General features: G+C 37.4%; 4 protein-coding genes across 8 annotated transcripts; 1 reads left to right on the forward strand and 3 right to left on the reverse strand.

Annotated features, from left to right (window-relative positions):
* Nucleotides 1–4,513: 4,513 nt before the first annotated feature.
* LOC139138825 (dual specificity testis-specific protein kinase 2-like) lies at nt 4,514–89,427 on the reverse strand. Of its 2 annotated transcripts, XR_011553682.1 has the most exons (17): nt 88,788–89,404; nt 61,360–61,481; nt 58,450–58,498; nt 49,081–49,227; nt 46,075–46,154; nt 43,015–43,099; nt 19,009–19,316; nt 18,691–18,794; nt 18,519–18,586; nt 18,197–18,309; nt 17,935–18,044; nt 17,570–17,671; nt 17,299–17,390; nt 16,868–17,010; nt 16,619–16,771; nt 16,330–16,449; nt 15,684–15,969 (listed from the first exon to the last, which is right to left on the reverse strand). XR_011553682.1 is itself a non-coding variant. In XM_070707366.1 (10 exons), the coding sequence occupies exons 1-10, from the start codon at nt 89,100–89,102 to the stop codon at nt 5,635–5,637; spliced, it is 1,875 nt and encodes a 624-aa protein (XP_070563467.1). In that variant the 5' UTR covers nt 89,103–89,427; the 3' UTR covers nt 4,514–5,634. The 2 variants fall into 2 exon arrangements, 1 of the variants encoding a protein (XP_070563467.1); XM_070707366.1 differs by lacking the exons at nt 15,684–15,969; nt 16,330–16,449; nt 16,619–16,771; ... (6 more) ...; nt 18,691–18,794; nt 19,009–19,316 and adding exons at nt 4,514–6,404; nt 11,534–11,669; nt 12,538–12,624; nt 13,135–13,218 and having other exon boundaries at nt 88,788–89,427.
* A 6,298-nt stretch (nt 89,428–95,725) lies between these two features.
* LOC139138826 (CMP-N-acetylneuraminate-beta-1,4-galactoside alpha-2,3-sialyltransferase-like) lies at nt 95,726–124,882 on the reverse strand. 3 transcript variants are annotated; one of them, XR_011553683.1, is made up of 11 exons: nt 124,767–124,882; nt 120,546–120,797; nt 113,849–113,945; nt 113,110–113,454; nt 110,625–110,722; nt 109,466–109,532; nt 107,370–107,468; nt 106,643–106,823; nt 105,444–105,584; nt 99,429–101,860; nt 95,726–99,021 (listed from the first exon to the last, which is right to left on the reverse strand). XR_011553683.1 is itself a non-coding variant. In XM_070707369.1 (10 exons), the coding sequence occupies exons 2-10, from the start codon at nt 120,694–120,696 to the stop codon at nt 101,615–101,617; spliced, it is 1,422 nt and encodes a 473-aa protein (XP_070563470.1). In that variant the 5' UTR covers nt 120,697–120,797; nt 124,767–124,882; the 3' UTR covers nt 95,726–101,614. The 3 variants fall into 3 exon arrangements, 2 of the variants coding, with proteins under 2 accessions (XP_070563470.1, XP_070563468.1); XM_070707369.1 differs by having other exon boundaries at nt 95,726–101,860; nt 113,110–113,451; XM_070707367.1 differs by having other exon boundaries at nt 95,726–101,860.
* An 11,467-nt stretch (nt 124,883–136,349) lies between these two features.
* On the forward strand, nt 136,350–160,802 carry LOC139138827 (CMP-N-acetylneuraminate-beta-1,4-galactoside alpha-2,3-sialyltransferase-like). Of its 2 annotated transcripts, none has more exons than XM_070707371.1 (10): nt 136,350–136,491; nt 139,921–140,145; nt 141,670–141,706; nt 143,338–143,484; nt 146,393–146,490; nt 147,581–147,647; nt 155,589–155,684; nt 157,364–157,550; nt 158,037–158,177; nt 159,402–160,802. In XM_070707371.1, the coding sequence occupies exons 2-10, from the start codon at nt 139,998–140,000 to the stop codon at nt 159,648–159,650; spliced, it is 1,170 nt and encodes a 389-aa protein (XP_070563472.1). In that variant the 5' UTR covers nt 136,350–136,491; nt 139,921–139,997; the 3' UTR covers nt 159,651–160,802. The 2 variants fall into 2 exon arrangements, with proteins under 2 accessions (XP_070563472.1, XP_070563471.1); XM_070707370.1 differs by having other exon boundaries at nt 136,354–136,491; nt 139,910–140,145.
* Nucleotides 160,803–169,403: 8,601 nt separating this feature from the next.
* Nucleotides 169,404–226,211, reverse strand: LOC139138828 (tubulin polyglutamylase TTLL7-like). The gene is given in 18 exon segments (XM_070707372.1): nt 169,404–169,677; nt 170,178–170,334; nt 170,337–170,350; nt 170,984–171,225; nt 171,698–171,832; nt 177,456–177,803; nt 178,513–178,770; nt 179,312–179,500; nt 180,015–180,173; nt 180,865–181,029; nt 185,278–185,494; nt 191,825–191,983; nt 193,406–193,473; nt 195,097–195,160; nt 195,587–195,644; nt 201,785–201,979; nt 213,302–213,916; nt 226,085–226,211. Coding segments are annotated over 17 exon segments (2,652 nt in total). The 5' UTR covers nt 213,387–213,916; nt 226,085–226,211; the 3' UTR covers nt 169,404–169,538.
* Nucleotides 226,212–229,357: the final 3,146 nt, after the last annotated feature.

Below are 229,357 nucleotides of genomic sequence, written 5' to 3' on the forward strand. Positions count from 1 at the left end.
ACGGCCCTTGGTGTAACAATCTTAGGCTGAAACAGTTGCCTATCTTTATATCATTCCAAGGCCTTCTTGGCCCTCTCACTACAAAATTTTGACAGAACCAACCAATTGTTTTGTATGGCAAAGTTTGACCACTTCATTGGAGCGTGGGGGTGCAACAGGGATGTACAGTAATAAGTAAAACCACCAAGGTACCACCCTCAGAGTTGCGATTCAGTATGATCAATGCTTTAAAGATCATTGAACCTACTGTACTTTTTAAGGGGCAATACATGTAGCTCTCAAACTTTTGAGAATGTTTTGATTATTGTTGAAGTTTTGGTCTCCCTAAAGTATATTGAAACATACGGTATTAGTGTGGCCGACGTATTGCATAGTATACAGTGTGAAATTTTATCGTTGACAAACAAATTCTAGTCAGGAGTAAAATTCAGTTGTCAACAATAACATAATGAACAAGGTAAACACTGCATTTTGACATCAAAACCTTTTAAAAGAGTATTTTACGGACAGAAAAAAACCCTGGCAATTACATCAAATTAAGTAGCCAGTGGGCCTTTTAAAGTTATCATCTCAAATAATATGTGCATGCAGACTTTGTATATTCAAGTGCAAACTACAATATGCCCCACAAGAGGACATTTCTCTCTCTGCAGGAGTTTATGCTAACATCAATCCAAAAAACACTGGTCCTCACTTAACCCTTTCACCACCATGGTTTGTCCCAAAGCCATTGTTTTCTATGGTAAAGTTGGACCTGTATACAGGGAACTGGGGGTGAAAGGGTTAAAGCAGTATCCATGTTGTGTACTTCAAAAATAAAAATAACTTTCATTTGGCACAAAATTATGCTTAGAAACTGGTGGTCTTATGGGATAATGTTGGCGGGAAAATATTCATACCAGAATATAGGAGAATTTGATCTTTATACTGCCAGAATACAATATGGCAAAGACTGGTATGTAACGCCATCATGGTTAACAATTGTAATATGAGCTTGGTATATAATGATTCCATATGTATGAGAAAGCTTGGCTATAGTGATTTTCATTATTTCTTAATCTTCAACCCTTTGAGTGCTGTATTGTTTCCAACCAAAATTTTAGTCCAACATTTTACCAATTTTTATGAACTTTTATGTAAATTTTCTGATAATTTTGGACCAAATGAACACATTTCATTGGCCTCAGTTTTTTATCAAAATTTTGGCAAAAATCTGATGAAAATTGACTTGAGGTATAATTTATAAAGGGTTAAAGCTCTGATTACAAGGTGGGTATTTGAATACGTTCTATACATCAAAGTAGTCTAGTCCCTTGCCAGAGTATTTTTTGCCTTTGGAGATTTTTGGCTTTTGCCCATGCTCCGTCTAGCTGCAAGATCGATGATAAAGCTATAGAATGCAAAACTGCTCATTTTGATGTGAATGGTCGCCAACAGAGACTGTGATATCACTGATGTCCCTTTCAGTCAGTTAAAATTGTCCTCTCATGATTAGCCTATGGTTAAATGGGTGTTGCTCATTAATATTCATTGTGTCCAATGATGGCAAACGTTCTCTGGCTAGTTTTTCTTGCGGTAATTACATTGTAGCTGCGCCCAGAACACATCACATTAGAGGATCACCTTGAGTGATTGACATTGAAAGGGATCCCAGTGATGTCATGGTCTCTGTTGGCAACCATTCACATTAAATGAGCAGTTTTTGCTTACTATAGCTTTATTATTGACCATGTGGCTAGACAGAGTATGGGCGAAAGCCAAAAATCACCGAAGTCAAAATACTCCAGTGAGGGACTAGACTAACATCAAAGAGGTACACAGTGGGAATAAAATAAGTCAACATATCAATATCCATTCCTCATAAATGACACAATCCCCTATCCCCACATTTTGTATTACACACAGCACGATTTGACCATGCTATCATGAAGTCAATAATCAACTAGATTCCAACAAAATACCCCAAACAACTTCCTTGTAGAGGAGCAAACCATGTCTAACTTATTACAATATGAAAACCTTGAATATTGTTCTCTGGTTCTACCTGAAATGTCTTTGCACCACAAAATCTTTGCAAAATAGTAACTTAGGTGGCTGTGACATGATAATATAAATAGTTGTAAAAGGTTGACTTTAAACTCTGTTACATCTGAAACTGAAATAATTGACTTGAACCTAAAGATATGACAATGTCTAGATTAACTTGTCAACGGTGTAGTTTGAGTGAAAGGTAAAATTACGTAATACTTGTATGTTAACAAGCAAGATATGGCAAATTTACAAACCCATAACTTCCACTAGAATGTGACACACACTAGATAGACCTGCAATGTATTTACCGAAACAGCACATACTAGTAGTCAAACCTAACTTCGTGAGCACCCCTGCATAGAGGCCATCTCAGTAGAGTACTCAATTTCAGGAAGCCCTATGACATTTTACATGTTACCAAACCTCTACAGAGAAACCACCTCTCTTATGTTGTCAGTGCCCAACTGTAAATGCTCTAGTTTGGTAGCGAAGTACGTGTCAATTGGTCAATTGATTTAAGGTAGAGTATGTGCCTCTGGGACAGATATTCCAACTCTCTAACATTAACAATTCTTTTCTGCTCTATCACTTGTGGGGGCTCATTTTAAAGCTCTCTATAGAGAAAGAAAAATTTCAAGTTTTACTTTTCTGAAAACTGAAAATTTTATCTGTCCCCCCGAATTTAGGCATAGGAACGCCAGCCATTTTGAATTTCAAATAACGGTAAATGTTGGGTAATTTGTCTCTCTAGTTTCAAACTTTGCACAGTGACCCCTGATTTTTATCCTGATTTGGTAAGATAATACAGAAAGTTTGAGCAAAAGTTTAAGTCTTTCACTTTCGCGGCACATACTACCTTAATGATATTACAAGAAAGTTTACATTTAATATTTCTTCACAAATTATATAAAGAGATATTTACTAAATATTTGCAATATTTATGTGAGCCAATTCACTGGCCATATGTAATAGATCCCATTAAGAGCACAACCTGTCCAAAATGAGCGTCACACCCAGCCATCTAAGGAGACATTCGTGGCAAGTTTTTTTCCTTCCCTTGGCTGACCACAATACACTATTTTACTGTGTTACACGGCCATGTACCGGGTATACTGGTATATAATGTGCGAGGAAACTACAAAAGCTGCCTCCAATGCAGCGAAGTACAGTTGTGTCAGCTATGTGGCCCAGAAATTGCTCAGAAAATGCTGACATGTAGTACATGTACCTCACTGCAAGCTGTCAATGTCACACACAGCTGTGAGGGCTCCTGTACGTTTGGTTGACACAATACTGAATACACGTTCACCAGTGTCTCAGTGATACAGCTGTACCACAGACACCGTAAAACAATGTTCTATGAGGAGCGATGTGATAGGACGAGGTATGGCTGCACTGTTCTATGAAGAACCACATGATGGGATGAAGTACGGCCACATTGTTCCATGTAGAGCCACATGATGGGATGAAGTATGGCCACATTGTTCCATGTAGAGCCACATGATGAGATGAGGTATGGTCACAATGTTTTATGGACAGCCAAATCATGGGATGAGGTATGGCCACAACTTGGTTACAACTACAATTTTTCTCCAAATGTCATTGCAAATTTACAAGATACAAAAATTGTACATGTGAAGAAATTGAGCATCAAATGAAATATACAGTCATGGAGTTTGTGGTGATAGTGCACCTGAAGGACACTGGGCCCAATTTTCCTTTAACCCTTTCATCACTATGGTTTGGCACAAACACATCGTTATCTATGGTAATTGTGGACCTGTTCACAGGAATTGGGGGTGAACAGTTTAATATTACAATCAGCCTTGCTTAAGGTGTCTTCTTATCATTATTACAAGCAGACTGCCTAAGATTACCTTGATTTGTACATTTTTTTCTGCACAGGCCCATTGTGCTTACGGTGGTTTACTTTGACGCATTGGCATTACACGAACTAGACACATTGTCTAAATCGAGGTGTTGCCAACACTGTCAGGTGCAATTATCAGCTAAGCGGTAATATGAGTTAATCATAAAGTTATCAACTCTGCAAAAGTTGACACTTTGTCTGGTAGGAGGTCAGACACAGTCAAAACACCACCACTACACAAGTCCAAACACTGTGGAAGTTACATCACTTGCTTTCAGGTGTAGTTGTTTTTACTACGTCTGACCTGCAAAACAATGTTTCAACTGAGGCAGAGTTGATTTCTCTGTGATCAACCTCAATTACTGATAATTACACCTGACAGTGTTGGCAACACCTCAGTTTAGACAATATGTCTGGTGCGCGTAGTGTCAACGTGTCAAAGCAAACCATTGTAAATTTTGCCTGTGGTGGATATCAGTGTAATCCATTCACAGTTGACAATACACTTTCGGATAGCATCCAAAAGGCAAATCACATAGACTGCACAGATGCGTGATATAAACCTTACATCTCTCAGTTTGTAAATTTTATGAAAATTATTGATAATGCATATACGACTTATGAATCTTTTTTTATTTCAAAATTCAAAAACTTGTATGAGAGTAGGCACAAAACATACAGTAATGCCTGGAAATCAATCAGCACTGTGTTTAATATCATGGATAATGCACATAATGGTCTTTTGAATTTATATGAATAATTTTATATCAAAAATTTGAAAATGACAACAAAAGTATGCAAAACAATTCATCTTTCACCTGAAAGTACAGAAAGAAAAAAACTTCTAAAATACAATTTATATACATTTCAAAAGAACAAGGTTTCATCTTGTGCACTCTCTTCCATTTCTGAATAAACATTAATATGGCAGTAAAAAAATATTGATCAGATCCCAACAGTGTAATGGAATTGGTCTGAATAATCACTCAGAAATAGTGCACCATATCCGCTACCCCTCCCTTAAAACGCCCCTGCAAAAATTACTCTGACCTGTCAATACAAAGGGTGGGATCATACCAAACAGAAAATCACAGGGGAGGCAGGAGGGGAGAACAAGCAACTGATACATTGAATACATGAAGGCACGTGTAGGTACATATGCATACTCAAATCATTTCAATTTCAAAATCAGAAAAAAAATGCTGTTTTCTCTTGGATATGCTGGGTTTTTTTTCAAATCAGTTATGTACATAAATTTTGATACAATAGTTGATGTAAATACCAGTTTTCAATGGTTTCAAGCACCACATGATATAATAGAACATCACTCAAATAATATACACTATGCCACAAAATAAAGCTAATATCTTTCTGTCTTTCTACATTATCAGACACTTTATACACAGCTGGGAAGTCATCGTTCTAATTTGCATTATTTACTTTTTAAATTTATCAGCGTTTATCCTGTATTTATGTATTTATCTATTTCATTTGTTTGCATACTTAATTCGCACCTTGTGTAATTTGTTATGCCAATTTTCCTTCATATGGATGTAGCTGAACTTTCATCAATGATAATTGTTCTCAATGTCCAAAAAAAAGCATTTCAATAGCGTTGGTACTTTTTAAGTACTACTGACTTATTAATGAACATGATGGTTTTGCAACAAGGGAGAGGAAAAACACTGTAACTTTTACATCAGTGTTTATCTGCCTCGTCCCAACTGCTTAAGTCAAGAGAGAGTCTTGTCGATGGATGGAACTACCCGTGCTCCCACCGCTGCTCTGTAATGGATTAGGCGACCCTGCCTCTTCCAGTCGGCCTTCCTTGGAATGCTAATTGTACTCACTTCAGAAATCCTCTCCAGTTCCTCGTCGCACAACGAGCTGAGGCCGGAGTCCAGCCGCCTGCCTTTCATCAACGGTAGCGCGAAATCATGTCCAAGTTTGTATGGGTTGATGCCGCTAGCATCACTGCTGATATTTGACGTGTTGCTTTTCTGGTCCCCTTGCTCATCAAAGTGTGAGGGGCATTTTGTTCTGTTTTGCTTGGATTTGCTGAAGTGACTTAACGACGACACAGCCGAAACAGATTCGCCGGAGGACGTGCTACTAGACTTTCGCCGGCGAAAGACAGGCGAGGTGGGAAGAGACTGGGACTTGCGTCTGCCATGTCTATACCATTGTTCTAAGTCAGCCAGTACATCCTCGGGAAACACGGGAGAAGATGGCGGCGTGGTCGGAGATTCCACATTGTGATTGAAGCATGCACCGCAATCTGGATCCACATTCACCAGTTTCGTCCTGCCTCCCTTCAGGTGCGGTGTGTCAAAAGGATTTACCCGGCTAGGCGTTGCTGCAGGAATCAGTCTGGGAGTTGAGCGGCAGTGCCTGTCAGAGTTACTTCTGACCAGACTGACCGGCAATACTGGCTTGATCATCGGAGATAGAGGAGGAGATGGCGTTCCTGATGCTGATTTTGCTCTCTTGTGTCCCTTGAAACCTACAGACACGAAAAAAAAATTTTACTAGGAAAGACAATGCCTGTGATGATATTGTCAATATTTTTGTGTAATAAAACAAGGACTTCTTATTCTTCTCCCAAAAGTGCATAAAATTTACAAACCATCGGCTGTGCAAACACTATTGATTGTATGATGTACACAATGTTATTGCCGACAAATCATTGTCATGTCAGAATAACAGCTAGGTTTCATCAATACCTTTGAACAGTAATGTACATACAGGCCGCGTTTATAGGCTGAACACTTGGCGATTAAATACGATTTTAGGAGTTGAACAAGACACTGTATTTTACACACAAAACAAAAAAAAAACACAGGAAAATACACCAAAAGCTACAGCTAGTGGCCATGTTTGTATTTTGTTATTATCATTATTAATATTATGACTTTTAAGTCTTTGTTCAAGTTGATATTCACCTGTAGAAGGAATCAGTGTTTTTAAAACGGCCTCTTGTCTAACATGATGCACACCAGTAAATACATGTACCTGCCTTCTGACTCATCAAACATTATGTAATGACTTTATGAAGTAAACATACAACTTTTTATTGATGATTAAAATTATGTATGGTATGGTGATCTACCTTTGAACTTTTTGTATTCAAAGAAATGCCTGAAAAGGCTATTCTGACTTTTAACATTTTTTAAGATCAGGGATGTGAATTTCAAAGCAAGCACATGTCATGAGTGAAGACAGCTCTCCTTTAAATTTTTTTTTTCAAACAGCTCCATACAATCATACTGCAGTGCTTGCTTTCTTTATAGCATATTTTGTTATTGAGACACCAACATTTTAATCTTACACTAGCACTCTTTCCTCAGATCCCTGATCAGGCGTATATTTTCACGGCAACAAATGCATCATTTCTCAAACATTTCCTACTCTATTCATCGTTACTGATTCCGTGCATTCCAGATGTTACACAGCACAGAGATCCTGACTCTGCAAAATCTGAACTGACGTCAGCGGCGGAGGACGCAGCATATTGCACAACAAAGGACGTCCTGTTAAATACAACATGCCGGTGCTAATCCGACAATGCCAGCTTTCCGTGTTTGAATAGAGTGAAAAGAAGGATTTGGAGACTGGGTCAACCAGGAGAATGATACAGACCAACAGAATAACCTAATGTGCAATAAATACAGAAATAATACCAATCCAGGTTAAGTGTTTTCAGGCCGACCTTACATTGTACTGTGCTACTGAAGCTGACCCACACTTCTATCTGTATACGTTATTGAAAACATATTAGCGTACATATAAATATTAGTGTTTCCGTGTCTATTTTAAATTCATCAGATGTAATCAGGTCACGCTTTGATTTGAAGAGGATAAATCCACTCAGTATATAAACAGTATCCTGCACTTTGGTCAGACAAATAATTACATGTAATTTAAAATTGTCGAAACGTAAGCATATTACAGTATCAAATTACTACTATATTTTATTAAAATCACCTTTTCAGAACAGTTTCAAATAGCATCCTCACTTTTATTCACGTCACTATAATGAGAATTGTAAAAGCATTATTCCCTGGGACTAAAATTTCACTATTTTTCCTGTCAGATGAAACCTGTTACATTAAATCCTGGAGAAATTGTTAAATAAATGATAGACTCAAATCAGACAATTGAAATCCTGGTGAAAACGTCTCAAACATAAGGATAGTGAAATCAAACCGAAAATAAATGATTTAACAGTATATAAAAAGCCTATGTACACATCTTCGCTGAAGTTTTCTCAGTCAGAATTTGGTCCTCAGACAACATTCATTTATTACCCTACTACACTGCTGGATATTTTTGTAAAATGACTGCAAAACACTGAAAACGCTAGAAGGCTGAAGAAGGCTGTTTCCTGAAACAATTTTCTTTAAGTTTTTCAAGAAAAAATCAATTTTTTATGTCACTTGAAGCTCTTACAATGTGAGCATTACGTTACATATTTAAACAAGTCATCGTTGATGACCCAGTCCCGCTTGCTAATGGGTACTTTGATTACAGGTTCTGTGATAAAAATACTTTGATACAGATGGCACTCAATGGCCAAGAATGAGTTCCATGGTGATGAAAAACATAAAACCAATGTAGGCCACTATCCTAAAGGTCATTAAATGAGTCAACTGGGAATTAGTTGACAGGATGTTGCAAAACATTTTTTCATTCTATCCTAACACTAATAGATAACCGGTACCATATTCATAAAGTTTAATGTAGTATTTACAACACTATGAGATCAACATCTGTATCAAGTTTCATCAAATTTGACGTTGTATTTGTGGATATATCACTCTAATTAGGAAAGTTCATTACATATGCAATTACAAATTAATTAAAATGACACTGATAAATGTCTTTTTCACTGTTAAAGCAATGTGAGCTTAACATCTGTACAAAGTTTCATGAAATTTGATGCAGTATTTCTGACATATCAACCTAATTATGAAACTTCAATAATTGACATGATACTGCTACATGATGTGAAACAACTGACGAGCATGTATGAAATAGGTCAATGTCCTTGTACCAACTTTGAATGATACTGGTGGAAATACCGGTATGTCTGAGTTATGGCTCAGTACATGAGAAAATCGTAACAAATTTGCCGCCACGCAGCGATATTTGATCTTACTGTTTAAAAAATCAACACGTATATGTATTACATAAGTCAATGTCCAGGTACAAACTAATAAAATCAGTTGAGACTTGCTAGAGTTATGGCTCTCGACATGAAAAAAACCATAACAAAATTGCTACCATGTGGCCATATCAGACCATATCGAGAAACAAATCAATGTACTTATGTTAAAGTCAATGTCCTTGTACCAACTTTGAATAAATTTGCTTGATACATGTCTGAGTTATTGTTCAGGACATGGAAAGTCGTAAAAAAAATGGCCACAAGGCGGCCATATTGGATCGTATCACAAAACAATTCAATGTGCATAAGTATAACATAGGTCAATGTCCTTGTACCAACTTTGAATAAAATCAGTTGAGATATGCCTGAATTATGGCTTTGTACATGAAAAAATCGTAATAAAATGGCCGCCTGGTGGCCATATTGGATCGTATCACAAAACAAATCGACATGCATATATATGACATAGGTCAATGTCCTTTACCAAGTTTGAATAAAATCGGTTGAGATATGCCTGAGTTATGGCACTGTACATGAAAAAATCGAAACAAAATGGCCGCCTGGCGGCCATATTGGATCGTATCACAAAACAAATCAATGTGCATATGTATGACATTGGTCATTGTCCTTGTACCAACTTTGAATAAAATCGGTGAAACATGCCTGAGTTATGGCTCTGTACATGAAAAAATCGTAATAAAATGGCCGCCTGGCGGCCATATTGGATCATATCACAAAACAAATTGACATGCATATCTATGACATTGGTCAATGTCCTTGTACCAACTTTGAATAAAATCGGTTGAAACATGTCTGAGTTATGGCTCCGTACATGAAAAAATTGTAATAAAATGGCCGCCTGGCGGCCATATTGGATCGTATCGCAAAATAAATCGATGTGCATCTGTAGGTCATAGTGCTATGCCTTTGTGCCAAGTTTGAACAAAATTGGTTGGCAGTGTCTGAGAAACTGTTGATGACGGACGGACGGACGGACGGACGGACGGACACACGGACGGACACACGGACGGGACCCAATCTATAAGTCCCCGCCGGACTTCGTCCGCGGGGACTAAAAACTCATTGTTTCTAACTATTATGTTTAACAGCCACCTGTCTTTCTTTTGAATTTCACAACTGGTCTGCTGGGTACCACTTTTTTTGTTCAGCTAATTATCTGCAATGACAGGGCAGCTTTTAAGTGTTGCAAAACCATTTGTCCAGTGAGTATTACATAACAATTGGAATATATAGGCCCAAAGATTAGTGATCTTAAGTGTCTCCTTAAACTCGTATGCGCCTCAATGCTCAATTGTGAAAGACTTAAACTTTTGTACACACTTTCCTCAATGAGACTTTCCCCCATTCTCTTACCAAATCAAGAATAACAATCAGGGGTCACGGTGCAAATTTTGGTACTAGAGAAATCAATTACCTAATATTTAACTGTATCTGAAATTCAAAATAGCCACCATCCCTGTGCTAACTCTATGAAGAAGAACAAGATTTTCGACTTCAAAAAAACTACGACAATGAAATTGGTTCTTACACTCAAACAGCTTTAAAATAAGCCCCCATGAATGGTAAATTAGAAAAGAATTGAAAAAATTTTGAGAGTTCTTATAGCTGTCTAAGTGTCTACCTAAAAGGTACATGAATGACAGAGGTTCAACAACAGCCCTCGCCTTGGTCATCAATTTCACAAAACATTTCATTCACTGTATACATGATCTGTTTCTGCATGGTACTAGGGCGGGTGGCACTACCTATAGACATTTACACCTGAAATTTCCCTTCCACAAGTTGGAGGTGGGGGAAGAGTATGGAGTAATAAGTGTCCAGTAGGCAAATGTAATTGGGTAACTATGACAGAATGCTGAGCCTACTACCAGTGCAACATCCACATTCCTGGGGCTTCAAAAAAATACAACATGCCATCTGATGGTTATTCAAACTGCAACTCTAGCACCGAGTCACAACTCACATTTTGACATTATTCTAGTATCTTGGCAAATTTCTTCAACTTATACTACTAGACTGGGTCCACTGAGGCTCAAGATAATGAAACAGTCATTTTTCCTCTCTGAGTATGGGAAAAATTTGAGACGTGTAAGCTGGTTTGCCACTCATCAGAAGCAACGGAGAGATTTCCTCCGCTCACATGGTAAAAACAGAAAAACACTACAAAGCTACCACTTTAAGCAGTTAGCTCTCCTTTCAATGCACATGCGAGTTTTCACTTCGGTAAGTGCTGCAATTGTATAGGAAAATTCACAAGAACTGCTGTGGAAGTTCCACGCATCAATCAATCTTTATTATACTCAACTCACACTAGCAGAGAGTGTGGTATGGTACATCGATGATACAAGCAGTTTACTGTACTTTCAACGAGCATCACCACACCTGACAACCTTCTTTTTTCACTTGTAGATTTGAGATTTGATAAAGATTTGTTTTCTTCTCACCTGGAGATTTGAGTGCCTCTTTTTCCCTGTCTGCTAACACAACATCCATGAGGTCTTCTCTGAGCTGTTGTGTGGCTATGATGTTGTTAATTAAGTCAACTGTTTCTGCAAATGTCGGCCTCTCAGCTGGCTCCCTCTGAGTTGGAAAAATTTCACCAAAAAAATTCATTAAATCTGCACAGGAACTTAAACTACCCACAATTTTACAATTTCATACATTTTTAATATTTGATGAAATACAAGCTATTTTTCTATTGCATCCATCTTACTAGCCCCTTTGGTATATTTTGATGAATAGACTTTTAATAGTTTGGTATATTTTTCATGCGTAACATTTGAAGCATTACATGGAATTCCACATGGAATTCAAACATCAGTGCTTGTATCGAGATGTTACACACAGAAAGGGATTCTAGATCTTTGATCTTTACAGCCATAAACAATATTTTCAAGGAAACTAAGGGGATAAGTTTCATCTGCCCTGGCATAAGAAAGGGCATTGATTTTCTTTTGAATGTTTATATATGACAAGGAAAAGTTAGATGTCTGACAGTCTGTAATATGAAACCGTCTTTGCTGAGAGCTTTTCCTTGAAAAGTGTGAAATCTCTAGCATCAACAAACTCTAGCTTCTAATTCAATGTACACTTTGAATTTGAATTATAACTGATAATTTGGGACAGACTTTTAGCAAATAATCTTGAAATTGGATTATAAGTTTTAGATTGTTAAGAAATGAATACGATTGAATTAGCCTTTGGCAAACAATGTCTGAGTGCACAAATCAAGCAGCATTGTGGGTAACCTCACTTCCTGTGAACGAGACTGTCATCAAAAATATACCTCGTAATGGCTTCAGTATTGACTGCTGAATGAGAGAAATGGGTCAGTGATTCAAAACTACTGGGACTTGTCAAGTTATATCATATTTTATCTGATTCTGAATACTGAAACTGGACAAGAAGGGTTGGCTGTAACCCTGGAAACAAATACTGCGTGACTTACGCTGCATAACTGAATGGCCAGCTGGAGGAAGTCGTTGGGGCAATCACCACACATTGTTGAGAAGGCTGCAACATCAAGACCAAAGTTCTGTGAAGGAAAGAGAAGGAACACAGAATAAGTGGCTGCAGTATGGGTGGTGCTATTGATAGGGATGGTAGGGCAGGAATAATTACACTGGTTCCCAAGTCACTGTACGGAGGTTCCATTCATTACTCATCTTGAATCTGTCTGGTTTATTTCAGGCTCTGTAAACCTAGATTGTACTATTGTAGAGCAAAGAAAAACCTCAGCTCGTAGACTATTATCAATTCAAGGAATCATATGAAAGAAACTGAAGAAATGTTGCTGCAGTTTCCAAACTACATATTTATATTCTGCAAAGGAACACTATCACATTATTGAAATCCTACATTACTTTTTTTTTCACATGATAATTATCATCTTGGAAAATCATCTTTTTTCAGTATGTAGCATGGCAACCCATACATAACAAGACTGTGACATGAATGACTCGCGTCATATCTGTACAGGAACTCATTTCCCTAATTACGCAGCACTGTCCTGAGATACAAAGGAGTATAACGTGAGATATTTTACCTCCAATCTCGGTAAATAGTCAGGATCTGCCGGTATTCTTGCGATGATTTCACAGAGGATTATTCCGAAGGAAAACAAATCAACCTGAAAAAGACGTATATGGCAAAACTCAGAAACTTGACAAAAGAATTCAAAGTTTACACCTTGTATGGAAAGAATTCAACGTTTACACCTTGTATGGAAAGGTGCTGAAAGACTGTCCGGTGAAGTCTTTATGCCTTTGTTGCACTTCTTCATTGTGCTTTACACTTTGGATCAGTTGTGGTGGCAAAATGCAATTGACATAGTATGCATCTCCAAACTGAATGATTTAAACTTCTTAGAATAAAGTCAGGGGTCATCGTGCAAATTTTGGTTCTACAGAAACTAATTGCTCAATATTTACAGAAAATGTGATATTTGCAATTAAAAATGGCTGCAAATCCCTTTGTTAACTCTATCGGGAAAACCAAAATTTTCTATTTTCAAAAAACTAAACTGGTGAAGACTTTATTTACTCTATGACCTTGAAAATCAGCCCCTGCAAAAGGTAAACCAACAAAATATGGTAAAAGTTTGAGAATCCAAATATCTGTCCCTGATGTGCATTCTACCTTAAAGCCATCGCTTGCGATCCCTGGGTCCGGGAGTGGCAATGAATAATGAAGGCAAACCCATGTTGACTTCGTGTTTAATCCATTATCGGCTTAGATAAGAACCCACTTCTACGGAAATCCTAATCCAGACAGTTTTGTTTGAATACAAATACCATAAGCTAACATAACAGACGATGTTACCGGTAGTTAGTTTTTGCTGTCATATTCCTTACGCTCAGTATTCATGTACGATACCGAGTGAACCAAGAAAAACCGAGTACATAGCTCTGCGTACGATGCTGATTGTTCCCGGCGTTATACGGCCTCCCACCACAGTCCTACTGACTGCATGCCACAGACAAAGCGGTCACCGCGGTCCAATTTGGGCCGCGCATGAAACACTACTTTCGGTCGAAATCAACTCAATTCCGATCTATGCCTGCCTGACTACTCAACCGCTCACAGACTGGAAAAAAAATTGCTCTCGTGATGTCCCAAACGCTTAGTTTGCCGGCGATGCACGGCCATGGGCCCACTGTAGCCGGCCATAACTACTGTGTGGTTCGGAATACAGCACATTTGGTTCCGGTCACTCGTCCTGTCAACATCGATCTCACCTCGGTGCGTGAATATGCTATTGAATGCGATCACAAAGGGAGGTGGAAATCGTTCAGCGGGATGTGCTGTAATTCAATATTCATTGAAAAAACCACGTTACTTAGGTAAAAAGGATAAATATACGGAATAAATGTGAGGTACTGCTTCGTGTTTCACAGATCCACATGGTCGATATTGTTGAGTTCAATGAACGCATACTTCCGGGCTGAGGCCTAAGGTCTGCGTTATTGGGCTGAGTGTTACCGGCGTTATACAGCCTCCGGCCGTATAGCACCGGTGACACACAGCCCTGTCACGTAGAGCTAGGTGGAGGCTAGCATTTGGCAAATTCATGACAAATTCATGACATTTTAGACCACAGTCATGTGTGTGTACACGACGCGACGGTTACTGTGTGAATTTCTTTTCGATTGCATACCATACAACGGCCACCATGTACCACTGCACTACTGACACATGCGACTGTGTTATAGATGGCGCTACTGAGCCAACAATTTGATCAAGGCAGTAATACTCAATGATAGTTGCAGTTGGCTTCTGTAAAGTTTCTGAGTAAAGTTTCCTTGGCACGGATTCTACTACTTTTGATATGAGTGCTCAAATGTTAGAGACGGCTGTGTTGGCGATTTGGACTAAATATTAGAGGACAGGTGTGTGTTTTGCGTACTGTGGCAGGTGGTCAGATAGTCAAGTGTCGTCACAGCAGCTACCGGAATGGCTACCAAACAGCCCCACAAAATAACCTCACTCGGAGGCTGGGGAGGAAGGTTGATCGTAAAATTATAGTTGATTTATAAAATTGAATGTCTCGTCAACGAGATACATAGACTTTATGTATTTGTTAGAAAATCCCTAAGTCCAACAGTTTTGCCAAAAAATGCATATGAAACAATTTATGATGTTTTTAAAAGCTCAATACGTTTCATAGTGCATGGGATTTGTGAAAAGAAAACAGTTTTAGGTGGGGGAGTTATTACCATTTATCAAGGTCGGATATATTGAGTTCCCGCCTTTAGGTTCACAATATGACACTGACACACAACAACACAATTTACCCAATGCTACACAACCAACCACCTTCGAATATATTTGACGTAGTGAGTTTGTCAAAGTCGGATAAATCTTAGGGTGTAAGGTTTACAGTCGTTGTGAAAGAACAAAACGAGCATTATTTTATGTTGTAACTTGTCAATGGCTCAGCAGATATCATGTACTCTTACACGAACGAAAATATGTTTTCTAAGTAAAACTATACAGGTAAATGGTCGGGACATCTGCCCACAAACACATTTGTGATGGCCATGTTTTCATTTCAAAATTCCACTGGTTTGGCGAAAAAAACAATGACAATAGCTATTTCTAGAATCAAAAAGTGTCATTTAATGTCGTAAAAATGTAAACAGTTGGAAATACACTTGAAAATTATTTGTTGACGGTTAGCAGAATGGCTCTATAAGAGGGCAATGGCTGTGGCAACCAGATTTTATTAATCCGCAAAAATGGTTCGCATTAAGGCTCTCCAAACGTTTTTCTTCCACACTGACGTCTTCCTTGGCAAGTTCCGAACGTTCAGCTCCCTTTGGTTGGCTCGGATGTTTCGTTGTCTCCTCACCGATGTCGCAGGTCGGTCCACATTTTCATTCTAAAAGTGTGGAGCACATTTTGTGGGTGTCAAATTTTAAATTAAAAGCACGCCTGCGAATTAAAATATCACGCTCATGTATGCAACATGCTTAGCGCCATGCTTTTAAAATTGAATAAAATGTTAATCAAAATGTGTCCTTTTGCATCTGCAGTTTTGGAATGATCACCGAAAAAATTGCATTTACGCTTTCGTCTTAGTCTTGTTACGATGAAGTGTAAATGGAGTAATAAATAAATTAAAACACATATACAGTTTTGTTGTATACAGTTATGAATTAAATGACATGTCAGTTATGATTATACACCTATCTTGTGTGTCTAAACTAACGGGTTGATAAGCATCTTGTAACATACATACCCAATCAAGGCAAGCCATGTCGCTTCGCAATTTGTATCTGCTGTTGCCGAAGGCCACTCGCTTGTTCGTATAGACCAGTACCACATTGTTGTAACTTTCAACATAATGTGTGTCTTTGCACTAAAAAGAAATAAAAATGGAAATAGTATGGTTTCACATGTTCTGAAACTAATTCACATTCAATATATCACTATTGTGTGTGTGTGTGTGTGTGTGTGTGTGTGTGTGTGTGTGTGTGTGTTATAAAGAGACGCTTTTGTTCAGTCATTTCATAAATTCATACACTTACATCAATGTAATCATCAGGCTGTCTATAAACAACACTTCTCCTTATGAAGTCTGTCAATAATTGCACTGCAATGGGACTCTCAATGACTCGGAAAGAAGGCTCATAGTCATCAGTTTGGCATCGAGAGGTACCATGACAACCGATGTGGTCATTCTACGGAGAAAAAAAACAAAATGAATCAATTATGTTTTGATTAAACAAAAATTGCAAACGAGTCTGTGATACAATTTATGTCACTCATAGCATTACCTGGTAGTGATTCACGATGTTATCAAGCCGCTGCCTGAGTAAATGACGTGCCTCTAGCCTGGTTTCTTCATTGTCTCCTTGTTCAGAAATGTATGCCTTGGCGTGTTTCATGCTCCAATAAATGTGAGTTTTGATGGAAGCACCTGTGGATAGAAAAATTTCTATTACTACTTGGAAATAAAATGCATCGGAGCACATAGTTATTTCAATTAATGTACGTCATTACATGGCATTCAAACTATAGGATTTCATAAGCTATGACATCACGCATTTTTCACAAGTCTTGCATAGCATAGTGATGACGATGATTCCATGTTAAAAACTTTGGTACATCGCATAAGTGCACATTGTCACGCTCGCATTTGACAAGCGTTTTCAATACTTAAAAATACGAGAGTTTGAACCTAAAAAAAGAAACAAAACATGTGTACCTTTATCAGACAAGTCCATGTGCCAGGTCCTCCCATGATTTCTTTGTGCACCAGAAGTTATTTTCTTTACTTCTTTCCGATCTGTTTCGTGACTAAAATGGACATAATGTAAAATAAAAAAATAACATAAAACCAATTATATCAATGCTTCATAACCTAAGCTTACTGACAAAAATAATAAATATGGATAGCTACACTATATGTATGTTACAACAACGGTTCCTAACGGGACAGTTCATGAAAGAATGAAGGCGTGAATGAATGAACTTACCATGCCAAGTATCATTAGAGTTCCTTGTATGTGGACGCTCTTCTCTGAGAAATTTGTTGACGGATGCGTTTCGGTCATGGGCATGAATCGCCACCGGTACAACTGCGAATAAAGTTGCTTTTATTATTGAATCTGTTCATTTTGAAAATAAGTTCTTCATTCTACTCTCCCAGCCGTAGGTCAAGTCATGTCCTAACTCTAGTAGTCATCCTATATTTTTTATGATTGAGTGATGTTCAGATATATCGAACATATGACTATGGGGTTAGAGATTTTCGTGTAACTAACCTACTATGCATCGTAAGGTCGTGCATTTTGTACAATACCCAGTTTTGCAGACAGATAACAATAATGATGTTACTAACCATTTTCATCCGCCCACTCGTAAAAGCGTCGCACACCTATCATTTCGTGTCTCTGTGTACAATTGTCGTCGTCTTTGGTTACACACGATTTATATAAGCATTTGTGGGTTCTGTAAGAGAGAAAGAATTCAGTTGAAGTTCTATTACACTTCGTAAACTTTAAAGTTGATATAATGCACATTTTTACACATTGAAATACTGCGCATTTACGTCACTGGCCTGATGCGCTTATGAAAGATACAATAATGACGATTACCATTACCTGTCGCCAAGAAATATAACGTCGCTTTGCCTGGAATTTTTCCTTGTTGCATGTCGAGCATCTGACATTACTTCAATACTGCCTCGGCTGTTTTCCTCATACGAAGCAATCTCCTGCGAGGATAGATAGTTCAGACATATTACATCATGAACTAATCACATTGTTTTTCGAGTCGTTCCGATGGATACATGGACTTGTACTCCTACACGACAGTGGTATGATGAAAGTACTTTGATATCAGTAATTATTGTTATAAGGAATGATGTGATCTTCAATGCCAGTGAAAATGTAAGAAAATTGCAACTGTAAGAAAATTGTATACCTCCAGTAATGCATCATTTCTTGACTCTTCAGCAGCTTGTTCCACGATTGGACGATACTGACTCAGGACTGAAAGACAAGGGGGAGAAATAAGAACGAGGAGAAACGATGTAATTCCTGTTGTAAAACTTGGCAATAAATAATTATGAAGTACATTTGTATTTTATACTCACATGTTTTCTTGTAATATCCATGTAGTAATCCAATGTTTGCAGTTTTGCAGATAGCTTCGTACTGAGCTTCAAGGATACCACTGGTTTCAACACCATGGAGCATCCTTTTGTAAAGAAAACAAATAGGTATACAATTAACACTTCGGTCGACTGCAAATTGTCGTGCCTCAAAAATACCTTTATTGATTTCACTGTTCCCTAACTTCCTTTCAGTGCACAAGTCTTCTTATACGAAACAAACGCACATGCTCTCGAGTATAAGCATAAATATAAAAGCTTGCGACGGTGACAAATAACGAAAAATGTCAGTTTACTAACCTGTAATTCACGAGAAGTTTGCCGTTTGGCAGAGTCGGCGAAGAATACCACGACCAACGGTGTTTCGTTCGTGTGCCATTACAACGAAAGTGGAGGCGACCTGCATGGCCCATCATGTCTGTTCTGTCGGATTTTAAACTTCCCTCGCAACACTGCCTATGCTCTTGAACTCTTGCTACCAGATTGTTGATACTGGAGGCAGTGCACAGAAACATCTTTTCTTCTGTCTTCGCCTCGTCGGTCAGTTGAAAATGGTTCACGCCGTCTTCATTACTGCCACCAGACTCAAATCTTCTGCTCCGATCATTCTTCGTGATAAAGAAATTGGTGATTTCGACTAACACGTCGTAGTTAGACAGTTTCCGTGGGTGATCACCAAGTAGGTCACGGATGTAAGACAATGAAGTCTGAAGTTCTGTTTTCGCATCAACAGACGGCGCAGCGAACTCTATACACCCACGTTTGCTATTGTTTCTCACTCGGCGCTGGTTTCGTTCACGGATTGCTTCGGGGTTATCAGAGGGACGGGCCCTATTTTCTCTATCTACCAGTGCCATAGTTAACTCGAAAATGATAATAATTGAAATATGCAACACTTTTGAAAAGGGTAATAAAAAAAAACAAAAAAAATGGCAAGCATAAAAATCGGACTAAGATATCTAAAGTTTCTGGTATATACACTAATCACAGGCAAAGATTCAATATATACAAAATTTACACACAAAAAAATACTGTCAGTTCGACCGAAATATACGCGGGGGCAAAATTTACATGGAACTACACTAAACTTTCCTACCCCTTCTTACAATGAAATGAGAGTTGTAAAAAAACCTGCAAGTTACAAGGGACGTCGGCGTGAAGCAAACAGTGGAACGACCAGTACCGGCAAAAACGCTGGAATAATCATAACCGTTGAAAGTCAGCTATATATAGACCCTGGGATGCCATGAGTATTAGAACTTGGCGCTCAGTTGTCTGGGTCGAACAAAAAGGGAAGCTATCGTTGTTTATCTATATCAAGGAAGGAAGAAAGACACGCGTAGACCATATCTTACGAAACAGTGACTATGCGGAAGCAGTAGATAAGGATAGATGATACAAGTGACAACAGTTTATTTACACAATGAATAGACCGCATCATCAGTACACACACCTTGCACGTTCAGTATCGTTAGTCGACATCACCGGAGACTTGGTTCAAGTCGATGAATTTTAAAAAAATGAAATCATGTTAAAAGTTTCTCTCTCTTGCCTCTCATATAAATGCAGTTGGAATTTTGCAGCCCAGGCCAGGTTTTCCTGGCAATCGAATGCGTTACCTTTGTGTCTGCTCAGTAGTGGGTTAGTTTCTGCCGTGGTTCCAGAAGAAACTCCCCTGTATCACGTACATCCGACTCATCGCGTACACCCCACTCATCAAGCTCACCCCACTCTAACATTCAAAAATCACAGACTTGAACCAAGTTTGGGGACAAGGTTTTTTTACGAGAGTAAAACGTCTCTTTGATACGTAATTGGTTTTCATGTGGCACTATTATTTCCCGATTTTTTCCTGTCGTTAGGTAATTGTCAAAACAGAGCATAGTGAGTATCGTTGTCTAAAGCAATTCACACCTATCGTGGGAATCAATCTGCAGGAAGACGTTCACAATGTGACAAGATATGGAAATAGGCAATACGTTCATACAAGCATGCGGGTAGTAAACACCTGTGTTCTAAAATTCCATGATTAGGATGATTGGCGACAGGACTCCACGGAGAACAGATTTATTTTCACCTTGACTACCGTGGTTTCAGTGACATGTGTCTTTTGCAATGATTTGAACGCTTATCAGATCGATGGTCCGAAACCTTTCCAAGACCAATGCTAACACTGTAATATCATGGAGGTAGAAGGAGAGAAGCCTTGGTGTAAAGAGAAACCTGTTGTCAAGAAACAACGTAAAAGCAACAACAATACGTCGAAATTCTTCATTACTGCTCCTTCATATCGTAAGGAGGAAACAAATTCTTCCCTAGCCTAAGGCCATGGCATAGAATATGTACATGAAATTAACTACGGTATCCAAAAAGTAACCCAGAAAGCGAGGCCACGTTTTTTTTTTTCAGTATTCATATTTTTGGGACAATAATATGTAAGCGGAACAAGTTATACATGTCAACTGAACATAAGACGAAAGGTGACGTTGACGTAAAACGACTCGAAACTAAAACACTGAGGATCAAGTGGGTTAGTTTCCTGCCGTGGTTCCGGAAGAAACTCGATCCCCTCTATCACGTACATCCGACTCATCGCGTACACCCCACTCATCAAGTTCACCCACTCTAACATTCAAAAATCACAGACTTGAACCAGTACTGGGACAAGATTTTTTACGAGAGTAAAACGTCTCTTTGATACGTAATTGGTTTTCATGTGGCACTATTATTTCCCGATTTTTGCTGTCGTTAGGTAATTGTCAACATAGAGCATAGTGAGTATCGTTGTCTAAAGCAATTCACACCTATCGTGGGAATCAATCTGGAAGACGTTCACAATGTGACAAGATATGGAAATAGGCAATACGTTCATACAAGCATGCGGGTAGTAAACACCTGTGTTCTAAAATTCCATGATTAGGATGATTGGCGACAGGACTCCACGGAGAACAGATTTATTTTCACCTTGACTACCGTGGTTTCAGTGACATGTGTCTTTTGCAATGATTTGAACACTAACGCGATCGATGGTCCGAAACCTTTCCAAGACTAATGCTAACACTGTAATATTGTCCCTCAAACCGTAAAAGCAAAAGCAACAACAATATGTCGAAATTCTTCGTTACTGCTCCTTCATATCGTAAGGAGGAAACAAATTCGAATTACAGTCAACTCGCACTTTTTCCAACCCGCCCAGAACAAACTCGCCCGATTTCAACTCGCCCGATTCCAACTCGCCCGATACCAACTCGCTCTATGCCAACTCGCCCGTTTGTTTTGAGATAGGGTGTTGTAGATTCCATGTATGATAACCCGATGGCCCGAGGCCAGCTATTTTCATGTCATGCCAGGCCAGTAACTCTGTGAAAGACGGTCCTGCTGTTCCTAAAGAAGTGAGCCAGTACGCAGTAACTATCCCTATACGTAAAGACGCCGAACGAAATTTATTCTTTCAAGAGATTTGCAAAACGTGAAATTCGCAAATAAAAAGTTTTCCGTGTTGGCACATATTTCAACCCGCAACCGTGGTTCTCAATGTTAGAAATAATTGTTGTTAGAAATAAAACGTTTTATACGTACCAGGTACTCATAAAATTGCAAAATAGTATCGGGCGAGTTGACATCGGGCGAGGTTGAAATCGGGCGAGTTGGAATCGGGCGAGTTGGAAAAAGTGCGAGTTGACTGGTACCCAACAAATGAATAACAAATTCTTCCCTAGCATAAGGCCATGGCATAGAATATGTACATGAAATTAATTACGGTACCCAACAAGTAACCCAGAAAGCGAGGCCACTTTTTTTTCAGTAATCATATTTTTGGGACAATAATATGTAAGCGGAACAAGTTATACAATTGTCAACTGAACATAAGACGAAAGGTGACGTTGACGTAAAAAACGACTCGAAACTAAAACGCTGAGGATCAACACGAGAGACAAAATAACGATACAAAACGAAGGTGGGGTGGGATTGGGTGGTAACAAGTGTAATCATAAATCATTTTTACCATTCCGTAATTGGTATGTATGATAGGTGCATTCAGCGATTGAAAACATAGTAGATTTAATAAATATGAAAGACACATTGAAATTGATAAAGTGGAAGCAACACGTATTTTTAGTATTATTAGATATTAAAAACAATTTTTGTCAATTGTTTCAAATATATATCGTACCGAATACAATTGCCATTAATAATTACGTTTTTCTGTATGTTGATAATGTTAAGATTTTGTCAACAGTTTGGGGTAAATGTAAATGATATTTTTTAGGGTCACGTGGTTTCCTCACAAAAACCTTCGCCCAGCTTATTGGTCGATAACCAAAGGTAAGCGTCATCGCACCTTATCTATTTGCATATTTAGTGACGCATCAAATGATCTCTTGAGAGTAATTTTCACATCATTACAGTTCGCGAACAGACATGAGTAGGCAATTCTCTCTCTCTCTGAATCACGAGCAAGAGGCTGTCATACGTGGCATTATAACCCATTTTGGATGGGAGATCGATCTGGAAGAAACGCATGGACGTCGAAGAGAAGCGGAGGTAGATACTATGCCGCAGGAAAACCGCCGACTGTCCACCGATATCCCTATACAGAGGGATCAGAATGCAGAAGAATGTCGGCACTGCTTTTGCCAGCCCTGTGTAACAACAGTACGGCAGAAGTGGTTGGGAACTGGACAGCAGGCTTGCGACCTGAACGCTGGCATCAGAAGAAATTTGTACAGAAAAATTTGTACAGAAAATACTGGACTCTTCTGTGCAGGAGAGGTACCTGGCTAGATGCCAGGTACATTGATCGCAAGGCACGTCTGATGCGGGCCGAAGGGGCTGTTGTCACAAAGAGGGAAATTATGCCCGATTGTGTTTTGCAGCTCATACGGTCCCTGTACCCAAATCCTCCGAATCGCTCGTACATGGGTCACCGTGGCAGTAAGTCGTGTCTTTGACACAAACCAAACGGCCCTTTTGAGGGCCACCACATCTTCCAAAAAGAGAACTACCGTAAATACTACACTGGCTTTTGCCGTACACACATACCTAAATTATGCGCATTGTCACAAGCAAAGTTTTATGAAATATTGAATGAAAACCTTCTTAGCTAAACTGCGGCAGTATGTCTTCGGCCGATTTCGGGGTTTTATTGATTGAATGCTATTTATTTGGGGATTGTTTTTCATTGTGTATTTCGTAAGTGATCCGGTGTACACAGCAAATGTTTGATCGTTAGCACGTTCTGCGCGTCACTTCGTGATTGACAGCAGTTTGAAATGGTCAACGGCTATGTTGTCGACGCCACTGATCGTGTACAGAAAGAGATTTTTCATGAATAAGCCGCTTGAAACTGTAAAACAGACAGTATTTGGCTCACAACCTTATGTCTAAAGTATTCACAAAAGGTACTATGGTGGCACAGCGCTATATTTATCTCCGTGGATAAGATTTATGCCAGTTTTCTGGAGCAGTTGCTCGCGTTGCTTCCGTGTGTCAGTCATTTGAAACAATGAACCCACTGAAGTTAAGCTGCCTTTTATACCCAAGGAATGGCTTTAAAACTTAACATTTTGAACTTTTAGTTTCTTTATTTTTTGCTCAAATGAACTTTAAAGCACGACGTTTCCTCCTTTACAATCAATAATAGTGATAACAAGCAATTGTGCCAAAGTTTTGTATCAAGGAGAAAATTGTACATCAAAGCTTCTGCTGTTTGAAATTCAAAAGAGCTTCCGTATACGCACGTGTCCAACTTGTGTGAAAAAAAAATATTTCATTCAAACAATATGGTGGAAACCTTATTTTCCCGATAGGTTTCAAAATGAGAAGAAAGAGAAAGGTCACAAAAGACCAGGAAAAAGTTTTGGAGTCTGAAAATCTGTCCCATTTTGCCGAAGGGTAGACTTATTCATAGTACAAGGGGTATTTCAAGAACTTGCATTGGGTGAACAGTTGTCAATCAATGTAGTCAGAATTGGGTCAAACAAATTTCCCTATCGATAGACAAATATACACAGTATCAGAAAAGATATTGACCCAGCCAATCTATTAATCTAAACTGTGTCTACTGAAATGCTACAAAGGGCTACTATTATATTGAAAGATATCCTCTACTGCCTTTTATAACAAGAAATCTACATAAAAATATGTTTAGAGAGCGGTTCTCCAAATGACCTTGACCTGAATTAAACCAATGTGATTGCACTATGCTGGTCTCTCATTGCCACGTGGCGGTGGTTTTTCAGACGGTAGTATCATGTCCTAAATCTCACTGCATCTGCGGCAGCTTAAGGTAGCGGTAAAGGCTAGAGCGTCAGTTATAAACTTCAATAAAACTATTAAAACATGAAAGTAGTCAACATTCTCTGTGGAATAAAAAAAACTAGACATTTGGGGTCATAAGCATTGCAGAGTTATCGCCCATTGAAACTTCTGAAAAACTGACCAAATAAGAGGAAGCTGGGGAGTCCTTAGTGTATTAACTATGGTAGAGGTCCCCTAGCTTTTAAAAAATGTTTGAAAAGGGAAAGTCATTTTTTACTGTTTTTTAGGAAAGTTTGACTAGGCAGTGCTTGCATTCAGAATGCGTGACTGCTATTATAAATGCATTTTTAGATTCTTTGAGTGTCAAAGAGGTGTCAAAAGTGAGATTAACCAAAAAGACTGCTCTTTGACTTCAAAAGAGGGGTTCAAATATGGCTTGTTTTCAACAATTTTGACAGAATAACAGTTTTCCTACATAATTTTATACCAATTAAATCCAACCTTTGAATGAGATATGGACATGGAATTTTTACAGCCTATTAACAAGGTTACAGATAAGATTTGTACGGCACAATTTTCCTGTATTTGAAGTACTTTTTGAAAAATCACATTTTGAAATTTGAAAGAATTTTTAATAATTTTTTGATATGTAAACCCATGTAAAATCATAAAAACAAATTTTATTTACAAATCCTGCCGTAAAAATCTTACAATTAATAGTGTCAACATATTTATAACTAATTTGGTAATATTAATTTATTATTAAATTCAAAGATGTAAAAAAATATGAAAAATTAAATTTTAATATTGATTGGATGTCATATTTCAAAATCATGGCTACAAATATACAATTTTTATATTCTTTGGAGAAAGTATTAACTAAGGGAGTTATCCTGAAAATTTGAACTAAATATCTTGATTCTAACACTTGAAACTTGACGTTAACTCTGAGAAAAAAATTGGTGCAAAAATAGCCTTTACCGCTACTTAAGTTTTCTCAAATATATTCACTAGTGTACAATTCTACTCATTTTCAGACAACAATCAGGGCAACAGTAGTGCAAACATAATTAAAGCTCTGTGGAAATCAAAACTTTTCATTCATTTTCCAGCATTACTGTGTCCTTTATTTGATGTAGTTTCTCCTGTTCCTCGGAAAAGATTATTTGCTAAAGGCCTAGTGTTTCACTTATTCAAATAGATCGGGGTGAGCAGTGTCGAAAAAACGCGTTATTGTTGGCGAACACAATTTCAGACCAGAACAGAATTCAGTTGTCAACAATAACATTATCAGTCATATGTACAAAAAGCATCGTGTTCGCAAGGCTAGATTACATACTATTCACAGTAAGATGGGATGAGAATGAGCAATACTAATTTTTTTGGAACAAAAATAATAAAACTATTACCGAAAATCACAGCCCGTGTCCATTTGAATACACTTATGATCTCCAAAACAAATATTGCAGGTAAGGAAGTAGCATTGCGCAATTCTACTTGGTCATTCATTTCATACAAAATGCAACATCTGCTTATTTTGGCAAACTACTCTCTGGTTTTGAGCTCTGAGAAAGCCTTTCAAATCCATATTTATCAAATGCGTCATTGACGCCACACCAGGTTGTATCAACACATTCTCCATTCAGTGAGATTTTATCTCTCTTTGAATTTCATTTTACAAAGCAAATACACTCGATGAAACATAACTTCTCTTGATCCCCTTGTGATAAAAATAAATTCAATTCAACAACACATTATAGACTTTTGTATTATTTTCTATAGTGTAAATTCATTCTTTGCCAAAAAAAAGACTATTTTTTTGTATTCAGTAGTGTCCTGGTGACAGATTTATATTTCACCTTTCACCTACTGAAACAAAATCAATCTATAACTGGGACTGGACCAGTGACCATAGTTGCAGGTCTACACACTGCAGAAAAAACACCCAACTGGGTCACCTGTCGAAGGGAAGGATTATTTTGAAAGAGAAATGATACAGGTACTCAAAGCTGGTTCCTGAGAGTGGAACAACATCCCTGTATGTGGAACTTTACACCATTTAAACAACAGACACAAACGACAGACACAATATAACCGACAATGATGTATGTACAGAACGCTAAAAATGCAATACTGTTTTTCAATATGGCACGTTCTGGTCCATTACCGTAGGACCAATTACCTATTCAGTTGCGTTGTTGTCCAACAGTTTACAATTCATATTCAGCAATTACAAAATCTGTTGCTTTCTTTCATATACAGATGATGTGAATGTTCCCCTCCCCTTTCCCAATATCCATAGGATTAACTCCACATTAACCAAGTTTCACTGTTAGTATACATGTTGAAACTACAGAGCAATCATTTGGTATGCACAGCTATTGATGGAGTTTGCGTTGGGGATAACATGACACTTTAGTGCAATCCTAGCCAAGCCAAGTATTAGCTTGGTGTGTCTGCTAAACAGGTCAGACAGGCATGTGTGTAGGTATGTAATGCTAATAGACAAACATCACAAGAAACTCAACAGCAGACAGTCAACAGTCTGTTGACCTTGACCTAAATTTCACTGGTCGCATGCTGCCAAAACTCTATAAGGCACCCTTCTCAATCCCAGGTTCTCGCATTAGTGAATGTGTCAACAGCCCATTAACAGTTTGTCATTCTTTTGTTTTCCATTGAATATCAAGTAAATCATATTTATATCACATAAATATGGTAATTGAGTGGGGGCTTTAAGGCGAACTCAATATGGCACTCATTGCCAATGAGACTATGATGTGTTGGTTTTATATATTGACTGTACAGAATCTCTCCGTACTTGTCTGAAGTGATGGACAGACAGAGAGATAACAGACAGATAGAGACACAGAAAGGCGTACAGAGAGAGCCATGGAGAGAGATATGCAGCTGTGTATGTATGATGTACAAGCGGAGAGAAAGTGTGCCGTGGTGAGTGTGTGAATTGGCGCATAAGTGTGTGTGTAAATACATGATGCAGAGAGGAACACGGAAGAGACGGACAGTGATAGACAGGGCAGGAAGTGTTTGTAGGAAATCTGAAAGTATTACAGTGTCAAGAGTGGGGGCAAGCAGCAAGGAGGGGAGGTGTGGACAACAGTCAAACACTGTGGAAAACAACAGAAAAAAGATCAGAGCATTTGTACTAATATCCCTACTGTACATATGTATGATTGATCTATGGTACACTAAGTAGTGGGATCATACTGTCTCGCAATAAAGTGAAGTCAAAACAAAATATCCTACCCTGAGACTATGAAATGTTGTCAGTTACACAACCACATGTTGACATCATGAAATATCTGTTTGTCTTGACTGCTCATATGTTTTGATGTCACCTTCAACTTTGTATGTGTATAAAAAGAACAATCAATCTTTGAAGGAGAATTCCAATTCAGTTGCTGCAACCCTTTCCATTTGTTTACATCAGTAAGTGAGGGAGATTTTATGCGATTCATTTCAGGGAATGCTTCAAAAGTACCAATAACTTCTCATGTACATGTTGAACTGGAAATTTATTAAAAGAGTCAGCATATCACCAGAGGTGTAGCATTTTGTGAACATCATAAAGATCACTGATCAGTGTTTCAGTCCGAAAACTTGGTTTAAGGAAGAACGCGCCTAGGGGACAGATATTCAGACTCTCAAACTTTTACAATTCTTTTCTGATATACCACTTGTGGGGGTTCATTTTAAAGCTCCTGGTGTATGAAAACTTTTTACCTGCTTAGTTTTTCAAAATTCCAGAAAATTTTACTTTTCTCCATAGAGTTAACACGGGGATGGCGGCCATTTTGAATTTTAAATATCGGTAAATCTTAGGTTATTTGTTTCTCAAGTACCAAAATTTGCACGGTGACCCCCGATTTTTATTCTTGATTTTGAAAGAGAATAGTTGAAAGGTTTCTTAAGGAAAGTTTGAACAAAAGTTTAAGTCTTTTACTTTTGAGGCACATACTACCTTAATCACACTGCAAACTTTTTCACATTTTCATACTTGGTTAGATTGTCATCACAATTAATGTTTTTAATACTTTTTTACATTCCAGGGTTATACTAGATCAGGTTGACACCGAGTGGTCCACAGCAGCTCCTAATGCCAAATATACATATACAGTGTACAAGGTTGATGGGAAATGACATTTAATGTTTATAAACAGTCTGAGGAGTTGGCCAACTAACCACATTTGCGGCGTTAAAGTTTTGGCATTTTGCCGATGGAAGCTTGCCAACAGGATGTGCATGATATGAGGTTTACGCATTGTGTCAGTTTATGGTCCTCACCAGATGTCAAACCGCTCTTTCAGTACAGAGTTCGGAATGTGTCTGTTTGGACCAGACAGTAGTAGCAAAGAGAGGGAACTGTATCACACACTGTCTGACCCCATTAAAGGTCCCTCAACTAAACCTTTCTATTCATATCTGGAATGCCAGGCTATATGTAGAGATACATCACATGGGACTGGATGTCGTGAATTTCAGATATCGCACTGCACTTCTCTGAAAGACTGCTCACAACAGTACTGTGAATCTGATCAAAAACTTTGAGAACCGGTCTTTCTCATTTCTGGGTTCTGTATACAGATTTAAGGCTATGCAACCTTATGCAACCACGACACAATGAAACTCTACACAGAGAAGAGAACCATTACAGCGAGGGCACGAGTTATCGGAACACCAAATTAGGTAATTACCCAGCAACTTAGCTGAGCACTTTGCAATTTGACCTGGCATTTACCTAAACAAGAGTCTGTTTTATTGTCTGAAGACTGATAAGATATCCACCAAACTCAGCAGGCAGCTCCCACTGAGTAAACTGATATGCCTACACAGAACAACCATTTTCAACTGGCATCTAGTTCATGGGAAATTGTGAAAAGGGGGAATAAATATTATGATGTAACACAATCTATTGTACTAATTTTGTGTCCTGGACCTGAACCTGACAGGTTTTGCCTCTGTATGTTATTTGGAATGGAAACATCACAGCATCCCTTGTAAATCTAGAGTTATAAAACTCGTCAAATTTACCACCTTCCATGAGCCCACCACCGACGTTGATGGAACAGTCCATTTTCATCATCTGATGGCTTGGATGGTTGCTCTGACAGTCAGTGTTTCTTCAATGTATGTATTGTGATTAAAAAACTGGTAATAACATGCATATATACAAAAACAGGACACAAAATGACAGCGGCAAATCATGTTTTACACTTTACAACATTTTATTCCGGCCCTTCAAAACTCTCCCATCAACTACATGCAGCTGCCAGTCAAAATGTTTTTTGCAGTGCAGGCATATCAGTTTACTCAGTGGAGGAGCTGCCTGCTGAGTTTGGTGGATATCTTATCAGTCTTCAGACCATAAAACAGACTCTTGTTTAGGTAAACGCCAGGTCAAATAGCAAAGTACACAGCCAAGTTGCTGGGTAATTACCTAATTTATGTGTTCCAATAACTCGTGCGCCAAGTGTAAAATGTTTCAGAGATAAACGGTTTATGGTAGTGGAAAAGGCTAGGGAGTCACAGGTAAATTTTAACCCCAAACAAGCAACTGACTTTCTTGATAGGCAAGAGCGGAGATCCCTATTGTTGATCATGACACCTACATGACTATAATGTGTCAGTGAGGTAAATTACACATTTCAATGGCTCTATAATATATGTGGCAATGTAGACCTCACACTGACATTTGATACGGCAAAACAAATAATTGGCCTGCAATGAGTATACCTCAGCTTGAAGACATTTAAATGTCAGGTATTGGTTTATGCCAGTGGATGCCGCCCTCAAAAACCTCAAATAGGGACTCCCCTCTCCCCTATCACACTCAGTCCCTCCCCCTTTGGATCCAACCTAATCTGCCCAAAATGCACTCAACAGCTTGGCTATTGTTTGGTCTCGTCAACTGATACTTTGAATACCTTTAACATTTGCCATATTTGCCTCCCACGCGGCAAGCCATACATGTACATAGCCAGGGTTGCTCAAATAGTTTTAGGTACAGTGTGACCCAGTGTGACCTATGAACCCAACCTTCTACATAACAATACGATTCCACTGTGCAAGATACTGTACCTGACTGGCAACTCTCCTAAAAAGTTTTGGCATGGTACCAGCTAGTGTGTTATTAACCCTTGGACGGTGAAACCCCAGTCAAGCATACTGGTAGACGTTCTTTTGTGATAGCGGAGTACTGTGTCCTGGCAGAGCAGTTATTTTATTGTCAGAGTGACTGACACACACAATCGAGTAGCGCTAGGGTAGAGGTGAGGTCTCACTTCAAGCACTTCAAGTAGATGAATGTAAGAGAAAAGTCTGGCTGTCCGGAAAAACCTTTGATGGTATCAAAGTCCAGCACACTACCGGTACATGCAGGTTTGTGCCTCAAACCTGAAACATTAAAACTTCTGCTAAAATTTTACTCAAGAAAACTTTAAACCATTCTCTTTCACATTTCAAAATGAGGAATAAAAATCAGGAGTCACTATGCAAATTTTGGTACAAGGGCAGCTATATAATGGGTCCAATCTACGTACTCTGCACCAGGTTTGCGCCAGGCGCATAGTCAAGAAAAGGCACTCTGCGCCAGGGGTTTGCACCAGGCAGCTGCGCCACCCTTTGCACCATGCAGTCTGCGCCATGTTGCACTCTAGGGCATCATCGGTACGGTCTTTTTTGCGCCAGGCAATCTGCACCTCTTTTCTCTTTGACGGGGTCGAAGTGTAGGATGAGTGAGTCGAGCGAAAGAGATGGGAAAACGAACTCGCAAAAAAAAAGCAAATAAAATACGTCACTTGGTACGTCTAACAGGAGCGTACGATCGGCCACTTTTCTCTTTGACGGGGTCGAAGTGTAGGATGAGTGAGTCGAGCGAAAGAGATGGGAAAACGAACTCGCAAAAAAAATGCAAATAAAATACGTCACTTGGTACGTCTAACAGGAGCGTACGATCGGCCACTTTTCTCTTTGACGGGGTCGAAGTGTAGGATGAGTGAGTCGAGCGAAAGAGATGGGAAAACGAACTCGCAAAAAAAAAAATGCAAATAAAATACGTCACTTGGTACGTCTAACAGGAGCGTACGATCGGCCACTTTTCTCTTTGACGGGGTCGAAGTGTAGGATGAGTGAGTCGAGCGAAAGAGATGGGAAAACGAACTCGCAAAAAAAAAATGCAAATAAAATACGTCACTTGGTACGTCTAACAGGAACGTACGATGAAGTGTAGGATGAGTGAGTCGAGCGAAAGAGATGGGAAAATGAACTAGCAAAAAAAATGCAAATAAAATACGTCACTTGGTACGTCTAACAGGTACGATCGGCCGATCGGCGACTGCCGATGCCCTTGAAACTCGAAACAACACTGTCGATTAACCACATAATTCCGATCAATAACCCGATAAGTCCTAAAACAATGTGATAGAGTGACCGTGGTGGAAACTTTTTGAGTCGGACCACAGTGTGTGGGGTAGAGTAGCGTGGTCGACCTATAGCTTATTTACCCAAGAATCGTTTCCGGGTCAGGCTTTGCACAGGAAAGGGTTAGCTGTGAATAAAGTACGTCACCTCAAACGCGGAACCCCTGCACTGTTGTAATTGTCTCTATTTTTAATTTTTTATTCTTATGTTAACTAAATAGTTTCGCTTGTAACTTAATGCTTATCTAGCGTCTTTTGCTGACTGTCCGACGACAATTCTTTCTTCCACACTCGACGTTTCGCTCATGTTTTTTGTCTTGTCTGAGAGGTATGTAAGGGTGCCAGAAATCGACAAGTGCGGAGCCAAAGTGAGGGCCAGCACAATCAAAGTGCGAGCGAATGTGAGGGCTTGAAGTGAGGGCTCTCACAATCGAAGTGCGAGCGAATGTGAGGGCTCTCACAATCGAAGTGCGAGCGAATGTGAGGGCTTGAAGTGAGGGGCGCTTTGAACCGATCAAAGTCTGGCTCAGACATACGAAAAATGAGAGTCAAAGTCGTTTTCAACGTTGAATAAAAACTTACTATCTCCAGAACACAGTCGCGGCGCGGCATAGCTCTGTGAACAGTTGAACGGCTGAGCGCGGAACGAGTACACATGACCTGCGTACAGATCATGACCCATTACATCACTTCCGTCTTTTTCGTTAACCTTTTCGTGTTTTTAGTCATTGCATTTCAAATATCACAGATATCCTTTTTATTATTAATACATGCAACTCAAGCGAGCGATACTTCTTCTGGTACCATTGTACGACTATAGCGCGGCTGATACATGTGACTTCAGTCAAACCAGTTCACGACCTGGGCACGTGACTCAGATACTGTTTTATCCGACATGGCGTCGTATGCGGAGTTTTTGTCGGAGAATTTTCGAAGAAAGAGGAAACTTTTTTGAAGAAATTTTAGAGTGGCTAGTTCATCAGATAAAGTAAGATCATGGGAAAATGTATTTTTGGAGACTTGTCTCGTTCTCTATGATTGATTTTTTGAGGATAACAAAAATTCAATAGCTACCGTAGAAAAACTGAGAAATCAGACAACAGCAAATGACAAATTCTTTTTTACGTTTGTACTGACAGTATGCTTTTTATTTTTCTCTGTACACAAAGTTTGATAATGATTTCAAAAGATCAATTGCATCAGAATATCAGGGGTCATGAATGCTTGTAACCTTTACATTTTGTTAACAATGATGGATATTTTACCGCAATAAAGAATGCCATTTTGGTCAACGAGCCCTTGAATATTGTTCACTGAATCAATCTCAGTCATTGTCAATTATATTGTCACAGAAATCATAGCTATCTCTGTGTAGTCAGCGATTGACCAGTCATTAGATAGAAATTTGACTGTCTCCTTTGTTTCATACTATATAATCAGAAAGCTCTGCGACCTTGCATCACATTTATACGTTGTTTGTCTGTAGCGGAAATGATTGTGCCGTCTCTGGCTCTGAAACTTTTAAGCCAACGACTTGATGATTAGAACAAGCAATCTATCGCGAGCAACACATCGCGACCGAATCACTTGCTGTAAAACGAATATGCATCACCGTCCTATGCATGCATCGTGTATCAGCCTTGAGATAAACATAAACTCTGTGACAGGCATGTAGGATGTCAAAGACATTTTATGCATTTACGTTTACAACAACCTAGACTTAGTCGATTGTGAGAAAGGTGGTGTTGAAACATATTTCAACTGAACGCAGTGGCTATTTCCCAGTAAAATACTAACTTTCACTCTCTCTCTCTCTCTCTCTCTCTCCTCTCTCTCTCTCTCTCTCTCTCTCTCTCTCTCTTGTGTCAATATCGGGTGTGATCTCTCAGCGTACCGTCATTCTAATTTGTGTTAGATGGAAATGATCATTGCAGTTTAATCTTGAAATTGGCCAAATGTCATAACTAGACAATTAATTATTGTCATGGTCTGGAGCAAGTTATCAGCTTGTATAAAAGTCGGAAGTTTTTGCTTCCGAAGGGGCGCACGCGTAAAATACTGAACGTGTAACTAAAACTCACCGTTGAAAATTTTAAGACTTTCAAAATTAAGCCTGTTGTACTGTCAACAATAAATAAGACAGAGCAATACTGCCGACCTCAGAGACTCCGCGTATTTTTTCAAGATGATATGCAAGATGATATGCTAATATTTCAGGGCGTTGACGGACCTTGTAGGCCTAATATTGCAAGGCGTTAACGTACCTTGTCACACACGTAGTACCTCTCCCTGAGCCCTTGTCAGATATTTGCATTCAACAGTTAACACCTATTAGGTAGCCCTTTTATGAATAAAGCGACTTCGCAAAGGGCGGGGTAAAAAGTGTTTGCATACAATACGGTCAAGAAGTGACCGTTCATACAACGAATGAACGGGAAAAAGTTAAGTTAATTACAGCCGTCGTTTAGTAAAGTCCTTTGATTAACCGCATACCGACAAAAGTGCGGTCCATACTCTGTGGACAGACCTTTAAGTAGCCTTCTCCCGCACTCTGTTTTCAGCGTTTGATGGCAAACTCGGGAAACTGAACACAGATATTTCATTATGGTGTTTCTGGAACCCGAGACTCTCACTTTTTACTGTCAATGTTAGATTCGTGTCTTTCCTCTATTTGTAATGTGTTTCCTACAGCAGAGTCGTGTCTCAACCTAACAGCGATGGGGCCTACTTTTTTCAGCTTGATGTCGTTGATGTTCCGACAAGGTCCAAGTGCGGTATATGCATGGACGTAAGCTTACATTTGTCAATTGCACAATCCATGGTTCTAAAATTACATATCCCCATGACCGTTTGCAAAGAATGATGGAATAAGTGTAACTCGAAAATGATGACCATTTCTGTAATTTCAAGACCACGACTGTATTGTCAATTATTGTTACTTCAACTTTGAGTTTCTAGATGGTTTCTTTACGGTCAAACGAGTTTTCGGAATACATGTATTCGTTGCACCATAAAAATCAGAGATTGTTTTGTGTATTGCTCTCTTCTACATAGATCACAGGTCAGCAGTTTATTTCTCTATAAAAATCTTACGTAAGCAAATAGTCGTTGCCAGTTTATAACTCGTAACTACAATTTTTGCCGCTCCGCTCCGGGGGTAAATTACGGCATTGTGACGGTGTCGGCTAAGTGCCGCCATTAACACGTATCGGCAGGGAAAAAAGTAGTTAAATTTGTGTCGATGTCGGGATGTTCGATCACAAAGTATATGGAGGCAGTTTCGAACAAAACAATTTGAATGTGTGAAACATGCTAAAACAAAGAATGTTGTCTTATAAATATGACCCTCAAAATTTTGAATCATAGACAGAGACTTTTGTATCAGTAGGCGGGGCGCGAGGATTTTGTCGCACGCTTATTGGTTGGTGTAGTGTGAATGTCGTCAGAGTAAACACATGTGCGATCCAGCAGCAAGGTCGTTGTGTTTGCACAGAGTGTACCGTGCAGACCGTACATTGATTCATTCATTGATCATAAGTAACAGAATAAACTTGGACGATACTTTCATTATAGTAAAATGGTTGGTTTTACGGAGACTTAGATTGCATTTTGCGTTGAGTTGTAAACTTGAACATTGTTTCTGAAGACAGTGTACTTTAACTTGCCAACCACAATCTGAACGATCGCGATCTCCGTTGTTTGGGAGAGGGACCCCGGGAGAGGGACTGTGTTCAAGCACGGTCCCTCCGTGGTTCAAGTTTATGAAAATAGTTTGAGGTTTTTCTCGAAAATATTTAAACGGAAAACCATAGACCTTCCGTTTTTAAGGTCTATGGGAAAACTCGCCTCAAAGATAAAAATTTGGGTGGATTTCGCAAAGCAAAATTTGACTTTCGTTGTTTCAAAAGCTTATGCAATGTCTCGCTGGCAACCTCCTGCCGCAAAGCTACAGCCGCGCGGCTGGCCGATATTCGCACAGCTGAAATGTAACCCGGCAACATCATCGGAAAAATCAAGCTCAAAATATTGCATGTGAAGTACTAGTTGAATATTGTAACTCACATCGCTGCGATTTATTTTCAACTAAACATCAATATTTTGAAAGTTTATTCCCAAGCTGACCAGTAAAATGGTTCACATAACACGTAACACACTCTCTGTACAACTCTGAGTACAAGTTTCATGCAAAAATAGCGCAGATTGCCTGGCGCAAAAGGGCCGTACCGATGAACCCCGAGAGTTCAACATGGCGCAGACTGCATGGTGCAAAGGGTGGCGCAGCTGCCTGGTGCAAACCCCTGGCGCAGAGTGCCTTTTCTTGACTATGCGCCTGGCGCAAACCTGGCGCAGAGTACGTAGATTGGACCCATTATATAGCTCACAAGGGAAACAAATTACCTAAATTTACTGATATTTTAAATTCAAAATGACCAAACTACTACCAGGCAAGACAGCATACACAAACAGACAACCAAAACACAATGTTAGAGCTATATAACCTCCACATAAAAACATCTCATGGAAAAGTTGAAAAAAAAAAAATTTTGCATTTCACCATTCAGGATTAAGGAAACAGTGATGCATTTTCATTCTCAGAATGGCAATTTTTGTGGAGACATGGAGGGAAAAACATCATTGTATATTTTACTGAACCTTCATGGAAAATTTCAAAATACGTCCTAGGCAGCAGAGTCAAGAGAAACAGTGAAACTTTTAGTGCTGGTGAGCAGTAGTACAGTGACTCTGACAGACATTATCAAAAGATGGAAATCAAAAGACTAAAGTACTTTGGCTGTTTGAATCTCTCAAGATAAATTATGAAGTTCACAATTTTTTATGAATGTTTCTGGAATAAGGACTTCAAAAATTTTACGAAAACCTTATTCAACATGAAGTATAGAGATGTTGTAGAGATAACCCATTCTGGAAAATGAAAATGAAAGTTTTCGAAAATTATCAAGCACTGCTGGCCAGCCTGACCATGTCAGTTATGAAGTCCAGTGTAAATTCTGCTCTGAGCATGATGGATTTGACAATAACTTTCTGTCCTGCACATGACAGCTATGAAAATCTCTGCTGCCATTCTGAATATGAGACTTGAAAACCATTATCCATCCCGTTTGAACTCTCTTTTCTAGTTTCTCGGTCAAACCACACAGCTCAAAAACACTCTACCTATGTTTTCCAATAAGACATTTTAGTAAGCTTCAGGCCTGTACGTATTTATGACGTGAGGTATTGTTGCATTTTACACCACTGAGAAAAACAAAGTTAGAATATTTTTATGAAATTCTCCACATTTCTGGTGAAATTTGATAAATGGCTGATAAAGAAAGAAAAAAAACTAGAAAAAACCTGCATGCATGTTGTCCTGTGAATGAAATGATTTGTATTAATCCGGTATAGACCAGATCAGACAGGTTTTTGGTCGATCGGAATTTTTTTTTTTTTTTTTTTTTTTTTGGTGTGTGGAGGCGGCAGGTATGGTTGGTTTATATGCTTGTGGGTCTTGGAGCTTGGAGAGAAATTCTAGATCATAATTTGAAATTCCACATTAAAAACACAAACTTTTGTCAAGCTGAAATGGCTTTGATTTTTGAGTAAGGGTATAAAACGGTGGATAATCATAATGAGAGCATCACATTCAATTACATACAGTTAGTGTTTCAGAATTCAAAGGAACAATGATTTAAGAAGGATAACAATTGTTCTGAAATGACAAAGCGTAAAGGACCTTAGAATAATAAATAACATTACAGACCCACTTGACACAAAGGTAGATGTGATCAAATCAGATCTATTTTCACAACAGTCTACGACATTTGTTGAGTATTAAATCCTCTACGACTTGTGACAGCATGCGGGCGTTAACCTACCGCCCCCACAAAATTCCCCTGATGCAAGCCAAATTGTAGAATTTCAACTGCGCAATGGGGAAACGAAACTACCATAAAAATTAAAATATCCCTGACTTCATTCAAATTTCCTATGAGCTGTATTTAAGAATGAAATTCACAACCAGAACCAGTACACTGAAAAAAAAAGCCTTTTTTAATCGAATTTATCCTACACAGACAATACAGCTGGACATAAACAGAGATTTGCGACACGTTTCCTGTTTATTCACTGTGAAGTCTCGCATGTACATGTACAGCCACACGTACACCGGTGTCGTGAACCTCCGAAGAAGACAGAACATGATGAGGTGAACAAACTTTGCTTCCAGAGAGAAAACCAAATTATCATAAAATATATTGAGAAACTTATCATAAAATATATCCAGGTCACTAAACTGAGTATCTCTGGTTATATTCAATAAATTATTTAAAATCTCGCAAAAGGCAATGTAAGGAAATCTCGGTTCTTTTTTAAACATAATACGATTGTTCCCGTTGTTAGATTTTTTCACTCAATTTCTCAATACCTAACAGACATTGCAATAACTTACACAAGACATCCTTCATCATCAGAAAATGTACGGGTGAACAAACTTTTGCTCATTATCATAATATATTCGGGTACACAATTCTACCTACGCATGTTTTTTGCCAGTGTGCATGGTGGCATAAAATGGTGAGGGAAATTCCATAGTTATTTTTTACACAACAATAATGACACTTGACAGACCTCAGGAAAGGAAATACTATCTTCAATACAGAGGAATATATGTCAAAACACTACATGTTTTTCTCAGTACCTTGTGCTATTTATAGGCATTGTTTTCAGTTGTGCGCTGAAATTTCATATCAGCAATACAGAGTTGATTCTGAATTCACAACATTATTGAAAGATGAAGATGTTTTTATGACAATCCTACAGAATCAATTCCTTTGATCAAAACAAAATCATTCAGGGCTATGCATGACGTCTTTTGAACAACTCAATAATAGCACACGAAGCCACATAGGGGCACTTACACAGCGCCCTCTAGTGTGGATTATTCAGTGTCCTCGCATACATGTATATATCATAACATGCATTTGCCTTTTGTGGCAGATCGACAACACACGCAGCAGGGTCAACAAACTTTCCATAGACGTCTATGAGTCACAGTTCACCCTATAAATACATTGTACCACTATTGTCAGGGGTCCTATGCTTTAAACCAGAAACAAATCCATGGGACATAGTATTAATTCAATCACGCAGATGAAAAATTTTAATATTTTTAATTAGTTTGTTAAAAATCTTCAACATTTACTTCTACCATTTTTTGGTCCATTTATATTTACACTGAATAGCCATGAATATGTGAGCTGAAATCTTTTCTGAAACTATGAATTTAGTGTTCTCCTACTCTGACCACACAGAAATGTTTAGAATTTGGGAAAAATGTCCAACTATGGAAGTACGGCATCAATGACGCATTCTTTGCCTGAACTATCTGGGGTCACACATCGTTGTCGCTGTGTGGACAAGGATCTGTATGTTGACAAATGTCGTCACAACCGAACCCAAGATGAACTGATAACTATTTAACACTCCAAAGGTCAATTGCAGAGTGTGTGCTAAAAATAATTTTAAACTCTGGCCTACTGTACGTGGACCGTTCATTGCTAATATCAGTATTGACTGTCCTCTATCTTATCTGAGTCTAGCCAACACATCCAAGTGACCTTGAACTTCGGCTATGACAGGTTGATAAGGGTCTTTTAAGGTGAGGATTTTAATCATTAGACAAGGCGCCGTTCGGTCAAGCCAGTGGCTACATTCACAAATTCAATGCACACAAGAATGTCCGCACATTCCAGTAATACCAATGATTCCAGATGAAACCCGAATGTTCTGAAATGACACGTATTAACAATACCGGTGTTCATTTCAGAACTCAGAACGACAGTTTCAAAAGGACATGTTTGCCATATTTATATATAAATTTGATTTAGCTGTTTAGTATAATTTTTAGTTACTTGTACTTCACTGCTTTACATATACAGACTATAACATGTAACTCTTTCGGATATTGTTGCCCATCCAGGATGTTGTTGCATACAGAATATCTAAATTTGAGTAGATTTTGTAGTTTCCATGAGACAGCGGCTAGACCACTAAATCCATTTTTTCATAATGCTGACAATTTTTCATGAGATGACAGTAAAACAGCAAAATATTGTATAACAACCCATACACATGACACCATATTGTCCATGAACCAAAAAATCCAATCAATATCGGAATGGAAACTATCTACCATTTTATCCGCATTCATCAGTCTTTGATATTTGTCAACAAAAACTTGGAAAGTTGTGTTTTTGTTGGGTTTTCTGTGTGTTTAAAATGCAATTCAGTGTGGTCTAAAAATAAATTAGTCTTACACAACTGGTTTTTTTTCATTTGATATCTAAACATTGATGCAAATCCTGGAAAAGTTTTATCTTTCTGATTGCAGACAAAGTTAAAGTCTTGTACTGCAGTTTTTAATTAGACTGTCTACAGTTCTTCGTGCCTTCTTTGCCTAAAATACTGATGTAGCCAGTATGACAAATGCCGTGGAATATATGTATGAATTATGCTTTTCCCTACGATCAAGAGCCTAGGGTTCGAGGGGTGGTGCTGGAGGGTTGTGCCCAGCCAAACGTTCAAGCTGCACTGACTATCAAAGGGCATGACACTGTCATGTGGCTGTCCGCAGTCTAATTTTATGAACACATTGAAAAACAAAGCCTGCTTTGAACTCAGGATCTGTGAAAACATATGAAAACAAAGATGTACAAAATATACACTCTGAATGCAGAGGATTGCCACAGAGCGGAGGCAAGCCACTACTTGAAAGAAAATTTAATTATAATGAACAAGACGCGGAATGAAATACACCAGCATTTCATGGGCCATCCTTTCTTTAAAAGCTTTCAAAATATTTGTAAGCTAAATGTTTAACTATTGATACACTGTATTATACGTCTATTTCTTGAAGATCTGTGTTTTGAGGCCAGACAAGTTCCAATCTAATTGTAGGCAATGTGGAACACAAAATTGCATATTTTGTTGTGTTTTGCCAAGATGGCTCATTTTTCTGTTGCATGACAAATTTTTTAAGTTCATGTGAAAGAATTTGTGAAACTGTCTTGAGGTCTTTGTCATCTTGGTAAATGTGGTAACCAATGAAATTTAAAATTCTTATATCATACTGAAATGATATTTTTCTGTGAAATAACAGATAAGTAAAGAAAATATTGACTGGGTTGGAGAGATCTGCACCACCTGATTCTGATAAAAAACTTACAAAGTATTTTTTTATGTACATTGACAAAACATGCAGAGTTTTATTGTCATTGTTCACATGCACAAATAGATAAGGGTGGTAGGAATGCCAATATTTCACATTCAAAGTACATTCCTATCTGAGCTATCAATTCTTCACGTAAAAAAAAAAACAAATAAAGGAGTGGTTGAAAATTAGGACCTTCCAATTTGCCCTGGCATATTTTGCTATGAAAGCAACATATGTGTTTCAAAGTACCAACATACTATAAAATTCACACATGAAATTGTGAGAGCTGGGTGGGGCTGATTGTACCTAAGCTCACTTAATTTGCAGTACAGCTTGGTAGTGACTACTGCCGTGCAGTCAGTCGTGTTTGTCGGCACGGATGTTTAGATTTTTGAAATGCCATACGCATTATCATAACTTGACATTCAGCTACGTATCTACATGCCTGCCTGTCGGTGGAAATTGAATCAATATGGTGTAATATATATGTATCTATGCCATGAGTTTATGGCGGATATTTATGAGCTTGTAATTTCCATTTTATTTTTGCTGGTATCTGAAGCGTCAGAAACAGCAATGTGCCCTGGGATTTCACTTCCTAAATAAATATGGAGGTGTATGTACAGGAAGCACAGGGCATATGACAGAATCATAAAGTTGTGTAATGCAGGATTCAGAGTGCTTGGGGATTATGACAAATTGCTGAAATTTTTGCGAAGTAGTCTTGACATATTTTTGTCAAACTTAGAGATGATCTGCTGAAAATTTTATCAAAAGTCACACAATCAGCCATATTATATGGCAAATAACAGAAACGTTTTCTGTCTCCTTGAGCTAATTCCCCCACACATTAGTTTGAAAATGAAAAACGATGAATATGAGAAATACATAACTCCATTCATTACTACATGTATCTGGCAACTATTTTCAGAGTGGGAATAACTGAAAATATACTCGGTTTGTACCACGTCATATCAAAATCCAAATTTTCATAAAGGCAATGTTTATCATAAAACCCATAATTACTTATACTATATTTACTAACTGTTATCACTGATGAGTAAATTATGGTCTTGTTATGATAAATCTTTCGAGGTGTTCAAAAACTGCAAAAGGTTGAAATTTGTGATTACCGGGAGGTTGGGCAAAAATGTCCAGGTGTATTCAAATACTTGGAAGAGAAGTTTTGATTGAATGTTACCGGCCAAAGTTGGTATATGACCCAACCTTTGGTCTACTCCAAAAATTGACAGTTCTGTTCTTTTATTATTCTGTAAAGTCTGAGACAAGAAGACTGCCACCAAAGAAGGATTTGGCCGAGTTTCTTAGACTGTAACAAAATGATATCGCTGATCTGAATCAGCCAGTAGGTGAAGTTCATGATAGTCTCCTTACCCGTTCATTGTATGGATGACCTTTGAGACACTCCGGTGCCATCCAGAACGGTGAACCCACAACGTGTAACTTTGGATCGTTATCCCTGAAATCAACGCAAGAAAATACACATCAACTGAGTTGATATTCATGAACAGGTCATCAATTTACTTACTAGCTGGAATGTACCATAGAGGGTTGACATTTTCATATTACACAACTTATTCATTATTGATATTTACATAGGATGGATCATCATTGTTAAAGTAAAACAACCAAGTTGGTTGATGCATATCTAATCACCATGTTACATTTCTATGAACACAATTTCATAAATATCAAATGGTACCCTCCCTATTCCAAGCATTCCGTATCTCGGTAATGGTTCCCACCTATCACTGGAATCAAGGTCAAAACAATCTCTGTGATAAATGGGCAAAAAGGTAAGATACCGTTGAGTGGGGTTTTTTGAAAACTAAAATAATCCTTCTCTACTTAGGCGACTGCCAGAACAGTTTTTCCGATGTGTGAAGAGATGATGAGATATTTTTACAAATGAACGCTAGAGGGCGCTATTGTATGTAAGTCAATTCTGAAATCCTGCATAGTGGAACTGATGTCTTCATAGAATTTTTCTTTCTTTATAAGATGAAGAACATGACACTTCAAGGTATAGAATACAAAATGAAGTCGTTCTTATTGATAAATCACATGAATATTTCCTATCTTTTACACCATTTGTTTTCAGATCATTCTTCAGTACAATTTTTTGTTCATTTTTCAGTTTATTTACAGTTGTGTAGATATGATGTTTCGTGTAGATGCTGGACAAATCTGCAATAAAATGTTCCACTTTTTGAATACAGGTAGGCATTAAGATGTGTTAACGATTTTTAAATAAAAACTTTTTATAACTTCTTCAATGAGTTTGAAGAACATTTGTTAATTTCTCTCTTTTCTGGTAGGTTTCAATCATAGCTCTATTACGATTGGTAATGTTAAATGAGCGTAATTCATGCATATTTTTGCAGGCCCTTACAATTCAATCATTAACTTTACTGAGATCTGCATAACCATCTGAAAACCCCATCTACTTTATCTGCATTTTCTGACTCTCAGTTCTCTTTCTGGCACAAAGACACGAAAGAGTCTAGCTGTGATATCGCAGCGGTACTTGTGGCGTGTATCGAACGCGCTCGGGTCATTGGGGTCATCGCCACAGTCCCGCTGCGAGCCAACGCATAGGCTTCGTTGGCAGTTTACTACGAGACCGACCGGTATCGTAGATTTAGCTCGCAAAATAATAAAATAGATAAAGCATGCAATAAATAAAATTATACCGACTGTATCACTGACTATCTGAGACTCATCTTCTACTCCTGCTAACGAGCCTGACCATGACAACATGTATCTTCGACCGTTTTTCGGTGAGTCGTCGATGGTTCCGAGGTTCCTGCTTGAATTTGAACTTTTGACCTCCAACGTATTCAGTGCGTTGTACGCGCGATCGAGCAAACATCGTAGAAACCGTCGACGGCTCACGAGAAAATGGTTGAAAATACGTGTTCTTATCTTCAAGAAAGTTAGCAGGCGTACAGAATGAGTCTCAGATAGTCAATGATAAAGATGATACAAGTTATTTATTCAAAGGCTAATATAGTTCAGTATTTTGCAAGCTAAATCTATGATACCGGTCGGTCTCATAGTAAACTGCCAACGAAGCCTATACGTTGGCTCGCAGCGGGACTGTAGCGATGACCCCAATGACCCGAGCGCGTTCGATACACGCCATAAGTACCGCTGCGATATCACAGCTAGAAAGAGTCAGTCAAATAATCTTATCCAAGATTGCTCACAAGGGATTTTTGCCATAAGCAGTATTAAGTTTGAAACTGCACATTAACAAACTTGACTGATGAAAAGATCTGACATACATTTGCTTTCGTAAATGAGCAGTGTCACAAAATCTCAACATTTAATTATGGGGGTATGTGCCTCTAGGTCAGATATTCAGACTCCCAAACTCACAAAAGTTTTTAGTCTACCAATTGCAGGGGCCTAAAGCTTTTGAAATAATTAAAACTTTCACCCTATTCTTATGAAAATCAAAAACATTATTTTTTCCGTTAGACTTTCAGCACAGGGATGGCAGCCATTTTGAATATGAAGAGTCAGTAAATGTTGGGTAATTTTTTTTATCTTAAACCAAATTTTGCACAGTGACCCATGATTTTTATTCTTGATTTCGAGAAGGGAACGGATTTTTTAGTTTGCTTAAGAAAAGTTTAAGTTCTTCAATTTCTTAGTGCGTCCTACCTGAAAGCCCGTCACGAACAAAGTTCAAGAACCATGTTAGTACAAAAGGGCCACTGCCTTTTGACAACATTGCTATAATTTTTGTTCCATGATGCACGTGTATTTGCTTATTCTGCCCATGAACATAAGCTGAGGTATAACATAAGCTTAGGTATAAAGTATATAGCCTTGCAAATGGGATACTTTGTGTGCAATACATAATATTATTAGTCACTAATGAAAGTCTGGTCTGGACAGACAGAAATCTCTGAAAAGTTGACCACCAAGTATTTCAAAATAATTCTAGGAATACAGAACAAGAAATTGTAATTTGCAAGATGGGCAAAAATAACAGCAAATACGTCTGAAGTTCCAACTTATAGAGCTTTAAGATTGACCCAAAGAAATGTACATTCTTCAAACCTTTGCCCAACATCTCACATCAGTACTGTTAGATCAAAAATATTAACCCTTTGAGTGCTGTAATTTTTCCCACCAAAATTTTAGTGCAACATTTTACCAATTTCATGAATTTTTCTGTAATTTTTTTTTTATAATTTTGGAGCAAATGGACAACATATTATATTTGCTTCAGATTTTTATCAAAATTTTGTGCAAAAATCTGAAAAAGTCGACTTGGGTATATTCGTATAGGCAACAAAATGTGACCGTTGCACTTAAAGGGTTAAGACTGATCTGTAATTGTGCATGCTGGGTTTAGCTGCTTCAAAATGCTCTCACAAGGAACAAATACAAGAACATTGACAAGAAAATATCCAAACTTACTTTGGTATTTTACATGCGAGCCCAAAGTCTCCAACAACGGCACGATATCTGTCATCCTCTTGTTTCTTTATAAGGCAATTCTGTGAAAATAACGAAAAAAACAACAGAATAAGTATACAACGTCACTGAGGGCGCACTTGACAGCTTTTTCACTTGTGCACCATACGATACACCACACTATGGGCAAAAAGGGCCCTAAATTGTTCAGTACAGCGGGGTACAGCGCCCCCGCCGGACAACGCTTTGGGCTGGTTGCTAGTGACGACAGCGAACATTGTATCAATTTCATTTCAATAAAATATCGATCGAAATTTGCTCGCCTGTCGCTCGTATTTTCAGGTTACGCCATGAATTTTCCCATGACAGCCCGTATATATTGACTTATGTACCATAAAATCAACGTATCGGTTGTTTTCTTCCACTCAAATTGAATCGAAGACAATTTGTTTAGTTTTGGTGATACTTTTATGTCTCAGCATATTTTGGCGCTCTTTGGACAAGTTTGGCGCCATGCGATCCGCGTGTATGCAACATGACATTGTAACAATTCGCAACAAAAGAATATCGATCGATAACGTTCACTACACGTTCACAGTGGAGACTCTACACCAGTTCGCTTTCGTTTCGTGTTATTTTTACCAATTTACTGCGATATTCATGGTTCACATTCACCCAAATTTTGTATAAAAGACAACAACCTGACAACAACCTGGTCTGTACAATTTAGGAGACACTTGCTGATTATTTTGCGTCAATTTCAGACCCTTGTTCTGCACATGTAAACGCCATCAGATCGCCATATTGTTGACGGCAACAGTATATTTCAGTGATCAGAATAAATAGAATGGCAATAAAAAAAATTTAACGAAGAAATTCAAAAATCTAAAACGATACGATTTTTGCTTATTAGTCAGAGGATCGTTGTACCAATTTTCATTATCATTGGTTCAGAATTGAAAAATTTGAACCGGCGAAAAGTTTGCAATGTGTTCGGTCGATCGGACGCGCATAAACGCCATTGTTTTCTATGGGAATCGAGATTATTCGGCACATCGTAAAATGAAAAATACATCTGAAAAAACCCGCCGGACCAACTTTTTCATTTCGCTGTTATTTCTTACAATATTTGAGATTAAGCATCTCATGAAGGTTCACTAAAACTCTATGGTTTTAGATTTTTGAATTTCCCTCTTATTTTTCTGAAATGACGAGTTTACGATCGTTTGTGCTGTTGGCCGTGTTTTCGCCTATTTTTACATAGGGTATTTTCGCTTCGGTATTTTAAGAATTCCTTCATGAAATTATTGCCAAAATATCATAATGGACAGAGGAACATATGAGGAAATGGAATCTGCGTCTCTTTCCTGAATATTTAGCTGTGCGTCTAGGAAATTCGGCGAAGTTTTCAACATTACGCGGAAGCTTGATTTGGCTCTCTTTACGCTCATTCAGCGTATGTGCGGCAAAAAATTGTCACATGTTGAGTGAACAATATAGAGGCCATTTTGCCCACAGTGCCATGCGTGTATGTTGAGTCATGTAAATCAGGTCAGTTTTAAAGAAAAGTAAAATCAGTTTACTTCGGTCATCATCAACTTTTGATACATTTTCATGTCAACACTGTCTGGACTAGTAGGTTGGATTTTATCCATACACAAATTGTGACAATCACCTCCCGAACGTTCTTGGATCGGATAGTCTGCTGAAAAAGGCGTCTGTGACATGGTTGTAACATACAACTTTTTCAGGATTTCATGAGGCATGTTTCTCAAAGACCTGTCACTGAATTTCCGAGAGGTAATGTCCCTGCTTTTTAAATTCTGTCATTCCATCAAAGTCTGTTCGGAAGACACCTGACATGCAATTAGCAAATTGAATTAAAAAAGAAATAAATTATTACAGTAATTTGATTGAAAGCAAATGTTTTAAAGACTTGAAGGAAACAGGAAATTGGAAAATTTGTCAAAACAAACATATTTTCAAGAGACTTTCTGAACAAACAAAGTTTGAAGGAAAGCTTGTTTGGTAGTAATGGGAAAGCTGCCGCATATATGTACGGTACATAAAGTTGGTATTGTGAGCCAGGATTGGGAGAAAATTTGATCTCGGGTAACAAGAACAACACAAAAGCTCTGATACTCTGTCTCTCTACACTGGAAAATGATGCAGTATAGAAATGCATATGATGAGTTGATAAATCGTAATAGCAAAGAGAACAGTCGATACGAAGGAAATCACATGAGAAACTCGAGCATAGGGTTAAAATTTCTCCTGTAAAGATATTGGGTTATTCTGATACAATACACCACAGCAGAAAAGGGACACTGGCACTAGAATTGCATGAACTCCTCTCATTTAACCTGTTCCACCCCATCACAAATAGAGAGGTCGGTAACCCTCACTGCCAACAATGGGTCTGGGCCGGACAATGGTGGTGATAGGGCAAATCGTAAACTGGTATTGCCCCATTTTTAAGTGACTGGTTTCTATTGATAGGAAGGCCTACTGACTACAGATCAAGTTCTAGCAGGAGTGAAGTACATCTGTAGTAACAATACAACCTATCAAGTTTTTAAGGAAACAAAAGTACCTGGGCGATACCCCTGCAACATATGACGTACTGGTGAGCCATCTCGGCAAGACTGAACAGTGACAGGCCCACTTTGACCAATTTTACAAAACAAAATAATTCTAGAGGGTCCAATTTTACAAAGCAGCATAATTCTAGAGGGTCCAGTTGATGCACTATGCTATTGGATGGACCTTGTTGTTTCAGTGTTCTCTACAGTTTGGAAAAATTGAGGGTGAGTCGATTTACATAACAATAAATAATTTGCATATTGGTTTGTGAAAATAAAATGTTTCATATAGTTATTAACATATAAATATATTGCTCCAAAACTCCCCTTTTGGGGAACCCGTGTTTCCATAACAAAGATGCCTTAAAATGTTCTTAAGGTGCTACAAGGCAGCTGTCTTCGTTCCATGTTTCTCACTATGACTTACCATTGAAGTTAAATCTCTGTGGATCACTCCTTTGCTGTGTAAATATTTCATGCCTTCTCCAATATCCAAGGCCAAGTGCAAACGAAGGTCCCAGTCTAACTTCGTATCACTGGAAAGTAAGTCTTCTAGATTCCCACTATTGCAAAACTAGGAAAAAGGCACAACATTATGAGAAGTTAAAAACTTTTCCATTACATTGGGTAGATTGCTAGAACAGGTGTAATGGTGATTTATGCTTTATTTAACCAATACACTCAATCATTTGGTAGATTTATGCACGATTTCTCATTAACCCTGAAATTATGAACAAAACGCACTTTGAAGGAAAGTCAAAACAAGCCAAGAACTGCTGGCAAAGCTACAGTTATGTATTTCGCCAATGCATTAGGTTGAGGAATAAAAAATATAGTAGAATTTTAGGGAACAAAAAATCATGAAAGCACCATAAAAATTTACAAGTCTCATTCCTTTAATGTAATATTCATGGTATGTGACTAAGTAATTCACAGAGGATGATGGGGCTAACTGTGCAGTGTCTCAGAGGCTTTCAGCCGATTGGCTGTTTGAAACTCTTTGCTCTTGTTGAATTATTTCCAAACAGCTAATCAGCTTAAGAACAGCCCTAGTTGCAGACTCCTCTTAAATCTCTGTAAATAATACAAATCTGCCAATCACATATAACCTTCCAAGCTGCTGCACATTGCCAGGCCAGAAGATATGCACCAACAACAAACAACAACAAAGGATTTTGTTTGTACAGTACTAGAGGGCGCTGTGCTACAATGCTGCACATGATGCAGCGAAATACTCCGGTTGTTGTTGGGAGAGGTTTTGCAGAGCTTGCTCTTTCATCATTCTGATTACAAGGGTTTCAGAAAAGACAAACGCCCTCATTAACTTAAACAACAAACAGAGAGGCGGAAGTGAACAGCCAATGGATGATTTATAGTTTACATAACTTCCTAAATGTGCCTGGAACCATCTGACAAATAACACTGATGTATTATTCAGTTGACGTATGTAATACCAGGGTGCTGTAGGTACTAGATGAGGCATGTGTGTAATCAGTAACCATGAAACCAAGTAATGTATAATGTTAAAGCGGCTTAAACTTCCATAATCCCTTCAATTAAACACAGACCTCACCAAACTGGAAAGCCAACCAAAAGGAAGTTCCATGGTAAACCGATCTGTGAAAATTTTTTTTACATACTGCCATACTTGCTGTTCGCTACAGGCCGGTGTACCCGTTACTTGTTCTGAACACAAGGGAAGTGACGGTTTAATTTGGAAATTAACTTGTTTGTGAGCCAGAGGTTGACTTCATAATAATTTATATCCTTCGCTGTCTGTGTATAACAATCAATTCATGCCAGGAGTGTACATTTAACACACACATGAAATTCTCATTTAGGACTTGGATATGTGACCACGATTTACACTCTCATCTCGTAAAGTCCATGCCTTCATATTGGCTAGCTACGGCTGTCATAATTGAGTTACATGACTGTCTTCCGTGATCCAGGATTTATCCTGTGAGTTTTCAAAGAAACACCATTTGCCAGGAAGGATTCCGGTACAAAATTTCCAAAAGGCGGCTGTGAACAGTTTCCTGACATGACAGTGCGACACATTACAATGCCAGAGACCACCTGGACACGATTTACAACATCAATCCAAGTCTAAAAAGGTTTCTTTCCTGACAGTGCCGAAGGCTGGCAGTGAACTAACGAGGAAACATCTGGAACAGTAAATGTGTAACTTCAGCAAAACAAAATATGCATTAATGTACTGAGACAGAGCAATGATATAGTCAATACATTGTGAACAGACAGAACAATTAATATGCTCCATTGTTTTTTTTTGTTTCTTTGTTTGTTTGTTGTTAGGTGTCTCATTGAAACAGACATCATACGGTTTGCTCACCCCGACAGTTATTGTGTGATACCTGTCAACTTGCAAAATGTACATGTACTGTACCGAATTGCAACCTGGATATAATCTTGAATCTCTCCCACTGCCACCACCACCAATGATGGATACCCCATCCAGGTGTGGACAAATCCCTATAAACATTCAGTTATGGTAGGCCTAAAATTGGTGAATAAAGACATCTTGCGCTCACAGGCAGTCATCTAGAATTTTATCAATTCCATTGGCACTCAAACATTTTTAACACTGGCAGAAACTACTGGTCGAAAACACAGACCAATGGACAAGCACACACACCCATCAGAAATGAGCTAGAGAAAGTGAATTAATTTGACTTCAATGAACCCACTGGTTTTTCAGCTCACAAGTTTGCTGAATTTTCTGCAAAGGAAAACAAAAGATATTGGAAGGCTGCACACACAAAGTATTCAATGTCTCAGAGAGAGACCTCCATGATGGTTCCCTAGTTCTACATGTATTTTGATACCACAGACACAGCATGGGCCAAAAATCTTGTACAAAGATGTACATGGTACATTTGCTGTTTGTGTCTGATTACACAAGTCACCTGTACAGAGGATGTAACCATACACCTGAAACTTTCCGCATGGCTGAATATTGCCCAATGCTCATGTTTGTGTCTGTATTACCCTCTGTGTACACACCAGCAGATTTGCAAGGTCTACTGTTCCAGTGTTTGTCAAATACTCCGTTCATTGCATGACGTATTTATCTGCAATACACACCGACTTCTTCTACAAATGATTTCTTGCATTACACAGTTCCATTACAATGATCTTTTCCTGCAGTAAAACGCTTGTGAAAATCTCAGGAGGTTTTAAATGTCAAAGTGGGGAAAAATAGTTCCGTTTGTTTTGGGCATTGATGAACGTGTCAGTGAGATCATGGAACAGGAGAACTAGGGCTTCATGTGTTTTTCATCACACTGTCTGCCACTGAGTATCTTTTATATGAAGCAGCTTCTGATAGAGTTTTATCAGATGTGATGATGTACTGACAGAGACAAAGTGCCTTGGTCACTGACTTATCACTGACCAAGTATAAAACTTGAGGTCAGGGTTCACTGCGCTGTTGTTGCAACAGGTGAGCTCTGCACTGACATTTGCAGTGCGACTGTGGTGCAAAGAGCAGCGGTCGCTAGGAAACAGCAAATCATAATCTTCTGCCACGTACAGAGAGCCCTTCAAATGTACGTTTGCCAATGACGAATACATTCAATGGTTGGAGTAACAGGAATCTGCCAGAGCAATGAGGGTAGAAATTTTTCAGTTTTGCTGGTTTGTGGACAGTTTACAGATAACGATGTTGCTCTCTTTTTCTATTTGGTAAATGATGTAAATTTGACAGAAGCGAAAACAAATGCATAAAAATGTTAAGGAAGCTTCTGGTAATTTGAAAGGATGTTTCTCATGGATAAACACAATTTATCATATTATAGTTTTGTCAATACTGGTGAATTTTGTGACATCATATCCTAAGATTACTACTGATAATGCATTTGATTATCCAGTATTGTGGCCCCAGATGTTTTCTGCATCTACAAATTCACAGACATTGCCAATACTATAATATAAATAGCAGTACTGTACTGTACCCCCTTCTGGCCTATAATGGGCTCAGGCAAACTTTGCACTCCATAATGTACTTGGCTTCACCTTGTACATTATTTCATGCGAAGTTTGCTTTCTCTCATTATGGGCTGAGAGGGGGTACATTAATGCTTAATTTAATAGTCTGTCCACACTTGTAAAATATGATCATTTTCATACTAAATGTCAAACATATGGACTATCAAAACCATATGTGTATTAGCAACGTACTTTGAGTACCAATAAGAGTAACTTTTGATTATTCATGAGCAGCGCCAATCAGCCAATCAGCAATAATTTTGAATGAGATCAACATCTCATCGGATCAGAAATGCCTGCAGATTGGTTCTCCAAAAGTTTGCATCTTGGAAAGAAAAGGGCTCATTTTGGTTCTTTGACAGAAACTTTCCAATAAAGTGACTTTTTGGTGAAGTAGCTCACGTTATGGCTGGATTAATTGCAATACCGGTAACAGCCCTTATGAGAAATGATCGTAGACTTATGGAATCCTGCTTTTCTATAGAATTGTATAGAAAATGGTGCCAAAACTCTATAAACCTCTGTAGAACTCAACAGAACTCTACAGTCTTTATCGTAAGGGAGGGAAGGCCTCATACATGCCAACTCACTCATTGTACAAATTTGTGGCATGAAAACACCAGAAAGAAAAGCTACCCTCTCACAGTGAAAGCCGTTCAAGATTCACACAGATACAAGCATAAATGACACAGTCACATTAAATTTGAAAGCCACCATACAGCCCTGTAGACCTGTATGATTTACATGTATATGCCAGCGCTATACATGTATATCATTTTACTCAACCCTGTACATTGTGACCCACGAGTTAGACACCAAGAGGTCAGATGAATGGAAGCTTTCAGCTATACTGTGCAGTCCGTTTTGTGAGATTTGTTTATCCCTGCCCTCACTTTACAAAACCTTAAATCCGGCAGTGACAGCCTAAATGTAAGGGGAGAACCATTTGATTTCTAGGGGGTATGGAGGATTTTGAGAAAAAAAATTTGTTGCAAGGTGTGATAGAAGAAAAAAAAATTTGATCCTGTCATGGCCTGAGAAAAAATAATTGTCATAACATACAGAAGTGAAAAAAAATTGTCACAATGCACCAGAAATTAGCAAAATTTGGAAACCATATTCTCATGTATTCTTTGCCGGCGCGCCGCCATAGGCGGCGCATATGTTTTTACCACAAGCAATTCTTATGTTGTTTTTTTCCTAGCACTTATGATATAAGCATACACTACATAGGTCTACTTTACACCTCAGTACACTCAACGTTTTCCTTCCCTCTCTGACCCAAGAAGTCATATTTCAGGACTTCTGTTGCAATATCTCAATGGCATAGGCACTATCTAAAGGGGACCATTTGACTTCTGTAAATTGTGAAAATTCAAACACAAGACAGGAGTCAATAAACTAGTGTTAAAACCAATATATTATTCTCTCAATATAAATATGTTAGAAAGATGTACCTTGACAATGAAAAATTGAGAAACAACAAATATAATGAAATACAATGTGTGAGCCTTGTTTCTCTGACCACAAAAGATAACATCTTCCCTGAGAACTTACATCTATGCTTGGTCATGTTAATCATAACATGACACCAGACGCGGGATCGCTCACTATAGAGTCCGTCAATAGTGGCGAACTTTCTCAATAACTAATCTGGCACAAGAATGACGATGACAATGTAAAAAATATCAGTGTTCAATGTCATTTTCAAAGAGTTTTACCAAGTGAAAAATAAACTGAAACTCCTCTCAGATTGCACCATTAAACACATAAATTTCTCAAATTTCCAATACGAGAGGGGGAACCCCCTCTCGTGCTCTCCCCCTTGGGTGTTCTAACAGTTTCACTTAGTAACAAAATTAAAAAACACCTCTCCAATTGCACCAGACTGCACCATTGCACACATCAATATCTTAAAAATTTCCATACAAGATAGGGGAAAGCCCCTGTGACACTATCCCCTAAGCCTCTCACATGTTCTCCCCCTGTACTTTCAAATTCTGCCAGGTCAGATATCCTAGTGAAACCCTGTCATAATACCCATCCAAACCAAACAATATACTATATTGTTAGATACTGCGTGAGCTTTTATATCTTTATTTTATTTTGACTTTGAATTTCATTTTGATGTGTTCACCTTTTTTGAACCATCATGAGATAACTGATGATAGTGTAGCAGGGTACATTAGGATTTGAAAGGTCTTTACTGTTGCTGTATTTTGTAAATTTTACAATTACATGTATTGGTATTTAACTTTTCTAAGTGGGGGGGGGGGGGGTCAGTCAAAATTTCAGAGTTAGAGAGGGAGGTTACTCAAATTCATCAGGGTTGGCGAGGAGGGGGGGGGGGTCACTTGAAATTTTGGAGTTTCAGGCCATAAATAATGACAGCTCCCTTATATACAACGCATTACAAACTTGATGACCAATAAAAAAAAAATTTGCACTGCTACTCCATTTGAAAAAAAAAATTGATGCAGGTCAGACAGTAGAAAAAAAAATTGCTGTCACTCTGACAGGAAAAAAAATTTGCTCTCATACCCATTTCCTCCATACCCCCCCCCCCCAGAAATCAAATGGTTCTCCCCTAAAGTGCTCCAAAAAGAGATTAGTGCACATGTATGGCAACATGAACAAAGTGGTTTCTGTGTCAGGAAATTCTCTGCTTGAAATAACGCACTCCTTGATCTGAGACTGTTAAATTACACAGGTCAATGCAGTTCAACTGGACAGGTGGTTGGGTGAACAGGCAGAAATCAGCTTTGCCTCTCCCATAGTCTCACCTTACACAAACTTTGTGTGGCAGCGTGCCGATAAGGTGACAGGCTTTTGACACTTGACCCCCTGTTTCCTGCGACCTTTGACTCAAAGAAGGAGGACAAAGATTCGGTCGATGACACAGAGTCTATTCCATGTCAAAGTTTGAAGCGCAATTTACAACATGCACATTTCATCTTTTTTTTTGTTCTGTTTTGCATTTCTTGACAATTTCATCCCCATTTCACGGTAGGACAGTCCACACTCAACACTGAAAACAACAGGACTGGGCCAAACCATGGTGGTGAAAAGGTTAACACAAGTTGTTTGCCTGTTTGGTTTTCAAGTACGACTCTAATTTTCTATGCTATTTCAACAAGAATATGTTATGTTTCACGATACGAATACAAAGACAAAATGCTTATATCCCTCAACGTTTTCAGGGAACTCCTCAAGAAGTTTTATCCTAAAATGCACCTCAGGGACAGATATTCAGACTCTCAATTGTTTAACCCTTTCACCAAAATGGTTTACCCCAAACCTATTGTAATAAATGGTGAATGTGGACATGTTTACAGGGAATTGGGGATGAACAGGTTAAAATATCTCTCTGGTATGCTGCTTATCGGGCTCATTTTGAAAACTGTACAAATGAAAAATTTACAGTCTTATCTAAGACTTAACATACATATAAGGATAGCTCCCATTTGGAATTTCACATATTGGTAAATTCTACTACCAAAATCTGCAGGGTGACCCTTTTCTTTTACACTTAATTATGAAAGAAGAGTTTAAGTTTCCCCGAGGAAAGTTTGAAGAAAAGTTTCAATCTTTCAGTTTCAAGGTGCACTCTACCTTCTTGAGAAAAATTTACAAGAAGCTGGCTACTGAATAAGCTGTACCTAAATGGTAAATATTTACCCACGCATCTCTACAAAAGAGATTGCTCCTGCTTTTGTCGCTGTCTTCCACTGGGGTGTGTAACAAACATAGCAGAGAAATAAAAGAGCAGATGTTAAACCTGAATGAACCTCTCAAAGTGGAACACCAATGCCTGAAGCTACAACAAACACAGTGTTTTCCTGAGTGCACAGAGAACGCCACAGACAGCTGATAATTCAAAGCTTCAGCATGGTCCGTATGCACATACTGTGTGATACTTCAACTTGGGACTTCAGCATTTACGAATTGGTAGATGACAACTTGCTGGCTATATTGAGTCAAGCCAGTCCTTTGATTTCAAGTGGTGATGACATCGGTACTATATGGAAAGTATGGCTAATATTGAGAGGTTCTGCCAAATGTTCCCACATACATGGTTCTTGAAAACAGCAAATGGTGAGACTGTTCACCTTTCACCCTCAATGTCTGACATTCAGGTCCGGACATTTCACTTGAAATATCTGGACTTAGGTCTTTGAGCACAGGTATAGGTATAGTGGCCCTTTTTTTTATTTGATATATCAGTATCTTTCAGGTAACTTGATTCTCCAGTACCAGAATATGTAAAATATGTGACCTGTCACTTTTATTCTTGATTTGAAATGAGAATGGTTTAAAGTTTCCTTCAGGAAAGTTTGCACAACATTTCATGTCTTTTAATTTCTCCATGCACACTACCTTGGCCAGCTTGATGACATTATCAAAATCTACCCTTGGTTAACGGATTTAGTAATATGATGGAACAACAGAAATGTTATCATAAACATTTTTATTTGCTGACTCGAGGAACTCATTATAAAAGCAATTTCTGCGGTCACAAACAGTATAAGAACACCTCACAGCACCAGATAAATTTGAAACAAAAAACACGCTAAATTGAGGTCAGCAGATATAGTTCTTTATGCCCTTGTATTGGCACAAGCTATCTGTTCCACTATCTATCAGCATTTCTATCACACTTGAATCTACACTACCAGTTCCTAACCTAACCCGGGTCTGTCAGCTGGGTTGACATCATTTGATAAGAAATCCTATGGATACATATACATCGTAGAAATGGTTGATACGGAGAAAATGACGCCACAGTTCTCTCATTTGTATCAAAACACAAATATTTGTCAGAAAATTTTGATAATACTTCTACATGTGTAAATTACACTTTAACAACGATTACCAAAACAGTACCAACGTTGCCATGAAAACCATCAAAACAACAGGCGCAGGACTCTTACCGCTAGCCATAGTGATATATAAACAGGCACTAAACATACAAAATTTATCTGAATATTTGTCAGCATTAGCAAATGTCATGCATAATGCTAAACTTAGAGTAAACCTTGGACTGCAACCATACAGCTCTGTTGCATGTAAAACGCAAGATACAATGTGCCTCAAGGACAGATATTTGGACTTTTAAATTTTTACAATTCTTTTCTGATCTACCACTTGTTGGGGCTCATTTTAAAGGTTTTTGACTAAGAAGAAACCTTTTCACAATCTTAGTTTTTTGAAAATCGAAAATTTTATTTTTCCCTATAGAATTAACACAGGAATGGCGGCCATGCTGAATTTCAAATATCGGTAAATGTTAGGTAACTTGTTTCTCGAGTACAAAATTTTGCACAGTGACCCAATTCTTATTCTTGATTTGGTATGAAAAAGGTTGAAAGTTCCATTGAGCAGAGTTTGCACAAAAGTTCTGAGTCTTTCACTTTCAAGATGCACACTACCGTACCTTAAAACAAAATATTTAACGTCACTCACCAATGGTCATGTAGTGCAGGTTAACTATTCTACACAGACATGAAACAAATTATACATACTGCACAAACAGGGACCTCTGCTACAATTTCAGAGGTGAGTACACAATTTTAAGGTCCAGGGACAAGTAGCAAGGACAGATCACTCGCCCAGCTACTAGCAAACACTGATTCACCAGCAGAATATTTCACTGGCCTCTTGCGCTAGTACAAGCTACAATCTAAAAATCTACTTGCCCATGAGCTTGGGCAAATAGATTCAGCTCACTCGTGAATTTCTTTTGGGCGATGCAAACTCTATGTGAATATGACAGTCTCTATTAACTTACTTCTGTCAGAGCATTGAGTTTTCCTTCGTGTACACACACACCCATGAACCTAAGGAAAAAAACACAAAAACAGTAAGGTAGAATGTACATCAGAGATAGATATTGGGACTCTAAATTTACTTTTACAATGCATTTTTGGTCTACCATGTTGTGGGGCTCATTTTGAAGCTCATGGAGTAAATACAGTTTTCATCCTCTTACTTTCAATGTGAAATTTAGAAATGAAAGTTTTCCCTTTAGAGTTGACACACAGGTGGCAGCCATTTTGAATTTGAAATCGTAGGAAATATTGAGTAATTTGTTTCTATGGCACCAAATTTTGAACTGTGATCCCTAATTTTTATTCTGGATTTCAAAAGGGAATGTTTTTAAAGTTCCCCAAGTTTTAAGTTTGAGCAAAGTTTGAAGATTAACTTGAGTAAAAGTTTACATCTTTCAATTTCTAGGCACGTACTGTACTACTATTAATAAAATGATGAAGAAATTCATTCCTAATGACAAACTACAGACAGAAAATGACTTTGATTCTATGGTGACCAACTTTAAATGGTTTATTATATTCTACTGTTAGGCACATTTGCATTTCAGAGTCCTAGGGTCACCGGAATCTAAATATTTGTACATCTCAATAAGTGAGGAATTCAGCCATAGCTAGAGGTGCTACTGGGAAAGATGGACGCTGTTTTCATGCTGTAACACAGAAAGACAGCTGACATATTTTGTGAGGTACATGTATGCATCCTTGGTCCAAGACAACACAACATCACTAACTGCTTGAAATCAGTTGAGGCATGACCAGGGAGGTCTTGGTGATGTTTTTGTTATGATGTGCAGGAACCTGTTTATGTACAGTATATTACATTTCCTATTCCATGATTTGCAGAGCTATCATAAAGTGTGCTACTACAAGCTTACAGCACCAGAAGCTACAACTTTTCATGACTTATTCACTTATTCTGAAATCATTTTTGTGTTGCACATCAATCGCAAATTGTTCTGGATTTGGGATTTCAAATTTATCATTTCTCTTCTGACCTACCACTTGTGGGGGCTCAATTTGACGCTCTTGATGAAAGAAAACTTTTGACCGTCTTAGTTTTTAGAAAATCAAAAATTTTATTTTTGCCCATAGAGTTAACATAGGGATGGCGGCCATTTTGAATTTTAAATATCGGGAAATCTTAGGTAATTTGTCTCTCTAGTACCAAATTTTGCACGGTGACCCCTGATTTTTATTCTTGCTTTGGTAAGAGAATGGTAGAAAGTTTCATTGAAGAAACTTTGAGCAAAAGTTTAAGTCTTTCACTTTCGAGGCGCATATTATCTTAAATCCTTCCCACCCTATTTCTCTACATTTATGTAGAAGTCCAACCTTCACCTTGAAAAACAATGGAGCTGGGACACAATATGGCAGTGACATGGGTATAACATCAATCAAATACAACCATGAGTAAAGTAAAACTTTCCGACAAAGGAAAAAATTAGAGTTATTACCCTTGGTTCAGGGCTAAAAAGTGAAATTTGAGATTGATTTCTGAAGTTGATCCAGGATGTGGCGTCTTAGAAAGTGTTTTTTTCTTGTGTCAAGTGGCCTTTTGACACATCACCACTTGTTTCAGTTCACCCATATCTGCACGTTCTCTCAACACATTAGGAGTTTGGAAAACATCCTACAGTGTGTAAGATCCATTTGGAAATTTATCCATCAGGCGATTCATTATTCAGCCCTTTCGGTTTAACCTGTTCACCCCTAATTGCCTGTAAACTGGTCCACACACCATTGATAACAATAGGTTTGGATTAAACCATAACGTGAAAGGGTTGTACATGTACGTGATAGCAAGATGCTACAGGTCACCATTAATTCAGGATATTATTATATAAGGAAGGGATACAATGAGAAGAAATACAAGCACCAGTCAACGTGTTTTGACGACATTGTGGATGAAAATTCTGAACTCTTACAGTCAATTTAGGAAATTCGGGAAATTTCTGTGTGTCAGCTGTTTGTCAATATGTGTAATGTGTAAAATTTTCTTTCATTAGAGAGATTTTTCTTCAGCATGTGGCATTTCAGTTTAGCTTGGCCAGCATATTGACTTTGACCTCAAAAAGATACTGAGAACTGACAATTTGTGATTGCAATTTGTTGGCGTTCATCATCCATGTTAGGTATGGGTCATTGGTTACGCATACGTCAACAATTCATTGACACGATTCAATTAACGAATACTGTTTTTGCCTAAGTGTCAAACGTGATAAGAAAGCTGTATCAAGGTTTCAAGTGTAAAAGTCGTGGGTTGATAGAGAAAAGTCAAGCATGTGCCCATTTCTAACATGTCACGATGTAACTGATCTACAACGACACCTATGTGGGACTCAACAGCACCGTTCCATTTTTGAGTAGTTTGGCACCATTTCGAAGATTATTGGCACGCCATGAAAATTCACCATCAAGTGTAAATTTTTTTTTAAATCCAGCATGATGACAAGCTTGTGTATACAAAAATGGCATGACCTTTCTTTGTGGATTAAAAATTGTGACAAAGTTCCTAAATCCAATAAATTACATAAAATTTTAATATTTTATCAATATTTTTGTATTATTTTACTAACAAGTTCATAATGGTGGATATCTGCGTGTTCAACACCATCAAATATAACATTTATTCAATCTTAAACCATTCTTTTACGATAGAATCTATCTCTGTGCCATGCACCACCCCTGTTAAGACCCCTTGCTGTACACACTGATCTAAATGACTGTTGAAGTTCATAGCGATTTATGATTATACTACAAGAAAAAGATAACAAATAGGGAACTTTGTTCAAATTCTGAACAGACGTGTGAGAGAAGGAATTGAAACTTGGGAGTCCAACGATCGGAAGGTGTGAAAATTTTATTCTTACCTGAGAATGTTGGGATGTGAGAGTCTATTAAGCAACTGAACTTCACCAAGGACGTTGTGACGATTGCTTGATAAAGTGTTCATCTTAAGCACCATCACTTGATTATTCTGTCGATGTGTCACCTAAAAAATAATTTTAAAAAATAAAAAATTCAAACATACTGTAAATGTATGCCAGGAACAGTTATCCATATAGGTATCAGAGTAAATTTGACCTTTGTTTTTGATAAAATGTACGCAATGAAATAAAACTGACTGAATATATTTTATCGGAGTTTGTCTGCCAATCTTAACTTTGCCACTTCAGATTATCAAATCAAAATCTTCATGAAGATTGTGGGAGGCAAATCTTTGACAGACTTATGGAAGTATTATTGAGCCAAATTTGGTATTCAATGGGTAATTGTGAAAACTTCAATTATCTACTTCAGTATGAACGGAGCCATTTCATCCTGATCTCATATGCAGTTCCATCACCCTGAACCTAAAATTTCAAATTCAGCCCCCCTGACTTTCAGACTGTACATTTGTGTAAGGAGGTTTAGAGAATGGTTTGTTCATGCGTACATCAAATTTCTGACTTCACAGTCCTAGAAGTGGACTTTCTACATTGAGACACAATGACCCAGGCTATGGCACTTCAACAATTTTCCAAGACAATCACAAGTATCAACCCACTGCCAAGGAAATTGTCAAAGGAACAAAAGAAGTACGGAAAAGTGAAGGAACGTGAACAAGACTGATGATTTTATCTTGGACAAATCACATATCATGAGTGCCCCTTTGGTAGAATCATCAAGATAAAATCTTTAATACATCTGACAATAACAGCTCTTTGGAAAGTTGGCCTTACAGTTTGCCGTTTCTCTCATGTGATTTGTGGATTTTTTTTAATTTTTTGGATCTAACCATCCATTGCTTTGTGATGTGTGAGCTTGTCCATTTCTCTGAGAATCTCATCTAGCCAAACACCAACTCCCTGTCCATTTCTCTGAGAATCTCATCTAGCCAAACACCAACTCCCTGTCCATTTCTCTGAGACTCTCATCTAGCCAAACACCAACTCCCTGACGGATTAGATTACCGCTCTTCAAGAAGTAATCCCCATGCCGTAAACATGTAAATTGTAATTATTAAAAACAGTTTTATTTCACTAAATCCTGTGACTTTTGGTTTCATGAAAGTCTCACACAAACAGCTGCCATCAATTTATTTCACATCAAGTTTCACACTGTACACAATAGACTCCCCAGCTATGGCTGGAAGACTCCAGCATTTATAGGTTTCTGGACGAGCCATAAAATTTAATAGATTCATCATGAAACAGATATGGAAAAAACCCACCATCATTGTTTTCTCTGTTAATTGGTCAAACACTTTATCCATGCTAAGCACAGAATGGTTCAATATGTACTGTATGTCCTCTCTCACTATTTCATCCTTTTTCCTTCTGTGCGGGGCTCTCTTTTCCATTGAGTACTGAATATTCATGCTTAGCAGACATGAAGTCATTCTCATGGGATGCACCATATACTTTGATGGATTCACAGCAAATATAAACACTGAAAGATGCAGTGACTAGTCACATTTCAAAAATTAATCTGATTGATGGGTCTACCGGCTTGCAGGTCTTTCTCATTTATCTATTTCATTACGTTATAGTCAACACAGATCAAGATGAAGTGGCCATATTCCCTTCAATAACCTTGCTGAGAGATCAAACCATTTTCAACGGGATCAACATGAGTCATTGTTTATACGTGGTCGCATCCTCAAATTCCTCTTTGAACCCACAACTATGTATCAACAGTCGCACACTGAATTTGAGCCCCTGTATCAAATTCACTGCCGTAACCTTGACCGTATAATTCTGAAAGAATTCTACTACATACATGTATGTTACACACCCACAATAAAAACGTTTGGATGGATTTCAGGACACTGGCAGAGGGGGGTGCCTCGAAAGCTTCCTCACAGGAACTATATGAGTATACATGTACTAATAGCAACTATGGTCTGGCATCATTTGTGTTATACACGACTTAGCACCAGATCACTTAGGTGCTGGCGATGGCTTAGTAGGAAATGTAGCTGTTGATCCCACGCGATATTTTTAGCGTTGCTAAATCGGTATAAAGCATTGCTGCACTATTTCCTTGGTTGCACTGTCTAGCCACTTGCCAGTATTTCCTTTGCACCAGTGTAAACATGTATGTGTATGACTTGTGTGCTGAAGTCAGTGAGCGGCCTGTCCAGGCCTCTCTCACGCCACGACAGCACTTAAGTGATGTATATATTTCACCATACCCTACAATCCCGTTATTATCTTTAGACATCAATGGACAACTTTGCAGTCTAACAAAACAATCAAAGCAATTTTACCAAAGCATTCCACTTCCTCTATGACAAGCAATTCTGTTTGAGGTCAAATATGAATTATTCTTCCTAAGCGGTATCTATCTATGTTCCATATTCAAAGCAAGTGTAATTCCAAGAATGTGACCATAAAAGCATTTCGCGTGTCCTGAAACATTGAACGTCTGGAACACTGAATGTCTACAGTGCAAGAGACAACCTACAACTTGACCAGACATGTACATGTGGGAAATTTTAGCCGTGTGAGTGTTTGAAACATGTGGCCAAACTTAGAATGACTCTCTTTTGAAATACTTTCCATTCATAGAATTCACATCTGTGTGCTGGTCTCATATTTTCCCCCATTGAAAACAAGATGCAAGTTTTAGTATATTTTCATGAAGTATCTACCTAACCATGGTTAACTTGTGGAGACGCAATGTACCTGCTATTTCAATGAGTTTTAATACGTATGTTGAAAATTTCATGCTGATCCAGTGCAATTTGTGACTCAGCGTTGTTTTCTTTATTTCATTTCCAGTTTTTTTTATTTGTTACGTTGAGGATTAGTCAACTGTAACTTTTGGTAGATTTTCCTGAGTTTCAGTTCACTGGTACAATTTCATTTCCAATTCCCAAAATCACATAAAGGTACTTATAGCAAAACTTGTCAACACAGCCTGTATATGTAATAACGTCCACTGTTGTTGACAGCGGAATTTTAGTCCGGACTAGAATTCATTTATCGACAATGATACAGCATACTGTACACACTGCATCATGTTGGCAAGGCTAATTCTTAGTATTTCAAAACATATTAATGAGAAGAATTAACGACAATGAACCTGTTTTACAGAACAAAATAAATGAAAATGTCATCAATAATAACAGCTATTTTCCCTTTACATGTAAAATTACCGCACTTCTAGCCTCCTTTACATACACTGTACATGTACAGAGATTGAATTAAAGTATGACTTATTCCAGTTTATGTCTCTAACAGTCACATTTGATAGCTGGAGACACATTACAGTCTAGGATTGAAGTTTTCACAGCACAGTAAAACCTAGACTAGGTGACTTCAGCACATATGGCCATCTCCTCATTTGACATTGTGCATGTGGAAGTTAAACCAGTAGCACTTTGCACTCATACATTACGCTAAAAATAACTGTCTGTATTTACCATTCCTGAGTTAGCGTTTTAGTCTACCGACTCTTGACAAAAAATGTACCCTGCGCCACACATCAAACTGAAAACTGCCAATTTTCTCTCTGTTTGACACATCTTATAGCAATATCAGGATTTTCATATTGTTTGTCAAATATATCAGGATCTAAATTGCAAGCAATGCTGTGCACCATGTAACTGTACATGTAGTTCCATTATAAGAACTTGTCTAGAATCTGGCATGTCAGTTTCTTGTACCAGACTTTGCAGGGTAAGAAAATGACTGGCTAAAATCTAGATCATAAAAAAGTAGAGTTTGAAGATGGCAAAACTGGCTTTTAAAGACAGAACCAGAACTGATCCCTTGCAATTGCAAGTAAACTTATTGAAGTTTTGTAAACTCTTTTTCTTGTTTGTTCTCCAAAATATACGAAAAGTTTCATATTCCTCAATAAAAAAATCCCGGTAGAGAGATAATAACAGCGAAGCCATTGTAAATTATCAACAAATGATATACATGTAGCAGGTGCTAATAGGGAACCAGAGCAAGAAATACTGGAATGTGAAGAATGTGCTGAGTCAGCACTTTTGTGAACAAGTGGACAATACATGAAAGTGACTAAATTGTTCGGCACCACTGGCCTGCTCAAAATGTTCAGCACAGAAGTTTTCAGAAAATTTACTGGAAATTTTAACAAAGTGAAATATTTTTTTACATATACAATGGCTCTCCAAATAATTCATGAATACAGCTTCCTTGGCATTATTACAGTACCTACTGAAAGTGTACACATCCCAATGTGTGTTACATATTGCTGTCAGGTTTTGACAAAACTGGAACCTCTTTGCAAAATCATCTTTGCTGTAAATTTGGACAAAACACCCAGAAAACCTACTAAACTGCTAACTAACTACACTGTATCAGCCTTCAGGATGAGGACCTATACCAAAAAATTTTCTGTCCAACACTCTTTTGTTTCAGGACATATCCACAGCATTTTTCTAATGAGCAGGAACAAAAAACAAATGATATCTTAAAGTCATTAGCCACAATATTTTTCAAATGGGCAGGAACGATGAACAAATGACGTATTAAAATCTTTATCACCCATGTGAAGTATCACAATAGAATATTACTAATGTTATAGGTTTGATCTCTTGATTTTCTCTGCAGCCGAGACTGAACAAGACAATCACTGAGGACACGACGGAGAGCACTGACCGCTGTCAATGGCTTGGCTCTTAACAACAATATGAGAAGGAATTCTGCAGATGACACTGTGCAGGTTACTGCCCAATCATCAACCATACACCCATTGGATGTACAGTCTATGAAACTGTCAACATTCCAATCATTGTTATTCAACACATGGAGAACGGAATTCAAGGGAAATTCAAGCTACCAGCTCAATCACAACAACTGTAATATTGTTGCAATGACAGATGATAAACAAAAGAAATGTATATTTTTTGTTCCTCAAAAAAAAATTAGCATGTACGTGGCGCCACAGCGACAAAGTCATTGTGTACTCAAGTTGATAAAATCTGATTTATAAATGTATGAACTTTTTATTTTATTTACCAGACTTCCAAAATAAATGTATGTTTTTTTATTTTGTGACGTTAATCTTGTTCACAGCTGTATCTGCAATTATTGAATTTTTTTATATCAATTTTGTTTTTTGCAAGGCTCACTTTTAAACCTTGTTACGACTTCACTGGATTAATCTTTTTTATTGAAGGATCAGGCAACTTAACAACAGAAATTGTTGCAATAACGCTGTTTGCAGTTGCAGGTTTGTTACTCAATGTAGCTGCACATATGGGTTATCAGACACACCACAGTTTTATATGGCAAAGTCCTGCAGTAATTGGAAAGCTACAAAACCACTGAACTAGCAATTTGCATCACATGCTGAATATGCCTCACATTTGCTTGCCATTCATCGCCAATTTCTGGGAAGATGTAATGTTTATCGACAAGAAAGTCACACAGCTGCAGATGGGATGAACCCCCTCCCCCCACATTCCCTTTAACAGTCTTCCACAACGTTCAGAACAGAGCCAAGATAGCAATACACCTATACAATGTACATGTATATCATACTGGACAGTTCTACTAGGCACAGTACTGGCATACTTAATGACAAACATGTACATTGAATGTCGGTTTTACTGTTTACAGTTTGATGTAAGTCATTAAAATTTTGTGAAAAATGTACGTTGAAAGCTAAAAAGAGACCAAATGTTGCACACATGTACCGGCATTTTTGCATAGGAATAACTGTAGAGCAGAACAATAGTACAAGAATGTTTCAATGACTGGCCTTTACAATTGTACCATAGTGATTACCATTTTAAAGCGTAGCTGTACTTGTGCTGTACATGTACATGTTCTATTCAATCCATGAGAAGTACAAGATTGATCAAATGTTAATTTTTCTCCCCCACATGTAGCTGAGGACCACATGTGGACATACAACATCAGCTCTTAGAATACCCTGTGTATATGAAAACGTGCTGACTATCACAGCATACCTACTGCAAATACTTCACCACAATTGACTCAAGGGCCGTACTTGACATAAAAGTTTCCACATTTCAAGGCCTGAATTCTGCCATAAACTTCAAGAACACTTTTTTGCTCTTGATGATAGCTTAAGTACTTTAGAAGTCTTTCACCAACACCATCCGGCACTACAATGTGATTTCTAATCTTCCCGGACATTTTCATAGAAAAAAAATCTAACAACCAACATGATATAAATTACTGGTATCATACTGTATATACTATGTTCAGTGGGAAAATGACTGCCTGTCTAATTTTCAAGGCCCCGCAAAGACATACACCTGCTACAAGATATCAAATCTTACATAATGGTACAGCTCCATGAGCTGTAAACTGTGGATGTGTTTTCCAATAATTTTGTTCAATCTGTACAATACAATTCCTGGTATCACTGCCAAAATTATGTACACATGCTTGGTGTTTAACAAGTCGACGAAGGCAGATAGTGTCTGATGTTATAATTGACAACTAAACTGAAATCAGGACTACGATTTGTCTTTCACCACAGTACCACAAATTGTGTACAATTCATTATGTTGACATACATACATGCAGCTAGTACTTTGGTATTTCAACAAGTTCAGGTGAAGAATAACAAAACATTATTTTTCTAACTGAACAAAAACAATAGAAATATTATCTTATGTTACAGCTACTGTCTCTTTCACTGTCAGAAAACAAAATTCCAAAATATGATTCATGTCAGTTGGTTACATTGCCTGAATGCATTCTGTTTACAGTTTCTAGTTCATTTCCTACCAGACTATGTGTGCTCAATCACACAATGAAAGACAATACACAAAACATGTACATGATACTTTTAATAGTAACTCTGAAGTGGGCGTGTGAAAATTCTCAACTGACAAATTCAAAGTATTCCAATTCATGAAATGAATCCACTGGTATTTATGCTGTTTTGAACATTTTTATGAAAATTCCTTTGAGCAGTGATTCTAACAATACAATATCACTCTTTAGTCAAATACAGACCTTTTAGATTTTCCAAGGATGGCTTACATTTATGATTACCATGATACAATTATCAAAACCCTTTGAGCACCAAAGTCAATTTTTGTCTTCTTTATAAAAAAAAATATAGCCCAGTCAATTTTTCAGATTTTTGCCAAAATTTTGGTAAAAAAATGGGCCAGTGAAAAGTGAAGTCCATTTGGTCCAAAAGTATCAAAAATGTTACAGAAAAATTCACAAAAATTGCGAAAATGTTGCACTAAAATTTTGGTGGAAAAAAAATTATAGCATACAATGCGTTAATAATTCTCTGGCCCACAGCAGTGGAAACAACTTTTTCTGAACAGCTGGGCACAGACTCTGCTCACAAGGTTAAATGTCTCATACATCAAAATTTCCACATTTCCTGAAGAAAAGTGACAAATTTCAGCACGGTTCCTGTACAGCCGTCCCCAGACTCATAAATTGTAATTCTAAACTGGGAAACTTACAACGCTTTTCATACAGGATACGAAACACACCAACGCAGTTTAATTTAACTTTCATGAAGACCGGTTAGAAGCACGTATTTTTTTCTGATACAAGGTGTCAGAATCTTTCTGTCCAAATGATCATTGGTGAGCAAATACAAGAGCATTTGATTTCACAATTTGTATCCCATTAATATTTCCCTCTGTTTCATTCTCTCAGTCATGAGATTTTTTATAGATTACGATTCTATCTAAATTTTGTCAGTTCATTCTCCAAAAGGAGTTCCCGTTCAAACTTACCTTTTTTCAACGTAATTATGGGGGCAAAACTCAATGACATTGTGATTCAAGCCTGTTGAACTTCACACAAGTTCTGTTTTACCTACACACCATCCACTCAATGACCCTTGGTAGTCACAGCCCAATGTTTATTCTTGTGATATCAAATTCACACTTGAAGTAGACACTGTAGCCTGGTCAGCTATGTCAAACCAGAATTTGCAGGATTTCTTGCTGAGCCGTAGAATGCTGGCTTTCAGCAGGACTCAACTTGGCCACCACGAGAACTTATTAATAATTAATGAGTCACCAAGAGATGTGAGACACAGATGGTTTTAGGAACCATTTGAAACAGACTTTCTCCCAGGAGACTGAAATTTCTCTGCCTTGGGTCATTAAATTTTGAAAAGGTCATGTAAGGTCAGATTGTGAACTTTCTGTGACACTGAACAACTGGATCAGGCCAGTTTACTGTTGTTTGATACCACTGTGAACACTGTGTCCTGACATGAACTCTACCTCACAAGCTATGACCATGTTTTTGTGGAATGAACAATGCAAAGGAGTGGGTTTTTTCTTGTGTGATTAGTTTCAACTTTCCTCATTTTAATACAGTAACAGTATGCTCAAGAACTTTTGGGATTTACGGTTACCCTTTGAGGTGGAATGCGTTTCCGGTACGCACATTCAAACTCTCAGACTTTTACAATTGTGTTTTGGTCAACCATTTGTGAGGACTCATTTTTGAGCTTCTGAAATAATAACTACCATGGAAGAAAATTTGACACACAACTACAGAGGTGTAAATCAAAATTTTATTTTACTGCATAGAGTTCACACAGGGAAGGCTGCCATTTTGAATTTCAAAAATTGGTAAATATTGAGTAATTTTTTTCTCCTGTACCAAAATTTGCAGGTTGACGCCAGATTTTTTTCTTGATTTTGATAGAGAAAGGTTGCAAGTTTGCTTGAGAAAAGGTTAAGCCAAAGTTCAAGTCTTTCATTTTCAAGGTAAGAACTACTTTAATTAAACAAATTTAGGGAATTCTTGAACTTTCTAAACGCATCTGCCCAAAAATTTCTTCCAGGACATTGAATTGTGTCAAATTTTCTTCCCGGGTCTGCAAAATTTGCTCAGAAGGCAAAGTGCAGAACGTAGATATTGTACTGACATAATTTACACCACTGACAACCCTCATACAGTTTTCTGCCGTACTTGGAGGCGCAAAGTGCTATTCAACAGTGGCACAAAAGAATAACTTTATTGTCGCACTGACTTCGAATGTTTACCTTAACAAGCTGACAAGGAGTTTTTTGAAAGCAAAGCATTCAAAGAATCATTGCAAGGTTCGGGAGGTTACGCCACAGGTATGACATTACTCTCTGTGGTCCATACTGCCCATTATTTACACAGCAAACAGCATTGCTAACAAGGAAAACAAATCCATTACTTCAGCCATGCGCTTTAGCTAGCAGACAGACTACTGCATGTGAATTCGGTGGCCCTCCTTTTTTTCCAGAATGTTTCAAGGAAGCAAATGATTTTCTTGGAAATCAGGAGCCGAGAATTATTGTTCTCTAATGCTTGATGCAGCGCAGGAACAGAGGATGTAACATATTGCTTACCAGGAAAAGCAAAAGTTCAGGAATTATAAACTTGAATATTCATTAAGGTACATCACATGCCTTGAAATTGAAAGATTCTAACTTTCACTCAAACTTTTTGTAGCAAACTTTAAACTGTTCCACAACTAAAAAGTATGGGTCACCGAGCAACAAGAGAAGCAAATTATCCACATGAATATTTACTGACATTGCAACTCAAAATGACTGCTATCCCTGTGTTAACTCTATGGGGAGATTTTCACAAAAATAAGGCGGTAAAAACTTTATTTATTCAATGACCTTCAAAATGAGCCCCTACAAGTGGTAGACTAAAAAGTTCTTATGAAAGTTCGAGAGTGCGAATATCTGTCAACAGGCTGCATTCTCCCCTTATACATACCAGTATGACTCAGATTTTCCCTTTTTTTGAGGCTATATGTCCCAGTATTACTGTCATTGGAGCTCTTGATTACACTGAAACTTTGGTTTGCTATTTTATAGGTTGAAATTTTTTTTGTCTATGAGCAGGCATAAACACATAAGTACATTCAATATTTCATACATGTTACAGTTAGACTTATTTTCGCATTTTTTTAATCCTTTTAAGGTGGCAGATTTCCACTGGGCATCCAAGCTTTAGCTCATTCTACTGACATATAAATATGTACATGTTAAAATGCAAGAAAATACCAGTTATTCTGTCATCTTGTCGAAACTTTCATAAGACTTGGCACGAGAAGCCATCAAGAATTGAAAAATGTACACAAAACATGGTATCAATAAGACGCTCCACTTGGTTTCAAGGTAAAATAGCTACAGTATACCTTTCCTTAAAAATTCTACATGAAAAACTGCCAACTCAGCAGGGTTTTTTTAAATATCTTTTTATAAACAGAGACCTTGTACCACTCTACTAGGTCGGTAACCCTCTTCTGTCTTCATGTGTTTGAAAATCACTTGTATTGGAACATTTAAGAAACCTGTTCTAAGGTTAGTCAACTCCCTCTTTTCCTGAAGGCTGACAGTGTACATGTAAGCTGCATAAAATCAAACAGCACATTGTATTTCCAGGCGACAAATCCTAGAGCTGGCTTGTATTGCCAGGAACAGTAATAAATTTTCTTATCATTATTTAAAGGTCACTTGTCATTATTTACAGGGCATGTAGCTGTAACTTTTGATAATTTTTTTTAGTATTTGTGTTTTGTATGTCAATTGCAAGTTCTTGTTCTACTCCCCAAAGCTTGTTGAAACACCAACTATTTAGCATGCCAACACATCCTCTATGCATGTATTGAATGCACTGTTATTGTTATATTTGATTTCTAGTCCAGATCAGAATTCACTTGCCAACAATACCATTGCAGTCTGTACGGTACATGTACAGGTTGAGTTGCAAGCTGAATACTGTGTATATCAACATGCTTTGGGAAAGTAGAACAAGAAACTGCAGTTCACAATAAGGTACATGTACTTGGTGCCTCTAAAATGAAAAACTTATACTTTTGCTCAAAACTCTCCTCAAGCAAACTTTCAACCATTTTCTTTCAAAATCTTGAATAAAAATCAGGGGTCATCATGCAAATTTGGGTAATAGAGACAAAATTACTTAATATTTACAAATATTTTAAATTCAAAATGGCTGCCATCCCTGTGTTACCTCTATGCAGGAAAACTAAAATTTCTGATTTTCACAAAACTAAGCCAGTGAAAACTTTATTTACTCCATAACCTTCAAAATGAGCCCCCATAATTGGTAGGCCAAAACAATATTGTAAAAGTTTGAGAGTACAAATATCTGTCCCTGAGGCGCATTCTACCTACAAACACAAGAAACAAAAAAAAAAATGAAAAGTTACAGCTGCTAGCCCTACAAATGTGCTAACTTCTATCAATGACACTGAAACCATGCAATCACAAAAATGGCATAGCTTTGAATTTTGATTCTCCATCCCTCTTTAACCCTTTTCCTGCCAGACAGTATCACTTCCCCATCAGCCAAGTCAGTAAAAAGCGGTATTGAGCCAAAACATGACGTATTTTCACCCACTTGGCTTGGCCTGTTATAGCATCTTTAGTCCAAAAAAATCAAGTTTACAGTATTTATGTTTTCAACAGCTTTCAAATGTACAGTATTATGTTAAAATACACATATGGAATATGTTGTGTTTCATTAATTTTAACCATCTTGACCTGATGGTGAATATGAACTTGGCAGGAAAAGGGTTAAGACTGCAATTCAGTCCAATACCAAGCATGTCTCAGAGGTGTGCTTGCAACCAGATATTACAAAATCTAGGTGGGAGCTACATCGAAGACTGAAACTCGACAGCTGGCAAGGAAATTCCATGTAATGTCCATTACGTACGTCTGGAATGTGGTAACTTTGATCCTCATGTCACTATATCAACTGCAAATATTTCTCGATCCATAATACGGCTTTTAGACTGGAGGTAATGTGGTTACCCCACTGACAAAAACACTGTAAGATGAGAATTTTGCTGCGAAAAGATGTTCTCAAGTTATGCCAGCACTACTGCTAACATACCAATATATCAATGAAGTAATGTTTGATGTATGCCAAAAATTATGCTATCCAAGTATTTTGTAATTTATGTCCTACATTCTAAATGCGCAGTGGGAGCAAATTTCTGATGGTCCATAACTAAGCATATTTCTATCTGTACAGGCAAAATAAATCACTTTTATCTTTCATTAAAACACTAGGCAACCGAAACTATCATGAGAAAAAGTTGGCACTTTTGTAGTTTGAAAACAATTGAAAGTATTTTAGCGATGATGTAATGCATTTTTTTGATATAGAAGTATTAATCAGTTGTTAAGCTGCACACGAAAGTCAATGCACTACCCTGTGGAGGCAACGTACCACTGATGCTCAATACAAACACATCAGGGTTCAGCTGGGGAGCGATCACAAATCTCTGACCCCCTAGCACTGTGGTAGTTGCTTCCAAAAGTCTGGAAGCCTTCACAGTAGTATTGGCAATAATCCATACAACTTGGAGATACTAGTATCACCCCCACAACTGTGAACTTGATAATTAGTTAATGGTTTTGTGCTTTTGTTTAGGGTGTCTATAAACACAGCTTCTTTGCACACATTAGTGATGCTGAGAAATATTTGTGCAGTTTGTCAACACAATATGCAGATATACACATCGTACCAACATACTACTGTTTTACCACAATGGAGGCTATATGCCGCTAAATTGAAGTGTCAACAAGAGCAGCAATGACCATCAAACAAATGCTGGCTGTGTTGATACACCAAATACACGTAATGGGTCAATGTACTGCAGTATTCACAGTATTCAAACATAAGTCTGGATGCAGACCAAGAAACTATGCACGAAACACAGAACACGAAAAACAATTGTTCAAGGTTTAGTCACTGTAACACCATTCACCAACAAACTTTGGTATAACCAGTATGGATGTTTTCGATGCAGCAGAGTTGGATGTTTAGACTGAAATTTTCAGTTGTGTGAAAGTGCTGCAGTACACGTACATACAATCCCTAACCCTAACCTAAGGTGAAGCTTTTTTATCCGATGACCTTAAAACTTAGAAAATGGGTGGAAGGATGAACAAGAATGAATTACTTGTCAATATAAAGTAGGGGCATCGATGCAAACACAATTGTTGTAACTTTTGTTGTATTAAGTTATTTTTGTGTTAAAAAGTAAGAACGTTTATCTGATATTTCTCCTTACAGATTGTTGAAATACATGGCATTTGCCTTGCTAACACATTGTGTTTTGTAGACAATGAATTTGTTATTGAAGACAAGGGAATTCTAGTCTGGGATGAAATTCAGCTGTCAACAGTCACATTGGATTTTTTACACAAATACAGGCTCAGAGTGGAAAGGTTGAAAGCTTGGTTCTTCTGCATTCATTTGGAAATGTAACAATAAGCACATTGATATCATGTACATACATGTACATCTGAATTTGGTACATTTTCTAGATTCAATCTATGGATACATGATGCATGGTGGAAGCCTGATCCTTTCAATATACCTTTCCCTATATACTGCAATGGACCACACTCTAATCATGGGAAGCTTTTGGAAACAGGCCAAAGTCCATCTGGAAGCTTGCTATACTCATTTTGTGTTCAGCAAACCCACAACTTTTCAGCCACAACAGAGCAACATGATTTATAGACAAGATCAAAGTCTGCTGGTAAAGGGGTTTCAGAATACATAGTTTCATTTTTTGGTGTCATAAGCATTGAAAACTATTTCTTATTTATTCGATTTGTCTCCATTTTCATCTTGTCTACAATGTGAAAATGTTCAATTCAACCCTGTCTAACCTTTTTACATCCATCACGTGGAACAGCCCCATTATTTCAAATGGTACGGCTGGATATTCATACCAGGAATTGGGGGGTGACACCCCGTGTAGGAGGTAAACCTAGCATGGAAACAGTATATACTCTGTCCTCACTACATACAGATATATTCACATCTCTGGTAAACACTTGTTCCGACTTCACAAATTCCACTACATGCAAATGACTTTAAAATATTTCATTATTCCTGCAATGCATTATCAGACACTCAGTACATGCATCAGTGTCTTTTGATAAGCAACAGCAAGGACAAGTTCAGGTCTACTTTATAATCCGCGCAAAGCCTTCCGTCTGGAGATAAAAATGGTTGTCATTGAACACAGATAAGCTGTCTCACAGACACACACATGTACAGGTAATTAAAACATTCTCAAGTAGACCCTGTGTCTGTGTATGAGACTGTCTGGCGTTCTGTACATAGATTTCTCATTCTACAACTGTAAAATCACATTACCCGGCACTGTACATAGACTAATCATTGACAAGCCACAAAATGAAATCAACTGATGTTTATACATAGGTACATGAGTATACTCAAAGGTATGAGGATGAGAAATACAAACTTCACATGTCAGGTAGGAAGTAAACCCTGGTCCAGAATGAAGAAGTATCAATCTTGCATGCATAATGAGCTGAAAACAAATATATTCTTTTCATAAATTCCCAAGATGTACAAAACTATACATATTTAATTCATTGGCAGACCAGTATTGCCATTAACCCCTAAGAAATGTTTGGCTGCAATGGGCTATGCAAAATCCATTACATAGGGGGATATGCACTTGAGGTGACTTGTTAACTTTTGTGAAGTTGTGGTCAACCCAAAAACTTTAACTTATATGTACTTGACTAAAGGTCAAGTGCTTGCAAAAAAGCAACAGATATGAATCTCAATGGACAATGTACACTGTATATACTGTGCATGATACGTTTGCCATGAGAGGTGGCCATTTCATCTAATCTGACAAGTTGACAGGTATAGGCCATTAACCTTTGACTGACATTCCTACCTACGTGTACCTATATACAAAAATAGCGTCAATGACACTGTAGCTCCCATCCTGGACTATTTAGTGTTTGTTCTCTGGTCAGATATTTGAACATGTGTGAAAGGGATAAAGTGCATGAAGTGAAAATACTTAAATGTAGTGTACTGGAGACAGTGAAATATGTTTAATGTATTTATTCAGAACATAAAATGGAAAAAATACAGAATTAGAAATATCGAATACTGTGATACAACCATTAACTAAACAAGTCATTGACAATGACAGTCCCCACTTGTAATAGGAGTATTAGTCTTAATGGGGCAGGGGATGAGGTACAAGATGTGACATCTTAAGGTCTAATATCCTATCAAAATTGGAGGGTATAGAACTTGTGGTTATTGAGATATGCATATATATGTATAATCAAGGTCAAAGGTCATTGAGGTTACATGACATTTTGAAAAAAAAATTATATTGCTAATTAATCCCTATATGCCAAAAAATCAGACCTCTAGCTCTATTCACTTGCCCAGAATTAGATGTGTGCAAAATTAATGAGGTAAAGCGTGTGTTGTCATAAGGTCTCCCATCCTACTAAATACAAAGGACATAGCACTTGTGGTTACTTATTTATTGACATAAACATATATTTTAGGTAAAAGGTCATCAAGGTCACATGACATTTAGTCAAAAAAATTCTCTCCTATAGTTATCCCTTTATACCAAAAATCAGACATCCAGCTCTATTGGCTTGCTCAGAATGAGATATGTGCATAATTAATGAGCTACAATATGTGGCATCATAAGGTGTCCAATCATACCAGATATGAAGGGTGTAGCACTTGTGGTTACTGAGTTATGGACAAATATGTATATTTGAGGTCACCAAGGTCACATTACATTTTGTCAAAAAAAATTCTCTCCTATAGTTATCCCTATATATCAAAAGTCAGACCTCTGGCTCTATTGGCTTGCTCAAAATTAGATATGCACATAATTAATGAGGTACAATATGTGGCATCATAAGGTGTCCCATCATACCATACATGAAGGGTGTAGCACTTGTGGTTACTGAGTTATGGACAAATATGTATATTTGAGGTCAAAGGTCACCGAAGTCATGTCACATTTTGTCAAAAAAATTGTATTGCTAGGTTATCCCTATATACCAAATAAGTTATCAAAACAAACCACCAATTGTATGAAACATGGGCCTAAAAATACAGACAGACTGACATTCACAGACTGGCACAGAGTGATGACATTGACCCCAAGTGTGCCTAAGGCCCATGGACAGTGATAAAGATATAACAAAAAGCTGAATGTAATGATAAAATAGTTAAGTATAGGCCTACAGACACTGAGGGTGAATATGTTACAGCAATTTGATTAGTTTCTTTTCGTTTTCTAATTCTGTGATAATTTTTAAGACAATCAAACTGCAAGGCAGTTTTAATATGTATTGACATACATGTTATCTTTTACAAGCACACAGCAAACTGTTCTTGATTTTTCATTTACAATATTTGACATAGACTGAAATACATAACATGCAACCAATATTTACATTTTGCCCATGCACCAGATACATGGAGAGATTTCAACATGCAATCATTAACTCAGAAACCCTATAGGAAAAGCAAACATTGTTGTCTTACAGAACAGCTGGTACATCCACATCTGGAGCAACTTACAAACTTAACCAATTACACAAGGATGATGACACAAGAGATAAAGTTAAACTGTGGTGAACTTGACTATTCCTTTCAAATCCTTACCTAACTTGATTGACATCTTAAACTAAAATACACTGCATGTTTAATGGCACACAAAAATACATCAGGGGTGTACCATTTGATAAAAGGGGGTTGTCTGGAAGATTGATGAGGAACATCTTTTTTATCCGATACACTGTACATTCTTTTTTTCCCACTATCTCACCTTTTCTTTTTGACAAACCTTCTGTGGCTGATTTTTTTATTGACATTTGTTTGGATTTTTTCAAAATCTGCCAGGACCCCCCCCCCCCCCCCCCCCCTCCATCACTCTTTAACATTGAAAAAAACTTTGAATATATTTGTTGGAAACCAAACCTGCTGAAATCACCTCAGCTATGTTTTCTCATTATTTTTTACCGCATTTCAACACCAAATACAGTTTACCATTTCAAATGCTTACTGAATCACAACATTATCTTAAACATAGGGCCAATGTCCCTGAAGCTACTATAGACATGGATACAAAATTAAGTATTTCCTGACTGTATGAAATCATCTCACTAAGGTCATCCTAGGGACCTGTTAACAAAATATTAAAGCTGTCTGACCAGCGGTTTTGAAAAAAACAAGCGACCCAATTTTCGACAGAGCTCTGCTGTGTTATGTAGAGAGCAACTTTTTGTGACATATGTATTGATGAAGATGGTTGAGATCTTTGATAGCTCATTTCAGGATGGCCTGACCTAAAATGGCAAAATTAGCTGCAAAAATACAAAATTGATGATTTCATCATAATTATGTATAAAAATGTATACCAAATATCAAAGCTATCACATGAGTAACTTTTGAGAAACAAATATTTTGACCAAAAACGGCAAAAATTGACCCAAAAATACAAAAATTGAAGATTTCATCAAATTTCACTATATCACACTAAGAGAACTCCCAGGAACCTGTATACAAAGGCATCAGACAAGTAGTTTTTGAGAAACACATTTTTTGACCAAAAATAGCAAAAATTGCACCAAAAATACGAAATTGCAGATTTCATCATATATTCTGTACATCATATTTAGTTTATCTGTAGGAACCTGTATACCAAATATCCAAAGCTGTCAGATGAGCGGTTTTGATGAAATAAATTTTTGACCAAAAATGACAAAAAAATTCCTTAACCCTTTTCCTGCCAAGTCGGTGAAAATCCGCTTGAAATTCGGTGTAGCTAGAAGCTGAGCAGCCACGGCCGTTATTCTCCTAAGGCGGTGGAAATCGGGCTACTTTTTGGTACCCCCTTTCCTGCCTAGTCGACGGAACTACGTGTAGCAAACCCTTGCTCACGCTAGGGGTCGTTCGAGGACGGTTTTGGGCGAGGAACGGCGTTTGCTCTCGAAATGGGTTCACAGGGAGTCCAAGGACAGGGAAAGGTGCAGAAACCTGTCCGCCAGTCCCCCACACCCGAGGGGGGCTGGTTTTTTTTTACCGCTTTTTAGCGGACTTGGCAGGATAGCATGGTGACGTTTTCTGGCGGAGTTGGACGTACTTGGCTGCCTGGCACTATACAGATTGCTGCCGAACTTGACCAACTCGGCAATGCTAATCTAGAAGGCTACCTCTTGCAAACGACTTGGCAGATATGCCGATGGTGCGAGACGAAAGTCACTTATTCAGTTGTGCGTGACTGAAAATGAGAACGTATTTTTGACGGGACGGCTCGACTTGTTCCTCCCATGGAACGGATATGAACGACTCGGAAATACCATTACAAACTGGTGTCCGACGTACTAAGCTGGGCTTCAGCTCTGCAAGTTCAAGCCAGGCAACGTCCTTCACTGCCTTGGCCGTGCCATTCAATGGACGTAGCTTTGGATTTTTTATTTATTCCACCGCCGAAGTACTGGCTCTGGTTTGCAGGCAAACGTATCCTCTTGCCGATGCATTGGTAACTACGTACGCTGTTTGCGTACAGAGAATTCAAAAGGGCACATGAGGTCAATATGCTACATGTACGGGGATAACGTCTGCATTTAGCAGGGACTGCTTTTGTTATGCAAACCAGCTAGCAGTACAATATGGCTGCCAGCATGTGGACACGTCGATGGCTAGAACAATGGAAGCATATTGCGTTGCACCCGTGCATCGCAAAAGTGAACTGAAGACTTGGGGGTAGTGACTGGTTATCACTGGTTAGCTGCAGCCCAAGCCATGTCGGTACAAACCCGTACCTGACTGAGGACCACTCGATTAAGTCAGTAATGAACGGTAACACTCGTAAGCCAACTCCCAACTGAGCTGGCAAAACTACGTAAAGCTGTGCTTCAATGGCTCAGCCATGTCGTTAATACAACGGCAAAAACGTAGTTTTTGTGCTACACTGCCAAGTCGTTGGAGGTACGTATTCAATTGCCCCTACCCTGGGGAAACAGGACAGGTTTGACGGTGCTTCTGCACCCTAGCACGACCCTCAGGGCCTCTGACTAACAGACGAGTGAGGTGATGTTTGTGCCTAGCGGACGTGCGTAATACTGAAGGAGTTTATTTCCGAAAAAATAAACATGAAACGGCAATAAAATGACGCACTCCCAGGGGCAAACAAAGCCGGTGACCTCAATTTTTTTCTGCAGCAACCCTTGAGCTCCTTCCCCTGTCTACGGGCATGTAGAAATTATCGAAGTCTAACACGTATAAGTACGGCTAAAACTACCCTGAAAATGGGCGATTTCTGCCAAAATGGCTGGCAGGATAACATGCAGGAGAGCCAATCTTTTGCAGGCACATATTATGGGGCGGTTTTCTACTGACTTGGGAGAATAACGGACAAGGGCGCTCGGCAGGAAAAGGGTTAAAATACAGATTTGCATATTTCATCACAATTTGAACAAATCCAAGTTGGGCTATCCCTAGGGACCTGTATACCAAATATCAAAGCTGTCAGACCAGCGGTTTTGATGAAATAAATTTTTGACCAAAAATGACAAAAAAATTCCTTAAAAATACACATTTGCATATTTCATCACAATTTGAACAAATCCAAGTTGGGTTATCCATAGGGACCTGTATACCAAATATCAAAGCTGTCTGACCAGCGGTTATGAGAGAAGGAGATTTTTTACCAAAAACGCCTTTTTTGGCACTAATTTGTATATTTTCAACAATATCAAAAATCAAAAAAAGCACAATTATTTCAGGTCAGCCAAAAGTACTTACATGCTAATTTTTCATGTAATCTGCTCAGTGGTTATTGAGATTTTCAATTTTGACTGTTTTTACATTTTTCACTTAATTTGCATATTTTTGGCAATGACAACTTCATTTGAACAAAATCTCATCTACAGCCCATCATCCATGTACACACCAAATATCAGGATGAAATGTGCAGCGGTTTTGGAGTTTTTGATGTTGACGGACAGATATACAGACATACAGACATACAGACATACAGACATACAGACATACATACATACAGACATTTCCCTAGCCTATAAGAATAGCTTCCATTGCCATATATACATATGGCTATGGGAGCTAAAAGGTTTCCACCACTGGACGTTTCAATCCAGTTATTCTGAAAACACAAAAAATAATTCTCCACACTCTATGCAATACCTGTATAGCTACAAAAACACTTTCCAGCGATAACTTTGAATGATGAAGAAGATGTCTTTTTTTTTTCATGTAACTGCCATGCATTACAGTACATAGACAGCAGGCACACTGAGGTATATGTACATTCAGAACTGTGTGAGTGGAGCCTTTCAATGTGTGCTTTGGCTTAAAACTAAAATATGTCACAAATTTGTACATTTTGTGATATATTTGTGTGGTTCAAGTAAAATTTTAATACTCAAATCTACTTTAACGACATTGCTGTCCAGATGCGTCAGATTACAAGATCATGCTGTGACGGATTTAATCTTTACTGTATTAATTAGGGTCTTCTGCCAGGGATGGAAAGTTCAAAACATAATTTCTCTTGTATATCAAAACAACAAGGTAGATGGGAAATGGAAGATATCTTTTTAATGAAATATTTGTATACCATACATGTATGCATATTCAAATGAGATAGAAATGCATGTGACAAGGGAAAATATTCTGGGTTTTTTTCATTCCTGAAATTGTGTCAGGAAGTTTTAACACTCATACAGTCAAAAACAATCGTTGCATCCTTCCTGTGTTTCCCTGTTGGAAACTGCGTCATCCAAAGAAATCGCACGGGCTTCACAACAACACCATTGAACGGTTGCAACGAAATGAAAGGTACATTGCATAACTGTAGCCGATTTGATTTCTCCTCAACACTATTTTCCCAAAGCACAAAAAGCAAACCAATGACCATGAAGCCGTGGCTTTGCAAACTCCGTTCCCATTGTAACGTAACTGTTGTTGTCTTGCAACAATCAGACAGCCTGTTGGATCTTTTTGTCTCCTGTAAACAGTTCTTACCGCAAAAAACAATCACAATCAAACAAAAATAAAAAAATCCCAAGAAATACAATTCATAACTGCATCCATCCAATAAAAATGATTGTTTTTGCTTTTACTGAATAAAATGCCTTACTCCTATGTCCAAACAGATAAAACGTCTCAAAATCGTCCACTTATCACTTTGTGTGATTGTTTCAAAACACCATCTGTCTGTTCAATGCACTGTCAAATTCACTTGACATACAATTGAAAGTCAAAACACTTGGCATGCAGAAATTATGTAAGATCATTGAACAAGTAGACTTGCATGGTTGTGTTGCCTCTAGCAACAATAGGAAGGCCATGAATTGATGGCCAGCAATTAAGTGGTACACACACCACCAACCATATATTATGAGATTTACTTTAGATTCCCATAATATTATAAGGTACCATTTTTATGAATTTGCATATGCATGACTCCAAAGGATCAAAATTTCTCACATTAATATGATTAATTAAATTTTTGCATATTATTACAGAACTGTGACGTCACAAAGGATCAGTTTGATTTATTGCTTTATTCATTTTACTTTTAAAGTTTTTACGTTACTGTGATGTCCTTCACTGCATAAAATCAGTCTTATTTGCCATGCAGTGACAAACAGTAAAGAAACAGATTAATATCCATTCCTTTTAAACACATACACTACCTATAGTGTACATGTAAATATACTAGAACCAGCATACCAAGAAGTACTATATACTCAATTTCCAGATTTTTCCCAAACACAAACTACAGAGTATAAACCTTTCTAGTTTTTCTCTTCCATTTCAAATGGAATATTTGACATCCACTTGCAGTAATTCAATGTCACAGATGACAGTGTAAACCATAGATATATACAAATTATATTTGCATGTCGATGCCAAACCATCATAACAGACTAGCTTTTATTGTTTTATTAGTGTACAGCAATTGGCAAATTGTCGCAAACTGGGGCACACACCTAATTGGCACATTTCACAGCTTAAACAGCCAACCACCGATGATGCCTACTTGTTCAGAACTGGAATATCATTTCTCAGTTTTACTCTGTTATATGTAATAGGATTGATTAAAAGGAAGTACCCCCGAATTGTGAAAGGTCTGACTCAGGAATTCTGAATTATATCGTTGTCTCGGCTTTCACTTCAACATTCCAGAGTAAGATTGAACTTTCTGTTATTCCGATTTGTTCTTGTACAATGCCCTGGGATCTTATTACCAGCGTGACCGCCTCTGATGTTAAAAAAAAATCATGACCAAAAAATGCAATCTGGTATAAATGTAGGTAGCGAAGGAACTGACTATGGCACCGTTGGGAGTGGATGGTACAAACACTTACCAGGCTTGCACACACATATTTCAAGAATGTGAATTTCCAACTTCCACATCTCAATCTGTTATTCATTATGTCAGCTAACCTCTCGGTTCTTCTTCTTTCCAACATACAGGACCAGTCAAAATATATTTCAAACTATGTACGACGTACGAATATTGTAAAATAAAAAAATTAACAGTACTGTAGTCTGGTTCATGGGGCTGCCAAAAACAAATAAGCCCATAGACCCTACATTTTTTTTCTACTGTCTATGAGTAGCCTTCCATTTATCGTTTATCTTGATAATAATCAAGCACTAAATTTTTTCCTATATCCTTTCATTGTGTGGTACTATATAAAACAAACATTCCACATTATTGACAAGAAAATGTTCTGAGACAACATTAACCAGACCTACAGGTATTGCTTTTGCTGTTACAGGGTCATTGCAAAATGTGTACTCCAGTGAGCAGTAAGGGGCCTGTCACTGTAAATTTTAATGCTTTTTTTCACTATTTTTGTTTTGTTTGACGATTACTTCTCCCCGACATGCTGAAATACAAATTGAACTGTCAACACACAATCTAGATGTGTAAAATGCACTGTTATTGTTCGCAGTTTAATCCTTGTCAAGACCAGAATTCTACTTAGCAACAATAACAATGCAGTTTACACATATACAGACTGAGCTAGCCAGCTCCAACCATCTATCTCAACCTTCTTTGGGGAGGAAAACAAGAAATTTTGCGGTTGACATTGAAAACAAAAAAATAGCAAAAACTCATCAAAAGTTACATCTGCAGTACCAGCACTGGCTCTTTTAATTTACTGACATCGATATAAACACAAGACTAATTTTTCATAATGAGCCAAAATTACCAGTACAAAAAAGATAATTAAAATTAAATTAAAATTTCTGGATGGTTCAAGAGTTTTTTGATAAAATCACCAAGACTTACATATTTATCTACAATACAGATAGGAACAGGCTGAACTCCACCAACAACACACACACACTACCACACATTACACACATATAATAGCCATCATTTGGAGGACACAGTCAGGATACTGTGTACATTTTAAAATCTTTACCAGGGTTTATAACATGGCATTAACTTCTCCCAGGAACTTCCAGATTTCAAACTGGCTGTTAGATCTCCCTATCTATTTATGACTTGTGTCCTCAATATTTGTTTGTTTTGTGGTTTAATTTATCAGTTTACTGTTCCGCTGTAGTAAAGGCGGCATTGTTTCAAGTCTTCTCCCAAAAGACCTACATATCGTTCACATGAGTCAGTTGTTGAGAGAAACGGCTCCATGAACTCTGTAACTCATGAATTACAGGGTTTGGGAGGCAATTTCACAAATGAAAAAAAATTGACCATCCGACTCATAAAATTACACATAATTACATTAATCTCAGAGATTATCAACAGCGCTCTAGCAATAAATCACCTGTGACTATTAACAATGCGCATAATCATACGCTTGAGAAATTCTGATTGAGAGAATGATTTGGCAGTGTTCAGCAGTGAGCAATCGCACTGAAAATAAGATTTAGGAGTGTGTTTGCCTGGGGACCTTTACCACTGGGCTTTGCTTCCAGAAACACATGCCTGACTTGCAACCAACGAGTGACATGCACATGCAAGTCTGAACGGAAAAACATCTGCAATAATCTGGCGTTTGTCGGCGAGGAGAAAATAAAACTTGCCATAAGAATGTTGCCACAGGAATGTGCACACGGTGCAGAAGCAGGGATCCGCAGGGTTTGCTTGTATATTATTATTGTGAGCTGGCACACACTGTGAAAAATATGTTGCCCTGTTCTGCATCGTGACTAAAATCATGACACTCGGGTGACTACGGTGGAACTAAAATCATGACACTGTGGGGAACTGACTATACTTAAAATAGATAAACGCATTGCACTCACTTCCTGGAAAAATAACCGCACGATAATTTATAGACCAGCTTTTACTCATACAGTTGATTCTGAATGCTATCACACTTCTAACGTTGATATGCAAAAAATGAATTTTGTCTGATATTATTCTGGACTCACAAAAGAATTATGCATGCGAGAGTACTGGCGACACACATTGAAAATATCAGTGGTACGTTGTCACTACCTAAATTACGATAAAAATCACAATTTCACAATTTATACGCAGTAAATGAAGACAATATACAAGACACAACCATAAGAGTTTTGACGGCCACATCCAATATTCAGTACCAAACCTACAATAAGAATCAGCCATGCCCAGTTACATGCTATCAATTGATATAATGAACCGATTTAAGAAATGGTTGATAAAATACCTGTGGACTGGAAGGAACTATGCCTTTCCAAAATTACTACAGATAAAAACAGACACCAGTGTACACTGTACATTGCTTGAATTTCTGGAGAAGTCGGGGAAATAAGACAAATGAATGGGAACTTCACAGAGGTGTAACAGCCCCTCAAAAGAAATATATTTTCTCTGGAAAAAAGGTTGGCTTAAACTTTCCAGGAAACAATTTCCTTCTCATGGCTGCCACCAAAGGGAAAAAAAATTGCAAAATCATTATTCATTTTTTGAAGTACAAGAAAAGCTGCAGAGTTGGTGGGTTTTCAGGTGGTTCAGGTTTCACTTTTAGTTTGATTTGGACACACTAGTTTCATTGGCTACAAGGCTCTGTAAATGCAAATCATGAGGGCCTCTTGGCTTTAAATTACCTCATAAACATCATTTCTACGTGTGTACGTACGTATGTATGTACTCAACCCAACCAAGCCAATCCCACTACACACACCACACTACTGAACCTATTACTTATGGTTTGTAGCAAAGTGGTAGGACAAAAACTGAAAGTCATCATGCGCAGTTCTCACATCAAAAACAATCACGTCGAAACCACATAAAATGGTAATAATCGTTATGTAATAAAAATCCTAAAAATTAGACAAGCAAAATTTACATAATTTGCAGTTACACCACCGTACTGGTAGAACCCTGAGCAGCAGCTTACAGAACATTGACCCTTCTAAACAAGTCAACAGTACTTAGCAACAAGACCACAAGTACACAGTCACTGATAAACCCTTGGACTTGATCAATCATGTCGAAAAAGGTTGCCATATATTGTTTGACCTTGACAAGACCACAACATATTTTCAAATGCATGATTTTTAACTTTAGTCTTTTGCAAAATAATCATCACTGCATGGAGGTTTCATGCCTAGCCTTTGCCAGAAGGCAAACAATGACAGATTATTTTTATTTCTGGTTACCATTTAAATAATCAAAGTTTGCACTCTTGAAGACCGCACCCTCAATGAAAACACATCAACAGAGATAACACAACTTGAATTTTAACTTGACCTATGGTACCCTGTACAGTCATCAAAGGTATTACTAAACCAAAGACCTTGCATACATAGTGTTCAACACCACAAAGTAAATCACCATTGCACAATTATTTATTTATTTATTTATTTATTTATTCATTTATTTGTTTGTTTTTGTTTGTTTGTTTGTTTGTGTGTGTGTTTGTTTGAATGTTTATTTGGTTCTTCTGGCATTTATCCACATTGTTACTTTACCTGATTTTTGCAATTTTTTCACTGATAAATACATTAACATTTGCTATATACAGTATTAGAACAAGGGAAGGTCTAGCCTAGAATCCCTACAATAAATTTGCCACACAAACCAAATGACTGGTGACGGCCAAGTTGTCAGTCTGATGCTGGTAAAAATGCCAAGTCATTTTCCTGATTTTGACTGCGATGAATATTTCTGTTTCAGCACTAAGTCTTTGCCTAGAGCAAGTCCATGAGACAATAAACAGGATTTAAATATGTCCAACGGTGTTATGCAAGACATTATCAATATACACAGTGGCAGTTGCATATAAAATGGGAACAAACTTTTTTGACAACTTTCCTGTCACTGTTTTACTCTGTTGATGGAAAAATGTTAACTTCAATAACAAGAGGACAGAACCTCTGTACAAATGCCTTTTATCTCTGAGGAGTAAGATTCTATATATAGACCTGTGTAAACACCTTTATCAGATAACCGTTATCTAATAACGTTTTATTTGAAAAAAATTTGAATCTGCAATATTCAGAGTGGTGACAGTTCTGACCATACAACACACACACCTGATACTCAGTAGTTTTCCCTCAACTTTGTAAGTTTACAGAGATACATGGCTGCATAATAAAAAGAACACACTTTTTTAAGTTTGCCTTTTTTTTGTTAGGATTGCCAACTGATAGGGGTTTGTTACAGAGATGTATGTATAGAGTACATGTTGGTGTACCAAGTTGGGCGCAGCTGAAAATGCATACACATAGGGGTATTAAACAAACATGACAGTTATGTTTCTACGCCAGAAACTCTCAGTATCTGACAAGGAAAGTGAAAACTGATGACTCTCTTCCAAGTTTTGAAGAAGTCTCAAAATCCCAAGTGTTTCTAGGTTGGGGCAATCGCCCCGCTACTGATTGGATAACCATCTTGAACTTAAAAATCCATCAAACCTACTTAACGTGATTACAGATGAAATATCTCACAAATATACTATATTGAGCAGCAAGTCTGGAGACAGTACAACTAGTAATATGTGGTTGAAGCAACTCCATCGGGTAGCTCTGCTTGCAGGGCTGTGTTACCGGCGTTATACGCCGGTAACACAGTCCTGCCGAGCTAATCCATCGGGGTATTGTGGCTCAAGTTTGTACAACAAAAATAAACCTTTGCAGAAATTGCACGAGTTTATTATCCAGCAAGTATCGGTTTTGACCATGGTTTTGATGCTGTCACGACTAAATCAAACTCCACAGAAGTATTCCGCTGTTATTGCTACAAAGATAAGCATACTGAAATAATTTATGATGGGCTTGCAGCTGCAACAAGGCCTCGGGTGCAAAAATAATGACATAACGGATTTCATTTTTGCTGGCACCGAAATACCTCCCTCGTTGCGATGTGTGAATCTGGTACAGTGAGTGAGACAGTGTGTGGCAATCAATACGGTGGGTTGGACAGTTTGGTGGCCATGACAAAGGTACACACCACACTGTCTCCAAACCATCGACGTAACGACGCGATGCACTTGTTTGGGTAAATAAACAATTTCACACCGTAATACACTTACCTTGTACACGTCGGAAAAAAATCCTGACCCAAGCTTCTCAGAGACGAAGTCGTCCATGCTGGCAAGATTCTTGACGGCTGTCTTTAGGGCCTTGAACGATGCCCCCTGTCTGCGGTAGCACAGGGGAAGGGGGGCTTGGTCGCCCGATGCATCTGTTGGTGTACTGGCGAAAACGGGGTCGCCATAGTCGTTCGTGTTCCAAGGTCCGTCTGGATCTGGCTCATTCTCCTTGTTACCGTTGACCAAACGCGGAGTGCTGCAGCTCACTGAATCGCTATCGACTCTATTCATGTCGATTTTCTGCTTACCTGGCATCCGTTTTCTAGTATTCGTAAAGTTGTTTTGCTTTTGATAAGCTCTGCATAACGCACTCTGTTGTTGTGATCGATACACGCTGCTGCTGTAAGGGTGAATTCATGACCACAGCAACAAACTACAAGTGCTCAGAAAGGAAACAGCACTTACTTCCAGAAAATTCCCAACACCTAAGGGTGACACGGACAAGAGCTACTGGATACACTGAAAACTTCACATATTTTGAGAGTTGTCGCGAGAAAAGACAATAACAACAACATCGTCCACTTCACTGTCTTTCATGTCACTTCTGGACATGCGAACGATTTTATCATCCGATGTGTACCCTTAAGTTAATCTTGATTATTACGATGGCAGCCTTTATTACGTGGGATGGGCAAGGACAGCGTTGGAGAAAATTTTAAACTAGGCTTAATAGGAGGTCAGAAATTAGGAACTGTTCCCTGCGATTTTTTGTCTGTGCGGATGGAGTTGGCGATGAAGAGCGGTGACTAAATAGAGATTCCAGTTTGTCTACTTTTTACCTGTACATCCATGCAAAAACGCTGTTTGCGTGGGAGAGATTCCAAAAGCTCGGTCAGTTCTTGGCGCATATAAGCTCAAGCAGAAGTTCAGTGGTGTGAAAACCAAATTCATTAGCTTTCATTTTACATAAAAGGCCTAGTATACTCCCATCCAGGAAAAGGTGGAAACTTTTTATGTTCAAAATACCCATCCCTTACCGGGAAGTTAAAGTAAGCGTATGTGGAGTATGTTCAGTGTTGATGACACACATTTCCCTTTTTACATTTCTTATATTTCTGACACTGAAGAAAACTGCTTTCGAAACAGAACAATCTCAGAACAACCTAGGGTGGTAAACGTTTATATAAAATGTTAGGGGTTTTTGTTGTTTGTTTTGTTTTTTGTTGTTCTTGCTGTTCTGCTTTTCCGGTTTTCTTTGTTTTTATTTTTTTGTTGTTCAACATGGCAAGATGTCAAGTCGGAGGTATGAGAACTGAAATTGAACTTTTAACACTGTATGCTGAGTCAATATCAAATTCATTCAGAAAGTCATTAAGCTTATTTTCTACCATTCCGAAGAAAAATGCCGAGAAGAATTAATTGTACATCGAGTGATTAAGGTTGCGTTTGTAGTAAAGATCCGAAGACATCCTCACAATTTATCTTGAACTATTTGAAAAGTTATTGTATTGTTTTTACTACGAAACAGCCCGAAAGAGTTTCCACACCAGTACCCTACCCCTCCCGTTTAAATACAACACAGGATAACAAGTCATATGTAGTTAAAGAAAATCTACATAACATAATAATTGTGACACATAAATATTATTATAGCTATAATAAAGTCTACGTGGTGTTCCAAAAGGGATGAAATTCCTTTCGCTCTAGAATATTTGATTACTAAAAATCACAGAGCGGGCAGTATCGGACTCACCGTTGACGGCGCTGTCAGGTGTAACCTTTACCGTAAACACGATTGGAAGTAATTTTGGGATAATTGGATGGTGAAGTAATGTCGCTTTCATCTGCAAGTGTAACCTCATTTACTTTTCTTTTTAACTTACACACTTGTTTTTATGAGTAATTTGTAATATTGCACTGTTCAGCTATACGGCACCTAACACTTTTGAGGAAATTGAAAAAATAGGAGGATAGTTCCAATCGTGTTCATAGGTAATGCAGAGTGAAAGGAGCACAACCCTGATGAAATACCAGAATAATTTTATTGATAATATTCATAATTACGATACCAATGTCATTCCCCTCAGAATACATATGCCTAATTAAGCTTTAAAAACACTTTAGCCAAAGGAAGCGCGAAGTCTTGTCCAGACAAACATGCTGACGGGGTTGACTTCTGCTCTTGCAAATTTACACAAATTTACACGCTTTGACAAGCAATACCGTACCACGGTGTTACACTTGACAGACCATGGACCGACTCTACTTTTGCATTCATGGTTGGCCGGTTGATAGGATGGAAGAGTTATTTTTCTTGACATTAAGAATATTCAAAAATTCTACCACTACATATCTTTGGTGCCTACGTGGCCGGCCTCTGAGAAGCGCTCTATTGAAGTGGTAATACATTATTCGGGAACGTAACTATATCGACTCTATTAAAACGAGATTGATAATCCTATATTTAAGAATCCGAAGAAGCAAATATTTGAAGCAACTTTGAAACATATGTGATAATATTAATCGCAATAGCTATTGAGACAGGTAGCATGGATTTATGCTCTCAAACTTTTTATGCAACGTCCCCGTTCTATCCGTATCGTACCCCCAATAAACTATTTGTCCCACTTTATTAATAATTGAGATTCATTCGCGCCACATGCAGTCTTTAATACAAGTTTTGCCGGTTGCTGTTCGCTGATGGAATTATAATTCTACGGTCAAGTCGGTCACGTATATAGTCCCCCGGATTCGTCAACAATTTGGCGAGATGAGCGGGTTTGTTGTGGGCATATTGACGGGAAAAGGTATTCTGACCAGAACAAAGATCGTTCCACAAAAATAACACAATAGTTGCGGCCTGTGCGTGTGACAGCTCTGTGGGCAGAATATGTTCTTGTTCATCTGTTGGAATGAAAGTGCAACTGAACTGCAATGGACATCAACAATAGACTACGTTGACGTGTTAAAACAATCTCATTTGTCTACTATTGACATAGCTTTAACAATTTGGCATTAACTCTCCCGCTCCTAGATTTTTTAACTATTAAGGGATGTTTTTTGGTTTAATTTCCTCGTATACTTCTCAAAATAAGGGTCTTTTTGCTCAAGAATGGCCAATAACACCGCCCTCATGGACGATACATTGCCGCATATTTTGTTTTTGTTCATCAATAATACACGATAGCAATGACACATATAGAGGTCGTTTTCATTGGACTCAATGGAAATGTGTAGACATAGATTTTACTGTGCAGCATGCTATTAATCATTCCAGTCAAAATAATTATTTTGGTTTCATAAGGTGGAAAAGCTCTTTTAGAGTATGAAAACGGCAAGTCATTTGGTCAGGGTGATAATCCTCAATGTTAGTGATCGGTGTCAATATGTAATGAGGGGGATTTAGGCAGCAATTATCAGATGTGGACATTTTTTAGCTCCACTGTCAGTGACAGGGGGTTATTCATATAGGTTGCTTCTCCGTTTGCGTTTGCCATCCGCCGTCAATATTGAACTTCTCTCTTGAAACTGCTTCTCAGAAATAATTTATATGTGCGATTTATAAATGACTCACGATGGCCATACTTTGGTTTGTTCGTATGGTGCGGAAGTTTGCATTTGCAACTTTTTTAGAGCTGATAATCTTATTTTCTATCAAACATTTTCTGGGACATCTCTTGTCTGACATTTTCAAATTTGACATATGGATTTTCGGGAATGATCTCACCAAGTTGTATACATTAGCAGATAATTTGCATGTTCGAGAAGTAATAAAAACTTTTAATTAATCTAAAACGGTTGTAAATTACACATGCTGCTCTGACGTCAAATAACTAACAATGTAAAATACTGTATTATTGATATAACATATTTCAACTGCAATGTGAAAACGATCAGGCAAAGCTCTATTTTTATTTTATTTTCGCATGTATCCAACACTTAAATTTCCACTGCTATTCTGTCAAAGATTAAAAGGTTACTGTAAATAGTGGGTGTTTGGACATGCTTTTAGGGAGTAGAACGAGAACTTGCAATTGACATACAGAACGGAAATAGTGAAACAAATCGTCAAAATATACAAGGTCATCGAGCAACAATTCATTGCAAACACAAACGTGCCATGAAGTGCTGGCGATTTCATTCTCCACCATTCGAACCATTCGGAGAAAAGCAAACGAACATGTCATTATGCTATATTTGACCATGGTACATGTGTACTACTCAAGTATAGTTATATTTTACTCACCATGAAATCTAGACTTGAGAGATGTGTTGTCAGTAAAATCGCACTCAAACCGATACAAATAACCCTCACTGAAGAAAATCAACCTTTAAACATTTTCACTAATTTTGCAGTGTCCCGTTCCTAGTTACTACAAAATCCAGCAACAATAAAGAAAAAGGCACACAACAGGGAAAGTATCGTTATTAAAAAAAACTTTATTGGCATACTACGGATGCATTTTCTGTTCGAATTTCGGAGTATATGATATTTATAGTGGTGTGTTACTCCCTCAATGCAATCTGCAATGCCAGAGGTGGAGATCGCATCCCTCGTTCTACCGTATCTGATTCACAGAGTGTTCATCTTCCTCATTGCCCGTCTGAGTCTTCCCTGAAACGTTTTCCTCTTTACATTGAATTCGTTTGTCCCGTAACGTTTTCTCATCTCTGCCAATTTAGTCATAATTGTCGCCATTTATGTCACCATCTCTATCTTCCAATGTATCTTTGTCTTTCCCACCCCGCCCCTTCCCTATTCAGACCATATACGGAGACAAGGATTTGGCTGGCATGGGTGCTTTTGGTTCACTTCTTTGCTGGTTGCATTGTTAAGTATTGGTAAGTATATTCAACCGAGTTTACTTACTATTTTACATCCTTTAAATGGCTTACAGTAATGTTTGTTACTATTACAAAGCCAAATTTCATAAATGTTGACACTCAGAGGACCGTGTAGGACAGTTAGCTAAATAAGACACTTTGGCAACCACAATACATTCTTTCTGTAAATATTCCCCTTTTCGCGTAAAATTGATCTCTCTCTCTCTCTCTCTCTCTCTCTCTCTCTCTCTCTCTCTCTCTCTCTCTCTCTCTCTCTCATCACATTTCGCCATGTTCTCATCTGCTAATACTGCTACCGTATTCCTCTCCATTTCCTCTGTGAACGTTTATTACTTATGTCTTCCCCTAGGATTTTTCTTCCAAACGTTAACCACCGATGAAGTGTACCAGTCGCCATTTGGACATCAAGAATAGTTACAAACATTCCACATTATCAAAGTATACACAGGGTGGCAGAGAAAAAAGTAACATTTTCAATACAACAGACAGTGCAAAGACCTCATAGGATATGGGGAAAAGCTACCCATATACCAAGAAGACACCACTCGCCCTTTAAATGGTGACATGAACAAACGATCCACACCATTTGCTGGCGACTTGCAGGCAGAACACAATTAGGTACTTCTCCTCTAGGAATTATGATCAATAAATGTCATGTATAAAACTTTTTCATTATATAGTAAAACCTGTCTAAACAGAATCGTTCAGGGACTGAGAAAATTGTTCAGTTTGAAGAGAGGTCCTTTTAACATAGAGTTCTGTTGGAATGGGACTGGGAAAAGGGTCCAGTTTAAACAGGTTTCCAGTTTAATAGACAGGGTTCAGTTTAATAGACAGGGTTCATTACAACAGCCTTACCTGTGTCGCGTGTGAGATCTGTTTCGAGGTCTGTTTCGTGTTGTTTGTCTTCTTTTATTTCTTTGCTTCTTCTCTCTTTTTGGTCTTGATGCTCTAGCTGTTTGTTGCTTGTAAGTGTACTTTAATTAAAGGAACTATGACATGATTTCCAAAGTTTTTATTTTTTCCCTCCAAAAACTCAGCTAGGGGACCTGTCTATGGATTGCATATTGTGTCCGTTCGGAAAGATGTGCGCGAAGAGCGAAATTTGACTCCTTTTTCATGCCTGGTTATCAGGGGGCCTCTTCGCACCCGAGCCAGGCAGCGGTATTTGACCAACATTTTCACATTGACCAACAGGTAAAATTGACGTCATTTGTTCCACTCTATTGTCACGAAAGTGTATTTAGCGGTCCTTGTACACTTACAAGGAACAAACAGAGCATCAAGACCAAAAAGAGAGAAGAAGCAAAGAAATAAAAGAAGAAAAACAACACGAAACAGACCTCGAAACAGATGTACCCTCACCCCACCCGGACCAAACTGGACGAAAGCAAATTTGCGCGACATAATGTACGAGGTGATGCTGAGTGCATTCGGAGAGCAAATTTTGCTTGAGTCCATTATGAGCTGGGAGGGGGTACATTAATGCTATTATTTTATAATATTGGCGATTCCAGTGAATTTGTAGATGTAGAAAACATCTTAGGCCACAATGCTGGCTAATCGGATACATTATCAGTAATAATCAGAGGGGATGACGTCACAAAACTCACTGGTACTTACAAAGCTGTAATATAATGATTTTTATACTAAAGTAAGATGTGTATTTTATATGGATGTATAGAGTCCTGAAATAAATAATAAAATTAAAAATTTTTTGTAAAAACTAAACTGCAATGTAGACGTCAGATATCTCATTCACTCGATTTGCTCAAAGTTTGCGAAGGACAATGCTAAAGCGCTTGTTTACAGCACCTTTACGAAACTTTTACGTGTGATGTAGATGGAGTCATTTTCCAGACAGTACATAAATAATGATATATGCAATTTTGGTACTTCATATAACTATGATGAACTGTAACTCCATAACAATGTCATGTTTGTGCGACTGTTACATGTAATCAAGTAGTCGTATTCAGAAGTGCGCCCTCTATGTTGATAACACTGACGGCAGACCACTGGATTAATAGTCAATTCTGGAAACTGCTTTCAGCTTCACTAGGGTGAAGGAATTACAACTTAAAGCACAAGGATAATTTTATATTTTGTTGTATTTATTTTATTCAAAGACAGCAGATAAATTGTTAATATTACAATAAGCTAAATAAATATGAGAGAAAAAGTTACGGAAATTCATAAAATTCATATGTTGGCTAGAAGGATCGATCAGAGGGAGCTAGAAAATAAAACTCCTCTAATGAGAAGTACTGAGATGACCTTGTATTTGTTCTGAATTGAGATGAATTCCTGATGACCAATCAGAGAATACTTGTTCATTTATTTTTTTTAGTTTATTGAGGGCTCACACACGAAGGAGACCAGTGACTTTTTACTCTTCCCCCTTGGATTAAAGTTAAACTGAGAATTTCTAGAAAAACTGTTGTCATTGTTGTGAAATTTGCATGTGACACCAGTCACAACAAAATACATTCAATGGTTCAGTAAATCTAATAACCACTGTGCTTAGTTTTTGTCAGCAGTTTTACCGACGACGGGAAAAATGTGAAAAACGCTGACTCAGCTTTTTACATTTCTCTGCGATTTCACGGCTTCATATTACACTTGCTAGCTTCATACCACTTTCCTATTTTGATTTGTTAAAGTACAATCTACAGATCTAAAACACAAAGAAATGACGTTACATTCAAAGTATAAGATTGTCAACTATAATAAAGGCACATTCAACTTAGCACTTGGGATAATAATCAGGACAAGCTTCATTGTGTTTAGACTGAAAGATCCGTCGCTTGAGGACGCTCCCTACGCTCCCCTGCTCTTACGGATCTTCCAGTCTACATTGTGTATCAAGGGAAAAGAGGCTTGACCAATCACTGAATCAAGCAGCAACTCTTTCAATCAATGAATTTGAGTGTTGAAAGTTTCACTTGTGAGTTTTTTACAACCATGGGTTATGACACAGAACATGCAGAAGACAATTTCTCTGAAACTTTTTTCAAATATGTACTGTGAATCAGCCCTGTGAAATGTGGCAAGTTAAGAGTTTAGAAATGGCAAGATTCAAGGCCAGAGACTTGTAAAGTATTTTATAGTACATTACACCTCACAAGTTTTCCTGGTTTTTGTGTCCTTGATATTGTTACTTAATATGGCATAATATTGTATCCATTTCATGAAACTCATGATTTAGTACTGCACGCAGGATACACCATGTGTCCTTTCCACTATGCTGAAACACACATTCAGTGATCAACAATGACAAGCAGAATACCCTGTGTTTCAAATTTCCTTTGTAAACAGGCCATTTCCCCCATAGTCAATACACAAAACAACATAGGACTGAAAAAATCAAATATGACACTGGTATGCAGTTTTCAAAGGCTGCCAAAAGATTACAAAAATAAAATCTGATATGGCATATCTAGGCAGAAACAGTAAGATAACAGTGTTACAGCCTCTATGACATCGGGTAATAACATTAATGTATACATTTTATCAATTCAAGATGAGACGTCAAGACAGAAACAAAATCAAGATTAAACTCTTCACAGTGATACATTATTTTGTGATGTAAAGTATATTGTATGCACACATCGTGATTATCTTTTCTCCAGGGATATAATTTTTCTTGTCAAAATAAAATTCATGAAGCACTGGAACAATGATAACAGAATAGTGATAAAATACAGAAAAGATTATAGCAAAGTATTTATTTTATTATCAACTCAAAGGTTTTACCCTAAAAAAGTTTTAACATGATTCATCAGTTCAATTTATCTTTAAATTAAGTTTGACTCAACATTGGAACAATCTTTATGATTTCAAGAGACAATTACATCAAATTATAACAATAAGAACTCTCTCAACTGACAAAAGTTTTAGAAATGAACTCTTTGGTCGTTATGATAGGGAAACCTGCTTGCACGCCCTCTAGAGGCAATATGATTTCCGAAAGGAATTGTAATACCATACTAACATGCACAGTTACAGAATACATATAGATCTGCAAATTATCAACATATCCTAATATCAGCATAAAAATTTAAAAGAAAAGATTTGATTTTGAAAGGCACATGAACATCCCATTTTATGTAAAATCTGCAAATAGTAAAATACAAAATCTACTTTTATTTATTTTATACATGAACAACAGTAAACAAACATCAGCATTCTCTAAAAACATACAAAGTACATGAACATTTCTTCAAAACACCTCTCATTTAACACCATAAAGCGTGTTTCTTTTCTCTGACACAAAGGTCAAAAATGTTTTTGATACAGTGACCAATAATGCTCATTGGCAGTGATATGATCCACAAAACAACAAGACATTTGGACCACACTTAAAGGTATTCAGTCACCTTTTTCTTTAATAGCCAATCACAGATTTTACGCGGGTGGCCGCATTTTAAAAAGGGTGTCCCCACACAACTAGTCATGACATACTTAGTAGTGTCGTCTGCACGAACTTTAAAGCATAAAATATGGAGGACCGACAGCTACAGGTGTTACGGGGTAGTACGCTAAGCCCCACCCCTTTACCATATATTGAATATGCAAATTTACAGTGACCGTGCACCTTTAAAGCAACAACATTATATTAAGCTTAGTACCAGCATTTTCTTTCAGAAAATCTTTTTAAAATGGAAAAAATCTAATGAGATGTCTAAAAGACTTTATTGCACAGAAAAGACCCCCAACACTAAAAGCTGATGTAACTGCAGTACTTGATGATTGTTGACATGGCTGACAAAAGATTGAGATAAAACATCTGTATGATTATAGAACTGAGTTGAATATTATTTCATTTCTCCGACACTGTCAAGACAGAGTTGCCTTCCTAAAATATTATCATTCTTGATGTCAAAAAAAAGTGATTCACATTATTCTAAAGTACTGAATGAGTATGTGTGTGTTTGTAATTATCTACGGGTTGCTGACCAAGGATGTACAAACACTGTACGGATAAAATATCTGCGAACTGTACTTGTACACACAGCGGAAATCAATTTTGGAAATATTCACACATTACGTCTGTATCATGGTGATAGCCACGGTCTACTGCCTTGTGATTTCCTGGCATTCCTTCAATCTGAGTAACAGAATAAATCACTTCTTCCATAAAAATGATATAAGACAGTTGGTATTTCCTCCCTCTAAGAACTTTTGCCAGGAGTAAAAAGTACATGATATTGAAAGACAAAAATGTCAGATTTGTTCATTTCAAGAAAGCCTCGTACTGTCTCAATACTAAAACACAATCCTTCAGAAGGGACTTGCATGACATTATATAAAAACATCAGTACTGCGACTGGTGATAAAACACTTTAGCTTACTTACACAATACCTATGTAAGTGACAAAAAAAAATCCTAAAAACGAGTTTGCTGATCACAGCGTCTCACGTGACCAGACAAGCAGCATGTAGTAAGACGCAGATACAGGCAAACCGCCATTTTGAAATGTGCTAGTTTTTGGTCTCCTGGAAGTTGTTAATTGCGCATGTCCGCACATAGTGCGTCCGTTTTTGTCACATGCTTTTTAGTCTTGTCTGGTAGCTGTCAATATTTCAATACTTGTAAGTATGGTTATTAAATCCTTGGTTAAATTCTAGCCACGTTCGCATCATGAAGCTGTGGTAATTTTAGCTTTACTTCTTAGTAAAATTGAACAGCCAATGACAGCGCCCCATGGTTCAACCAATCAGATTTCATAATTCCATATATGGCAGTTTCCCATTACCTGCCTCTTTGTGCTTGTCACTGAGGGGAGGACCAGCCAAAAAAAAACGAGTTGATAGAGAGTTGTAGAATCACATTAAATAAGACACAATAAAATTTTATAATTTTATCAGAAAGCAAGGTGTACAATACACATTGTTATCAAAACATAACAGCCAGGCAGTTCATTCCAGTCCTGATGATTATTTATACTAACCTAAAATATTGTACAAAATGTTGTGATTCTCAGCAGCTTTACAGTTTGTGTCTAAAAAAATTTGTGTCTTCATTAAAGATACTAGAGAACGGCATGATCATTAATGTTAGGCACAGTAATAAAAGGATAATTTTGCCTTGACAAATACTGTGCATGTGATCAGAAATGCTTGAGTTGTATATAAAATATATTCAGGGCCAGTAGCTGTAACTTTTGACACTTTTACTTTTTTATTTTGTTTGTCACCAGCAAGTTCTTGTTCTACTCCCCAAAGCATGTAGAAACACTTGCTATTTAGCTTGTCGACTCAGCCTCTGTACATGTAAACTATATCTTTATGGTTTACATTTGAATTTTTGTCTGGACCAAAATTCAGTTTTCAACAATAACAATGTGGCAAACACACACACAGGCTGAGTTAACAAACTGAATAATGTGTATCTCCGCATGCTTTGGGGAATACAACAAAAAGTAAAAAAAAACAGTGAAAAAATCATCAAAAGATAAGAGCAGCATTGATAAAAAAAAAGACAGTCCATCAATGTGCATCGACCAATCCTCGAGTTGGTTTAACCCAAATGATTCTCTTCAGAGGGAAATGGATGAATCCATTTTCAACAAAGGGGTTGCAGAGTGAAAATGCCATGTACATGATGAGAAAAAAGAGGTATCTTGCCCATCGATTGTTGATTTTTGGTACGGAAAAACTGTTCTGTAAATGTCCAACATAACAACTGAATATATCTCAGTGAGGATTTGTGGTTTGCTTGCACAAGTATTTACGGAAAGTTTCAGCCTTTAGGTCAATTAATTTTTACGGACACTGAAGACAAAGCAAGCTACCCTCCCCTGAAAACTTCAGTTTGATAATATTATGAGATGTCATGATACAGCTGATGAGTTTACAAAGTTCAGCCAAAAAGATTGGCAGACATACCTATCATAAAATACTACATAATAAAAGACATTTGCATAATCACAATTAAAAACACCCAGTACTGAAAATTTCATGTAGTCTTTGATTTCTAAAAACAAATATACTAAAGTCTGGAGATAAAAACCGATGAACATTGTGTATGCATGTTGTGCAATGTTTCATCATATTTCATGAGTCCTCTTCACAACATGAATGGCATGGTCAGTCTTTAAAAAGTTCTCAAAGACAAAATATCTTTGTCAAAGATGGAAAATAAAACATGTAAAATTGCCATTTTACTTATTGTGATAAACATTTACCAGTTAGAACAGGCGACCGTCATTTTATCGCATAGCACATATACATAGTACATTTACATCAAACGGACACAACGTTGAAGGATATAGCACATCAAGGCTGTTGATGCAATGACCTACAATTGTTAGAGTTAGGTTTTTAATTCAGCACAGGACGATCTCCATTGAGCAAAAAGCAATATTCCAAAGGGCGCCCTCTAGAGGCCATCTGCAACTCAAATTTTATGTAATCTCAGTTGTACAAATAGCTCACATTTTGAAATATGTTTCAAAATAAAAATCCTTTCCTACAAAAAATCTTTTATATTGCAGTGGCAAGACAATAGGTTCCATTGACAGGATTTTGGTGGTTGTTGACAATTTTTATGAACATTCTAGTTCCAAGCAATTATGAAAATGATAAAATTGTCACCACATTTGAATACCATACCACCATTACCCTTGAAGTTGATCTCTGATGATAATGGAATGAAATGCTTCAATGGTACAAAATGCTGAATATGAGGTGAACTTGATGTGTCATCATATTTTAGCGATATGATGACAAGAAAGTTGTTTACTTGCAGTATAAAATTGCAAAAAATCCCTAAACACTTTCAGTCACTGTAAAAAATTTTAATTTACTGATTTTGGTTTCGTATGTAGTCTAGTACTGGAAATCCCGTTTTTTGTCTAAAACCCTGGTGTGTTGTGCAATGAAATGGCAACACACAGCAAACTATGGCTGACCACATTCAAGGGTACTTTACCAGTACATGAGAGCTCCAATTGTTTTCTCCTGGACGATTTCAAGCCTCATCCCCAGTGAATACCTCCCGTCAGGTCTTTGATGACGCCGTTGTCCACCAATTTTTTCAGAAACTGCTTTTCAAGCGGGACGTTGTGGGTGTGATGAGAAGCAATCACCTTCATTTTTGTGTTCTCATAGTAGTGTATGGGTAACTCCGGCTTGCTGAAGTCGTAGCCGAAGCCCGCCACGTGAACCTCGTCACACATCCTGATCGCCATGGAAATCAACATAGTACCGGTAGTCGGTGTGTTCTGTCAAAAATATCAATGTCAAACCAAAGAAAAAAACACTGTAAGTTGACAAAAATAAATACATTGATCTTTTAGCCAAGTTATTTTTTTACAAATGACATCAAAGTTTGCTTTTCAGGTGGCACTGAACATCCACTGATATCTTTCAACTTTTTAAAAGTTGACCGATGGGAAATGTTCACATTATAATCCATTTAATTTAACTTTTGAAACTGACCAATGAGGATGCTCCTTTCACAAACATATTACTAATAAGCTCCTTTGGTAAAGGTCCAATTACATAAACGTGGGTCATTGAGTCAAATGCCAATGGGAGTAATGTTAGGATATGGTCACTTTGAATTCATGCTCTTGCAATTATCCATGACATGACCTTTGACATTAGCAGTTTAAAAACTAAAGTCCAGCGCCGTGGGCGCACAATAGGCAACGTCGTAGTGACGTCGGTTGTTGGCAAACACTGGCGGGATGGTTAAACACTTGCTTAGTCGTTGGCTTATCAGAGAAACATAAACTATCTTATACACCAGGAACTACCGATTATCACCTCTGCCTGAATATTACGGAAGTGTGTAGGGTTCACACAATTCAAGACTACATTATAACTAGGGTGGAGTACTGGTCGAGGGGCTGTGGTCTGGTCGACAGACCTTCCTTGACTGTGATTTCTTCGCTACTAAGGTGACTGTATGCCGTACGTTGTGAGTTCGAATCCAATCAAAATTTACTGAATTCAAATCACAGTCGTTTTGTGGTTCGATAGACATCGATGCGGTGACCGCTGTGGTATGCAATAGAAATACATGTATAGGAAGTTATGAAACAGAATGGCCGCTCATGTATCGCCGAGTTCGGAGACGAATTTCCATCATACAATTTACTCAATAAACAGCAATGATGTTTTGCTTTCAATACATGTCTGAATTTCTGCTAACCTTTTTGCGTCTAAGTAGATGTGTGTATATTCCGTTGCGATTTCAAACGGGACCCGGTTTTCAACCCCCTGGTTTCAACCCCGGCTTTCATCAACACGGAACGGATACTTTCTCACAACAGCAGCGGGTGATTTGAATTTGAAGGCGCTGTGATTGAAGCCAGTAGTTGAAATGATAATAGTATTACGAGCTTCGGAAGGAAGATAGAAAACGAAGGTCTTGACTTAGTTCAGGAGAGAATTTCCTCGGGCACTGTATTGAGTTTAAATCTAGCCCTGAACATCTTGTGCTCGGTACAAGCGCGCAAACTAGACATATAAAAATAAGGGGAAAGTCTAGCAAATAGATGATAGTCTCTAAGGACGGTAGCAGATTGTGATCGTAAGCAATCGTAAGTTAGAACCTTCTACTGTTTGTAGCTTTATGGCTTTTTTGGTTGGCAGTGATGTAGATAATAGCCGGTCACTTGTACTTCGCACGGCCGGTTACACGCAGCTTGCAACGGGAAAAAAAACTTGTGAATTTGAAAAACAAATCTTCACCCATTCGTAAGCTTATTTTCCGTGTAATTTTGGCATTTCGAACAAATCAGAGGAAAGGGTGAAGAAATTTTGAGTAAAACTGATTTAAAACGTTACGACCCCTAGTTTAGAGTTTGGTATGCATGACCCGAAGTATAGTGAGCGCAGATTGCATATCCGGTTACCTCGGATAGGTAACCTCGGAAACATCGACGACCGTTCGTAATATGAAAATGACATGTGACTGAGACGTTGTGGAAAAGTTGCCGTAGTTCCATAGATGAGCCTGCATATTTGAATACTATACATACGCTGCTTGCTGTTCCGATATGTAAGCCAGAATCTTCACAAAAGGAAACTACTAGTAATCTGTGACAATGGTCAGCCAAATATTTTGAAATACATTGGTAAAGAAAGTAAATGACGCTGATGAGTCCCCAGGACTGCAGGGCCGTGGTCGTCGTCGATGAGTACTCGAGTATGGATGATCATGGATGATCGATCTACAACGCAATAGTGGCAACGATGTAATTGACACTGAAATTCAAATTCCACTCAGCTCAACTGAATTCAATCAACTGATATAAACATGACCAAACTTGTCACAATGCTAAAGGTACTTCCTCAAATGTGAGTCAAAAGATTCAGTTTCGATGCCTGAAGGAAAAAATGAAATTGTGATTGCCTTCAAAACGACGTGTGAAGACTCTCAATGTTCATAACTTTTTACAGGAACACATACAAACGTTTTTTTTTCAAGACCACCAATCACTCTAAAAAGAAAATGCCGTTTCTTGCGTGTTCATTACATGTGTCGTATCGTTTACGTTGTATGTGGTTGTGTATGCGTGTGTTTAGGTACATAACGGTGATTTTAGTGATAAGTCAGTACGCTTTGTTTGTTGTGCTCGGCAGGGATCAAGATCGCCCAGGCCGCAATTTGAATTTGAGTAATCATGATTGGCAGCATACATTAACATTTAGAACAGAGGTCAAATGGACATTCTGGACCCACACTTTGTGAAAATATGCGTTCTCTGTATTAAATAACAGTGTTTTTCAACGTTTTTTCGACATAAAGGCAGTCGCTATACATTCACAGGTGTCATGTATGAGATTGGACGGAAATTAACGCCGTTCACCCGTCGAATTTCTGGAAATCTCGGAGCAAATCGAGTGCGTCTTACCCGTAGCGTGGCTTTTTCACATCTGCATAGTCTTACCATAATCCCCCTTTTGTAGGGGACTTTCCTCTTTAAGAACTAAATCACAGTACAGATTGAGATGAATGTGATAAAAATACTGCATTGGCACCTCAAACACAGAAGCCTCCTACATCAGATGTTGCCATGGCAGTAGACACAGCGGTACCATGACTGAAATCAGTCAGCATCAGATTCAGAATGGAAACACCCCTTGAGGTAATAATGTGCATCAGCCAAAGATATTCACAGACTCTCAACATTTTACAATTATATTTTTCTAGTCTACAGCTTGAATACACTTATTTCCAAACTTGTGAAGTGAATAAAGTTTTCAATAGTCTTCCTATTTGTGAAATTTGCAAATTGAATTTTTCCTCTTTTGGTTAACTCGGGGATTTGAATTTGAATTTCAAATGATGGTAAATTTAAAGTTAAGTAATTTGTTTCTCCAGTACCAAAAGTACCAAAAGGCGGTGACCAACGATTCTTATCCTTTATTTTGAAACAGAATAGTTTAAAGTTTTCATTATCAAAAGTTTGAATGAAAGATACACTTTACACTCTTTCAGTTGTAAGACACATACTACGTTAAAGCAGTATTCACCTTGAAATTGTAAGACTTAATTAACTTCTGATCAAATTTTCTGTAAGGAAGCTTTAAATTATTCCCTTTGAAATCAAGAATCATATCAGGGGTCATCCAATATTTACTGACACCTGAAGTTCAAATAGCTGCCATCCCTGAGGGAAATTTAATTTTCTGTTTACACAAAAATACGTCAGTGAAAACAGTGTTTACTCCATGAGCTTCAAAATGAGCCCTACATGTGGTTGACAAATAAGTATTGTAAACATATGAAAGTCCAAATATCCGTCCCCACGGTGTATTCTATCTAAAACTGAGCATAAACTAAAAACTTACCCTGCTCATGATTCCGTTATTGACAGGAAATCCAATCAAATCAAAGGAGGCTTCTCGCACTACCAATGGATTGACAAGCCGTGCTTCTGATGGTTTCTTTGACATTGCCGTTGGAACGCTCTTCCAAAATCCAGAAGTGGACTACAAAAAAGAATGAATCTTTTGTGAATTATTCTGTTTTTAGAACATCCACTCATCAAGGCTCTGTCAACAGCAACTTTGGATGAATTTTCAATACCAATTTTACAAATTTTTATGAATTTTTCTGTAATTTTTTTTTGATAATTTTGGATCAAATGGACATCACATTTCATTGGATACATTTTTAATCAAAATTTTGACAAAAATCTGAAAAAAACCTTGACTCGGGTAAATCTATAAAGGAGCAAAAATTGACTTTGGCGCTCAAAGGGTATTAATATGAACTGTTCTGGCTTTCGGCATATCAATCCTCCTGTACAGGCTAATTACATGTATTTGTATTTAAAAAATGTTTACTTATACATAGACCACAAGCCCTAGGGCCTATGCACAGACTGAACATTCACTCTAAGGTATAATTGAAAAATAAATTACGTACATTTGATATTTTTAGTTATGATTGCTTCAAAGGGAAGATATACAAGCACAATTGACAGATGTACATGTACAAACTGGTTTTAATGCTTCAACATATTTTAACCCTTTGAGCACTGTAATTTTTTCCACCAAAATTATAGTGTGCAACTTTAACAAATTTTGTGAATTTTTCAGTAATTTTCATGACAATTTTGGACCAAATGAACATCACATTTTATTGGCTTCAGATTTTTACAAAAGATTAGAAAAAAATTGACTGGTGTATATTTCGATATGGGCGGCAAAACTTGACTTTAGCGCTCAAAGGGTTACATTAAATGTAAATTATGCACAGTGCATCATACTTTTCAAAAACAGATAACACACGTGTAAATTGTACAATATGGCACAGATTCAAAAAAAACCTGCTGACACACAGACAACAACACCAACAGGTTTATTTTATGAATTTTTTTAGTTATTCTGTAAACAAGCAGAACATTTGTCCTGTCAAACTATGGGTATGTTAGCATCATGAAAACAGTAGCAACGGCTTGACATCTCTTGAAAATTATGGAGATTGACAGTCAAGGGATGACACAGGATAAACAAATTACTGGTAGACTCAATGTCCCACTTACTGGTTTCTGCCCCTGGACGACTTTCTCCAACCACAGGAAATCTTTGTCTTTGAAAGACACCAGGGCATAGAGAGAGCCTGGATCACCATAGGAACTAGGCGTGCCTTCCGGGTAGGCCACTCTCATGCTGGTTTTGCTTCCAACATCGGATTCATAGCCAGCAATTGGTGCCGCATTCAGCCTAAGGCATACATGTACACAATTTGAAGAAAAGAACATTGTCACTGAGGAGAATAACAAAACATGATGAAAAGCACAATGGACATGGATTTTTATTGGATTTATTTAGATTTTTGTTTTAACCTCTGAAGTTTAGAACTGATCACTTTCAGTTTTTATCACCAAGAGCAGTTCAAGTTTTATCTCAAACTTTACTACAGATTTACATTGAATTTGCAACAAGAGTTTGTAAGTGGCTACAATTTTTGGTGAACTTATACACAGCTATCGATTTTGTGCTTAACTCTGTAATATCGTAACTATGGTAACAATTGGAAACAGCATCATAAACACTTTGACTGCTGTATTTGTTCCCCGCCAAAATTTTAGTGCAATATTTTATCAATTTTTGTGAACTTTTCTGTATTAAAGTTTTTTCATAATTTTGGACCAAATGGTTATCACATGTTATTGGCTACAGTTTTTTATCAAAATTTTGGCAAAAATCAGAAAAAAATTGACTTTGCACGCAAAGGGTTAACCAGACTCATGGAACACACACACCTACCTGAAAACCAAATCATATCCGTCGATGACACTGCCCAATCCGGTCCCTTTCATAATGCCACCACTGCCAACAATGACACAGCGTACACAACCATTATTACTGCAAAACAAAGTAAAAATGACACAGTAAAAACACTGCAACATGATATCTGCTGCATGAAGTTACAAGTAGATGTTCTAGATGGGGCAGGCAACTGAACAGTGACACCTTAAAAATAACAATAACGATAATTATATTAGTCCTCATAATAACAACACAACACAACTAGTGTGCCCTTGGCATTAAATTGACCTGCATCTGACCAAAGGTAGTTCTTCAAAACATTTGTCATATTACAAGTACACATGCAAGGCACAAAATTTTCCACACCTTTCTAAAGTACACACCTTGAATTTGAAAGACATAAATTTTTGCTCATATTTTCCTAAAAAAATGTTCAACCATCCTCTTTCAAAATAAAGTATAAAAATTGGTGGTCACTGTGCAAATTTTGGTAATATGGGAAAAAACCTTAGATATAATGATATTTGATATTCAATATGGTTGCCATCCATCCCTGTGTTAAGACTGATATTTGAAATTCAAAATGGCTGACATCCCCGCGCAAAACCTCAAAGAAACCGTAAATTTTCAAATTTTAACAAAACAATGAGACCATGAAAATTTTATTCACTCCAGGAGCCTCAAAATGAGCAGAAAAGTATTGCAAAAATTTGAGCATCCAAATATTTGTCCCCAAGGACTTGAATAAGTTCAGGTATATGGTAACTTTAATGTGTAGTAGGTTTCTAGAGGGGGGGTCAGATTATTGACATAACCCAGTAACAAGCATGTGGACTATACTATTTGTACTAAGTAGCTCTTGGGCATCTGGTTATTGATTACAACGCAATCACATGCTTCAAATAACATCATTTGCTGAATGAGTTATGGAGTCAATCCACAAATGTAAATTACTGATGATATGAGGCGTGATGCACCTCGTCTTCAGTGGCCGCTATGTGTCCATATCAATTAGCACCTACTTGTACACTAACACAGATGGACAGATCCATATTACAGAGATCATGGCAATAATTACAGGAAAAGGCGTTCACACTTTAAAGGGACACCAGTTGTATCTCTACGTAATATTTTCATTAATATTACTCTATAGACGTATACTTTTTCTCTCAATCTCCTTCCTACAATATGTTGAAACACTGAGTATCAGCATCACAAACATGATGCAGTGTGTACAGTATGCAGCATCATTGTTGACAAATGAATTCTAGTCCAGACTAAAATTTAGTTGTCAACAAAAACATTGAACGTGTGTGTATATCCAGGCCACATTGACAAGTTGTGCTATAAGAATTTTCCACATGATTTCAGGAATAGAACCAGAAACTTCATTTCATAAACAAAATAAAAACACAGGAAAACATATCAAAATTATAACAAGTTTCAAGTAAATTTGCTATTACAAATTAAAGTTTAGAAAAAGGGATTGGAAGCCAAAAAAGGTGGCTGTCTGATCAACCAATTACGATTTATCCGAGGCTTTGATCCTTTTACTAAATACTTTCTTTTCAACCTGTATTCTTATGTTTCAACATTTAGTTCTTCACACTTGAAACGATAAAGTTTCAAATACCAACAAGTTGACTTCACATGCTATTTTTTACGGAATAATTTGTGACTGTCGAACCAGAAAACTTTAAAATAATAGAAAAGAATTGGGTAAGACGATTGCACCTCCTTTCGTTATTATACAATTAAGATAATTAACTTTTGCCAGCTCTACAGACTCAAGGCTCCCCTCCTGCCCTCTCATCACTTCTACAAGCATGGTACAAATTACCTCTCTTAATGAACACTAGCACGTACCCTTATGTGAAATTCATACACAATGACTTCTAGAGAGTTCTCATGAACGAAAGAAAATTTGACACATTACATTATTTGCTGGGATTATTAATGAGAAATTTCTAGAAGTTGATCTACAGAGTTCAGAAATGTCGTGGAATGCTGATGAACACCTTGAGAAAGTAAGTACTCATATCACAGTCATCTTGATAATAGAAAGAGACCTCATCCTGAATTCTCCAACTTACTTGTTAAGCATCTCTCTTGGTGTCCTTGAATCCGTGAGTAGACTTAACATACGGGTTACCAAGGGAACTGGAAGACAAGAACAACATGGCAAACACTGTCAGATATTTTCACTCCTTCATTAAAAGGCATACATCATTTTTTCATGGCTTTCAATCAATTTACTGCTTCAGTGCTTTTCCTTGAAGGACTGCAGTCCACTTAGTATTGTCACCTGTCTGATGCTCAGGTCATTTTACTCATCAGCGCATAAATGTGACAAATATCATACCGTAGTTGTTGTACCTCTTGTTTGCTGACTGCATAATTATGTCCTATGTAATTTCCTCCACATTTGCAAGCTTTACACTGATTATCCTCACTTGGACAATAAATTTAACAAAATGTGTCAGAGTGAACTGCAGATCTGTGACAGAATTACCATGATAAAACACTGACTTCGTTGACATGTAATTTTTTTGAGATGTCTACTGCTTGTACATTTGTCTGACCCTCTCATGTATCTCTTATAATACTACATATTCTACCTACATGTATCACTGCCTCTATAAAACTATAATTGCATTTTTTCTCATCTCTTGGTTGCCATCCTTCTCTCTCTCTCTCTCTTTTTCTCTCTCTCACACACACACAGACACACACAGAGAGACACACAGACACACAGACACACAGACACACACATACATACACACACACACACACATAAGTACATAAAACACATTCACATATATACGACAATTGCTAACCTGCATAAATATAATAAGGGAAAGTGGCTTTAACTTTTAATGCTTTGGACTATTTTTCTTTTTCAATTCAACTTCAGTTTCTTGTTCTACTCCCCTAAGCATGTTAGATGCACAACATTCAACTAGTCAACTCAGCTTCAATGTATCCATATATACACAGTACACAGGTCCTGTAGGCTGTGTTCAATTGTTATTGCTACGGTAACAAGTGAATGTTTGTTTGGACTGAAATTCAAATGTAAATAGTAACAGTGCACTTTACTGTATACATGCTTTGTTGACACGCTTATTAGTGTTTTTTTCAACATGCTGCCGGGAGTAGAACAAGAACGCGCCAATGATACAGAAACCAAAAATGGTAAAAAAATCATACAGCTACTCTCCAATTAAACATGACAAAAGATTTGAGTATAACCTTGATTCCTGAGACCAAACGGTGGTGCGTACTGCATCAATTTCTGATTCCAGTTTTCAAATCCTGTTGATAGAAACACTGGAATGGTTTCATCAAATCTGCAAAATTAATAAGATGATAGTAAACATGAATGCATAAGCACCAACGATAAAAAGCGGCATGATTTTTTTTTGCGATGATAAAATCTTCTGTCCCGACGCTGTCAGCGCAAATTTGCCATTCTCTTTCTTATTTCAGGTATGCAGTACAACACTGCCATATGTGAGTATATCCATGAAATTCTAGAGTTATCGTGGCAGGATTGCATTTTGGAACTGAAACTCATGATTATAAGATAGACTGAATCAGCCGTAGTTTGATGTACCTGGATTTCATGGTGATGTAAAAATTCTTCTTTTTATTTGTTGTTCACTTTTATGCCTTACACTTGAACCAAAAAATATAAATACTGTATGTATAGGGCATTCAAACCTTACTATTGCAACAAACTACTTTCGTTGACATTGAATTACATACATGAGCATTAATTTTGCACCTAACCCTTTTCAAGACCAGACCTTGGCAAATCCTTATTGTTTTCAATGGGTTGGGCTGAACTATTTAAGGGTAATGTGGGTGAAAGGATGATGCTGAATTGTACATTTTAAGTCAACACAACATTGATGACATCATCGCAATATGTTCTCTGACAATATCATGAATAATAGTACGTCAATAGTAGCAATGATTTATTGGCATGCACTTAAAGGTATACAGTCACCTGTAATCTAAATATGCCCATATTTGGTCAAAGGGGCATTCCTTGGTATTCAAAATGCCCATGTGAGGGCGCTGTTTTTAAAAAGCGGCCACCCGCTTAAAATGTGTGATTGGTTAGATTTTCTCTTTCCATGGTAACTGTGGCAAAATTGGAACAGGTGACAGTATACCTTTAATGGGTACACGTAATATGAATGAAAAAACAAACATTTGGGACAGGTGTGGAATCTTCTGGGAGGTGTCTCTTTGACATACTGATAATTTTCACCTGTCACTAACACCTGTTGATTGTAAAGGCATGCATGAATTTTATCGTTGGTTTGTTTGCTTTCAATAAGCTGTGTTAACACGAAGAAAAGACACAGAGACAAAGGTTTGGCCAATAATTTGTGATGTGAATGTCAGTGTGGAGGAAGTTGAAATGGCTGCAATGTGGCAATGAGCAGGGAGATGTTATCACTAGTGGCCGATGAGAAATGCAACCAAAGATAGGTATCAGACTGGGTGTCATGCAAGTATGTATGGCATGCTTATGAGACGGTGATAATGAGTATGGGGCGGATGCGGCTTTCATTGGTGTAGTCTTGATGTGTTACTGGAGCAGAGGGGTGATATGAGACCACTGTGAGTTAGCTTGCACAGATTAGTAGACATGGCCAAGGTCTCCGTGCCCTTACTCAGTGTTATAATATTGACACAGAGAACACAAAAAATTGTCACAGATACTATATGGTACAATAACTTTACATGGCACACATTGTACTGTGGTTCCTCAACGCAATTAACCATGTGGCAGTGAGACCAGCCATGATATGATATGATGCTAATTTAACTAACAAAAGGACACTGAGGACTGTCAAATATCCAATGGAAAAGACTTAAATTCCAACATTTTCTGAGCAGCATGTGTTTGATACAGTCGTCTGTGTCTGTTTTCTCAGTATGCTATTCTTATTTTTGAATTTTGATTTCATGACAAATGTGGTCCATTTTGTATTCGCTTAATAACAACAAAATGGCGACACTAATGAAAATTAACATATCAAATATAGTGATGTTAATATTAAATATTATTTGTGGGATAATATTTATAAAAACCACCCTATAAAGGTAATGCTGGTTGCGCAGACATGAAGAGGATTTGAAACAGAATGCTCTACAGTTAATGCCAATAAAGCAATGGATATTGAAGAAGAAAATCAACGATGCAACTTGTCATATTTTAGCAAATGTATATTTAACTAATTAGGTACGATATCACTTGTTGCTATGACAACACCCTACTCTCCAATATGGATGATTATGGCTCTGCTATAATCATGGTTTTCTTTGTTTACTTCCTATGGTATATATACCAAGTGATTTGGTTTTTCAAAGCAGCTCATCATTGTGACGTGAATTGTTATTGTTGACAAAACAAATTAAAGTCCAGATTGTCCTGATCTTGATTAACAACACGAACATGCACGGCACGCAGGCTCGGACAAACATACATGTAGATAGCCAATGTTGACCAGTTTGATACCAGCATTTCAACATGCAGACTTAGAAACTGCAGCTGACGCATGTAACAAAAAACTCACAAAAACAGTCAAAAGTTATAGTTACGGGACCATGAATGGGCCAGTTAGGTAGCACACCGATTCTGACTATTAATTCAGCAAAATTAAGACCGAAAACAGCACAAGCGGTCCAGCGCCTGTCGATAGTCTACTCTCTCACTTACTTTGATGTCATCCTCTTCATCATGTTGACGGCTAGATGTGGAGTGCATGCACTCGGAGGCTCAGCCTGCAGTGTCGTCTTCAGAGCAGGATTGTCACGCCTTTCCGTGGGCTTGGCCTGCAACATGGTCTTCGGAACAGCATTATCACGTCTTTCTGTCGGCAAGATTTGGTGAGGAACATCTTGCTTCACTTGAAGTACTGTCTTTGGAGCGAAACTTTGCTTCACTGTCGGTATGACGACGTGCTGACTCTGGTTCAATGAAATTTGTGTGTTGCCAGGGACAGCAATGGGCTCATGAACTTCTTCTTTTACGATGTTCACATCCGATGGTGAGATCTCTCTGCTGTACATGATGAATTAATTCTCCAGTTTATCGATTGTTTATTTCAAGACCAAAATTGAAATCGCATTTTGTATCAAGCTTTTAATGGATTGTCTTATTTCACATTTTCACCTTGTCTGATGCTGAACTTTATCAATAATGTAAATATGAATTTAGTAATTCTTTAGAGATTTCAATCAAGTTCAGATATAAGTTTTATCAGTAATATATACACACACATACATACAGACATAAATGTGTGTGTGCATGGAGAGAGAGAGAGAGAGAGAGACAGACAGACAGACAGACAGACAGAGAGAGATAGAGAGAGAGACAGAGAGAGAAAGAACTTTGCCGATTCTTTTAGTTTTTCAATAAATAAGAAAAATCTTTAATAAACTTCTGTTCAACTTACCTGCCATTCTGTCCAGGAGTTATCAGAGGAACATTGACTGTATCTATAACCTTGTTATCATCTGTTAGACTTGTGCTTGCATTGTGATTATGTCTTGCTGCATGCAGAACAAAAATATGAAGAAACAGATGAGCAACTCAAATTGTCATAGGCTTTCTAGAGCCCCTGGCTGACATAGTTTTAAGGGGACTATACACGGTATGACTGGAAGCATATATCACATTATTCTGAAAGGTTTCAGGGTCAGCATATCAGCATGGGGTTGAAGTTCACTTGAGGATAAGCATGATTTATCAAAAACATAATATGTCTTCAAGACGAAGGAGATTTTGGGGTGGAGACTTCAGGACAGCAATATATGCCTTGGCTAGAAACGATATATATCAGATTTTGTAAATGTTGGGGATGTAGACGTACACATTGTGGGTGACTAAGTTTAGGGGCTAGTATGTGTTGATGCACTGGGAGAAACTGTAGTAAAATGATTGGCATCTCATTGAGATAACATTATGATTTAACAACAACACTGCTACAGTATGTAAGATCTAGTATCTATCCAGTATATATCCAGTATATATAAATGATAAAAAAAATAACGCCTTTTTTACATGTATCTACCTATTCAGATGACGTATAAGAGGGGATTTTTTTTTATAAATAACATGATTGGAACTAATTTTGGAGAAGAGGACTGATCTTTTAATTGTTCAAATTTATCAAAATCAAAAGTGATAGGTGCCCTACGGCTGAAAGTTGCAATATTACAAATTTGCCAATTTACCCATAAAAAGATGTGAATTGCATTAAAAGAAAAGTTAATGAACTTAAATTTGCTGATCCAACTAACATTACCAAATTAGTTCCAATCGTGACAAATGTTTGGATTCTAACCGTTAACTTTACCACAACAAAATGCGAACAATACATGCTCATAATATTATTGTTGACAACAACTCATACAGACTTAAATCCAGTTGCTGGCCAATAATACAGGAAATAACACACATGCAGGCTGCATTGACAACTTCAACACTCAGAAGCTCGCCGTGATATTGGGACGGAAAAAGTAAACGCTATTTCGTAAACTGAACAGAAATAATGCCAAATGCATGAAAAGTAACAACTAGTGGACAAGCCATGAGTTTAATTTAATAGAAATTTTTGTTTCAAATATCTTTTATAATGAAGGAAATTTTTATGTCAACATACAGTTGGCAGGATAATGTAAAAATGTCACACATTTTCTTGATTATAGACTGTAAAATCTACTACATTAAAGAGTTACAGTTCTTGTCTAATTAAATGTCTGTCAATATCAATGATATCCAGTGAACTACGGCAATTTTAGATGTTGCCAGGGTTGTCTAGGTTACTTTATTGTCAATGAATGATACACCCTATGATAATACAAAATGGTAATATGGCTGACTGTGTGATGCCAGCAATTTTATCCAACTTGTCTAATATTCATGTGATTCAAGACAGCTGAGTACAAAGGTGTGTGTGTGTGTGTGTGTGTGTGTGTGTGTGTATATATATATATATATATATATATTATATATACTGATGTGTATATATAATATATATATATATATATATATATATATATATATATATATATATATATATATATATATATATATATATGTATGTATGTGTATATATATAGAGACAAAAAAATATATATATATAAAAGTACATTGTTTAAAGGTTAAATATGTGTATACATACATTGTTCAATGAATAAACTTTGGTGCAGGTTTATCCTCATAAAGCCTTGATGAAGGTTTACCTAGACCAAGACCCTCCTGTATGTGTAAAACAGCTGGACCATGATAACAGAAGGATACTGATTGAATACAATGTGAATTTTATCTTTTCTGGGGGCAATGATTTAACCTTCCAAAATCACACAATGGCATACTGCCCTCTCCCATTTGTACTTTGAACATGTTGCCTTTTCTTGTCAGTATATAGCAACTGTTTTCACAAGTATACTACAGCTGACAGGTTTGAGAGCAACGTGGCAGCACTCGTCTAGAAGTCTGTCAAATCAGGGCAGTCGGCTGTGTACACAAATCTATGGCAACTGTCACTGATGGATATAAAACTAATTGCCAGCACATCGGTACAAACTGTACACATTCTTTCCGGCCCAAAATCCCAAACATAGGGTGATCCAGATACGAATTACAAAATTTGGTGTGATTACATTTGAAGATGCTGGCGCAGGCTTTTGGACACTGTATTTATCATAGAGACATTAAATTGTTAAACTTATGTAAACACTTTTATAAACAACATTTGTAAACACTGTTCAAACAACGGCTAAAATTTTGTGAACACTGTCAAACACTTCATGGTTATACATTTATTTTGGTCAATAATCAGTATAAAATGACTGGTTACATGTATTGGTCATTTTAATCTACATGTATATCATTTCTTGTGATCCAGTCACATTTTTGAAGTTATATTGCAAAAGCGCGTGACCATAGTCTCAGACCTATGACCCATCCTACATCAACATTACCCTGAAAAAAATACCTGTAAAAAGATGGCTTACACTTGAAACGGTAGTTTTAGCTTGGACCATTGCAGAACATTTTTTGGAACCAACTTTTATTACATTTCACGGCCATGATTTACATAGCAAACTGGCTAAAAAACTGTGAAGTCAGTTTGTTGCATTTTGATTTTTTGTAAAAATTCAAAGAAAAAAGATAATTTTGGCAATTTCAATTTTAAGTCAACAGGTCTGAAAACAACAAAGCAATAACACAAAGGTTTCTACAGATCTGCACATTAAGACAACCATTTTCAAGGAAAAGTAAAAAGATAAAGTCAAAAGATAACACAGGTAATCGCCTAAAGAATCAACATGACATAATTATTCAGGACAATTCATCAATAGAAGCAAGAGACTTCCCTGTGTGAGGTTAAACCACATGATAGTAAACAATACTTGAAGCTCTACAGGTTTTGCCACGCTCCATTACTTAATTTTGTTTGTTCCCCATAGGGTCCATGGTGTTAAGGCCCCCTAAGTAGATGTGGAAAGAAATAACACCCAATTTATGAGCTTCATCGAATTTGAAGGGATATTAGCCGTGGCTTTTGATAAAATTTTTATGATTTTTCATTTCAGGAAAACTCCTGTAGAATTTGTACATCTTCTCACCGCTACTGGAAATTTAAGGTCACTACCGACAGTATTAATTACAAGCCAGCAGACTCAGAGGGTTATAGCATGTAGATACAGACAAAACATTTCCATCGACCTGCAGTTATCAGAAATTGTAGGCGTACCTCTGCTGAGTCACTTGTCCATTGTCTATTGCTGTAAACATTTGCAGTGCAGCCTTGTATATGCTGGTTGCAGTCCAACTTAAAATAGCCACGGGTTATAAAAGCACAAAATGGAATATTCAAGAGCACATATGTATGCAGAGCTGCATGATGTGTGTGGTGGATATCATTTAGAAAATTTCACTTCAAAATATTGATTTTCACAACCGTGGCAGGCGTACTTTGAGTTTTAAATTCTTTACGAAAGCAAATAGTGAGATTGCAGTGTCACATGCTCAATCATTTACCAGCAGAGAAAACTGTTTCTGAGATATCCTTTACCCTTTGAAACGTGCTGTAATTTTTCCCTCCTAAATTTAATTGTAACATTTTACCAATTTTTATTAATTTTTTGGTGATTACTTTGATGATTTTGGACTCAAGGGACATAAATTTTCATTGGCTAAGGTTTTTTAACAAAATTTTAGGAAAAAGTTGAAAAAAATTCATTTTGGCCTGAAAAATTGTCTGCATTATATTCTCTAAAGGCGACAATTATTGACTTTGGCACTCACAGTATTAATGGCAATAATACATACTGCTAACTGCAACAATCCACCCCATAAATAAAATTGACGATATGCAAAAAATATAATTCGCTATGGTCCACTATTGTAAGCTTGCTGACAAGTTGCAGAGAAAATCAAAATCACCTAACAGTGTATGTATTTGATTATTTACACTCCATATCATGGAGTGTTGACATTTCACATGCAAATTCACAGCTGTATTTAATACAAAAGGCTGTATTTTATTGCGACACGTTTTTAGCACCAGAATTTGACGATATGAAATTTGAAACTCAATTTGGAAGTCATTACTTTTACTTAATGACGATGTTAAAAAGAATTGCCCAAAATACATTTAAGCTACACTGCACTGAGTCCTTTCTGAACGATCGTCTGTTTGATTTCCTAATACAACTATCGATTGACAATCAGTATTACTTTGCAATAACCTGTAGTCTAGCGACAAAGTACACTATAAACACATTTATTTAATTTCTTGATGGTGTATTCAACAAAAGGGATCAATCAAAATTGTCTCATAACGATTAACTATGGTGTGCGAATTTTATCATAGCTTCCCATACACAGTGATAGTGTTACTCTGTTGCCAATATTGCATACCTCGTCAAATTTTACCGGTACATCAAGACCACACCATATTCATGCAAACATGAAACATGTTTCGCAGTCAACACAAAAAGGTGAAGTTCTACTCAATGGGATTATGACAATAGAGTAATGTAATGGAATCTGTTCAAGGACAGCAAATGGCATTAGTGAGCTAGCGCATTGTCCGATCTGCAATGCTTGGCTAGGTTGGCAAATGGAGCTTTTTGTAGCTCCATGGTTGGTATAATACCCGCTCACAAAACAAGCCCTACTTGTAAACCCTGAAGTTTCATATGTAGCCATACATTTGCCAATTTAAATTTTGTGAACCAATCAGGAATGGTAAATACAAACTAGTAATGTCTGGTTGGGTTCAGTGACGCAAAATGGTGGGATGGTCTTGCCACTTCAAGTTCTGTTTGTCAAGGCGTCAAAGCCCTCTAAAATTGAGTTTCAATACTACCGGTACCTTCCTTTGATTATCAGTAAACCCTGACGGAAAAAAGTTTCTCAAGGTTGCTCGTAGCCCTGACTGAGGATCGATCGTCAGCCTCATAAAGGTTGCCATATTGAAGTGCAAAGTGAAGCACTGCTGAGCCCAGTAGGACACAATTCCAGTATAATTACACGTACTTCATTTCCTAAATAAATATGTTTGTACATGTAAAATGTATGATATGAGTGTTGTGTATGTAAATGAACTGATAAAGAGCCAGTCTTTATAACAAAATATCCATTGCATTTAAACAGTACACTATCATACCATGAGGTACAAATTGTGTCAAATTCATAGGAAATCCTGCAGTATTGGATGCCTATATGTAAATTTAAAATAGGGTGAAAGGTTAAAGGGGAAAAGAGGTCAAGAACAGCAATTGAGGTATGGCAGACAATGGTTAATCCCTGGGGGTTAATCAACCAAAACGAAGTTACTGTATGCTATGCGACAGTGAAGTGGATGACTACAGTCTGTGGTTATGCCATACACCCTTATTTCCTTCCAATACATGGGTACAACTTTGCATTGAAAGCAACTTGTGAATGGAACACTTTGCTGATGATGAGAAAAACAATCTGACCAGAGGCAGGGATTGACTTGTCCTCTTCCCTATTGTTTTGCGGTACTCTTTTGTATTTGTTCTTGCAAAGCAAGGACTCTTAGTATGGTAGCCAAGCCGTGAAAGGCAAAATAATCAACAGAAAGTTGAACAACCGATCACATCTGTGTATCTGATTTTTGTACGACTGTGAGAAAGGGTCACATATGAGAACGTTAGGGTGTGAGGTCAGGCTGTAAGGTTAAAGGTTGAAGTGAACTGCTACATAGGATCATCAAGGTATGAGAAGTTCAGTCACTGGAAATGCCAGTATATATGTATGATATAATAGTTTCCTGATGTCAGGGGTACTAGCTTATCTACTGGTAGTTACCGATGTGATGTGAAATAGGGCACATCTTGGAGGTTTTAGTCTGATCTAAAGGTTGACCAATAGCATTGCCTGTAATATCAGGTCTGCTACACAATATATCGATGACTATGCAAGATTGGTTGATATCAAAAAGAAATTTAGACAAATTTTGTCCCCGCATTTACCATTTACACCTCATGGATAGAGTCACTGTCATGTGATTTTTATGGTTTCCTTGGAAATAATGGTACTCATATAAGTCCAAATGGGAATATTTCTGTACAAGCAATTTCCAATAAGTTGCGTCTAAAATTTCAGGCAGGGTATTTTTTTGCATCGTTACGAAGGAACTGCAATATTGAAGTCAATCAGACAGGAAGGATAGAGCAAATGACGTTACTGGGAAATACACACCAGAACAAATATGATAAGATTTCAATCTGATAAGAATGAGGACGGCAGGTGAACCATAATGTAAGGTTATACACAAAATACCGGGATTTATGTTTGAGTACCGGTACATTGCACAGCGGAGGTATTGTCCAAGAAATGTAGCGTCAAGGACAACATCGAAGTGTACGATGTTCAGCTCAGATCTTGTTTTTTGACGTCAAGGTGTTGAGGTCAAAGGTCAAATAGCGTGCAATAACAGCTAACGTTATTGTACACCACATCAAAATTATTGAATTCCGTGTCCTCTGCTGATACCGAAACTGACTGTATGACGAAACACCATAGGATACAGACGCAGTGCATAATAATAGAAATTATGTATAGCAGATTCATGTGGAAAAAAATGTAATATCAGATATGGCACATACCTGTAAATATATTGAAGTGTCCAGTGATGGTGGCCACACGAGGCACGATGAGTGGAGTTTTGTCGATAAAGATAAAATAACTGAGTATAATAACGAAAATACTTGATAAAGTGGTGGCCAGTAAGAGTTTCCGGAAATGTCTGAACACCATCTCGATTCCCACTTAAATGATATCAGATCTTCATGGCTGAGTTGAACGTTTTGCACATTAACCCTGGGCTCTCAAAGTTTTCTTCTATTTTGATTATCCATCTGTGTTGAAAAGGTAAAACATGGGAAATACATCAGTAGGCGTTGTAGATATTGTGCAATAAATATAAAATGTTCTCTACTATATCATACTCATATAAATCCATAACCCCGCATTATATTGCTGGAGCACTGCTCAAACACAGTCGAAATGCTTTCTTTGTGTATGAAATCCACATACATTCATACTGATGTAAGCTCAATGCCCTAGTTTTGGAACAGCTGTGAAATTCCTTCTCCTATGATTTGTTAGGCGGACAATTACACCAGCAGAGTCGTGACTGTATTTCTGAAAATGAGGCGATTGGCAGCAATTTTGAATACAATTGCAGACTTTCTGTGATGGAGAGAAATCATTTGGGAGGTATGAATTCCTACACATGCAAATATGCATCAATTAAGTCGTGGCAGCATGTGAGTGCTTTCTGCGTACAGTGCGGCCCTTGCTAAGTCTTGCTAAGTCTTGCCTAGGTGTTCAATAATTCTTACTCGTTTCTTTAAATGCATCCTAATGACTCTTCTAAGAAGCGTAACATGTTGAACACGTTGTTCTGTTTGCCGATGTGTATCTGTGTGCTATTTCAGAGATTCAAATAACAAATTTCTCTAAATCAAGTTTGAACACATCTGGTTGTCAATATCTATACTACATAATCAGTCTCTGAATTTTTACAAAGTATTTTTTCTCCTATTTTAATGGAATGCTCTCCAAAAATGCCTCACGGTTAACCACTATCAACTTACTTTTAATCCTGGTTTCATTACAGATATCTTTTTCACACACATTTTAGTGCCAATTTCTTTTATTACGATTGTACAATTCTTTCCTGATTCTGGTAATTTTTAATTTGTTTGACTTTGCTTCTGATTCTGTCATTAAAGTAGTACGTGCATCGAAAGTGAAAGACTTTGAACTTTTGCTAAAACTTTTCACAGTGAAACTTTTAACCTTTCTCTTACCAAATACAAAATAAAAATTTGGGGTCAGTGTACAAACTTTGGTACTAGAGAAACAAATTACTTAAAACATTTACTGATATTTGAAATTCAAAATGGCTGCCATCCCTGAATGAACTCTATGGGGGAAAAGTACAATTTTTGATTTTCGAAAAAACTAAGACCGTGAAAATTATTCTTATTCCAAGAGCTTTAAAGTGAGCCCCTACAAGTGGTAGACCAGAAAAGAATTGTAAGTCTGAATATCTGTCCCCAAGGTGCATTCTACCTTAGCTAGTGATAGTTTCCTCATGCCTGTTACTGTGGTTTTTTATATATACATTGATGCTATGGGACATAAACATGTAAATAAATACATTCCTATGATCTTTGCTTTTATGTAAATTATTATTATGACAATTATTGCTGATGTTGTTGTCATTGTTATTGTTATTTTTATAAATATTTTAATTATTACTTGCTGTTCTCTTATTCCATTCATAAACAGTCACTACTGATAAATGGTTTAACATTTTTGATGAACAGATCACAATGGACTCCTGGTACATCATGATGTCTTTTAACCCTTTCACCACAATGGTTTGGCCTGAACCCAATGCTATCAATGGTGATTGTGGACCTGTCTATGGGGATTGGGGGGTGAATAGCACTGACGGTTGCTCTGTAAGCTCTTCCTAGTCCCAGCTGTTGTCCAAAACCTGTTGTTATTCATCGGCATAGCTGAGTGCTGCATTCAAGAAAATAAGGCTAGGGAGACTAAAGTCACACTTTTTTTTATGGTTTTTTAACCATGTCTGACACTGATTTCGCAATATGAACAAAATTTTGAAGTCTCATTCCCCATTTTGTATGACGCCTCAACTAGATTTCTTTAAATCTGATAAACAACTGTGAAGGAGAAAATACACCAATTTAATTCAAAGGTAGAACAAGGAATAAGATAAGAATAGTCGTCACATGAAGAAAATGTTTTTCTTAAAAAGTACATGAATTTTGAATTTCGCATGTTTCCGAGAAAAAAAATGCAGCAAAATGGTTGAGAACGCATAACTATATACACCAAATATTCACACATAAGCACAGATACACCTACGCTTCTGCGTGCCATCAGTTGTACACGTAATTGCATGTAACTAAACCTCTCTACTACATCATTACAGCTTCCTGCACACAAAGAAGATGAGGATTGGTTGCAAGCAAATACCACTTTGTTATTTATTATAAGTCGTACAATAATATTGCTATGTGCTCAGTTATAAACAATAGGGTAACCATGACAGACATGATGCTACGTACTATAGTACACAATACAGGTCAGCAGACGTTCTGCATGGAAATTAATTAATATTAAACAGTTCACTTTCATACTCCACATTCATCACTGGCACTGTGCATTTAATTAACATTAATGGAGGATATGCAATCTCTCTCTCTCTCTCTCTCTCTCTCTCTCTCTCTCTCTCTCTCTCTCTCTCTCTGGTGACAACATTGCACCCAGGTATCAAATTTACAGATCTACAAAGTACAAACAAGGACGTGGGTTTATAGTCTGTGATCATTTACATATTTGAACAGCTGCCCTTGAGTCAGCAAAACAGTTGCTGCTGTGAAGGGCATGTTGTTATGTTTCTACATCCCCTTGTTCACCATCTAGCAGCAGAATCTCAAGCTGGGCCACGTCTAAGGTTGTCAGCATAGACCACAGGTGCCTGGAGTTGCCAGTGTAGTGTACATAGAGAAAGCGCCTCTTCTCTCAATGTATATACTACACAGGCAACTCCAGGCACCTGTGGGGTAGACCTGTTGACCTTATGTCTTTGATAAAGCCCAATCAGGATGTATATACACAAACAAGGATATCTCATAAGTTGGTCAGAACTATAAAGTATAGCGGATGTTCTAATCTGATGATAGATTTTGCTCTCTCAGTATCAATAGCCTGAGGGTTAATCATGGAGGTGTACTAAAGAATAGAGATTGCACAATGTCACATGCTACCTCATCGGTCCAAAGGCGAAATCTAACCACAATCCCTCTGCCCACCAATTATCCCGTGTACATACTCGATGGTCAACAAAACACAGGCACCCGTTGGCTGGGCAGTCTGCCAGATCAATCGATTTCTGTTAGATCTGCCCGCCACTGAAACTTACAGTGCACTTCAGTGGCGGGCAGATCGATAGATCGAGTACGAGTATACGGGATCGAGCAGAAAATCGATTAATTAAGCAGACTACCCAGCCCACGGGTGCCCGTGTTACAAAATCATACGGTCGAAATAGAGCTGAGGGCAAGAACTGACCGTGACTGATATCAGACCCGACTTTAGCAAAGCTGTCTTAATAAGATTATGAACTTCGAACTACACAGAACGTGGAGATGGGCATCTCTCTTTGTTGGGATATCCATGTAATGATGTATTACGGTCCCTCCTCCACCGTCCACGGACGGTCGAATGGAGAGATGGCCTTCCGTTTCTAACAAGTAGCCATTTTATTTCCACTGGTCATTTGCTGATGTGGAACTCGCCATTCCACTTCCGCGACCAGTGGTTCGCAACGGACAGCTTGAAGTGTCCATTCACACTATGATTCATAACTAAAAGACTAGTCTAGTAGTCATGCGTAGGTAGTGATAGCTATCTACTGGTTGTGTTGACTGTATAGAATATGGCGTTAACATGGGGAAACAGACATTTAACTTTCGCCCCTTCCACTTTGATTTAGGCAACTACATGTAAATATCTAAGCACAAATCTTTCGCAAACATAGCTATACATGCAACGCAGCGTTTTCGAGACGTGTATACGTTACCATGCGGGTGACGTGTCCTTGATTGAACCCCCTTCACGAAGGCACCCGCCGGCCCGGAGACTAGACGCGCGTACAAAAATGAGAAGTGAGTCAACTTGGCGATTACATGGTATGTTTTGGTGCGCCGTGTCCTCCCCGTCCGTCCAATTATTTTATCACAGGATGCCTGATATATAGATGAACAGAGGTGGTGAACACTTACTGTGACTTGTTGGCATGAGACGAGTTATTCCGAAACAATGCGAGTCCACCACTATCACTATCAGCGGTTTCAGCCAAGCGCTGGTCTGGCAATGGTTGTATCGAAAACGACGAGTCGGCTAAGGAAGCCTACTGGCCTCCTAGGTCAGTCAGTGAAATGTGTGTACATACGTGTTGACAACACCGGAACTCACTCCAAAGCAAGCAACGGTACCCTTTCTGTGGATTCGGTGTGATTTTTGATGCAGTTGCAATGTGAAAGCAGTTGAACACGATGGCAAACTTGAAGACATGAAAAAAATCCAAAATGCAATAAATCGATTTTGTTGAAACCCAGCGAAAATTTGACGATCAAGTGGTTTATTTCCGAACAACCGGAACATGGAGATTGTTGCAAATTCATATTTTAAAAGGCCCGGTCGAATTCGATCATGTATAATTGTGCGGATCGATTGATGGTGCTACTTAACTTATGCAGGTGCTCAAACAACTATGTCGATTGGAACAGCTTATTTTACCATAGACAGTAGTCTATGATTTTACACACAACAAACCAGCGCGACGTCTAAAAATACGCACAGGCTAAATTCCTTACGTTGATGGTGACGTAATTTTCGGGCGTTTCTTCAGAAAAAGGGTATTTTTTCATCCCTACCCATCCCATGAATCGAGAATAAGAAGAAAAAAAACGGTGAAAGATACTAAATACTAAGTCTCCAAGGTGTTGATACATGCCAGGGGCGATTTTTTAGGTCTGATTTTATCGTAGATTTGTGCAAAAGGGGCAGTTTTTATTCCTAAACAGTCCGTGAAACGGAGGGAACGAACACAGGTATGCCAAGCCATCCTACAAAAGTCACTGTCGGGATATTATGAACGTTGATCCTTCTTATACTCCATTTATTTTGCCAGGACGTAGCTGTATCATTCAAGTATAACCTTATTTTTATACCAAGACACCCCTAAATCCTTAATTTTTTATTCCTATTTGATATTTAGGCCCTGAATTTTAGCAAGAATCTCATGTGATGTTTTTAGGATATTTTTTAGATATAATGACTGATAGGTACTGATAATGTGATATGATAATGACTTTATTTCACCAGTAAAAATGTGTCAACATTACTGGTGGGGACCATGGAAGTAGTTCTAGTGGAACTAATCAAGTCCCTGGCCCAGAATTCATACAATCATGATATCATAGTAATATAGTTTGCCATCCTTTTCAAGAAGTACATATTACATTTCAACAGCGAGGTGAAAACAAATAAAAAACCAAAAAATACAGAGATTCACTGTTCTGAGTTCAAAAGAAAATTTTTAAGTGAGGTTTTAAATAAATTTCTTGATTGTACAGATTTTATCGTCCTTGGAATTTCGTTCCAATGCTTAGCAATAGAATAATATATATTATTTTGAGTTAATTTTAAATTTACCTTTGGAACAACAAAATTGTCGCCAGTAGATAAACGTGTATCATATGTATGTGAAATTGATGAAGCATAACGATCTAATGCTTGCCAAATATACAGAAAAAAAACCAACTTATTAATTTTATGACTAGCGGTAGCAGCTGGAACATCAGGTTTTATGAATATGAGAATTTTACTGGAAAAATATGTTTTGTTCATGTGACCCAGAATCTTAACATGTTTTGTACTGAAATCAACAAGTTGGCAAAATGCCAATGAAATCTGACGAGCTACGTACGTGGAAAAGTGTCCTGTCCTTTAAGTCGGGCATGTCCGGTACAGGAAACCGATACACTTGAACATGCATACTGCAACTTTGAAAACAGTCTATAGACCTCTATATTCTACTTTAAGCTTCAATGCAAAGTGTGTGTGCAGTGACAACTTAGACTTTTTGACGTTTTGCTTCCCCGTTACCTATCATCAATGATACAAAGAACAGTAGTCTATACCCGTTTTCACGATATCTAATGGTTGTTATACCGGACAACAATTTACGTGCTGTGAAACAAATGCCATGTTTATACGCCATACTCTCGACGTTTCCCTATAATGGTTGTCCTTTATCTCAGTGCCCTATTTTATATATATACACCTATACGTCAATACTATCTATACGTATACAAAACGTCAGGTGTGTTTGGGGTCGAGCGCCTTCAGTTGTCTATCACAATACAATTAATACTGTATAGGTGCTCGACTTCCCGTTGCACAGTCGAGCAGCAGCCGATAACATTATTGAAGGGACAATTGCCCCAACTTCTGATGACATCATCATTCTTTGAAACAGAAAACATTTTCTTAACTCTTCTTCTGCAAAAAATTAATATTGATATTGCAAACATATCACATTTTGCACAATATGCAATCGCACAGATATTAATCGACTAGAAATCAAATTGTCAACAATGACAAGGACATTATCACGTACGGTAACTTGGTCACGTATCGGTATCCAGACATGATTTTGTAACAGTTAATTTAAAGAAGGTGCTGTTGAAAAAAGGAACAAACAGACGGAAAATAAATAAAAATAGCAATAGAGGAGCTCTAGCTCTACTTGAGCACTCTCTGTCTCCGTTTTTAAAGCGCAGGTTTACAAAATCCATTATCTTGAGACAATTTGTAAATTTTTCCGTCACTGGGTTCCGGTTATCTTTATGCACGTTGTTATTTCAAAATCCGATCCCAATAGTTCGAAACACGTTTTTCGAGAAATCAGTCACTTCAATAGAGTTAACGCGGCTTTGAAACTCCCTGCTCATAGACCTTTTGATTTCTTCTTGTTCAACATATATCTGTTGCTTTTTCACGTTTGACAACTCTCTCAACGACACATTGGCGCGCCCTCAACGATGCCCGACTTATCAATTTTACGTCTCAGTTCGCTTTGGTTATTTCTTTCAGGCAAGACACCCGTGCTTCCAAAACTTAAAAATTACAATATCATATGATTACATGTCAAAATGAAGTTATTTGAGTCGAAAGATATCAATATTTGCTGTTTATGCAAACGTATACCAGTATCGGCTCTTCCATGAGGCTAGGCAAAATAAATCAAAGTAAAACTTACACTGGCACCAATGTAACTTGCTTTCTTTCCGCAAGATATTGACACTCAGGAAACGAGAGAGAGAGAGAGAGAGAGAGAGAGAGAGAGAGAGAGAGAGAGAGAGAGAGAGAGAGAGAGAGAGAGAGAGAGAGAGAGAGAGAGAGAGAGATATTAAAAGAATGCATGAAAATATCAAAAATTTAGAGTACATGCACGATGGGAACTACTAGTAATTTGGGATAATTGGATGGTGATGTAAGGTCGGTTTTATCTTTAACTGTAAGCTCATCGGCCTCTCCTTTTAAGTTACACACTTGTTTTTTTAGTAATTTGTAATATTGCAACATTCAGCTATAGGGCACCTAACACTTTTGAGAAATTTGAAAAGTATGAAGATCCAATCATCCCAAATTAGTTCCAATCGTGACGCCGTCATTCTTTTATAAGCGCATCTCCAATTGCAAGATAACTTGCATACACAGCTTTTCCGATTTGTAGTGGTGTGTCACACCAGTAATTAGACTGGCCGTTACAAAGCTTAAGGAGATGCAATTTCATGACATATACATGTAATATAATAGAGATAATTGTACAATCAAATTCAATCCATATAATCACTTCTTCACTTCTTCTCGTCCTTTAGGTTTGTTATAAGGCCACTGTTCTAATAAAGCTATACCAGTTTTTTATTCATCTCGAAAGCATTCTTAAATTTTATTCAGAATTCCTCACAATTTTGCCATCAGTTTTCTCAATGTTTGCGCATTCATATAGGCCAAACTAAGTAAATTCTTTGTTTTGCGTCTGCGTTCGCGTAGGCTTTCGTTCGGGAGAAAACACAAACTCTTCTTGCGGAAGTTATTCCCATCGTTGGAAATATTCTGTCGCAAAACAAAGCTATGACCTATACCCTGCGACCAACTATTTCCCAACTGCACTTATTGTACAACTTCAAACAATCCAAATGTGGGGACGTAAAACCGTACCCTCTGTAAGCATTCAGTTACAGGAAGTGCACCTTGTATGGTTAAACTCTCGAACACGTTTGTGCTAAATTGTGAGCTATGTGTGTGTGTGTGTGTTATTTTAAACGGCTTACTCGTCTTCGTTTCGGAATTCTGAGTTGATGCAAACCAAAGAATTCACTTTACTTTGGCCTTTATCGCACAACCACAGTGATTCAGTCTTGGAAGTACATAAATTCATTTGTGACAGCGCCACCACACGACAATGACGATTAAATCAGGTGTGAGCAGGTATACTCAAGATAACGGCTTTCAAAGATGTAGTTTCAAATGCCTTTTGACGGACAGAAAGACGAATAAGCAGGTATACTCAAGATAACGGCTTTCAAAGATGTAGTTTCAAATGCCTTTTGACGGACAGAAATACGAATAGTGATCGTCGTTTTCGTCTTAGGAAATAAAAATAGAACAATTATAAATTATATTAGGGAAAGGTTTGCACCTGGTAGATACTTATATTTTTGCAGCCACCTAGAATACCCTGGTGTTTCGTTTTCATCCATTGCAAACATTTTTGGGGAGGAGGTATTCCTAACATTTTCATATTCCAAAATATGACACATTGCAAGGCTCGAAATTAGCGGTAGTCCCGCGTCCACAGACTACCAACTTTTCCCTGGGGCTACCAAAGTCCACGACATGGTAGCCCACTCAGACTACGGCAAAGCCTGGGACATGAAATACTTGGCGTGTGATGTCCGTCACTTTCGGACGAGCTAAATGCAGTCAACATGCAGTTTCATTTGTTTGAAGCAATTATCCTTTCATCTGTGAAGAGTTTTTTCTGGTGACTATTACAATTTTCACAGCTATGTTGTTGTTTTCACAAGATGCAGAGCGTTTGATACTAGAATGTTGAGTTGCTTTTCCGTGTGCAGTCTTTGCATGCCAGTTCACACTATGCTGTTGATCGGCAGCATACAAGACGTACTTGTGTCAAGTTTTGGGGTTTTGATTCTGAAATTTCACAAAACTGTCACTTCTATATCAAGAGATTGTGTAATCAGTTTGATTTGAAATAGTAATATAAAACGCTGTGTCAGTTAAGCTATCTATGGTTGTCGATCAGTATTAATGTATTATGTTCTGTATAGAGAGACTCGGGTGTAACAAGGCATGCCAGTTCATAAAGATCATGAGAACATTTTTTTATGTTTTTTTTTTTACTCAAGTTACAATTTCGATGTGTAAGCCGATTTTGAAAGTGATCGAAAATGTTAAAATGTACATAAATTAGCATAAATTGAGCGTTCGTGACACATAACATGGAGTTTCCCGAGTTGAAGCCCCTAGTTTTACTGCTATTTTGAGTTGCTGAACCGGGGCTTATACTCGGACGAGTACAGTATCACTAAACTAAAATATTCATGGACTACCAGCCATTGTCACTGGGCTACCAACTTCAGAAAATGGTAGCCCAAGTGGACTACCAGGATGAAAAGTTAATTTCAAGCCCTGCATTGTCAGGGATTTTCTCGACAAATTGCCGGAATTTTACCGTTATTTTCTTGAATGTGATGGTTATCCTTAAGTATGGGGACATTTCCTTTGTTAAAACGATCTTTAGGTGTGAAAGTTTTAAGGTTTTTTTCCCACGAAAAAAGTGATCCATTTGGCGGCACATGCCCGTACACCTTTCTATGGGAGTATCCCCACCCCGGTAAAAATGTCGCGACTATTCAACTCGCACTGATTATCTTATCAGTCCATTTCATAATACATTTTTTACTTGACAACTTTGGGTTTTAAATTACCAAATTACATGTTTTACATAGGAAATAGTGTTTTCACAATATTATGCAAAAATATTCGATAAACCGCATAACAGTTAATTTAAATATATCGATGCGCGCCTTGCTGATGAAAATTGTTCTATTTTTGTACTGCATTTTCGTTTAACATGGAAATAAAACATATGATTGTTAAATTTGAAGTGAAAACTTTGGAGTGAAAACTATGTGATAACACATAATAGCCCAAACAAGGGACTGTGTACCCTAGAGACAGAAGACCATCTGCCCTCCTGACATCGGGCAAATGGTCACCTGTCCCCGAGGACATAGTCTCTTGTTTGGGCTATAATATGCACAGAACTTCATTTTTTCTTACAAAATCTCTATCGCTTTCCAAGATATACCGGCTTGCCAGGCACCCTTTCTTATCTAAAGAGGGAAGATGCGCCTCTTGTGAGGTGTGTTTGCGTATTAAATGTTCGTACGACTGGTCCTCAACAACAAACGATATGCCCTATACAGGTAAATCTGAATAAAATCTCAACATTTAAATCTACAGCAGGTGAATATACAAGGTCGCACGAATTCTTGATCACCACGCACGTGACGTTACGCACGACAGCCGAAGAGGGCTAATACCGGCATACCTGAAAACGCTGCATCATTTCAACACCCGATGTTTCAATGCCAATCTTTCCTCGTGACCTTGTCCCACATCACATTTTAGTAGAATTCCAAAGTCCAGTTTCGATATTTTGTTGATCAATTTTTAAGGCAACCAAGCGGTTGAAACGGGAATCAGTATGATCGCAAGACATCATTACATTATGTGCAATAGAGAAGCTATGTGGCGAAGTTTACCGATGCAAGCGATACTAAAAAGTCGGTTATTATCTGAACAAATTTATATCATAATCACAGAATTATAAAACAAGAGTGGTAAAAAGAGAATGCTAAAATACAGGACGGAAAGATGCACACGCCGAGTTGGATAGGTCAAAGGTAAGATCACATGAGCGTATGAGACTTCTGAGAGCCTGGGAGGAAAAACGCGTTTTATCATAAAGAATTATAGTACATGAACTTCACATATTTTTGTGAATAGAGGGACTGTGTTTAGTTCTTTAGTACTTTCTCCACGAGCCACGGTTTAATTTTTGTTCAACCTTCTGCAAAAGTGACCTATCCTTTGCTTTGTTGGATTCACGTTATCAATATATCCGATACACTAATATTTTCATTGCCATCATTGGTATTTACTACGTGACCTAATGTCCTGTTCAGGCCTGAAAGCAAAAGTTTAACTCTGTCGTTTGAAATGTAACCCTCGCTTTGAACTTCAAAGTTATAAAAACTGTAAGCGTAATATTCGCGTTGAAGTCTGAAACGAGGACACTAAGACTGTCCAACAAAAACTGTGAAACTCTATATCCAATTAAAGTCTGTGATCGTATGGGCCAACGAAAACGACTTTGATTGATACTTATGATATATAAATACCACATATTAAATATTTCATAATACACAATTGGACTGTCACTGTGTCTCTACCCTATCGTTATCTTCGTACAGTCTTTCAAGATAGTTTGTCACCCTAATACCCTCCTTTATTGCCTCCAGTCAACAACGCGGACGATTATCATCCTAACTACACAACTCGTTAACAGCTCATAGGGGTACAGAATGCCTTTACAGTAACAGTTATGATGTGTTGTTCAGTTACGGCTGGACCCAGGTAGGGGAGAGATGGACCCTCCGCTGAGACATGGTGAAAACGAAAACAAAGAGACTTGGGGTCATATTTTCGAAGGTTTAATTCGATTATCGCTGACCGGTTTAAGGTAGTATGAGCACCGAAAGTGAAATACTTAAACTTTCGCTCAAACTTTCCTTAATGAACGTTTAACCATTCTCCTACCAAATCAAGAATAAAAATTGGGGTAACCGTGGCAAGTTTCGCACTAGCGAGACAATTACCCAAATTTTGCGTTATTTGAAAATCAAAATGGCCGCCATTCCTGTGTTAACTCTATTAAGAAAGAAAAAATTGGATTTTCGAAAAACTGAGACGATGAAAGTATTTCTTTCCCCAAGAGCTTTAAAATAATTCCCCACAAGTGGTAGATCAGAAAAGAATTGTAGAAATTTGAGTCCGACTATCTTTCCCCCAGGCGCGTTCTGCGTTGATAGAAAGGGACGAAACTGGCAAGAAAAAAATAATGGTCCTTGGCTTCGCAATTAACGCTGTCCTACCCTTTCAATGTCCAGCATTTCCAATATAAAGATGGACAAGTTTGCCATTAGACATGTTCAGATGTTTGTGGACTAAATACAACAATGTGTAGTCAGGTTATCACGGACTGAAATAAACTTTTGAAGTAGAGAGAAACAGTTCGTTGCGGGAATAGAGCATTTTCCTTCGCACCGTGGTCATTTTATCGATCTCTATGAGGATCATAGGCGATTTAAGTTGAATGCAACCGTGATTTTCATCTAATGCTGCAGGTGAGTTGCGTCGTGTAATAAATTGCCCTCGTCTAACACAAATACATGTATAATTCAAATTCAAATAATATGCAATTACTGTAAAATGTTTCATAAACCAAACAGCACAATGCACCTGTCCACAGCTTGTTATCCCCTCCTGGATCATAGGCACCGCCGTAGTTGACATCGCTTTTAGTGTAGTAGTAAGGGAAGGTCCCTTACTGAATGCCACTATACTAAAAGAGCCGTCAACTACGGCGGTGCCTGCACCATGTGTCCTGGATCTGAACTTTTCATCAGCGATGAAAAAAGGGGAGACGCGATAAGGTTTCCTGTTGCGACCTATACAAAATTTCAACATACTTTTACAAACGTTAAAGGGATACAGTGCTCAAAGTCGTATGGGACGCATACGACCATTGTAAACACTGTATCCAATGTACGATGGTGAAAGTTAAAACATGTCTCTCATATCTACATTGTATAATATAAATGTTGCAACTATGACATGATGGTGAGGTGCATCTAAATATCGTGCACAAAATACATGTGAACAAAAAAACTCGCACAGGCGCAGTTCCGACGACGGTTCCCTTTAACCTATATCGTTCGTCGTTTGTTAAAATAAGCTAAAATACTTATTGTAGACAAGCTAAAAAATTCTGTGAGTATAATTTGAATTTTTCATTTTCATTTTTGACATGCAGCTTTTTTTGAAAAGCGGCCTTTCAATTGTTGCGTATAATGAATAGGCCTATGACATATTTTTTAATGTCAATTTTGCTAAGTCGGTATCACCATGGAGGTACTACCTCCATGGTATCACATTATTAATAAGACAAGTGTTTGTGTCTGCAGCTTACATAATAGCATCTTTATACAGGCTCTGTGATGACAACGCGGAGTCTATAGCAGTACACACAGCCACATGTAGTATTCTTGATTGTTTGCGGACGTTTTTGTTAGTCCTTGCCTAGCTTTGCGTGGCAGGGCTGTGTGTTACCGGCGTTATACGGCCTGTCTTCAATTCTTGAAGATCACTTTATTTGGTTTTAACTTCGTGGAAACGTGTCTTAGGCTGCGTTCACAAATAACGATTGGGGGGGGGGGCTTGAGGAGTCACGAATGAAATCTAATTTTTTTTTCAGATCACCCCCTCAATACCCATAAAAATTTCAAATGTCCCCTTCTATATGGTCAAAATTTTTCAAGTCCCCCCCAAACTATCACAAGCCCTCATATTTGTAAAAGATGTACGCGCAGAAAAAATAAACACGTATTGCGCGGTTCCGCTCGCAAGTGTTCAAAGCTGTCTGTTATTAGCAGTTGTTAAGTAATATTTTTAAGGCAAGTTCTTAAATTGATTCATTTTTGAAAAAAAAAATAAATTTGTTTGAACTCGTGACGACTGCTCAGTACTCAACATCGCGTCCGCGTCGGCCGGTCTACCCCGGCGATGACGTTCATTTCAGCAAGAACTACAGTTGTCTTTTTGTCGCTGTGTAATTAGTATCGTGGTATAAGATTACGGCAATAAACCAGTGGAAAGAGATAAGGCACTCATGTCGGCAGAGAAGCAGGCAAGCGACTGTTATGTTAAGGAATCATTTAGGTCTGGTATTTGTTATTCTTGTCTTTGAGAACTTGCCGCTCGCAAGCAATATTGTGAGGTACTAGTGTAGTTTTAGAAATAAAGTGTCTGATGTAAATTAGTAATTGAGTAAGGTATCATTTAATCTCATCGTCTACTTTCCGTTGAGCATCTCTGTAAACGCATCGGTGAACTTTTTGGTTTATCGGTCTAAGCCAACTTGAGTTAATCCAACTCTGGCCAGGTTAATTGCTCCTGCCGAAGAGCACACAAAATGACGATCATGAGAGAGTAGGCAAATTGTGAATTCTGGCTAATTGCCATATTGTATAAAACTGAGCACAGTGACCTACCAAAAATTTGTTTCAAAAGTACAAGACATATATGAATTAGATGCTACTCAAAACTGACAATACTGGAAGGTTAAAATATTCCATCAGATAAATGTTTTAATCTCTGAAATTTTGGGTGTAATAATGGCAAATTTAGTCACATATTTTTTCATTTAGTCTTTACTATTCAAAGTTTTACTTTTATATATAATTATTTTATGACAAGAATGTGAAAATTTAGAAAATCAAGCATGTTGACCCCATCTTTTTCTTTAACCCTTCAGGCCTAAACCTCTCTATATATGGGTACCTCTGGTAAGTTACCAGAAAGTCAGGCCTGAAAGGGTTAATATTTGATTATTCTCATATGCCGGAATTCAAAAAATCCCAATAATTTTTCAAGTCTCCTTGTCTTCCATGTGTTACTCTCTGGCCTTATCTTGTGTACAACTTAACAAGTATGTTTCACTGTCATGAGCGTCATTTGACCCAAACTCTTTCTTCAACAACCAAGTACATCAGAGTCAGAGCTATCTCTTTCAGGTATGCAGTGACAGTGACAGTGACACTGCAATAGCAAGGCGGTAGCTGATAATGACACTTCCCGTAGGGAGTAACCGTATTAACTTTGATAATTTGGCAATATATTTTTTCAGTTTATACAACTGTGTTCTTGTTCTACTCCCTGTAGGCCTATACATGACAGCATGTTGAACTGTTCAGTATTCAGCTTGCTATCACAGCCTGTGTATGTGTACCATGCATTTGTATCACTGACAACTGACTGTCAGCCTGGACTCTAATTAAATTATCACCTAATACATATTTATACAGGCTTTGTCGACAAACTGAATATTGTGTGTTTGAGCATGCTGTAGGTAGACAGCAAGAAACTGTAGTTGATAAATTGCATAGAAATATTGCAAAAATCATCGACCGTTGCATGTTCTGCCTGTTTCTACGCTCAAGTTTGTTTTTTTACAACAAATCACATATGATTAGATTTTTTTTGAGATAAAAGTAATAAAATGTAGCAAAATCGTTCTAGATTTCTTAAATTATTACTAACATTACAACAATTTTGGATGGCATGAAAATCGTATTCGTTTTTCATAAATTACCTACAAAAACTTGGAATTGGAAAATGTAAAACAAAAAAGAGAACCAAAAAAATTGTCAAGTCCCCCCTACAGGTTGAGCAAAATTTTCAAGTCCTCCCTCTACTATCCCAAAAATTTTCGAATCCCCGTGAATTCCTCCAGCCCCCCCCCCTCCATTTTTTGTGAACGCAGCCTTAGTATTGACAATTCGGGTCCGGAATTATAGCCAGGATTGATTTACTTTTATAGAGACTTGGGGGTTCTTGTACGACGTAGTGCCGTCCATTACCCAATAATATAGGGAGTACGCTTGCATACGGACGAATGCCAAGGGCTAACAATGAGACAAGTGAAAGTGGATTGGGCTTAAATTTAACTTTTCAGCCAACTTGGCGAAGAGGTATACCGAGAAACTTGAGGTCGCGAAATAACAGGTAGGATTAGGTTATTATTTTGATTGTTGTTGATTTCTCGCGAAAGTGATTCACCGAAAGCGCTGTCGCTGCGCTGGATTGTGGCAAGGACCGAGCAGAACTTGACCGCTGCAGATACTAGTAAAAATGCAAGTCGTCTGTTCTTCTAGTACCCCAACGAGCCAGACTGTATATAGATTTTCGAATGACCTTTATTTTACAAGAATGGAGCAACGGTAATTCACGAAACCTGTTGTACCCAACCCGTTTCTAGCTCCATGCATTCACTAAACTGAAAACACTGAATCGGTTGCGATACTCACACTCTCAGGCGATCACTCGAGCAGATCCGTCACCGAGTTCTGAACACGTTGCTCAATTTAGGTTCTGTAGGATATTTGAAGGCCTCGAAGCTTGTATCATGGAAGTCCTATATTTTGTGATTTCATTTGTTACATAAGTAAATATGAGAAATCAACACTCAAAATAACATACAGAGAAAAAGTTTAATCGAGAATAGGTACTACAAGTACTGGGTGCGTCGTGTTCTGCAGTCTGAGCATAACAAAAAGACGTGGACAATGTCGCTTTTCAAATCAATATTCCTCCATTGCTGTTTTAATTGTACCGGTGGAAGTGAACGGAGAAGTGTCTGTGAAGGACTGGGAATGAACCAAGGAGGTAACGACCTCTAAGCATGAAATCAGATGCAATAGCGAATAAATCATGACTTTTGCATCGGATGACGGGTAAAACTACTAGATAGTCCGCACGGTATTCCAATTGAATGCACATATCTACTATTGCCATTTTGCGTAAAGAAAGGGTCACATGCCTCCATACAGTTAGTCGATTTTATTGGGTCTCTGATACATCACTGCTCTACACAGGCTCCAGTTTACCCCTTGCTGCGATCTGTTGCCCACCCTCCTTTCCAATGTGTTGCGTCAAGGGGGGGGGGAGCGCTAGTACCCCAAGCCAAGGCAGATTAAAGCAGTTTCATAGGAGTTCAGATTACAGCAAACCCTTGGTCTCAGATAGTGAATTATAATACAGCATATCGCAATCCCTGTAATTGTCCATAATCTGTCATCGGCAGAAAATTATTCTAGTCAAGAATTTACAGTGATTCCAGATAGTTCAGAGGAAATGTAATATTAGGTACGAATTTTAGCTCTGCGAGGCAGGGCTGTGTGTTACCGGCGTTATACAGCCTCCCACTACAGGCTGTATAACGCTGGTAACACGCAGACCTGCCACGCAGAGCTATAGGAATCTGTGCTTTGGTTCCACTGTTTATTCCATATTACAGTTTGATTGTACCAGTACCTACATATTGAATGTTATAATTGATCTTATGCAAATACCATCATCTCAAAATCATAAGTCACTTTGTCAAGGTAACAATATGTATCTTGAAAAGTGAAAGACTTAAAATTTTTTCTCAATGTTTTTTCTAGAAAACTTATAACCATTCTCTTTCAAAATCAAGAATGAAAATCGGGAGTGCCGTACAAATGTTATTACTAGAGAAACAAATTACATGTACCTGAAATTAAATGACATTTAATGTTTGCCATCCCTGTGTTAAATCTAAAGGGGGAAAAACAAATTTTCAACTTTCAGAAAAGAATGAACCAGCACGAGTGGTACATCAGAAAAGTATTGTAAAATTTACAAGTCTGAATTTCTGTTGCATTCTACCTTGAAGAGGAGTATACGCTGTTGTTGTCATTATTGAACGCGTTATACAATGCTGGCATGTGTTTGATCATATCAAAGGCATTTATGTTGTCCCTGACAACGACTCTGCCCAGCTGATATCACAGTATCGGCATGTACAAGGCAGTGCAGACACAATGCAAATACACTATGGACACACAGAACCTGACATATTTTATGGGCAAAATCCGTAGGGATACCGTTTTCAATGGAGTGGTTTTCTTTTCCTGCCTCAGACACATGCATGTCCTATAATCAAATTTGAGTCAGAGATATCATTATTTTATTCCTCAACCAATTATATTTATACAACTCCTCACCATCACACTTGACATTTAAAAAATCTATGTATTAAAAATTAAAACTTACATTTAGAAAATGAAAACGTAATCTATTATAATGTTTATGTTTAGGCCAAGAAAAACAAAAAGTTTGTTTCTCATCCTACCCATATTGCAAAACTGATGCGGTAACGCAGTTTTTTTTTTTCTTCTCACAATTTTTTTTTATTCTTCAACGAACAAGAATGCGCAAAAAAAACCAACATGAAAACAACATTAGAATGCACGCACAGATAAATGCACAGCAGTGTTGCTTCAGTATTTTAGTATAGCAACAGTGGTTTGAAGTTTAGTGCAGCAATGCAGAGTTTTGACAGCTTAATATAACAGTGACATATGTGTACAGTTCTGAATGGAATGTTAGTGTCAGTTATTTTGTTTATAGGTCTTTTTTATGCAGCACTGTGTTATGCACTATCGTCGTGTATTTTTGTGGGTTGTTTTTCATTTTGTTTCCTCATGAGCAGAAAAAAAACTTTGACACGGTGGGTCTGAGTTGACGCACGAGAGGATGAGAAACAAACTTTTTATTTGCTGGGCCTTACTCTGAATATTCTTTATTGTTGCTATAGTAACAGTGTTAAGCTGCTCCTAATCAGAAGATGATGTATAGCTGTATGTGTTGCAGCACAGCGTGTCATTTGTGTGAGACAAGCAAAGCTCAAACATTTACAATCCCTTACAGAGTTTGTCCACATATTAACCCTTTGAGTGCTGCAATTTTTCCCGCCAAAATTTCAGCGCAACATTTTACCAATTTTTATGAATTCATCTGTAATTTTTTTTTATAATTTTGGATCAAATAGACATCATAGTTCATTGGCCACAGTTTTTCACCAAACTTTTTGGGCCAAAATCTGAAAAAAAATTGACTTGGGCACATTTTATAGTGGTGACAAAAATTGACTTTGGCGCTCAAACGGTTAAAAGTATAATTCATGCTCAAAAGGTGAAGTATGACATCTTCATGAGACCAAGATTGTTGATTAGAATCTTTATTATTTTGGACAGTTCTGTAAGGTTGTAGTCTAGTATTCTATACAGTTCCGTCAGGGCTCTATAAACTGCACTGAGTAGTAAACCGACGTACATATACTAGACTAGCCAGGAGGGTGGCAACTACCATACATTTTAGGAAAAGAACGGACAGTGCTGGTGAACTTGACATACCGTGTTGTCCACAATGTGCATATTTTAACAATTTATGTCCATTCTGAAATAATTATCTTTGATACCCCAAATTTCAAACAATTAACATTTTTTCTGTCTGGCTGTTAAAGGGTCCAGGCTTCAATGTACATTTTCTCCCAGTTGCCAGTGTTTGGAAACAGATTTATGATTTCACGTAATCCTATATTCTTCTGATTTGGCGCTAGTTATTTTGCAGATACCGGATGGTTCGCCTTTTGTCGGTGCCTTGAGCCTGCAGACTCTTTTGAAACAACTGTGCACCACAAAGCCAAGATGATGAGGCATGCACGCCGGCAGCTCATCGCCATCTGCGTTCTGGGTACCGTCATTCTGTCGGTGTACCTGATGCTCCTGGACAAAAAGAGGCTTGTCAGGAACAGACATGCTGAAGAGGACTCATTTGTACATGTCAAATTACAAGGTATGAACACAACATACGACAAAAACATAGTGATTTCAAATGACAGTGTGCGAACACAACAATTATATTATTATACTTCTAAATTGGAATATGGCAAAGTTAATCTTTTTTTAACCAATACTTTGATTGTCTGTTTGTTCTCCAATTTATTCTAGTATCTTTTTATACTTTACTGTGACTTAATGTACTGTCGTACAGATGTGCGTATACGAGACGTAAATCATTGAAACAAAAAGTCAAGATGCAGGTTATTATGTAGATGATCCCTGCCATTGTACATGACAATGTACTTAAATCAAATTTGTAAAACACAAATGGTAATTTTTTGCCTATTATTGTTGATTGTTTTGCCAATAAAAAACAATTTGTCCATTGATTAATACCAGTTTCCCAACTTACCATATTAATCCTTGAAGCAGCAAAGTCAATTTTGTAGCCTTTGTAGAATATAAATTTTTTTCAAATTTTGGCCAAAATTTTGATAAAGAACTGTAGCCAATGAAATGCGATGTCCAGTTGGTCCAAAACTATCAAAACAATTTCAGAAAAATTCACAAAAAAATGGCAACATGTTGCACTAAGATTTTGGCGGGAAAAATTACAGCACTCAAAGGGTTCGACAGCATATCAGCTTCTCATTTTTCAAATGTATTGTGAATATGAGCATCATAGTTTACAATAGAAGGTTTACTTTTGCCAGTCACCCCCAGAAAGTACATTGTATCAGAGAGCTCTGATTGTGTCTACAAGTGTGCTGTGTGCCTGGTGCATAGCTCCCAAAATATGTGGCTCACACCCCCACACCTATCTTGAAGTGTAATCCATGATAGGTATGTTTACCATTGGCAAACATCTAATCTATGAAAATTGAGACTGTATAATCTTAAAAATGTCCATTGAAATTTGAATAAAGCAGATAGCCGTCTTTTCTCCATTTCAAATAAGTGTTGATAGACAGAGCAATCAGGTCTGAGGTGCAGCTGCCAGTCAGGTACACAGTATTTAGCTGGTCATCTCGGCTTGTACATCAGTAGACTTAGTTGTTATCGTTGACAAGTGAACTCTGGTCCTAACTAAAATTCAAATATCAACATTGACATTACATTTTTATACACATATTGACACTGTATTGACAAGCTATTGTCTAGTCCTTGTTTTGATATGATTTTGGGAGTTCAGCAAGAACTCGTGATTGACATACAGAACAAAAATATTTTAAAAAATCAACAAAAAAGAACAGCGACTGAGCTTGTAATGAAAGGAACGCTGTAAAAATTCTATAAACAAATGTAGCTGTGCACATTTCTCCCTCCAACAACCCCAGATTTCTAACCACACTTACCAAGATGTTGTACTTGATCCTTTAAGCATTGGTTATTCAATATTCAAGATCCCCCTCCATTTTCTCTCATGGTTCAATGGTTCCAACTTGCAACTGTGAAAATGATTTGCACATAGTATTCACTTTGCCTCCATGCTTCGTCAGAGAATAACAAAACAATTTTTGTCAAACATCTTTTGCAGAAAAGAACAACTCCATTAGCAATAATATTAATACAAGGTAAGTATGTTTGATAGCATGTCTGTAATACGTTATTTGAGCCCTGGAAGTGCTTGTATATAATATGTAGAATTGGATTCTTTTTTTACCAATGGACGTTAAAATACACAGTATTCCCCTTGTCAACTCAGTCTCTGCATCATATGACTACATCTTTGTTGACAAGTGAATTCTGGTCTAAACTAGAAATAGACTTCAATATATTCTAGGCATATAGATTTTGTGTTGAAAAACTGCAAATTGAGTGTTGTGAAATATTTTGGAGTATAAATTTTAGGAATAAACTTCAAGCAGACTGTCATATTGGTAGGAGGTTGTTGCATAGATCATGGGGTAAGGGACGGACCTTTAGATCTTGGGAAGGGGGTGGTCAAAAACAGAAAAAAAATTTCAAAGCAAAAAGTTATGAAAAAAATCTTCAACCTAGTTTGCAAATTAAAAAAAATAACAGAACGCTAAAAAATTATAAATATGACAGTTTACTTAGATAAAAAAATTAGCATATCATGACTCACTTGGAATAAAAAATTTCAAAAATTTACAATTGTAAAAAAAATATATTCACAATCTGATAATATTGTGACCACCCCCTCCCAAGATCTAATGGTCCGTCCCTAGATGCAATGGGGTGATGTTAACCAGTACCTGCTGATGAGAAAAGCTAAGCAAGGGGGGGGGGGGGGGGGGGGGGGGCAGCTGAAACAACAGCTTTCTGTTGATGTACAAAACAAAAGTTACAGCTACTGGCCCTCCAAAATACTCTCTCATAAATATGAATAGTTGGTACAAAGAAGGAACCAAGTTTTGGTTTGCTGTGAAGTGGTGAATGTGACCTTCAAGCTTCAGTGAACATTGCCTCCTGAGAGGCAAGTCCAATAGCACAGTATTTCAGCTGCAGTAAGGGTCAATAACCTGATTTCAGACAAGCTAGCCTGTTTACGCCTAGACAACCAAATTTTGCAACAGTTCTATTGTCTGTAGGGGCATGCAAAACGGGGACATGGGGGAAAGTTTTGAAGACTGCAAATTGTCTCAAATCCTTAGCCGTTTAAAATAATTAATCATTAGTAATGTAGTTTGAAGAACATATTTAGGCTGAAGAGAGAGATCATATTAAATTGGCCTGAAGCTGTAACTTTTGGTAATTTTTTCCAGGGATTTTTCACTAGTTTGTTTTTAATGTCAATTATAGTTTCTTGTTCTTCTCTCCAAAGCATATTGAGATACATAGTATTTAGCACATAGATTTGTATACTTCATTAATGTTTGATATTTCATGGTGGAATAAGCAATTTTGAACAAGCAGTTTGAATGTTTTATATGTAGATGGCCATGGCCAACAGCACTTTCATTAATTGTCAGTGGTGTCATGCTATTGTCTGCCATGTTCATCCATAACGAAAATCTATGACAACATGCGTCCTGAACACAAAAGGTTGTGCAATCTGCAAAGTGTGCAGTAGCAAGGGATAATTTTCTGACATTGTTGTATTTTATAGCGTCATATGGTACTTATCTTCATAATGTCACTGTCATCAGTATTGCATAGTGCAGAAATATACTTTATAGATGCAGCATTTACAAGCTTGATGATGAAAGAAAAAACTAGCATATTTTTTTTAAACTTTCAGCGTAATTGTAACTCACGATGCAGTTAATGTCAGCCAGACTGTGGAGCAGAAAACTGTAAAGCCCATCAACGTTGAAATCCCAATTGTCACAAATCTATCCTGTGTTCCACGGTATGCACTTACTAGAATGAAGGCACATTATAGCAAGTAAGTATATTGATCATGTTTGAAAAAAAAATTTTCAGGGTTTCTTATACTACTCAAAGGCATGAACTCATCACTCACATGGATCACAAAAGGTCTCATATTTTCACATTGCATATCAAAGCAGGACTGTGCTGAGGTTCTGAGACAAGCAGTCTAGTATCTATACGGTTTATTCTGTGTTTTGTGAACTGCAAAAGACCCCAGTTCGAAAACAGAGGTGTTGGTACTAGACCAAGACAAGGAAATGTCTCGGCAAATGCAAGGCGTTGAATTTTTTAGCCATCTAAGGTATAGAATTTGAAAGAGGGAACTTCCCATGAAACGTGAGGTTCTTGAGTTAAGTGATTTACATAACACTGGATAATTTGCATATTCTTTTGTTTTGAAAATATAACTTTTGTATGGTCATTAACATATGAATAGATTGCTAAAAAAACCACGTCAATCCTTAAAATCTCCTTGTGCAGAAGCCTGCCTTGATTCTTTTGGGCCTAAGTTTAATGTAGAACCAACAATTAGACATCGTGTTTGTCAGAGTCTATACTATCACAACCACTTCATGTTTTATGAGATCTGATTCATCAAAATCTCCATCAGTTGGTTAGCAGTCAGTGTCCATGTTCACAATATCACATAACAAGCCCAGTAATTTTTACCACAGTATAATATGTTATTTTCTTTCCAAATGTAAGTGGCTTAGAATGTTGTTCAATAATACTCAGTCTTAGCAGAAGGAAGTTCTATTGAAGGAAGGATGTGTTTGAAAAGGGAAGTACTTGTGATAATGTCAACAGCATAACATATACAGTGGAGTGGCACTCAAATCTCCAACAGGGCATTGCACTATGCTGTTCTGAAGTGTTTGTTATCAGCACATTTCAGAAATTGACAATGATAAGGTTGCTATGTGGTTGCTAGGTAATGCTGTTCCAAGAAACAACACCGCTACAAATGTACCCACCAAAACAAAGGTTGATAAAATAACATTATCAAGCCCCTTTTAATGACATATTTGCATGAACAGAAGAATACACTAAAAAAAAATTGACGTCATATATTGATAATGCTCTTATATAAAAAATGTTGATGAGACAGCCTTCACAGCTGTTGCTTTCCTTTTGACCTCTGAACTCTGTGGATACTCCGTGCAAGCTGACTGTAAGCTCGCCAATTATTCTGTAATCTGTTTGCTGCAGATATACATCATATATCTGCATGTATGCGATTGAAATGGATTAACATCCCTGCATAATGAGCATAAAATGATACGATCGGTCGAGACATGAAAAAAAACAGTGCTATAGTCAGGAAATACTGGTAGCAGAGTTGGAACGTAGACAAGCTATCACAGAGAGAAATATGCCTTTTTGAATGTTTCAGACCAGAATTTAAATATACAGTTATATAACAATAATAAACCACCTCAGCAATGTGGGTTTACCACTTGATTATGACCACTTCACTCTATGTATGCACGTAGCCATTGCTCATGTATGTATTTCGTGAACTGGTAAAACTCCCACAGTATACCAGTCACTAAAGGGTGTTTTTTTTGCATCTGAGTAATTTATAATATCATCAAAGAAAGGATTTCTGTGAAACCACCTTCCATACTGTCCATTTAAAATGTTTTTCACCAGCTGCTTTTGATAAAAAAAATTCAGAATTTTCTAAAATATTCTCTGAAATGCCATTATTTAGATAGAGGAAAATCTTTTTCATGAAAATAGAGCAAGCACAATAAGTGTTATGAGTCTGACCTTTACATAACCTTATATCATGTTTTGTTGGTACATATATTAACCAAGCATTCCACTGTTTTTTGCTTTGGTGGCCAGTATGTTTAGTTTAAATGACAATGTGGTTCAAAAGTTGAAAAGCAGTACTTAGTTTAAGTTGAAACTGCAATGACCAAACCATGCGTGGATGTTGAGGGTCATATAGCTGTCATGACAAGTGTTATTATTAAATTGATTACTGTGTACAGCGATGACATTGTCAAGGTGCTGTACAGCACTTCAATTTTCATAATTAATCTTTCTCTAATAAGCAAGTTTATTACCATGCAGATTTGCATAATAACCTTAGCAATGATGTATCTAGTTCCGTTTATACAAAAGCAATTTATGTCAAAATTTGTAAATTCCTGTTTCCAAGGTACTTGTAGTCTTTCTATAACATGAATTAAGCCTCTTAAACAGGGGATTATTTTGCTTTATTTAGGAAAGATAGCTGTGAAATTATTCAAGATAGTGGAAAGTCTTTTTGGAATACTTGAATTTTATAACACTGAAATTTTAAAATTCTGAGTATATCAATTATCATATTTGTACTAGGTATATCATACAGTGTAGTGAGTTTTATAGCATTTAAATATCAGATAGCAGTCACCTTGCGGAGAAATGTTGAGGAGCACAACATCATAATCATACATAAACTTGCATGAACACCATCCTAAGTATGTGTAAGACCTAGAAATAGATTTATAGATTTGGAGTCTGAAATCTCTTCAAGGTGCATTCTGTGAGCTTTGAATAAAAGTGAAATACAGTATGAGATAAATGTAATCATAAATCAGATTGTAAAAGAGTGAAGTCGCTACACTGGTACTGGATAAGAAGAAACAAACAACCTTGATATTCAGAATCAAAACCACCTCAAGTAAAGGGATAGAAAGCAGACATTTCTGGTGCAATCGTCAGTCACATTGATAAAAGTTACGCACGACACATCAGTTTTCTATTGCCCTCTGTATAAGTATAAGTGGCTTTTATCCTGAATACCCAGATTGTTGATGTACACTATTGTGTTTTACAGGGGCAAGTACAAAATATTCTATCTATGTGGTGTGAAATATGTAAAATTTGGGCATCCGGTACTGGATTAAATTATTTTTTCACCATTTCAGGTTCAATGAAAATCAGCCAGTGTTTATATCCCCTGGTTTCACGTCATGGGATTCAAGAATCATGCAATTTCAACCACCGTTTGGGCTTAATGGTCAAGGTATGTATTGGGGAAAGAATTCTTAAAATATAGAATGGAAATGGCACTTTCATTAAAAAAGGATAACCTTTTTTAGATGGCTTTGTTTCTGGTGATAAATTTTGTACTGAAATTGCAAAGCTATTTTGACTAATCTATTACTCGAACAATGGTAATGTCCTTCCCCAAAAATATGGTAATATTGGGGATGCAAGTGTTAATACCTTCTCATAACATAGACAGGCCCCTATACAAAGAGTATTGAATTACATGTCAATTGAAAACTGCTGAAAAGTGAACATATATCTGAGGTTGTGGAACTTTCAGCTCCAGTCTTTATTAATGAAGATTTGTATTTGGCCAGTGAGGATTTTATGTAAGATATATTAAATTGTAAATATTTCAAATATCCAGCCACCATCCGTCAAGCAGAAGAACTTGATCCAATCTCTGAAGTGAAAAAGACTTACCAATTTTGAAAACAAGTGAAACAGGAGCAGTCAATCAGCTGATTTTCAGAAATTGTAACCAAGGATGTTTTTACATAAAATATGCTAGTCTGATGTATTATGAAAAAAAAATTTCCCACATCCCTTGGCCACCCCCTCCCCTCCCGCCTCCAAAAAAACCCCTCACTCTTCTCTACTCACTATTAAAAATTCCCAATGCTATCTCCTTGCCACATGCTTTTCTCCTGCTCATCAGGAAACTCCTCAAAGCAAGCAACTCATATTCACTGCCTGCCCATTGGGCCTTTGTGTTCTTTACTGAGCAGTGGAATGAAATGTCCTGACCTACTAATGGACTGCCCGCCAGCTGATACAGGAAAAGATACTGCCTGTGTGCCCGCCTGTTAAGAAATCGCATGTAAACAGCTTTTTTGCACAAAAAGTTTTGTCAACTGGTTCCCCCCCCCCCCCCCCCCCCCCCCCGATGAAAACTGTGATTTACGCATGAAATGCATATGGTGATGCTAATGATGTTGAGTGGCAGGATGCGTATTTTGACTTGAAGCGCCATTGGATGCTGTAAGTTGTTTCCTTCCCTTTCGACAAGAGGAAACAAAACAATCAAAACAATCAAGAGAATAATTTCCTGTCCTCTTTTTCAGAAACTGTCATCAATCATCTCCTACAGTCAATGACAGATTCAAGTCTTCCGGCATCTATCACCCAATCGTAAGTCTGACATTTTCCCTTTTTTCATTACAAAGAATGGCGTTCCATACACTGTGTAATATATCAAACATTACAAGTGATCCATAAAACTGATTATCCTTATTCCAATGTCAAAATCTGCGGCATTCACTGTTAAATCGGATGATTTTATGATAAGATATGATTGAATACAGCTTTATGCGTCATGCTAATTGCATATCTAAATATCCACAAAACTTAATTATGAGTAAATAAATAAATCAATAAAGAGATTAATACGTTAGCATTCAGATTCAAACTTGGATGATTGACATGAAAGACAAAGTTTCTGTCAGGCCAAGAGAGCACTGAAAATTTTTATCATTAATTTAATGATTATTTAGCCATGAAGCCATAAACCACAGACTGTAGTGTAAACAAATGTTTCATTTGCTGTGAGTAAACAGTGAAAAATAATATTTTTAGATAGATGGCAGGTTCTTGCAAGTGTTAATTTCTTGCTATGCTGTAAAAACAAGGATATTACTTCCAGGAGGATAATTTACAATACGTGTTTACTCATACTTACGTAACAGGTGCCATATAATTTTAAAATATGATCAATGTTATCATGAAAACGCAAATTACCAAACGAAACCTTATCAAGCATAAGGCTTGGCTTAAACCTAGGAAGAAGAAAGAATTATTGAAAAAAAGAATATATATTATAGCAGAAATGCAACCCAAGTCTGAATGAGTAGATCTTAATTGTTTTGATGATGTGTGCAGCTAAGAGGTTGACCGGTAAACCTTGAGCGGGGGGATGGTCAAACGATGGGAAAAATCTGCAGAGAAACATTATTAAAGTATTTGCAGCTGTGTCTTTAAAAATTTCAAAAAATGTTCATGACAGTTGGCTGGGAGAAAAAAAATGGTTGATGTTTTTGGCACAGAAAAATACTATTCATGTCATTGGTTTTTATGAACCTCTCCATGGATGTAATGGTTTATCCCTCAACCAAAAGCTTTCAAACCTTTCACAGTGGAAAAAAAACAAAACTGATATTTTATAGAAGGAAGGATATTTCGTTGATGAGATATACTGTGTGTATTGTGGTCTAATCGATGAATAGCTTAAATTCACCCAAATCAACAAAGTGTGTGTTTGTGTGTCAGGGTTATGTCATCATCATTACTCTATTTTCTCACAACGCAAACATGATTTCTGTATACCTTGCTGGTCATCTTAGTGATGATATTTCGCATGCGAGATATGCTCACCTCCCTCCTGATGAAATTTGGTTCAAAATGCCCCATGTTTTGTCATCGTCTTTCAGGAACCTCAAAACTGAAAGTAATTTGGCTGACTGACAATATCCTAGTTGTAACCCTTTCACCACATGGTTTGGCCCAAACCTATTGTTGTCAGAGGTGATAGTGGACCTGTTTACAGGGAATTGGGGGTGAACAGGTTAATGAAATATATCAATCCCCATCCTATCCTGTGCATGATGTCAAGTGTTTCTCGTCAGTGACAATGCACATGTCCGCTGCAAGATGCCCCATGACACTCCTGATGAAATTAGATTCTAAATATCAAATCTTGTGTCACCTTTTTGGATGGGACCTCATCTCTGTGAAAGTAATTTTGTCGATTGAAACGGGATGAAGTTTCCTGGTTTTTCAATCAAGCCTGTACAAAATGTGAAATGTTTTGTGTCAACTGCTCTCGAGAATGTCGTCGCTGAGAAAGTAATTTGCTGACTACAAAGGATGGAATTTTCCGGCTTGTCCTAGTGTATCAATCCTTCTTATCATTCTACTGCATCAGGATCCTTCGTAAGTGAAACTCTTGGAGATCCATGGTTACCAGGACTTCCCCATGGAAACTTGATAAAAATATTGTGTTGTATTCATCAGAATTTGTGTACGCAACCTGAGTGTGTTGATGATAGTGATAGTCACGCCTCTTTTGTTGAGTGGAGACGGGAGATGATTAACTTTCTCATCAGGAAATGGTAATTCAGCTTTTGCAGGTAGCTTTATCAGCCAAGGCAATGCAACAACATTAACAGAAAGCTGGCAATACAACAACGTAAACAGAAAGCTGGCAATACAACAAGGTAAACAGAAAGCCAGAATAAACAAAAGACAATACAACAACATAAACAGAAAGCTAGAATAAACAAAGGCAATACAACAACATAAACAGAAAGCAAGAATAAACAAAAGACAATACAACAATTTAAACAGAAAGCTAAAATAAACAAAGACACAAAGAAAGCAAGTCAGAATGTAAATTTACTTTGTTATGTATTACAGAAATTTTATGTCAGTTGTGAATTTGGACATTGCTATTTAATATTTTATTAATTTTTAGCTTTGAGCAAGAAATAAAACTGAAGGAAAAATTTATATTTATCAGCTAAGTTGTAGGATGCAATCAATTGCATCGCTTTTCAAGGATAAGTCAAGGTTTCTATGAAATTCAAGACAGGATAATGAATATGGTGCAAGTTCATGGTATGAGCAGCAGTTCTTGATACCTGAAGGAAGATAACACCTCCGTTAAGGTAGAATAGGTCTCGGGGATAGGGACTTTCAAATTTGTACAATTCTTTTCTGATCTACCATTTGTGGGAGCTCGTTTAAAACTCTTGGAGTAAGAAACATTTTTACCATCTTAGTTTTTCAAAAATCAAAATTTTTATTTTTCCCCCATAGAATTGACACAGGAGTGGCGGCCATTTTGAATTTCAAAAATCCATGAATGTTAGATAATTTGTTCTCTAGTGCCAAATTTTGCATGATGACCCCTGATTTTTATTCTTGATTCAGTAAGAGAATGGTTGAAATTTTTCATTGAGGACACTTTGAGCAAAAATTTGTCTTTCACTTTCAAGGCGCATACTAACTTAAAAGGAAGCCAGGAATCACCTCAGTACAAGTAACGAATGTTGTCACTTGTAAATCTACATGTAGGACAAGTACAGTCCTACAGGGAATATGCAGAAGATGAACTTGTTTTGGATCAGCTTTCTCTGAAAAGGCCATGAATAAAACTGAACAGGTTGTGAATGAAACTTTTAAGCAAAATAAGCTGTCACTGTGAAATACAGTGAACTGACAGCTGTTGTGTTATATTTACAAGAAACGTCATCTGTTGATGTCAGTTGATGTAATTTGTGCTTGCCTGAATAATTCAATGAACAACGAAGAGTGCATGTATACTGACCGTGGACACAGTATCTTGCATTGTGTGAAATACTGGTATCAGCTGTGGTGTTTTTAAGTTGTATACCAAATTAGTTTCTTTCAAACTGGCCACCAAGGTAGGTGCAAAACATGAAAAAAAATCAATTTTCGTGGCGTTTTGATCAGGTATATTCATTTTGGTTTCCAATATACTACAGCATGTCAGTGATGAACACAGCAAATTATAACAAGTGGTTGTATCATCACAATTTACAGTTAACCATTTCATTTTTCAAAGTGTTGCTCAATTTATGTCTAAAAACAGGAAATCTGGGAGTTTTGTTGTTTTGTTGCTAACAAAAATCAAGAAAGTAATTATTATTATAGCAATAATAATATTGAGTGTTATTGTCGTTATCACTATCATGTAATCATCATGAAGTTTTACATGTACTATTTGTTAACAATATCAAAAACAAATAGTTTTTAAAAAACTGTTGAATTTTGGGCCAAGAAGTCATTTACCTTTGATCGTATCTACAGTTTGTTGTCTGTAAACACCTGGATTCCGATATGTGTACACACAAAGAAATTGCATCTACACTTGTTTTGTTTACTTCTGTATTTACAATTTACACATGGCTAGCTTTGCTTGTCAGGTCTGTGTTAGGTTTTTGCAATGCTGTGTCATGTATCATAATATGTTGAAAACAAATAAACGTTCAACTTCCCAAAATACATTTAGAGGAAGACTCTGGTAGAGGATCTGAGTGTGCACACACAGACACTTAAATCAATATGCTTGCTCCGTTTTAAATTAAACAGCAATCTTTGAGTCTCCATGCATCCAGGTAGATGTACAATTCCTTCAGCAAAACCATGAATTAAACAAATCCAGTTTTATCACTGATATTGAGTGCAGTTCACAGATGTCATGATATGTATGTAAAAACACATACTCCACATTGAAGTTGTGCTTGTATTTTTTGTAACTTCCTGATTGTGTGAATAATATTAGTTATACAGCTCTATACAAATGAATTATATGAAAGATGCTGATGTAAATACAGTATTCAAAATACTGCATTTATGTAGTTATGCATGAACAGTTCCATCATAAACAGTCACGACTCAAACAATCAACAGGCATTTTGATGTAGCATTGGAAGTGTGTACAGTTTTTAGCTTTTTGTGGAATTGTTTGATCAAATGTGAGTTTATGATTTGAGATAGGAAGAAAAGAAAAAACATTGATTTTAATAGCTTCCTGTGTAGCATATACCTCCCTTTAAGACTAAGTTGAATGGTCGATGATCATCTGTAGAAAAGATTACACCATTGGCATGATCTATAAAGCGACGCATCAAACACAAAGTATGGTTTTCATGTAACGTCACATATGCTTAGGATATCATGTGCAAATAGGCCTTGAATTTTTTGTTAAATTGACTCTGGGGTTTGGAAAAAGAGACGTTGATGGATGGACAACGTAGCGTGTTCATCATTATTTATTGTTTGACATTTCCACATAGTAGAAGAGAACTAGTAGCAGTCAATTAATCATTATTTATGGCTTGTTGTGTTATTTGAAGACCTTATGTTGGTTCCTGTAATCAGCAGTGGACGTATGTTACTTTCAGGGGCCGCCAACTAACCTATTTTCGGAATTTGTAACCATAAGTGTTTTGACATTTAAATATGCTATTTTAACAAAATGTGAATAATAATCTTTCCTGCTGGCCTTTCTGAGTAGCAGAATGAATTTCCCCTCCTGCAAATGAGGAAATACTGCCTTTTCCCTGCCTGCGGATATGGGCAAATATTCCCCGTCTGCCAACAAAGAAATTACGTACAGGCAGCTTTGTTGGCTGCCCCTGCACTTTGCAGAAGTCAAAAACAATTAATAACTTAGGCTAGAGATGGAGATTTGTATCTAGTCCTCCACATTTTGCAAATAAAATACATGATGTGTTTTCTGTTATAGTTCTCTTTTTCCCTGATCATTTTGGTTGGAGACTACACACATAACGATTGTTTATTTTTTATTGACTGTGAAATACCTTTCTCATATCCTTTATAGTATTGAAGGCAGCTGCAGATCTCCACAATAGAATCTGTCAATTTGATCATGTGTCTCTTATTTTGTTTGTGAGCTGATAAAGTTTGTGTTTTGAATACCACAGTACGGCAAGGACTTTGTTTGAACACATTACCTATTAAAATGCAGCAGGAAAAATAAGATGTGAAGTGATCACGGTGATGGTCTCAAACTTAATCAAACAATGACTAGAAACAAATCTATTAATTTCCAGGCAGATTATTTTGAGGTGTTTATGACAATGAAACTCAAAATCATCGTTTTTATGACTGGGGGTGGGGTGGGGGGTTGTAAATGTCTTTTCATTCACAACAGTTGAATTCTCATTTTTTTAGCTACTATAGACTATAGTCTATAGAAGCTATTGGGATGGGTATCCGTCCGGCGTCCGTCGTCAGTCTGTATGTATGTATGTATGTATGTATGTATGTATGTATGTATGTCCGTTTGTGAGGCGTCCGTCCACTCAAATATCTTGAGAACCGCAGTACTTACTGATTCGATATTTGTTGTGTAGATTAAAAATATGATTTTGAGAAACTATTTTTTTTAATTTTTTGATATTGTTGAAAATAGGCAAATTAATGCCAAAAAAGGTGTTTTTGATAAAAAATCTTCTTCTTCATAACCGCTGGTCAGACAGCTTTGTTATTTGGTATACAGGTCCCTAGGGGTAACCCAACTTAGATTTGTTCAAATTGTGATGAAATATGCAAATGTGTATTTTTAAGGAATTTTTTTGTCATTTTTGGTCAAAATTTGACTTGCATTGTATGTAATTCTTGTACTGTATAAACCCTATCAATTCACCCAGAAAAAAATAATTAATATGATTTTAAATAATTGAATTAATTAGGAAATCATCAAAGCCAAAATAATTTTTATGTAGAATTATCAGAAAGTTCAACCTTTTTTGACAGTTCATAGTGAAATGCTTACCATCTTGGAGGATTAAAACATGTAAAGGCAACTTTCCTGAATCCCAACTTTGACATATTCTGAACCGTCATTTATTGTGCCCTGTATGTTATCTAAAAGAAATTGCTCAAACAGTCAATAGAGATAGAGATAGAGAAAGTTCTAATTTCCATTTATGGTTGACTTGGTAAGGATAAAATAAAATTACTTTTTGAGGAAAAAAATAGAGTGGTCAATTAAAAGAGTGGTCAAAGTGATAGGGTTTTATGGTAAAGCTTGGCTGTAAGATTCCTCATGTGCTATTTATAGCAATTATGCAATCTGTGTAAACAGTGCAATGAAAGTTAAATGATTCCTTATAATGCTTTTGATGACCTTGAACTTGTTAAGTTTCAAACATTTGTCTCTTCAGTGTGCTTTCTCTGAGTATGTACAGTCTCAACTTATTCAACAGAACTCACTTACAATGTTAATGAAAGATATCCACCTTCTTCATCAATACATGTGTCACAAAAGGTTATTCTCTACATATTACACAGCAGAGCTCTGTCAACTGTTAAGTTGCTTGTTTTTTCAAAACTGCTGGTCAGACAGCTTTAACATTTGGTTTACAAGTCCCTAGGATGACCTATTAAAGTGAGATAATTTCATACAGTCAGGAAATACTTAATTTTGTATCCATGTCTATTGTAGCTTCAGGGACTTTGGCCCTATGTTTTAATTAATAGACTTTGAGGCTCTGTTGATCAGCATTGCTCTCCTCTTATGTTGATTCCACTACCTACCAAAAACTATGGACAGGACTAAAATAATACCAAAGGACAAGGGATGGTATCTCATTTCCCATACTGATACACAAGTGGGTTTGTCATCAGCTAGTCAGAGTCAAAGAGGTCTGAATTTACATGTAATGCAATGGTGTGATCATTAACTTCATGACCCTATAATGTACACTGAAAGGTATACTTTCATCTGTTCCAATTTTGCCACAGTTACCATGGTAAGAGAAAATCTAACCAATCACAGATTTTAAGCGGGTGGCCGCTTTTTAAAAACAGCGCCCTTATGTGGGCATTTTGAATACCAAGGAACGCCCCTTTGACCATGTATGGGCATATTTAGATTACAGGTGACTGTATACCTTTAATGGAAATCACAACTTAAAATGAACTAAATGTAGCTTTTAATGAGGTACATACACATTATCAGTAGTAATACCTATCAGATAGACGTGGGGAAAGATGGTTTATGAATATTTTGTTTCATGCACATGTGTGTTTGCTTTCTTATCTTGTGGTTTCACAGAATGTAGGGCAAATTTATACTCAGTGAGGTTTGTTCAAGTACGTAATGTAATTTATCCAGTATCCAGTGAATGTATACAGTCATCACTCTGTAATGTAAAGACCACTAAAAGACTTATCAATTTTTTGCTGCAAATATTACAGAAATGGTAAAAAAATGGTTGTTTTCACGTGGCAAAATCTAACTGACATCTTTTGGAAAAGTGAAATGAGATGAGAGTTGTTGATATTTGGGATTTTGAGCGATATCCTGACACCAATGAAATGTCGTTTCAGTCACAAGTGAACACAGGAATTTGTGAATTGATCCGAGATCAGACTATCAGTATTGATCTTGAAAAGCAATCTTGAAAAGATTGCCTAATTTGTGCTGCACAACACAATAATCAGTCTGTTATAAACTGGTGCATTCATGAAGACATCTGATAACTGTAGTCACCAAAAGTCTGTTTGAATTTTGATTTTCAGAAATGGATGTAAACTCTGTGTCATTGTGGGCAGCGGTGGAGTTCTGAGAGAGAAAAAACTTGGAAAACTTTTTGATCAATATGATGTAGTATTTAGGTAAGTACATGTATCTCTCCTCTCTCTCTCTCTCTCTCTCTCTCTCTCTCTCAACCTTTCTTCACATTTTTTCAACTCTTATAAATCATACACACTGTATGTCTTCTCAGACTTCAGCCAATTAACTTACCAGTACACACACAATCACATGACCAGTGTTCCTGCTATTAAAGGCTTATTTGCACGCTAGTTGCGCAGTGTCTCCGACTGCTCTCGCAGTGAAATTCCATGTTTTGCGCAACTTTAGTCTCAGTCATTTCGATGGGTATTAGATTTGGAAATGATAACTCAGGGCGAAATGTGCGATCTCAGCATAGATTTTACTTCCGCGTTTTGAGTTTAGCACCCATTGGCGTCGCAGTTGCCACCAACGTTCATCATACGTTGTGACGTACCTCAATAAATTAGCATATACATGAACAGACCCAGCTGTGAGGCAATCAGGCGTATCTCAAGTTGCGCACCCTCTCAAAACCTTAGAGGGAACACTGCGCATGACCCATACAAACATTCAATGTCTCCTTCTCATGACAGAAGTTTTGCCTCTAGAGGGCGCCCTTTACTACTTTTCCATAGGTGCAGTCACCCTGTGCACATCTTCCAAAGGTATTCAGGGATTAGTCAGACTTATATTCCATAATTTCATCATGGTTACAGGTTTGTTACTAAATATAGCTGTACGCGCGCGACATCGGACACGCAGCTTGAAATGCGGACAAATTTTATCAATGTTGCATGCGTGGCTGTTTTTGCAGCTTGTACTCTGAGTCGTGAATATGTTTTTTAGTATTCACTGTTACACTAGCAGTCGCCAACTGAGATGTATTTTCGTCGTTCTTGCATGCGTAATTTTCAAAAGCGTAATCTAAAAATGCGGACAAATATTTATTTTGCATATTAATGAGAGAACAGTGACGTAAACTGTGAACGGCCCTATTTCATCATGCTTAAATGTATATGAGCTGAGCTTTCTGTAACCGTGCTATTCACCTGTATTGTCAAAGAGACAATAACTGTAAAATTTTTGATAATTTGTTCATTAACCCTTTCAGGCCTGACTTTCTGGTAATTTACCAGATCTACCCCTACATATAGGGGTTTAGGCCTGAAAGCGTTAAATCCTTCTATAAACACAGAACAGCTCCATTCTCCTTGAAGTATGCTTTAACCAAAGTAACAGCCTTGCAAACAATGAGCTGTGTTTGTTAATTGTGATGACTTGATGTTAAGTTGGGATGAAAATTCAAGTGTTACTATTGACAAACAAAGTTTAAAATCTTGACCTAATAAAAGTTGTCAACAATTGTGTTGGATAATGTACCTCAGCGTAAGAATATGCAGGCTAAGTTGATAAGTTGCATACTAAGCATTTCAACAGAATTATTTTTTTGGGTAGAACGAAACCTGTATTTTTCAAATAAATCAAACAAACTTGAAAATAAATCAAAAGTCATGCCTAAATGAGCTTTCAAAAGGTCTGAAGATTGCTATTTAAACATGCAGGCAATTGTCAACTACCGAACGTTCCATAGTGAGATAGAAATATTCAATTATTGTACCCGCCCAGAATATTTGTTTGTCAGATATTTTAGCCAAATTTTTCTTCACTTTAGCATGATCGAGTACTTCGTTTTTTCCCTGTGATTAATATTTGTGGATCATCTCTCCCCATTTGACAGGATTAACTCTGCCCCTGTTCGAGGGTATGAATCAATGGTCGGTAACAAAACAACTATCCGGGTTGCCTACCCAGAGGCAGCCCCTAAAACCAGCAGTGGATATGACAGACATTCGCTGTTCTCCATGGTGGCGTTCAAAGCCAAAGATCTGGAGTGGTTGCAGAACGTCATTCACGACAAAGCACCAGTAAGTGATGCATCATACAACATGTAAAACGAAGTGTATCTTTCTTGTAATGGCTATACCGGTATATCTCTGTCCTTTGTTTTTAACTTGTAATAATTGAATAATTGAATATGGTTGAAAACAGTAAATTTACATAAGTGTTACTCTATCCTGCATGGACTCTAGACTAAATTTAAATTCCTTAAGGACAAATATTTCACATTTCTATATTGTGTAGGTGTCTACTTGTGGTTTTATGAATTTAAGTGATAAATTTTACCTCAAAGGGTCACACTGATTATAAAAGAGAACTGTTACAAAAGCTGTTCCAAGATATTTTCTCTTTTTTTAATATTTCCAAATACTGACCAAATTTACTCATTGACAGAGTTAGCATCAAAAGGGGGAAATTCACTCTTCAAAGAAAAATTTGGAAAGTCTTTGCAACTTTCTATCACTGTTTGCTCAGTTATCACACTTCAACATATTTTTTTTTCATCCATATAGCCAAGCAAAGGTTTCTGGACCAAAATAGCCCTGAGTTTGCCAAAGAGGCCGGAACAAGTCCGCCTTGTAAATCCAATGCTGGTCAGAGAGACGGCGTTTGATCTCCTCGGCTATCCTACAAACCAGGGACGAATGAGCAAAGTAAGTGATATACTGTCCCACCATCATGATGGCTGGTATTCTTTGTCAGACAAGACAATCCAAGTGTTCTTATGGTATAATGCATCTCAGGAACACAGACTCAGATTTTACAATACTTTTCTGATCTATCACTTGTGAGGGCTCATGTTGTACCTCTTGGAGGACATAAATTTCACAGTGTCATTTCATTGAAATCAAAATTTAATTTTTACCCATAGCGTTAGCATCAGGATGGCAGCCATTTTGAATTGTATTGGTAAATATTGGGTAATTTGTTTCTCTTGTGCCAAAATTTGCACAGTTACCCATGGTATTTTATTGCTGATTTTGAAAGAAAATCATTGAATGTTTCCTCAAGGGAAAGTTTGAGCAAAAAAGATAATTAAGTCTTTCTGTTTCAAGGTGCTTCCTCAGACTCTTTGATATCTGGTTCTCATACAATTCTTGTCAACATTGACCATACACATGACAGTATAGTCCTTTGTCAGACTTTGAATGTATTTTAAAAGTAATCAGTTTGTTTTGAGATGAAGCTGATAAACAGCCTGTAGTCTATACAAGTGTGACCAGTCTTTATGAGTCTCATGAGAGATAACCTACTGCATACTAATATGCTTTGCCAAACCTCAGACGTGAGGAAGTGTGCTCAACACAGTGATACCTCTTTGTCAACAACCATCATTTCAACATTTAGTGGAAGATATAGAGTGTGTTATTTGTCTTTCTCATTGCTTTTTGTTTGAGTAAGATGTTTTCCAAATTTAATCATTCAGGGGCTCACAAATATCATTTGAACAACTGGTTAACATTTTATATCATGAATTAATGTTTTTCAATAGAGCTGTTTGCGAATGACGTCATGGTTCTTCAGTCAGTATGCAAAAATAAAAATTTGTCCTCAGTTTAGATTACATCCTTTTGAAATTACGCATGCAATAACGATCAGAGTAACTTCATAGCTGACTGTTAGTATTACAATGAGCGCTAGAAAGACATATTAACAGCTCAGACTATGAGCTGTGATAACAGCCATTCATACAACACGGACAAAATTTGTCCACATTTCAAGCAGCGGTGTCCAAAGTTGCACATGTGCTGCTATATTTAGTAACAAACCTGCGACTGTGAAACAGCGCCATTGTCAATGTGCATGGCATTTTAAAGTTTATGTATTACTATACTTTTAAATTCTTAATTCACGCCTTCTTTTTCTTCCCATTTCAGAACGTACCGACCACTGGCACCATCGCGATAGTGATGGCGCTGCGATTCTGCGATGAGGTCCACGTGGCAGGATTCGGCTACCAGACCAATAATCCAGAAGCGTATCTTCACTACTATGAAAACACAAAAATGAAAAGCATTCCATCACTTTTTACCCACAACTTAAGCCAAGAAAAACTTTTCCTTCGAAAATTAGTGGAAAAAGGCGTCATTAAAGACTTGACAGGGGGGATACACATGAATCGGTAGGGTATATTTTGTGTGTTAACTTTTTTAATTTGGTTGTAGTGAATGTTTTAGTCTGGAGGGAATTGGATAGTATAATTTTCAAGTTTTTTACTGAGACAAAGCTGTAAATATTTAAGAGGCAAACTATCCGCCCAGACTCAGTTGTTCATATTTACCCTTTCACCACAATGGTTTGGCCCAAACTCCTCATCGTTGATGGTGAACTTGGAGCTGTTTACAGGGAATTGGGGGTGAACAGGTTCATTATATCATATGTTACCATGTATGCAATATATCATGATAGGACAGTATGTGTTTTCCTTTCCAAAGATGTCAAGAAAACCACCTCAGTTATAATTCTTTGCCATCTCTAAGCTTCTGTATTTTGTAATATTTCTCTATTCCGTTCCTTCATAAGGCCAGTAATTCTAACTTATGCTCATTTTTTCACTAGTTTTATTTTTTATCAAAGTTTCTTGTTCTACTCCCTGAAGCTGCTGATTTGGATACACAGTTAGTATTCAGCTTGTCAACTCAGTACGTGTACACACTGCATTGTTATTGTGTGACAAGTGAATTCTGGTCTGGACTAGAATTCAAAAGTAAATGATAACAGTGTGTTTTACACATATAGACACTGATGTGGTTGACAAGTGAAATAGTCAGTGTTTCAATATGCTTTTGTAGAATAAGAAACTACCATTTTATAATGGTGGTTGACATTAAAAACAAAAATTTATCCTTGCTACTTGAAGGACAGGTCCAAAATCTCATTTTAGGAGAGCAAAAGTATAATCACACACTGTCAAGAGATTACAGGAAGTAAAAGAGGAATTCTATGGTACTTATAAGTACCTTTGCAAATTCTTAACACAGCTAGTGTGCTGCAATCTTTTATTAATGTTACCCATATTGCTACTGAAAACATTTTTTTTTATTGTATACAGCAGCTGTGTTACGGCAATCTATGTTTATTGCATTTTAAAGTCACTCTGACACAGTGCTAAGGTTCTGCTTCAGTTTTGACATGACCTTGAACTCGGATACAGGGTTAAAGTGCTTGGTTCTACTTCACAGTTTTGTCACTTCCTTGAGCTTGGATACAGGGTTTTAACTTTAATTTACAAGGCTTTATCACTGTCCAGACAAACCATACCTCATCAATGGAGAAGAAACTCAACGCCTGAGAGTTTTTTAAGGCTGATATCACTTGATCTTATTGATATGGTATCTGGTATAGATACACTATGTGCCTGGAACTCATGATGTGTTTATCTAACCATGTCATTAGAGAAAGTATAATAAAAGTGATACCGTCCTCATTATAGAATTATGTAATGTCTATATGGTGGTCATTTGCAACTGTATTCTTTTGTACTTTCCCTAGGCCTATAATTACTTGATCTAGATTATTCCTACAGAAATTTTGGAATTACAGTTATAATGATTGGATCATAAATTCAGATACATCACTAGGAATTTAAATTATTCTGGCCCAAGTACAGCTGAATATATAAATATTTCTGTGCAAGTTGCGGAATGTACAGTTATAGAATACATCATAGGATTTTGAAGGTTTTTATTTGGATCCAGTTCATTGACTTTTCAGGGAATGTAAAATATGGTTTACTGATGAATGGCAAATGTTTTACCATTAATATCTTTCTGTAGAGCCAGTAAAAAGGTCAAAAATGACAAAAAGTGAATGGAATTTTGACATCTTATCGTGAACATTTGAATGTGATCAAAATGCTTTTCATCTCTGTGTGCAATAGTATTTCATTTTCAGTTGTGTATATTTTTGAAAGAGAAGATATTCCTCCCACCCCCCCCCCCTTTAAAGAAAGTCTTTGTTCTATACAAAAGCATGAGTGTTCATTAGAGATACTATTGAAAAGGGGAAACGATAAACTGGAAAGCATATGCCACTTCAGTTGTGAAATGTCACAAAATTTCAAGGAGAGATCCATTTTTGATATGTCAGAATGTGTTGACTGTCATCTTTTATATATCAATGTATGTTTACTTCCATGTTATATTTACCTTTTCGTCATCGTTGACTTATTTTTGCTAACAGCAGTGTGTATTTATTTTTGTTTGTATTTGGTTTGAAGTTGTTAAAGTCAAAAAAGTCACTTTTTGTTGCAGTTTTTGTTCTCTACAAGAAATGATGAAATACCCCAAGCATGAAACAAAGTGATGTTGATGCTTGGTAGGATATGGTCAACTCAATCTGGTTAAAATCAGATGTAGAGTACGGCGACGTCTATACTTACGCGGTATTGTCTTGCTGCAGTGAGAGGTGACAGCAAGAGAATACCACGTAGGTATAGACGTCGCTGTACTCTACATCTGATTTTAACCCTTTGAGTGCCAAAGTCTATTTTTGTCCCCTCTATAAAATAAACCCCTGTCGATTTTTCTCAGATTTTTGCCAAAATTTTGATAACACTGAGACTGTAGCCAATGAAATGTGATGACCGTTTGGTCCAAAATTATCACAAAAATTAAAGAAAAATTCATGAAAACTGGTAAAGTTTTGCACTAAAATTTTGGTGGGAGAAAATTACAGCACTCAAAGGGTTACCAATCAGATTGGGGTCAACTGTAATATTACTCTCCTTATAGAAAGGTGTATGTAATTTGTTACATTAGGTTTTGGTTCATTGTCATTTTGTTATGGTAAATACTCATTGCCCTCATCACAGCGCATTTTCAGATTCCAGACAAATTGATTCGGCTGCCAGTGGCAAAAGATACTGCTCAAACAGAAGGACTTCTTGCTGTTAAGATGGTCAGTCGACAAGTGTACCAAATTTGGAGTATCGATTTTCTTGCTGTGTGCAGTGTTTCAGAAGCTTGTAGCTTACTGGTCGGCTGAATATCATTGATGATGATGAGTCATTTCCAATCAGCCAATCAGGTATACACAAATAGCCTTGCTGTGAATTATTGAAACCTATCTGAGATGACCTTCGTAGCTGTAGCTGATGCACATTGATTTCTGCCGAATTCTTATGGCTACATTCAAATAAGAGACTGACAACTCAAAGGTAGTTAAAAATCACGCGTTTGGTTTAGATTTACAGTGAAATTTGCAAGGTCTATGCAAACTTTGAGTGTGTTGTATTAAGTTGACTATCACATTGTAGTTCCAATGTGTAACATGAGGCTCTCCATTGCTGCATGCTACGACCTCATTTGACCTCCAGACTATGATGCAGCATTCATGTTTCAAAGCTGCAGTATAGACCATCTCAGAAGATGTAGAGTAGAATTTGTAGCAATACTTACCCATGGCATTTAGAAAGTAGGTAAACCTTTGAGTAAAGGTATAGAATATTTGTTTTGTCCAGGGCTTTAGTATATATAGTCAAGACTTTAGTATATATAGACAAATATATTGTTACACCAAATTTGACAGTAGACCCAATTTGCATGTTAAAAAAAGAACTTTCCAAAGAAATATCTCTGTAATTATTAGTACACATACAGTAGGTCATTTTCTCATCTTTAGGCCCAATTCTGCCTTTATAAAAAGTAAAGTTTATGGTCTACCTGAACTGATATATCATATTTTGCCTATTTTCAGATTTAACAGAGGATTTATAAAAGTTAGAAAACTATTTTGACAGAAAGTAGATTATTTTTGTAATATTTTGTAAATCACTATCTCTTGCAGTGTTTACAACTCCTGTTATGTTCTTCCAGTATTCTTCTGACGTTGTTGTGTAACAGTTTGGTGTAAATGTGAACAAGAGAGGATCACATCTAGATGTCTGGGGGGGATAGGGGAGGGCTACAGTATGATATCACTGAGAGAAACAGTTTGGAATGCATTCACGCTCCATTCAGTGACTTCACTTTTACCATTATTTCTTTTTTATCTTTTCTGCTGAGAAGAACAGTTTCTTGTTCTAGTCCCACCGTAGTGTCAAAATACCTCATGTTTAAACTCATCACCCCAGCCTGTGTGTATGTGACACTGTATAATGTTCACTGTTATTGTTGATAATCTGACAACTGGTAACAGCTGGACTGTAATTCGTTTTCATTGAAACCAAACAGAGCATATTGTACACAATGTACCAAGGTTTCCCTTCCTAATTCTCCATACTTCAACAACAGAGAACATGCAGTGTTCTCCCAGAGCCATTATAGAGTGGTGGCCGCCACTCTATAATTTTTGGTAAACAATAGAAACTCATTACCATAACAATTACATATATTGTTATGCAAATTAGCCGCCACTCTATCAGAAAATCCTGGGGAGATCACTGACATGGATTTTACCTGTTTTCTCAGACAAGAATAATGAAAATATAAAAAGTTGCAGCTGTTTGACCTTTACTCAAAGCCATCATGAGTGTGTCAATCTTTATGTTTGATAAGCTATTTATGTGCCGTCAGATGCACATAGGTAATAAACATTGTGTAAGCCATACGCAACAAATCTCCATGGTTTCCTTCACTGAACTTTACTCCCATTTCTAGGTCATGTGATCAGAATGTCATCTTGAAAGCATTGGAGAAAAAGTTTTTTCCACATCGTGTTATTGCCTTGTTTTACTGCTTCGTCTGTCTTCCTCATGTGTGTCCTTATTATCATTATTTATTCTTTTGTATTTTTGCAGTTTACTAATTTATAAAAGCACTCTTAACGTAGCATATGGCACTGCCAATTGTAAGATCATAGGATTAATGAACTTTGCACTATTTACAACTTGTGTTTTTCCTCTGTGAGTTTAATTTACTCTTTATATAGGTATGTAAATAGTAACAAACTGTCCTTGTAAACTTCAATTATTTACGATGGTATTCAAAACTGCAGGACCTCATTCCTAGTCTGCAGTTAAATACTGGTTATTTATTGTATCTTTTATGTATAGGGAAACGTATTTCTTTTAACTAAAATTTAACAAGAGTACATAATTTATTAGGTGTGTTCGTAGGTGTATTCCTGGTCTTTGTCTGTGGCAGGAGTTGAAGACAATTCTTTAGTCTCTATTTAAAAATATTTGATTACATCATTATTGGTATTGCAGGGTGTATGGAAACTTTGCATTCTCTGAGACGGGCAGACGTGTCATTCTGTTTTCAATCAGTGAAATTTTTTGCAAGATGTATTTGCAAAGTGTTTTGTGTGCCATGTCAAACAAACGATCAAACAAGATTGTCCAAGCAGCTTTACTGTTGATTCAAAAACCAGAACGTCCCAACAATTTGTAAATTATAGGATAAATATCCTTACCTTTTTCCTCCTTAGAGGGAGAGTATGAGTTATCAGTTTTGTTGATGAGAGCTGTTTTTGTAGAACATGATAATGAATATTTTTCAACCTGTGTGTTGTTATTTTTCCATTGCAACATAGAGTATTAAACATTTTGCAGTATACATTGTTCTGTTGTGAAATTGGAGAACATAAAACTTATTCTGACAAATTGTCCTTTGTATGCACTGTAGTAGACTGAAAGATCTGCCGCTCGAGAGCATAGAGAGCGCCCCCAAGAGACGGATATTTCAGTCTGAGACGGTATAAAATGCTGTTCCGTTTTGCATTGTGCAATCAAAAATAAAGTGTTTAATCCTACCTCTGTACAGCACAGCACAGGATAGCATTTCAAAAGTGAGGGTCAAATGTCACTTTCAAAGCCAGACCACTACTTGGTTGAATTTGATGTTTATGCTACCTCTTACAAATGCCATGGGTTTTGATATATCATCTGTACAATACTGAGCAACAGTTACAATATGGATGATTGTTTTTGAACAATAAAACTGTTCATTGATTTTGAACTTGACTTTGTTCTTTATATTTTCAGAGATTTCAACAGCCGCAAACAAACATTCCACACACAGTAACTCGGTAATTAATTAGACTCCAAGCAGACTTTCTGGTATCATAGAAACATATTTTATTTACAGATGTACAGGTGTTTTTCTCTTCAGAAATCAACAGCAAGGATTGTGATCATCTACAATTGTTCCACAAGCTCACTTAGCATCAGAAGTGGGTAGCCTACAAAACTTCACATTTCTTGTCCTCACACAAAGTTGATAACAGAACGGAGTGTGATACAATAAGGCTCTCACAAAATCCCATTCTGGCATGTTTTATCTCATGGAATGTATAATAATCAAATGTTTACAAGACTGAAAACATTTTCAAAAAAATTTGAGACTGAACATGTGTTCATTTTGAACACAAATGGAATTTGTTCCAGATCATAGCCTGCCATGAAAATGACCTGGAGATGTGATGCCCTAGCGACAAAAAATTTTACAGTTCTTTCGTTTGGAAATGAGTGCTCAAACCTTGAGTTTAAATAGAAAAAGTGATTGTACTCATGTGATTAAATGTACCACAGAAAATTGAGAAAAATTTTGCAGGTTTAGGACATTCTCCATAAACAGTTGTAACAACAGTCAACTCGTAGGCCAATCTTTCTCCTGCACTAGCAGGATTAATTTGCTTGAGGGCGCTCTTTAATATGCAATACCGGTATATTCAAATGAGATGTGTAAAGTTTGATGGTGTGTTCTTGTGCTGTTTGAAAGAGTCAGTTTTGATTGGAAGAGGACCAGGTGCACAGTTGAAGCACATATTCTACATATGAGCCTAAGTCAATACCGGCATTTCATATGCAAATCAGATTTACACCCTGGTCTTACACTTTCATCTACCGCTTGCATTTATCTTAACCCAAAATATTTATGAAGGACCCCTTCACAACTTCATACATAACATCAAGCTTTTAATTGCCCGTGTTTGGGATAAATAAAGTTCTATTGAATTGAATTGAATTGAATTGAACATCCCTCACAACTCACTGAAATAAGTCCTGGAATGTCTTCATAGTTCTGATAAAATTGTGCAACCATTGCAAGATTTAATATTTGAACAGAGGCGCATGGAATGATGAAGTCATTACTGAAATATTACAAATTACAAAAAAATCTGGATAAACAATAACCAAATCCTGCGATAAAACGCCATAAATTTGGTCATTAGGTTAACTGTAGATTCAAATACTGAATTCTCATTTTTCCTTCAAAAACGCTATTGATTATTAAGTGACTGTATAAAAGGGTTACCGTTAGTTCAATTTCTAGTTAGCTACGGTAACATAGAAGTTGGCGCAATTTTTCATTCTATTTCTTAGAGAGTGCATTTTCCACTTGCTCTTTCTTGCGTGAACTTATCACTGCTAATTTCAAAACAAAGTGGTCAAGTTTACTGCCCAATTTCATCCAAAATTTTCCTTGACAATAAAAGAAATATATACCATTGGTGCGATTTTTCTAGAATATGTCATGAACATATCATCCCAGTAAAACCTTGTACAAATGTGGCCAGGCGCTAGGCTTATTACATTTGAACAATCATAACATATAAACCTCAACCCTCATTATCTTTTCAAAAGTGTACGGTAATGACATCAAACTTGCATTCACAATGCAACATCCCAGTACCTTTATCTACAAAGGACTGACTTACTTTATAAATAGCTATGTCTTCGTAGCTGACCGCCTTGCATTAGATGCATAACATACCAAAACCACTCTCTCTGCATTTCATCCCCAACACCCTAAGTACAGGTCCCACCTGACACTCCAAATGTGGTCTGTCTGAAAATTTGGCAGTTGAATGAGGTGACTTGTCCTTTTCAGGAGACAAATCTGACAACTGAGCGAAAATATCCCACAATTCAGTGAATTAACACCAAGAATCATGACTCAGCAGCTTCATTTTGCTACAACCATCAAGAGATTAAACTTGATGGAAAACCCTCACATCTAGGTTTAACCAAAGAGACTCAGTCAGAAGATTACACTGCCTAAGAAAAGAATGAAAACCATTTTCTGAGATAAATACAGAATTTAAAGCTCTGGTTCTGTTGCACTGAGACTGTTTCACAACACTTGTTGGTTGAATAGTGACAAAAACAGGAATTCTTGTGTAAGAATTCGATATCACATAGGAAGTCTTGCATAACAATTCGATATCACAGATCCAACAGCAAAACTGCTTTGTTTTCTTACTGAGGAAGGTGTGCGTAATTATCTCATACATCATCAGCTATCCTACAATATTCATCGTTCAATTTTCAAACTTACATAATTGTAAAATACACTTTAAAACGAAAAAAATAACACGAATCAAAGGAAATGCTAAAAACCATTTCTCAACACTACATTCTGTTATGTGTGGATTAAACCTTTTTACACAAAATCTAGAAAATATTCTTACTCATATTGTATTTACAAATCATTTACATCTGTTAGCTACTCTATTTTCTTTGTGACTGATTAGGTTATTTGTGTGGGTACGAACTTTTGGTCTGGAGAAAGCTTGTAAATTTGAAGTTTCAACTTAAATACCTTTAAAACCTTTCTTGAGAATGTAAGTACTGGGATCATAAAAATAACTTATTAAAACAGTGCATGCTATGCAACACATGGCCATCATCTCTGAGAGAAAACTAAAACTGACACTTCACTAGTCTTGATTCTGATTGGCTCCTTTTTTGTCTAAATTGTTTTCCTGATCATCCAATCAGCAGTTGGATCTCTTGCTGCATTTTTTTAACAATGAAATCAGTGGCTGGTTTGTGTTCCTTCCGTGTTAGTAGTTACTTTCTGAGCACAAAATCAATGGCCTTTTTTCAGAAACCAACTAGTGGCTGTTTCATGGTCGTCTAATCTGCCACTGGTGTTTTAATGAGTTTAATCATCCAATCAGTGACAGCCTCTTTTAAGACACAATCAACACCTGGTCACTGATCAGCTAATCATTGATTAGCCGATCATTTTTTCTGATCAGCCAATCACTGACTTGTATTGATTCATCATTGAATAAGTATGTTTCTAAATATCCAAACGTGGCTGCATTTTGATCTTCCAATCAGTGACTAATTGCTGATCGATCTGCTCATCGGCAGTTGGCTTCTGATGAACCAAACAGCTGTTGCTTTTCTGACCCAATCAGCAGCTGGTCTGTTAACTTGGAACAAAGAACAGACCAAGTCTGGTCATACTTTTTACAAAAACGCTGCCAAATTGTAAGAAATTACTCAAGAAGGAAACAACAACAAACCACTGATTTGGAGAATGAGTATGCAACTGTTCCTGAACACATGATTGTCGTTCCGACGGATAAGAATTCATATTGCTTGTAATCTGAAAGAACTTACTTCACTATCAGTGTCACTTCATGACAATAAGAAGGCAACATACTTCTTGGATATCTCCCGTGACACAATTCTCATCAAGACAAATTCTAAATCCTGCACAATGGTGTCTCGTAAATACTGAACGAAAATTTGAATTTTTTGAAAAGCGACTGCAAAATAAAGTGATTTGTGTACTTGCAGTTTATACATGTAAATGTTATCATACATTGTAAGTTCAATGAACAGCATTAGTGCATGTGTCACTAGGTTGTGGTTCATGGAAAATTTTTTCTACACGAAATTAAAAATTTCAAAATTAAATATTTTTTTGTAAATAGTGCAACTGAAGAAGCTTCTTAGTAAAACTGTATCAGTATGCAATCTAAAATGTTAACATGATTGCTGATTTCTCCTTTAGGAAACTTTGTAAAATGTGAAAGTGAGAAAAATGGGACAACATATTGATATATTTTTGTCTGTATACAGAAATGAAGGAAAGCATTTCACAGACAGCAGTCAGACTTTTGTCTAAATTTCTGAGGTTCAATATTTCATAATTTGTAGGTTCTGGGTCCATTGCTAGTCAAAAGATTGAAGTAAAAGTTATGAATTGCAGGCTTTTCCCACTCAATAAATATACCGGGACACTTTCAGAATTTTGATGCAATACACATCTTGAGATATTCACTGTGCTTTGTACAGCTGACAAACTCCCGGTGTGTCAGACATGTCATCTTCATGAGTCAAGGACAGAGCGGTTATTGCTGTACAATCTGGACATTCTCTGACTGACAGGACTCATCGTTGTCTGTTGTGAGAACGAAGACACCGATGAGGTTGGCATGATTGGTCTTGGTGGCCGTACAGACATTGATCTGTGTGGAAAGAAGGCAAGGAATAAACATGTCAATTTTCATTTTAACAATGCTTTCCAGATATTACAGACTGATGACAGAATTTTGCTAAGTTTGATTCTCTTCTTGACTGTAAACATCATGATTTCAATTTCCTTATAAAGTGAACCAACCCAGCTGCCTGGTGGCCGATGTAATTCCACTGTTATTTTTCACCCACCCCCCCCCACCCCAAACCCCACCCCCGAACACTAATAATGTACTGTCTCTGTGCATAGAATCTAAAAATCAAATATGAAGACAACTGAAATGGCTGTTCACTGATTTTTTTTGACAAAATGGTCATTTCAGAAAAAGAATACTTCCCAAACACAATTATGACAGATGCCAACGAAGTTAGAGAAAACTGACACCAAATGTAGCTGTATAATGAAGTGTTGTTCACAGAATGCTACCAGCATTAAGGTCACTTATAGATGTCATCAATGCTTCAAAACCATTTATACAAAAGTTACACAGACCTGCTTGGTGGAGGTCCTTCAGAGGGAGTTGACAGCGTACTTTTAGCTTCTGAGGCAAACTGATAGACGATGAGAAGACAATCACGACACAGCTGTACTATGCGACGACAACAATTCATTTCAGCCCCAGATATCACATCGGTGCTCTTACTGAAATGGTCTCCCATGAGTTCCTAAAAAGTCCAAAGGAAGAACATGGAATTAATGACGGAATAAATAAATTGTAATATTGTTCAGTGATCTTATGCAGTTGCTAATCGACTCATGTAGGTAGGTCTCACACTGTTCAAATCAAAATATATGTTTATCCCTTTCACCAAAATGGTTTGGCCCAAACCCATCTTTTATCAATGGGAGTGTAGACCTGTTCACTGGATATCGGGGGGGGGGGTGGGGGGGGGGGGTGAACAGCTTAACTGGTTACAGTCTTTACTCAATTTTGTTTAATTTGACCATTCATCATACTACAGAGTCACCACAAATTAAATCATTTTCACATGAAAAACCAGACATTGACTTTGCTCCTACATTAATACTTTCATGCTCTGAAAAATTCAAAATGGTTTAAAACATGCGACAGCGTTCCAGGGACATTTAGGCTTGATTTTAAAGTGCAAATATTTTGGTACAGGTATTCAGTAATGTGCCCAAATTTCACCAATCAGATTATCACAGAAATGGCTGATCATAACCTACAATACAAAACCTCCCAATTCAAAAGTGGTACAATCCAATGTAGCAATTGAAAATACATCCTCAATGTACCACTACAATGTACTATCGAGGGAAGACAGCTCTCCACTTACCCTGAGGTTGAGAAACAGTTCCACAGACCCTGGCCGTGACTCCACAACAAACGATTGAACACGCGGTTGAAAATGCGATAAAGTCGCAAAGTTTCCACATCGTTGCATCGCCAAGTGCGTTGCAATACCGCTCGCACGTTGGAGCGGACTATGTCGATGACTTTCCTTCTCTTGATGGAGTCTAGTTTGACAAGCCAGTAGGAGGCTATCCGTGGCTTGTGAAACTTCCAGTTGTCTTGTAACTGTTGACATAACACAGATAGGAAACTTTTGATTAGTGCGAGCGATAAGCGCTGTTCGTGGTTGAAGATTTATTACTAAATGGTATGCAACATCAGAAGCTGTTGCTTAAAATGCGGACAAATTTTGTCAGTGTTGCATGCATAGCTGTTGTTGCAGCTTGTTGTCTGAGCCGTTAATATGTCTTCCTAGTGTTCACTGTAATGTTGGCAGTTGCTTATAAAGTTATTTGCATCATGCGTGCATTCTTATTTCTCCAGCGTAATGTACATTTCCAGAAAGATATTTATTTTTGAATATTAATAAGATAACAATGACATCATTTATTTGCATCAGCCCAGCTATTCATGCAAAACATGTTATAATTTTTGATACACTAACACCTTGGCTTGAAACTTCGTCACATCAAAAACCTGTTCATTCGTTCATTCATTCATTTATCGAGACACTCATTCGTTCCTTAATTCACCTCACCTGCTGTAAGATGACCTCTGCTTCCTCATCTGTCTTGCCAGGGAATTTTATCCTCATGTCGGTCAGAGCAGAACACGTCTTCTTTGTCATTTCTTCTTCTCTTTCTCTAACTGCTGCTGTGATAAAGGCCTCATCCTGCACAGATCAAATAAAGAATTTCCAATTTTTCACATCCTATCCAATACATGTAGTATCCATAGTTATGTGAGAGGTCTGAAATCGGCAGTCTGCGCCCCCAAACTGCGCTAGCGCATTTCAATTTGCGCTATCAATCTGCGGTCAAATTCTGCGCTATCAAACTGCGCTCCCATTCTGCGCTATTGATCTGCGCCCCTGTTTTGCGCTCTCTATTTCTCCAAACCACATGTGCTGTGAAAACGACCCAACTAGCACAAGAACGTACTACGTCGATTATGATTTTACTATTTCCATCATTTGATTTTTTGATATGCCATATGATCGAGACATTGTGCTACAGGCACATTTATAGGGAGCTGCAGTTAGGACCCTGGTAGCCAGTCCTGTATCATCGATGGCTGCTAGATCTACGTGGAGATAGGGTTGACCTTTCAAAATTCTGCCTTCTCGACATATACACCTACGTACTTTTTTGACTTTCCAAACATGTAAACTACATGTATGAGTGTGATAGAAACGACACAACCACTTAACTTAACCACGTATCTGCGGTTTGAAACAGTCCCGACATTTACGTCCTCGGACTGGACGGTGACTGTCGCTCTACAAACCCTCGCCCCGTCCGGCTCATTCATTGACTCGGAAAATTCAATTTTTTGAAATATACATATTGTAGAATTAGTAGACAGTCCCTGTAAATCAAATAGGTGTGTACATACAGGTCCAGTAAGGTTGTACTTTCACTCGGCCGCTAGTTGACAGGTTCACAAGCGATGTGATTGTGAGTGCACTGAACAGCTAGGACGTACGTGTTGTCATGCTGAATTGTGGCCCACAGTTAGTGGTTTTCGAATTGTGGCCCACAAGTTAGTGGTTTTCAATGTTAAAACTCATTGAAGTGCAAATATGTGCATAAAACTAGCCGTTAAAGGATGACCGGTCGATGAAAATACAAAAACTTTCCATGCAATATGCATTATTCACACCGACACGGCTTCATCATCTGTCCCCGTACTCAAGGAAGATGACACGCGTATTTTATTCAACATATTCGGTCATCTATACAGAAATGAAGTAGCGCACGATCTCGTTCAAATGTTATTCTAGCCAAGCCTTTTTGAATGAGCTTACTGTTCTGACTGAGAATTTAAAATAAGTTCGAACTAAATTTAACTTATTCCAACTTAAAATCGACCGTACATCGGTAGATCCTGTACGTACGCTTGGCTGACGGATATAGATCTGAGCGCGGAGGGGGGGGGGGGGGGGGGGGGTGGCCCTATATACCAGAAGGAAGTAAGTAAACCATTTCAAGTGACCTGAAAATGTACTTTCAGACGCTTACAAGACGCTGCGACGCTTGATCTCGACCAACATGCCACGATTTTCGTTGCTCGATAATCCGGTCCTACTATACATTCTCTCCAAAACAAAACAAACTGCCAGGACTTTCTTTTGGGGAAAAGTGTTGGGTCACATCGTACCGGGAAATTCCTGAAATATTACTACATGTAAAATTGCAAACTATCAGCTAAAATCGGTACAAGAACACATATAAATAAAGTTTGAAAAAATAACACGAGTCAATCTCTCCCGTCGTAACAAAGGGCGACAGGTTTGCAGCGCGGTGCAAAAGCTATTAATTATAAGAAAATACAACAAACATTTTATGTTGTCAAGAGTTAGATGTGTTCATCTTGAGGTAGGAAAACTACAACCGACGTCCCGTTTGCACAGATCACGGTCCCTCCACAAATTTGTGGAGGGACCGTGCACAGATGTCGGCGCTGACATGAACTTGACAATCATTTTTCACAAAGAACATGCATAAATTGCCGCGCGAGACGGGAAGTAGACAACGTAAGTCAAGAACAAGTGAATGTCCAACGCGATCGCGCGACGACAGCACACTGGTCTCGATCTGATAGACTTTTTTACACAAGTTCCGACATCTTCATCTTGACTGTGTACTCTGGTAACCAGATTGTAACTGTTGAGACAACAGTATACAGTTAATCTACTAGCTAAACGTTCGAAAATTGGATTTAAACCAGGTTTAGCAAAGATGTGGTTGCGGTTTTAAATGTTGCCGTCTCCGGTATAGAAATAAATACAAGCGTGCACCACGGTGTTTGGGTCAAGTAGGGGTAACTCTATTACTACTGGTCAAAAGTCTATATTCCACTGAGTGCCGTGACCACCCCAAAAATGCTAGCAAGTGGCGAGATTACAGAGTTGTGGCTGCCGGGGGTGGCCACTGGCACTACCACTATGTTTCTAATGTTTCTAATATCTATATTGCCATGGAGGTAGGAAGAGATGATATTGCTGAAAACGTCACGGTGATCTTCCATTCCGACATCTTGTGCCCCACTTGCCAAAAACTTTGAAAACGGTTGTTCACTCGAATTTAGGCTATCGTCTGGGCAGATCGTCCATGTAGCCGACACGAACACGAAGTGTCTGTTAACGGCTACCAAAAACTATGAAAAATAGTCAAGAATGAGCTACAAAATCACTATCAGTTTCGCTGGGAACATATTCGATGGCTTGTTACACAACTGTTACCAGATTTCAGGTAAACACTGTTTAGCACACGATGGATCTTTATTTAATAAAGTAGCCTATAGAGATAGCTGATTGATATCGTAAATGAGACAGGTGCCTCTACGGCGGTAAAACTAATAGTTTATCCCCATTGTAAATCCGATCCCCGGAGAGTTGAAATGTCCGACTTCTGCATGATCACCGCGCCGTGCAGTGTAGCGACAATGATATGATTGCAATTTCGTTTGAAGTTCGTTTACATGTATGTTAACGCAAATAAGGTGAAAAATATCAATGTTTCCCAGTATCTTGTTGTACGGGACGAGATCGTGCTGCTGTTGTACTGCATGAGCTTTGATCGAAGTGCGTTGGCCGTTTTTTGATTTTGAATGTCGAAAATTGCATATGTAACCTCTCCTAAAGCCTTGTGAAATGCGATTTGTTTGCATTTTTTCACGATTTTACTTTCTAACAAAAATAAGTTCACGTAAAATGTACTGATAGATGCGTAGGGAAGTTTTATTACTCACAAAATTTGAACTGTATGTACAAGTTTGAACAATTAAATAATGAACGGTTGCCGCTCTTATAAAATTGCCGCTGCATGGACGTGCATCTATGTGTCATAACCTTCCAAGAAACAAACATGATTTACTGATATGAGTAACACTGGATTCCCTTGTAGTTGATTTCGTTGATGTTCTGGTTGTAAGCTTTATTCTCTCCCTTACATGGCTAGTTTGTGAAAATGTCGGGAAATCAAAGACGATGTAAAAACTGCTCAATTCACTTGCTCATTCCGACACAAACAACAGTGTTACTAGTTTATCAACATATCATGTAGTGAGTAGAATTCAAAGAATATCCAAATGTCGAAACATTAAAATGAACACAATATGAGAAGATTCCTTTCACAAAAAGATCAACTTCAAGTGATACTTTTGAAGATTTGAAACCGAGTACGTACACCCTACTTCACACCTCGTCAGTCTTACGTCATCGACAAGTCACCCACCGCGTCGGCAGGCTTGACGTCATGGACGTAGACTTGTCAATCATCTCGGAAGTCGCTAACATGTATGATCTGTCGGGTTCAAACGTTTCTGAGAACATGAACAGAAATTCTCAGTATCGACAAAGAAATCGTCAGAAAAGAAGTTGAAAATCGTGATGCTAACGTATACATAATTTTGTATCCACTTGTGCCATTCCATGTTGCAGGGTTGCGTCGCCAGCCCTGCCACTCACTCTGCTGTGCATTGTTGGACTCGGGAAATAGTCACCGTCGACTAGCAGCAACGTCTAACCAGGGAGGTCTTCCTACCTCTATGGTCTAACCATGGGGATACTAACATAATTTTAGTCAGAACTTGACTTTGAGCTTTACACTACTTGATCACTTCCCGACCTCCTTATACGAGAAAGAAAATCATCTAATTTTTACTACTTCACATATCTTTTGTGTCGGATCCACTGTCCACAGAATGTATTTATGTCGTGATTGTACCGGAAATAAATTCGATCTTACGTTACTCATAACCAGTCGTCCTGACAGTCCTGACATACGTCGAAGATTTTTAAAATACATTAGGAAAATACTGAAAAGTTTTCTAATATTATGAAAAAGTAGTGTTGCAAAGTGTTGGCAATGGCATGATGGTGGGAGGCAACCGACAGCTATAAAGTTACAAGTAAATACAAATATATTTCGACACTGATATGTCCTACGATCTGGCTGGCAGCTTTATCAATCTGTGGCAAAGTGCCACGGATTTATATCGCGTTAGTTTCGTAAATGTCGCAGCTACAAAACTAAACTTACAACATTCCATAGCGCAGAATGGGGGCGCAGATCGATAGCGCAGAATGGGAGCGCAGTTTGATAGCGCAGAATAGGAGCGCAGATTGATAGCGCAAATTGAAATGCGCTAGCGCAGTTTAGGGGCGCAGACTGCCGATTTCAGACCTCTCACATACGCTCCCATAGTGATATGCAAATGCTTAAACACACTTGTAAATTCTTTTTTCATGAATGGCATATATGTATAAATCTGTTATAAGCATGTGTTTCCACTGAAAACCATAACAAGTCCATGCATTGATTTTTTTTTCAGTTGATTTATTTATTCAAACTGAAACTTATATTTAATTTTACTGATCCTTTTTTTTCCTTGACATTTTATATCCAATCTGAATACTTGTATTTCTTTTTTAATTTAATTTTTTGTAACCATTGCCATTTCCCAAAGAAATATGAGTTAATAAAGTTACTATTGTATCCATCTTTTTTCTGACATATTGATATCAAATAACTGTCTTGTGCACAGCATCAAAGGAGTGACTTCATTCTGATCAATGTCTGAAAACGTTGCATTCTGAGGTTTCAGTCATGGTTGCATAGCTGTAACCATGAATGCATATAGACGTACAGCAGTACTAACACACTGAGTTTGTGAATAAATGTAGATACATGCACACACTGTATGTATCCACTTCTGCCTGATTGCTCATGTGATTTGAAACGTTAAGGTCCATAGAACATTGCAAAAGCAGATATAATGTGATATACCTGAGTACGCACTATTACGATTTGAAGCTCAACTGTAATTGTACAAACAGCTTAGATATCAAATATAAATTTGCTGTCAGAATACTAGATGAGTTGCCATATTTATAATAAATGAAATTTCATTAAAGGTATACTGTCACCTGTTCCAACTTTGCCACAGTTACCATGGAAAGAGAAAATCTCACCAATCACAGATTTTAAGCGGGTGGCTGCTTTTTAAACACAGCGTCCTCACATGGGCATTTTGAATACCAAGGAACACCCCTTTAACCATATATGGGCATATTTAGATTACAGGTGACTGTATACCTTTAATTTCAAAGAATACTTAGTACTGTTGGGATAATTATGAAGACAGATATTTCAGCAAAGCATTGTGTGACTGTCTATGATGACTTTGGGTGCTGCTAAGAGGAATATGTAACCTGTGGTGTGTGTATGTGGCGGAGAGAAGGGTGTGTTACTTACTAGACTCCAATTTTTGAGTAGCTGAAGTAAACTTACCACAACTGGATTGATAGAGCCAACTGGTGTGATTCTGTGGGTTGATGATAATGGTCTTGTTAGTGATCTTGACCTAGCACCAGACTGTGGTCTTGTTGTCGGCCTCTGCGCCGACACTGGCCGCGACTTTCTTCCCATGCTACCCTGCTGCGATCGCGACGCAGAGCGACCGCTGCGGCTCTCTCGGGGGGAGCTTGGCGGGGAGAGTTCTGACATTTCGTCGCCGACTGAGTCGGCAGCACTGGGCATGGATGACAGTGGTTTAGGCCCTCTGGGTATTAGTTTACCATCTCTGAAGTCCACGCCATCCATCTCACACTGTTGTAACATGTCAAGAATTTCATCTTCCTGTGTATCAGAATACCACCAAAACAAAATACATGAGTTATTTCAACACACTATGTGGCAGTGGTTCTAAGTTTTTTTGCTGTTTTCCTATCTTATGCAATCAGCATACATCCATGTATAAGCGATACCTGATGATCTGTTTCAGCTATGCTATGGAACAGTGTGTGCATGGAGAAAGTGTGTGCCATATTCATTCAAGTTTTACTGTTTACCACAGATGGCCATGGTTGGAACTTATGATTATGATGTAGATTATGGCATGGTACTAATGTTCTGGTTCACTTAACATACTTCTCCTCCATATAATTTTATCCTTGGACCCCCACCTTTAGGTATATAGGTCAACCCATATGTATGGCAACCAGTTTAAAATGATAGGGTTTAATCAAAGTTGGTTGGTAGAGGGGCTAAACTGAAGCTCAAGTAAAAGTGCACGTTATATATACGTGTACAAGTCAATTTATTATGGCGTGTTCAAACCAGTCCTATCAAGGGAATTAGTTTTTGATATGTCAAATACGATTCAATTCTCTAAATCTTTACAGCAACAAAACTGGTGATACATCAGACAGAAATAGCAAACAATTTTGCATCACGATTGGACCATAACAAATTTATCAGAACATCCACTTTCTCTACATGAAAGCAATTTTTCAATAAGAACTTTGCAAATGATTTGTGTATACTTAAACTTTGCTTTGCCACTCACCCTGAGTTGTCTGAAAGTCCTCGTAACTTCCCGTTGTAATGACGCCGCTCTGCCGGACAAAAACAGCTGGAATGCATCTGCCAAAAGCCCCGTGTACTTATCGATGCTGAACTTGTCCGTTGGTGGGAAGATCCTCCTGAAACGTCCCATGTTACGATTTTCAAACTCCTCCCTCGCGTTCTCCCTCCTCACTTGCGCCAGTCTCTCCTTCAGTTCCTCCCTTCTCTTGTCTACGATGATTTTCTTCTTGTCTAGTTCCTGTGTGTTCAACGGAATGGTATACAATCAGGTTATTGAGCTTTGCATAGAGAAAATGTCTGACATGTCACTGTGTTACAAATCAACTTTGTCTTTGGTTTGTTGTCAGACTCTGTCATGAATAATTCAGTCTCTGTGATTCAATTCTGATGTGGTCAAACTTTGACAGTTTTTCACAATTCTTTTCACTCAGAATAGATAGCAGACAAGAAAGCACACTATTTACCTTCTAAAATGGATTGTGTGTGAAACCATACTTTTGAAACAAATTATCTGTATGTTCTATCGCAAAACTTTTCACATAGGTATACGTGCATAACATCAGTGCCTGGCATCACAGACAGACAGCACAGTTGATTGTACATACAGTATGGAGGCAGATTATGTAAATCACGGCAAAACAGTCGACTTTAACCTGTTCACCTCCTCAATTCCCTGTAAACAGGTCCAAATTCACCACTGATAACAATGGGCTTGGGTTAAACCATGGCAGTGACAGGGTCCGAGAAGTGAAACGTGAGAGCCAAACATCCTAACTTACAGTGAGTTCAGTCTCAGATCTCCTTGTTGGCCTCAGCAATCTCTTCTGTGACTCCAGCTTCTGGGCAGCCATCCCTTTGCGTTTGTCAGAAGCCTTGATGTTGAGTAGCCTGAACGTGTCTTCAAGTAAGCCACCTTTGATCTCCTGGTCAATTTTCTGGTCGGTGCCGAAGCTTGGCGATCGATTGATCTGTGTGTGTGAAAAAAGATGACATACAGCAATGATGGAGACAATAACAGTGATATTCTGATGATGAAGATTTCATAATCATTTGAAATACGCCATTTCCAATGGATGGCAACTGATAGCAAAGAACAGCTCTAGAATGCAGGGATACAATAATTCATAGCTAGTAATGTATTTCTTCCATATATGGAATGTTCAAATGATGACTTCTCTTCTAACAGATATACAGGGATTGGTTGCTTGTAAGAATCCTGTTGTTTTGCTCACATTACAAGTGTGCGTGCCCTATGAAAATCTTTGGGTAGTATGTTGATGTGTTTCCTGTCCAACCAGAAGTCATCACTGTTTTCTCATAGTGTCTTGATTCCATTCACACAACCATTACAAAGTAAAGCAAGCAAGCTAAAGAATAAATTTTCTAATTCGTGCTAAATACTGACAATATTGTATTTGGTTTGCAAGAATTCTTACTATTGTCTACACATGATGCAAACACATAAATTCTTGCAGCTCTCACCTCTAGCAACCATGGCTTGAGTTTCCTGTCTAAGAGGACGTCAAATCCCAGAATTTCAAAACAGACACTATCACTGCCCGGCGGCTGTCCAGGACGACACATACGATATGCATGCAAGACGTGTGGTTCTGCCACGACCATGGTTTTCACTATGAGATCCTGAAATATTGAAATTAAAACGAAGAAGTACTTAACATCAACCTTGGAAGTGACTTCTTGAGAGCTCTAACTAATATGGCATCAAACAGGTTGGGTACAATTTAAGGAAAAAAGTTGCTCTCTGCAGAGATTATTTTCATTGATGCTGTATTATATGACAAGTCACTAATATTATTTGACATCCATGCTAAAAAACATTACATTTAGTACCACTGATAGACACAACAGGTACAGAACATGTGATTTACAATTTCTTTCACCTTCTACAAATATATGAAAGTAAACTAAAAGCCACAACTCTTCTGCAAGTCTCCGTGTACAGAACAGTCACATTGAAGTTGCTGCTCTTCTCGCCATTTACAGACATTTTATTAAAATTCAAGCTTGTTTATTTGAGGGCAATTTATTTACGTTTGACGTTAAAAAAATCAAACAAAGAGATGTCCACGATCATCTGATATTTTCTGAATTAATTTCGAAACATCAGAAGTGAGCCAGAGTGTGTATGTTCAAAAACTTCCTAGGTAAATTGCACAGACTTGCAAGGAAGTAAATGAATTTCTAATTGGTCAAATCATATGCAAATTAACTTACAAGCAAATCCTATTGGCTCATCACCAAGTGTGGGATCTCTATCCATAGAACAAATTTCAAAATTGTTTTCAACACAGATGTTATTTTTTTTTCTCACCGTTATACTTTTCCAGATGGCTGCCACGTCATAGTCGTTTTTCCTGAGGAAGTCGTTCAAAAACTTGATGGATCGTTTGCTACCGCTGTCCACGTCATCCGTCTTCTCAAAGTTCTCGCTTCGTTTGTTGACCGAGTAATTCGTAAGATGCATGAAAAGTTGATCCTGCAAGAGAGTCAGACATACACGCCATGATTTAACAAGATATCAACATCAAAAGACACAAGGTGTATTGTAACATGTCGGGGAGTGACCGTGCAGCAGTCAGGAAAATGTATCTGAACGGCAGTTTCATTTTTACTAGTCTGTATAATACTGTTACACTTGGATCACACTGATTTCTACTGGCTCCACAAAGAGACACGGCAAGAAAATATATTACAAATTTTGAATTTCAACTTCCAAAACAAATCTTTTGCATATCATGAATAAACGTATCATATTGGTACTGATGCAGAATCATCACAAGATAAAGACCCATATCCATCAACTGCCACAACATGTTCATAATATTTTTCTATATAAAAGCAAGTACAATCGCTTCTTCTCATCCCTAAAGTACCGGGGTATGATGAGATTTCAGTCATTGTGCCAATACATCAAAATTACAAATCATATGCAATGTTATGGTTCAGATATGAATTCTAGTTATGACATCAATTGGATTGCCAACTATAAAATTGCACATAGGATAGACATGATGCAAAAAATTACTGCAATATATATCAAATGTCAAAGATTGTGTAAAATGACATTCATGACATCAACTACACGATTTTCTTTGACCATACGCACACTTTATATCCTTCTACATATTTTTCATCAATGGATAATGCCATAGACGTTAAATTTCTCCTATGCACTCATTTTTCAGCTGTCCTTAACAAAATTGTCCAAAGACTGCCTTGATTACCACAAACCACTGATGACATGAAGAGCGCCACCACTGGCAAAGTTTAATGCTTCCTTTGGTTCACAAGTCACAACAACAAAGTTCAGCCTTCATAGTGGAACTTTTCCACCAGTATTACATTTTTGTACATTTTTTTTTGGCCTGAGAAAGAAATCGCATTAGGAAAAATTTAGTTGTGTAATATTTGTTGATAACATCATATACCAACAACACTTAATTAATAAAAATGTTGGATAGCTAGTTTGTTTGTCTGTGTTTGATTTGGCTACAGGCTGTTTGTCCCGGCAGTTGAGATGTCCAGCTACAGGCAAGTTAGGTGTATTTGTTGATACAACAATCAGAGGCAACAATGGACTTGCCTTTGACAATTAACTACACACGTGTATGTACACGTGCACACATCGGGACATGGTAACCTAAACAAAACCACCAGACAGTGATTTGACCCTCAGAGAGTCAGACAGACAGGTGTATGACATCTATTGGGTGTAGCCACATCACCAACACACCAACACTTCTGCTTTCTGACACAACATAAATCATCCATTGTTCTCTGCCATAAGATTAACTACCTTGTACACAACTAGGGTAGGATTTTTTCTGACTTTGTTATAAAAGCTTCTTTTATTGTTGAAATACAAACTTATTTTAGATAACCCTATCTACCATACTTGGCACCTATCTGAACTCTCTCTCTGCATGTCCTGATCTGACACAAACTCTCGCATCAGGTCAGAAAAATGCAAGTCCTTATATTTTTCATATTTTCATATAAAAGCCATGTGAGGATCTTTTCCAAACTGAACATGAAGATTGGCATTCCCTTTTTGACAAAAAAAAATTAGTTCTTCATGAAAGAGTTAATGTAGAGAATAGACACAAATTTCCATACTGATATCTTCTTTCAAAATTTAGATCTTTGAAGTAAAATTTTCAAAGCTCTCAACATATTTCTTGCATTTTATGTGAAATTCTCTTAACTACGTACAAATAAAGGTTCAAGACTGTACCCATTTGAAAGAGTAACGGCAATGACTGTGTACGTTAGCCACACTGGATGCAAAATTAATCAGCTAATATCATTGTAGAAAAGATCCACACAACAATTTCCATATTTTAATTCTTTGCATCAGAAAGTTGTGGGAGAATTTTATGCAAGTATCTGCCAATGTCAACATGTACTGACTATAAGGAATAGTCTTTCTTGGTAACACAGCGATGTGGCTGGCATTATGAGGAAGTAGACACCTCTTGGTATCTATTCATCACATAATGTCAAAGTCCACTGGATGGTTTTGATAACACTGTGTATCTTGCTCTTCAAATTTAAACTCTCCGACTGATTGCACTCATAACATTAACATTCTTTCCATGATTAGCTATAAGTGGTATCAAGATATTTTGTTGAAATTGTTATGATTAAATATCATTATGTTCTTTTTATCATACTTTTGGTATGATTAAAAGCCATCAGAACCAGCTGGCAAATGGGCTACATTTTTTTTTGCCAGGATTTTGGTGAGGAAGTTTCAACGCCACCATATATCAAATGTGGGCATGGGGAAACTCATTGTGAATCTGAATATAAAGCATGTACATGTATTCTTGTCCTTCAGTTTGGATATCTTTACCCTTTTTGTACCTATCTCTTAGTGTGGAGAGCCAGCTTTGGCATAGAAAACAATAGAAGTGGACCAAACTATTTCTGTAAAAGGGTTACAGATTACATTACAGAAAAGGATGCCTAGATAGAACAGAAGACCTATACAATCACAACCATAAATAATTAAATGGCCATAACAAAAGGTGACTAGAAACTCTCAGTATAGAAGTTCAAAATCTCGTAAATTACATCCCTCGATCCCTTGCTTTATTTACATGACAAAAAAGAAGAAGCGAAAACAGCGATTTCAGAGTTTACACTTGGGGAATCTAGTGCAATGCTTTAAGCGGCTTGTCTTTCTTTGATAAACACAGGACAGCAGAATACAGACAACAATGCTCTGAGATCGTTAATGTACTATGTCTAAACAATGATGAAGGCTGTCCCTTGTCAACACAGCAAAAACTCAAAAATTCATTCCAACCAGTTCGAATAGTTCAAATACATAGCATTTTGGTACTTTTCAAATAATGAATATTGAAATATCAATTGTGATCTAATTTGCTACTAATAATACTGATAATACTATCACGGTTGATTTTGGTGACTTTTATCTTGACATTTCACAAATTGAGATCTGATGCGAGTTTACAGACAAATATGATATTGTCCTTACACTGTGATATAACAAGACAGGTTTATAACTACAAAGGGTGAAGAACAGAAGATGTCGTCAAGAAAGAGCTACACTGTTTAATTATTAGTCATCCTGCATTCAGAGTTTATAATTGTTTTAAGTGTGTATTTAGCATTAATAAAATCAATACATCCAGTGAGTGACCTCCTCACAAATTATGAATGTCCTGTTATATAATTGAAGAGCACTTTAAAGACATCCCAGACACCATCTGTACAGTAAAATCACACCTTTATTCACCAATATACAAAGGTTTTGATTTTGGTGAAAACAAAATGGAATGGATAATTTATTGACAGATTGAAAGGCCATGAGTAAAATCCTTCAATAAATTTGACTGCACAGCTATGGTAATTCTGCTTGACTCAAGGGGTAGGGGGAGGTAATTCTGCTTGACTCAAGGGGGAGGGGGAGGTAATTCTGCTTGACTCAAGGGGGAGGGGGAGGTAAGGAGACATACGGAAAAATTGTTTCATAATGGCATTTCGGGTCAATACTGCTGTTTTCTATACAATTGCTATGAGAGAGTACCTATGACGGGACGTGACATTCCGAATTCGCAATCTGACAGAACCTGTCTCTATAAGAAAGTTAGAACGCCCTCTGAAATATATAGTAATATGAGAAGCAATACATAGAGTGAAAGAGAACCATGCAAGTATGTGAGGGCCCTTTTTGTTACTCAGCTATACCTTTTGCCGTGTTCCTTGGGTATACGAGAAAATTGACACAGTGGAACCTGTCTACAAAGTCACCTCTCTCACTGGGAAACCTCTACATTCACACCTTTTTGACAACATATTCATCCCTACATTCCATGTAAACAGCTCCCTAATCGCCATTGATAGCAATGGATTTGGGCCAAACCATGTTGCTGAAAGGGTTAGGCTGAAAATGGCAATTTGAATAGAATGTTACCTTGACACTTCTCTACTACTGAATGTCTGCACAGACAGTTTCCCTTTTTAAATTTTCTTTTGCTTTTCTACGGTGAGCTGTGAGAAATATCATTTGTGCATAGACTGCTCTTGAGGTTGGTTCATCCATCAGAGTAATGGATGAACTAACTGGCTCTGAATTCACATATTGCGCAATATGGACACAGCCAATGAAGCACCCAGCATCACCATGACATCAAATTACCACACATCACCATGACAACCGCATCATTTTTTTGCTTGTCCCCTTCAAGCTACTCACCACATTGGAATCTGACGGATGGCAGTATTTCTCCGTGCTGAGTCTGACCAATCCGTCGTTGAAGAGAAATATCCTGAGTGGATCGCAAGATGTCACCAGTACGTACACGCGCAGATCAAATTTGTAACCATCAATCAGGAAAGGTTTGTCCAGGTACTCCTGAACGATCATGTGATCGTGCTGTGGTATCTTCTCACCATTTCTGTACAGGACAATCCTGTGGACACAAGAAATTACACTTCTGTTAAACTTCCATGACTTTGCACAAAAATTTGAAGGAATTTGGATCCGAGGCTGAAAATTGTTATATTAATTCACTTTTCCATGTAATAAAGGACAAAACTTCATTTTTCTAACATGTAATGTACTATTTTATTGCCTTACTCTTTTATGGAGTCAAAGGCAGAGAGGATGAGCAATTCTAATGGGTCTACAAACATTCAACTTTGCATGTTTTTGGATTACCATGGACCAGAGAAATCAACAACTACTATACTATACTACAAGCTATGAATACATTTGCACATAGTACCTGACTCTGCTGCAACTAAGAATCTGTGGTTTCTGAGCCGCTGGATTTACTTTTGACCTTGGTCAAGCGGACCACACAATGTTACATTGTGTTAAAGATTACAATCAGGGTATACCCTTATGTCCACTGAAATAAAATTCCGGCTTGATAGAAAGAGATATAGCTAGCTGACCAGCAACACACAAGAAGTTTTTGAGAGAATGAATCAAATTATTTTACCTCTATCTTATAGCCCTGAGCAACTATACGGAATATTTCTGATTTCAATATATTTAGGCACTGACAAACAAGGGATTTACGTCATCATTCTATTTGTAGAGATTCTAATCCTGATGACGGAAGCCTGCATAAAGCTACTCAGAGCTGATTCTACCAATTTTTACATGACTAGAATGAGTATGTGTACTATAGTCAGCTGTTCAGGAAAGACTCATTGAAAATTTGCAAACTTCCCCCAGGCCATTTTAGCTGAGCCATAAAAATTTCATATGGTGGAACAGAACGATATTGATTTTAGTCATTAACTTTGTAATGCTGATATTAGAATTCAGAATTCTCTAAATCACATGGCCCATATTGGTTGGCTCTTGGGCAAAATAAAAGATGATAAAAACAGATTAATTTCAAAAGTAACGCTTACTTTCTGAAATTATTTGCAACATCTTGAAATCTCTCCCCAAATTGGCAAAGTACCAAAAGATCAGAGAAAATTGGAGAATTGCATGCAAGATTGCAGTTTCTTAATATTAAATGCTTTCAAAGATTAAATGGAACACCTCATTCAATTTTGTAGACATAACTTTCATATAAATTCATTCATGCACAGATATGACATACATTTGGGCATTAACTCAACATTGGAAGATTACTTATAAATAATACATTTATGACATTCATATAAACATGTACTGAGTAAGTTTGATGTATTTTCCATTGTTTGTGTTGTGTTTTTAAAATGCAATTATTTTGTCATATTCCCGAATGAAGGCTGGTGGTCAACTGTTCAACACAGTCAGTATATGTGCTATCTCTGATGTACTTCTAGAAGAATGATTCCTAGTCCAGACTGAAATTCATTTGTCGACGATGACATCATATACATATAGATTTATAGGATAAAATCAATCCAAATATCATTAAAATTTATGATCAAGCAGAAGTCATTGTCAATGATCCAGTCCCTGCTGGGATTAAAAGTCTAAGTATCTGAATTTGAAGAAATTTGATCAGAGATATAAGAATAACAGCTCTGGACATCCTCATCAATCTGGTCAATTTTTTTTGGAAGTGCCAAAGGGTACTACCCCAGCCTTACATTGAGAAACACTTGCTCTACCGTAGAATCAGGTATACATTTAGCTGCAAAAACCACAGTCTACTATCTCTGCCTTTGACACAGACGCAATATCTCAAAGACATACCTGGTTATGTGTTTAGACATTCACAATGTACAGTTACAATATCGTCTCAAACTTTCCAATTACTATGGTAAATGGAGTAGCTCAAAAAAAGCAATTTTCTACTCACTGACTGCCCTACTGATTAAAGAAAAACTAATTATTGAACTTTTTCTTGTTATAATAACACGCCGTCTTGATAATTGCTTCAGACTATATTCTTTTTGTTCTGTAGAAACAGTCTACAGAATACAATTGACTATTTGTTCCAGGGCACTAATCATACACATTGACATTTCCACATGTTCTATAGATGGTTTCAATCAATGAGTTATTTATATGGCTGCGGGCAATACTACTGGCCCATGCATCACCGAGTAAATTGCTGTTTTTCTCAAAACCCACTGTATTTCCAGTTGGTTCTCTGCTGCCCAGAAAATTACAGTGTTCTAAAGACACTGACAAATGGCTGAGTTTTATCCTGTTCACCCCTTATAACCCTGTTAATAGGTCCACCATCACCACTTATAACAATGGTTTTGTGCCATACCATTGTGGTAAAAGGGTTAAGACTGTCCATTCATTTCCCTGTGTAACAAAACACCAAGCTCCTGATAGAAAGAATTTTAGGTCTATTTATCTACAATTGACATTTTCCATATTAAAATTAAAAATTGACATTTTTTTCACATTTTTGAGCTGCATTGGGAAATATAGTCACTTATTTGTACCAGAAAACAGTGTCCATAAACTTCAATATACAAAGTTATCTTGGCATGTACCTAAAATATAGCTGCTGTTATACAGCTTTGTTGAAACAGCGGGTGTTGCTTATGTGCTGAATGAAACAAGCACAGAAAACAACAGCGCAGTAGTTTTGAAACAGGACCTTCAAATATGGTTGCTGTATATTTACAACACTGACACATCACAAAGGAATGGCGTATCAAAACTGGTACAGCTTATATTGTCGGAATGGAGTAATTTGCAGGATGTGAAAGTAAAGTGAGATGATATTTTTGAGAAGAAAAGTGATACAAATAGAGATGTAGCAGACAAAATTTTTGATAAGTTTGGCAGATACTGATGCAATCTAAAAAACAGATAGACTCTGATGAAAAGATCATGAGTAATTGTGCCTGCGATAAATTGATTTTTCTGCTATCGTCACAAAAGTCTGCATTTGGCAGAGTTGTATCTGACTTTACATGATACAGCACATCTTATTCATCAGGGATCAGACTGCACGAACAAAAAATTCTTTTGTCATGCAAGTACTCTACTTGGACCTTTCCAAAAATACTGAAAATCCTGTCAATAATTGGAAAAAAATTATTTCTCTGTGTACGGTTACTCTACACCACGGTGCTCTATGGTAATGACTGGTAGAAATACAGACTGAAGTGCTTCCATCAGAATCAAGGTGTGGGCAATCTACGACATCTCCACTGCATTGCTAACATTTCTGAATATACTCCCTGGTTAGGTTTTGGCCCTCCCTGTCTCAGAAAACTCTTATAATAGTTTAGGCCAGTAATAAAATTCTTTGTTTTGCGTCCACTCTAAATGGGAAAAGGTACGCGTCTAAGCGGCTGAAAAACACACACAAGAAAATTAACACAATGTGATTTGATTGCAGCAAATAAAAAATTGTAACAAAATTTTTAGTTCAGAAAAGCTAAGCAGTAATGTCCTAAAATTTCCTATTTAAATACAGTGTGTGTGTTTTCATGAAAACTTAAAAACCTGAGTGGGTGGGGACGCAAAACAAAGAATTTAATTAGTTTGGCCTTAGTAATATCACTGATACACAATGTATAAAAGATTAGATGTCTGTGGACATGTTTTGGTCAGGGGACCTTGAATTATGTAAATTTCACAGATCAATCTCTAGACACGTTTGCTGATCACCCACACGTTGCTTAATTTTTTTTTTCCTTGCTATAAATCTATTTGTTGTGTAACTTGACGTTCACAACGACAATTATCAGTTGTGTGATAATTCTGTATTCACAGTGATGGTAAAAATTGCAAAGTTTAGCAAATATTCAAGGAGAAAGATGACAATTTGTGTTCATAACAGATGACAGAAGACTTAATTACCTTACAGGGCACATTTAATGTCTCGTCATGTCTAACTGAATGGATTGTACAGATGAAGAAACAAATATAAAACTACTCTAGGTTATTTAAAAGCAAATTCCAGTCAAAGTTATGATTGAAATTACAGTTTATATTTATTGATGACCTCATTATTTTAAATGGTTGGCTCAAATCCTCACACTACATCTAAAATTCCAATACTTCTTTTTAGTAGACTCTCACCATTGTATGAGGTTTCAGCTCTTCAACAATGGATCCCGGTGAAAATCTCCTAAATGGGATACACTCCATTGCGCTTGCACTTTATTACACAACCAAATCAACTGAGCACCTCTCAACACCACGGCCCTGTCAGGGGATTGGTGACGGCTGCCACAGTAGTCACAGACAAGTTGTAACAGTGACGTAAGTTCCCAGCTTACAATGAATTCTTTCACAGTATTTCAACGTCGGAATTAATTTGTAATTGTATCGGAGCAAAGAAGACAGCTAGAAGTCATGGGGATTTGAAAGAATATTCAATACGGAAAAAACTTCTATTCTGAGGAGGCTCTTCAAAAAGTCATACTCAGCACATTTGAAATCTTTACATCTGTGTGAAACGGATTTCAACAGTTCCTTCATGTGTATTGTATACTATACATGATTTATTCAAGACCGAAATCTTTTATGAATTAATAAAATAGCAAAGTCTTTGACGTAATATATCACATCTTGTGAGTTAAGAACAGGAAACGCATGATTTTGAACATAGGTAGTGAAAAGATTTTCAAAGGTCAAAGCTGCTAGACTCTTGCCTGGGGAGATTTAGTCAGCGAAGACAGATGTTTACAGATGACAATGTGTTTTAAATCTGCATGACGCAAGAGAATGGCATTGTCTTGATTCATGGACGGGGGAAAAAACAGGTGCAATCCATACGGTGACTTGAATACAAAAGTGTGGATTTGAAAACATGTCTCATAAACCCTCCTAAATTACTGTGCAAACATCTGCTTGTTGAAAATCAAGTAACAAAATCCCCTCCTTCACACCACACCAATATCTGATACAAGTTTCAGCCTACAGCTGATGGCAGTGCATTGAATTAGAACGCACCTTCGGGACAGACATTCGGACTCTCAAACTTTTACAATTCTCTTCTGATATACCACATATGGGGGTTCATTTTAAAGCTCTTGGTGAAAGAAAACTTTTCATCGGCTTAGTTTTTCGAAATTCAAAATTTATTTTTTTGCTCCATAGAGTTAACACAGGGATGGCGGCCATTTTGAATTTCAAATATCGGTAAATCTTGGGTAATTTCTTTCTCTAGTACCAAAATTTGCACGGTGACCCCCTTATTTTATTCTTGATTTTGAAAGAGAATGATTGAAAGATTCCTTGAGGAAAGTTAGAGCAAAAGTTTAAGTCTTTCACTTTCGAGGTGCATACTACCTTAAACAAGTCTGACGCCACATTCGGCTTCAAAATCTTGCAAAGAAGGATTCTGGCAGGGTGAGGGAATCACAAAGCTGCAATTAAGTTACCATATGTGTTACTGCGCTTCAAGAGAAGTCGAGCACAGAAATCATATCGTTTCGTTTTACATAAACACCAGTCTGCCAGTCAGAGACAGGGTAATTGTAAACAGAACAAGGGCAGGCATTTATAATCAAACGTCCTTGAAAGGTTAAAGACAGACAGATCCCTATAAAACTCTGATTTCACTGCTACATAGACATCAAGGATTGTGAATACATAATACTTCTCAATTCCCTTTTATTTCATTATGTTTTATCTCTCCTTCACAAGAGGAAGTTGAACTTTTCACATAAATGTTGTCAAATTACCACAGTTTCCTTAATCTAATCAGTCACACAATACAAACACAGCAGACAGATATCCCTGCAATTATGTTTGTGTAGCCGGGACTGCCACTGTGTTTACCTAAGATATCATTACCATTGTCAAGTACACTTTAACAAATTGATCCCATTAATCACACTGTGTGGCATGTCATTTAAACATAGGCTGCAGGATATTGAAACAGTCTAAATTCCCTCACGTTGAGTTGCAATTTCCCTGACATGTTTACCAGTGTATTTGAGAATACAGTGCATCATTTACCATATTAGTAGTCTTTGATTCTGCACAAACTGGTGTGGGCATGTGCAATGCATTTGCCGGACATGGAGACAAGCTTTTCACTTATTTTAGCCCAACTAGTTTCTAATCATTGAGGGAAGGATTCCGCTTTGAACTCTTTTTTCTGACATTATCTGCGATCAACCTACTGGTACTTTCAAAATTTTTGAAAAACCAGTGAAGAAAGATAAACAGTAACAGACAAAAAACTGCCGTATCCAAACGCATGTGCTATCAATATCAAGGAGGCCTTTACTCAGTCATGGGGACCTGCACATCCCTCTCTCGTGCAATAGTATCACCCTTCTGATTTTCTGCAACGCTGGGAACACACCAAATGTCCATACAGGGGTGGTGTAGGGTCTCTGAGAGGTGGATGCCCACTTACCCATTGCCCATGGCACCGTTGGCAGGCTTGCATATGAATGTCTTGTGTTTCTTCTTGCGCTTGAGATCCCTGACATGGCACTGGAATGAATTATATTCCGAGGGAAAGATCCATGTGCGGGGAGAAAAACTGTACTCTTCTGGGTGAGCCTTGGCAATTCTGGAAAACACATAGACACACATGTATCTGAATTAATGCTATTGATAGTTTTTTTAATCTCTTTTAAAAGCAAAGTGCACATTAATACCACAGTGAAAATTAGTTTAATTATTTATAAAGCTATATACTAATAAAAGTACGGTATACATCAGCAGCCTTGATGTAAATTTCTTGTACAAATGAACATACATAAATGAGTCTCTTGAGGTTTCAACACTTTTGGTCGTAAATTAAAATGTGGTCTATGAATGTAAACAGGTGGGATGCAGAAGTCTGTACTATTTACCGTACAGAAGTTTACATTCGGCTATTTTACATTTGATACAACTTTTTTTTAACATCGTCAACATAATACATCAACGCTGTATGCCTGAAGGGAATTGGCTTTCAAAATTCACTGCAGTTCATATTTCACTTGCATATATTTGTGTCAGTCATCAAGACCTTTTAACAGAATTTATGCGTGCAAAATTGATGATGAAAAGTAAACAGCTTGTTTGTGCTTTGAATACTGAACATCCTGGTTGAGAGGCCTCTACAGCACTGATCATGACTGTTGGTTTGTTACTAAATATAGCAATGTTCACATGATATTTGCTGCTCTTGACTGACAAGGTTTGTTTCAGTGCATGTGTTTTTATTACTAGTGCTTGAGGTTGTATTCTTAGGGGTATGATAACGACAGTTTCATGCAGAACATTTGTGGATATATTAAGGTAACATTTTCACAATTCCTGCAAGATTAATTTCCAAAAGTCACGTGAACATTTTTGGAGAAATATTCATTTTTGCTTATTGTTGATCACAGAATTCTGACATCATGCTGAATTAATCCTATTTCACTACACTGATGAAAGTTTCAATCTCACAATGCCCTACATCCATGAATCATGCATCTAATCTATGATCTATCCCTTGTAACCATTGGATTTCAAGAAGATACAAGAAACAATAGAAACCGTAAGAGACGCTGCTTCATTCAGTGTTTTTTACTGAGGATTTGGAACATTGGATCTGGTAAATGATTCGGGAATCCTGGTAACATTTTCTGCTGTCCTCTAATCTGATTGATATACCAAGGTGAACCCTGGGTAACGTTCACCTGCTTTCAGCCATTATCAGTAGCACTGTTCATTGGGGTTGTAAATATGTGTATTCAACTTGATGCAGAATGTTTTCCTTGATTGGTGCTTGTAGCAATGGATATTTCATGTGCTATTATCAATGCTTTCAGTTCAGCATACATTCTGTGTTTTCTAATGGTAAATATCAAAGCTGATTTCACTCAGAACACTTCTTAGAGTTAGGTTCCAGACTTGGATCACATCAGCTCGTTTGCACATGACTGAGACTGATTTTAAAAACAAACTTCAACCAGGATATTGTGTCTGTTTTTCCCCCTGGTGATCGATCATCACTTACTTTGCAATATTCCTGGCTAGACAGTCCTTCCGGCAGATCTCTCCCATGCCAGGAAAATGATTGATTTTCTGCAAGGAAAAGACAAACAAACAAGCGGACAAGTTGAATGCAGAGAGAAACAGTGGCCAATCAAAAAAAAAGAAACAAATTCATACAAAAAGACATGACCCCAGTATGGTCAACCTTGTTCCATCCCTTCAGAACCTTAGTTTTGGTACATCCCTATTGTTTCACTGGGATTGGTGCATACACAGATAGGGAAATGGGGTTAACTGGTTTAAAGTCTTTTTTAAGAAATAAACAGACTGGAATGAGGTGAGGTTGATGTCTTTATACTGCAGTAGAAATCTTTGACACAGGAACAGATCAGTTTTCAAAACACTGTCTCTGCAATGATCCCACAGAATACTCACAGACGTATTAATTTCTCTCATCTGTGTCAGCTGATCAGAGATATCAACCAACAGGATTAGGGTATATAACTGACATCATTACAGTTCATACTTTGTCAAATATACATTTATCAAATCAGAAGTTTGTGTCTGGAGTTTTCTAAAAAAAATGCACATCTTTCATTCATCAACACTGAACCCTTCCATGCGCTTTTGAAATACAAGAGGTCAAAGGTGAAACTATCGGAATATTTTGTTTCTCAGGGCAGGGTTTGTAAAATTAAAAACCGATGCAAAACATCTGCTTGGCGGTGGCGGAGTGTCAACTCTGGATGAACTTTGGAACTCGACGACAGACTACTTAAAAATGACATTTTGCTTTTTAATTGCAATACACATTTGCTTCAGTTACATATGTCAGTTGTGACTAGTTTTTAAATAAATGTGATTGTTCGGTGTGTACAGACACTTCCAAATGGCAACTTCCTTGCACAGTTACAGCAAACAGACATGTATGAAACAAATATTGACTCTGGCGCATGAATGAATTGAAATCTGATTCATACGTGTAGCATTTATTTCAGACCACTTTTCCTACAGTAAAATATCAAATATGTAACGTAAGCATTACTGTTTGCCCATTGCATCGATCAATATATTTTCACATGCTATTCTGCACAGAATCTATATGCGCTCATGTAGGCTTCAACTCTGGTTATCATCAGGGGTTTCGATCTCATAGAACCAAATTATGCTGTAGATGATGTAGGAGGGGGTGGCGACTATGGTTCTTAACTACCTGGTTGAATTTAGTTCAAGTGAGTCTAATACTTGAGGAACTCCTCGCTGTTCAAACTATCCCCCACAAGTTCACTTTGATTTGATCTGCCATCTTCTTGGTCACTATCAGTATTCTGAATATAAGTGGTATTTTGTTTATTACCATCAAAATGAGTCTTGTTGTTGTCTGTCCATTTGAGCTGAATTAATATTTGGAAATGCCATATTATAAGAGAGGCGAGATATTTGCAAAATTCTATGCAGTATAAAAAGAGATTAAGAAATGTTCACCACAGCTTGGTTGTTCATTTCTCATGACTCTCACTCAAAATGAAACAAATTGTTGGTCTATAACGTTCTACTTTACTGCAACAGAATGTGTCGGCAAATGTACTCATACACACATCAAATAGAACTTAGGATTGTCATCTGAGCTGCTGATATGATGTACGTAATGCATGTCAAAGTTATTAAAGTTTACGTCTAGAAGGAAAGTTTGACTATCAAAGATTACCTTACCTGGTATGGTTTGAGGTCAACGATCCTTTCAGAAGAAACAAAACTGTCACTCCAATATAGAAAACTGAAACAAAAAATGTCAATAATTAATATCATAAAATTCTTCACATGGGAGAGTCAAGTCTTTCCTCTTCAAGTATATAGTGAAAATGAAATAATGATAGTTGTAATACTGATATGCTCTCACTTTGAATAGTTGTACGGGTTGCCTGTATCCGATAAAACTTTCCATTGTACATATGTGTGTATGAGTTTATGTATCTGTCTGTATGTATCTGTCTGTATTGGTCTGTCTGTATTTCATTAGCCATTTGTGCATCTGTATATGTCTATGAGTACCCTGCATGAACATTTTCAAAGTTCAAGAGTTCTCTTACACAACGTTTTGCTCTGTTTAGTTCGAGAAACTGCAGCTGCTACTGGCTAATCTGGAAAACATGGAAAAATAACGGGACACAGAAAAATTTGAATGATAATATATAAGACTTACCTATTTGCATCATCTTCTCTATGAGTGACCAAACCAAATTTTTCAGCAACTACTCTCACTGTAATAAATGAACAAGATGTATTTTCAGAACATAAACTTTTCTTACAATAGCTTCTTCTAAGAAAATAAAACACATGTATATGTCCTGCAAAAATCTGGTTGTTTATCACAACCATAGAGAAATCAGCTATAATTTATGTTGCTCATTAACATTTTCTTTGTAGAAGCCCTAAACACAGTATTGACATCAAAGGGATTAACATATCCCCAACCAGCCCCCTTCCTTGTAATCTGGTCTACAATTGCCATTGCCAACAACAGATTTGGGTCAAACCATGGTGGTGAAAGGGTAAAAACTATATCATACAGTGTACTATGCGACGCCTCAAACAGTCTTCTCAAGAAAGTCTGGTTGAAACAATTCCATGGATATAATGTCATTTAATCAATGTCTGGAGACTTTAGAAAGTTGGATATGGTATGTGTGGAATCCAGTATCTGGCATCTCGGACTCCCTATGGCCTGTCTGCTCATCATAAAAGAGACAGAATTTTATGGAAAGACTCTGAAAGTAACTGCTATTTGAAAACTTTCTTTATGATGATGTAATAACTCACATTTGATACACAATGAGCTTACAATGTTATTTCTACGCTATACAAACATTTTTTTGTTTTGATATGCTTTTCACAACTCTTTCATCAATACTTTCTGGAGCACGCTGAGATATTTCGTTTCAAAGCTTTTGGGCAGATTATTACTAATTTTTTCCAAAAATGTTTCTCATAAACCTTTCATCCATACTTTGGCGGTATAAAATAATAATTTTCCTCAGAGCTAAAAGACTATTTCACTGAAACTTTGCAAAGAGAGAGTAGTTTTCCCCAGGGCTTGCACATTACACCACTCGCTAGCTTTAGTTCTCTTTGATGCAAAGAAGGTTCTTTGCTCTGCACAATGAATCTTGGCATGGGCTGGATGAAAATAAATCTTTTCTAATTCTAAAGAAAAAACCCAACTCTGAGAGTGTTTTGAAACTTTGGATGTCAGCAGGCTCAGAATAAACAGGTGAGCCAACAAAACTGAAAATGTCAAAAATGTTACAAGACACGGTTAGACAGGGTTTCTTGTTTAAGCAGAGTAAGCAATGCATAACATAGCATGGTAACACCAGATTGGGTAGAGTTTCTGTAATTATCTAATGCCGAAACACATATTTATTTGCAAAAAAACATGAAACTAGAGACAACAGTACTCTGTTTTCTCAATGCAATGTGTACATATTATAAGCGCAAATAACACAAACCAACACAAGAACCCAAGCATTGGGTAAGAAAGGCATAGCTAGTATAACTATTGACTAAAGGTGTGTGCTGATCCAACGAACAAAGTCATTTTGAAAATTGAGACTTGCTGTGGTTTCTGAACAGGCATTCTCCTTTGCCATACAACCAACAGCCTGAGACCGTAAAGTTTGGAAAATGTGGGACATAACTGTGTTTCCTCATACTTTCCACTACAAAAATACTATCTGGTAATGCACAGCAGTATCTGCTAATGCACAGCAGGATGCAAAACCTATGCCCAAGTAATGGTACGTTGACTCTAAAAATTTATCGTTCTTTGAAATAAATAGGTTGCCCAGTAATATGGTACGTTCCAGACTGACGACTTTGCGTCGGCCCAGGTCCCGACCAGGGCCGGGGCCGACGTAAAAAACCAATGTGGACACGCTGAGTCGGCCCTGGGCCGACTCAGTTTGGTCCGGTTAGAAGGGGGGCTTCAGGGCCGACTCAGGGCCGACGCAAAATTTGGTCCGACGCAAATCGCCAGTGTGGACACATTACGTCGGCCCTGGTCCCAGTTGACCAGGCCTCCGCTATGGATCGAAGTTGAACTAGTCACACTATTCGCACAAAACAACGACGTTTGAAACTAAAGTTTACACCTATCGAGGTTTTCCAATCCAGTCTTTACATTTTAATATCATCCCATGCCATGTACGCTGAACTTCCCACCAACCTTTGTTCCGCAAACGAGACCATGTCATTCGATTCCACAGTGCACGTAATAGACTAGAGAGGCAGGGAACTGGTCAATTGGACCCCACGCCGATTGGACCCAAGTCAATTGGACCCAATGATAGAGATAGATATTATTTAATCATTTCACATTTTGTTGGTCAGCAAACGTCCAGTATCACTGACCGGCGTTAAAAACACTATGATCAAGACTTGTATTTCATAGTCAGTATCTAGTCTTTATATACTTGTGCAACGAAATTCACTTCGACAGTGCTGTAGTACTCGGAGACGGCAACCCAGCCCGCAGGTCTAAACAGTGAAGTACAGTACGTACGGTACATTTGCGTGGCCAGCTTTAGGAGCAAAGGCTGATACTGACACGTGGTTGTCTAAAGGCCGAGTTACACGAGGCAACTTGCCGATCAACACGATAAGCAGCGCGGCACACAACGCAGTCAGACGACGCGACTGGAACATTTACACGAGGCAACTCGTTAGGCAACTTGTCGCAGTTTCCTTACAAAAGATTACGGTGCGCATGCTTGAAGAGCGGACGCGACTGTGTTTCGTGGCTGCCCATTATCAAAACGGTCCTCTAGATCGTGACAAACGGCAATATGGCTCGACCACAAAAATAGTAATATTTCGTCGAATTAAAGGAAACTCGTACTAAATAATCTACGAATCAGATTAATGAAGGATATTTTCGAAAAATCTTACTAGATGTGATAATCAAACATATATAAAAACGCCAACTAAATAATTGTACAGCTAGAATTATTTCGAATATTCTTACAGAGACATGTTTGTCATGTCGAGATGGCTTCACGGGTATGCTTGATTGGTAACATAGGGTAGGGACAGAATTAACAGAAGCAGGGTGGTACGATTGAAATATTAACTGGTTGCCTTGAAAATGGTGACTCTCCTCCAAACTTGCATACGAAATTGTGGCCTTCCTCTTAAGTCATGAACCTCCCGTCTTGATTTTAATGCCAGAACATATATAAAAGTGATAATTATTATTTTCTAAGAATTATTAATAATTCGATATTAACGGGAAAATGGTATTCCCCCTCCCGAGCCATAATGGAGGAAAGAAAACTTTGTACAAAATAATGTACGATACAACAAAAAGCCGAGTACACTATGGAGTGAAAAGTTTACTTGAGTCCATGATTGTCCTGCAGGGGGTACACTAATTTTGGTTAATAGTTTTGGCATTACCAGGGAATTTATAAAACATCTGAGGCCACAATACGAGACATTTGGATATTTTATCAGTAATTATCTGGGGAATAACGTCACAAATTCTCTGTATTGACAATGATGTGATTTAATTTTATCTAAAGATTAAAATTTGACGGCACAGTGAAACAGCAATAAGCTCAAATCAGAATGAGAAATTTCAAAATCAACTTTTCCGCGACACTGTAAAAAGGCTAGCTTGTGGTCATGAGGAGGGTGGTCACGCCGACCGCGGCCTTCCATTGTAGAAACTTGAAAATTTGGCTATTGAAATGGTGTCATTTTGTGGCATTTTCGGTGCATTTCAGACATGTAAAAACCATGAGTATTAGCTGTTCTGCAACACAAAAATGATGAATACTTTGTAACATATCATGGTGCATGCAACAGTGCAGTGTTTAGGGACGGGTGTCGTCAAATCGTTCAATGACAGAAATATCGGTCACGTATCGATTAAAGCCCGTCCTGGAATATGCGTATCAGTCATCATTAATGCACCAAATAAGGACATAGTTTTAAATAAATAAAAAAAATAGCTTAGATATTTTTAGATTTGCGAAAAGTTCTTATAACACGTAACCCGAAGTGACAATCGTGTGAATGATGGCATATTTTATTCTGGGGAACTTTGAAAAACGCTCCGAATAAATTTGAATTAATAAACTGCATATATATTAAGTTATTAAAATGCAAATTATCAGCTCATGGTTAAGGTTAACGGGTACAAAATATTGTCGTACAATAGGTCATATGTTCATTATTCTAGCAATTTCAGCTTACCAGTGAGCGATCGTTGAATCGCACAGTCTACGAATCCATGAAGCATAGAATGCATCATGGAGGGCAAAGATGTCGGGCATCTTGAACCTTTCACGTTCGTAAGTTACAATTATTGTGTCTTTTTATTCTGTCAGGCCCATTATTCCATAAAAAAACTTGAAAATTGCTTGATTGATCGGCTTCAAAAGTTCATCAAAAGCACCAAGAATTAACAATACGTAAAACAGTTTTAGAAGAGCTACTAATTGGATGATAGTGATTTTACCATACAGACTTAGCTTACGCTTTGACCAAAGTTTCAAAACGGTCTTAAGCCTTTCGATTTTTTTCTCCCAGTTAAGTAGAAGTCTTAAACGGTCATAACCAAAGTAAATCCCTAATATTTTTTATGAATTCCAAATTCAAACCACTCGAGGTGTCACGTCTATTTTTCCATAAACCGAGCCATAGTGCTTCAGATTTACTTACATTCAGTTGAAGGACAGACACTTTTCCAAAAATCTGAACCGTGTGAAATTCTGTGAAATTGGAAAAACGTTTCGCAATTTTGTTTATGGTTACCGCCATTGCTACCGCCTCCACTTATCTGCCTTGAAAAAAGGCAATTTTTGTTCTCTTAAGTAGTTATCCCTCCTCATGGTGAGAATGACCTGGTGTAGGCGCAAGCAAAATAACACTTGATACATTCGTCGTTTCGCAAAACATCTCGCAAATTGTCCGTTTTGGTGTACAATCTATTGGAGCCTGGCATGTCTTTATGTGCTCGTCGGTAAATTAGGGATGAAATAATTTCGATTAATTGATTAATTCTTTGGTTTAAGAAAAATATATTGACATTTTTCTTTGATGTATAGGCCTAAGAGGAAAATACTTATATTACGATGACGTCACGGTGACGACGCTCGACATTGTCTTTCGTTGTGCTGATTGTATTCTCTGTGTCGTCCCGACCTGATCGATGCTTTCGATACGTGTAATATCAGTCCATATATAAGGACAACGGAGAATATTGATGGCTCCTCAGGAGAAATTATCATTCAGCAGTTTATCTTATATTGAAGCGGTTATTCACCAGTTTACCGAAGATTGAAGTAGAGTTGATAGAGAGGGTGGATATTTTTTTGATTTGTCTATAGATTTATTGATTTATTGACATATTGATTGGTTGATTGTTTTTTACAGTTTATAGTTTATTTCCTGTTCGAGTTTTGTAAATTTATATGTACTAACAAGTTACAATCGATGCGCGCAAACAGGATCACTGTTCTGCGCATGAGTAGAGGTCAAAGGTTTCTTCAGGCGACGCGACGCAGTGTGTACACGGGGCAACTCGTCCAAGCGACGGGCGACGCGTCGCCTGAAAAACCGACATGTCGGTTTTCCGGGCGACGTCGCCTGACCACCTCGGGCGACGCGACGATATCATACAAACGAAGCAACACGGCGGGCAACTCGCGTTGCCTGTCGTGTTGCTCGTCGCGTTGCTCAACGAGTTGCCTCGTGTAACTCGGCCTTAAGACTTTATAAATTGCTAGCGAACTCCAAACATAAACTACGTATGCTAAATCAAAGCATTGCTCGAATATATGTATGACTTCATAATTTGGTAAAACCTCGCGATCAATCATGGGGTCCAATTGACTTGGGTCCAATCGGCATAGGGTCCAATTGACTAGAAACCGAGAGGCATGTCAAAAATGCCGCGCACTGGTTATTTCTCCACCGCGGTCTTATATATACCATATGCTCATCCAATAAATGGTGAAGGTCTCTCCGATGATTAAAAGGGTGAGTGGTAGTCATATTTGCCCTTCTTGTGCGTAAAAACACAGGAAAATCATGAACAGTAGAAACAGCGTGCCATATTCAAATGTGCCATTTTGAACTTTGACAGGTCAGAGGTCACAAAGGAAGGTAAAGTTACGTCGGCCCTAATTCTGGTACCGGTAAGTGTGGACACGGACCAAATTTAATCCCAAAAGGACAATTATTTTGCGTCGGCCCAAATTTCAGTTGGGTTGCCAATGTGAACAAGATAAGTCATTCAATAAACAAATAAAAATAAATAAATAAACAAAAATAAATAATAAACAAATAAATACTTACCTATTTCAATGAGTTGACAGATAAATTAACATAGACTTACCTACATCATATTTAGTACCAGATAGATTGATGGTGATTGGTAGACGTTTCTTTTTCACTTTCTTTCTTTGATTCAGACTGAGCAAGGAGGAAGAGGATAATCTTGTCTGTTTCTCATCGTCAGTGTCGTCAATTCCATTTTCCATCACAGTGTTGGACATTGACTGATGCACACTCTGTCTATGAGTCAAGTCTCCTGCAATGCAACAAGACATCAACTCATGTTTAGAAAAGTCAAAATGCTTTGTAATTCCAATATGACCTGATGTACCCTTTGTTATTGTTATCCGAGGTAAAATGATGAAATCAGGACACAAACTCTCCTCTTGCCAGCTCCCTCAGTCACTATCAAGTTTAGTTGGTTATTAAAAAGGCCAGTAGCTATAAACTATCGTTTTCACTATTTTTGTTGTTGATATCAACTACAGTTTCTTGTTCTACTCATTCAAGCATGTTGAGATACACAATATTCAGTTTGTCAATTCAGCCTGTACATTTGTCAACTGCAGGTTTATAAGTGAATTCTGGTTCTCACTAGAATTCAAATTTAAGCAGTAACACTGCATTCTACATGTATAGAGACTGTGTTGACAAGCTAAATGGTGTTTTAAAATGATCTTGAGAGTAGAACAAGAACTAGCAATTGACATACATGTATACACAAAAAGAATAAACGTCTAAAAAATTATCAAAAGTTACAGCTACTGGTCCTTGAAGAAAGCTGAAACTTGAACAATTTGATCACAGGGCAAATAACAAGAAATGACATTTTTATTATCACAAAGTAAATTTTTGTTTCCTTTCATTTACCACTTTTATCCCTAAAAAACTGATAAAAACTCCAGTGACAAGTTTTCATGTTATGACCGTGTATATACTAGACACCAATGACTATTCAATGTAATTACCACTAATATTCCAACATCTCAAGTAGCGACCCACTCTCCAGTTTTATTGTCAACACTGTTAGGAGCTTGTAAAATTGCTGTGTGGAATTTAAGATGAGGCCTGTGTGTTAGCACTGTAGCTTTGAAACGGAAAGTTTGCATGAAACCAATGTTTACACAGTACATGTACATTTGACCCTCGTCAAAGTAGAGCTCCATTTTAATGCCTGTACTCCAAGGGGTGATTTGGACATGCAAAAGTGGATAGCGGGCTGACAGGTTTAATAGGTTTGAAGTGAATTTCAAACTGAAAGAGGCATTTCCTTGCAGAAAGTGTACCTATCTTTCCTTTCTTTTGATCACTCTGGTGTTACCATGACGAACTCTTCCGTACCACACATCATTAACATAATTAAACAAAAAACTGATATACACCCATAAGAATAAAAAAAGGCAAATTTTGCCTCACTTGCTACATCTATTTTGAGAGTAGGGGTTAGGGATTACAATTTTATGTATTCTGGGTCCAAAGTATTTATCCTTGTAGGCACTTGCATGGCCCTCACAGGGTTAATCCTACCTGACAACAACCACACTAATCCATGGCAACAGAGGTGAAAGTTCAGAGTTTAATGCCCTTCTGATATGATCACTATGTCTTATTTTTTCAGGAAGGAGAGTCGTTCCACAAGTTGGTGACTTGTCACATTGCTTTAACCTGTTTACCCCCTAATTCACAGTAAACAGGTCCATGATCACCATTGATAACAATGGGTTTGGGTCAAACCATGGTGGTGAAAGGGTACTGTATATGCAGTTGCAACATGCTCCATGGTTAAACTTTGAAGCTGAACAGCTTACCAATTTCTATGAAAATTCTACAAGTGTGCTGAAAGGAATGTACATTTAAATCACTTTACCACAGTAAATTTAAGCAGAACAAAATTCACAAGGCTGGATCACAAAATTTAGTTCAAACTATAAAATGTGTAAATTTATCAAACATAGGTCTATTCACTGATTCAGCTCTATTTCATTGTAATATCACATTATTACTGATGACATCATCATAAATAAAACTAGAAAGATCATAATTCTTATTAATATCTGTTCATACATTTGTCATATTATACGCAATAATATCAACCCTGTACGCGTGATATAATATCATATATCATTTAATCTTATGCTTATACCATTGCATGTTATATGAGATCATGACATACAATATTGATTGAACGGTTTGAGTAAATCCCTGAACAGAGCCATGATACGCTTTCCCTTCCCTTCCCTTCCAAGATTTTTAAAACCATATGTTGCTTCTATTGCCTGCAATCTATGATTTATGATTTCAGACTGCTGTTTCTATGGGTTTTCTGATGTCAAAGTATGTATGTATATACAGATATATATATATATATATATATATATATATATATATATATATATATATATATATATATATATATATATATATATATATATATATATATATATATATATATATATATATATACATATATATATATATATATATATATATATAAATGTATGTGTGTGTATGTATGTATGTGTGTGTGTGTGTGTGTACGTATTTTCTTTATATAATTGCCCTAAAAACTTTTCAATGTATTATTATCAATATTCTACTTATTACAAACCGGCCAGTACAATTAGATATGCCACAATGCATTAGTATTTAATTTGTGTTTATACACACATTGTACAAACAGCCATCGTGTCACCATGGTAACGCAAACCCTGAACCCCAGTGCCCTTTAATAGGATTTGAGAATAATCATTCTTGCATGGCGGATATGAGTAATTTCAGCGTGTTCATTTTAGCCGGATGCCGGCCAAATTGACCGGCTACTTTCGTATTTTGGCCGGCTACTTTTCAGCACTGTTTCGCTCTCTGGCCCGGAAATTCTGGTTTTGATAACAATAATTAGATTTTTTTGGTGGTCTTGCAAGCCGCAGATAATATTTCAGAAGTGCCGATGTGGCTATATGTAGTCTAGCAATTTACGCGGTGAACTTGTTGCTATCACTGTGGTACCGCGATCAGCGAACGTGTTGTACTGTACACCGTGACTGGGAATCGCTCTCGAGGTGAACCTCGCTCGCCCGATCACAGCCCGAATTATTCCGACGTTCACATCGGGTATAGCCGAAAATTGGACTAACATACAATTACGTTATGCCCGCGAATAGCCGACCATTTCCGAATGAAGCCGACTTTTGTTTCGCTCAAACGCGGAAGAGAAAGTCGACGCTTGAGAGCTTTGGTTTTCTGCGTAAGAGTAGGGCCTAGCCTGATGGGTTTTGGTAGGTTTTTGATCAAATCTAAAGCGACCACAAGTTACTGAGTCTCATTTTTCATACTTTCGAAACGCCACGTCAATCTATCCATGGTCGATCACGATGTCAACTCAAGTCGATCGACATCGCGTTTTGTGGAGGGGCCGTGTGGTTGTGTGCATCGCGGAAGAGAAAGTCGACGCTTGAAAACTTTGATTTTCTGACTTTGTCTGTTGGTTTTGGGAGGTTTAGATCAAATCTTAATAAAAAAATATTACTTGGTCTCACTTTTCGTACTTTTGAAACGCTAGTCGATCACAGTGTCAAATTTCAGGTCGACCGATATCGCGTTGTGTGTACTGTGTTACAATTGACTACCGGTGCTTTGTACACACACGGAGTACAGGCTGGCGTTCAGTGTCGTTAGTTTGAGGTTTTATCAAACATGAACACTGAAATTTAGCTCTCTTTTTCAATTATATTCAACATCAGCAAAAAAAATCAATAATCAGCTCGCGGATTCGTTTTATTGTGAAATTAGTACAGTGAATTAAAATCACTGAAAATTGTGTTCCTATAATTCATTGAATTGAATAAACTCTTTGATTTTACTGTATCTTCAATCAAGTTTATTTAAATCAGTAAAACACTCTGTACAGCCAGGCTGGTCAGGATTCTAGCGGATCGTTATCTGGGTTATGAAAACCCTAGGCCCCATTCTATGATGTATTTCAAAATGTTTGTTCAAGTCATGAGCTAAACATAATTCTACACAACAGTCTGGTGAAATTTTGCTATTATCCTTGTTAACTGAATGCAGTTGACAGGCCCGAGTGATATCAAATTAATTTTTCTGACTTTTTAAAACTTTATCCCTTGAAAACATGTTGTAATTGGCAATGATAATGATTATTCTGTATTCTGAAATGGTCTTTAATACTGTACAAGAATGCATAAAATTACTCCAAAATGTCTTCAAAATTTAAAAATTTCTTGCCATTGCTCAGAAATGTCTTCAAATTTAAAAATAATCCTTAACACTCTCATGCTGAAATGGTCTTTCATACAGTACAATAATGCATGAAATTACTCCAAAATGTCTTCAAATTTTAAAAATTTCTTGCACACAGGGAGGGGACCCCTCCCTGAAACCCTCCCCCCTGTGTGTATGTTGGAATAGCCTTTTATACACTGTATAAGAATGCATGAAATTGCTCAGAACTGTCTCCCCCCCCCCCCCCCCCCCCCCCCCCCCCGCCCAGGAACCTGGTTGCACACAGAACTAACCGCCTACTTTTCTGAATTTTCCGCCTACTTCAAAATTTTTGAGAACCCTGCTGAGTAATTCAAAAGCCACGATGCTTTGCTGTGCTGTTCTCATTGACATGTATAATGCATATATGACTGCAAACACCTGTATTCATGAAACATTTGATTATGGGGTGTTGTATCGCGTACTCTGATCTAATATTCTTCTATTTGTCCTAACTTGCCCATAATTTTCATTTAGCTGACAAATTTTCTTCCTTTCAAACAAAAATGCATCTGAGCATATTCAGATTATGAGTGTTTTAGGGAAATAGTCAATTGAATTACAAGCTGTCCATTTGTCAGAATGTATCAAATCAAATAATGTTTCGGATATTTTTGCAACTTGATCCATGAGGTGAATTTATGCTCTGGTAAACATCAAGACCAGAAGGAGACACATTCATACTCCAGTCCACAAATGTTTATCTAAATACCTTACAGCAGAGATAAAAAATTGATAAAAGTATGAAACCTAGAATATGCTGTCGTTTTCATACGTCTGAAATTAGCTGTAGTTTTTGGCCTTTCCTTTGGGTTTCATGATTTTTATGAGAAACTGAATTCTTGGCATGTTGCAATTTTACAGTTAGTAAAAGTCACCATTATTAGTCTTGAAGACGTGCCCTGCAGTTTTCATTGAAATGACTGGACAGGAAAAATGTAAGTGAAAGGTTTACAGACATTAGATATAACCATCCCTTTAACTGTACTGGCCAGTAAATTTTTCTGGTTGTAAAATTAAGTTTCTTGCACCACCGTACTCCCAATGCCTAGTATTCACCCTGTCAATACAGTCTATATCTATTATGTGTAATGCTCAATATTTTTGTCAGTCACAGAATTTTAGTCCAGACAAGAACTCATTTGTCAACAATACCATTGCATGTTGTGTTTGCAAGGCTGATAATATGCAATATTTCTACGGAAAGATTTTCTTAAAAAAAGGATGAAACACATATCAACAGATACAGCTTTTGTCCCTGTATACATCAACTCTACATAAATACTGATTTCTGTTCCAATAAAAATTGAGTATCTTTTTCCTATTGTCAAATACCATATAAGTTCAACAAGAACAAAAAATAATTAAGATTTCTGAAAGGACAAACTCATGGCTCATGGAATAAAATATAAATTGTGTGTCTTTGACCAGTCGAATTGAAGAAATGGATTTTAGGTGATTGTAAGTTGAAAGAGCCCCCATTAACAAAGAGTGATATGTTGTGACTACAACGAATCAGAGCTGTGATTATCAAGAAAAGGATGTTCAGTGCAAAGATAATACCGTTTGTAAATGGGTAAAAGAGTGTTGATACTGTGATAGAACAAGTTGTCTATCAGGTAATATGCACCTCGAAATTGGCAGGCTATTGTATATTTCATTGAAAGGCTATAACTTTGCCAAATGAAAATTTCAACCATTCACTTTCAAAATCAAGAATAAAAATATGGGCTGACTGTGCAAAAGTTGGTACTTATAGAGAAACAAATTATCACATATTTATTGACATCTGAAATTTAAAAAAATAAGCCTGTGAAAACTTAAGTTACTCCCATGAGCTTCAAAATGAGCCCAAACAAGTTGTAGGCCACAAAGAGTATTGTAAAAGTTCAAAAAGTCCTAAAATCTGTTCATGGGGCAGATTCTACATTAATTAAAATATTTTAGTAGCAGAGTAGTGCATGAGTCACTCCACTTATTCATAGAAATAACCCTTTCATTTTATATCAAGTGAAAATCAAAACCTGTCGTCGAAACAATAACATCTTGTACAGCCATATAGCTTCTAGTTATTGCTAGCCAAGTAATACTTTAATTCATGTATAGATTACATTTTAATTTTTAAATACATCGTTGATCCCATTTTGATTTTTCTTCATGTTTTTTCACATCAACTTTCTATTTTTGTGCGAGAAAGAGCAAGCTGTTGTAGATTTGCACCATGGAGCGTATAGCAACTGCTTTGTGACCACTGATCAAATTCAAGCACCTTTCACAGTGTATACGGCAATCCACACCCATATCTTGTTCCTATGATGACTTGAGCTGCATTTGTTTAAAACAAACGTAAACACTGGTCACTCCACCCTGGAGTGAACACGAAACATGCTCTGCCCAGCGATTTCACCAGTCCAAAAAACGCAATCAAAACTTTACAACACTCGTAGTACGACAGTAAAGAAGGCATTTACAATGGTACAAATACTTGACAACAGAACAGATGGGGACAAACGTCCCCGTTTAATGAAAGGGTAGAGTACTGTTTTCATCAGAGGCAAAGAGGAACAACGGATGAGTGTAAACACAGCACACGGGCCGTTACTCCTTGACAACAGCGGTGGTGGGTGCACTTTTCAAACTGTAAAGCTAGGTCATCTATAAGAGAACCACAACCACCCTGACAAATAAACAGTCTTTCAAAGCTGCCTTGACAAGAACGACCCCCAAGTCATTGTCCAAGGTGACCTTAAGCTGTCTGCAGTGACCCTGTTTCTAATGTCCAATAGAAATGACATTTGTGCTGTTCTCATGAGCAAGGCCACAGATTTCCTTGATGACTACAAAAATACACAAAAAGTATCATAAAGTTTACAATATATTTTATGCATTCACTTGCATGGTATATGAAAAATCTGCATAATGCTACGACCTATTATTGCAATTATACTTGCAAAAAATAGAAATTAAGCCTTTTAGTTATCTTGCCATTTACCATAATAGAAGGAATGCAATGTTTTCAAGAAAAGATATTATAGAAATATTTTCACCATACCACATTAATTTTAGTCATTCTGTTAAATTTCGTTTTCAAGCAAAGATTTCAGAGTATATTAAGGTAGAATGCTAAAATGGTTGTTCTAAATTCTTTGGAAAAAAACAACATTCCAAGGACTAATCTCATACGATGCAACTGTAAACAAATAGATAAGCAAGTAGATGTATGAATAAACACAGTTACGAGTGGAGTGATACGTACCGGCGCCGCGTACTATGCATATAAGAAGGGGAAGTTGGGAAACGGAATGGCCGTTTTACGCACCCCTCGCCGAGTTTGGAGGCCGATTTCCCTCACAATAAGCCTCAACTATATACTAAACCAGCATCGATGGCCTCCAATACATCTTAGAATTCATACCTACAAGCCTCTTTGCGTCAAAACGACCTTCTGTCCGTTTTTGGGTGCGATTTCCGTGTTTTTTGACGTGATGGAACACTTTCATTCTACAGCTGTGGGCGGGGTCAGACCAGCCGCGCTGTGATTGGCTAATTTTTTTCCGATCGACCCCATGATGACCTCTCTTGTTTAGATCGCTCACGGCCCGGTGGTTTCAATCGGGTTCGAACTCACAACGTATGGTATCTTGTCACCTAGCGGAGACATTAAAATTAGGCTATAGAAAGGGATTGCTGATAGGCCTATTCGAGAAGACTGTTACACCGTTACTCAAAAGCTACAACCACTGCGGGGCGAAACTACGGTATGCCCGAGTGTCTCATATTCTGTGAAGCATATTTTTACCTCAGAGCACTTTTTGGCCGGTTGCTAGTGACGACAGCGAACACATTGTATCAATTTATTTTCGATAGAATATCGATCGAAATCTGCTGGCGTATCGGCTCATGCGTTCAGGTCACGTCATGAATATGTCCACAATAACCCGTATATATTGACTTACATACCATAGTACCAACGTATCCGTTGGTTTCTTGAACTTAAATTGAATCGTCGACACTCTTTACAGTTTTTGTGATGTGTTTATCTTTCAGCACATTTTGGTGCACATTGGCCAAGTTTTGCGCCATTTTTGGCTGGGAAGGTCATGCGAGTGAGCAACACAACATAGTATCAATTTCCAATAAACAATATCGATCGATAACGTTCACCGCTCGATGACAGTGCACACTTTGCGCCTGTTCGCCTCCGTTCTGTTTTATTTTTCAAATTTACTGGAATTTTTATCGTTGATATTCGCCCAAATTTGGTCTATATTACAACAAAATGACAGATATTTAGGCTGTACAACTTATGAGACGCATACTGGTTAAAATGCGTCAATTTAAGGCCCTTGTTCTGCATATGTACACGCCGTAAGATCGCCAAATTATGGACGGCAACAGTCCGTATATTTCAGTGATCGGAATAAAAAAATGCAAATAAAACATTTTCATGGAGAAATTCATCATTATTCATTCAATTTCATCATTATTCGTTCAAAATTGAGGAATTTGCACCGGCGAGAAGTGTGCAGTCTGTTCGGTGTATTATACGTCATTGTTTTCTATGGAAAAATCAAGCCTATTTGCCGCGTTGTAAAATGAAAAATATATCTGAAAAAAAACCAAAAAACATTAATCTAATTTTTTCATTTCGCTTTAATTCTTAAGTGTTTGAGATAACACAGCTGATGAAACTTTCGTTTTATTTTTTGAGTTTTCCTCTTATTTTTATGAAATGACAAGTTAACGATCGTTTGGCTGTTGACTGTGTTTTTCACCTATTGTGTATATGAATAATTAATTATCGCATAGCTATTTTCAGATGCCAAAATGTCATAATTGAAAGGTCAACATATAAGGAATTGAATCTGCAACGCTTTCATCAATATTAAACTGTGCAGGGAGAAAATTTGGCGAAATTTTAAACATAGAGTTGAAGGCGGATTTGACTGTCTGTGATGTGCCCGTTATGATGTGTGGTGAAGACACTGAATCATGTACGGTGCTCACTGCGCGCGGCGAATGTACTGTGATGTCGAGTTCTGAGACGTGAAGGTACATGATTTCACCAACTGTTTTTTACTTGAGACTTCCAACTGTGTGGTTAAGTTGCCGCTCATCTGTGTTGATGTATCAACTTCGTTCGGTGTCTCTCGGCTGTCTGTTTTGTACAAGCATTCTAGTGAGTCTGCAGTGTTTTGTTGGTGTTTTTTTTTTCTACACAGGATGTGTGTGTTTCGCAGTGGGACAAGCGTTGTGACAGGGAGGACGGCGCGCTTGGAATTATTAAAATCCTGAAATCGGCTCTATATACAAGACAGTGAAACAAAATTACACATTACTATACATTAAACGCAAACCACCAATCTATGGACGCGGACGATGTGTACGTGTGGAATTGCTTTCCCTTTTACTATATTTATACAGGGTCATAGCACTATTGGATTCGCCAGTGTCTCGCCATTTATTCCAAACAAAATAACTACAATGATCCTGTTATTCACCATATCGTAATATAAAACAACTTTGGTAGAGCAGATGTGAAGTAGCCTTCATTTCTATATGAGTTCGAACCCGTCGAAACCACCGGGCCGTATTTATGCCTCAAACGAGCGATCAAACAAGAGAGGTCATCATGGGTCGATCGGAAAAAATTAGCCAATCACAGCGCGGCTGGTCTGACCCCGCCACAGCTGTAGAATGAAAGTGTTCGATCACGTCAAAAAACACGGAAATCGCACCCAAAAACGGACAGAAGGTCGTTTTTGAGCAAAGAGGCTTGTAGGTATGAATTCTAAGATGTATTGGAGGCCATCGATGCTGGTTTAGTATATGTTGAGGCTTATTGTGAGGGAAATCGGCCTCCAAACTCGGCGAGGGGTGCGTAAAACGGCCATTCCGTTTCCCAACTTCCCCTTCTTATATGCATAGTACGCGGCGGCCGGTACGTATCACTCCACTCGTAACTGTGTGAATAAATAACTAAAGTAAGCCAGCCAGGGAACAGGAGTTTTCCAATCTGATGTTACATTCATTGAAAACTCTGCACACGAAAATATTACAAACACTGGCAATATTTTCATAACTGAATCATTCTATTTGACTTTCACAATGTGCATAGTAGTCCCAGACTAAATTACACTTGAAAAGGGCATAGTCAATAAGTGTTGAAATAGTGGTGGTCAACCAAATATTGGTATTCACGGCCACACTTCTCACTCCTTGATTCAATATTTCATACCTGTTTTTTCTCCTGATCAATTTGATATTTATTTAGTCTTTTGTAAAGGCCATGAAAGACATACTTTAAATTAATCCTGTGCTTTTTTAATCAAAAGTTTACAATCTTTACTTACATTTATTTGACATTTCACATTCTGAAATTCAGCTCCCCTATCTCTTAGTAAAACAGGTTCTTAGAGATGCATATGTACGTTACCCAATATTTAAAGTAGAATGCGTCTTGGCAGCTGACATATGGAGTCCTGGATTTTTACAATACTTTTCTGATATACCCCTTGTGGAGGCTCATTTTGGAGCTCTCTAGGGAAACGAGATTTTCACAGTCTTTGTGAATCAAAAATTTCATTTTTATCCCCATAGAGTTAACACAAAGATGGCAGCCATTTTGAATTTCAAATCTTTGCACATTTGAGGTACTTTGTTTCTCTAGTACCAAAATTTGCATGGTGACCTTAAAATTTTATTCTTGATTTTTCTAACAGAATGGTTGTGAGTTTGCTTGAGGCAAGTTAGAGCATAGGTTTAAGTCTTTCAATTTTGAGATACACACTACCTTAATACACAACAGTGAACCTTAATTGGGAGTCCTTTTCAATTTACAAAGGTCCGATTTTCTCACAGGAAAACAAAATGCTTTCAGGAAGGTTTGCTATGTGCTTATACATCTTTAGGAACAAATGGGGCATGTACACAAATTTTCATTCCTCTTGAAAACTTCTGGTTGATTACATTTCAGATAATTGAGTTTACCTACTCTTGAACCAACATCCTGCTTCCAATCAGGGTATATTACCCCTTTGAGTGCTGTAATTTTCCCGCCAAAATTTTAGTGCAACATTTCACCACTTTTTATAAATTTTTCTGTAATTTTTGGTAATTTTGGACCTAACGAACTTCAGTATTCGTTGGCTTCAGTTTCTGATCAAAATTTTTGGAAAAAATCTGACAAAAATTGGCTGAGTTATATTTCATAGTGACAACAAAATTGACTTTGGCAGAAATGAAACAATATTTAAACATTTGGTCCCAAATATAAAAGTACAAAGTGTAAACTCACCTCTATCGTACGATGACAGTGATGAAAGTGAGTTACTGCTCGTCAGTGATGTTTTGTGGACCGGTGGTGCTGATGCAGAAGGCATGGTAGTGACAACTCCTTGTTCTTTTGTTTGTCACATTGTCCCTGTCAGCAGTGCAAACAGCTGTCCTGAAATTCAACCATACAGTTCCCAAACGTCCACCAGTGGGAAAGGAAGGATTTAAAAGTCTGCCGGCCTGAACACAGAGACAGTGGGATGTATTGTTGTGTATTGTCAGCTGTGATCTGTGGCTGTCAGAGCCTACGCAAACATGGTATTGTCCCTGTATCCAAGGTGATTCAACTTTGTACCCGTGCTATGCCCGATGCATATTACGGTACATGCAAGACACACACAGTCCCACCTGGTCCCACCTGCGGCCGTACTTTATGAAGCTCTCCGCAGCACCTAAACGAGAGACGCCTTGGTTCTTGTCAAATTGCACGCTTCACGTCCAACGTTTAAATATCAGGGATATGTGACGTCAAAAGTTGACCCCCGTGTGCTAAAGGGAATTCTTTGTCGAGGCTTTAAAACCACAGATTTCACTAGATGAAAACAAAGCAAGCTGATGTACTGTTGACAGAAACCCCCTGAAAGAAAGAAGGGAAAAAATCTGATTAAAATTCACATAATCTGTGCTGAAACACATATACTGTTGTTAGACTAAATCTGTTTCTGTTTGTTCACTAAAGTGTGACAGTCGCCCACTGTGCGTGATTTTGCATACCGAGGTAGGCTGAAACATTGGCAGGAACTTTTGCTTTAGATTTACATGTAAAATCATAGTTTTTGTTGATTGAGTGAAACTGCAACAGTTGTAGGTGGAAATATGCAATGAGGCTATACCTGTCATACATGTATACATTAGCTATATATTTGATACATGAGAAAACCAAGTCAGCAAAATCTGAAACAACAAAACATACAAAACAATACTGAGCAATCTGGTACTGGATTAAATTTGTCCAAAAAATTCAGAGTTTGAACGGTAATTATTTGGAGGGGTTTGAATTACTGCATACTGTACTTAGGGAACAGAGGACAGACAGACACTATAATTGAAAGATTTTTTGGTTGATTGATAAATGCATCATGTACAGAAATAAGACAATACACTTCACGTGTATTGTGTAACAGAGACTATCAGTTAGTCACCATGTTTTAAATTGTAAACAACATAATACATTGTGTGGTGCAGTGAAACAAAATTTGCGAATATCTTTCGGGCAGTTATTTATGGCTCTCCATCATTGCAAGATTAATCTACCGTGTACAATGTTTTTGTGTTATGGTTGTGGTGGAACATTCTATATTGTCGGCTACATGGACTGTGTGCCCATTCTATAGACATAGCTCACTTCGATTTATTTTGCATTTTTTGTTGATATTTGAATAGCTATATACCATTAGCAGAAATTATGCTTCAAAGGAAAACTTTTGACTCGCAAAGTCAACATGTCTGATACAGGGAAATGCATGTGCAATGTAGAGGAATTTTCGCTCGCTTCAAATCGCTGAAAAACTTCCATGTTTTTATGATAGTTCGGAATTACTGTAAATCCATCCCATCTGGGTCCCAGACCTCCATTGTCGGCAGGTAGATCTCTAATGTATGCGTCTAACGGTATTTGGGGAACAATGGGCGGACATAATCCAATCATTTGGCTATGTTGGCGAGTCACTGACTGCTCTCAATGGGGGAAAGTGTCAGAGAGAATAGGGTGACAATAGCTTGGATCAATACAGCCCTACCAATGCAATCCATAGCCGCTTACAAACCATCATTTCAAAGAGGACTTCTCAGTCCCATTGAATGACTTCTATTTGTTGTTGCAACGGCTTGCATAAGTATTGACATAACTGCATGACTGCATGAAAATACCCGGCATCTATTGACAACTGACAATTTTTGTGACATTAATGAGAAAGATTTTTACGGTTTCACAAGAAAATATTATACAGCAAATCAATATAGCACCCAGTGTTGTTTAAATTCCAAAGAAAATCAGCTCTATCATGATGATTAAAATCTGTTCTTTGCCTAACACAAAGTTCACCATAAAGCCGACTGAGACATCTATGAATTTTAAAACTTCACATGTGAATTGAATGGATTCACCCTAGCCATACAGGTACAGGTCCAAGTTATAAGCCTTTCTTTGTGTCTACATACAACAGGCATGGTTTATGCTATAAATAATGGATGTACCCCTATCACTGTGGTCAAAGCTTTTGATGCAGTATCTTGCAGTCAATTTTCGATAAAAGATTGACTTACGAATCAAACGAGATGTTTAATAATTACAAAGTATTCTAGGGAGAAATATACTTCTAAAGATAAATTAATAAATGAAAGGAACAGCAAATGCATCTTCCAGATATAAATATATCTAAATATTACTGAGCTCACTCTATGTTTGATAGTTTTGCACCTGATTTATTGCTCCTGTACTTATCAGCCGGTCACACATTTAGGTAGAATGTGCCTTTGGGGCAGATATTTGACCCTCAAATTTTTAGTTCTTTTCTCATCTACCACTTGTGTGGGGCTCATTTTGAAAATATTGGTGTGAATGAAATTTTCACCATCTTATTATTTTGCCAGTGCAAATCGAAAATTCTATTCTTCTCCATAGGGTTTATACACACAGGGATGACGGCCATTTTCGATTACAAATGTCGATAAATATTGGGCAATTTGCTTCTTTCGTACCAAAATTTGCACAGTGACCAAAAATTTTCACTTTGATTTTAAAATAGAAGTCCCTGGGGAAAGTTTGAGCAGAAGTTTAAGTCTTTCAGTTTTGAGGTGTACACTAACTTAACTGAGGTACATGTAGTATGAATATTTCTCTCACTTGTTCAACACTAACTTCTAAAATTGGTACAAATGTTTTGTGGTGAACTTGAACTGTTTAGTGAGTCAAATCTCATGGTTTATCATTCATACACCTGGCATGTTTGAGTTCATTACAAATATGACAATATCAATACAATTTGTACAAGCATGACTGAGGTCATTCTGAGGAACATGAATATTAAGTTTCATAGCAATCAGACGAGCGATTTCAGAGAACAAGATTTTTTGACTAAAAACGGAAAAAATACCCTAAAAATACAAACATGCAAATTTCATCCCAATTTTTGCACACATAATTTAGAATACCTAAAGAAATCTGCATACCAAGTTTCAACCAAATCTGACCAATGCTTACTGAGTTTTAGCCATTTGCAGGATTTTTCCTTTCCCCCCCCCTCATTTGCATATTTTTGGCACTGACATGTTCATTTGAACAAATTCACATCTCCACCCCTAGGTGCACCTGTACACCAAATACTAAGACAGTAGGTGCTACGGTTTAGGAGTTTTTGATGTGGACGGACTAACAGACATACATACATACTTACATACATACACACAGACGCCATTTTGCCACCTTATACGAATACTTCCCATTTGCATATATACATATGCATATATGGGAGCGTAAAAAATATATTAAATTTCAATGTTAGAAGATAATGAACGCGAGCCTTTTACAAAAACTTATTAACAAACACAATTCTACCACCAAATATTGGTAAAGGCAATATCCAATACAGACTACGCTTTCTGAAATACCGTAATTGTCTTCCAAAAACAGAAACCAATACACGGTGCACACACTATTCATAGCTTTCGATATAAATAATGTAGCCATCACCACTGTCCAATGTTGGAGAGGTTTAAAGTGGCTCTTTAATCTCCTTTCATTGAATGCCTTATCATTATCTGCACATAAACAAGAGAGATATACTTAGGCATGATAACAGCTGGAGATTAACTTTTGACATGAGAGGGTAGACTCCAGAGAAGGACCCAAACAGATCACTTTTTACTGCCTTTGTTGGCCAAGGGCAATTGAGCATTTCCTGGAAACTGATGTGTGTGGTGTATAGCAACGGTTATGGCCTAAGACCATAGCTCTAGCTTTGCAATTTAGGTCGAGCAAGTCAAGTTTCTTTCAGTCCGTTCAGTATATTCCATATGTATGAAATGGACATAGAGATACTAGACTTGTTATCGGCATAGTTTCAGGGCTCGAAATTAACATTTTATCCTGGTAGTTATTTTGACCACCACATTTTCAATTTGGTCAACTGGTGGTCAATATTTTTTTTTGAACTGAATCACATTATCAGGCTTTTTGTATTCACGAAAAGAGAGGTCCATGTTATGAAGGGAGTCTTTGAACATGGCTGTACCCAAATTGTACATGTCTGTACAGTTGATAAAAAAAAATTATACCTATGTTGGAAAAAAACCGATAATGATTTTGCCAACAACTTCTCATCTACTGACTCGTGCTTTATTGGAACCAAATAACATGCAAACAGGTGGCACAATTCGTTCATGTTGTCTATCTTGCAATAGTATTATTATACTTGCCAGAGTTCCAAAGTGATCGCTGCGTTGTCTAATGCTTTGTAATGATAAGTAGAAGGATTTTGAAATTGTTTTTTCCGTTGCCAAAATATTTGCATAAATGTTGCAAAATGAAATTTTGTTTTTTAGCACCTGTGAAGGCCCTGCGCCACAAAAAGGAACAAAACGTTATGTGTATAAATTTCTTCAAGGCCGATTGTAATGTTGTATTGATGACACGGTGCCCTCGCCATCAGACAAACCGGCAACCGCTGAAATACTAAATATTTTCCATGGTGGTCAAAATGACCACCAGTTACAGAATTTGGAGGTCAAGCATGGAAAAATGGTGGTCATTTGACGCAAGACCACCGCTAATTTCGAGCCCTGAGTTTGTATGTGATTCTGTTTTACATGAATTTGCTGAATTGCCGGACTGCCGGTCTGTGTGGTGAGAATTTCAACCGCAAGGTGTAAATTTTTGCATTCGGAAGAATTGCGGTTACCCTCACTGTGAAGTTACAGTATGTAGTTGTTCAGTATTAAAACCTTTTAATAGGAGCCATATTGGAGTTGACAAACCATGTGTATGTTCCGAAACCTTTGAACAAATGCTGACCATACTTCTTTTTAAATATTTTGAAGGAAAATCTAATATCTTTACTTATTACTTCAACTATTTAGGCAAGTGTGCAACTACTGACGTACCCAATGCAATTTGCTGTTAAAAAAGACATCATAAAAGGATGTGTTTGTCATAATTAGTGGCATGAATGTTTCATTACTCAACATGGCACGTCAACTCTTATTGACGTTGATCGTAATTGGCTTTTCCATTAATGAAATTGATTTATGTCTGTGAAAGAAACGCTGTAAACCTTGCATCGTAAACACACTGCGAAGGGAAAACATTTGGACTAAACCACACAAACTATCTATTTCAACAAGAGAACTAATGCAAGAACTGGGGATTTAGGATTGGGGCTTTAAATTATTTACAGACTGGAATTAAAAGCAGTCCCCGACAAGTGAAACTTCGTTATTTCATGAACATTCATGAACATTCATGAATATCTTAATCATAGTGCATGAACAACTCACTATGTTTCACCACCATATTCATGAAAATATTAATTTCTTCTTGGTTTCCCGTAAAAAAAAACCTGTCTTGGACCATATGCATGATCCTTCATTTTCTGTGAGAAGTTCACCAACTTCAAGCTAAGGAATGGAAATGTACCGGTACAACTTACATTGGTTGAATTCCCCTTGGTAAATGTGTACAGAGGTGTATTAATACAACTCTGCACGTCCAGTTACCAGGTGTGGGTACACGCTTGTTTAATTAAAGTGTTAACTTATTAAAATATCATACGATGTTTTGTAATAAAGTAAGTGGCAGCTGCAATGCTGTTGTGCATGTGTTTTCTGTACTCTGTACAACTTTACCTTAGCTGTTTATGTATGGTTGCTATGCCACAGTTCCATGAATTATTGGCCAACTGTCTAGATCGTGTTTTTTTCAAACTAGAAGACCTGTAATTGCATGCAAGATACATATATAGAAAACTTAACAGATAGAAGGAACAAAAGTTTTGGTCAATAATTGCTCATTTGATTCATGTGTGCACAATAATTTCTTTTTAAACCTTGGTAACTTGGATCTACGTGAAGTCACACATTGGTAACCAGGCTATTGACACCTTCTGACCCCAGATTTGAAACCCTCTCCTGTCAGGCTACTGCTGGAATTTTGTTATCAGACACTGACTGGTAATGAGAAATTTCAACAGTGCTGTTCTAGACCACTTTTCATGTGAAGTAACATTGGTCCGACCACAGTACAAAAATCAGATTTTTTGCAGTAGTTCCTCATATAGCTGAGTTGAAATCACTGTAGACTATACATATATTTGTAAATAAGGAAGAATGCACCTCGCCCCGGCACCTCGGGAACATATTCTGACTCTCAAACTTTTAAAATACCTTTTTTGATGTACCACTTGTGGAGGGGCTGATTTTGAAGCTCTTCACAGTAAACAGTTTTAATCATCTTATTTTTGTTAAATTGAAAATTTGATTTTACCATATAACAGAGTTAACACTGGGGTGATGGCCATTTTGAATTTCAAAAGTCAGTAAATATTTTGTAATTTGTGTCTCTATTACCAAAGTTTGCATAGTGACCCCATCTTTATTTTTGATTTCTAGAAAGGCAAAAGTCTTCTTGACAAAAGTTTGTACAAAATTTTATGTTTTTCAGTTTTGAGGCGCTTACTAACTCTATGGCAACTGTCTCTACCAAACACACATCTCTAACAGTTGTATAACATGATATAAATCAGCTATTGTTTGAAAATTGACAATAATTCGCCATATGGGAGGGCAGGCTATTTTTCCGTGGAGGCATTTCTTTCTGAAGGTGAACTGCACTGTTTACACACATAAAATAACAATGCAATTAGAGATGACCTTCAGTATAATTTAGCTGCTAGAATTCACTTGTCTCATATTTCTCTTCTTTCACCGGTTTTTCTTTCATTTAATATATGCTTGTCCTTTTGTGGACAGAAAAGCTAAATTCTGCAGTCAGCCATGTAAATTGTAACTCATGCTGGGCCTGAAACATTTGGTACCTACATGCCATTATACCCACATAGCACAGGCTACAATTATTACAGCTAGATCTGTGAAATTTAGTGATTTATCAACTTAGAGGCCAGACTTCATAATTTTCCGAAAACTAAAAACATCCACATCTCCGTAGCAAAGTCAGCATTATTAAAGGCAACTACACGCTCCTACAGTGCTATGCTTGATACATGTTGCCATTTCACATTTATTAAATATTTGGCCACTTTACAACATCCTTAGGCAGGTCATTATACCGCTGTGTATATGGCTTCTACCATGTACAATGCTGTAGGTGGACACCCCATAGTGAAACCTATGCAGACGTTTTTTAATAATTCATAGGCCAGCATTATCTTCATGAACCTGGATGAATATTTTATCGCAAACAATTCCTATGTGATGATACTCGTACATTTTACATTTAAAATGCATGGGTCAAGATGATGTAATTTGTATCTAGAGATTTGAATCCTGGTTTAAGTCTTGTTCCCTAGAATGTCAGAGTCCAAATCTAGCCGGGCAAATGGCCTCACAAAAAAACCCTGAAAAAATTGGGGTGGGCACTTGCCTGAATATCACTTCAATTTGAAGCTTTCAGTGAAAGTTTCAAGGGGGGGGGGGGGGGGGTGCTTACATGGATAATTACAGTAAAAGGATGTAAACTAGATAATCCATCATATGGGGGCACTGGACCCCACTTGCCTCCTCTTCACCCCAAACGTTACAGATATTTCAGTCCAGACAAGATTGTCCTTCAGTAATTCATATTTCTTGGGTTTGTAAAATTTGAGGCATATGTTCACTGTAATACACATGTGGTTTAATCTAGACATTTTTGTGTTGCTACCGACAGAAAGCTTGCAATGATTTCATAACAGGGTCTGTATGCTATTTTTGAATATTGGAATTCTTTTCTCTAGAGGAATAACTATGATCACAGACATTGTTTCATTAACACTGATGTAGTGGTCTGGAAGAAGCATATCTGTTGTCGCCGTTTATATATAAATGTACAAATGTTTACTCCAAAGGAGGTTGGGGCTGAATAGCAAATATTATGTATAACCGCAAGGTGTTCATGGCAGTTGCAGTTATAATAATACCCAGTTTCTCACAGATATTTTCCTGCTGGTGTAATAGTCTGCCAGTGATCTGCCTGGTGTATTTTCTACATAACTCATTACTGCAACCCTTATGTACGCGCACGCTACGGTCATGTGTCCACACAAAATTTAGGTCTCACAGTCACCAGCTATCGGAATAGTAGGGGGCACTGAACACCCCTGTGGACACAGATTTGCTGAATGCAAAGTCTGTTTCAGTGAACTACAATACACCTATATTTATTTTCAAAGTATCTTCTATGGCATGGGACACTGTCTCTGTTAATCTGTGGTGAAAGCCTCACAAATGTTTGAAAAACACAATGAGTACGTGACAGATCTGAAATACAGAATGATTTGAATTTATTGCTTTTCAATCAGCATTCATGAATACATACATGTACTGGTTATCAAAGCCTGAAATGTTTAGTATTATTTCTCAGAAATAAAACGTATTCGATATTCATTGAAACTACAATGCCATTCAAATCATTTTTAATATCATGCATGTGTGAAAAAAATCAAGAGCAGGGAAAAATATCTATGACATAAGGAGTAACTGAGTGTACCTATTGATAGACTTGATAGACAACACCAATGTTAAATATGGATGCTTAGTGACAGGTGTTGTCAGAATGTGTTATAAGCACCTACACTATATCATAAAATGCTACGTATACTGTAAAATATCAACTCTGCACATATTACTCAAATGGCTGCTATAATATCTGTGGGGAAAAACAAACCTGTTCACGCCCACTGTTATGATAAACACTACAAGCCCATTCTTTTCAGAGGTTTTACATGTCGAAACAGAAAACAGAACTGCAGCTGTAGTACATAAGGAAATACTGAAATACTGAGTTTTCATGTATCTCATGGGAACACTTTTTGTCACTATGACCTTTAAGCATGAACATCCTGTTGGAATGTAAACAAAGCACGCTGACGTGTCGCAGACTACAACTGCTTTCTGCAAAGTTCCTATATGGGCAAATATCTGAATACATTTGGGAAACTAGACAAATATGTATTCACGTAATTTGTTATTACCCTTAATCTCCAGCACCATTTTTTAGTAAATTTAAGTTTTACTTTGACAATGAAATAAATATATACTGATATATTATCTCCCTATAAATCTAGATTAATGAATACCGTTACTTTGTTTCTATGTTGTGTACACTGTGAGTCTACCAAAAGACAACCTTGCAATAGTATTAACAGCAGATTCTGAACAATATGCTGCCAGACACATGTCTGTACCTGAGAAAACAGTGCCATTCTCACCACTAGAGGTTTGTTGCTATGAAATTGACTCAGGTAAGAGCAACTGTAAATAGCAGACTATATACACATTAAACATTTATGAAATTGACTCAGCTTTGAAGTTGTCTAAGTTTAGACTTTTAGAGCACCTTGGAATTTCATGCTGACTGTAAACATATATAGCAATGTGCTCCATATTGGCTGCTTCCATTGTATCTACACTCGGACAAATTTCTGCACCTGTTTTTATTGCTTGACCTGTGATATTTAGTCCAAATTACAACATCCCTGGCAACCAATCCTGTCGTTCCTGTAAGCCTGATTCAACAAAAGTCTCATGAAAATTTCGACAAATATTTACTGTTGCAGTTATAACAGTGATTCATTGGGAATCAGGCACAATTATAATATTTGACTAATATATTAAGACATTCTCTAGCTGATAAGACAACCATGTGTGAGCATTTGAGAAGGCAAGAAGTTGTTTGGTTTACAACAATTTTCATACAGTATTTGCCATTCTTGTCTAGGATTTTTGGCTGGCACCCAGGGGACTTAAACAAATGTGAAAGCAAACTGTGTAACCTAGGTTCAGTGATTATAAAAACCATTATTAGTAATGCACTTGAATGTCAAAGTAATGCTGAACTTTGCTGCGATTAACATCCATTATTAAATCGAGCTCAAAAGTGACATTTTCTGAAAATGGCTCCAGCTTACATGGCTGACCAATACGTGACTAGCAATATTACAAAATCTTCATAACTTGGAAATTAATAATTCAGTGAGCAGTACCTCTCATAAATAATTCAATGGTGATTATTTATACCAGACAAAAGGTTTTGTGTACTAATATCCGAATATGAGCCAAACCAGATATGCTTTCAGAAGTTCGCTTGGTTTTACTTTTCCTTTCTTTTTCTTTTGTTGTAATTTTTATCCTTTTTCACCATAATCTTTTTTGTTACTGCCATGGGGTCTGATTGTTTTAGCTAATTGTAAGAGGTCAACAGTGGTATCATATCTTACAATTTTTATTTTGTGATTATGCAATGAATTTTTCTTTTGTTGCCTCCAATATCGTAACTTACAGACGCAATTGCCTTTGTATTCTTGGCTAAAATGATAAATATCATAGAAAGGTCACTGCCTTTTCCATTCAGAAAGATGGAAGAATTAGATAATCACATCAAGCCATCATGAAATATCACATTAAAGGAATCATTCAAATCAGAATATTGTATTACGTTATCAAACAATGATAGTATTGATGAGTTTAAAAGATGGAATGTCCAGTCACTTTGAAATTTGCTATCCTTTACGAACAACATTTTGAATAGCGGAAGCTAAAATGAAAAACGTAATTTATGCATACAAGTCAAATCAACCTCTTAGGGAAGAATCTTTGCGGGTTAAATTGCAAAAAGTCTCAGTCAAATGAAAATGAAATTTTATGTGTCTTGGGGGAAAGAAAGCATAGGTTTTGTTCATAACATTCAGAGTATCTCACAGGTGTTGGCAACCTTAAGTTCTCACGTATTTTGAATGGCTTTCATCTTAAACATGGTAATTTAATTTTTCAATTAGATAAAGTTCAGTGTAGAAAAACAATTTTCCAAATTATAACGACCATAAATGAAACAGCAAACTACTGTTATTGCACAATAGTGAATATACCTACGCTTCTCTCCAGTGTTGCAGTTGACCTTCAATGCAAGGTCAAAGTCTAATTGGTGTTTTATTTGCCTGCATTGTTGGAGACGTGTCAATGTCAGGTTCGATACAGCTTGGCATGGCAGTTCTGTATGCACGTAAAACAAGTCAATATTCATTGAAACTTTGAACCTACTGGGGAGGTCAACTTCAATTTATATGTCTGTGAACTCTACACAAATTGTTGGCATGACCACAATATGTGGAAAGTTTATACAGGGACTTCCGCACCAGACAGGCATGATCAATGGGATAAATTCAAAGGCCATTTTTAGATTTTGAGATTGAATTTTGAGATGAAATTTGCGCATGAAGAAAATTTCTATCCTCAGTTTGTATGTACATGTAGGTTAATATCCAGTCTACAGAATGTAGTTCACTGTTCCTGTATTGATTGTGCCATGTAAGATTTCACACAGCCTTCCACTGGCAGTATTAGTGTAAAGACACTTAGCAAGGTAAGTTTGCAGATTTTCCATTGAATGAATGCCTGATATGATAAGGTGTCATAATTGGCCTGTGCCATGACGGTTTGTGAACTCAGTGATGGCTGACGCAAGACTTTTCTGTGCTACATTAGCAGACAGAGTGGGGCGGGGGAGGGGGAGGGGTGTGGCAGGCCGATGGATGCCACTGTTGTTTGCAACAGTCGTATCCATCTGCATAACTGATGCCTATCCATCAACCTTAGCTTCCTCAAGGCTGTATGATACGTAAGTTTTGACGACCATACCTCTCGGTCCCTGCTCTGGCTATACAACTTGCAGGTTGAGCGTTTCAGTACACAGGTTGCGCTCAACACTCGCGATCTTCATTCAAATCAAAATACACATATAAAAATTGTAAATCAAATAAACAAATAGAAAACATTTATTTGCTTGATATGTGAGCTAATAATGCAAACCGCTGACTGATATCTGGGTTTAAAGCATCATGATATGATTTTCAACTGCTTGTGTCAAGTTGTGAATACGTTTATTTACATACAACGGTTCTGAGTCAACTATGGACAGACAGCCAAGTCTGCTGATTACGATTGTGTGAGAATACCTGTCTGTCGCTAATGAAAAGACACATTCACACATATTTTGAACGAAGCAAGACGAATTGCATATCGACGAAAGTGGTTGCTAAACAACCTGTACAACTTGAGTATGTAATAGAAATAACTGAACGCGTTTGTTAACTCCAGGAAGTGCGAGATGTCCACGCGTCGCAACCACAAGGTGACCGGACTCTCTGACAGCAACTCAACACCACATACTGTATGTATTCTCTTGAAGGCAGACTGTGTTACATCACTGCACCCAAACCTGACCTGTTCCCGCTGTCATAAAGTTATCTCGCTTCCCAATGGATGGTTGCTTCCACAAACAGAGGTTGCCATTGGCAAAGACCATGCAAAGTTGACAATAATGCCAAGTTTACATGTAAGACGTGCCGTTTTCTGTCTGAACACCGACAGTTTCCATCGACCGGCCATTTTCACCAATCGATCGTACGGTAACACACACATAATTTCAAAAGTCGCTGGGGACAGCGCTCTTATACAAGCGTAAACGTTGATAAAACCTTCGCCACGATGTCACTGAGTGTAAACTAAAGATCTGCTGCTAAAATAGCCATGTACCCACCTGTTATTAATTGTTCCAGTCTTATTTCAGACGTTAAATACTCGGACCCTCACGCGTTGTGCCAGCAGTGAATATCAACACATTCCAGGCCTGAATACATTCTATGGCCGACCAAGCTGGGCAGCTGTCAGAAGGCAGGTATGCTAATCATGTCACGTGATCACCAGTCGCCCCATCTTGACAACCGTTACCGCGGTGCGGTGTTGCCAGCCGCGCTGTGCTTGACAACATATATATATACGACTCAGTTATTTTTTTAAAAACATATATAGACAGATTACAGTGTTGTGCAAGTTACATGTCTGACGTGTTGTAGCCAGATGGTTAACGACTAACCGTAAAAATTATGTCAGAGCCCAGTGTCATCAAAATAATCTCATACCGGATACCGTCCGTAGACAATATAGATGCTGTTGACATCTTCAAACAGCAAACACGTCATCCATTCATATAGCTTCTTTAGCCAAAATATAGTTTTTGGATGACCTTATCAAATCCAATGCTGAGAGAGCCAATAAAGAATACATTTCAAACGAAAGATAGTCAACGGATTTCAAAGAGATCGGTAAGACAATCATTTACTGTACAACTAAGGGACTGGTCAGTTTCTTCAGCCTGGGGGGGGGCCGGTGGATTCATGGGGGGGGGGTCACCCTGTTTTTGACTTTGGTGATAGGGGGGGTCACCATGTTTTTGAAATGCCCAATAGGGGGGGTCAGTGTGTTTTTGAATTTTGACACAGGCTCATCATTGCCTAAAATGCTAGTGTCAGCCACAAAATTCATCATTCAGTTGTATTTTTCGGCGCGCCCTTCGGGCGCGTAACTTTAATAATCAGTCATATTTTCAGCACGCCCAACTTTAACATATCAAGCATACATACATCAGAGATATCTGTATGTTCAATATTTTTCAGCGTGCTCTTCAAGCTCATTACTTTAATATATACATCTTTCAGCATGCCCTTCAGGTGCATGACTTTAATATACAAGGCATATATCTGAGATATCAGGATGTTTCATATTTTTTGGCGCGCCCTTCGGGCGCCATACTTTCAGAGACATCTTGATGTTTGCTAAGTGAAAGTGTACCATTATGAAATCTGCATTTCATATGAAAAGGATGACAAATTCCTGATACTTTTCTGTTCTCTCTGTGAGAATTCAGTATGAGAAAGCAACATGCACAAATATTTCACAATATATATTTGATACAGTGACTTATTTTAGAGATAGTAAAATGACAAGATATCTTTCCTTCTCATTGATGCAATTATTTCCTTTGTTTCATAGGTTTCTGTAGAAAGATGCTTTTTTATGAACAAAATAACAGTTAAAAAAGGCAGTTTTTGTCATTATTAGCTGTGCTTTTATGGTTTCAATGTTACACAAGAAAAGGTCCTCTCAGACACTGTACACATCAGATTTGGCTAAAAAAGCTCTCTATGGCTCCTCAGTAGATTTAATTGGATGGTTGGCAAGTCTTAACACCCATCAAAGTTTTTGATTCACTGCTTTTTCCTCTTTGATATTAATGATTGACATCCATTTCTGTACAACAGTTCAGGACATCTGGTTAAGCAGAGAAAGTGTGAAATACATTCACAGCTCATTCAAAATACAGCTCATTCAAAATGTACTGTATTTAAACTTAAGATTGACACTTTGAAATTCCTATCTTACAACTGACATGTCAACAATTTCACTAAAACATAGAATGACTATTTAAAATATAAATATATGTAAAATGTAAAATATAATACATATATATATATATATATATATATATATATATATATATATATATATATATATATATATATATATATAATATATTTTATGTCCATCTTTTGTTTTACCTTTGTCGCGCCCGGGGGGGGGGGGGGGGGGGGGTCACCCTGTTTTAGAAATTTGGAATAGGGGGGGGTCACCCTGTTTTCAAAATTTGGAATAGGGGGGGTCAGCCACTTTTTGACGTCGGCAAAAAATAATCCACCAGCCCCCCCCCCCAGGCCGAAGAAACTGACCAGTCCCTAACTACACATACAAAAATATCGGTCAAATTTAGTTCCAAATATATCAATAAGAAATACTATTGTTTTTGTTGATGTATTCTTTAACAATAGATGAAAATATTTCTTCGAGTTCATAATGAGTGATAGAATGTTAGGTGCAATTCTAAGACTAGAAAAACCAAGGGTTATTAGATATATCTGTGAATAAACTTCCAGAGTATGGCAATTATTCTGTCCAATGCAAAGCCGTTCCTGTCAAATTTTACAAGCACTCTGCACTGTCTGACAACCAGATCTTGCCATTTGTTATAGTTACATGTAAAAGTGTGTGCAATCATGAGTTAAACGTGGAGGAGTGGGCAATCCCTCAGTCTTCAGCCTTTCCCAGTCTTATCCCAACACACGAAATCTTTTCAAACTTTCATCAACCCAACTTAGACAAACTCTGTGCACGTACACAAGTGGCACATATTATTCAGGATTATATTGATTCTCTTGCGCAAATTGCCAACTAAGCTGCAAAACTGGAAAAATTCCAGTGCTGTAACTTGAAGAAAGCACTAGATAATTGAAATGTCACGATTTATTTCTACTCTTGCATATTAATACTTTGGAAGTCACAACTATACTAGATATTTTATATGTATACCAGTTGAGTTTGCATACAAGCTCTGACAAAACTACTGGTAGTTAAGCCACAGCCTGTCCTCAGCACGACCAGTCTACCAATGAACATCGTAAACCTCTAGCTCATTGTCAACTGGGAAAGTAAGATGGCCACTAGAGGCGCTAGTCAACGAGAACATCTTACATCCCCGTTCACAACACGCATGTGACCTGATCTTTCTCCTGTGCATCGGAGTTGGCTTTAGAGAAATACAATTTCAACAAAAATCTTTAAATTGGCTCAAAAAAATTGTGTAAGCATATTCTTTTATCAGCTGAAAGAACTCAAACGGTATATTCCCCACAAACAGACCCCTCAGAAATTTGAACACTATCAGATAAGTAGTTATACAGAAAGTGTTTTGGCAAAGTGTGTGGATATTTACAGAACTTCCATAGGTAAATTTTTCAGTCAGAGATTGCCTGCATGAGCTCATTCATGGAAACCCACATGCAAATAGCGACAGCTTTCAGACGACGGCTCTCAGAATATTTTTCTTTTCACTTGATATAGTGTATTCAACTTTTGATATTTTGTGGTGCATGTATTTGCATGTACTCATTAAGTTGAGGTCTCCATCAGAAAACAAAAT

The sequence above is a fragment of the Ptychodera flava genome, chromosome 8, assembly GCF_041260155.1.
Source record: "Ptychodera flava strain L36383 chromosome 8, AS_Pfla_20210202, whole genome shotgun sequence".
NCBI lineage: Eukaryota > Metazoa > Hemichordata > Enteropneusta > Ptychoderidae > Ptychodera > Ptychodera flava.

Excerpts from the sequence above, each read along its gene's own strand:
- LOC139138825 (XM_070707366.1), bottom strand. The coding sequence starts at position 89,102 with ATGCCAGGTAAGCAGAAAATCGACATGAATAGAGTCGATAGCGATTCA. Across the intron at positions 13,219-43,014 it reads GTCATCCATACAATGAACGG|GTTGATTTGTTTTCCTTCGG; the intron begins GTAAGGAGACTA and ends CGTCTTTTTCAG. Across the intron at positions 11,670-12,537 it reads TGGCCATTCAGTTATGCAGC|AGGGAGCCAGCTGAGAGGCC; the intron begins GTAAGTCACGCA and ends TTTCCAACTCAG.
- LOC139138826 (XM_070707367.1), bottom strand. The coding sequence starts at position 120,696 with ATGGTGTTCAGACATTTCCGGAAACTCTTACTGGCCACCACTTTATCA. Across the intron at positions 105,585-106,642 it reads TCGTCCAGGGGCAGAAACCA|TCCACTTCTGGATTTTGGAA; the intron begins GTAAGTGGGACA and ends TCTTTTTTGTAG. Across the intron at positions 101,861-105,443 it reads ATAACGGAATCATGAGCAGG|AACACACCGACTACCGGTAC; the intron begins GTAAGTTTTTAG and ends TATTTTTGACAG.
- LOC139138827 (XM_070707370.1), top strand. The coding sequence starts at position 136,382 with ATGCCAAGGGCTAACAATGAGACAAGTGAAAGTGGATTGGGCTTAAAT. Across the intron at positions 136,492-139,909 it reads TTGAGGTCGCGAAATAACAG|TTATTTTGCAGATACCGGAT; the intron begins GTAGGATTAGGT and ends ATTTGGCGCTAG. Across the intron at positions 140,146-141,669 it reads TGTACATGTCAAATTACAAG|AAAAGAACAACTCCATTAGC; the intron begins GTATGAACACAA and ends CATCTTTTGCAG.